General features: G+C 42.2%; 4 protein-coding genes and 3 pseudogenes across 5 annotated transcripts; 3 read left to right on the top strand and 4 right to left on the bottom strand.

Annotated features, from left to right (window-relative positions):
* Positions 1 to 17,902: 17,902 nt before the first annotated feature.
* LOC118899778 lies at positions 17,903 to 19,253 on the bottom strand (annotated as a pseudogene).
* Positions 19,254 to 58,567: 39,314 nt separating this feature from the next.
* Positions 58,568 to 77,839, bottom strand: LOC118898777 (transmembrane 4 L6 family member 1-like). Its single transcript, XM_036859278.1, has 5 exons — positions 77,669 to 77,839; positions 68,886 to 68,951; positions 62,482 to 62,627; positions 58,792 to 58,978; positions 58,568 to 58,626 (listed from the first exon to the last, which is right to left on the bottom strand). Exons 1-5 carry the CDS (start codon positions 77,837 to 77,839, stop codon positions 58,606 to 58,608), a joined length of 591 nt encoding a protein of 196 aa, XP_036715173.1. The 3' UTR covers positions 58,568 to 58,605.
* Positions 77,840 to 83,142: 5,303 nt separating this feature from the next.
* Positions 83,143 to 102,125, bottom strand: LOC118899388 (protein FAM72A). Its single transcript, XM_036861054.1, has 3 exons — positions 102,114 to 102,125; positions 86,423 to 86,430; positions 83,143 to 85,139 (listed from the first exon to the last, which is right to left on the bottom strand). The coding sequence occupies exon 3, from the start codon at positions 84,628 to 84,630 to the stop codon at positions 84,181 to 84,183; it is 450 nt and encodes a 149-aa protein (XP_036716949.1). The 5' UTR covers positions 84,631 to 85,139; positions 86,423 to 86,430; positions 102,114 to 102,125; the 3' UTR covers positions 83,143 to 84,180.
* An 8,733-nt stretch (positions 102,126 to 110,858) lies between these two features.
* LOC118899494 lies at positions 110,859 to 113,023 on the bottom strand (annotated as a pseudogene).
* Positions 113,024 to 129,296: 16,273 nt separating this feature from the next.
* HEPHL1 (hephaestin like 1) lies at positions 129,297 to 218,179 on the top strand. Of its 2 annotated transcripts, none has more exons than XM_036859213.1 (20): positions 129,297 to 129,466; positions 140,966 to 141,210; positions 149,901 to 150,113; positions 150,741 to 150,920; positions 155,672 to 155,926; positions 158,984 to 159,152; positions 168,358 to 168,497; positions 168,642 to 168,773; positions 170,361 to 170,572; positions 173,769 to 173,919; positions 191,502 to 191,714; positions 194,653 to 194,866; positions 200,108 to 200,247; positions 203,417 to 203,557; positions 207,199 to 207,305; positions 210,335 to 210,557; positions 211,879 to 212,018; positions 216,626 to 216,788; positions 217,237 to 217,308; positions 217,407 to 218,179. In XM_036859213.1, exons 1-20 carry the CDS (start codon positions 129,297 to 129,299, stop codon positions 217,604 to 217,606), a joined length of 3,480 nt encoding a protein of 1,159 aa, XP_036715108.1. In that variant the 3' UTR covers positions 217,607 to 218,179. The 2 variants fall into 2 exon arrangements, with proteins under 2 accessions (XP_036715108.1, XP_036715107.1); XM_036859212.1 differs by having other exon boundaries at positions 217,404 to 218,041.
* Positions 180,084 to 181,216, top strand: LOC118898747 (annotated as a pseudogene).
* Positions 218,180 to 226,583: 8,404 nt separating the features above from the next.
* PANX1 (pannexin 1) lies at positions 226,584 to 270,636 on the top strand. The gene is made up of 5 exons (XM_036861634.1): positions 226,584 to 227,037; positions 250,892 to 251,031; positions 263,345 to 263,568; positions 264,649 to 265,307; positions 265,854 to 270,636. The coding sequence occupies exons 1-5, from the start codon at positions 226,857 to 226,859 to the stop codon at positions 265,931 to 265,933; spliced, it is 1,284 nt and encodes a 427-aa protein (XP_036717529.1). The 5' UTR covers positions 226,584 to 226,856; the 3' UTR covers positions 265,934 to 270,636.
* The last annotated feature ends 12,718 nt before the right edge of the window (positions 270,637 to 283,354 follow it).

The raw sequence follows: 283,354 nt of genomic DNA, 5'->3' as shown, positions 1-283,354 counted from the left end.
GGAGCCTCAGGCTGATCTGGGTGGAGCCACTGGACAGTGATGATAGCTATTCACCATGTACCATCCAGCCATCTAAACACCATCCATTCACCCATCCATGCATCCACCCACCCATCCATGCATCCATCCATCCATCCATCTACGCATCTATACACCCATCCACCATCCATCCACCATCCATCCACCCATCCATTCATCCACCCACCCATCCATCCACCCATCCATGCATCCACCCATCCACCCACCCATCCATGCATCCACCCACCCATCCATCCACCCATCCATGCATCCACCCATCCATCCATCCATCCATCCATGCATCCATCCACCCATCTATACACCCACCCACCACCCATCCAGCATCCATCCACCCATCCATCCATCCACCCACCCATCCATGCATCCATCCATGCATCCATCTACGCATCTATACACCCATCCACCATCCATCCACCATCCATCCACCCATCCATGCATCCAACCACCCATCCATCCACCCATCCATGCATCCATGCATCCATCCACCCATCTATACACCCACCCACCACCCATCCAGCATCCATCCACATCCATGCATCCACCCATCCATCCATCCATCCATCCATCCATCCATCCATGCATCCATCCACCCATCTATACACCCACCCACCACCCATCCACCATCCATCCACCCATCCATGCATCCACCCATCCATCCATCCATCCATCCATCCATGCATCCATCCATGCATCCATCCACCCATCTATACACCCACCCACCACCCATCCACCATCCATCCACCCATCCATGCATCCACCCATCCATCCATCCATCCATCCATGCATCCATCCACCCATCTATACACCCACCCACCACCCATCCAGCATCCATCCACCCATCCATCCATCCGCCCACCCATCCATGCATCCATCCATGCATCCATCCACCCATCTATACACCCACCCACCATCCATCCACCATCCATCCACCCATCCATGCATCCAACCACCCATCCATCCACCCATCCATGCATCCATGCATCCATCCACCCATCTATACACCCATCCACTACCCATCCAGCATCCATCCACCCATCCATGCATCCACCCATCCATCCATCCATCCATCCATCCATGCATCCATCCACCCATCTATACACCCACCCACTACCCATCCACCATCCATCTACCCATCCATGCATCCACCCATCCATCCATCCATCCATCCATCCATGCATCCATCCACCCATCTATACACCCATCCACTACCCATCCAGCATCCATCCACCCATCCATGCATCCACCCATCCATCCATCCATCCATCCATCCATGCATCCATCCACCCATCTATACACCCACCCACTACCCATCCACCATCCATCCACCCATCCATGCATCCACCCATCCATCCATCCATCCATCCATGCATCCATCCACCCATCTATACACCCACCCACCACCCATCCACCATCCATCCACCCATCCATGCATCCACCCATCCATCCATCCATCCATCCATCCATCCATGCATCCATCCACCCATCTATACACCCACCCACCACCCATCCACCATCCATCCATCTACCATCCACCATTCTTCCATCCACTATCTACCCACCCCCCATCCACACCTCCATTCATCCATGCATACAAGATGTGTTCACTGAGAGCCTACTTATTTGCACAGGGCCTGACACATGGTAGACAGTCATAAAACATTGGTGGATTGAAGCTGGGCACTGTGCTAAAGGTTGGGGATACAACTATGGACAAGATAGAAGTCTTTAGAAATCCTAGCGAGGGGTAGGGCTGGAAAAACAAGCAATTGCTGTACAGTGCATATGTCTCTTTGATAAGGGAGGCCCAGTATGCTATGGGGACTCAGGGCAAGAGTAATTAACCCTGGGGAGGGAGAGTACAGGGTGGAGGAGGAATTAGTATTGATCCCAGCTACTCATGAAATTCAACTCTGGTTTGTTAAAACTATATTTTCTAGTCTTCTTTGCAGCTGGGGGTAGCAGGGTTGTCCAGTGCTGGCCAGTGATGTTAAGGGATGTCTTCTTGGGGTGTTTCTGGGAAAGTTTTTGCTTTCTTTTATCTTAATTAATTAATTAATTTTTATTTTTGGCTGCATTGGGTCTTCGTTGCTGCACACGGGCTTTCTCTAGTTGTGGCGAGCGGGGGCTACTCATTGCGGTGCGCGGGCTTCTCATTGCGGTGGCTTCTCTTGTTGAGGAGCACGGGCTCTAGGTGCGCGGGCTTCAGTAGTTGTGGCACGTGGGCTCAGTAGTTGTGGCTCGCGGGCTCTAGAGCACAGGCTCAGTAGTTGTGGCGCACGGGCTTAGTTGCTCCGTGGCATGTGGAATCTTCCCAGACCAGGGCTCGAACCCGTGTCCCCTGCATTGGTAGGTGGATTTTTAACCACTGCGCCACCAGGGAAGTCCCTGCTTTCTTGATAAAAGTGATAGATAAGGCTAGGGCTGCCCCTCTCCCTTTCTTCCTGCCTTGAAGACATCATAATGTTTAGATCTGTGGCACCTATCTTGTGTCCATGAAGTTACATGAATGAGGACAAAAGCCATCATGCCAAGTAGGATGATGGAGCAGAAAGATAGAAAGATAGAAGACCATGGCAGTCCGGCACACTTTCCTGTCTCCTTCTTCTGGTTCCTAAGGGGGACTCCTTGCCAATTTCATGTGTTCTTGGTGAGGTTGACAGTAGTGGTACCCTGCCGACCGCCCCTGGGTGAGCTTGTGAGCCAGGCTGACCAATCAGAGTACACTTTTCACCAGCCAAAGTGTTTGGTTCAGGGATGGTTGGACAGGGCCCTCAGAGTCTTCCCTGGGAATGATATGTGGTCATTGTTGGGATTGCTAAAATGAGAGGATACGAACCTGGGAATACTGGGAATATTGGAAAGACCCTGAATTAAGCATGAAGCCAAGATGGTACAAACTAAGATGGGAGCTGAGAAGAGAGATAGAGCCCTCATGACATGGATTGAGCTCTGGGATTCTGCACACTAGCCTTTGCCAGTTATGAGCAAATAAATACCCTCTTTTGCCTCAAAAAATTAAAGTTGGATTTCTCTGACATAAAATTGAGAAAGTCCTGACTCATACAAGGGGTCTTCTTGACAGTGTTCTGGTTTTTTTTTTATTCCATGTAAGGGGATTCAGGAATCACTTGCATTCATTTATTTATTCATCAAACTTTCATAACATCTGACCCCGTACCAGGCTACATGCTAGGCCCTGCAGCTCCAAAGATGAATAACTAACTCATGGCTCCTGGTCCCAAGAAACTCACAAAATAGCATGATCCAGATTGAGAAAGGCCTCCAGGTATATGGGGTCTTCCTGCTGAGGCCGAGATGAGAGCAAACGCTGTTTTGCTCACTGCCATGTACCTGGCACCTGGCACATGAATTAGAAAAACTGTAGTCTGCGAGATGTAAGAGAGAAGGAAGAATTTCATGAGATCAAGAGCTGATAAAGGCTAGAGTGACTCAGTGATGCTCTGAGTTCCTGTCCTGCCTCTGTCACCCACCAGCTCTCTGGCCTTGGAGAAGTAACATCAACTCTCTGGACCTCTGAGGGGGTTGGGCTGTACCAGAAATGCTCAACCCTGTCTGCACATTAGAAAAAAAAAGCACCGCGGCCTGGGCCTCACTCCAGTTCAATTCAATCATATTTTCTGGAGTGGGGCCCTGGCATTAGTGTTTTTTGAAAGCTCACTGGATAATTCTAATGTGCTGCCAGAGTGGAAAAACACTGCTCTAGGTTAGTTAGAAGCTTCTTGTGTCATAGTCAAATGATACTTTGATCTGAGTTTATGGGATCCTTTATATAGAGTAGGATTTCATAGAGGGGAGGAGGGAGATAGCATGAGGTCATTTAAGCCCTGATTATATTTACTATTTCATTTGTTCATTCTCTCCTACCTTCCTCCCTCCTTCCCTTCCTTCCCTTACTTCCTTCCTTTCTTCCTACAACTTTTAGTTAAGTGCCTACAAGATCCCAGGCATGGCAATAGTCTGGTTGAGGCAGAGAGGGAGGAATAGGGAGGAAAACTAGAAAAGCATGTTGGGACTAAGATTTGAGGGGCCTGTATACTGATACTGAGGCTGCTTGTTTTTGCTATAAGGGTATAATTCAAGATTCATACTTAGTATGAAATGTAGGCTTCTCCTTTGAAATCTTTGACATAAACTATAGCCCTCAGGTATTTGGTAACTATTCTCACCAATCAACCACTTGGTTAAAAAAAAAAACACCCACCAGTGTTTATTTTCTCAAAACCTTAGGAGCCATTCTTCACTTCCAGAAGAAGAAAATGATGTGTGTTTATAGTGATCTAGCTCTGTGACAGCCATAGATATCCCCATGTAATTCTCATGTTCAAGGACAGCCCTGATTTTAAATATGCTCTTCCAGTGAGACCATATATCTTGGTGTTCAGTTTTGCAAAATGGATTACCACATTTAGATAACCTGTAAGTTCTTAGGCTTTTTTTTTCTTTTTTTTGTCTCTCTTGAAAATATGCTTGTAGTTTATTATGTATGTATGTATGGTATTAGGGTGCCAGGTAGGTGGTTGAAGTGGGAGGGGATTGTGTTGAATGTTACGGTATGAAAGACCTATACAAATCTTTGTTAAAACTGGTTCCTTTGAGCCAGGCTTTTATGGTGCCACACGGTGCCCTAAGTCTCTTAAACTGAGCCGTTGTTGTGTTCCCCATGTCACTCTGGGACCATATGGAGGCCAAGCCTACTAAGGGGGAGATCCAAAATGGCAATTCTCTTTCTCCCTTGAACTTGGCTGGTCCAAACTGCCTGGACCACACAGCCTGGGTGTAGCCTCTGTGAGCAGGAGTTGTGGTGATGAAGCAGGCAAGCCTTATCCCCTATCAGCCTACGGTTACCTTAAGGGTAAGTGCCGGTTCTATTCTCTTAATATCCCTTCTGCATGATAATAGTGATTCCGGGGAGCACATTGGATAAGAGCTCTGGCTCTGGAGTCAGACAGACCCAGGAAAAGCCCAGAGCTTCCACTCCTAGCTGTGTGACCTTAGGCAAGCTACTTAACATTCCTTTACAGCAGTTTTTTCTCTGAAAAGTGGGATTCTGATATTACTACTTAGTAATGCTGCTGGGAGGGTCAAATACGACACAGGTGTGAAGTGGGATGGTTGCAGGGGAACCCCGGATCCACGTCAGTTATTATCACAGCGTCCAGCTCAGTGTCTTGTATAATAGGTGCTCAGCAGTTGAATACATTTCCCTGGTGGATTCATGCTTTTTTAGTCTTGGACGCTAAGACTACACTTCTAAAGGGCAGAGACCATTACTTTCAGATCTTCTATGGGCTGTCTCTTCCTGCACAGGGCCCGGCATGTAGAAGGTGTTCAGTAAATATGCAGTGGGGGAAGTGTGGTGGACGGCAAAAGTCTAACCTGAATCCTGGTCTTAGCTGTTCCATTATGGAAATGATTTAATATCTCTGGGTCTCAGTTTTCTTCATTGGTAAAAATGAAGAGTTAGGCACTGAATGCATCGTTTGGAGCAGGTGCCAGGTGCTTGATCCCAGAATATGGTCTGCAGGAGATTTTCAGTCAAACGCAGCAAAACAAAAATAAAAATTAGAAAAACAAATAACAGTTTTCCTGAATTCGCTGGCATTTGTGAGCTGGTTGGCCAGCAGGATCTGACATGACCATTATGGACCCAGATGGGCTGGGTATCCCATGTACAAGATGGGAATTGAGCTATTCAAGTCTAATTTCAATAAAAGTCAATGAAAAAGTCACAAAGGCGGGGCACTATGAAGGAAATTATAATAGGTATGATAAAAGCTTATGAGACATATTTTTTAATTAATTAATTTTATTTATTTATTTTTGGCTGCTTTGGGTCTTCATTGCTGCGCGCGGGCTTTCTCTAGCTGCGGCGAGCGGGGGCTACTCTTCGTTGTGGTGCGCGGGCTTCTCATTGCGGTGGCTTCTCTTGTTGCGGAGCACAGGCTCTAGGCGCGCAGCCTTCAGTAGTTGTGGCACGTGGGCTCCGTAGTTGTGGCTCACGGGCTCTAGAGCGCAGGCTCAGTAGTTGTGGCGCATGACCTTAGTTACTCAGCGGCATGTGGGATCTTCCCGGATCAGGGCCCGAACCCGTGTCCCTTGCAGTGGCAGGCGAATTCTTAACCACTGTGCCACCAGGGAAGCCCTATGACACATATTTTAAAATCATGGTTTACCACTGTACTCAAAAAAAAATTAAGGTTAACTATATGCCACACAGAATTTTCTGATCCCATGGACCATTACTGAAAACATTGGTTGTAGGAGTGGTCAGCTTGAGCAGAGGAGAGTATTCTGTCACTGACATTGTTTAGAATTGCTGGTGCATGGTGGTAATGAAATTTCTTAAGTGGGTCTTATTCTTATTTTTAAGTTCTTTTTAGACACTGCACCTCCTCATTGCATCAGGGACCAGATGCCCCCTGCCCTTGGTTTGCCATGGATTGAAAATATTTGGGTGCCCTTGGACTAGATCTCTTACCGCTTGAACATCATTAAATTCTCAGCACAAATTTCATTCTGTTCGAGAGACCTAAAGTAGCCCTGACCTACCAACCTGCACAGTCACTATTCCGTGTTTTAAAATCAACTTGACTGGGGTTTAATTAATGTGCAGGAAACTGTATCCATTTAAAGTGTACAGTTTGATGGCTTTCGTTATATGTATACACCCATGAAACAGCCACCACAATCAGGAAACAGAGCATTTCCTTCACTCCAGAAGTTTCCTCTGGGCAGTCAGCCCATCCTTCTCTCTGCCCTCAGCCCTAGGCAACCACTGGATTGTTTTTTGTCAATATAGAGTCATTTGCATTCTCTAGAATGATATAAATAGAATCATACAGCATGTAGTATTTTGCATGTGCTTTTTTTCACCTAGCATAATGATTTTGAGATTCATCCATGTTGTTACGTGTATCAGAATTTCATTCCCTGCTATTCCATTGTATGGATATACTACTGCCATTTGTGTATTCATTCTCCTGTTGATGAGCATTTGGGTCATTTTCCGTTTTTGCCTATTGACGTCAGTCTGTTTCATTGTCTTCATTGCATTGTCACTGTCTGAAATTTTCTTCATCTGTTTGGTTGTTTTTGGCTCCCCTCTTTTCCCCAAAGCAAACAGGACCTCATCTTCTAGTTCTCCACTTTCTCTGCAGTGCCTGACACATGATGGGCGCTCAGGATTGAATAATGCCAGGAATTTCAACGTTGGGCTGTACTTGGAGCATTCCTGAGTTCAAATACCTCCTGCACTATTAACTTTGTGACCTTGAGCAAATTGCCTCACGTCTCTGAATTTCAGTTACTTCATCTGTAAATTGAGCATTGTCATACTATCTCACAAGTATGCTGTGAACATAAAAGTAGATTTATTATTATTTTTTCAAATAAATTTATTTATTTAATTTATTTATTTTTGGCCGCGTTGGGTCTTCCTTGCTGAGCGTGGGCTTTCTCTAGTTGCGGCGAGGAGGGGCTACTCTTCATTGCGGTGCATGGACTTCTCATTGCGGTGGTTTCTCTTGTTGCAAAGCACGGGCTCTAGGTGGACAGGCTTCAGTAGTGGTGGCTCGTGGGCTCTAGAGCACAGGCTCAGTAGTTGTGACGCGTGGGCTTAGTTGCTCCGCGGCCTGTGGGATCTTCCCGGACCAGGGCTCGAACCCCTGTCCCCTGCATTGGCAGGCGGATTCTTAACCCCTGCACCACCAGGGAAGCCCTAAAGGTAGATTATTAAACATGGAAAGTCAGTGCTGTCCTAAGTGTCTTGTGAGTAATAATTCATGTAATTCGTTAATCAGTTCATCAACCCCATGAGGAAAGTACTATTATTATCATTCTGACCATTTCACAGATAAGAAAATTGAGGCAGGAGTTAGTAAGAGCAGAGCTTCACTTGTACCCAGCTGTTTAGCTTATGAGACTGTTCTCCCCATCGCTGTTATTCTGCTTCTCTAGGCTATTAAACCAGATAACATGTGAATTGCCCAGCACAGTACCTGACACATAATAGCTTCACAGTAAATATTTGTTTCCTTCTTCCTTAGGTATAAAGTCACAGAGCAAGATGCCAAACATCCCACCATTTACCTGTCATTTCAGGACCATATGTGCAAAGTTGCAGCAGGTAAAATTCAATAGAATTTTGTAGACTGTGATACACTGCATTATTTTCATCCTCTTGACATTTTAGTTTCTTGTGTTGAGACATGATTTTAAGTACTGGGAAGGATAATAAGTTTGTTAAGTAGATCAGTTTGATTACATATTTTTCCAGTACATTGATTGTGAATTTTTGTTCATAATTTGGCCCAGAAGGAGACTCTCTAGGCCCTTTTAAGGCAATCTGGGAGCTGGCCTGAGAGTGGGGTCTGATCCTGAGGGTGTCCAGGTTAGCACTGTAAGCAATTCACAAACAACCACAGGAAACCAGTCAGTGTCAGATGATCAGCCAGGAGCCAGTGCCAACCCTCAGGGAGGGAACAGCTATTTTCTTTTTTTTTCTTTCTTCCCGTTTTATTGAGATATAATTGACATACAGCACAGTATAAGTTTAAGGTGTACAGCATAATGATTTGACTTACATACATCCATGAAATGATTACCACAATAAATTTAGTGAACATCCATCATTTCATATAGATATAAAATGAAAGAAAAAGAAAAAAATATTTTTTCCTTGTGATGAGAACTCTTAGGATTTCCTCTCTTAACAACTTTCATACATAACATAAAGCAGTTAATTATATTAATGATGTTGTACATTACATCTCTAGCACTTATTTGTCTTATAATGAGAAGTTTGTACCTTTTAAGTACCTTCATCCAATTCTCCATTGCCCCACCCCTGGGAATAGCTTTTTCTGATTTGGACCATACAGCACTCTGCTGAAAATAACTATTCAGCAATATTCTTGGAGCTACAGGCCGTGAACTGTGTTCATAGCTTGTTATCGGAGTGGCCAGTCTGCGAGAGACCCACAGGTCCAGGGAGGGGCTGGAGGGAGGGAAAGCCAGCTGCTGCGGCTCAGGGCAGCACAGCTCCGCCTTGGCACAGGGGAGGTGGGTGCAGGACAGGGATTGAAACCCAGGCCTGTTGCTGATCTGGGGGGACTTAAACAAGCCACACCCAGGCTTCTATGAGACCAGGTGGGGGGGAAAGAGCAAAGCAGTCGCTCTTTCTGCCCCCCATCATCTTCCAGTCTCACTGGGGAGGCAGGCACAGGAGCTAGCAAGACCAGTGCCTTGTGGGAGGATAACATGTGAGGGAGTCCCAGGCAAGGAGCATGGCATTCCCTAGGGCAGAGGGGCTGGGACAGGGGCTACCAAGGGCACCAAAGATAGTTTCTTGGAGTAGGTAAGTCTTGCTGTTGACAAATCTGTCCCAGGATGTATGACCCATGCTCAGAGGGCCTCTCACCCTTGGGTTAATGCTCTGCTCTTGCCATCTTGAAATTCTCAATAATTAAAAAAAAATTTATTTCATTGACGTATAGTTGATTTACAATGCTGTGTTAGTTTCTGGTGTACAACAGAGGGTTTCAGTTATGTATATATATTCTTTTCCATTATGATTTATTATAGGATATTGAATATAGGTCCCTGTGCTATACAGTAGGACCTTGTTGTTTATCCTTTCTATATATGATAGTTTGCATCTGCTAATCCCAAACTCCCAATCCATCCTTCCTCCATCCCCCCCTCCTCTTTGACAAGCACAAGTCTGTTCTCTATGTCTCTGACTCTGTTTCTGTTTAGTAGATAAGTTCATTTGTGTTATATTTTAGATTCTGCAGAAATTCTTATTAATTATGAACAAGGGGCTCCACATTTTCATCTCGTACTGGGTCCCACAAATTATGTCCTGATCATCTCTATCAGGTTACTTCCATCATTGATTATTTTTCCTCCCAATCAGGCTTCTCCTTTTAAAATTCCTCATCTCACCCAAAAATGCCAGCTTCTTCCCAGTCCTCTGGACTTCACACCTCAAGGCAGCTGTCACCCTTGCATCACCCTCTATGCCCAACTGATTGCCAAGATTTGAGGAGTATCCCTTCACGCACTTCACATCCTCGTGCTCTGCACAATTTCCAGAGCCATACACCAAGTTCAGGCCTGTCTTGTCCTGTGTTAGAGTCTCTAGACCCTTGCTACTTTGTGTGGTCTGGTGACCCTCGGCATCAACATAACCTGGGAGCTTTTTGGAAATGCAAAGCCTTGGGCCCCACCCTAGATTTGCATTTTGACCAAACACTTAGATGATTCCTAGGAACTTTACAGTTGAGAAGCCCAGACAGTGGATTCTGGCTATATATTAGAATCACCTGGGGAGATTTAAAAACTACCAGTGATTGGGCCCCAGCCTTAGAAATCCTGATTTAAGTCGTTAGGAGCAGTATGAATTTTTAAAGACCCCACCCCCTTTTCCACTTCTTTTCTTTATCTAGTGCTGTGTACCAAATTACCCCAGCACCTAGTGGCTTCAAACAACATGCATTTATTATCTCACAGTGTCTGTGTTCAGGAGTCCAGACACAGCTCAGCTGGATCCTCTGCTTCAGGGTCTCTCACAAAATTGCAGTCAAGGTGTGGGCCCAGGGTCTCTCAGAAGGTTGCAGTCAAGGTCAACTGGAGCAGGATCTGCTTCCAAGCTCACTCAGTTGTTGTTGGCAGGACTCAGTTCCTCACAGGCTGCTGGGCCGAGGGTCCCTGTTCCTAGTTGGCTGTTGGCTGGAGGCCACTTTCACTTCTTTGCCACTTGGGCCTTTCCCACATGGAAGCTTGCTTCATTCAAGTCAGCAAGAGAGAGGGTCTGCTAGCAAGAGGGAAGTCACACTGCTTTATAACCCATTCATGGAAATGACACCCCATTACTTTTGCCCTATTCTTTTTTTTTTTATATATATATATTTTTTTTTTATTCTTTTTTTATTGAAGTATAGTTGATTTACAATGTTGTGTTAATTTCTTCTGTACAGCAAAGTGATTCAGTTATACATACATACAAATCCTTTTTTTAAATATCCTTTTCCATTATGGTTTACCATAGGATATTGATTATAGTTCCCTGTGCTATACAGTAGGACCCTGTTGTTTATCTACTCTGTATATAATAGCTTACATCTTACTTTTGCCATATTCTATTCATTAGAAACAAGCCACTAGGTCCAGCCCACACTCAAACAGGGGAGAAGTACACAAGGACGTGCCTACCAGGAGGCTGGGATCATTGGGGACTATCTTGGAAGTCCACCCACCCCACCACCCAGGTGATTCCAATATGTACCAGGGTTGAGAACCATTGCTCTAGAACAAGGATGTAAAGAAGCCCACCCCTTATCTCAGCTTGATTAAAGAGTAGTGAATCTAGAGTGATGAAAGTGATTATGAGGCTGTATCTGGGCTCCATGGGAGCAGTGTGGTAGTTGAATAGTAATGTCTGCCAAGGTCAAGGGATGTGGCAAATGTGGGCTATGCCATCCCTAGTCTACACTCTGCCAACCCAAATATAGACTTTGGGGGTAATCTAAAAACTCTCTCCAGTCTCCCCCAGTCCTCCAACAACAATAATTTTTTTTAAACTTGTTTGCAACATCAATTGTTCTAAGCCCAGTTGTATTTCTTTCCTCATGATACCGTATACAATAGCTAATACCTCTTGAGGACTTACTAAATGCAAGGCACATTTCTAAGTGCTTTATATTTATTATCCCATTAAACCTCACCACAACCCTAGAGGTAAGTTACTATTAACATCTCCACCATTTCCAGGGAGGAAATTGAAGCAGAGAAAGGTTAAGTAACCTGCCTGGGTCCCACAACTAGTAAATGGTGGAACTGAGAGTCAAACTTAACTGGTCTGCTCTTAAACCACTAATTTAATGTAAAAAAATCTTCAGTACCTACACATTTCCATTTATGTTTGTCATGACATTGCCATTAATAATAGTGAAAAACTGGAAACAACATACCTGTCCAATAATAGGGAAATGGTGACATAAATTATGGTACATCTCTAGGATGATCTATTATATTATATATATTATATTAAAAGGGATGCTTTTCAACAAATTTTAAAGACGTGGGAAAATGCACAAAATGATGTTAAAAGAAAAGGAATTGTATATATCATTTAACCTCAGTTATGAAAATATATTTGTATATGAATAGAAGAAAAGAAAATATAGCAGTATTTTTTTGTGGATTATGTAATTATGGGTGATTTTAAAAATGAACATAGTTTACGTACAATAGAATGGACAGATATTAACTGTCCAGTTCAATAAATTTTGATAACTGTATACACTTGTATAAATGTCATCCAAAATGAGAGAACATTTCCATTATCTGAGAAGGTTCCTTCTCCAGTTAATCTCCCTTCTGCCCTTGCCTTCTTGTCAGTACTACACCACCACCGTCCTCATTTTTATCACAGTAGGTTAGTTTTAATGACATGAAAAAAACCTCTGCCCTCTCCTTCAGAGTCTCACAATGTTGCAATCAAAATCAACTGGAGCAATTTGTCTCTTTTTTAATTTCATATAAATGGAATCATATTCTTTTGTGTTTGGCTTCTTTCACTCAACATAACATTTTAGAGATTTGTCATTATGTTATGTGTTTGTTCCTTTTTATTGCTGAGTAGTATTCCATTGTATGAATATACCATGATTATTTATCCACTTTCTTATTGATGGACATTTGGATATTTTCCAGATTTTGGCTATTATGAATCAGTTTGCTATGATTATGTTTTGTCTTTATGTGATCGTAGTTTTTCACTTCTCTTGGGTTTATACCAAAGAGTGCAACTGCTGGGTCATAGAGCAGATGTACATTGCACTTTATGAGAAAAGAAAAAGGTAGTTTTCCAAGGTGGTTGCACCATTTTACATTTTACTTCCACCAGAAGCATATGAAAGTTCTATTGTTTGTACATCCTTGCCAACAACTGGTCAAGTCAAATTTTTATCCAGTGTTGTGGGTGTGAAATGATATTGTGTTTTATTTTGGAAGGAGAAAACCCTCTTTAACCTGGTTTCAAGGTTGTCTCATAGATCATTTCAAATACCATCCCAGGCTCTTCTGCTTACCCCCTCTATGTGTTCTGTGTCCTATTAGAATTGGACTTTTCTTGTGCCCTAAACCGTGCTTTCCTGCCTCTGTAGTGGTTGCAAGATTGAGGGCGAGAGGGTTAGAAATGTAGAGGGAGGGGAGAAAGAGGAAAACAGGGAAAGGGAGACAGAGGCAGACATATACAAAAGACAGAAAGAGTCAAGGTGGCAGAGAGATGGGATTAGACAAAGATGAGAAAAATAAAGGAAAGGAGATAGGCACCAGATAGAGGAGGAGGGGGACAATGGGACAGCAGGAAAAGTGATAAGGAAAGAGAGTAAGAAGAAGTGTGCATGAGGGGAGGGGACAAAAAAAGGAAGTGAAGCGGGACATGGAAGGGAAGGGAGGATGGAGACGGGACATGAAGAAAGGGAGGAGACAAAGGGAAAAAGAGAAGCAAAATCTTTCCCGCACCACCCATCCAGCGGGCAGCCTTGGATTGTCCCAGCCCTGGAGGGAAGCTCATTTGCCAGCGAGATCTGTCTCTGCTCCTGGTGGGCTGATGCCCAGGAAGCAGCGCTGAGTTGTGCTGAGAACATCCCTCATTAATATCAGAGGCCCCAGCCAGCCCTAATGGCCCCTGAGCCTCGTGGGCTGCAGAGGGACCAGAGAGCTTACATGTTGGTTGGGCAGATGCCAGGCTGTGCTCACAGAGAGGACACTTCCCTGGGCTAGCCTGGGGTCTGATGCCAGGCCAGGGCCTTGAGACTTCTGAGTCATCTGGAAGGCAAACAGTAGTTCCTTTGGAGTGATGGAAACATGGTGAGTCCAGTTCCCTCTCCTGGGCCTGACTAGGGTGACAAGCAGCCCCCATGAGTATAGTTAACGGTCAGAGAGAAGCAGCTCATGGCAACCGTGTCATTTGAGTCAGTCCTTTGGGTACATTTGGTCAGTCAACAGAAACTGAATCTTGCCCAAATCTCACCTGTCCTCAAATAGCTCACAGTCTAGTCAGAAAGAGGTGACAGTCAACAAAATTACTAAGACTTAAATATGTGCTATAAGAGATAAATATGGTAGTAACTCCTTTCAAACCTCAAAAGCTCAGTAAAGATTTATTTATTTAATGAATAAATGAATGTTCAACCCATGTATCCAGTAGCACGGAGGAAGAAGGGTTATCGATGAACTAATCCTTTGCACAGGATTGGACACATGATGGATGCCCCAGTTCAGCTTTATTAAATGAATGGCTGGTTATATTTTACTGCAGGGGAAAATGTGATACTTCTCAGGAAAGTAGCACTCTAAACTGCTGTCACTCACTAGTACTTTAATATGTCCATTTTTGCTGATATTTACAAATCATATTAGTTCCCTTAAAACTCGTATCCATTCTGTGAGTTGGGCAGGGCTGGAATCACCATCTGCATTTACAGATGAAGAAGTCGAGGACCAGACAGGCTGGGTGTTGCCCCTTGAAGTCCTAAAGCCACATCTGGAGTGCAGGGCTCCTAACAGCTCAGCCAGTTCTCTTTCTCCACTCCATGTGGCCATCCTCATGTTCAGTAACAGCTAATGGAGGGGGAGGTCTGATGCCATTGGGGCTTTGGGGGGAAGGATTATAGTGGTAGAAGTGGGAACTCTGTGCCGGCACTAAGGGAGTGGCTCTATAGAAATGATTTCATGTAACTATCACAACAGCCTTATGAGATAGGAATGGTTATTTAATTAATTAATTAATTTATGGCTGAGCACAGCACGTGGCTTGCAGGATCCTAGTTCCCCTACCAGGGATTGAACCTGGGCCACCACAGTGAAAGCGCCGAGTCCTAACCACTGGACCAGGGAATTCCGCAGCGCCCCACCCCCACTTTTTTTAGACTTAAGGAAATATAGGCTCAGAAATATCGAGTAACTTGTCCAAGGTCAGAGCTGGAATTCAAACTAGATCTGTTGTACTTTGAAGTTCACATTTTTTCCACTGCATCATGGTTACTCGAGGTGATTTTGGAAAGAGATGAGCAAAGTGATAACATCGAAGTTTCTGAGACTCTTCAGCAAATCACAGTTTCTCTGGCATGGGGTGGGAATCGAAGGGTGGAAATTGTGCATCTCCAGGCCTCAGGGGCACTTTGGGATTTCCTCCCTGTGGGAGGAACACACTGGATTTTATTTGGCTCCCCCGTTCCCCCCTCCAGCGATAGAAAGAGTAAAAAGTCCTCATTAGCTGGGGTAGCTGGGCTTCCTTGCAAATTTAGGGACAAACCAACCAATCAAGTTTAAGTGGGACAGAGGAGGGGAAGGGTTTGAGGGGAAAGAAAATTACCCATAATTCTCTGAGGTAGATTACGTCACGCCTGCAACCAGCCTGGGGAATTTCAGTGCCTGTGAGGATCGCCCAGCCTCTCCGCTCAACTTTCTCCCCTTCCCTCCATCTGCTTCAGTCCCCAGCCCCAGGGCCCATCCCCAGCTCTGCTGTTACCAAGAGCAACTCTACCTCAGACATCTTAAACGGCTTTCTTATCGTCTCCTTCCTACTGCCATTTTAATACTTATAGAAACCTCCAGAGCCTGGGGTCTGGGCCCTGATCTGTCTGTTATACTTCATTCTGTTTGTCAGTGTGTATTAATAGTCAGGGCTTTTCCAGTGGCAAATGGTAGGTACCCATTTTACACTTGCTCAGAGAGAAAGAGTTTTGCTGGCTTTTTAACTGGGAGGGACAGGGGTACGATATCAAGGGTCAGAGGAGCTTGTCAGACTCAGGGTCCCTGTGTACAACTGTTCAGCTTGTATACTGCACAGGGCACCACATCTAAGGGGGGGCCATTCACATGGCATTGTATGTGAAATACATGCCATTCACATACTAACCCACATGAGGTAGGTGAGACGGTTTCAGCTGAGTCCTGGAGCAGTGAGGGAGAATCCCCTCTTTAATAAAGCCACATGGGCATACGAAGCCCTAAACAAGCTCAGGAGATATGTTCACACAGGTGCAACCGTGCATGTCCCAACCACTTCCTGCCTCCCCTAAGACTGCTTCTCTCACCTGCGTCTCTCAGAGACACGTTCCTGTCCCCTGCCCTCCAACTCCAACCATCCTCAGAGGGCAGGATGGCCACTGGGGCTAGAACGTTCCTTCAGGGTGACTGAACATGGCAGAGGGCATAGCCACCTCTGTTTCTATTTCCAGGGCCCATGACTTAGGGTTGTTCAGGTTGTACTCTGATATATATGTATATATGGGATATATATGTGATATATAATGGTATATATGTGTATATATATGGATGTGTGTATATATATATATATATATATATACACATACACACACATACCTTTTTTTTTTTCTTTTTTTTTGCCGAGTGCTGCGCAGCATGCAGGATCTTAGTTCCCTGACCAGGGATTGAACCTGGGCTCACAGCAGTGAAAGCGCTGAGTCCTAACCACTGGACTGCCAGGGAATTCCCTGTACTCTGATATATTAACATAGAGCTTTTTTTTTTTTTTTTTTTTTTTTTAAATTTATTTATTTATGGCTGTGTTGGGTCTTCGTTTCTGTGCGAGGGCTTTCTCCAGTTGTGGCAAGCGGGGGCCACCCTTCATCATGGTGCGCAGGCCTCTCACTATCGCGGCCTCTCCCGTTGTGGAGCACAGGCTCCAGATGCGCAGGCTCAGCAGCTGTGGCTCACGGGCCCAGCTGCTCTGCGGTATGTGGGATCCTCCCAGACCAGGGCCCGAACCCGCGTCCCCTGCACTGGCAGGCAGACTCTCAACCACTGCGCCACCAGGGAAGCCCAACATAGAGCTTTTTTAACTTGAGGCAAAGGTGCTTTTCCCTAATTCACACAAAGGTGTTATATAGGCTGGGATGACCCTGGCCAGTGTTTTCATTTCTATAAGGAGGCCCAACAGGCTTTAAGTAGGGGTATGACCCATTTATAGAGTTCCAAATTGCAATAGATGTCATTGATTTCTGTATGTCCACCTTCAAACTATCAGGTTCCAGAGTGATCTTTCTAATGTACAAATCCAATGATATTGCATGAATGAATGAATGAATCAAAAGAGTTATTCAGGAACAAAGAGAAAGGTTGTCAAGCTGCACTGAGGATCCAGCTGAGATAAGAAATTACAAATTTGCAGAGCCGCCAACTTGCACTGCTGTGTCATGTTTTCCGGCAACAGACCAGCAGAAAAGACAGGTTTGTAAGATGGAGACAGAGCTAGAATTTTGCCATGTCAGACTCGAGAGTGAAGGGTGCTGGTGAGAGAGTAATTTTGATGACTCACCACAGCGGTGAAGGTTGGGTAAGAAGGAGCATAGCACAGTGCTTTCGTCTCTCAGCTCTGCTCTGTCATTCCCCACTGTTGTAGAGAGGGCTCCTCTGTGTGGTGAAGATGGTTGTGGTGAGCCCTAGACTTTCATCCTTCCAGTATAATTCTACAGGCAAAAGGCTGGCTTCCAGCTAGTCCCAGTTGCAGTGCTGGGAAGAGCACTAATTGGCCTGCTGTGGGTCACATGACTATCTTGGGGCCTATCGTGGTCGTGGGAGGGGAGTGGAGCACTCTGATTGGCCAGCCCTGGATCACATGGTCACACTTACTGTCAGGAAAGTGGGTGTGTCTTACTAGAAGACGGGGGAACATTCACCAGTGAGTAAAATTGGTAACTGTCATACCCATCTTCGCATCTTCTCATCATTCAACAAAAATGTACTGAGCACCCACCATGTGCCAGGCACTGTGCTATGCTCCTTCTTTTTTTTTTTTTTTTTGCAGTAACGTCTCAACTTTTGTTGGCCTCCTGCTCCCCAGGGCACCCTCCTTCTGCAAACTCAGTGCCTCAGAACTTTGGTGTCTGAGGTCTCAGACACCACTTTGCCGTCCACGAGCCTGAGGGTGGTGGTCTTCCGATGGTTTGCATGGAGTTGCTGCTGTTCACGGCGTCACCAAGATTGAAGTCCTCCCCATCTTCCAGCAGGCGGTGGTAGGTGTTGATCTCAGCCTCCAGCTTGACCTTGATGTTCAGCAGGGCCTCATACTCCTAGGTCTGGCGTTGCCCCACTGCTCAGGTCTGGGCCAGCTCTGACTCCAGGTGCAGGAGGACCCCATTGAGCTGTTCCATCTGCATGGCATAGCGGGCCTCCACTTCCCTCAGGCTGTTCTCCAAGCTGGCCTTGAGATTTCTCACGGAGTCCAGGTCGATCTCCAGGGACTGGACAGTGCGTCTCAGCTCCGTGAATGTCATCTCAGCAGCTCCTATCTCAGCGGTCTGCAAGGTGACCACTGTGGTGCTCTCCTCAGTCTGCTGGGACCGTACTTGTCCAGCTCCTCTCGGTTCTTCTGAGCCAGCTCGTCATTCTGGGCCCGGATGTCTGCCATGATCTTGCTGAGGTCCTGAGCTTTGGGGGTATCCAACTCCACGGTCAACCCAGAGTTGGCAGTCTGGTTTTGTAGACCCTTTACTTCCTCCTCGTGGTTCTTCTTCACGAAGAGCAGCCCCTCCTTGAGAGCCTCGGTCTCAGTCTCTAGCTGCAGCCAGGTGACACTGGTGTCATCAGTGACCTTGTGGAGCCTGTGGATGTCACTCTCCACAGACTGGCACGTGGCCAGCTCCATCTCATACTTGACTCTGAAGTCATCAGCAGCAAGACAGGCATTGTCCACAGAACTTGCAAAAATCTGAGCCCTGAGGTCCTCGATGGTCTTCAAGTAATGCCCCCAGTCTCTGACCTGGGGTCTCTTCTTCTCCAGGTGTTCCCGGATTTTGCACTCCAGTCTCCTACGATCAGCCTCCAGGCTCCTCACCCTCTCCAGGTAAGAGGCCAGGCGGTCATTCAGGTCTTGCACGGTCTCCTTTTCGCCCTGGATGCCCCCTACACCCACCAGACCCCCGGCCATCCCGGCGCCCAGGTTCCTGGATCCCCAGCCGCCTCAGACGCTGGTGGAGTGGGACACGAAGATCCGGGAGCCCGAGCCCCCGGCGCCTGCATAGACGCTGGCAGCGCTGCTGACCGCTTGGAGCCGGTGGCCCGGTGACTGCACGGAGCCCAGGGACCGGTAGTTGGAGAAGGGGGACTGGGCCCTGAAGCTCATGTTGTTTGTTCCGTGAGGAAAGAGCGAGGCCAGGACTCAGGTGCTGGGCGGTCGCTATGCTCCTTCTTACCCAACCTTCACCGCTGTGGTGAGTCATCAAAATTACTCTCTCACCAGCACTCTTCACTCTCGAGTCTGACATGGCAAAATTCTGACTCTGTCTCCATCTTACAAACCTGTCTTTTCTGCTGGTCTGTTGCCGGAGAACATGACACAGCAGTGCAAGTTGGCGGCTCTGCAAATTCATGATTTCTCATCTCAGCTGGATCCTCAGTGCAGCTTGACAACCTTTCTCTTTGTTCCTGAATAACTCTTTTGATTCATTCATTCATTCATGCAATATCATTGGATTTGTACATTAGAAAGATCACTCTGGAACCTGATAGTTTGAAGGTGGGCGTACAGAAATCAATGACACCTATTGCAATTTGGAACTCTATAAATGGGTCATACCCCTATTTAAAGCCTGTTGGGCCTCCTTATAGCCTATAGAATAAAGTCTAACCTGTTTATTAGTTTGGCATACAGAGCCTGGCCCCTCCCTCACTAACGGCCTTAGCTCCCTGCCCTCCTATCTTCCTACTTTCTGACCTATGATCTCTCAGCTCGTTTCCTTAACTCACCCATGCTGTTCATGCTTCTGGGCCTTTGCTTACACTGTTGTTCCTGCCTGAGTGCTCTTCTCACTTTCTTCCACGAGTAAATTCTTGCTCATACTTAAAGACTCAGCTCAAGTGTCATTTCCTTCACGTAGCCCAACCCCTTTTCGTGGTGAGGTGTCCCTCCACCAGGCTCCCATGGCACCCTGGGTATGTCTCTCTCCTAGCACTTACTATATCTTATTGATATTATCTGCCTATTTCCCCCACCAGTCGGTCTGTTCTGGGAAGACAAGGGCTGTGTCTTGTTCATCTGTTCATCTCTGGCCCTGGCACATAGAGGGGAATTGATCTGATCTGAACTGACCTATGATCCACTAAGCTTTTCTAGCCATCTCTCTCTGGAAGAGACAATCCCCCACCATTTCTCTTTCATGCCCCTAAGAGCTGCAGCCCTCACTCCAAGAGGGGCAAGTACATTTCACTCCCACTAGTGTTGCACAGTGTTTCCTGCCCAGGCCACAGAGCAGATGTCCTGCAGAGGTATCAAACCACTCCTTCGCTTCTTGGTCTACACTCCTCATTATAGCTCCTAATGTACAATCTGAGAGGTAGACCTCACCCAGCATTGAGATTCATGCCTCTCCCCCAATGTCACTGACCCCTTCAAATATGAGGGACTCTTCTGTTAGGATAAATGATTTGCCAAGATGCTATTTGTTCCTGATGTAAAATTGGCTCCTGGCCAACAGTTGCCCAAACATGCTCACTAGGTCTGAACCCACAAGTGGGTGTGGCTTGGCTTTGCTAAGCAAGGGTCACTCTTTCACGGGTAGTTGGTTGGAACATGATTTTTGAAATTCAAGAGTGGTCTGCTTCCTTTGGGGATCCTTGGTTGATGAGTACTATGCCCCACCAAGTGGTCCAGAGAGAGTCTCTGACCTGATGGAATTGTTCTTGAACCTGGGCCACCAGGTCATGTGAGAAGAGAGGGAGAGAGAAGGCCTGGACCTCTGTGGACCTTTGAGCCACAGGATGGCTAGTGATTTTTTTGTGCCCAGAGAGAAAGGAGGCCATTCCTGACACAGGAGTTTGCATGAATTAGCATTAAGCATCCCTAATATAGCTCTGCTGAATAGTCTAGAAAAAAAGAAATGAATTTCCAAGAACAGTTCAATGTTCTCATTAGGAGGGTAAAACAGGACAGCACTGCAAGGCCCAAGCCTGGCAGGCTTGGGCTTAGCACCTGAGCTGCTCCAGAGCAGAGGGAGAGTGAAGAGCAGCCACAGACAGAGGCATGGCTGGGAGGAAAGAGCAGGGCATTTGGAGTCTGGAGACTGGGAGCCAGACCCAGCCTTGACGCTAATTACTTGGGAGGCCCAGGCAGGTCAGTTGATATGGCCTTGCCTCACTTTCCTCACTGTATGGTGGGAACACATATGTGGCCGTGCTTCCTATCTGAGACACCTGCTTAAGTTTACTCGATCACCGTGTGTTAGGCCAGAGTCCGTCAATACTGGGTGCTTATATCCAGCTATGATGGTTAATTTTATGTGTCAACTTGACTAGGCTGTGATGCTGACTTGTTTGGTCAGACACTAATCTAGATGTTGCTGTGAAGGTTTCTATGATTTATTCCGTTGACTTTAAGTCAAGGTGATTACCCTCCACAGTGTGGGTGGGCCTCATCCAATCAGTTAAAGGTGTTAAGAGCAAAGACTGAGATTTTCTGAAAGAAGCAGTTCTGCTTCAAGATTGAAACATAGAAATCCTGCTTGAGTTTCCAGCCCACTGGCCTGCTCTACTGAGTTCAGACTTGCCCATGGTGTGAGCCAATCCCTTAAAATCAATCTCTCTTTCTCTCTGGGTCTCTCTGTCTTTGTCTCTGTCTCTCTCTCCTTCCCCTATTTGTTCTGTTTTTCTTGGGAACCCTGACTATTACATCTACCAGTTGGGGTCCCAGGCATCATTTACTAATCTGTGACCCTGGACACATCTTTTAACCTCCCTGATTCTCAATTTCTTGATCTGTAAAATAGAGATTAAGAAATATGTATTTAAAACATCTCCATCTCTTCCCTTTGCACATAGCTCTTCTGCCTGCTTCCCTGTGCCCGTGAAGGAGTGTTTGGGGGCTGAGGCATCAGAGAGGGCACAAACTGCTTGTCATCTTACACTGTTCAGGCCTGCCGCAAACTGCCCTGCCACGCCCTGTCAGCCCTGTCCTTTTCTCCTGATGGTCCTTCCAGCCTATCCAGTGTCTATGCTCTGGTGAAATGTGTAGAATGACTTTCCAGTCCCAGCCCCCAACTGGGATGAGAAAAATCAGGCAGCCCTCTCCCCACTGCCCAAAGCTGCTTCTAACCAGGGCTTCTCCTTCTGGTTCAATAGCCTCTCCGCCTTTGAAGTCCATATATTTGGACATTACCAGACACCTCTATTGTTAGGGACATCATCCTCTTCCCTTCAGACCCCCTCCCATGTTACTTGAGTGGTATGCCATCTGCCCATACGTTTGTCTTCAACTCTCTCCTGTACTGTCGTCTTTGTCGGCCTTAGGTGATGATTCATCCAAACACAATACCCATAGGAAGACGTGTAAAACATAAACACACAATTTGACAAATAACAAACACAAACGTACAAATGAACAAATAGTGATAAAGCCAACACCTCTGTTACCATCATCCAGGTCGAGAAATTAAATATTGCCAGACCCCCAGAGGTCCCTTTCAGGTCACAACCCCCTCCCTCACATATAAGTATCCATGACCCTGATTTGTATGGTAACTATTTTCTTGCTTTTCTTTGTGGTTTTAAGGCCTATCTGTACATTTCTAAATCCTATAGTGTCATTGTGCCTGTTTTATATAAATGGAATTATATTCCTATGTTTTTTTTTTAATATTTTATTTATTTATTTATTTATTTATTTATGGCTGTGTTGTGTCTTCGTTTCTGTGCGAGGGCTTTCTCTAGTTGCGGCGAGCGGGGGCCACTCTTCATCGCGGTGCGCGGGCCTCTCACTATCGCGGCCTCTCTTGTTGTGGAGCACAGGCTCCAGACGCGCAGGCTCAGTAATTGTGGCTCACGGGCCCAGTTGCTCCGCGGCATGTGGGATCCTCCCAGACCAGGGCTCGAACCCGTGTCCCCTGCATTGGCAGGCGGACTCCCAACCACTGCGCCACTAGGGAAACCCATTCCTATGGTTTTTATTTATGATTTTTGTATATGTGATTTGTATATATGTATGTGTATTTGTGTTGCTTCTTTAGCTCAATGCCATGTTTGTAATAATCATTCACAGGGTTGCAGGTAGCTATAGTTCATTCATTTTCAATGCTGTATAGTTTTCTTCTACATCAGGGGTTGGCAAACTATGGCCCATGAGCCATGTTTTTGTTTGGCCCATGAGCTAAGAATGCTTTTTATATTTATAAAGTTGGGGAAGAAAAAACAACTAAGATTTTGAGACAGAGACCTGCAAAGCCTAAAGTATTTATTCTCTGGTCCTTCACCGGAAACGTTTCCTGACCCCAGCTGTATATGAATATACCATCATTTACTTTTCTGTTACATTCTTGATGGGTATTTGAGTGGTCTACAGTGTTTTGGCTCCTGAGAAATGCTGCTATGAATATTCTTGTTCATGTTTTCCGGTACAGATGTACATATGTTTCCCTAAGGAAGGTATCTAAGAGTGAAAATATACACACATTCAAATTTAGTAGATAACTCCAGTGTTCCAAAGTGGTTGTACCAATTATATTCCCAACAGCAGTGTCTGAGAATTCCAGTTGCTCTACATCCCCAACACTTAATAATACCAACTTTAAAAATTTTTGCCTATTTGGTGGGTCTGTAGTGTTGTATCATTATCATTGTAATCTAGTATTTCTCTGTAATGAAGTTTATTGGACAAATATATATCTATTTTTTTCCTTTTTTTTTGGGGAAATACTGATTGCATTCCAATATGTTTCCTATTTTTCTATGGGATTGTCTGTTTTTTCTCACTGATTTGAAGGAGTACTTTATATATATATATATTTTTTTTTTTAATAAATTTACTTATTTTTGGCTGTGTTGGGTCTTCATTGCTGCGCAACAGGCTTTCTCTAGTTGTGGCGAGCGGGGGCTACTCTTTGTTGCAGTGCGCAGGCTTCTCGTTGCAGTGGCCTCTCTTGTTGAGGAGCACAGGCTCTAGGTGCACAGGCTCAGTAGTTGTGGCACACAGGCTTAGTTGCTCTGCGGCATGTGGGATTTTCCAGGACCAGGGCTCCAACCCGTGTTCCCTGCATTGGCAGGTGGATTCTTAACCACTGCACCACCAGGAAAGTCCCTACTTTATATATTTTGGATACGAATCCTTTCATCAGTTATGTATGTCGTGATTATGTGGCTTGCCTTTTAACTCTCTTAATGGTATCTTTTGATGAACAGAACTTCTTAACTTGAATGTAGTCAAACTTTATCAGTGTTTTCTTTAACAATTAGTACATCTTATAATTGTTTAAGAAGGCTTTCTTCTCTAAAGTCATGGAGATATTCTCCCATTTTATCTTCTGAAAGCTTTATAGTTTTTCCTTTTACCTTAAGGACTTGGATACATCTGGAATTGATTTCTGTTTAACTTATATGGGTAGCTAATTGTCCCAGCAGCACTCACTAAAAAACTGTCCTTTGCCTGCCTCTATCATGTATCAAGTGCTTACATAATACAAAGTTCTTTTTCTGGACTTTATTGTATAGGTCTATTTGTTGACCCATGTACCAGTCCATACTGTTTTAAATATTATAGCTTCATGACAAATCTTGATATTTGGTAGCACGAGTCCTCCATTTTTCTCCTTCTAGTTCTTCTTCTCCTCCTCCTCCTCTCCCCCTCCTCCTCCTCCCCCCCATCCTCCTTCCTCTTCTTCTTGTAGTGCATCTTGGCTGTTCCTTTCCCTTTGCATCTTCACATAAGATGGGAACTAACTTGTCAAATGTTACTAAAAAAACCTGTTGGAATTTTAACTGGAATTGCACTGACTCTAGAATTGATTTGAAAGAATTGACATCTTTATAATATAGGGTCTTCCAGTCCATGGACATGGTCTATCTCTTAATTTAATTCAGTTATCTTTAATGTCTCTCAATAAGTCTGGTAATTTTCTTTGTTAAAATCTTGCACAACTTTTGTTTTATTTATTCCTGTGTACTTCATATTTTTTGATGTGGTTATAAAAGGTAGAATCTGTCTGCCATAGATACAGATAATTTTTCTATGTAGTTTTGATTTTTTTGTGAAATGAGAAATGGCTTTGTTAAGATGTTCATGGCATTCACCTCACCTTTCCCTCATTTACCTGGGTCAGTGATGGCTCATCAGTGAGAAAGGGATGTGTTTTTCCTTTATGGAAGGTAACCTTCTATGGACTTGTAACAGTAATCACCAAAATTTGATCAGCACTTTGAAATGTGTTTCCTACCTTATTATCTTTTAATATTTATTTATTTATTATTTATTTTATTTTTGACTGCACTGGGTCTTAGTTGTGGCATGCGGATTTTCGTTGCGGCACAAAGGATCTTAGTTGCGGCATGTGGGCTTTTTAGTGTGGCATGCTGACTCTTAGTTGCAGCATGCATGTGGGACCTAGTTCCCTGACCAGGGATCGAACCTGGGCCCCCTGCATTGGGAGCGCAGAGTCTTACCCACTGGACCACCAGGGAAGTCCCCCTACCTTATTATCTTATTTAGTCCTTGTAACCATCCTGAAAGGTAAATATTTTAATTTTCATTTCACTAGTGAGGATATAAGCTCAGAAACATAAAAAGACTTGCTCAAGTTCACCTGGCTTTATTTAGCTCAACTTCAGGACTGTTTACTTCAATCTGGTTCTCTTTCCCCTACCCCCCCCCCCCCAGCCCCTGTTGCCTCCTTTGAAGATATGGGGTTTTGTAGTATCTGGTCAGAGTAAAATTTGGGAAGCTAGAGGAGATGAGAGTAGGCTCAGAAAAAAAAAAAAAACAGCTTATATAGATGGACTAGACTTTCTATTTTCTACTTAACAGTGGATACTATGTTCTCTTCTACGAGGAACCATAATTCAGTCAACAGATCTTAATTCTTATTAAATTTGAATTCATATATACTTTCAATTACTAAATTAGTATAAGTCCTAATAAACAATTAAATTTTTTCTTATTAGTTTGGAAGAAACTTGAGGGTATCTCTGTATTTCTGGACTGTTACAGAGTTTTAGGGAATAAATATTGCTGAATGAATGCATTTTCCCCCTGTTCTTATAATCTAGAACCCTTTCCCCTAGAAGCTAAATATGTAATATCTTGAAGACCCACCAGGTGGCGTTCCAAGACTGCCTAGTGTCAGTCATACTTGCCGAGAAAGAATTCTGGACACGGAGACAAGGATGTGATTTTTGGTTTGAAAGGAGAATGGAGAGAAAGAAGATAAAACACCTTTGGTCTTGGCATCCTTTGCATTCACAGTTGAGCCATAGTCTGAGACCTCCTGTGGTTTTATTTAGGCATTTTTGACTCCTTCATATTTGAGGCATTTTCTAGCTCCTCCAAGTCAGGGCTCTCTGATTTTTCTTTGTACTCAGTGAGCAGGTCCAGCACACAGTAGGAGCCTGACAAATTCTTGATCTGAGATGACTAGCTCTGTGTGCAAGTCTGAACCCCCATAACTCTTCCCTGAATTAGGCTTTGTCCCCCTGTGTTCCCTCTCTGGGCTGCTGGCATCTGCTGCCCTGGTATCGTGGTTGGATCCTCTGGGCCACCCTTCTGTCCAGCAGTCCCTTCATGAGTCTCTGGTGGACAGTTAGTCCCACTCCCCACAGTAACTGTTTCAGATCCTCAGTTTTGTCCTCAATCCTTCCTCCTGTTCCTTACCACCCCTCCTTTCAGGAGATAACCCCTTGGCCCCTGCCCCCTCCAATTCACAGATAAAGAAAAAGACATTTTGTGGAGATTCACTCAGCTTCCTAACTCTGCACATTGCTCATATTCCCATCTATCCTCCCTCTGCTCTCCTCCCGTGATGCTAGAAGAGTTATCTTTTCTTTCGGCCAAGGTGATTCTATCCACCCACACTTTCATTCTTTCCTTTGTTCATTTATTTACTCATTCTTCAAAAAATTTTAATTATTACTACATGCTGGGCTCTGGGAATGCAATAGTGAGTAAAACCAGCAAGGTTCAGTAGGAGAGACAGCTGTTAAATGAATAACCCACCCTCTCTTTGAGGTAGGGTCAACATTTTCATGCTACACTGAGATGTGCTAAGAACACATGGCTTTTTAGTTCCTATAACTGATATCTCCTCCTCACCAGCTAGCTGTGGTAACTCAAGTTTAGACTAAGGAATCAGACCAAACATACCTGGGCAGGCAATGCCCTCTGATAGAGCCACCTGCACCTGCTAGGGATGGGCCCTGCTTGACCCTAAAAGAAGGGCTTTGCTGGGCACAGTGGCAGGAAGGCCCACCAAAAGCCTGGTGATTCTGGTTTCTCATGTTACACTCATTCTTTTTGTGGTTTGGCTTCCCCCATGGGCTGTGTGAGGGGAGCAGAGGGGAGGTCTGGGTGAGGGCAGAGTAGATGTGTGATACCCATGAATTTTGGGAACAACAGAAGCAGAGCCCAGTAGGTTTTCAGGCCAGGTTCTTGCCCCAGTTATTAAATCCCAGGTGTTACAACATGAGGATGAGAGTTAAGAGGGAAGCCAAGCGAGTCAGTGACTGAGGGGACTCAAGTGTGAGCAGGTTGTGAGCAGACAGTGGGAAGACAAGGACTGGCTGAAGGGCTTGAGCTGAGGAGTCAGAATCTGCTTCACAGCTCCCTCGTAACCTGTCATCCACATTTGCAACTCCACCATTAGCTACTTCTGCTTCAACATTTCATTGTATGTGAAAAGGGAAATGGAGTCTGGGGGAAGAACTGCTCTCAGCTCTTATATTCTTTTTTTTTTTTTATTACTATATTATCATTCTAAGTTTTAAGTTCTTAAAGTATGATTGCTACAGAATTATTGCACTTTATTTTTTTTATAAAGACAGTGAAATAGAGAGAAAGTCTTTATTTATTTATTTATTTATTTATTTATCGCTGTGTTGGGTCTCCGTTTCTGTGCGAGGGCTTTCTCTAGTTGCGGCAAGCGGGGGCCACTCTTCATCGCGGTGCGCGGGCCTCTCACTATCGCGGCCTCTCTTGTTGCGGAGCACAGGCTCCAGACGCGCAGGCTCAGTAGTTGTGGCTCACGGGCCTAGTTGCTGTGCGGCATGTGGGATCTTCCCAGACCAGGGCTCGAACCCGTGTCCCCTGCATTGGCAGGCAGATTCTCAACCACTGCGCCACCAGGGAAGCCCTCTTTTTTTTTTTTGGCCATGCCTTGCAACATGTGGGCTCTTAGTTCCCCGACCAGGGATCAAACCCGTGCCCCCTGAAGTGGAAGCACGGAGTCTTAACCACTGGACAGCCAGGGAAGTCCCAGCTCTTGTATTCTTACCATCAGATTCAAATAATGTTTGCTGAGCACTTTTGAGATGCCAGAGACCATGCCTGCTTTCACATCCTGCTGTAGACTGAGTGTATGTGTCCCCTCCAAATTCATATGTTAAATCCTGACCCCCAGTGGGATGGTATTAGGAGGTAGGTGATGAGGTCATGAGGGTGGGCCCTCACAAATGGGATTAGTGCCCTTATAAAAGAGACCCCAGAGAGTCCCCTTGCCCCCTTCCATCATGTGAGGACATAGAGAGAAGGCAGCCGTCTATGAACCAGGAAGGGGGCTCTCACCAGACACAGAATATGCGATGCCTTGATCTTGGACTTAACCAGCCTCCAGAACTGTGAGAAATAAATGTTTGTTGTTTAAGCCAGCCTATGGTACATTTTTTATAGCAGCCCAAACGGACTAAAACGTACATTTAAAAAAATTTTAATTCCTACAACAACACTGTGAAGGTGGCATCATTATTTTGGGGATGAGGAAATTGTGGTTCAGACAGGTTGCCCCAGTCACACAGCTGGAAAATGGTGTCCAGGCTCTGGCTCTGAGTCCAGTGTTCTTTCTCTTGCATCACATTGTTTTCATAGCAAGAGTGTGTCAAGTTGTGTATATAGAAAGGAAGTCCCAGAATGTGGGGCCAAGATGAGGTAGAAATACCCCAGTGAGAGGCAAGGTAATAAAACCTGACACACAGTGATGAGTAAGGCTCCTCCAGCCTCTTTCCCTGAACATCTCTCAACATGCAACAGCAGTCACAGGAGACAGGCAGTTCTCAAGTCTGGACAGTGCGGCCATTAAGGGAGGCATTCAGAGCTGGGTGTGACCCCAGAAAGGCTTCATGGGAGGGAGGAGGAAGAGTGAAATGGGCGGCTGTGGGAAGGCATCAAAACCACAGCAGGCTGACGCCACTGTTTTATCCACTGCTGGCCCCATTCATGCCCCCTCCATGACTCAGAAAGTCCTCTCCACTGAGAACTCTTATTACATCCACAGCTCCCAGGCTTATGAATTTCATGGAACTGCAAAATTTTTTAAAATTAGCTAAAATAAGGCCGACAACGTTTTATTTTGCTGAGAAAGAACAAAAATCAGCAAAGCAATAAACCCTAACTAAAATCCACTCTTTCCAGCATGGCATTAAAAAATTTAACACCAAGGTGGGAAGGATTAATCACAAAATAGCCTTATACATTGAATGCATTTGGCTGAATGAACATTAATTAATACAACGTTCTATTTTTCTCATTTTATTGTGGATTGGTGGAGACGCCTGTGGACAGATGTTTGGGAATCTCTGCGTTAGACATCTCCCCATAGAAAGATCACTGAGTCCCACTCTTAACTGCTCATCCAGTCCATTCATTTGATTGGTAAATGATGTGATTAAACATGGATATGAGAGATACTTAGGCTAAAAAGGATCTTTCCAAAGTGTGTGCCATTAAAGGCAAGTCCTTTTTGGGGTAACACCTGAAATTCTCATGGAAAGTAGTGGAGACAAGTGTCACATTTCTCAGATGATGAACACCATCCATTCTGCTCCCAGACCCAGGTCTAGAATATGAAAGATTCCAGGACAGGTTTAAGGAAAAGGATGCTCAACCAAAAGTGATAATGTAATTGAAGCTAACTTAATGGGGACCAAAACCCAGGGTCTGGACTTCTGACTGAAGGAGGCAGGTTGAACACACCCATTCATATCTGCCCCTCTTGAAATCTCTCTAAATTAAGAATGGGAAGAATACTTTAAAAAAAAAAAAGGCACACACTCTTAAGGATTAATAGAAGAGAAAAGACATGATAGAAACAAAGCTTTGGAAGATGGAAAGGAATGGAGCTAATTCTGGGTCAGCAGAAGAGAAATTCTGGGGAAAAGCCAAGGACCCATTTAATGCCACAGGACCCTCCACAGACTCAGACATTGGTGGCACCAAGTCCTTCTGGAAAGAGGGATAAAGGTGAGGCTAAACATTGGAGGATTGGCTACAAGTCTGTGTAAGTAGGTGTTAGACTCCAGATGCCTTCCTCCACCCACAAAGTGAGGCAGAAGATAGGAGATTTATTCTCTGAAGAGGCCAAAGAAGAGAGTTCCCCAAAGACATGGTTGTGGCAGGGCTACCACATGGAAATTGGGGGGCATAAAAATAGTATTAAAACAACTACAACCCAATGTCTGTCAAAAGTATGTGTACATACGTTGACTATGAGAGAGATTATTTGAAATTGGGAAGGATTGAGAACATTCTAGTTTTACTGTTTTTTTCTATAAATGGGCCATCCTAAGACTGTATATCAGTATAAAGAGTTTTTAGTTCTCTTTCTGTTTTAAACCGTTGCATTTTTCCAGTTTCCCAATGTTTTCTATCACCTTCTATTGTTTCATTCCAGGGTCTCTTTACCTTATGGCTCTAAGGTGTTCTATTTGGAATATTACAAGTTCTCGGATACCCATAGTCATTGGGGAATGAGCCTGTTGAAGTCTCTCATCATCTTATACCTCTTCAGACACAGGTTCTCAGTGTAGCAGTAATGATACTGCTAATAATAATTTCCAGACTTCTCCACAGTTTGGGTTCTGCATGTGACCTCGATGTGCTTTCTGAGACTTGGATGACAGAAGTGAGGAATGTAGGTGGTGGCCACGTGGAGAGACTGGATCTTCCTGGATGCTGTTGTGGAGCATCTATTCTCTGGTCCCTGCTCCATAGATGGGAAGTGCAGACGGCAGCAGCGGTGGGGTTTCTTCTAGAATAGTCTCATGGTGTGGTTGTGTGTACCTCTTGAATGACTTGTCCTGAATTTGTAGCAGTCAAGCTTAGTTCTGTGTCTCCCAGAAGTAACTCTGTAAGTCATTCCGTAACAAATCCCTTTCCACTTAAACTAGCTGGAGTGGAGGAAATCTGAGGGCCATCTCTCTCTCTCTCTCTCTCTCTCTCTCTTTCTCTCTCATGTTCTTGAATCGCTCACTCTGGGCAAAGCCAGCTGCCATGCTGAGAGCTACTCTATGAAGCAACCCACATAGCAAGGAACTCAAGTCTCCAGCCAATAGCCACTGAGGAACTGAGGTTTGCCAACAACCACGAGAATGAGCTTGGAAGCAGAATCTTCAGTTCCAGCCAATCCTAGGGGTGACAGTAGCCCTGGCTTTCACTTTAACTAGCTTCTTGTGAGAGACCCTAAGCTGCTTCCAGATTCCTGACAATCAGAAACTGTGTGAGATAATAAATGTTTATTGTTTAATGTGCTAAGTTTTAGACTAATTTGTTCTAAAGCAGTAGATAATGAATGCAGATTACAGTTCCTGGAGGTGGGGTGCTGCCATAACAAAACCCTAAAATGTGGGTGTGCCTTTGGAAGCAGGCTGTGGGTTTTGAAGAGAATGTTAGTGAAAGCATTAGGTACACGTGGCTTGTAGAATTTTGGACTTCGAAGAGGCTACTGCTGAGGGCTTAAAGTAAGGAAAGTCTTATTGGAAATTCAAAGAAGAAAGGAGATCTTCATTATATAGCAGCAGAAATCATTAGGAACACTCTGGCCTGCAGCAAGGTTGAAAGTAGAAAATATACTTAATGAAGTGATCTATTTAATGAGATTTCCAGGTAAAGAGTGGAAGGTACCTCCCGATTTCTCCTGGCTGCTTATTGTAAAATGTGAGAGGAGAGGGAAAAATCAAGGGCAGGACTGTTAAGCAAAAAGAAGCTGGGACTTGATGGTTTGGAGGATTCTCAGCCTCTCCAGATGGCAAATGGGGGTAAAACTAAGAAATGGCTTCTAAGCAGAGGTCAAATCCAGGACACTGCCAGGAAAACCTGAAGATGAAGCCAAGGGCATGACTGTAAACCTTTTGTTAAGGTCTTAGAAATATCAAAGATGGTGCCTCACAGTACCATTTCATCAAGCAAAAGAGCCTCTAGAAAGACTAAGAGTGTGCATTACAGATCCTCTCAGCCAAATAATAGGGCTTCTAGGAAGCTTAAGAATGTTGTTCCTTAGGGGTCTCAGTAGAAGGCCAAGGTAGAGAAGGGCTCATCTCAAAGAGATTTGTGAATGTGGCTTTTTATGCTAATGGAGTAAACCCCACTCCTGATACCAAATTCTGGATCTGTATGTGTGTAAAGAGGTCTGTTAGAAGAACATGATCCTATGCAATTGTGGGAGCTAGTTAAGCAGTCTCTGTAAGGATGCTTATCATCCTTTTCCTTTTCATTTGATGCCGATGCTTGGGAAGCAGTTGGGACAGGCAGTTGGATTTAAAGGGGAGGAAGGCAAGAACAAGCTGGCACCCACAGAGCAAGCTGGAGCCCATGAAGATGGACTGAAGCCCAGGAGTACCTGTTGCCTTTGATCTTGATGGGATGGGTATCCTGCAGCAGCTGGGGCTCTTCTTCATGGAGCTAAAACACACACACACCTGGCCTGGGAGTCAGAGACTCTTAAAGGAGTCCCAGGGTTGGTAGCAGTTGAAACGGCTTCCTCATGCCAGTGAGGTGACCTAGCAGATAAGTGAGAAGGCGTGTGAGCTGCATAATGGCTGCTGCTCCACTTCCGCCCTCCACATCTTGCACCAGAGTCTCCCTTGTGGCCCATCTGTACTGGAATCATACAGGAAAAGGAATTCTGGGAAATGTAGTTCAGCCGAGCCAAGCTGACACATTACAAAACAACCACATTGACTTCTTATTTTGAAGAATTTCAAACTGAAGATGATTTTTAAAATGCAGTACAGTGAACACTGAACATAGTATGCCTTTCATCTAGACTCATTAATTGTTTTCCTCTATTCACCTCTCAATATTTATGTATGTTGCTGAAACATTGGAAGGTAAGTTGTAGGTTTGATGACATTTTTCCTCTAAATACTTCAGTCTGTATCTCTTAAGAACAAGGACATTCTCTTACATAACTTACATAATTACATTCAAGAAATTTAATATTGGTACAGTAATATTATATAACATATAATCCATATTCAAAATTTCCTACTTTTTCCAATAATGATCTTTATACCTTTTTGGTGGATCAATTTTAATTAGCTAAAACTGAATACGTTCCATGCACAAGGCACTGTTTAAGTGATTTATTCAATAAATATTCATTGATCACCTAGTATGTACTAGGAGCTGTTCCACTATAGAGAACACAACTGGTAAAAATCCCTGCTTTCGTTTAGCTTATATTTTAGAGCTATCCAGGGAGTTTCAAATGATTTGTGAGACTAAAGCCATCGAGGGCTATGAGGATGGGGCTGGTGGGGGGGCGGTAGATGAAGCTGGCTAAGGTGGGTTGGCATATGGGCAGGAGAGGAAGCTGCAGTTTTCAATAGGTGATTGGGATGGTCTGATGCGAAGGTGACTTTAAGCAAAGGCTTTGAAGAGGTGAGAGAGCAGGCCATGTGGCCAGCTGGGGCAAGAGCTTACAGGTGGAGGAAACAGAAGGGCAGATGTCCTGAGATGGGAGCAGGGCTTGCTTGAGAGATGAATAGCCAGAAGGCTGAATGAGGGGAAGAAGGGTGGGAGGTGAGGGCAGAGAGGAGGTGGGGCCGGATCAGGTAGAGCCTCGTAGCCCAGCCTAGGGCTCCAGCTTGCACTGCTAGTGAGATGGGGGCTGCTGGGGGGTTTCCAGCAGAGGAGCAAAGTGGTCTGACTTCTGTTTTAGCAGGAGCCCTCTGGCTGCCCACTGAGAACAGATCGTAAAGGGGCAAGGACAAAAGGTGGGAGACCGGTTAGGAGGCTATGACCAAAATCCGGGAAAGAGATGGTGACATGGCCCAGGGTGGTAACAGCAGAGGTAGTGAGAAGTGGTCAGATTCTAGAGGTGTTTTGCAGATAGTGTCAACGTGAATGGTTGATCCCTTGGATGTAGGGTGTGAGGGAAAACAATGTGAAGTCCAGGGTGGTTTTAAGGCTTTTGGGCTGAGAAACTGGAAAGATGGAATTGTCATTTCATGAGATAGGGAAAACTGTGAGAAAAACAGGTTTGTCTTAGATCATTTACTTCCCACAACAACCTCTGAGGTAGGAATTATTGTCACTCATGGATGAGGAAAATGAAAGAGAGAGAGATTAAGTAACTTGCTGAAGGCCACAGAGCTAGTCAGTGACAGAGTTGGGATTAAATCTAGGTCCTCTGATTCTCTTAACCACTGTGCAATGCTGCCTCTTGGATTATAGTTTCTGATAAGGAGCTCCGTAGAAATTATTCTTTCCTCCCTCTCTCCCTCCCTCCCTCCCTCCCTTCATTCCTTCCCACCTTTGTCCCCACTTCCTTCCTCAAACATTTACATGCAAGGCACCGTGCTTGCCGGTCCTTTTGCAAGGACACAGTTTATATGGTTCTTTCTCTAAGGAAGCCTGCTTTTGAACAGATTTCTTTTACGTTGGTTGACCTCAGGGTTGCAACCTCAGGCCTCTCATTTCTCACTTTAACATCTTCTTTTGGTGATCCCATCCTCACCTGAGGATCAGTGATAGCTAATGACTCCAAGTCTCCATCCCTAGCTCAACTCTGTCCTCTGGACCTCTGGACCTGAAGCCCACCAGCTGTCTGCACTTGGGTGCTCTGAGAGTTAACATGAGCCCATGAGCTCAGCTCTCCACCCACACCTGGGCCTCCTCCTGAGCTTCCAATATACAAGCTATTGCAAACATACAGACTTGGTTGTGCTTTTACACAGCTCACCACTCTCTAATGACGCCCTTCTGTAAAATTCCTTATTTTGGTTCCTACCACTCACTCTTCCTTCACACGTGTTGGGTACCTTCTCTAAAGAACTCCTTGCGTCCCTTGTACTACTGCTCTCTCACCTCTAGACCCCATCCCTCTGCCAGCTTACTCATGCTCTTCTTCTGGGCTCTCTCTGAGTCTCCAAGATTAGGTCAGACATCCCTGCTATGTGCTCCTATGGTGTGAGGATGGGGAACCAAAGCCGAGAAGCAAAGGCGGGGACACTGGGAGAAGATGAAGCCCTGGACATAAGGATGGAGCTGCTGTACAGAACATCTTCTTGTTCAGATTGACTCTGACACCCGATTCTGTGACTCCATTGAAAGGAGCACCTTGGTCAGGGCCCAGAGCAGCTGAGTCATCGTCTAAGATGTGTCCCAAACATCCTGATAATCACTGGCCACCTTTAGCATAAGGGACAATGCCCAAAGCATGAAAATATTCTGCTTCTATGCTTTCCATAAAGAGGCCACTTTTCCTTTTTAAGGCTTAGAGCGATCAATTCCATTGGCCCTTAGAAGTGGCATCACAATAGCATCTTTGATTCTCTCCCAGAGCCCAGTCCTTCAGAGGGAAGAGCCAACAAGAACAGGGCAGCCCAGGCTCTGACCCGGGGACTGGAATTGCTTGCTCTGCCACTGGTTTATGTGTGGCCCCAGATAATTCACTCCTCCTCCCCTCCCTGGTAGTCCTTTATTCACCTGTAAAATGGGTATGATAGTTTTCACCTGCCTCAGAGGTATGTTGGGAGGTATAATTAATGGAGGTTAAAGATACTTTGAAAGGCACAGATGAAAAGCCCATATAAGTACCCCCATCATTAGGATTAATGCTATTTTTTTCTTCGAACACACTGGGAGATGGCCCTCTTAAGTTATTTAACTGCATCACAGCTCCCCATCCAGACAAGAGACATTACAACCTCCAGGCTGGCCACGCAAGAAACCTTTAATGCCTTGGGAATCTACAGACATCCTAAATGTGATTTGAATCTCTCTTATCCACCTTCTTTTGACATACCTCCAGAATGATCTGACTTGAAAAGCGGCAGTTTTATGTATCATGAATAATCTGCTTAATCCAAGGCATTTCACTAAGTGTGAAGGGAGGGGAGAAAAATGCTCATCGTTGTTAATTAATTTGCACTGATTAACTTAGCAGTGGCCCAAGATTTTCCCAGACCACAGAGAAAACCCAAACCTCTGTGAGCCAGCCAAGGACCCATTTCCCAAGGTGGGGAGCAAAGTGACTTATTATGGGGCAGGGCTAAGACCCCCTATGAGGGTTCCAATTTCTCTAAATTCTTGCTAACACTTGTTATTATCTGTCATTTTGACTTTAGCCATCCTAGAGGATGTAAAGTAGTATCTCATTGTGGTTTTGTTTTGCGTTTCCCAAATAGCTAATGATGTTGAGCATGTTTTAATGTGTTTATTGGCTATTTGTTTATCTTCTTTTTGGAGAAATGTCTGTTCAAATCCTTTGCACATTTAAAAATTAGATTGTCTTTTTATTGTTGTGTTGTAAGAATTATTTACATATTCTTTTTTAAAAAAATTATTTATTTATTTATTTATTTGGCTGCACCAGGTTTTAGTTGCAGCAGGCGGACTCCTTAGTTGCGGCACACAGGCTCCTTAGTTGTGGCATGTGAACTCTCAGTTGCAGCATGCATGTGGGATCTAGTTCCCTGACCAGGGATTCTACCCAGGCTCCCTGCATTGGGAGCTCAGAGTCTTATCCACTGTACCACCAGGGAAGTCCCTATTTACATATCCTTGATACAAGTTCCTCATCAGATATGTGATTTGCAAATGTTTTCTCCCATTCTGTGGGTTGTCTTTTCACTTTTTTTTTTTTTTTTTTTGGCCACATTTTGCAAAAGAATAAAGCTGGACCCTGGCATGCGGGATCTTAGTTCCTTGACCAGGGATCGAACCTGCACCCCCTGCAGGGGAAGCATGGCGTCTTAACCACTGGACCACCAGGGAAGTCCCTTTTTCACTTTCTTGATAGTGTCCTTTGAAGCACAAACTTTTTAATTTTGATGAAGTCAACTTATCTATTTTTTCTTTTGTTGTGTATGCTTTTGGTGTCATATCTAGTAAACCATTGTCTAACTGAAGTTTACAAAAATTCACTTCTATGTCTCTTTCTAAAAGTTTTTTAGTGTTAGCTCTTACATTTAGTTCTATGATCCATTTTGAATTAATTTTTGTATTATTGTGTGAGGCAGGGGTCCAGCTTTGTTCTTTTGCATGTGGCTATCCAGTTCTCCCAGCACCATTTATTGAAAAGAATATTCTTTCCCTATTGAATTGTCCTGGCACCCTTGTCAAAAATCAATTGACCATAAATGTAAGAGTTTATTTCTGAATTCTCAGTTCTACTCCATTGATCTATATTTCTATTCTTATGGCAGTACCACAATGTCTTTATAATTATAACTTTGTAGTAAGTTTTGAAATTCGAAAATGTAAGTGCTCCAACTTTGTTCTTTTTCAAGATTGTTTTAGCTATTTTGGGTCTCTTGCATTTCCATATGAATTTTAGAGCCAGATTGCCTATTTCTGCAAACAAACAAACAAACAAACAACCCAGCCAGGATTTTGATAGGAATTGTGTTGGATCTGCAAATCAATATTGGTAGTATTGCCATGTTAGCAATATTAAGTCTTCCAATCCATGACCATGGGATGTCTTTCCATTTATATAGGTCTTTAGTTTCTTTTAAAAATGTTTTGTAGTTTTCAGTGTACAAGTATTGTACTTCTTTTGTTAAATTTCTTCTGAAGTATTTTATTCTTTTTATGCTATCATAGATGAAATTTCTTTAATTTTATTTTTGAGTGTTCATTGCTAGTGTATAGAAATACAATAGGTTTTTGCTTATTGATCTTCTACCTTGCAACCTTGCTAAATTCACTTATTAGTTCTAATAATCTATTAGTGAATTCCTTAGAATTTTTTTTTATTCTTCCAGTTTTATTGAGATTTAAATGACATACAGCACTGTATAAGTTAAGAGTGCACAGCATAGTGATTTGACTTACATACATCATGAAATGATTAGCACAATAAGTTTAGTGAACATCCATTATCTCATATAGATATAAAATTAAATAGAAAAGAATTTCTTCCTTGTGATAAGAACTCTTAGGATTTACTCTCTTAATGACTTTAATACATAACGTACAGCAGTGTTAATTATATTTGTCATGTTGTACGTTATATTCATAGCTCTTATTTATCTTACAACTGGAAGTCTGTGCCTTTTGGCTGCCTTCATCGAATTCCCCCCTCCCCTTACTCCCCACCTCTGGTTACCACAAATCTGATCTCTTTTTCTATGAGTTTGTTTGTTTTTGAAGTATAATTGACCTACACAACATAGTGATTTGATATTTCTATACATTTCAAAATGATCACTACAATAAGTTTAATTACCATCATTAGGACTTTCTATTTACAAGACCATGTCAATAGAGACAGCTTCACATCTTCCTTTCTAATCTGGAAGTGTTTTATTTCTTTTTCTTGCCTAAATTCCCTGGCTAGAATCTCTAGTACAAGGTTGAATAGAAGTGAAGAGAGTGGACACCCTTGCCTTGTTCCTGACCTTAAGATGAAAGCTTTCAGTCTTTTACCATTAAGTGTGATGTTAACTGTGGGTTTTTGAAGAGGCTCTGTATCAGATGAGGAAGTTCCCTTCTATCTCTAGTTTGTTGAATGTTTTTATAATGAAAGAGTGTTGGATTTTGCCAAACACTTTTTCTCTATCTATGGAGATGCTCATGTGTTTTTTTCCTTTATTTATTAATATGGAATATTACTTTGATTGATTTCTAGAAGTAAAACCAACCCTACATTCCTGGGATAAATCTCTCTTGGTTATGGTGTATAATCCTTGTTATGTGTTTCTAGAGTGGACCAGTGCTCTTTTACCAGCTACAGCCACATCTCACAGGCCCTTTCTTTTCCTCAAAGCAAACCTCCTGTGGTGGTGCTGGATCACATCTCTGATATTAAACACTGGGGAATGGCAAATGCTCACCTGTATGCTAAACACTATTCAACTTGATTCCTCAGGGGACCCTCAGAGCTTGATGAGATCAGTCACAAAGACAGCTCAGGGGAAGCCCTGGAATGCTGCTGCTATTTTTCTTCCAGTGTGTGGGAGAGTCATGTTGGTGAATTGCCTGCAAGTTTAGTAAACTGATGTACCAGATCTTCTATAACCATGCTATTTCCAAATATGTTATAGTCTGGCATCAGATCATATATCCAAACTTTCGGCCTAGAAAACCTGGCTTCTGTTTGTCATTACAGCCAAGCCATCCAGATCTCAAGCCCAAACTTCAGCATCATTCTGTAATGTGGACCACCATCTATGGCTACAACTTGGGGAAGATCTGGCTCAAAGCAGATGTTTCTCCACTCATGATTCTCCTATTTGGTCCTGCTTTTTTGTTTTGCTTGCTTTAAAAAGACTACAAAAACTTCAAGAGAAAAGACTCTGAAACCCGAGGGATGAAAGCTTGTTATAGCTAGTAGCTGGTGGGATATTAAGCACCCTAATTACAGCACAGAGGCCAAAATGTACCTGCAATAAAGAAAAACGAGTCAGTAAATCATCTTGGAGCAAACAAATAGATGTAATCATAGGACAAAATAGCTTTAGGTTTGGAGTTAAATCAAACTGAGTCATCTGAGTTTATGGCTTTCTGTACCATTATTATGTATTATTGTTATTTGCTAGGTAAAGGCAGGAGGATACAACTTCTGAGTCCTCCATAAAATTTATAGGCCTTGAGGCTGTCATCTCAGCCCTGGTGCTTCTTTACTCTTCTTGGAGTGTCCAAAAGGCTGGTTTCAAGTGGCAGATTATATCTATCTTCCTGATGAGCTTTGCAGACAGCTTCACATCTGGGCATAAAATGGTGTTTTCAATACACTTCTCCCCTCAATAGTCTGAGCTGATCCTGTTCCAGTTCTTGAAAAAAAACCCAACAACACCCAAATGGCTACAGGATGTTCAGAACTTTCCATGCCCATGAGCTTTATGTCTGGGCCAACCAAGTCTTCTAACCTTTTGCTTCCCATCTCTGCTCTGTCCAGAGTGTTCCTTGCACATCTCTGCCAGGTTGACTGGGGCATGACTAGATTGGAATGGTGACCATAAGCTCCTGGGTTGTGGCACTGTGACCCATTCTGTACGCTGTGATCCCAGCATGGGATCTGGGTCAGTCACATCTCTGTTGAGTCTGGGCTCTGTCGCTTATGTTTGGTTACCTTTATCTGTCACTTATATTTGGTGACCTTAAATGACTTTATCTCTGAATCTTTGTTTCCTCATCTATAAAGAGGGTCCAATTATCTCGAATATTTGCTTCATGGGGTTGTGATGAACTTTAACATTGGCTAGTATTTGTTGAGCATTTAAACTTTGCTGGGCATATGTTAAGTGCTTCACATGAGTTTACTCATCTAATTCTCACAACAAGTCTATGGGATTGATATTATTATCATTTCCATTTTACAGATGAGGAAACTGAGGCTCCAAGGGTAACTCATCTTATTTAAGGTCACATAACTATTTTGTGACAAAGATGCATCAACACCTACATCTTTCTGATTCCAGAGGTAACCTCTTAGCCAGATAATGGGATGACATGTGCAAAGCACTGAGAACACAGTAGGCACTCAAAATAAGCTACTTGCTATGATAAATAGAATATATGGAGTGTGGTGAGATTGATACTTCTTTAGCTTCTGGGGATGACCTAATGCCCTGAGGAGAAAAGCCAGAGACTCACCTTGATCCTTGACACTCTTTAAAAAAATTTTTTTTTATTGGAGTATAGTCGATTTACAATGTTGTGTTAGTTTCTGGTATACAGCAAAATGATTTAGTTATACATATATGTATGTATATATATTCTTTTTCATACTCTTTTCCATTATGGTTTATCACAGGATATTGAATATATTTCCCTGTGCTATACAGTAAGACCTTGTTTATCTATTTTATATATAGTAGTTTGTATCTGCTACTCTTTCTTGTATCTTCTGTCCTAGTGATCATCCTACACTCCTTGGAAAAGGAGAAGACCACTCTGTAGGAACATGACTACTTCCTCGTAAAGATAGCACCTGGCTAGCTCCCCTGAGGGATGAATAGAAGAAGAAGTAAATGAGTAGAGCAAAATATTTAATCAGACCCTGCTGGAGAGAGGTGATTGTGTGATTGGGCTGGAAGAGATATATATAGAGTTCAGTTTATGGCTAGGGTTGGGTTTTCCACCCACTGCCTATGGAATGAGGTTGGGCCTAATGAATGTTTGCAAAGAGTCTTTGAAATTTCTGAGATGAAAGGCCACACCCCGCTTTTCAAGGAGCTTTGCTAGTTCTCATTGATCTGTTTGTCTGCTCTTGGGGATAGAGGGCAATTAAATAACCTGTGAACATCAAAGGTGTGTTACATCATACAGAGATGTGTTATCCTCACTACCTAACTCAGTGTCCCTTATGTATAATGGGAGCTCTATAAATGTTTCCTTTCTTTATGAGGATGGGGCTCATCTGGCTTTCCTCACTGGCTCTGGTTTTCTTCATTCAGCTAATTCCCTCTTCTGTTAATTAGGTATGCAGTTATGAGGTGCCATGCATGTTCATGTGGGGAGTGGTGGAAGGATAGAGGTGGTGAAAAGGAGAGGAATGGAACATTCTTCTTCCTCTTTTGTGTGCCAATCAGAGCATATAATGGTCAGTGCATGGGAGTTCCTATCACTCGGGGCAAGTGTGTGTGTGTTGGTGTTGGGGCGTGAAATGAAAACCAAACACAGAACAACAATAAGGTTCCCAGCTCTAAAGAGGTCAAAATTCAGTGCTACAGTGAACATTCTCCTGAAGGGCCTGTGGACCTGAGCTAGGCATTTGGACCAAAGTTGAATTCTCAAGAAACCAGGTCTGGGAATGGGTTTGCACCTCTGAGGCAATGCCTGGGAGAATTCCATGCACCTCTCAGAAGCCATGGCACTTACTTGCCCAAGGTAGGCCCAGGATTAGATTAATTATATATATATATATATTTTTTTACTGTTTCCACTGGCTGAGCAATGTCATTGTTGATAGAAAGACCCCCTGGGTGTCCCAGGCCTTCATTTCCGGCAGTTCTCAGATTTTATTCATCATGACCATTGGTGAGGCTCTCCATTGTCCTTAGTTTGCCATTTGGGTTGCCAGGCAGCCCAGCATGTCCTCCCTGCAGGATTTCAGATGACATGCTATCTGTGTTCAGCCAAGTGAGGTGGCTGGGCTAGTTGGCTATAATGATGTGGAGCTACAGGTGCTCTGTGCCTGCTTGGGGAGAGTGTGGAATAGTTTCTGAATTTTCCCCAGAAAGTTTACACCATCAGCCAATCTGATAAACTCATTTGTGCGAAGGACGTCCTGGTGTGGTGGGCAGACTTCTGGATTTTAAGTCAGAAGACTTGGGTATAAATAATGGCTCAGCTTCTTACAAAGCTGCATGTGAATTGACCACCTCTCTGAGCCTTGCTTTCTTCACTTATAGACATGGGTATATTCATATCTCTCTTTTCCACAAGCTGTTTTGTGGATCAGTGGGATAACGAATGTGAATGTAAGGGGCCATATGGAGGAAGGGATTTGTGAATAGTGTTGGGAGGGGGTTAGAGGACTAACCAACATGCCAGCTCAAGTCAACATTTTAATTACATTTTCTGGAGAAAGTACCATTTCTTTCATTATCCAATTCAGAGGAACTCCATTTCAGGTGACTCTCAAATCACATTGCTAAGAATCCAGTGCCTAGAATAACAGGTGATATATGATAAGCACTCAGACAATTGACTGGGTGACAGAATAATTGGGTGTCTAATGAACTGTGACAAGTAGATACCTTCTGGGTATTGTGGGGAGCATTTATTTACTCGTCTTAAAAGCATACCTTTAAGTATAGGAATTCAGATCCATTAAAGATAAATAAAGGAAGCTCTAGGTTGCTCAGTAGCGAAGTAAAAAAATACTACTACATTATGTATTATATCAATAGATTACAAACCCAGTATTGTTTTTTAATTTCAAAATAACTGTGTCAGTTATTGAACTATTGTCTCTGAGCTGCAAGCCTACTCTTCTCTACTTGGCTCTGGGGCTGGGGCTCTACAAATCACCTTTCGGCAAAGCACCTTTGCCAGCTGCTCTGGGTAGCGCCGGTAGGGGGCGCTAGAGGAGGGCTGGAAGACGAAAAAGGGACATGGCCATGGCCCTATCTACTTGCTTCTGGTGCCTCTCAGCATTGCCCCAGCAATGCTTCTTCTTCACCTCGACAGGGCCAGTTTGTTCCAATCAGCAGGTGAATCCAATTTGCAGTTTTCCCAACGTTTGCAGAATCAACCTCATGGCAACACTCTCCCCGCCTGACCTGGGCCATCAACTCCAGTTGGCCAGTGCCTCCTCCTCAGAGGTCTGGATCCCAGCCCCAAGGCACCTCTCCTCCAAGCTCCTAGGTTTTAATCATTCCATCCTCTTCTCTTTGTTTATGCACCCTAGGGGTTGAAGCTTCATTTTGCACTTGTTACCTCTGTTATATCTTAGTTTTCTCTTTTTGCCTTTTCAGGTCTTCAAACCTAGCTAACTTTTTTTTTTTTTTTTGTATCTGAATTCTATTACTTAGGATAATTTTTTTAATTTATATTTTTTTTATTGAAGTATAGTTAATTTACAGTGTTTCAGGTATACAGCAAAATTTTTCAGTTATAGATATATTCTTTTTCAGATTCTTTTCCATTATAGGTTATAACAAGACATTGAATATAATTCCCTGTGCTATACAGTAGATCCTTGTTGTTTATCTATTTTATATATAGTAGTGTGTATCTGTGAATCCCAAATCCCTAATTTATCCTTCACCCACCCTTTCCCCTTTGGTAACCATTAGTTTGTTTTCTATGTCTGTGAGTCTATTTCTATTTTGTAAATTAGATCATTTGTATCATATTTTTAGATTCCACATATAAGTGATATCATATGACATTTGTCTTTCTCTGTCTGACTTACTTCACTTAGTATGATATTCCATATGTCCATCCATGTTGCTGCAAATGGCATTATTTTATTCTTTTTTATGGCTGAGTAATATTCCATTTAGCTAGCCATTCTTTATTTTAAATCATCTCAGTTCAAATAACTGGTATGGTAGTTGATGTGGTGTGGACTGCACTCTAATGGATACCCTGAGTCTTAGAAAACCTTCAGAGCTCTAATGAGAAGTCTCTCCCTCTGTAGTGGTTGGTGGGTCCTCTCTGGGTAACCACCTTTCTGGAAGGGAGGCATAAGGTGCAAGGAGCAGTTAGATACATGAAGAGGCACTGCTTGTTCCTGAACATTTGGAGAGAACATTTGGCAGATCTTTTTGTGGGGGATGGAATTACAAATATCTCTCTTCTGGTCCTTAGAACTTTTTCTCTAGGACTTTTAAAATAAAAAGCTGGAAGAGACATTAAGGATCACTTAGTTCAATCTCTTCATTTTATAGGTGAAGAAACTAAGGTCCAGAGAGGTTGGTATTTGCTTAAGTTCAGTTAATTAGAGCCATTGTCTGGACAAGAGCTCACATCTCTTGTTGCTTATTCCTGTGCATTTGTCACCATATCATGCTGTACTTTAGTTATAAACTCACCTTGGTCCTTCATGGGCTGATTAGGTGGGTCTCAGTCACATGTGGGCCGTAGAGGGTAGTTGTACTTTCTGGAGTTATTAGGCATAAGATATGATTCTTTGGGGCTGCATTGAGACATGGGCCTTATATTTTTTTTCTTTCTGGAAACCTCACATCTTAGCTGTCACTGGGAAGTGTCATTGTGAAAATGTGGAGGATATATAAGTTTGCTTTGCTGGCTTCTAAGTGTTGAAGCCCCCTGAGCCTCAGGCTTTGAATCTGTCCTTTAGCTACATTCATTTTCTAGGTGAGCTCATCTAGTCCTGACTTTAAGTTCATTCTGTACTCCAGATTTATGTCTTCAATCTTGACCTTCACCTTGCTTTCCAGACACATATAACCAACTGACTATGTATCATCTCCCCAGGTATGCCAATAGGAAACTCAGACTTGACATGCCTGAAACCAAACTTTTCATCTTTTCCCCAGTTCCCAAGGCTGATTCTCCCCCAGTGTTCTCCATCTCTGTAAATGGTACCACAATTTATCTAGTTACTCAAGACAAAAACTTTGGAATCATCCTTGAATTTTCTCTTTCCTTCACCTCTATGTATAATTCATCTGCAAACCCTGTGGATTATACCTTCTAAATATATCCAGAATCTAACTTCTTTTCACTTCCTCCATTGCTCCACTCTACTCTTACCCAGACTACTTTAGTAGTTTACTAATTGATCTCATGTTTCCACTCCTGCTATCTTTCATTCTATTCACATAACAGCCAGACTGGACTTTTAGAATTGCAAATCAGAGAACTAGAAACAAACATGGTGAGCCTTATGACCACTCCAGCTTGCTGCCTGGAAGTACTTTCCAGACTGTGTTTCAGGGAGGGAGAATCTAAGCAGAACGTGGTGACCCTGCTGAGCTGAGGAGAGATTGGAGTTTGGAGAGGATGAGGCTGCTAACATTTTAAAATCAGAATAATGAAGAGGAGGAGCGAGCCCCTTGTGTCTGTTGCTGAATACCAAACCGTGCATAGGGTAGAACTCCATGAGGTCAGGCAAAAAATGGCTAGAGTCCTAGAAATTGAAAAATTCCCAGAGCTTACACCTGGAAAGCTGGAAGGTGTTTGTGTTCTAATCAGTCAAGGGATAGTACTACTGAATTCCTGGAGCATTCAGTATAGATCTCAAAAGGCTAATACCATATTTATAGAGCTAAAATAGCCCTAGAGTAAAGACTACTTTAGACCCACCCTAACAAAACTTAAAAACAAGTCTCAAAAAGATCAAGCTGGACTTCAAATAATTTGTCAAACTGGCCAGAAAAAAATTCAACACTCAATAATGTAAAACACTTTTTATAGAACACTTTTATAGAACAAAATTCAACACTCAATAATGTAAAATTCATAATGTCTAGCTTCCAAACAAAAATGACTAGACATGCCAAGAAACAGAAAAATGCAACCCATAGCTGTTGCTATTTTAGGGCCTTTGCATGTGCTGTTATCTCAGCCTAGAACTCTTTTTCTCAGATATCTGCATAATACCTCATTTCCTTTAAGTACATGATCAAATATTACCTCCTTAGAGAAGCCTTCCCTGATATACAAAATTGTCCTCATCTGTCAATCTCATCCTGTTATTTTTTTCTTATTCATAGTATTTTGTCACTAGATTACATGTCTCTTTGATATGTTTTTGTCTTGATATGTCTTATACAAAGTATATACTCAACAGACATAATGAATGAATGAATAAATATGATAAAATATTTTAGTTCCCTTTGAGTAAGGCTAAATATGGTTACTTAAATATCTAGTAAATGCCACCAGGATTTTTCTATGTATAAAATGTAGTCTGCCTTTACCTAGTTATCTCATTAAATTTATACAACCTTATGAAGTCAGTATTATTATATTCATTTATAGATGCCATTGATTTATTTATTCGACAGATATTTGTTGAGCACCTACCATCTAATCTATTGATAGATGGATAGATAGGTAGATAGATAGATAGATAGATAGATAGATAGATAGATAGATAGATAGAGCAAAATATTCACAGTGTGACAAGCCAAGGTCAGGCCTACTACCTTACTACCTTGAAACCTTGCATTTGTGCAAGTAAATGGCTTGTATAACTGGGGCAGCAGGATGTTGTGAACCCGACATGCAGACCTTAGAACCAGTGATGGGATCTTGTATGACTCTTATTCTGGCTCTAAAATTGAATAAAAGACAACAGACCCTCACTTCCGGGCTTCCTTGACCTAGCAAATTCCTCTCTCCCCACAGTCTTCTGAGACCCCTGACCTTTGGGCATTCTCTGTGGGAATTGGGGAGTGTCACTGTCCATTTGCATCATTATGTACCCTTGATTTTGTGTAAATCCTTTTTTTAAAAAACTGCATTTATCCTCTTCTCACAGACTTCTACTTTCTGGGCTACCTCAATTAATAGTATCTTCAGTCAACTCCTTCCTCACTCTTGCTTCCAAACAAACAGTCATCACATTCTTCCTCCTTAATTTCTCTCATATCTCTTCACTTCTCTCCAACCCCTTGCCACTGCCCTAGTTCAGGCTGTTAACTTCTCCTGTCTGGGGAACCGCAACCTCTTACGCCTTTATCTCCTGACTCCGGTCTTGCTCCTTACAATAAGTTCTCAATTCTCTAGCTAGGTGTGTAAAACTGATCACTTCACTCCCCCTTCTTACAACTATCTCTCTTCAGAATAAAGTCTGAAGTCCTTAGCATCACAGAGAGAGCATAGCATTGCATTGTGTGTATCCTCTGCATTGCTAGCTGGCAGAAGTGCTGGAAAACCAGAGTGAAAGCATCCCTATTGAGTCTGCGCTGCTATTCTCTAAAGTCCTTGAACCCGACCTTTCTTTCGTGGTCTATATAAACTAAACTGTCTAGAGGAAAGCAATGCCGGGCCAACAATGACAGCATAATGCAGTTAAGAGCCATCATAAAGCCAACACCGAGGGCCTCCCTGGTGGCGCAGTGGTTTGAGAATCTGCCTGCCAATGCAGGGGACACGGGTTCGAGCCCTGGTCTGGGAAGACCCCACATGCCGCGGAGCAACTAAGCCCGTGAGCCACAACTACTGAGACTGCGCGTCTGGAGCCTGTGCTCTGCAATGGGAGGGGCCGCGATAGTGAGAGGCCCGCGCACCGCGATGAAGAGTGGCCCCCACTTGCCGCAACTGGAGAAAGCCCTCGTACAGAACCGAAGACCCAACACAGCCATAAATAAAAATAAAATTTAAAAAAAATTTAAAAAAAAATTAAAAAAAAAAAAAGCCAACACCGAATGTTCTACAGGAAGCAAAGAAAAGATGCTTGGAGTGGCAGGAGAAGGTCGAGGAAATGAGACTTAAGTTTAATCTTAATGGATGCGTAGTTTTGCAGCGGTCAAGTGAGACAAGGCATTCTGGGCTGTAGCATACAGCATGGCACAGGGGCAGAGGTGTCGGATGATAGAGGGTTTGATAGGTCACCACGCCTGAGTCCTGGCTGTATCTTGGCACAGGGATCACTGGAGGGTTTTAGAATCAGTCTTCTGTGTTGAAAGGTGACTTTGGCAACAATGTGTGGGATGGATTTAGGTGGAGACTGGAGGCAGGAAACCAGTGAAGAGGCCACTGCAATAGGTCAGGCAAGAACTAATGAGGGACAGAAACAACACCACCAGCTAACATTGATTCAGAGCTTACTGTGTTTCTGACGCGTAGTAGGTTCCCATTTTAGCTCATTTTATCCTAACAACATTCCTAGGAGGTAGGGAAACTGAGGCAGTTTGCCCAGGGTCGCACAGTCAGGGACGAAGCTGAGATAGAATGCCAGGTAGTAGCCCAAAGCTTATGTCCCACAACGAAGGGGATGGATTCTAGAGTCTTGTAGGATATTAAGTAATTAAAGGATAAGTTCCCAGTTTCCTCCCAGAACTGTCCAGCTCAGAGTGCTTGATTTGACTTGTGAGAGGGTCACCAGAGGCCCATCCAACTTCCCCTGGGCATGAAGGACAGGAGTCAGGCCAGCTGGGGTGGCAGCTGGGCCGGTTTTGTACTTCCTCTGAGCTTGGTTTGTTTTGCTGCTGTCTCGTCATACAAAAATGTCACTGGATTTGAATCATGAGAGTCATTATAGCAGGCTGGTGCCAGCATGATGCATGACCAACACGCTCTCCAAGTGAGAAGGAATGCTCCCTATGGGCTAAGTTTAGCGCTCATCTGGCTAATTAGAAGCTACAGAAAATGCCAGCATTTGAGATTTACCAGCAGCCTCTGTAAGGCGAAGCAGATGCCTCTGTTTTCTGTGAAGGACTAAATGAGAAGGAAATGAATTGTCACCACTTACCACTCAGCAACGAGCAAAACTTTCAAGACCAAAGTGACAAAAAGGGTTTAAGTTGGTATTTCCCAGATTATTTCTACCCAATAGAAATGTGAACTAATTTTAAGCTTTAAAATCAGACACGCTTGTCAGCTATTAGTGATGGCTGTATTATCGTGCTTCTTTTCCCCAAATCGACCTGATTCTGCTCCATTGGCAGTTGGATGAAGCAGAAGCAAAGCAAGCAAGACACCTTGGTCCTTGAGAATCTCTGTAAATGTGAGAAAACTCTAGCAGCTATTGTGTTCATACAACGGCCACAGGTCTTTTAAATTTTTTTATTGAAGTATAGTTGACCTACAATATTATATTGGTTTCAGATGTACAGTATAGTAATTCAGTATTTTTACAGATTATACTTCAGTAAAAGTTATTACAAGATAATGGATATAATTCCCTGTGCTGTACAATATATCCTTGTTCCTTATCTATTTTTTACATAGTAATTTGTATCTCTTAATCCCCCATGCCTATCCTGCTCTTCCCCCATTCCCACTCTCCACTGGTAACCACTAGTTTGTTCTCCATATCTGTGAGTCTGCTTCTTTTTTTTGCTATATTCACTAGTTTGTTGTATTTTTTAGATTCCACATATAAGTGATATCATACAGTATCTGTCTTTCTCTGTCTGACTTATTTCCCTACGCACAATATTCTCTAGGTCCATTCATGTTGCGATTTATAGGTCTTTTTGATGTGACAACATTCCTGGGGGCTTTGAACCTACTGTACTTTTGTGTCTTGTAATATAAGTCCACTGCTCCCCCCAACTAAATTAACAAAAACTTAACAAAATTTAAACAAAAATTAAATAGTTAAAATTTTTAAATTTCAGAAAGTTTTATTGGCAGCATTTTCATTGTGTTTAAACTTGTAGATCTCAAGGAATCACTTCTTTGCTTCCTTTAGCTCTCTGATCAAAGCCACCTTGTCTGAGGGGTCTTCCCACCCACTGAATATAAATAAATACCAACATGCCTTGCTCTGCCCACACCATTACTCCCTGATTCAGTTGCCCTGTTATTTTTCTCCATAATACTTAACAGCACCAATAAATGTGTTTGTCTTTCATTTCTCCTTACTAACAAAAAGCTCCATGAGGGCAGGGACTTCACTTTGTTCACTGCTCTACCCCCAGTATCTAGAACAGTTCTTGGCCCATAGTAGATGCTCAGCAAATATTTACGGAATGACTTAATAAATAACTCCTAGCCTACTTCTAATTACATTAGTCTAATGCGTATGCAGAGTTCATGCTAGTCTTCAAGCGGCATATTCAAAAGCTGTCTATTTCATTCATCTCCTTTTTCCTCATATCTTGCTGGTTGCCATGTGTTTGCAAAGTTATAGCACTCCTCACATGTGGCAGAATTTTCTTTGATTTTGAGAATCATTCCTACTGTCAAAGGTCTCAGCCATTAGAATGTGCAACATTATCTTTTCTTATCATTTTAAACCTCCTTCTTAATCCTACTTTTGTTTCCATTGTAAAGATGCTCTTCTTCATAATCTTAGTAAATTCTTAGAACTATCCAATATGTCAGAAGGCAAAACCACTGCTGATACCTCGTGTTGGTCACAGGCACTTTGGCTCTGGAGTTCAGCTTTGCTTTTGTGGGAGAGTTCATACCTCCCAAGTTCACAAATAGACGAGTTTCTCCACTACGAGGGATGCATAGCGTTATGCCACTGTCCCTATTACCTGGCCTCCTTCGTGTGCCTCCTAGAGGCCTTAAGATGTCCAGCTTCCCCCTTTGCTGCTGCTGTTCCCTCTGCCTGGAATGGCCTTCCTTTCCCCAGCTCCAGCTCCTCTCCTCTCTGGGTCTTTCTCTGGTACTGGTCTTATCTTTTCAACCAGGTTCTGATCAGTGAGATTCCATGTAAGGAACCATGAACTTGGAGTCAAAAGTTCACCTTTGAGCCTCATGTCTTCTTCATCTTGGGCAACCACCTCTGAGCCTTGGCTTCCTCCTTGGTAAAATGCTGATAACCATTTGTCCTTGGACAATGAGACATGACTGTTTTAGGGTCAGATATGACCATATAGGAAAAGGGCTTTGGAAATGATTCAGCTTATGCAAAGGTCCCAGACGTTATCATTAGAGGATTTTTGTGTGTTATGCTTGTAAAGGGAAAACACACTCACTGTTTTCCTTCAGACTATTCCATACGATACTCTGAACGCTTCTGTACTCTAATCACCAAATGTATGGTCATTTTTCCCACACCAGGCAATTCTGTGACACCAGTTGGGTGTCTGACAATTAAACTCAGTTCTGACACCATCTGGGAGATAGCATGGAGATTCCCACAGGTTAATGGCTCAGTCTCACAAGACATCCCTCCCCTTGTTGCCTGTAATTCCGACTACTGGCTATACATCAGACATTTCTATGCACCATTCCTGGGTTTGATTAATTTGATAGATGGCTTAGAGACTCAGGAAATCAGTTTACTTACTAACTTACCCGCTTATTATAAAAGGATATAACGGAGGAAGAGCCAGATGGAGAGAGTCCCGGGGCAAGGTATGTGGGCAGGGTTATAGAGCTTCCGTGCCCCTCTGGGCTGCGCACACCACTCTCCCACCAGCACCGCCTCGTGTTCACCGACTCAGAAGCTCTCTGAACCTTCTTCTTTTGTTTTTTTCTGGAAGGCTTATTGCATAGGCACGATTGATTAAACATTGGCCAGTGGTTACTGAACTCAGTCTCTAGCCCTCTCCCTTCCTGGAGGTCAGGGGTGGGCATTGGGGGTGGAATTGAAAATTTCAACCCTCTAATCCTGGTTGGTTCCCCTGGCAGGAACCAACCTGAGGGGCTTTCCAAAAGTCACCTCATTAACACAAACTCAGCTGTGGTTTGAGAGAGTCTTGTGATGAATAAGAAAAGGCACGTTTATCGCTTTTATCCCTTAGGAAATTCCAAGGGTTTTAGAAGCTCTGTGCCAGAAATGGAGAAAGACCGAAATACCTATTTCTTATTATCAATCACACAGTCTCACAGGGCTGCCTCTAGAACAGTATGGCCCATGCTAAGAACTTCATATAAATCCCAGGTGATGGGTGGTGGTTGAGTGACAGAGTACATTTCAACTATAATTGCAAAATGAAACTCTGCTCAGAACTGGCTTTGTTTCCTTTTAGGAACCTCAGCACCTGGCCAGGGTGATGAAAGGGGGGAAGAGAAATAAGAAGGAAGCTGAGCTTTTAAAGAGCTGTGCATTCTGTCTGTATATACTACTTTGTATAATTACATTTCCGGAACTCCTTCCCTTTGCAGGTTTGGAACGTTTACTCATTCATTCTTTTGTTTATTCATTCACTAAACATTTATTGAGAACTATTTATTGAGAACTATTATGCCCTGGGCATGATAGAATATGATGCATAAGGTACATCCTGAATCACAGCTGGGTGGAGTAACCCTGCATGAGAGCAAGATGGGTGCCATGACGAGATATGTCCAGGGGTGGAGGGAACACCTAGTCCAAACCAAGGGGTTACCAATTATTCTCAGAGTATTGTTTGCATGGAGGGTAAGAGGGTTCAGTGGGTGTGTGACAGCACGTGGTAAGGCAAGAAAACGTTTAAGATAAAGGAATCCATCGGACTCTGCTCTTCTATTCTTGAACCCATGTCTTCGGTCACTTTAGGGCTGAATTGCTGGTTTATCAGGGGTCAGGTGGCCTGGTCCTTGTCTCCATGACATGGAGTAATTTTTTTTTTAACATCTTATTGGAGTATAATTGCTTTACAATGGTGTGTTAGTTTCTGCTTTATAACAAAGTGAATCAGCTATACATATACATACATCCCATATATCCTCCCTCTGCGTCTCCCTCCCACCCTCCCTATCCCACCCCTCTAGGTGGTCACAAAGCACCGAGCTGATCTCCCTGTGCTATGCAGCTGCTTCCCACTAGCTATTTATTTTACATTTGCTGGTGTATATATGTATATAAGTCCATGCCACTCTCTCAGACATGAAGTAATTTATTTAGACCTATTCTCAGCATAGCCTTGGAGGAAGAGGCCAAGTCAGGGTCCCTACATAAAAATCCCTGTGTTTCTTGACTGTGTCTTACTCATTTTAGCCATCTGTGGATAAGGTCTGATACTCAAACACAGGGAAAGCTAGTTGAATCTGTTGGGAAGGAAGAAATTTTCCTCTGCCCTTCTAGGTTCTTCTGGCTTAAGAATTAAATTGATAGGAGAGAGATTAACAGGAGAAAATGAAACAGAAGTTTAATAACATGTATATATGGGAGAGCCCCAGGAAAACTGAATATCTCACCAAAATGGCTGAAAGCCTGACCTTAAATATCATCTTTGGCTAAAGAAAAAAGATGGTGTTGGGGGTAGTGGTTTGGGACTTCAAAGGGGATGAAGGTAATGCACATGAAGATGGAAAAGCAAATGTTTGGTAAATAAATGTTTGCTGGGCCACGCAGAGACAATGGGACACAGGGTGGATTCTGATCTCTAGCCCCGGCCTAGAGTTTCCCCACCACCCCAGACCGTATTCCTTGCAGATATCTCTGGTGATGCTGTATTCTGGGAACAGGCCCTCTATCTAAATTATTTTAGGCAGTTAGGGTGAAGGTCAAAGTCTCTTCCTCAGTCTCTTTGGACCTTGATTGTTTTCAGCTGGAAATAATCCACATGACGAAAAGACATTTTGGGGTGGCAAATTTTGCTCCCCTACAAGTTTGTTTCCAATTTTGGATAATTTTACATCTCCTAGACTGCAGCTTGGGTAGGTTGGGAAGCTCAAAGCCTCATAGTTAAAGAAACCCATTTCTGGGACTTCCCTGGTGGTCCAGTGGTTAAGACCTCGCCTTCCAATGCAGGGGGTGTGGGTTTGATCCCTGGTCGGGGAGCTAAGATCCCGCATGCCTCGCGGCCAAAACCCAAAAAATATAAAGCAATATTGTAACAAAATTCAATAAAGACTTTAAAAATGGTCCACATTAAAAAAAAAAACTTAAAAAAAACCCCATTTCCCTGTTTTTTCTTTTCTTTTTTAATAACAATAAGTTTAATAAAAATTTAAATTTAAAATAATAAATTATTTAAAACAAATAATTTTGGGCATGCTCATTGTTACTGGGGTATCATTGCTTCTAGCTCTTTCAAGATACAGAGCAAAGAAATATATGTACAGTTGTCCCTTGGTATCTGCCTAGGATTGGTTCTAGGACTCCAGCAGATACCAAAATTTGAGGATGCTCTTGACCTTTATATAAAAGTGGCATAGTATTTGCACATAACCTACACACATCCTTCTGTATCCTTTCAATCATGTCTAGATTACTTACATATCTAATACAATGTAAATGCTATGTAAAAAGTTGTAGCAAACTCAAATTTTTGCTTTTTGGAACTTTCTGGAGTTATTTTTTTCCCAGATATTTTCAATCTGAGTTGAATCTGTGGATGCAAAACCTGTGGATACAAAAGGTCAAATGTATGTATAATAAACCCATGCGTATATACACATCTGCATTTCTGTAACTATCCATGTGTATCTATATTAAGGTAAACATGAATTTATACTATGTCTCTTTTTATTTTAGAATAGTTTTAGAATTACAGAAAAATTGTATCAATAGTACAGTGAGTTCCCATATACCTCTCACCCTGTTTCCCTTATGTGAACATCTTACATTACCATGGTAACTTTGTTACAACTAAGAAATCAGTGTTGGTACATTTCTATTAACCAATCTCTACATTTTATTCGAATTTCACTAGTTTTCTGACTAATGTCCTTTTTCTATTCCAGGACCCCACCTAGGATCTGATATTACATTTAGTTGTCATGCCTCCTTGGGCTCCTCTTGGCTGTGGCAGTTTCTTAGATTTTCCTTGTTTTTGATGACCTTGACAATTTTGAGGAGTGTTGGTCAGATATTTTATAGGATGCCCCTCAGTTGGTTTGTCTGATATTTTTCTCATAGTTAGAATGGGTTTATGGATTTTGGGAGGTCACACAGTTGAAGTGCCCTTATCATATAATATCAGGAGTACTTGCTATCAACATGATTTATCACTGATGATGTTAATCTCAATTAAAATGTCTCCTGGCCAAAGTGGTATTTTCTAGTTTTCCTCACTCTAAAATTACTTTTCCCCCACCTTCCATACTCTATATTTTGGAAGCACAGTCTACACTAAAAGGGGTGAGGTACTGAGCTCCATTTCAAAGAGACAGGAGTATCTATATAAATTATTTGAAATTTATCTCTAAGGAAGATTTGTCTCTTTCTCCCTATTTATTTAATCAATCATTTATTTATATCAGCGTTGACTCAGATATTTATTTTATACTTGGGCTAGAATCTAATACTATGTTATTTATTTTGTTGCTCAATTTGTTTCTGCTTTGGCCCTTGGGAGCCATTTCAGGTTGGCTCCTGTGTCCCCTTGGTTTGTTTATTTTCATGTCCTGCTTTTTGTTTTTTGAGCACTTCCTTGCTTTCTGGCACAGCAATATGCTCCAAGCTCATCTTTATTCTTCATTCTCACCCCTAGAATCAGTCATTTCTTCAAGGAGCCCTAGTTGCTTTTAGTAGAGAATGGCATTAGAAACCAAGACCTTGGCACTGGGTGTGCTCATTGCTACTGGGCTGTCACTGCTTCTAGCTCTCTCAGCAGGAAATATATATGTATAATAACCCATGCATACACACATATTTCTGTATTTATCCATCTGTATCTATGTTAAGCCGAACATGAGTTTATATTGATGTCCTTGACTCTAATCCAGTACTACATGGATTATTCTAGCCTTCCCTCTTTGCTTATCTGTGAGAATTATCCCTATGACAGTGAGAAACCTGGCTCCCACCATCCACCATTCAACTCCATTATATATGCACAGCTGTTTCATAATTGTTAACTCATACCCCTGTGAGAAGCAGTTTTAGAGTACAGTGTTTATATACAATTCCCTTTGTCCTTAGCCTTATAGTTTCTAGTCAAATCAAGGTTTCCAAAATTTCCAAAGCTATTTAGGTTAGTTTCATTTTCTTCCCCCCACACCACTCCCTATAGGACATCTCCCTCCTTTAAAATTATTTCTTCCCATTTGACTTGGGAGAAATACTGGATGTTGGTTTGTCAATGAGCCTTTGAACCATGACATTTCTCTCAAGTCAGTGTCATAACTATAAGAGCTTTTCGCCAGACATGGCAGACAGATAAGTGTTCTAGATGATTTTCATAAAATGGTAAAATCTCTTTTTTCACATGTTTTATAATTATAAAAGTCTAAGTGCTCATTCTGGAAAATGTGGAAATTGTTATACTATAGCAAAGTGTAAAGAGTAAAGAATCTCTAAACTCACCATGAAGAGCTATTTTCTTCATATTTCCAGTAACAGATGTACCATGTTATATAAACACTGTAAACATCCAGAATATGAGTTTGGAAAAAGCAATGTCAGTCAACTCTGATCTGGAAAACATGTGGTTTCTCTTGAGAAAGTAAGGAACTTAAAAAGATGAGATATGCTTGAAGACACAGAGATTGAAGTGGAAATTACCACCACCCCTGCTTCTGCCTTACATCTGGGTAGTTGTGCACTGAAAAAATTCCCTCTGCTTAAACCCCTTCTTTCAGAACTGAGAGCCCCATCCATCCCTCCTTTCTCCAGGCACTTTGCTTTGCACATTGTAGGAACTCAGGAAATAATTGTCATGTAGCTGAAGTAGACCTAAGTCAGCCTCAAAAATCAACTGTTTCTATTTAATTTCAGATGTATTTTAATTTATTTTTCATTTGGCAATAAACTCTTTTTTTAGTGGATTAATCATGACTCATTTTATAGCTGGCCCTACATTTAAAATGTAATATCAATGTCCTTCCAAAGCCCTTGATGGAGCACATTAGCCGAACTCTGTTGCCTTTATGAGCTGGGGCCCACTTTATTGGCCACAGAATGTTTGTACTTTGGTGTCTTTAACTCCAAGTTCCTTTTACTCACCAAAGGAAGAACCACAAGAGGGACTTTTGCCAGAGGCAGAAAACCTTTCTCCTCCCTTGCTTCAAATCTATCACTTTACACAGAGGGTGTTTTAATGGGGAAAAGCTAATAAAACTTTTTGCTTTGGATTTTTTCCCTCCCAGGGAAACAGTATTTGGGCCATATAGGGCCATTCAATCTGACGGACCAACTGTTTTAAAGACTTCCCCTCCCTAAGCCCAGTTTTCTCACAGGGATGACAACCTCAGCATTGTTAGGGCTGAGGGAACAGTCTCGGGCGCCAGTTCAGTTCTGGGCTCATTGCAGGGTTCTGGGTACCTCTCTTTCTGGGGGTTGTATCTGCTTTGTGTCAGTGGGAGGGCTAAAGGGAAGCTGAAGGAACAGCCTGGGGTAGCAGGGCAGCCGGGCATTTGTGACATCAGCAGGGCTACCTTCATTTGAGTAGGATAAACGTTTCTGTACAAGGCAGTGGTCCAGCTTGAGTGGGGGGCTGAGATCCAGCCTGTGCCCGGCTCACCTGTGCCCTGGTGTGGGACTGTGTATGGGTGTCTGAGGGCTGCTGTAACAAACTACGACTAACTGGGTGTCTTAAAACAACAGAAACTTGGGAATTCCCTGGTGGTCCATTGGTTAGGACTCTGTGCTTTCACTGCCGAGGGCACAGGTTCAATCCCTGGTCGTGGAACTAAGATCCTGCAAGCTTCATGGCATGGCCAAAACAAACAAACAGACAAACAAACAACCCCAGAAATGTATCCACTCATAGTTCTGGAGGCTAGAAGTCTGAAATCGAGATGTGGCTGGTCCTGGAGTCTCAGAGGGAGAATCTGCACCATGTCTCTCTCTTAGCTTCTGATGGTTGCCAGCAATCTTTGGCATCACTTGGTTTGTGGCAGCATAACTTCAATTTCTGCCTACATCTTCATGTGGCCTTCTCTGTGCGTGTTTCTTCTCTTCTTACAAGGACACTGGTCATATTAGATTTAGAGTCCACCCTAATCTAGTATGACCTCATTTTAATTAATCACATCAACAAATACCCTATTTCCAAATAAGGTCACTTCTGAGGTTCCTGTTAAATACGAATTCTGGGGGGAACATTATTCCACCCCAAATGGGCATCGACCTGGAGGAGAAGGCACCTTTTAAAAATTTGCCATTGGCTCTGTTTACTTACCAAGCTGTATAGCATTTGCTTTTTTTTCTTATTTGTACAAAGTTGGATATCATCTGTGGAAGCAGTCAGCTATGCAAGATCCATTAGTCTGCAAGCTTCCTGAAGCAGAAACCCTATCTGATGCCTCTTTGGGAACTGCCATGGCTTGTATGGTAGATTGAGTTCTTAAAAGTGTTTGTTTCAAGAAAGACAAATACCATATGATATCACTGAAATATTCACCAAATCCAGTCCTTCTGAAGCTGGGGAACTCTGCCAATCAGTTGTGATTTCTTAGGCTGGTCATAAGCCAGTTATGGTCACCTGAAAGAAAATTAAGACCCAAGTAGCAAATGAAGTTCGACATTTCAAAAGGCACTTCCTGGTTACTGGATTACCTCTGGGAGTGTGAGGTTGGGGCAGGAGGGAGATGTGAGAAACAGGTCAGGGGAAATGACTTGAACATTCCTGGGTTCTAGAAGCACCAACCTGTCCTTTTCGGACGCATGTACCACAGAAGATATCACAGAGTCCACTGACGACTTGGCTGAGGCAAAGGACAGCTTCTACCACGCCGATCCCCAGCAGGATGGAGAACAAGACCACGTTCCAGAGGACGATGTACTCAGGCTCTTGGCAGGTAGCCCAGGTGGGCTGGTTGAGTAAGTAGCTGTTCCTGCCAGGACAGGGGAGACAATTAGCCTGGCTTTGAGAGACAGGAAAGGGAGAGAGCTGCCATTTACAATCATGTGAGAGGCACTAGTCTATTACATCGCTCTCATCTTCATAAGGATAGTACATTCATGACTGCCCATTGGTCGAGGGTTGAACACACCATCTTTCCCTGTAACAGCACAGCATCTGAGCAAGGCATTGTGGGTACAGACATAGCCAGGAAGAAGCGGGAAATTGTGTGGTGCAAGATTTGAACTGCTCTAAAGATCTCAGGGGCAGTAAGGATTGGTTAAGAGCTCAGGCTCTGAAGTCCCACAGACCTGGATCCTAACTCCAGCTTCTTCACTAGGAAGTTCTTTTTTTTTTTTTTTAATATTTTTTTTTAAAGTGCTTCTATAGCACCTTGTATTTTTTTTTAATTTAATTTAATTAATTAATTTATTTAATTTATTTATGGCTGTGTTGGGTCTTCGTTTCTGTGCGAGGGCTTTCTCCAGTTGCGGCAAGCGGGGGCCACTCTTCATCGCGGTGCGCGGGCCTCTCACTATCGCGGCCTCTCTTGTTGCAGAGCACAGGCTCCAGACGCGCAGGCTCAGTAATTGTGGCTCACGGGCCTAGTTGCTCCGCGGCATGTGGAATCCTCCCAGACCAGGGCTCGAACCCGTGTCCTCTGCATTGGCAGGCAGATTCTCAACCACTGCGCCACCAGGGAAGCCCCAGGAAGTTCTTGATAAGCTTTGTCAGGGAGGGATAAAATGTCCCCCTCTACATGTCTTGAGTTCCTGTGGCTGGACTAATAATAAAATTGACACAACACAGATTAACAGGAGAAAGAGAAACAAAATTTAATGCATGCCCCTGGAGGTCTCGTAGAAATGAGACCTAAAGTAGTGGCCAAAGGAGACAGCTTTTTTTTTTTCCTTTGGCCACACCCCACGCAGCTTGTGGGATTTTAGTTCCCCAGCCAGGGATTGAACCCGGGCTCTCCTCAGTGAGAGCGCAGAGTTCTAACCACTGGACCACCAGGGAATTCCCCAAAGGAGGCAGCTTTTACACTCTTCCGACAAAGAAACAAATTTGAGAGCAATTGACAGGACAAAGAAACTTAGGTTTGGGTGCTTAATTAGTAAAGAATCTAAAGAGTTCAAGCTTGGTAGTAAATTAAGGAAGTAACAAGGCCTGTTCACATAGACTCCTTGGCCCTGAACTCTCTATCTCTGGCAATAAGGGTGTCCTTCTAGCCCCCGATGTCGGGAGTGCACCTTTCACATGAGAGATTTATTTCCTGCTTTCAGGGAGACAAGAGAGGAGGGTCAGAATGGGCTTCTTGCATCATCTCTTTCTTAAGTAACTTTCACTCAAAATAATCAATATACCATTGATTGATATATGTGTCAATATGCAGCCTTCCCTGGCCCCAATAGTTTCCTAAGTGTTTCTGTATATCAGCCTCCTTATATGTAAAATGGGGCTAAAAAATAACATCAATACCATCAAGTGGGTTGTAAGGATTAGATATTAGCACAGTGTCTGCCATGCAGTAGGCACTGTGGGCGATATATTTATAATTATTATCATAAAACGGGGAGGTCTAGAGGTTTCGAGTAGCTGGAGAGGGTTTCGTGGGGGAAGGATGGAGTCACCTGGCCTTGAAGGAGGCAGCAACCAAGGGGAGGGCAGTGCATTATAAGAGGAAACAGCAGGCAAGCAAAAACTCTAAGGAATATTTGGAATCAGAGGGTTCTCGTTGGACAAAGAGAAAACGGAATAGGTTTTCAGGCCCTGTTTCATAGAGTTATATATTATTTGGTATCTCTGTCTTCACCCATATCCATACTCGTCTATTGAGTTCTCAATGAGATTGCAAGTTCCTTAAATGTAAAGCTTTCTTGGCCTTAATGAGTACTTTTACATTTTACAAAGCCCCTCCGGGCTCATCTACGGCGAAAGGATTGAAGGGGAAAATGGAGCTGGGATGCTTGCTGGAGGGCTGGTGTAGACACGGAAGCAAAGGGTGTTGCAGATTTGGAACGGGGTGATGACAGACTAGGCAAAGAGCAATGGCCAGACTCAAGGTGCACTGGTGAGGTAGAACTCACAGGATTTGGTGGTGGATTGAACTTGGGATGCAGAAGGGAGAATAATCAATGACTCACAGGTTTTGGGTGCCATCTAATGGGCTGGGGATGACAGACAGGAAATTGGCAAGGGAACGTCAAGGGTTTGGACATTTAAATATTGAAATGATCTGAAATTCACAAGAGGAAATTTCAAAGAGGTAATTTGGTATCTGAGTCAGGAATTCAGAAGAAAGATCTGGGCTGGAGATAGACATTTGGGGATTATTTATATGGGTAGATGGAGGGTTCTGAAAGCCATGGGGATGGATGAGCTCTACCAGGGAGAGAACGTGAAATGAGAAGAGAAGCAGTGTCTTTCTCAGTCAGTGGTGCTGGGTTTCTTTCCTTATTCCTTTAGGAAAATCAGTGGGCATCACAGGGGCTGCCATTTAAGGATATTTGTGCAACCCTGCAGTGTAAACCCTGACAGTTGGTTTTTCTTTTTGTAATGCAAGTGCCTGATTTAAGCTTTGATTGTGAGGCATCCGCTTGAAAGAGGGCTATCTCAGATCAACACAGTGCCAGCTTCACACCTAGGTAAAAGCCTGACTGAGGCTCCTTTGTTTTAGTGATCTTGGTTGATTTCAATAACTGACCTTTTGGGCCACTTATTTTTTCTATTCCTGTGCTTTAAATTCCTGCTTTTATGTTGTAAGTTCATCAGTAAAGAGTGAGCCTGCGAAACCCTAGACCCCCAGCCTCAAACCCGATAAAAGCAGAACCCCAGGCCCAGGCACTGCGCTCCCTACCCCCCACCTCCCCTCCCCCTGACCTTGCTGTGTGACCCCCAGGTGTGCTGTGTAATTTCCAGGTCCTGTATGTAAGAAATCTTTATTTTTTCAAAGTTTCTTGATGGTTCTTGCTAAAGGGCATCTTGCAATCATAATAAGAACCACAAGGGCTGGTCCAACCACAACATTGCTTATTGATAGGCTGAGATCGTCACAAAACAAACCCCGAATTTGACTATTGTCTCCCCAATTAGACTGTGAACAGGCAAGTTGTAAATAGGCAAGTGGTCTTATCCTTCTTTTGGAATCCCTTCTCTTATCACAGCGCCTAGTCAGTACTAAGCAAACCCTCAGCACATGTTCACCTGTGTTTAATAATGGGGGCAAGTGAAGTCAAGGTATTGTACTGAATACCTTGGGTGAACTGCTTAATTCATGGGCACAGCTTGCCTTGGCCAATCACCTCTAGAGATTGGCGATTTGGGAATAAAAGTGTCAATCTGGTACAGAGAGAGGAGCAAGACACCAAGTATGAATGGAGGTACCTGGCCCCACTACTGCATAGTCAGTTCTCAGAGCACACACTCTTGGTGGTCATCACGGTATCATCTTTAGATGTTAGACACGGACCCAAGGCCATAAATGCTACTCACTCCAGGGAGTAATTCCTGAACGGGTAGGTGTAGTTTCCACTGCCTGTGTCACAGAGGGGGCCACTGAGCAAACCCAGTGAAGAAATGACCACACAATACACGGCGCCCACAGTGCCCTGTATGGCCAGGAGCACAGGGAACAGCATCTGAAATAGAACAGAATCAGAAATTCAGTGCAGCAATGCAGAGGGAGGTGGTGGTCCTTTTGAAAGATCCATCTTGAGTTTCCTGGCAAACTGAAGAGGGGAATTGATCTGGTGGGCATCCTTGTTTTGCTTCCCAAATGCACACAAAAAAATGGGGGCACTAGAGCTGAGAAGACCTATGTCCATTCATCTGCTCCATTTGCAATTCTTTTTTTTAAACATCTTTATTGGAGTATAATTGCTTTACAATGTTGTGTTAGTTTCTGCTGTATAACAAAGTGAATCAGCTATACGTATACATATATCCCCATATCCCCTCCCTCTTGCGTTTCCCTCCCACCCTCCCTATCCCACCCCTCTAGGCTGTCACAAAGCACGGAGCTGATCTCCTTGTGCTATGCGGCTGCTTCCCACTAGCTATCTATTTTACATTTGGTAGTGCATATATGTCAATGCCACTCTCTCACTTCTCCCCAGCTTACCCTTCCCCCTCCCCATGTCCTCAAGTCCATTCTCTACGTCTGTGTCTTTAGTCCTATCCTGCCCCTAGGTTCTTCAGAACCTTCTTTTTTTTTTTTTTTTTTTAGATTCCATATATATGTCTTAGCATATGGTATTTGTTTTTCTCTTTCTGACTTACCTCACTCTGTATGACAGACTCTAGGTCCATCCACCTCACTACAAATAACTCAATTTCATTTCTTTTTATGGCTCAGTAATATTCCATTGTATATATGTGTCACATGTTCTTCATCCATTCATCTGTCGATGGACACTTAGGTTGCTTCCATGTCCTGGCTATTGTAAATAGTGCTACAATGAACATTGTGGTACATGACTCTTTTTGAATTATGGTTTTCTCAGGGTATATGCCCAGTAGTGGGATTACAGGGTCATATGGCAATTCTATTTTTAGTTTTTTAAGGGACCTCCATACTCTTCTCCATAGTGACTGTATCAATTTACATTCCCACCAACAGTGCAAGAGCATTCCCTTTTCTCCACACCCTCTCCAACATTTGCTGTTTGTAGGTTTTCTGATGATGCCCATTCTGACCAGTGTGAGGTAATACCTCATTGTAGTTTTGATTTGCATTTCTCTAAGAATTAGTGATGTTGAGCAGCTTTTCATGTGCTTCTTGGCCATCTGTATGTCTTCTTTAGAGAAATGTCTATTTAGGTCTTCTGCACATTTTTGGATTGGGCTGTTTGTTGTTTTGATATTGAGCTGCATGAGCTGTTTGTATATTTTGGAGATTAATCCTTTGTCAGTTGCTTCATTTGCAAATATTTTCTCCCATTCTGAGGGTTGTCTTTTCGTCTTGTTTATGGTTTCCTTTGCTGTGCAAAAGCTTTTAAGTTTCACTAGGTCCCATTTGTTTGTTTGTTTTTGATTTTATTTCCATTTCTCTAGGAGGTGGGTCAAAAAGGATCTTGCTGTGATTTACGTCATAGAGTGTTCTATGTTTTCCTCTAAGAGTTTTTTTTTTATTCAAGCAGAAAGTCACAAAAATTATAATCATCCTCATCAGTTCACTCAGTCCCATGTAATTAATTTTTTTTCATCTTGATCTTTTGTTAGCACTTTTATGAGTTCATCAGTTTTTCATTAGAGTTCTGAAAATGCTTATTCATTCAGTTCAGCAGTACAATCAGTTACCAGAAACCTGTACTTGTCAGAGTCTTTTCCATGAATTCCTTGAAGATGAAACCCTTTTATAGGAACATATTTGCAAAAGCATCAGAGTACACCCAGAACTGTCTGTAAATGACAAAAGACTTAAAAATGACCACGGTTAAAGATTTGATTAAAGTTCATAATAATGCAACTGACAAGGAAATTTAGTTATTTCTGAGATAATATACATTTTAAAGTAATAACTAGAATTATGACTTATAACATTATACCAGAACATATAAGATTTTTAGAAATTTCATGTAATGTCTGAAACATTTATATTAACTTATTTCTACACAAATAACCCAAAGAAAGTTTAGTATTAGTAGGTTTTCTTTGATTTTTTTTTGTGTGTGTGTTTTATATTGCAGGTTCTTATTAGTCATCAATTTTATGCACATCAGTGTATACATGTCAATCCCAATCGCCCAATTCAGCACACCACCATCCCCACCCCACCGCGGTTTTCCCCCCTTGGTGTCCATACGTTTGTTCTCTACATCTGTGTCTCAAATTTGGCCTTGAAAACCGGTTCATCTGTACCATTTTTCTAGGTTCCACATACATGCGTTAATATACGATATTTGTTTTTCTGCTTCTGACTTACTTCACTCTGTATGACACTCTCTAGATCCATCCACATCTCAACAAATGACTCAATTTCGTTCCTTTTTATGGCTGAGTAATATTCCATTGTATACATGTACCACAACTTCTTTATCCATTTGTCTGTCGATGGGCATTTAGGTTGCTTCCATGACCTGGCTATTGTAAATAGTGCTGCAATGAACATTGGGGTGCATGTGTCTTTTTGAATTATGGTTTTCTCTGGGTATATGCCCAGTAGTGGGACTGCTGGGTCATATGGTAATTCTATTTTTAGTTTTTTAAGGAACCTCCATACTGTTCTCCATAGTGGCTGTATCAATTTACATTCCCACCCACAGTGCAAGAGGGTTCCCTTTTCTCCGCACCCTCTCCAACATTTGCTGTTTGTAGATTTTCTGCTGATGCCCATTCTGACTGGTGTGAGGTGATACCTCATTGTAGTTTTGATTTGCATTTCTCTAATAATTAGTGATGTTGAGCAGCTTTTCATGTGCTTCTTGGCCATCTGTATGTCTTCTTTGGAGAAATGTCTCTTTAGGTCTTCTGCCCATTTCTGGATTGGGTTGTTTGTTTCTTTGATATTGAGCTGCATGAGCTGTTTATATATTTTGGAGATTAATGCTTTGTCCATTGATTCATTTGCAAATATTTTCTCCCATTCTGAGGGTTGTCTTTTCGTCTTGTTTATGGTTTCCTTTGCTGTGCAAAAGCTTTGAAGTTTCATTAGGTCCCATTTATTTATTTTTGTTTTTATTTCCATTACTCTAGGAGGTGGATCAAAAAAGATCTTGCTGTAATTTATGTCAAAGAGTGTTCTTCCTATGTTTTCCTCTAAGAGTTTTATAGTGTCTGGTCTTACATTTAGGTCTCTAATCCATTTTGAGTTTATTTTTGTGTATGGTGATAGGGAGTGTTCTAATTTCATTCTTTTACATGTAGCTGTCCAGTTTTCCCAGCACCACTTATTGAAGAGACTGTCTTTTCTCCATTGTATATCTTTGCCTCCTTTGTCATAGATTAGTTAACCATAGGTGTGTGGGTTTATCTCTGCACTTTCTATCTTGTTCCACTGATCTATGTTTCTGTTTTTTGTGCCAGTACCATATTGTCTTGATTACTGTAGCTTTGTAGTATAGTCTGAAGTCAGGGAGTCTGATTCCTCCAGCTCCGTTTTTTTCCCTCAAGACTGCTTTGGCTATTCAGGGTCTTTTGTGTCTCCATACAAATTTTAAGATGATTTGTTCTAGTTCCATAAAAAATGCCATTGGTAATTTGATAGGGATTACATTGAATCTGTAGATTGCTTTGGGTAGTATAGTCATTTTCACAATATTGATTCTTCCAATCCAAGAAGATGGTATATCTCTCCATCTGTTGATATCATCTTTAATTTCTTTCATCAGTGTCTTATAGTTTTCTGCATACAGGTCTTTTGTCTCCCTAGGTAGGTTTATTCCTAGGTATTTTATTCTTTTTGTTGCAATGGTAAATGGGAGTGTTTCCATAATTTCTCTTTCAGATTTTGCATCATTAGTGTATAGGAATGCAAGAGATTTCTGTGCATTAATTTTGTATCCTGCAACTTTACCAAATTCATTGTTTAGCTCTAGTAGTTTTCTGGTGGCATTTTTAGGATTCTCTATGTATAGTATCATGTCATCTGCAAACAGTGACAGTTTTACTTCTTCTTTTCCAGTTTGAATTCCTTTTATTTCTTTTTCTTCTCTGATTGCTGTGGCTAACACTTCCAAAACTATGTTGAATAATAGTGGTGACAGTGGGCAACCTTGTCTTGTTCCTCATCTTAGAGGAAATGCTTTCAGTTTTTCACCATTTAGAATGATGTTGGCTGTGGGTTTGTCATATATGGCCTTTATTATGTTAAGGTGAATTCCCTCTATGCCTACTTTCTGGAGGGTTTTTATCATAAATCGGTGTTCCATTTGCAATTGTAACGAATGAAATCACACACTACAAAATTGTGAGCAGGAAATGTAACTTATTCATCACTGAACTCTTAGAGCCTACACACTGCCTGGCATGTAATATAGGTGTGCTGCCAGTCTCCTAGTCTGCACTCACAGCAGACATCAGTAATTGATCTCAGCACTCTTCCCCTAGAAGAAAAAGCACCACAGTCCTCAAAACAGAACAACTGACCAATTGGTATTGGCTTTGTTTGAAACTAAATGAAACCAACTCGCCATCCTGGTGGTGGGTGTTCAGTAAGTGTTGTATGATTGGATGAATAAATGAATAGTCATTTTTCTAATGCCTGAGTCAGCGGTCAACACAGGGCCTTGTACTGTGTACAGACTCCATAAACGTGTTGACTGGATGGGTGAATGAGTGTGACAGTGAGGCAAGTGTCTGGGAGAGGCGACCTTCTGGCATATTAGTGCATTAAATTGGGGCAAAGCTGAGGGACTCTTTTGCTTCAAAGCATGAGCTCTTATTCCTGACACACCCATATTGTGTCTTTCTTACCACAGGAAGTGAGGGAGGGGCTGGCTGGAGTTGAATGGAATGACTCAGGGAGCTCCTTGGAGATGGTCCTCAAATGACCTGGTGGCTAAGGTCTCTGTGGAGGGTCTGACTGGGGACTGCAAGGGTTGGGAGAGTGGACTCTGGGAGCAGAAAAGAAGTGAGACAGTGTATGAACTAGGAATATAAGAACAGTGAACAGCTTGCTGTGAGCAGGGACCTTGGTAAGCAGGTTTGTATGTGGGAAAGAGCACGATCTTGGGGGTCAGGAGACCAAGACGAGTCCCAGCTCAGCCAGACCTGACTTCACTGGGTGTGTCTTGAGAGCCGACCGTGTGTCAGGCATCTGGGAGTATGTAGATGATAACTGTGGACCTTGCCTTGAAGAAGCACCTTATACTCTTCCTGGAGTTGCGTAAATAGTCGTATATGTCCATTCCAGCTCTAAGATTACAGCCATGCGAATCTGGGCAGGCCACTCAGCCTCTCTGGGCTTTTCCTTTCCTATTCATCAAATGTAGACAAGTTTGTAAAATTTGTGGTGACATTTCCATTGGTTTCTTCCAGCAGTGTTGGGCAGTAGAAAGAGCAGTGGTATAAGAGGGCCACATGTCAGGAACAAGACATAAATACATAATGGATACACTTACAGAGTGTCAGCCTTCTGTTCTTCATGGGGCGATTGTAAGAGAGTATCTGTGAAAGAGTTTTTGACAGTAAAATCTCCAATTCCCTTCTTGCTCAAATCCCAGTTCTAGGATGTGTTAATCTACTGGCTATTAGGGAAATGAGAAAGCCAGAGGATGGAGGGTCCTAGACCTTCCCACAGACAGACAGAAACAACCAACCAAACCCTGGCAGGCTGGTCCACCAGAGCTCACAGGCTTTGCGTGTTAACAGTTCTCTTTATACCCTCTCCAGGCTCATTCTTCCTGGGATCTCATGCAATAACCCTCATCACTGTTGGAGAGAGCCCTGCATAATATCACTGTACTTTAAAAGGAAGTATTAGTCACTTAGATATGGAATCTAAAAAATAATACAAGTGGATGTATATGCAAAACAGAAACAGACTCACAGGTACAGAAAATAAACTCATGACCAAAGGGGAGAGGGAAGAGGAGTGGGACAAATTAGGCATATGGGATTAACAGATACAAACTATTATGTATAAAATAGATAACCGACAAAGATATACCATATAGCACAAGGAATTATACCCATGATCTTGTAATAACCTGTAATGGAGTATAATCTGCAAAAATACTGAATCACTATGCTCCACACCTGAAACTAACACAATATTGTAAATCAACTATACTTCAATAAAGCTAAATAAATGAAAGGAGGGTATTAGAAGTACTAGACTATAGTCAATGGGTTAATAGTCTGGCCTTCAGAAGAGAGAAAGCTTGCAGCCTAGGAAGTAAGCCCTTTTGGGGGTATGGGTGGGAGTCTAAACATTCTGTAGACCCCACAGTACTTACCCCACATCTGTGACCACAGCAGTCCTCTCCACCTCCCCTCAACAGCATCAGTGCTGGCACCATAACCTGTGGCAAAGAAGATGCTCTTGTAATGAAGGGAATGTTACCTTTTCAGAACAAAGTTCCAAAACTCAAGCTATTTAGAAATGTCTAATGATTCCTCATTGCCTGTAGGACACAACACAGGTCCTGGACATTGTACGTGAGCCCTCATGCCCTGCTCCTGACCTGCCACCAGAGCCTCACCTCTCCTCCATCGAGACCTCTTGACACAACACCTTATGGGCCCCCAGGAGAGACCTGGGACCTTCCTGTCTCTGGGCTTTTGAATATGCCCTTCACCCTTTGCCATCAGATAAACTCCTATTCACCCACAAAGGGTCAATTCAAATGTTATCTTTTGTAGTAGGCTGAACAAAAAGGCTTCCCGCCCCCCCCCTCGCCAAAGATATATTCACTTCTGAATCCTGGAACCTGTGAATATTACCTTATATGACAACAGATATGATTGAGTTGGGATCTTTATTATTTATTTATTTACTTATTTTTGACTGCCTTGGGTCTTCGTTGTGGTGCGTGGGCTTTTCATTGTGGTGGCTTCTCTTGTTGTGGAGCGCAGGCTCAGTAGTTGTGGCGCACAGGCTTAGTTGCTCCGCGGCATGTGGGATCTTCCCAGACCAGGGCTCAAACCCGTGTCGCCTGCATTGGCAGGCGGATTCTTAACCACTCCGCCACCACCAGGGAAGTCCCTGAGTTGGGAATCTTAACAGGAGGAGTTTATCCTGGATTATCTGGGTGAGCCCTAAATGCAATCACATGTATCCCTATGAGAGAGAAGCAGAAGGAGTTCTGAGAGACACACAGAGGAGAAGGTGATATGGAGACAGAGGCAGAGACTGGAGTAATGTCTTTACAAGCCAAAGAATGCCAACAGCCACCAGAAGCTGCAAGAGGCAAGGAATGATTTTCCCTTACAGCTGAGAACAGGGGGCCCCGCCAACACATTTACTGAGAGCTTCTGGCCTCCAGAACTGTGAGAGAATAGATTTCTGATGTTTTAAGCCACCAAGTTTGTGGTAATTTATTATAGCAGCTATGGGAAACCAATACATCTCCTCTTTGTAGTGTTCCGTGACCCCCTCATCCACCCCCGGCAAAATGAATGGTTCCTTCCTTCCAGTCACTCCATCCTGTCGCACTGAGCGTGCTCATTCTCCTTTTACCACTGGGTTCTGAGTGCTGGTTCAGCAGCGCCTACCACGGTGCCCAACATGGAATCAATCAGGACTCAGTGGTATGGTGGTAAAATCTATGATGACATTTCGCCATGTTTCTTCTGGCACTGTGGGGTAGGAGGAAGGTAGGGGCATGATAGGGCCATGGGTCAGGAGCAAGAAATAAATACATAATGGATGAATTTAACTTTATGAAAAAAATCAACTCACCATGAGAGATAGTTGGTAAATGTGTTTGCTGATGCAGGCATCTGGGAAATCCCTACTTCTCATCAAGGTGACCAAGACGTACCCTGGGGAATGTATGGGTATGTGATTGATGCTAAAGATGACTGTTGCCTACACGGATGTATTCTTTCACCTGACAGTCTAAGGTAGTGGTGGCGGTTGCAAACTCTCATGCCTTTAGTGACCAAGCAGGTAACTTTTTTTTTTTTTTTTTTTGCTGAGTCGCGTGGCTTGTGGGATCTTAGTTCCCCGACCAGGGATCGAACCCGTGACCCCTACAGTGGAAGCGTGGAGTCCTAACCACTGGACCACCAGGGAATTCCCAAGCTGGTAATTTTAAGTAAGAAAACGTGTCCTGGTATGAGACAATAGGGAGTGGTGGGGACTGTGGAGAGAACGGGAGGATGCATACCCCTCCTAAAGGTATCCAATTCCTGGTAAAGCAAAACAGACAGACACTGCGCCAAACTCTGGCCAACGCCCCGGTGTTCTGCAAACTTTAGGAAGACTTGATGGGCGCCAGGGCAGTGACACAGCATCTAGTAAAAGGAGAACCACGGTTTTAGGACTTGCCTGTGCGTGTCTGCTGTGTTGGGGAAGAGTGTGCTGAGTTTGCCTTACCATCGGCTCTCTTTAGTGGAAATGGGGCAACTCCGTAACACTAGGTACAGTGATGGTTAGGCATCCCTTGCTCCCGTTCTCTTACAGTGGCCATTGAATGAGCACGATCCATGAGCTGGGCTTGGGACCGAGTGCTCTCCACATGATCTCCTACAATGCTCATCCTAACCACAGGTTGTGGCTACTACTGATATCCACATGTCACCGAGAGAGGAACTGAGACTTGGAGAGACAAGTGCCTTGCCTGAAATCTCTCAGCTGGCCTGCTGTAGAGTGTGTTTCAAACCCAATTCCGTTTGGCTCCCACCACCCTGCATACCACGGCCATGGACACAGGGGAGAGAAAGCCCTGCATTCCCCGCCCCCCACCCCTTTTCCTGGCAAGATTATTTCTCCTTGGTTCTCCTTGGGATAAATACACTGACATTTTTATCAGTTGAGCTTTGGTGAGCTTGGTTAGTGTTGATCAGATTCCCTGAGAAGTTTTACTTTGTGCACAGACAAGATGGAATTCCTGATCTGCAATGCTGCCCATCAGACCTTGGCCAGAACTGACCCCACCAAGGCACTGCCCCTCTGAGCCACCTCTGTCTGCTGCTTTGGGCATCTTTTAAGCGTCAACAGATGAGAGCCCAGAGACCTGCATTCTACACCTGGCTATGCCGTACACTAGCTCTATGATCTGCATCTAGCCTAACCACTCTTGGATCTCTGTTTTAACTCTATAAAAACAAAAAGGCCCTACTGTATAGCACAGGGAACTATATTCAATATCCTGTGATAAACCATAATGGAAAAGAATATGAAAAAGGCTATACATATGTACTACTGAATCACTTTGCTGTACAGCAGAAATTAACACAACATTGTAAATCAACTATACTTCAATGACATCTTTTTAAAAATTTAAAAGAAGAAAAAAGAAACCAGGGACTTGCTTAGGACTCTGTGCTTTCACTGCCTTGGGCCCAAGTTCAATCCCTGGTCAGGGGAACTAAGATCCCACAAGCCACTCAGTGTGGCCAAAAAACAAAAACAAACAAAAAAAACCAAAGCTGAAGGTGAGATGGCATAAATCAAGGCTAGATGAGGAATACAAGGATGGTAACTTTCATTTGCAGGAAATGATATCAAAAAAAAAATCTATAAAATAAGAACTGTTAAAATATTGATGTCTAAGATTCTTTCCAGTTCAAATATTCAGTTCCAAGATGCCTTAAACAGTACTATTTTTGAGCTGAGGAGGTGAGAGAGGAGAAGAAGAGTATTATTAAGGGTCTGCCAACCCACTCTTTCCCTTTCCCTTCCTGGTCTTCGGTCGTATTTTCTTTCTTCCCTACACTGATATAAAGCAGGTCACATACCTGAATTCTTAGCCCCAGAGGAGAAGACAAAGATCAGAACTGCTGGTGCTTTCTGCGAACCTCACGCAAATTACTGAATGACGGTATACCCTGCACTGTTTATTGCACGAATGAGGCATATTAAAATTTTCTAGAGAAACCTGACTGGTGTGATGGGCGTGTGTGTTTCCTATTTATTCAATGAAATATATTTCTTTAAGTGAAGTATTTTCACAAAAATCTCAGATTCTCAAAGTTATCTCATGGTAACTCTGTGCGGGGATATAGAGCTGATGGGAACCTCCCAGGTAGGAAGAGATGGGCCGGGACTCCTGGCTTCCCTGGGGAATGGCTGAGGGCAGCTTTGAGCCTCAGGTCGCTGTACACTCATAACCTGGAGATGAGGTAATGCTCTCCCTTTTTTGAGTTTCTTTTCCTAGTTCTGATGATTCTCTGGCAACAGGAATTACTGATTCTTCTGTCTTATTGCTGGGCCTTTGGGAGACCCAAAGCTCCCTTGAGTCAAATGGGAGGGTCAACTGGAGATTGTATGGCAAGGGTGCAAGTTTGGGCCTGACAAATGAGAGCTTTTGGAACCACCCTGGAGGAGGTGGGTGCTAAGAGTGTTTCCAAGCACCTTCTGGGGAGCATAGCTTGGCATTTCCAGCAAACCAGGCTCCAACACGGGGGTCAGGATGAAGCGATGGATTCAAGTCAGAATTGTCATAGCTTGATGGCACCTGGACATGCTTCTCTCTTGCTTAAAAGTTCTAGTGGATGCTCATTTCTCCCCTGACCTCATTTCCTACCCTCTCTTCCAAATCTTTTTTACGTGGTTCTAGCTACATTGGTTTTCTTGTGGATCTAGGAATTATTCAGCCCATTCCCAGGTCAGGGCCTTAGAATGCGCCAATCCCTCTGTTTGGAATGCTCCCCCCCCAAATAATCAGCATGGCTACTCTTCACTCATTCAAGTGGCTTCTCAAACACCACCTCCTCAGGCAGTATCTTGCTGTCTATCTATTCCTTTGCTCTATTTTCTTCCTAGTGCGCACCACCTGACATCATCACGCAGTTGATTGTTTAGGATCTTTCTCTTCTCCACTAGAATGTAAGCCCTAGGAGAGTAGGAATTTTGTTTGCTTTTTTTTTCTCCACTGTATCGCTAATACCCAGAACAGTGCTAGCACATAGTAGATGCTCAATGAATATTTGTGGGTCAGCTACTCAAGGGTAAGGGGCTGGCTCCTCAGCATGGTACACAAGGTCAAACGGAATGTTGCCCAAGTCTGCATTTCAGCACCGTTTCCTATCCCTTCTTCACGTAAGCAGCCCTTGCTCCAGTCACACCAAACTGCACAGTTTCCATGAACGCATCGTACTCTGTGATGCTCCTCTGCCTTTACACAAACTGCTTCCTCTGCTTGGAACACGCGCCTCCCTTCTCTGCCTGGCAAATACCTACTAATTCTGTAATTCTATACAGTACAGCTCAGATACCTGTTTCTCTGGTATGCCTCTCTTGGTTCCCAGAGGTAGAGTTGATTGTTCCCTCTCCTGCAGACTCCAGGCCTCCACTGTGGCAGGTACTCACCCCACTGGGCTGAATTAGTTGTGTGTTTTCCCATCTCCCTTGGTGAAGGAACCTATTGGGACCATCTCTGCTGGGTCAGGCAGACCCCCACCTGTTGCAGACCTTCCACCTCCAATCAGGCCTCAAGTGATCCCAAACCACACCACAGACTAGTTCTAACCTCTCCCTCCTAATGGTCTTGCCAAGTCTGCAAATAATATTGCTGGAAAACAGCCATTAGTTACATACGGAAAGAAACTGGGGCCCTGCGTCTCAGTCCCTAGAGCAACCAATTCGGTTTATGTCATGCTTGTCCCAGGTGCCCTGTTTTAACCACAGAAGCCCGCCAGGCGTTCTGGGTTGGCCTGTGGCCTCATGAGAACAGAGAGTTGTTATTCTTGGCCGTGGCTTTGCTGAGACCACTAGTCTGCTGAGGTCCCGAGGCTGCCTTCCAGCAATAATATGGGGAGGTTGCAGGGGACCTCCCTGCCTAGGAGATGATATACTGCTGGATGTGACTTTACACACCATGGCCGTGAGCCCTGTGTGTCTGAACTCAGCCCCCGAGTGGCTGACCTCCTGGCAGGGAGGGTGGGGAGACAGTGACTCACGTGGTCCGGTTTTTCTCTCTCATCTGGAAGGCAGCCTCCCGCAGGCACTTTCCTGTCTCGTTTCATCAGGGCACGTACAGAGCAGGGCTCTGCTGCCTTAGCTTCACACGTGCCATCTTTTTCTCTGTGTCCCGTGTTGCAAGCGCACGTGTGCATCAAATGGGAGAAACGGAGAGATTATGGGCTTTGGGCTCAGATGAGTGTTTTGAGTCCTAATTCTGCTGGGCGCCCTCCGTGTGGCCACAGTCAGATGACTTAATCTGCTTGGGCCTCATTTCCCTACCCATAGGATGGAGGTGATGATCCCACCTCACAAATGAAATAACATGTGTGCAAGCATTTGATACACTCGAAACCTTTGTGCAAATGCCTGTTACAATGATTATTAAAGGGCAGGAACTGTGAATTCAGGATTTCTCCCTTCCACATCCTTACACAGTGTTTGGCATGGAGCTGATGGTAAATGGATAGTGTGCTTGTCATTGCCTGCAGTGTCCCTTGTGGCTTTTGAGATCCTTCTGGCCTTTTTTTTTGTTATCAGGAAGGCAGCTCTGCCTATTGGCTTCTCTTCCTCCGTTCAGAGCCCAGCTCCTCACCTCCACACCTTCCTCAGCCCTCTGCAGTCTGGGGTCCCCATCCTCCCTCAGGACCGCTCCAGCCAAGAGCCATCAGCACCTTGCTGGGTACCAGATGCTTTTCAGGTCCCAGCTATGTCCCTTCTCCTGCAGTTGACACTGGGATTCCTCTCTTCTTCTAAAAACTTTCTCTCTTCTTTTTTCCGACTTTTCTCACTTTCCACTTTTTCGCTTTGCCTGAAACTTTCTAGCTGTTTTTCTCAGTCTCCTTCCTCCCCTCTCCTCCCTTTGCATACTCTCAATTTGCAAGGTTCCCTGGGGTTTTGACCTGGGCTTCTTTCTCCTGTCAGTCAGTTCACGAGCCCTGGGCAAACCCACTGTCCCCGGAGTTCTACATCACCTTTCCATGGTGGTTCTCAAGGTTGCCTCTCCCCAGGTCTCCAGTCTCAGCCCAACCATCCTCTGCTCCTTCAGGGGGGACATGGAACAAAGCTCAGCCTCTGCCCTCCCCCTGAGGTCCCTGCCCCAGGGAACGCCTCCACCATCTCCCCGGGTGCTCAGGCCAGAATGCCAGAGCCACCCTGACTTCTCCTTGTGCCCCCTTAGCTCCATCACTCTTCAGATCCTGCCAATTCCACCTTTCAAATGCACCTTCCTCTCTCCAACCTCATGGCCACTGCCTTAGTTGGTCTTGGAGCCAGGCATGAGTGAAGGCATAGAGTAGACACTAAAGTGGACTGAACAAAGAAAAGGAAAAAGGAAGAAAAAGGAAAAGGAAAGAAAGAAGAGAAAAGGGAATGGCTCATTGGTTTTTATTTTATCCAACTGCATGGACTGGTTTGGTCCTGTTTATTTTATCCCCATTTCGCCGTGAATATACAAGTGTAAGCATCTTTTTAGGAAATCCTGGGAGGTTGTGTTGGAAAATTGGAGAGAGGGTTGGACAGCTGGCTGGTATGGAGGGATGCTATGCAGACAGGGTGTCTGGTCCCTGCCTGAGCCAGGCTCCACTCTGATTTCCCCAGAACCAGGGAATATCCTCTCTGGGTCACTCTCTTTCAGTGAACATTCTGAGATTCTGCAAATAGGAAGCCTAAATTCCCTCAAGCTGCTCAACACCTTTCAATAGTCACTGTATTTGCTCATCTATATCTTTAGAGAAGTTGGGTGCTGATGTACCTATACATTCTACAGATGAGGAGAGTGAGGCTAAGGGGAGTTTAATGATTTGCTTGGCGGTGGAACTGAGAAATGCAGACCTGTCCTGCAGGAATAAGCAAGGTAGGTAAGAGGCAGGACACAGGTGCTTGGCTGGATCCAGGGAGGAGGTGGAGGAACTGGTAATCTGGGCCAGGAAAGAGGACAGATTGCATTTTACTGGCTGCAGGTATGTGTGGGGTTCTCTATGTATGTTATCTCATTTAATGCTCCCCACCTCCTGGTAAGATGGTGTGATTCTCCTTTTACTGAAGTTCAGGGAGGACACACAGCTGGTCAGGACAGATTCATGATTTGAGCAGGGTATGTTAGACAACTAGGTCTGTATTGCCTCTTAGGTAGGGCTCTGAGCTGAGAAACAGACAACCTTTGCTGAGGCATTGCTGATTTAGAGGTTCTCTTGGGCAGGAAGAGAAGGCCCAGCTCTGCTAGGATGGGAGGAGCAGGTGGCCATTGGATGAAACTTGAGACATCCCTGAATCTACTACTGTGTGGGGAGGAGAAACAGGAAGGGAGGTGATCACCTTTTTCTGAGGGTTCTTTATCTTTCATACATTCATCCTTCCATTTGCTGAGCTCAGTGCCCGGCACTGGGGTCTCACATTAACCCATGATCTTTTCCTAAGGGACCCCGGATGCCTGGGAAAGGAGGAGCCAGATGAAAATAAAGGTGGGAAGGAAGGAAAAACACTCAGTGTCTACCTTGGGGGCAACAGATTACAACTTGTGGGCTAAATCCAGCAGGTTGCCTGTTTTTATAAATAAAGTTTTATTGGAACACAGTTCCGCCCATTTGTTTACATATTGTCAATGGCTGCTTTTTGCCCTAGGACGGCAGAGTTGAGTAGTTTAAACAAGAGATCACATGGCCTGCAAAGCTGGAAATAGTCACTCTCTGGCCTTTTACAGAAGAAACTTGCCAAATCCATAATCTAGCCAAGGGAAGCCTTGATGGGAGCTACACAATTTATTTTTCGAGATGACCATCTTGAAACCTGACGACCTGACAAATGCTCTGCTGTTGTGCTTTTCATAATGCATATCTTTCATGACAACCACATACTAAGCTCTAGGCTAAGCCGGCACTTTGCTAGGTAGGTAATTTAGAGGCCACAGTGAATGAGACTTGGACTGTATCCTTAAGGAGCTCACAGCTAATGGGGGAAGCAGGCACATAAAGAGATGTTTGCAGTACAAGGTGCCAGTGCGGAGGGTGTTTATGTATCACGCGTTGTGGGGTACAGAGGAGGAGCAGCCGGCCATGCTCTGGGGACCCTAGGAGCGTGGCCCCATGAGGAGATGAATTGCTCTGTGACTTGAAGGTTGTTTAGGGGAATCATTCACCTGGAGGAGGTAGGGTAGTTAAACCTCATTCTTACCAAGAGTCCAGCTCCAAGAAAGCCATGGAAAAACCAGACCAAGTCTGTGATCTTGGCAGGCTCCAGCACCTGTCCGCTGGGAAAGTACAGCAGGAGGTTGGCGATGATGGCGGCGATGGCCAAGGCCAAGAGCAGCAGGCCCGTGTACCTGGAGCCCATCTCAGAACACATGGTGAATCCTTCCTGGAAGGGAGAAAGAAACAACCAACACCAGGAAGCTGCCTGCCCCAGGCACTGCAGAGTCAGGAGAGAGTGCATCAGCCTCAGAGCCCCAAGAGAAAGATGGTGAGTCCAGCTCTGCCACTGGTAAGAGGTGTGACCTGGGGAGCCAGCCACCTCACCACTCTGAGCCTCAGTTTCCTTTGTAATGCAGAGAAAACATTGACTTTACAGATGGTGGTGCGTGGACTAAAGGAAGTAAAATCAACGTGACAGCATCCGGCTCTAGCAGATGTTCAATAGGCTTTCTTTAAAGGATTAGGGTAATTGAGGTGATGTTTAGGAACTTGCTGTTACCCTGTTCGGGTTCTTTCATCCACTCCCAGAGGAATTCCCCTAGTGATTATGAACTAGATCCTGATCCAAACCCTGTGGCTCCATCACTTAGCAGCTGTGTGACCTTGGGCAAGTTGTTTTACATCTCTCACCTCAATTTCTTCATCTGCAAAATGGGACTGACAATAGCACTCACATTATGGAATTGTTGAGGGTATGAAAATAATATTTTCAAAATGTTCTCCTACAAGGCTGTCAATGTGTGGTAGCTGGAGAAGAAAGAACTAAAGGGAATCTGAATCATCTTGGCCTCTCCTTTTATTTATGTGGCAGATTTCCTCTCTCACTGTCTTTGTCAGTTGAGATTTTTGAGCCTGGAGATTTCTGAGAAGCCAGGCTGGAGGCACATGGAAAGAGGGAAAGAGGGAAAGGTTTTGCCTCTTGGTTTTTTCTCTGCATAATGATGCATGTTTTTTCTCCTGGGCATAAATGAGTTTGGAGTAAACTCAGTATCTTGTTTGCCGGGTGAAGGCTGCCTGAGCAGCATGAGCCCTGGTGCTCTGCGCCGAGGTCCAGGGGCTCCAGAATGTTCCTCTGAGACCCAGGGAAGGGCTCTTGTTTTGTGTTAGGTGGCGCTCTCCCAACAGCCCTTTGTGCCCATTCTTGACTCAGATTCATGCTGAGATTGTTAACTGACTCCTGAATAGCAGCTCCTTCACTACCCGGCTCCCAGACACAGAGGCCTGGTGCCACGAATGGCCCTTCCCACGGTGGGCGTTGGGTGGGGAACAGGGGGACCTGGAGCAATTTGCAGAGCCAGGGACCTCTTTTCAGGGACAAAATTGAGAAATGTCCAGCCTTAGCTTTCTACTCCCCCAGAAGAGTTAAAGTTATTAATGCACAATGGCTTAGGCAGGGTGGTAGTGCCTGGGGTCTTATTTCTATCTGATATCCAAGTTCAGGGCTACAGAAAGCTGATGCCTGAATGGCGCACCGCCTCTGTTTGGATGAGGGAGGTTGAAACTGCTGACCTCATTCGCATTATGATCACTGAGAGTAGTGGTAATGAAAATTTAACACTTACGGGGATCCCATACCGTATGAAGAGCAACAATAAGACACAGCTACCTCCACTTGTCCAGACACACGGCATGCATCATTTCATTTAATCCTCAAACATCCCCACGAGCTAATAGCTCCCTGGCTCTGAGAGGAAACAGGCTTATAGAAGTTAAACAAGATTGCAGGGTCTCCCCGCCCGTAAACGTCAATGCCGACCCTCAAATGTAGGTCTGCTCATGTCTCCTTCTAGCTATTCCCAGTGAGGGCAGATGATTAACAACTGGGAGCACTGAGAATCCAGTGCTGTTGAGCCTTCTTACATCCTGCAAAAGGACACAAAGCCAACAGCCCCTGTTGCTCCTTGACACCTAGATGTCCCAGCTCTTACAGGAACAAATACAGTAGTGGTCACCCTCCTGGAAAACTGCAGATCTTCTTAGGAGGGAAGGGAGTAGGGGTTGAGACTGTGGCCACATTTGGAAAGGGGAACCATGTAGCATCCAAGGTTGGCACCGTGAACTAAAAATGCCACCTGCCGTATCAGTAAACAAAGGATGTCGCAGCCGTCAAGCCATCACATTATAGCCACCCTGACGGTGAGCCCTGAGGGAACTGAGGACGGAGGCAGGATTTGCCCCCCATCTAGCCGTCAGCCACTGCAGCCACCCTTGAAGATGGGCCCTGAGGAGACTCAGGATGAGAAGCACAGGATACTGGCCCCAGATAGCCGAGGTGCATACTAAAGGAATGGTTTAAATGAGCCCAGACTTTGCATCTTCCCATACTTAGAAAAGCGCTAAATTCCTTAACTTGAGATGTCTGGTTTTCTGTCATTAACAGTCATCTTTTGATGTTCTGTCTACCTGGTCTTTGTTGCAAAAACTCCTCTATATCCTGGCTCCCCCCCTTACCTCTTCCGAGCGGTCCCTCAGAGTTATCTGAGATGCTGTTCCCGGGCTTAAGTCCTCGGTTTTGTCCGCTGAGTAAAACATAACTCTCAAATTTTAGGTTGTGCATTTTTTTCAGCTGACAGCACTTAATTAAAACTGTGAGAAGCCAGTCATTCTCTTGGGCTGAGAATGTTAGAGTTGCTAAGGACTGGTGGAAATTTAGTCCCTCCCTTTTCTGGTCAGCATAGCCCTAGAGAGTTGAAATAACTTGTTCAAGGTTATATAGCTAGGGAGTCGGAAATCACAGCAAAAATAGCCGCAGTCCTGTTCACAGGCATGCTCCCACTCGATCCTTTAATAGTTCAGTGACAGAAACATCACAATTATGCCTATTTTATTCATTTATTCATTTGCTGCTGGACATTCTGAGGCTCCGAGGAACCCAGGAGCTTGTAACGGGCCAGCTTGTCTTCTGAGGCTGTCCGGTCCCCATAGCTTGCAGCCTCAACAGGTGGGACAAGCACAAGCCCTTGAGTTCCTTGATCACAGACTTCACATCAAATAATCTGTCTCATGCTCCCTGTATCATCATATTCATATGTGTCAGACAATGACACCCTACGTCTGGGTTTGTTCAGCATGGTTTTGCTGCACTGAGGTTTTAGGCCAGCTGTGCAGCTCCAGGCTGTGGGGCCTGGCTTTCAACACCAGTCCTGCCCAATCTCAAGCAGAAACACACAGACAGACCCGTCCACCCAGTACCTGGTCAGCGGGGGGTGGGCACAGGCCCGGTGGGTGGCCTTCCCTGGGCAAGGCACCCCGGCCCGGCCAGGCCAGCAGCAGTGTTGCAGTTCCAGAGAATCTAGCTCAGCCGCTGGAAGTTTCTGGGTGAGCCCTGGATCCTTCCACTTTTCAGGAGGCTCAAAGTGAACACTTAATAGACGTTGGGTGGCAATAGGTCCCAGGCACCAGGACAATTTCTGCATCTAATCACAGCTGTCATCTTCTCTTCCCTGAAGGCCCCCTGTGAGGAGGTCTCTTGTCTCTTTAGAGTCTGAAGGCCTTTCCAGGTCCTTCTGAGGCCCCTCAGCACGACAGCACGCTGAGCTCTGAGGGGCGCAGGGCTCCCCTCTTCCTGTCTGGACCCACGTCTCTCTTGCTCTCCCCCAGTCTCGGCAAAATGGCTCAAATTCCCCCAGTGAGAGCCAGCACTTCCTCCCTCGCCAGGCGGCCCCAGGGGAAGGGCTCAGACACCCAGCCACAAAGGCGTGTGCACTTACTGCGCTCCGTTCCTCCCTCTGGGTCATTCCTGATAACCTCTGAAAAGTTTCCCTGGCGGATGTGTTTCCACCCAGCTGAGACGGAGGAGGGGAGGGGATGTGGGTGGGCAGGGAGGGCCCACCAGCCCTGCGTGAACACGTGTGGGGAAGGTCCCGGTTACGGAGCGGGGAGGGTTGCAGCAGGGCCTCGCCACCTCTCCGTCTTCCAGCTCCCCTGCTCCAGACCCCGAGCTGTCGGCTAATGGCGTCTCACATCGATGTGCAGTGCGCCCCCCTGGCTGTGCTTTGGTCTTCCAGCCAGACCTGATTCCCCCAGCCAGCCAAGGAAAGGAAATGGATTGTCAAGTGGGCCCCCTCCCCCTTCTCACCCATCCCTCCAGCCCCTGATGCTGTGAAATTGATGCTGCAAGAGATGGAGGAAGTGTAACCGTGTGGGGCTCAGGGCCAGGAATCTGGTTACCCGGTTGCCCAGTGGGATGAGCCCCAAATGGCGCTGGTCGGTCTCCATCTCGGCTTTCCCAGTCGGCGAGCAGTGTAGCTACAGGAGAAAGCCCTCTTTGTCTTTGGTCTTTCGCTGCCACTCCTTCCTGCCCATGAGAGCACATTTCCCTTTGGTCATCTACCAAGTTTTATTTTTCCTATACAGTGACCCCCAGGGTGCTGTGAAACCTCTGAGAAAGAAGAACCAAGTGATTCTATGATCAGATACCTGGCTCCCAAAGCCTAACTGCATCGTAATTGGTAACCCACCTTGGCAGCAAAGTGCTTTGCTATGCTGTGCCTAGACTGCTCTGTCAGCAACCCCAAGGGGCTGTCAGGACGATATTATTTTTTCCTCATTATTCAAATGGGGAAACAGGATCAGAGAAGATGTGACCTGCCTCAGGTCAGGGAAACCAAGAGAGAATTCATGGTTCTCATTTTTGTGCTCTTCCTGTGGTACTGAGATTACCTTCTGACCTTGAGCTCTTCCACCAGAGTACATTCTGGGCACTTGGGCTCCGCCACACTGCTTGTCACCCACAGAGTGTCCCTCAAGCCTGGAGGGAACTACTTTTGATAAAGGCGTGACTTTATCTGGTCCCCAGGTCAGTCCGGTAGAGGTGGCGTTTGGAAGATCTCCTATTCAAGGCTGCAGACGTCTGTACTATTTGATGCCTTTTAAAATAATGCAAACACCCTCCAAAGCACAGCCTTAACCTCATTCCTAGATGAATGTGCTTTCAAGAGCAGACAAGGAGCGATGGAGAAATCTCACTTGCAGTTTATGAGAGACAGAGGTAACAAGATAAAAATTTCAACCAGTCCGTTATAGTATGCATGTTGTACATAGATATATATATATATATATATACATACAATAACTTACATCCTTTTAAAAAATTTTTTATTTTATATTGGAGTATAGTTGATTTACAATGTCGTGTTAGTTTCAGGTGTACAGCAAAGTGAATCAGTTATACATATACATGTATCTGTTCTTTTTCAGATTCTTTTCCCATATAGGTTATCACAGAGTATTGAGTAGAGTTCCCTGTAAATAACTTATGTTCTTTTTAAAAAATTTTAATTGTTATTGGGGTATAGTTGATTTACAATGTTGTGTTAGTTTCTGCTGTACAGCAAAGTGAATCAGTCATACATATAATAACTTACATTCTTGAATCAAGTTTTTTTTTTTTTTTTTTTTTTTCATTTTTAGAACAAAACTTTATTTACAAAACTGTAACTTGCTCTGTTTTGGTATTACTATTGACAAAATGCCTTTGGTTAAAATATTAGTTAAGGTGATACATTGATTTTTAGCTTTTCATAAAACAAGAATCCAACACTATCCCAGCTTCTTATTCCTGTGTGGCTCTGAATGCAGACAAACAAAACAAAACAAAGCAAAACAAAATTTAAAAAACCTTCTTTATAATGTACAATGGCTTAAGCAAACCACTTCTTTAATTTTTTTCTATTTAAGGGTTAGGACTGAGACTACTCATCTAAAATTTGCTATTCACAGAGAAAGCCCTGGAGAATGGGAAAACTTAAAGATGGAGGTTATTTGGCTTTCATAATACAATATCCATATGACTTTAGAAGAATGTAAATAAATAATATTAGTAAACAGTATATATTGATAATTTCCTGGCAAATTCATTTATCTAAAATCATGCTGAGGAATCAAGAGGATTTCCCCATACATTCACAAAGTCGTGTTCCATATTAACATAGTTATCACCAATATAACATATGATAACCAGTACCCATGGAAACCTAACAGCCTATTTTTAAAAAGTCCCTGTTAAGCTTTAATTCCCAGCTGTGCTTCACACATATATACATGCTTATATGCATGGTTATATGCATAGATTTATGCATGGATATAAGCATGGTGATATATGTGTGGATACTAATGCCCCTTATTCGAATGTAAAATTAATAGCATCTGGCATCTAGTTGTAAGAAAACCGTCCCCAGATTGGGAGATAGTTGAGTGACACATGAAAGATTCTTCTACTATCTATCTGAATTTAAGAGTACACCTATACTGGGAAGAGGGATGGAGAGAGGAAGGGTAGAAGTAGAAGCAGAAGTAGAAGAAAAGGACTACATTGGTTCAGTAAACTCAGGTAATTAATTTGAGACAGAAAATAAATAAATCAACAAATGCCCCATTTTTGTTTTCCAAAAAAATAAATCACTGGCAAATCCTTACTAACAATTTTTGAATTGGTCCATTAATATATTTTTTACATAGGAAAAAGTTTAAATATTATATCTATTATAATTCTATTCATCTAATACACTCCTCTGCGGAGATATCTGACATGTCTTCATCTGTACTCTCTTCTACCTCTGGCAAGTTGCCCCAAAGTAGGAAGTTTACACCAGTAGAGTCTAGTCTGTTAATACCATAAACGGCCTGGCTGTGAAACATCCAAAAGTGTCCATTGTTGCAGGAAAGAAGGCAGGAACAACATGGAACAATCACATGATAACCTACAATGTTCCCACATTTTAGACATGCGATGTCCTTCAGTTTACATTTGCAAATTTCAGTGAAATAGCATCTTCCAATGAAGTCCACTGCATTGGTAGGAGGGATGTCTGTAGAGAAAAGGTCTATTTCAGTGTCAGCCAGCAAAACAGCCTTCATTCCCCTAGAGCTGAGCACTTGTTTACAGAATTTGCAACACAGGATGGACACGCGCCGGTCATTGAAACTACAGCTGCTCGTAGACATGGCGTCCGGGGAAGGATGAGGTGCGGGACTTTGAAAATAGAGCAATACCCTCCCTAGTTTGATTCTCCCAAGCTAAAAATCAAATTGCGATGCCTCGATCTTTTCTAAGCCCGAAAATTGAGAAGGAAATGAGTTCTTTTGTGTTTTCCCGTGGGAGGGTAAAAGTAGTATTTATTGAGTAGAAACAGGGGAGAAGCAGCAGCCTTGGCTTTCTCTTTAACTTTCGGGGAAGGGAGAGGAGTTTGAAGTGGGGAGGAGGCAGGCTGCAAGGTGCCTCGGGAACTTCTCTAGTTTTCCCTTTCTCCAGTCTGAAGGATCCTCTACTCTTTAGCTCCTGCTCCTTTTGCAATTCCCTTAGCTTCTCCCGTACAGGCTCTTTTATCTAAAGCTTCCCCCTTAAGCCCCTCCCTCGGAGCGCTCCAATTTCTCTCTCGGCTCGCTGGCTGAGCGTCCCTACCCACGCGTCCTCTTTGGAAATCTTTCTCCTCTCCCCAGGATTCAGAAATCCACTCAGCTTTTCCCACCGGGCAATCCCGGGTGCTCCTTAATCCTCCCGCGACCCTCCTCCGCTCTGCTCTTTCGCGGGCCGCCCGCTTCACTTCTCTCCTGGCAGTCCCCAGCCCTCAGCGTGCGGGCTCTCGCGTCGTTCCTCTAGCGACTCCCTCCCCTCAGCTTTCCTTCGTGCCCCCCAACGTCCCCTCAAGTCTTTCCCGAGCGGCCACTCCAGAGCTCGCGGTGGTGTTGGTGGGGCGGGGCAGAGGTCGCTTTGGGGGCTCCGTCGGCGTTGGTGTCTCTGCCACTGAACACGTCGCTTTTTGCTCCCTCTTCCCCTCTCTCGAATCAAGTTTTTTGATTTATAAAGTTTCAAATACATTTACTATAGCAACTCTGTGAGAGAGGTGTTCTTTTACAGAGGAGAAACCTGAGCTTCAGAGAGAATTTAAAAATTGCCCAAGGTCTTACAATTTATTCATAGATGGAAGATGTGGAACTCTAACCTAGGTGTCTGTGTGCTCGTTTCACTCATGTCTGAATATTGTCCACATAATCACTTACATGTTCATGTGTGCTTGTGATTATATCAGTATATCTCAGCACATGAAACACAAGGCACACCCACAAATGTTAGACTTGTTAACACATCATGGGGGTGATGTGCTCATCGGGTCTTCCTCTTGGGTCAACAGAACCCTGACTGCAGTGGTAGTTCTCTCTGTCCAGACATTGATCACAATGTATAGAGATAACAGAGAGATTTCACTGATGTAATTATTAGCACAAACACAAATAGATGCATAGCTCTAACTGAGTTCTGTAGAGACTTCTCCCACATTTCCAGTTCCATCCCTCTAAAGATATGGTGTAAATGCACAGCCAAGGAAGTGGTTTCACTGGGGTCCAGTCCGAGCTTCCTCTCCTCCCAGGCCCTGTTGATCCTCTGTTACATTTCTTACGATGTTCATGTCTTATGCTGCTGCATAGCACAGAGCCTTTGGACTTAACTTTCTTGTGTTTCAGTTTCCTTATCTCTGAAACGGAAGCATCATAATAATAGGATTGTAACCCTCATAACTCATAGGGCTGTGGTGAGGTTGCAAGGTTCCTGGTACATGCAAATCCTACTTATCAATGGAAAGGTACAAGTCACAAAATGTCCTGTGATGGTGCCTGATGCAGATTAAATGATCAGGAAGTGTTACCCCCTCACGTCATGCCAGGGAGCACTGACTACTAAATCCTTAATCATACTCTCTGTGTCAGTGTTTCCGTTTAAGAGCATAGACTCTGGAACCAGATGGGCTGATTTCTCATCTCAGCTCTGCCACTTAGTTGCTGAGTGGTCAGGACCAGTTACATGGTTGCCTCTCCAGGCCTCAGTTTTCTCATCTGTAAAATGGGGATGATAACATCTATCTCGCAAAGTTATTGTGAGGATTAAGTAATTTTATGTAGTAAACTGGAAATGTGGGAGAACTCTGTACAGAACTCAGTTAGAGCTATGCTTATATTTGCGTCTGTGCTAATAATTACATCAGCGAAATCTTTCTGTTATCTCTATAAAGTACTTAAAACCATGCCTGGCACAGAGTAAACGCTATGCAATATTATTATTAAACACACAATATAAGCCCTGGAGGAGTTGTGGTTTATCCTTTTACCAAAGGATCTCGTGTTCAGTGAGCACCCATAATAGCACTAAGAAGGTATAACTGAAACGAAATTGGTAAAATTCCTTGCTTGAACTTTATAACGTGCTCTATCAGTTAGAAGAGTTTTAGCCTGTGGCAGGAACTGCTATATGATCACCAAAACCTTTTCCTCCTGGACACAGAGGTAGCTTACCTTTCCCAGCCTCCCCTGTGGGAAGGTGTGGCCACGTGATTACATTCTGGCCAGCGGAATGTAGGCCCACAGGATGTGCAATACTCCCGGGCCTGGCCCAGGATAACTTCTCATGTGTGATTCTCCATCCTTTTTGTTTTTTATTGTCTGCTGGCTGGGTGCAGAGATCCTAGATGGACGCTTGAACCACAAGATTTTTTCAGCTTATCCTCCGCCTCCACCTTCCAAACCAGATAACTCTGGTTCCTGAGCCTTTCCAGACTGTAGGGCTGGATTCCATGGGATTCATGTTGGTGTCCTCCTCTGCAGATATTTAGAATTCAGCTTTCTCCCTTCTGAAGAAGTTAGACACCACGCTTGCCTCTGCTTTCCATCTTCCCAGAATACATTGGCATTTCCTGCTCTGTGATCTCATCTCCTAGTCTGTCCTTTTCAATTACTTTACTGTGTTTTGGGAGGGAGTTTCCAGGAGGGGGCAGAGACGAACAGGTACAATCCTTCATGATTAACTAGCAGTCTTGTTTGTTCATCTTCAGAACTGAGACTGGAGAGGCGATATTGAAAATAACTTCAGAAATAGTGATTTTGCTTTTAGTAGTTATTGTTTGGGATTTTTTAAAAAAAATTTATTTATTTATTTTGGCTGTGTTGGGTCTCTGTTTCTGTGCGAGGGCTTTCTCTAGTTGCGGCAAGCGGGGGCCACTCTTCATCGCGGTGCGCGGGCCTCTCACTATCGCGGCCCCTCCTGTTGCGGAGCACAGGCTCCAGACGCGCAGGCTCAGTAGTTGTGGCTCACGGGCCCAGTTGCTCCGCGGCATGTGGGATCTTCCCAGACCAGGGCTCGAACCCGCGTCTCCTGCATTGGCAGGCAGATTCTCAACTGCTGCGCCACCAGGGAAGCCCTGTTTGGGATTTTTAAGCACAAACTACACATGTATGATTCGTGTGCCTTTAATAAACTGGAAAATTATTAAATCGGAAATTAAGAATATATATAATGGCTTTTCTTATTTATTTACTCATTTATTTTAAAAAAAAGGATGATAGGAACTTCCTCTCTAGTTTTGCCCCATGAGCAGCCAGCTTGTTTCCTTTTTTCACCAACTTGGACTCGTGCCTGAGTCAGGCCATGGGCAGGAACGGAAGATCAAGTGGGCAGTTGAACTAGATGGATTTTAGGTTCTCTCACACCTCTGAGGTCCCGTGACTCTGCCTAAAGTCTAAATGTCCATTTGCAATTTCACTGCTCTTCTGATTCAAGTATGAAAGTCTTATCACCTCAGCCTCTCTACTGAAGTTACTGAATAGTTTTCGTGTGTGTTTTAAAAATTTATTTAGCTCCTTTTCCAAAGCTCAGTTGAGAGAAATTTGGACTGAACGTCACCTTTTTGGGGGCTTTAGTACTTGCAGATATCAGAAGGCACCTTAGAGTCTAACAGGCCTACTCCTAGCTATTATATGTCCCTCCAAGGGACAGATCAGACCAGATTTCTCAGTGAACTTGAAGTACTCTTTTGTAACCAAATATGACTATTAGAGGCAGCCTAGACCTCATGAGAGTGTAAAACCCTGGTGAAGTAAGAACTGCATGAAAAGAGCAGCAGAGCATAGATTCTCTTATTTAGTTTTTAATTCTATTAATTTAACAAAAATTATGCCTGCGACACTACATGCCTATTTCCTGAGGGCTCGTGAACAAATCCATTAACGCTTCAGGGTTCTTATGAAACAAATAGTTAAATTTACTACTATTAGTAATGATTATAGTATAAGCATTTATGGTGATTTTGATAACATTAGTTATACTAGTAAAATATTTACTAATAGTAACTTAATTATTAGTAGTAATAATATCAATCATCTTGCAAGTAGATCCTTGACCAGACACTGGTGTCCCTTGTCAGATTCAGGATGTAACTTTGTGGGATGGAAACAGTTGTGGGCAATGAAGCCACACAAACACAACATATTCTTAATAAGGAAGAGTTAAAAAAAAAACCAAATACTTACTGAAATTGGCAGGAGATGTTTTTGAATAATAACCACTCAATGCCATTGTTCAAGGTAGGCAAGGCAAGAGAAAAAAAGAGAAAGAGAGATTTGGAGATGGAGGAGGAATCTTTTCTTAAACTTGATTAGGCAAAATGGCATCAGTGGAGGGAAGAGTCCTGGCTTAGAAGAAGAAAGCTGGGTGACCTCAGGGAAAGTTATTAAAATTCGAGCCCAAGCCCTTCTTTCTCCCTGAAGCCTCTTTCTTCCATGGTCCTCCCCTGCCAGGCGGTCCCCTCCTCCTGCCCAGAAACTCTCTGTCCATTTCACAGGCACAATGTCCAAGCTTTATTTAGGTCTCAATTTATAGATCTTACTTCCCCAGGGAGGCTTTTCTGACCACCCTTTCCCACCACACACCCCTGCCAACCATTTCTCCCCAGATAGTCTAGCCTATGAGCCTAGGAGAGCAGGAAAGGGATATTACCTATTCAGCCTCTAACACGGTGCCTGGTGAGTGCTTGTAGGTGCTCAGTAAAGAAATTCAAGACGAAAAAAATGACTGTTCCAGCCCTGGCTCACCTCACTCTCCCCTAAAAACTTATTTCACTTTCTGTTCTGTTCCTACCTCCCAGTGCAGCCTTGTTTACCTCTTTTTCAATGTGCATATTTCTTATGAATCCAAGTAAATTATGAGCTACTGATCAATGAGCGCTAGTTCTATTCTTCCTTGAATTCTCCCTGGCATCAAGCATAGAGCCAAAAACCAACGAGGGGGCGCTATAAATACTTTCTGATCTATTTAGCGAAGGGTAAGACTGACCACAATTAACGGGGTCTTTTTTTCTCCATACTCATCCGCTCTCCGTGCCGTACTCCCTTCTCCCCATGACTCCACGCTTCTTTGGCCCCAGATCACTCAGCCAAAAGAGGGAATAGATGAAGCCCATAAGTAAGCCCACTCACTAGGGTCTTCAGAAAGAATCCTTTCCAGGACTTTAAAAATCCAGGTTAAATCTCCCAGAATCCCTTACAAGGTCATGAGGCTCAGCAGTTTTTCCCTTAATTCTGAGTGCTAGAACCAACCTAGCAGGTTGATTATGAGAGTACTTTGCCTCGGTTTTCCCATATATATAATGGGGTTAAGAGCACCTACCTCCTACCTCTCCACGGGGGGGAACATGGCGAGATAGTGTTGTAACATGTACTGCAGTCCTCAGATGAAAGGTAACATATAAATACCAAATGCTATTAAAAGCCCTTGACCTATGGAAGATCACGGAAGCTTCATTGCTTATGGTGTTCACAGTAAGATGGATGAAAAGACAGGGAGATGAGCCCAAGGACTTCTTGGCCGTAGGACCTGGCCACTGCCCGTGAGAATTAGGGGCTGTACATGAAGCTAGGGCCTAAAAGCAATTTGGCAGTGATCCCAGGGAAGCTTTAAAATGCTTAAAAAATTTTTAAATAAATTTATAAAATAACTGACCTTGGTTTTAATAAATCAAATGGTATAGAACGCTGGTAATAAAAGCCACAGTCTCTTGCCTCATCCTTTCCTAACTCCTATCCTTTTCCCTAGGGCAGCCACTTGTAATCTTTTTACTCTTTCTTGTAGTATTACTTCCCATATCTCTAAATCAAACGTTTATACTCTTGTTTTTTGATTCACCAATTTTAGAAACTAGTTATTGAATTTTTGACATTGATCTCTTAGGATTTTATCGTCCTCCATCCCCCTTCCCTCAACCTTTTAATTTCACTATATCACCATTCTATTTCTTTTATCAGCTTCCTTTGAAACTTTGCTGTAAACGTACCACTTTATTTCTTGTTCAGCTATAGACATTTTTTTGACTCTCCACTTTATAAAATGGGACATTTTAGGGCATCTCTACCCTTCCTTCTGGCTCTCCTTCCTGCCTTCCACCTCCCAACTTCTATCATTCGAACTTCCATATTGTCAAGATGGATATTTATATTCTGTACTGTAACCACAACTGCATCTGTGCTTTGCCTACGGGTTTAGTTTAAGAGCTGAAGATCATTTTAACTGCTTAGTGCAGAGTCTGATTTTGTACTGATTATATTTTCTCTCTTGTAGAACTTCTTAGGTTTTTCCTAGCATCTTTAATTCCTTTCTTTTTCTGGTACTGTTGGCTTTTATTACATCCTTAATTTATTCCCAAGTGTTGATCTGAATAGGCGTTCTATTAAATATCCTCCATCCATTTCCCCCAGACACCCTCTCCCAGGGCCCTCCATCCTCTGCTGACTGCTCTCTACATGCTGCATGGCCATCACTCTGGGACTTCCTCACTGCTTTGGTTTTTTTGGAGCCCACATCTTCTTCTTTTCTTAAAAAAAAAAATTATTTATTTATTTATTTGGTTGCACTGGGTCTTAGTTGCAGCAGGCGGGCTCCTTAGTTGCAGCTCGTGGGCTCCTTAGTTGCGGCTCACTGGCTCCTTTAGTTGTGGCATGTGGGCTCCTGAGTTGCGGCTGGCAGGCTCCTTAGTTGTGGCTCACCAGCTCCTTAGTTGTGGCTCACTGGCTCCTTAGTTATGGCATGTTGGCTCCTTAGTTACGGCTCACTGGCTGCTTAGCTGTGGCATGCTAACTCTTAGTTGCAACATGCAAGTGGGATCTAGTTCCCTGACCAGGGATCGAACCCGGGCCCCCTGCATTGGGAGCGCGGAGTCTTACCCACTGCGCCACCAGGGACGTCCCCTCACATCTTCTTTATTCTTGGTTTACTCTTTCTTTCTTCTTTATTTTTGGCTGCATTGGGTCTTTGTTGCTGAGTGCAGGCTTTCTCTAGTTGTGGCAAGCGGGGGCTACTCTTCATTGTGGTGCGCGGCTTTCTCATTGCAATGGCTTCTCTTGTTGCAGAGCACTGGCTCTAGGCACGCGGGCTTCAGTAGTTGTGGCTCCCAGGCTCTAGAGCGCAGGCTCAGTAGTCATGGTGCGCGGGCTTAGTTGCTCCACGGCATGTGGGATCTTCCTGGACCAGGGCTCAAACCCGTGTCCCCTGCATTGGCAGGCGGATTCTTAACCCCTGCGCCACCAGGGAAGCCCCAGTTCTTGGTTTACTCTTGTTTTGCTGGAGCATATCCTCAATAGCTTCCCCAGGAAGGCATATTAAAAATAAATTTTGAATTCTGAATGCCTAGAAATGTTTTTATTCTGCCCTTAACATAAGTGATAGTTTGTCTGGGTAGAGAATCCAGGGTTCAAAATACCTTTTTCCTAGAACTTTGAAAGCATCATTCCACTGTCTCCTAATTCCCGGTATTGCTGAGGAGAAGCCTGATGCCAGTCTCATGTTCCTTTGTGGGTGACCTATATTTTTCACCCTAACATCTCATAGGGTCTTTTTCCTTATCATTTTGAAATTTCATAGTGGAGGGTCTAGATGAGAGTCTGTTTTCATTGTGCTGCAAACTTGGTGGGCCCTTTCGATTTAGAAATGCTTATCTTTCATCTCTGGTAAATCTTTTCATACGGTTTCTTTGATAATTTTCTTCCCTTTGTTTTTCTGAACTATTTTTTCCCTTTTATAAAATTGAAGTATACTTGACTTACAGCATTATATTAGTTTCAGGTTTACAACATAGGGATTTGATATTTTTATGCATTACAAAATGATCACCACTCTGAACTCTCCTTTTGACTCTTACTGGTGGTTACAGGCAGAACTGTGTGTGCTACGATTCGTATGTTGAAGCCCTAACCCCCAAGTACCTCAGAATATGACTTTATTAGGAGATAGGGCCTTTAAAGAGGTGATGAAGTTAAAATGAGGCCATTAGGGTGGGTCCTAATCCAGTATAACTAGCATCCTTATAAGAAGAGGAAATTTGGACACACGAAGAGAGGATGGACACAGAGGGATGGACACACAGAAGAAAGACTGGATGAGGACATGGAGATAAGGTAGCCATCTGTGAGCTAAGAGGCCTCAGAGGAAACCAAACCTTCCAGCACCTTGATCTTGGACTTCTGGACTCCAGAACTGTGAGAAAATAAAATTCTGTTGTTTAAGGCACCTGGTGTGTGGTACCTTTTATGGAAGCCCTAGCACACTAATACCCTGTTCAAGCTCAAGTGATAAATGTAGAAATTGACAAACTTGAATTGGCTCCTTTTAATAAGGAGAATTTATTGGCTCACATAACTTTGACCACTGCTGAATTCAGGGGGCCAAGCAACATCGCTGGGATGTGGCTTCTTTTATCTCTCAGCTCTGTGCTCTACTTTCTGCCTTTATTCACAGGCCCTGGGTGGCGTTGAGTTACATGCTCCCAGGTTTAAGTCCGGTGGAAAAGAACCTTTTCATCTGCAGTTTCAAAAAAATCTCTTTGCTCTTAATTGGCCCTTTTTGAGTCACATGTTATGAGCCAATGACTAAGACCAGGATAACAAGATGCTCTGATTATCTAGTCCTGTGTCACATACTCCCCTTCTAAGTGTGTCTCGTCATTCCTGTCCAAACTGCGTGAGTGAGAATGGGAGAAGGGTGATTGTCTCACCAAAGGGAATCAGTGTGGGGAAGCTAAATGACAGAAAAGGTTTAGATGCGCTAGGTTACATTTTGAATAGCGATTTTAAAAGTGTCTGGTAGCAGGAATATAGCTGCATTAAATTACTATAAATCTAGGGATTTAATAGTGGCATAATGGTAAGAGGCAGTAAGGATTTGATCTAATCAGTATTTAGTGAACATTTACTACGTATCTTGAAGGTAAATGAAGATGAGGACAAAGCACATTTTTTATTTTCAGTGAGTGTGTGTGTGGTCAGTGATTGATGCAGAGTTTCCAATTTGTGACCAGGTAGGTTCATCCTATAGCACTTTCCCATGACCTCTGCCTTTGTAGTGGAATAAATAGTTATGGCTCATCTTCTTCATCAACATTCTGAGGCTCCATGAGAGAGCTCTGAGAAGAGGAACTTATTGCAGAGAATTTATCATCACTCGTCTCCCTATCCTTAAAATTTTGCTACATTCCTATTCCCTCTATCATCAGTGCATGTGTCCATGTGACTTTCTCTGATTGATGGCCTTCAAGCTGATATTAGGGTAGAGAAAGTGGGACACCTTCCTGTTAGGAAATCTCATAAGACTCAATGAGTCTTGAATGCCCTGTATAACTATCCTCAGGAAACCCATTTCTGGGCTTGGTGTGGGGTTCCATTAATGACTCACTGGATAGCATTGGTCTCCGATTCCATAGTTCATTGCCTCAGTTTCCCCATTTGAGAACAAACCCCAATCAGACCTGTTTTCTTCTCAAGATGTTGTGATATAGAGTTTTACTTTTCTTCCTCTCCTAAATTTATTTCTTCCCACAAGCTGTCCTCACTGCCAACTAATGTCAGTTAGAAGAGAAGTGGTAATAATAATAATAACAACAACAGTAATAATAACTTACATCTACTGAGTGTTTTCTACATATCAAGAACTCTGCTAAATAATCATTTTACTCACAACAATACTTTCTGTATGTACTTTGCAGTAAGTGGCCTCGTTACATTGTTGCCATTTAACATACGAGGAAACTGAGGCATAGAGGGGCTCATCTGGGTTTGCCTTACTCTGGAGCCCTTGTTCTTAACTATTGTTCACAGCTACCTTCCTAAATAGCATGAGGTCACAGGGATTATGGACCAGGACTGGCCAACTTCAGTGGTAGAGAACTAAAGCTGCTTGGGGGATTTAGAAAGGAACTTCATGGTCATGGAGCCTAACACTTGGTCCACAGGTGAGGAAATTGAGGTAAAGAGATTAAGTGAGTTGCTCAAGTTCATACCTAACAGGCCCTCTTTGTCAACAATGATTTCAAAATACCATTTGAGTCAATATCAGAGCTCACATTGTTTTTTGTTTAATTTAATTAAAAAACTTTTATACAATTTTTAAAGGTTACTTTTTATTTACAGTTATTACAAAATATTGGCTGTATTCCTCATGTTGTACAATCCATCCTTGAGCCTATCTTACGCCCAATAGTTTATACCTTCCACTCCCCCACCCCTATGTTGTCTCTTCCCCACCCTCCCCACTAGTAACCACTAGTTTGTTCTCTATGTATGTGAGTCTGCTTATTTTTTGTTATATTCACTAGTTTGTTGTATTTTTTAGATTCCACATATAAGTTCTATCCGACAACATTTGTCTTTGCCTGACATTTCACTTAGCGTAATACTCTCCAAGTTCATCCATGTTGTTGTAAATGGCAAGATTTTTTTTATGGCTGAGTAATATTCCTTTGTATATATTTACCACAGCTTCTTTAACCATTCATTTGCTGATGGACACTTAGGTTGCTTCCATATCTTGGCTATTGTAAATAGTGCTGCTACATTAATTTTTAATTAACAAAATATTTTGTTCCTATAACATTGGTTTCCACTGATAACATAGAAAACTTGCAAGCACATCTTTCTGGTATGGGTACTTTCCATTTTAAGAACCAAATCACACTCTTCACATCAGTGTGTTTCATCCAACTCATAAGTAAAACTTCTGCTAGAATGTCACATGGTCTTGTCATTGCTCTTCCACAGTGTGCGCTGTGGGTAATGTCTGACACCAACAGCGTCATCTGATACAGGGACTTTACCATTAGCTGCCCTGTTTTCTCCTTAACAGATGAAACAGTATTGTTTTTTTTTTGAAATTTGGGACTGGTTTTAGAAGCTTTTGAAAATATCTGATTTATTTATTTATTTTTGTCATGAGGACCATAAGTTTTAGCCATGCCTCTGTAGGTTTATTCTCTTCTCCAGTGATGATTAATCAATTTCTTTATAAACAAGGTCACTGTGCTTTGTTTGAACATGAAACAAGAGCATCAAATGGCTTTGTATTTGAGAAGTTCCGTAACAGACAGCACACTAGGCACCAAAGATGAGTGTATTGCCCCACAGTAAATCAACTCTTCAGATAGTAATGGTGGTATTTCAGAGGTAATTTTCTTTTTCAGCTGCTGTGGGAAATCATCACATTCAGAGATTCACTTATTCTACTACAGAGCCAGTACAGTCTATACTTATACCGGCATCCTTTTCACTCTTTATAATTTTGTTTTGAAATGTAGTATTGCTGTTACTGTTTTACTTTTATTATTTTTATTTTTTAAAATCATGACTTTTATACTTCAATGAATCATATTTGAGGACTTGACCCCATTTTCAAATTGGTAGCATAATATAATACCATAGGCAAAGTAAAAATGCCAATTTAATGAACATGAACAGTAACATGCAAATGATATAAAGTACTTTAGCTGGGACAAAGTATTGCTATTTTTTTAAACTGAAGTATAGTTGATGTACAATATTATATGTTACAGGTGTACGACATAGTGGTTCACAATTTTTAATGGGTATACTCCATTTATAGTTATTATAAAATATTGGCTATATTCCCTGTATCGTACAATATATCCTTGTATCTTCTTTTATACATAATAGTTTGTACCTCTTACTCCCCTACCCGTATCTTGCCCCTGTTTTTTTGTTGTTGTGGTTGTTATACTCACTAGTTTGTTGTATTTTTTAAATTCCACATATAAGTGAAATCATACAGTATTTGTCTTTCTCTGACTTATTTCACTGGGCATAATACCCTCCAAGTCCATCCATGTTGTTGCAAATGGAAACATTTCATTTTTTTATGGCTGAGTAGTATTCCATTATATATATTATATATATATTATATACAATATATATATAATATATATACCACATCTTTTTAAAAATAAATTTATTATTTATTTTTGGCTGCATTGGGTCTTCATTGCTGCGCGCGGGCTTTCTCTAGTTGTGGCGAGCGGGGACTACTCTTGGTTGCAGTGTGCGGGTTTCTCATTGTGGTGGCTTCTCTTGTTGCGGAGCACAGGCTCTACGCACACGGGCTTCAGTAGTTGTGGCACACAGGCTCATTAGTTGTGGCTCGCGGGTTCTAGAGTGCAGGCTCAGTAGTTGTGGCGCACGGGCTTAGTTGCTCCGCGGCATGTGGGATCTTCCCAGGCCAGGGCTTGAACCTGTGTCCCCTGCATTGGCAGGTGGATTCTCAAGCACTGCGGCACCAGGGAAGTCCTATACCACATCTTTATCCATTCATCTCAAACCACGTTCTATTAATTGAATGCTGGTCAGAAGAAGCCAATCCAGTCCTGGAAGGGCATGAGCAACCTTTAAAAATGATATGAGATTTCTGTGACAATAACAATCGATCCTTCATTTCCAAATCTGCAGAATAACATACATGAAAAATTCCACCTGAAATTACCAAACCATCTGTAGCCAACTTGATAGACCAATGGCCAACCTCTGTGGCTGGTGGGACTCACTGGAGAAATGATACTCTAAGGGTTTATTTGGGGGAGGATCTGTTGTTCTTCTGGGAATTCAACCATAAAAGTTAGGTTCACACACCCCAAACATCCTTGTGGTCTTTCACAAAGCCATTTGAATTTGTCTCAGAAAGGTCTTGTCCTCCAACTTAAATCTGTCTAATACAGAGGTGCAGGTGGGAGGTTCAAGTGAAAACTGAAATAGCCCCTTTCTCAGAAATATTGCCTTTGGTACCCACATGGACATGTGAAGGAGGATTCCAAGGGCCATGGATCTACTTTGCCCTTTATTATGGGCTGAATCGTGTCACTCCAAAATTCATATGCTGAAGTCCTAACCCCCAGAATCTCAGAATGTATTTGGAGATAGGGACTTTAAAGAGGAATTAAGTTGAGGTCATTAGGGTGGGTCCTAATCCAATATGACTGGTGTCCTTATAAGAATAGGAGATTAGGACACAGACACATGTGAAGAAGCTACAGCAAGAAGGCAGTCATCTACAAGCTAAGGAGAGAGGTCTCAGAAGACATCAACGCTGCCAACACCTTAAATTCAGACTTCCAGGCTCCAGAACTATGAGAAAGTAAATTTCTGTTGTTTAAGCCACCCAGAGCATGGTACTTTGTTATGACAGCTCTAGCAAACTAATACACACAAACACTTCAATTTGGCAGTGGCCCTGATACCTGGAGACAGAAGGCAGTGCCCAGCCGAGGAGCTCATTGGTGAGCCCTGCAGGTAGTGATGTGGTATCTTCATGCAGCTTCTAAAGCACCAGGGCCTCGGAAGTCAGCATCACCAGAGCACAGGCCAGGGCAGAAGATGCTTAAAATAGAGTATTTATGTAGTAGCTGGATACGGCTTGTTCATGAGCATGGAGGAGGACATAACCTGAGGATCCCAGATGCTGGGTGAGGTCTTTGCGGGAGACTGGGACCCTGTATCAGCACATAAGAACAGGATCCTATAAAACTCACTATAACACAATGACTAATATATTAAGAAAGGTAGGATCTCATATCTGTTAAAATTTGCACATATTTGGTGATTGGACCTGTGGTTTATTTTCTTTCCAGATAGCTTCCTAATTATGGCTTGCATTTTATGTGACTTTTCTGAGTAAAGTAGTATATATTTTAAAAAACCTGCTTATCTCATTTTTTTGCCTTTATGTTTCCTGTATTCTTTTCTTTAAAACTTGTGTGCATGTGTGTGTGCATACACACACCCACACACACACACACACACACTCTGAAATATAATGCAGACTTACTAAGTTTTCAACACTGCTGAATACTTTCATATATAACATCTTAAGAGACAGGTATGCTCTCTTCACACCTCTCCATAAAGTCAAATTGTATATTTCCTTCAAGATGCATCTAATGACCCCACTTCCTCTACCATGTATTAGTGATGATAGTTATTTTTTGAGCACTTATTATGCTAAGTGCTTTATATCCTCTAATATATGATATCCCCCCTTTAACAGATGAGCAAGCATATACAGACCGGTTGAAAATTGTTTAGGGTTACCCTGAGGTAACCAACTCTCCATTGTTATATTTTTAGATACTTTAAAAAAAATTCCAGGTTGGTAAATGAATTTTCAAAAATAACTAACATTTATTGAACACTTGCTCTGTGCCAGGGGCTGTGCTAAATGCTTTACTGGTTTTATTTCATGTAGTTTCACAACCCAATGAGGTATTATATCTCTTTTACAGATGAGGAGACTAAGGTTCAGAAACCTTAAATAAATCTCCTAAGATGACACTAGCAATTGATAAAATTGGAATACAAACTCAGATCTCTCTGACACAAAAACTCAAGTTCCCTAACTCTTACTTGAAATATTTTCTTTGCTCTGAATTCCTATGTCATTTGTATACCTACCCTCTGTTTTTGCCCTGTGTGTATTTTTTTTCCATTTTCTCATCTAGATGGTAAACTCTTTTTTTTTTTTTTCAATTAATTTATTTATTTATGGCTGTGTTGGGTCTTCGTTTCTGTGCGAGGGCTTTCTCTAGTTGTGGCAAGTGGGGGCCACTCTTCATTGCAATGCGCGGGCCTCTCACTATTGCGGCCTCTCTTGTTGCGGAGCACAGGCTCCAGACGCGCAGGCTCAGTAATTGTGGCTCACGGGCCCAGCTGCTCCGTGGCATGTGGGATCCTCCCAGACCAGGGCTCGAACCCGTGTCCCCTGCATTGGCAGGCAGATTCTTAACCACTGCGCCACCAGGGAAGCCCCTAGATGGTAAACTCTTTAAAGCTAAAGTATGTAACCATTTTGTTCTGTCCCTTGCAGACTGCCTAGCTAAGTGCTGGATCCACACCTATCTCTTGATATGTGTACATTAGATGGATGGATGAATGGCGATACATGGAATGGTGTCTGGAGCACTTTTTCAGTAGATCTGGCAACAGTTGGCAGCTATCAGTGAAATCCCTCGAATGCCGATGGCTGCTGCAGAAAACTGTGCTCATTCTCACTAGACAGAGCAAGAGTCTTAGAGCTATGGGGAAGCTTTAGGCCCAGAATATGTCTATCTTGGTGAATGTTCTATGTACACTTGAGAAGAATGTGTACTCTACAGTTGTTAGGTATATAGTTCTGTAGCTATCAATTAATTTTAGTGGGTTGTGAGGGTTACTTAGATTCTCTATATTCTCAGATTCTTGTCTCCTTGCTCTACAGTTACCAAGAATAGGATGCTAAAATCTCTAAATATGATTATGGATTTGTCTATTTCCCCCTTAAGTTTTGTCATTTTTGCTTTCTGTATTTTGAAGCTCTTTTATTACATGCATATACACTTATGCAATTTATGATTGATTTGTCTTCCTAAGGAATTAGCCATTGTGTTATTATGAAACATCCCTCTTAATTTCTTGTGTTAATTTTTGTCTTGCAGTCTATTTTGTTTGATAGTAACACAGCCACAGTGGCTTCCTTATGTTTATTGGTTGTATGTTGTATTTTTTCCATTCTTTTCCATATTTTCAAACTACTTATACCTTAATGTTTAAAGTGAATTTCTTGTAGAATTCATACAATTCAGTTGGGTTGTGCTTTTTTTTTTTTTTTTTTAACCTTCTCTGACAATCTGTCTCTTTTAATTGGAATGCTTATTTCATTTACATTTAATGTAATTATTGATAGTTTATAGTCTCCCAGCTTGCTACTTATTTTCTATTTGCACCTGCTGTTTTTTGTTCTTCTGTTGCCTGTTTTCTTTCTTCTTTTGGTTTAATCGAATTTTTTTTAGTACAGGCATACCTCGGAGATATTGCAGGTTTGGTTCCAGACCATCACAATAAAGTGAATATCTCAATAAAGTGACTCACAGGATTTTTTCTGTTTCCCAGTGCATATAAATGTTAGTTTGCACTATACTGTAGTCTATTAAATGTGCAATAGCATTATGTCTAAAACAATTAATGTACATACCTGAATTTAAAAATACTTTATTGCTATAAGGTGCTAATCATTATCTGACAATGCAGGGTTGCCACAAACCTTCAACCAGTAGAAAATGCAGTGTCTGTGAAGTACATTAAAACAAAGCACAATAAAATGAAGTATGCCTCTATTCCATTTAATTTCCTCTGTTGGCTTCTTAGCTATGCTTAATTTATTTCATTTTTTTGTGTCTGCCCTGGTCATAGCAATATGTATCCTTAACTTGTCAAAGGCTGTTTAAATCAATATTGTAACCCTTCACATTTTCCTTCTCTCTTTATACCTTACCATTCACGTTCCAACTTTCCACCTCATACCTGACACTTTCTACTCCACAAATATAATAATTTTTACAACTATGCTATTCCATTTACCTATTCTCCTTATCCTTTGTTTTATTGTTGTCATGACTTTTAGTTGTATATATACTACAAACCTTTCCTTACAATGTTAATTATTTTCACCTTAAATAGTCAGGTGGCTTTTAAGAAAATTATAAGAAGAAAAAAATGTAATATTTTATATTTACCCACAGTTTCTGGTGGTTTTTTTCTTTCTGTAGAATCAAGTTTCCATGTGGTAGTATTTCCCTCAACCTGAGAAACATCTTTTAGCATTCTTGATAGTATGGGTATACTGGTGACAAATTCTCTCAGCTAACTTTTACCTTAAAATGTCTTTATTTCATCCTCATTTTTGAAGACTATTTTCCCTGTGTGTCCATTAGAGGTTGGAAGAATGTATTTGAACTGAAATTTATAGGGAATTTCTCTTCTAAGACTGTATTAGCTCAATACTTCCATCAAAAATCAAATTACAAGAAGTCCTAATGATTGTGAGAGAACACTAAGGCTACTAAGTCTATCCGGGAAAGGATTGCTTTTGATGTGGAGAAATGTCAAGTAATGCTTTAGATAGAATGCTAACTGCTCTGCTTGTACAAATGTCTGCTTTAAAACCAAGGTTCTTGATTGTAAATGCCTTGAGCAAATGAAGTCTTTGATGAAGGCGTGTGTCTTCCACAGATGACATGAAAGGTGACGTGCCAGATGTGGTTTCACACCACATAAAACACTTCTGTAGGAAGAAGTATCAACACATGAAAACCCTATTATCCGCTTGACACGTCTTTCATTAGGGTTTATTATAGTATCGGCTGTTCATTCATAAGCATTTATTAAGTACTGCAGAAGGTGTTGTTAAGGGATATAAAACTGAGCAAGTATGGATCTGTTGTGCAGGAACTTGTTGGCTAGCTGGGGCACCATCATGGGCACAGAGCAGCTTGCACAAGGGCTGTGGCCCAGCCGTCAGAGACACTGACAAGAGCGTCGTGCTACAGCCGGACTTAAAGGCTCTAGTCACTGGGGATGAGGAAAAAGGGGTAGGGCTCATGTTACTATGGGAATGATTTCTGGAAGAGTTGTATTTTGGTACATACCTTGAAGGAGGTAGAAGCTGTGGATTAGAGAGGAGAAATGATGGAATTTGAGGAAAGGAGAGTTGGGGGAAGGAATAAAAGTATAAAGACACTAAAATAAACTTGGTAGAACATTTGTTCAGCTATATCAAAGGCAACATAGTAGGAAGTAAATACAGTAGGTCGCCTACACACGAACCTTCAAGTTGTGAAATTTCCAGCAAGGAACCAGAACCTGTGCCATCAACGTCAGGCGTGAGTGAAATTGCAGCTTGCCCTCCATCTCCTGTTGCTGACGATCCTTCAGCTCTACCATCTCCCACCTCCTCTCCCTCCTCCAGTCAGTAACTCTTCTTTCCTGTTCACTTGATGCCAGCCCCTGTATGCCAGCTATTGTACAGTACTACTGTACTTTTCAAGGTACTGTACTGTAAGATTAAAAATGTTTTTTTTGTGTGTTTGTTTGTTTTTTATGTATTATTTGTGTGAAAAGTATTATAAACCTATTACAGTACAGTACTGTATAGCCGATTGTGTTAGTTGGGTACCTGGGCTAACTTTGTTGGACTTACGAACAAATTGGACTTAGCGAACCCACTCTTGGAATGAAGCTCGTTCGTATGTAGGGGACTTACTGGATGAGATTGCAGAGGTACAAGCTGTGAGGAGCTGTGGGCTGTGGGGAGCCAAGACATGGTGGGGGTCCTGACTACAAGCTGAGAGGTTATAATTAGTTATGACAGGTAACCGGAAAGGAGGCACTAAATGGAAAAAGACAATGTGAAAAAGAGAGCTTCAGAAGGAACTATCTGGTATAGACAGATGAAGGAGCAAAGCTTGGAGTCCCTGGAGGTTGGAGACCAACTAGGAAACTATAATAGTTCTAGAGCAGTGCCGTATACTAAACATACAATGCAAGCCACATATGGAATTATATGTTTTTTTATAGTCACATTGAAAAAAGAAAAATTAATTTAAATAATATACTTTTTCCTGATATATTGAAAATGACATTAACATGTAATCAGTATACAAATTATTAATAAACCACTTAACAGTTTTTTTATACTGAGTCTTTGAATTCTAGTGTGCATTTTTTAACAAATTAATTAATTAATTAATTAATTAATTAGGCTTCGTCGGGTCTTAGTTGTGGCACATGGGATCTTTGTTGTGTCGTGCAGGATCTTTCGTTGCAGCAAGCGGGCTCTTTGTTGTGGCGTGGGCATCTCCCTAGTTGTGGCTCGTGGGCTTAGTTGCCCCGTGGCGTGTGGGATCTTAGTTCCCCAACCAGGGATCGAACCCATGTCCCCTGCACTGGAAGGTGGATTCTTAACCTCTGGACCACCAGGGAAGTCCCCCCACGGTGTGCATTTTTTTTTATGGCACATCTCAATTTGGATGTTAAATTTTCATTAGAAATCCTTGATCTGTATTTAGATTTTATAAAATTTATGGTTAAAAAAGTTGATTCACATACTCAAGTTACTTCAAAGATACTTAAATGTCTCCCAATAACTGGATTGAGTATGCGCTATTAAATTGAAATTAATTAAAATTAAGTAAAAGTAAAAAGTTCAGTGTCTCCATTTTCCAAGCCATATTTGGAGTGCTCAGTGGCCTCATGTTGCTAGTGGCTGCCATATGGACAGCTCAGGAGCAGAGGCTGGCCCTAGAGAGACAACTGGGGATAGGAGCTTGAGTGGAGGGAGTTTCCATCCGAACTGTGCTTCTCTTGATGCACTAAAGTGCAGAGGCAGCAAATTATTTCTCCCTAGAGGGAATAAAGGTGGTCTCCTTGTGTCTAAAAATATTACCTTATAAGTTGCTTGACACAGTTCTGCTCTCTTTTCTTTTCAGCTTCGCCAGCACAGGGCCTGAAAGGCGGTAAGTGCTTGTTAAATACTCGCTGACCTACGGAAACCACTTCAACTTAAGTCTTGAGTTCCTTTCCGCCTTCTCAGAGCACAATGGTTTGTTCACATTTGTCTGAACTTCACCTTCTAGTCATACGCAGCCTCTGATCGCAGAGAGGGGACAAGGAAGCGTGTTTCTGCCTGCCTCTCAGGGCCCCTGAATTAGAGAACGTGGGGCGAGAGCCGGAAAAGTAGGTTGAACAGAGCTTGATTTGGGTGTTTCCTCCTTTTTCCTTCTTCTCCAGTCCTTCTTCCCTTCCTACCCTTGTTTCTCTTCTCTTATATTAGGATTAATTTCTAAAATGAACACAGAAAGTTATTCCACAGCGTTTTAAAAATCTGGGGACTTCTCTTCCCATCTGATGATCTCTGCAGAAAGCCTTGGTCACTGCTCTGTGAGAGGACAACGGCCAGATCGGGACCCTGACTCTCATCTCAGTGAAGACCAGAGTGAGTGGCAGCCCTGATACTACCTGCCAGGCCACTCCCATCACTGTTGGGCCCAATTAAATCACCACGCTACCTGGGGCCTCACAAAGCAGGCTTCATGTGAGATATATTTTTACACTTTTTGGGGGGCCTTTTTTTTTAAAAGTACAATTTTGGATTTACAGAATGATGGAACAAATAGTACATAGACTTCCATGTACCTACCTCCCCCATCCTGTCACCCCCAGCACATAATTTCCCCTATTCACGTCTTGACTTAGTGTGGTTGATTTGTTAAAATTAATAAGCTAATATTAACACTTTATTATTCACTAAAGCTCATGGTTTATATTCTTTGTGTTGTACATTCTAAGGATTTGACAAATGTACCATTACTGTGTTGTATAGAGTAGTTTCACCTCCCTAAAATTCTCCTGTGCCTCACTTATTTAAGAAATAAAAAGGACAATAATATTTCATGACATGTGAAAATGATGTGAAATTCAAATTGCAATGTCCATAAACAGGTTTATTGGGACACAGTCACACCCATTTGCTTATGTATTGTCTACGGCTGCTTTTGCTCTACAACAGAGTTGAGTGGTTGCAACAGGGACAGCTGGCCTGCAAAGCTGAAAATATTTACTCTCTGGCCCTTTGCAGAAGAAGTCTGCTGACCCCTAGCCTTGACCATGAGTTCTGGAAAGTTTAAATTGTCGCTTCTCAGCACTCACTGAGGGGATGTGAACCTAGTAGGTTTCTGCTCTAATCTGACTGATTTATGATACAAAATGACCTGTCTGGAATGTTAGCAATTATTTCCATAGTCAACTTTCTCCCAGGGCCCTAGAATCCCTTCTTCCATTTGGCTGATGGGTCTTATCACTTATGTCTTGATTTTTTAAAAAGTGAATCTCTGACAAGAGGTGTGTGGTTGATATGTTCATAAATCATAAAAATTTGGATCAAAGAATTCATTCATTTGTTCATATATTGTCCCTTCCCCCCTCCAACAAACATTCACTTAGTACAATTGACCCTTGAACAACACAGGTTTGAACTGCATGGGTCCACTTATATGCAGATTTTTTCAGTAGTAAATACTGCCTAATCCAAGTTTAGTTGAATCTCCGGATGCAGAACCACGGATATGGAGGAACCATATAGGGAGGGCTGACTATAAATTATACAAGGATTTTTAACTGCATGGGTGGTCGACACCCCTAACCCCTGTGTTGTCGAAGGGTCAAATGTATTGGCTTTTTGTTGTGTGCAGTCTTGGTTAGCAGAGATTAAGAAAACAGCCCCATCTTTAGGGAGATCAGAAGTGAGTATGGATGACAGACAGATAAAATAATAACTACAACACAATGTGGTAAGTGCTAAAATAAGCCCCAGGCAACAATAATAGAATCATAGGTTCAAGAATTAAAGAACCACCAATCATTTATTTAACAAATATTTACTAGGTATCTGTTAAATGCCAGGTACTGTGCTAGGTATTGGGGATATTATGGTGGGAGAGACAGATCTTTTATTTTTCAGCTGCGCCTCGTGGCTTGTGACATCTTAGTTCCCCAACCAGGGATTGAACCTGGGCCCTTGGCAGTGAAAGCACGGAGTTGGGAATTCCACTGGACCGCCAGGGAATTCCCAACACAGATCTTAAAGAGCTTTAGGTCTAGATTGCTCTTATCATAAACATAGAAAGGATTTTTGAGGCCACGTGACATAATCCAATTATCCAATGAAAAATCCTTGCTATAGCTGTCTTGGCGAGTGCCATTTACATTAATGTGGGCTATCTCCAGTGATAGGAAACATGGATTAATTTATGTCTAATGTTGAATGATTATAAATGTTGGTTATGCTTTGAGTGAAACTGTGCCTCTGAGTAAAAATAATATATTTCAGAGCTGAAAAGTTCTTGCTAGGAAATCTAAATTCTTTTTTCTTTCCCATGTGATAAAAAAAGGCATTAACTTTCATTAAAATATAAGCTCAAGGAGGTTAGGGATTTTGTCTTACCACTTTATTCATAGCATTTACCATAGAACAGACTTTGGCACATGATAAGCATTAAGTATGTATGTGAATGAGTGAATAATAGTAGTTATCACATACCAAGCATAAAGTATCAAGCTCTTTACATAAATTATGTCATTTCTTTCTCACAATAAGATGGGAGTATTGACTAATTCCCATTCTCCTGGTGGGTCAACTGATGCTTACATAACTTGCTGAGGCTAACAGACTTAAGTGGTAAAGCTTAGATTAAAGCTTTCTTTATACCTTCTTGTGGCCAGTTGTCATTCTTGCCTGTACTCTGGAGACTTGCCTTATTCATACATAATTCAGTTGAAAGACCCTTAAGGAAATGCAGTATTGGGTGATGCCTACTGTCTGGGGGTAGGGATAAAGTGTATATGAATATGCTCTTAAACAACCAGCCAGACCACAACATATCCCTTCAGGTCTTAGAAATTGGTACCTGGAAGTAGCCATGGGCAAACTGGTGTTAGCTGAACATTCTTTCATACACTCCACCGAAAAGAGTGTAAGAATCTGCTCCCCTGTGCATTGATGTGGTGTATCCTTTGCTATTCAGAGTGGATCCCATCAATTGGTGGGAATGTAAATTGATACAGCCACTATGGAGGACAGAATGGAGGTTCCTTAAAAAACTAAAAATAGAACTACCATACGACCCAGCAATCCCACTACTGGGCATATACCCTGAGAAAACCATAATTCAAAAAGAGTCATGTACCAAAATGTTCATTGCAGCTCTATTTACAATAGCCAGGACATGGAAGCAACCTAAGTGTCCATCATCGGATGAATGGATAAAGAAGATATGGCACATATATACAATGGAATATTACTCAGCCATAAAAAGAAATGGAATTGAGTTATTTGTAGTGAGGTGGATGGAGTTAGTCTGTCATACAGAATGAAGTTAGTCAGAAAGAGAAAAACAAATACCGTATGCTAACACATATATATGGAATCTAAGGAAAAAAACCCAAAAAGGTCATGAAGAACCTAGTGGCAAGACGGGAATAAAGATGCAGACCTACTAGAGAATGGACTTGAGGATATGGGAAGGGGAAGGGTAAGATGGGACGAAGTGAGAGAGTGGCATGGACATATATACACTACCAAACGTAAAATAGCTAGCTAGTGGGAAGCAGCCGCATAGCACAGGGAGATCAGCTCTGTGGTTTGTGACCACCTAGAGGGGTGGGATAGGGAGGGTGGGAGGGAGGGAGACGCAAGAGGGAAGAGATATGGGAACATATGTATACGTATAGCTGATTCACTTTGTTATACAGCAGAAACTAACACAACAATGTAAAGCAATTATACTCCAATAAAGATGTTAAAAAAAAAAAATCAGCAGCATCAGCAACATCTGGGAGTTTGTTAGAAATGCAGCATTTCAGGCTCCAGCCCGACTTGACTGAATGAGAAGCTGTAATTTATAAGATCCCCGGGTGACTTGTATGCACATTAAAGTTCGGGACGCGCTAGTGTAATTCATAAAGTTAATACTTTGCTCAGCTGGTATCACAGGCTTCTACGTGGGACACGCTGTGCTGTTTCCTGGTTTAGGGAAATCTTTTCTGAGCTCCCATGGACTGAACTCATCCTGCCTTACCTCTTGGACAAGCTAAGAAATTGGAGAGCAGGAGCACGTTGTTAATTCTAACAACAACAGGAAGATGAAAGAAAGAAAGAATGACACATACCCACAATTACAATGTCATATAGAATAGTTTCACTGCCCTAAAAGTCCCCTGTCTGTAGCCCCTTTTGCTCATCTTGCTTTTCTCAGGGTCTGTCTCCATATCTCCCCTGCCCACCAAATACGGTAAGATTATACTCCACTGGATTGAAATCAAGGGGCAGTGTATATTCAGGTCACTTTACCCAACCCCAGGATTTTGGCTGATTTACCACCCAGACATCTCTAAATCTCCACCAAACTTGACAGGAAATTCAGCCTGCATACCCGGTGGAAAGATCCGCAGAGAGATGAGAAGAGACTGGGTTTCTAGGCTCAGAAAGTTACAAAGAATCCAGCTGGCTAGCAGGGCAATTTAATTTTCTGCTGAGCAGCCTCAGGGAATTTCCCGAGAAATGCCAAGATTGAAGAAATGGCTTTTCTTTAATCTTGACGACTCATTCCTCCTAAACCAGCCCCAGTCCTTTAATGGAGCTTTTTTGCATATGTAATTTTAGTGGTGCTACAATGTGTCTAGTGAAGTAATAATTTATGAGTGCACAGGGTATATGAGGCAGCCGGGGGGCCAGTTTAGGCCCTCCAGCTAGGAAGAAAAGCCAAGGCACGGACCCGATTTAGAAGCTGCCCATTTCCCGGGCCCCTCTGGCTGCTGCTCGTTGAGCATTTGGAAACCTGTGGTTGGCAAGGGTCCTAAAAATATATATATATATCTTTTAAGTTACTCCCTTTTTATTTATTTATTGGCTGCCTTGGGTCTTCATTGCTGCGCGCAGGCTTTCTCTAGTTGCGGAGAGCGGGGGCTGCTCTTCGTTGTGGTGCGTGGGCTTCTCTTGTCATGGAGCACGGGCTCTAGGTGTGTGGGCTTCAGCAGTTGTGGCGCACGGGCTCAGTAGTTGTGGCTCGCGGACTCTAGAGCGTAGGCTCAGTAGTTGTGGTGCACGGGCTTCGTTGCTCCGCAGCATGTGGTATCTTCCCAGACCGGGGCTCGAACCCTTGTCCCCTGCATTGGCAGGTGGATTCTTAACCACTCTGCCACCAGGGAAGTCCCCCTAACAATCTATTTTATATTTTACTTTCAAATCGTTGTTCCAGGAAGGCAGCAGGGGAGACGGTAATCATTCCAGTTTGCAAGATTATATCTGAACCTGCTGGCAACAGGTTCTACTGGGCTTGGGAGCTGTGAAGTTCCTCCTTAGAAGGACACCGATCTTTGGAAGGCAAGAAGGAAGTAAGATTCCTCATGGTCTGCTGGGCCACTCCACGTGACAGTCCAGGAGGCCAGGACTGTCCTCAGTTTCCTTCCAGGCACTCCTGCTGCTGCTTCCCCGTTCCAGATTCCAGTGCGCTGCCATCCGATCCCGTGACCTTGGCCACAGACACCCCCATTCCCCCGCCCCGACCTGCAGCAGATACTGCCCCCATCACGGGACTCCTCATAACCTATTGTCACTGTCTCCTTACTTGCCCAGAGGCCCCTCTGGACTGTAAGCTGCTTGTTTAGTCACTGAGGTCTGGACAGCCCTTACCACAGTGTTGGCAAAGCATACAGGTTAGTTGGACAAATGAATGAACTGAAGGGTGGGGTTGGCTCTTTACCAACATGAATGTCTCCTCTGTGTTATAGAACAGAAGACTCAGTGCTATTCACACTTCTTCCCTCTTCAGCGCATGCTTATTCCATTTGGTCACCAAGTCTGTCAGTTTTAATCCTAAAACATCTCTCGAATGATCTTCGTTGCTTTGTCCCTACCCTAATGAAGACTCTGAGCATCTCTTGTCAGGGTTGCCAGATGAAATACAGGATGCCCCGTTACATTTGAATGTCAGGAAAACAACACATTAATTTTTTTTTTATAAATATGTCCCAAACATTGCAAGGGACATACTTAGGCTAAAAAGTTATTCATAGCTTATGTGAATTTCAAATGTAATTTGGTGGTCCTGTATTTTTTATTGTAATAAAATACATAAAATTTACTCATTTAGCCATTTTCAAGTATACAATTCAGTTGTATTAAGTACATTCACAATGCTGTGCCACCATCACCACTATGCATTTCCAGAACTTTTTCATCATTCCAAATAGAAACTGTACCCCTTGTAAAATAACTCCTCACCGTACCCAAGATCCCCTAGTAACATCTACTATAGTACTTCCTGTCTCTATGAATTTGCCTATTCTAGGTACTTTATGTAAGTTGAGTCATACAATATTTGTTTTATGTGTCTGGCTTATTTTACTTAGTGTAATGTTTTCCAGGTTCACCAATGTTGTAGCATGTATCAGAATTTCATTCCTTTTTAAGTCCAAATAATATTCCATTGCCTGTGTATACCACCTTTTGTTTATCCATTCATCTGTTGATGAACATTTGGGCTGTTCCATCTTTTGGCTATTGTGAACAATGCTTCTATAAACATTGGTATATAAGTATCTGAGTCCTTGCTTTTAATTCTCTTGGGTGTATACCTAGAACTGGAATGGCCAGATCATAGGGTAATTCTATGTTTAAATTTTTCAGGAACCATCAAACTTTCTGCAGTGGCTTCATCATTTTATATTCCTAAGTTTTTGACTACAAGGAGGGTTAGTGCCCCTAATGCCTGTGTGTTAAGGGATCAACTGTAATTCAAAACCAGAGCTGCAAAATAAGCTGCCACCAAGATGAACTGGCCTGCTGTGTTTACCTTGCTGATGAATATTGGTTTTAATTTAGCAGTGGCACAGCAAGGATTGAAATATTTAGCAAGCATTCTCAGTGTTGGAACAGTTCAATATTTGACATCAAAATGATAGCAATCAACATTACACCTTTTGACATTATCATGTAAGTAAGTGAAACTGGAATATTATCTGCATAGGTCAAGCTAACATATGAGGTACTGCTAGGTATTTTATCAGCAAGTGGACCAACAACACATCACAGAGCTGATTTTTTTTTTAACATCTTTATTGGAGTATAATTGCTTTACAATGGTGTGTTAGTTTCTGCTTTACAACAAAGTGAATCAGCTATACATATACATATATCCCCATATCTCTCCCCTCTTGCGTTTCCCTCCACCCTCCCTATCCCACCCCTCTAGGTGATCACAAAGCAGCGAGCTGATCTCCCTGTGCCATGCGGCTGCTTCCCACTAGCTATCTATTTTACGTTTGGTAGTGTATATATGTCCATGCCACTCACTTCGTCCCAGCTTACTCTTCCCCCTCCCCGTGTCCTCAAGTCCATTCTCTACATCTGCCTCTTTATTCCTGTCCTGCCCCTAGGTTCTTCATAACCTTTTTTTTTTTTTAGATTCCATATATATGTGTTAGCATACGGTATTTGTTTTTCTCTTTCTGACTTACTTCACTCTGTATGACAGACTCTAGGTCCATCCACCTCACTACAAATAACTCAATTTCACTTCTTTTTTTTTGGCTGAGTAATATTCCATTGTATATATGTGTCACATCTTCTTTACCCATTCATCTGTTGATGGACACTTAGGTTGCTTCCATGTCCTGGCTATTGTAAATAGAGCTGCTATGAACATTTTGGTACATGACTCTTTTTGAATTATGGTTTTCTCAGGGTATATGCCCAGTAGTGGGATTGCTGGGTCATATGGTAATTCTAATTTTAGTTTTTTAAGGAACCTCCATACTGTTCTCCATAGTGGCTGTATCAATTTACATTCCCACCAACAGTGCAAGAGTGTTCCCTTTTCTCCACACCCTCTCCAGCATTTATTGTTTCCAGATTTTTTGATGATGGCCATTCTGACTGGTGTAAGGTGATACCTCATTGTAGTTTTGATTTGCATGTCTCTAATGATTAGTGATGTTGAGCATCCTTTCATGTGTTTGTTGGCAATCTGTATATCTTCTTTGGAGAAATGTCTATTTAGGTCTTCCGCCCATTTTTGGATGGGGCTGTTTGCTTTTTTGATATTGAGCTGCATGAGCTGCTTGTAAATTTTGGAGATTAATCCTCTGTCAGTTGCTTCATTTGCAAATATTTTCTCCCATTCTGAGGGTTGTCTTTTCGTCTTGTTTATGTTTTCTTTTGCTGTGCAAAAGCTTTTAAGTTTCATTAGGTCCCATTTGTTTATTTATTTTTTTATTTCCATTTCTCTAGGAGGTGGATCAAAAAGGATCTTGCTGTGATGTATGTCATAGAGTGTTCTGCCTATGTTTTCCTCTAAGAGTTTTATAGTGTCTGACCTTACATTTAGGTCTTTAACCCATTTTGAGTTTATTTTTGTGTATGGTGTTAGGGAGTGTTCTAATTTCATTCTTTTACATGTAGCTGTCCAGTTTTCCCAGCACCACTTATTGAAGAGACTGTCTTTTCTCCATTGTATATTCTTGCCTCCTTTACCAAAAATAAGGTGACCATATGTGCGTGGGTTTATCTCTAGGCTTTCTATCCCGTTCCATTGATGTATATTTCTGTTTTAGTGCCAGTACCATACTGTCTTGATTACTGTACCAGAGCTGATTTTTGATGGTCCAAATTTCGAGCAATAAATCCGTCCAACCAATCAGTTAGACCAGCTAAAGCAAAAACTCCTAGTGCAATATTAAAATCTTCTCTGATAATCAAATAACCCCAAACTGGAGGCAAGCCAATTCTCATTGATAAAATATCTAGAATTGTCCGTAGATTTTCACACAGGTTTGATGGTGCTTTCCCAGCCCCGTCACTGCCTGGGCCCTCAGCAATGATGACCATCTTTTCCCCCCAAGGGGGTCCCTCCCAGTTAATTTTTAAAAATTTATCATTCAGGTGCTTTATTCTCTCTTCAGGTGTCTAATAATCTATTAATCTATTAGTAGATCTATTATTCTCTTCAGGTGTCTAATCTATTTTACTCATCCACTACTTGTAATTATGATGACTGTATTTTTTATTTCTAGAAATTCTATTTTTAAAAACCTACCATTGTTTTTCATAGCGACACTCTTAGAATTTATTACTTCATTAACTAATTTAAATATGCTTATGTCATATTTTTTAGAATTACATTATACTATCTCAAGTTTTTAGGGCTCTAATCCTGCTATTTACTGTGTCTGTTGACTCATGCACATGGTGAATTTTTTCCTTATGTGTTTTAAAATTTTGATTGTGAGCTCATCATTTGATTGATGAGACTAGCTCACTTTTTGGCTTTTCTATACAGCTTTCTTTATTCAAACTCAAGATTTGAGAAAGGGGGAGAGTAGGCAATCACTACCAAATTTTTTATTTCAAATGACTTCAAAAATATATATTAACCTTATTAAAATTACAAATAAAAGAAAAAATATTCACATATAATCCCACAGTCCTAAAATATTATAATTTAATTATCCTTGATCCTTTTACTCCTTTTCACTTGTATAAATTTTACATCTTTTAATGATAGTATGGATACAATTTTCCATTTTCCTTTATATCAGAACTATTTTTCATCATTCTTTATTCTTTATAGCTCTTTTTATAAAACTTTTTGTTGCAGTGAAATATACATAACACAAAACTTACTATTTTAATATTTTTAAATGTACAATTCTGTGGTGAGTACACTCACATTGTTGTGCAACCATCACCATTATCCATTTCCAGAACTTTTTCATCATCTCAAACTGAAACTCTGTAACCGCTGAAACACTAGCTCCACATAACCACTTTCCCCCAGCCCCTAGTAACTACTATTATACTTTCTGTCTCTGTGAATTTGTATGTTTATAACCTTTTGTGATTAAATAATATTCTATGAAATTGTTGAATTATAAAAGTCCTCCCTTTACTAAATTATTTCTAATTTTTGGTTATGACAAGTTCTGCTGTATTGACCATAATTGTACATATTACTATCTCCTTTTGGACTGTCTTGAACCTTTTTCTTGTATGTAGCTGCCCAATATCTTTTGACCATTCTTTCCTTACCCCAGTATTTGAAGAGTTTCGCACATATTGAGAAACACCTCCTCAAAGTAGATGCTAAAACTCATTCTCCCAGTATCCCTGCTGCTTGAGAGACCTGGGCCCTGCCACATATACATCTGTAAGAGACTCCAGTTTGGAAGGGAACAATGTGAGTGGGCAGTGTAGTGTCTACCCACTAGCAAGCTTGGGGGAAGAGGTTTTTGGAACCTGGAGGCAATAGCTCAGTGCTGGATGTCTAGGACATGAGCTGTCTGGAGACACGGGGTCTGTCCTGACCAAGTGGTGGTGCTTCTAGAGTAGCTTCTGGATGTGGTTGGCCCTTATCCCTGGATATATAGCTCCCAAGCCCCTTCTCTGTCTTGCATTCCAGAGATCCTGTAAGTTTCCCGATATCCTTTAATAAATTCCCTTCCTGCCTAAACTAGACAAAGTGGATTCTGTGGTTTTCCATTAATAAAATGGATTATTTTCTTATAATATAAAAAACAGAGGTTACTGTCTCATAGGGTATAATTTTTTAAAAAATGGCTCTGCTACATATTTTCATATTTTCTTCCAAAAGGGTTGAACAAATGTCACCAGAACTGTATTATTATGCTAGATTTAGCACCTTTTTCTAACAAGTGTTCATTAACTCTTTCTTTTTTTTTTATTAAGGTATAGTTGATTTACAGTATTATATAAGTTTTAGGTGTACAATGTAGTGATTCACAATTTTAATGGTTATATTCCACTTGTAGTTATTATAAAATATTGGCTATATTCCCTGTTGCTGTACAATATATCCTTGTAGCTCATTTATTTTATATATAGTAGTTTGTACCTCTTAATTCCCTACCTCTAGCTTGACCACCCCCATCCCTGGTGGTAATCACTGGTTTGTTGTCTGTTTCTTTTTAGTTATATTCACTAGTTTGTTTTATTTTTTTAGATTACACATATAAATGATATCATACAGTATATATCTTTCTCTGTCTGACTTATTTCACTAAACATAATACCCTCCAAGTCCATCCATGTTGTTACAATTAGCAAAATTTCATTCTTTTTTATAGCTGAGTAGTATTCCATTGTGTATATATATATATACCATGTCTCTTTTTTCAGCTTTTTTTTTTAAACCATGTCTTCTTTATCCATTTACTTGTTGATAGACAGGTTGCTTCCACATCTTGGCTATTGTAAATAATGCTGCTATGAACACTGGGGTGAAAGTATCTTTTTCAAATTAGTGTTTTCATTTTTTCTGGATTTATACCCAGGAGTGGATTGCTGGATCATATGGTAGTTCTATTGTTAGTTTTTTAAGGAACCTCCATACTGTTTTCCATAGTGTCTGCACCAATTTACATTCCCACCAACAGTGTATGAGGGTTCCCTTTTTCCACATCCTCACCAATATTTGTGATTTGTAGACTTCTTGTTGATAGCCATTCTGACAGGTATGAGGTGAATCTCATTATGATTTTGATTTGCATTTCTCTGATGATTAGCAATGTTGAGTATCTTCCATGTGCCTATTTGCCATCTGTATATCTTCTTTGAAAAAAATGTCTATTCAGGTCTTCTGACCATTTTTTAATAAGGTTTTTTTTATATTGAGTTGTATGAGCTGTTTATATATTTTGGATATTAACCCCTTTTTGATCATATCACTTACAAATGTTTTGTTTTATTCAGTTGGTTCTTTTTGTTTTTGTCAATGGTTTCATTTGCTGTACAAGGACTTTTAAGTTTAATTAAGTCCCATTCGTTTATTTTTGCTTTTATCTCTTTTGCCTTAGGAGACAGATCTAAAAAACTATTGCTATGATTTATGTCAAAGAATGTTCTGCCTATGTTCTCTTCTAGGACTTATGGTTTCAGGTCTTACATTTAGGTCTTTAATCCATTTTGATTTTATGTTTGTATGTGGTGTGAGGAAATGTTCTAATCTCATTCTTTTACATGTAGCTGTCCAGTTTCCCCAGAACCACTTATTGAAGAGACTGTCTTTTGCTCCATTGTATATTCTTGCCTCCTTTGTTGTAGATTAATTAAGCATACACATGTGGGTTTATTTCTGGGCTTTCTATTCTGTTCCATTGATCTATGAGTCTGTTTTTGTGTCAGTACCATGCTGTTTGGATTATTGTTCCTTTGTAGTATAGTCTGAATTCAGGGAGGGTGATAACGCTAGCTTTGCTCTTTTTTCTCATGATTGGTTTGTCTATTCTGGGTCTTTGTGGTTCCACATAAATTTTAGGATTATTTGTTCTAGTTCTGTGAAAAATGTCAGGAGAATTTTGATAGAGATTGCATTAAATCTGTAGATTGCTCTGAGTAGTATGACTATTTTAATAATGTTTATTCTTCCTATTCAAGAACACAGTATATCTTTCCATTTCTTTGCATCATTTCAAATTCCTTCATCAATGTTTTATAGTTTTCAGAGTATAGTTCTTTCACCTCCTTGGTTAAGTTTATTCCTAGGTATTTTGTTCTTTTTGATGTGATTTTAACTGGGATTGTTTTCTTGCTTTTTCTTTCTGATAGTTCATTATTAGTGTATAGAAAAGCAACAGATATTAATCTTGTTTCCAGCAACTTTGCTGAATTCATCATTAGTTCTAATGGTTTTTTGGTGGAGATGTTAAGGTTTTCTATATATAGTATCATGTCATCTGAAAATAGTGACAATTTTACTTTTTCCCCTTCCAATTTAGATGTCTTTTATTTCTTTTTCTTGTCCAATACTATGTTAAATAGAAATGGTGAGAGTGGGCATCCTTGTCTTGTTCCTGATTTTAGAGGAAAGGATTTCAAATTTTCACCAGAGAGTAAAAAGCTGTTAGTTGTGGGTTTCTCATAAATGGCCTTTATTGTGTTGAGATATGTTCCCTCTGTACCCACTTTTTTCTTTTTCTTTTTTTTTAATTGAAGTATAGTTGATTTACAATGTTGTGTTAGTTTCTGTTGTACAGCAAAGTGATTCACTTTTATATATATATATATATATATATATATATACACACACACATACATATATATACTTTTCATATACTTTTTCATTATAGATTACTAAAAGATATTAAATATAGTTCCCTGTGCTATACAGTAGGAACTTGTTGTTTATATATCCACTTTGTTGAGAGGGTTTTTTTAATCATGGATGGATACTGAATTTTGTCAAAGGCTTTTTCTGCATCTGTTGAGATGATCATGTGATTTTTATTCTTCCTTTTGCTAATGTAGTGTATCACATTGATTGATTTGTGAATATTGAACCATCCTTGCATCCTAGAATAAATTCCAACAGATTGTGGTATACACTCATTTTTATATATTGTTGAATTTGGTTTGCTAATATTTTGATGACGATTTTTGAATCTACATTCATCAGAGATATTAGCCTGTAATTTTCTTTTTATGTAGTGTGTCTAGTTTTGGAATCAGAGTATGGTGGCCTTGTAAAATGAACTTGGAATTTTTCCATCCTCTCCAATTTTTTGGTAATAGTTTGAGAAGGATTAGCTCTTCTTTGTGTATTTGGTAGAAGTCTCCTGTGAAGCCATCCAATCATGGAATTTTGTTTGCTAGGAGTTTTTTTTTTTAATTATAAATTCAGTTTCACTACTAGTGATCTGCCAGTCCAGACTGTCTATTTCTACCTGATTCAGTCTTCTGTTTTGTTGAATTTTATTTTATTTATTTTTTATACAGCAGGTTCTTATTAGGTATCCATTTTATACATATTAATGTATATATGTCAATTCCAATCTCCCAATTCACCACACCCCCCCCACCCCACCCCCACTTTCCCCCCTTGGTGTCAATACATTTTTTTTTTGAATTTTTGACTTTTATTTTATTTATTTTTGTATACAGCAGGTTCTTATTAATCATCCATTTTATACACATCAGTGAATACATGTCAATTCCAATCTCCCAATTCATCACACCACCCCCCCACCCCCCCCGCTGCTTTCCCCCCTTGGTGTCCATACGTTTGTTCTTTACATCTGTGTCTCAATTTTTGCCCTGCAAACCGGATCATCTGTACCATTTTTCTAGGTTCCACATATATGTGTTAATGTACGATATTTGTTTTTCGGTTTCTGACTTACTTCACTCTGTATGACAGTATCTAGATAGATCCACATCTCTACAAATGACCCAATTTCATTCCTTTTTATGGCTGAGTAATATTCCATTGTATATATGTACCACATCTTCTTTATCCATTCGTCTGTTGATGGGCATTTAGGTTGCTTCCATGACCTGGCTATTGTAAATAATGCTGCAATGAACATTGGGGTGCACGTATCTTTTTGAATTATGGTTTTCTCTGGGTATACGCCCAGTAGTGGGATTGCTGGATCATATGGTAAATCTATTTTTAGTTTTTTAAGGAACCTCCATACTCTTCTCCATAGTGGCTGTATCAATTTACATTCCCACCAGCAGTGCAAGAGGTTTCCCTTTTCTCCACACCCTCTCCAGCATTCTCAAACTTTTGAACTCAGGACCTATTTATACTTTCAAACATTATTGAAGACACCAAAAGCTATAGTTTCTGTTGGTTACATCTACTGATATTTACCACATTAGAAATTAAGAGTGAGAAATTTAAAACTATTCATTTTAAAAGAATAAAAATGAATGTTAACATAAGGCCCATTAAATATTAATTTAAATGACATGTTTTTAAATAGAAATATATTTTCCAAGAAAAATTTAGTGAGAACAGTAGCATAGTTTAGTAATATATGCTTATGTAAACCTGTTCAATGACAGGCTTAATATTCTCATATCTACTTCTGCGTTTGATCTGTTGCAATATCACATGTGACGTACCTCCAGAAATTTTCAATGTACATTCATGGGAGAATGAGGGTGACAAAATCAAATAATAGTTTTGTACCATTATGAAAATAGTTTTGACCTCACAGATGCCCTGAAAGCATCCTGGGGACCCCAGAGGCCCCTGGGTTACACTTTGAGAATCCTTGAACTAGGCATTGGGGAATGCGTGGTCATAGTGTAACTGGATTTCAGTGAGGTCCTTGGCAGTCTCCAGAGAGACAGCCACATCCACAGAGCAGCTTTGTGGTGTCACACATGCTGTGCAGCTACCTGGGCCTCAGTTACATCACCTATGAAGTGGTAAGACTAGACCATCTCCAAGGACTCTTCCTGCTCTAAAATTCTATGTATTTATAAGCCAACATGTAGTAGGTGCTCAGTACATATATATATATATATATATATATTTTTTTTTTTATAAATTTTATTTATTTATTTATTTATTTATTTTTGGCTACATTGGGTCTTTGTTGCTGCACGTGGGCTTTCTCTAGTTGCGGCGAGCAGGGGCTATTCTTCCTTGCGGTGCACAGGCTTCTCATTGTGGTGACTTCTCTTGTTGTGGAGCATGGGCTCTAGGCACGTGGGCTTCAGTAGTTGTGGCATGCAGGCTCAGTAGTTGTGGCTCGCGGGCTCTAGAGCGCAGGCTCAGTAGTTGTGGCGCACGGGCTTAGTTGCTCCGCAGCATGTGGGATCTTCCCGGACCAGGGCTCGAACCCGTGTCCCCTGCATTGGCAGGCGGATTCTTAACCACTGCGCCACCAGGGAAGTCCCAGTACATATATTTTGAATGAATATATGAAAAACGAATGAGCAAAGAATGCATGATGTTGTTGAAGGGATTTTTGCATTGAGTGAATAATTGGACTAGATTTCAAGGGTCAAAAACACACATACCTTCGGGCCAGGTGTCCTGAACAGAAGTAAATAGATGGAGGCCAGTGAGGTGTGGTGGGGTCTATGATGAACTGGAGAGCTCATATCCTACTTAAAGCACATAACATTCAGATTTTGTGTTAGATACCACTCTAGACCAGCAACACAGGTTGGATTTGGCCTATGGTCTGTGACTTGGGACTTCTGAAACAGACAGTCTCTTGGGTTCCTTCTGACTTGAAACAGAGCCTTACTGAACCTCTTATTGGAAGACCAGTTACCTTATGGTCTTCCCTTACTCCCCCCCCAGTCTAAACCTATTCATGGGAAAGGATCTAATAAAATCATTCATTGACGACAACCTCAACCAGTAAGACCAATATCATGAGATATTTGCATTTTCACATGGTTTGCCTCAAGCCAAAATCAGGAAGATCTGATTGTGGAATTTGGGCATCAGTGATCAGGCCAGAACAGGGAACCTTGGCTGTACTCCAGAATCCACACCACATGTGCTTATGTGCCCAAACCTGGGAGTTGAAGCACTGCCTATAAAGACTTTCTCTACAGAATCAGCAGGTGCTTTGAAAGTCAGAAGCATTTCTCCTGGGAATCTATGTCTCAAGGAGGTCTCAGCTAAGGTAGGCCCCATCTGGAGCCAGTTCCTCCTTTCTAACAGGAATTCACTTCCTACAGCCACCCGAACCCAGAAATTTGCTACAGTTAACCAGTATCTTTGATGCCATATAATAGCGCTTCCTGAAGAGCTCTGCTCCTCAGGTAGGATTTTTAAGAAGTTTTGAGATGAGCAGTTTGATATCTTCCCAGAAAACAGGTTGGGAAGTTGGTAAGCCCCTTCCCGAGTGCCCTGCCCTGCTGCTCTGTATTCCTTAGGCCCAGGTCACTGGGGTTGTACTGAGGACGGACAGTCCTACTGAGCCATTACTGGAAGAACCATGGAAGGGTGGGAGAAGGGAGTGGAGCCTTCCATTTCCTGAGAAGTGGGGGATCTAGAGTCTGAATTGACCTTCAACCAGACAATCCTATATAGTGTCCTGACTTGCAAATGCCTTCACACAGACATCACTCTAAAACCCTGGAGCCTAGACAAGAGAACTCTCTCTAAGACTTCTCTGACCACTAATGATGAAGGGAAATGGAGCTTTCTTCACTAGTGCAAACAATGCAAGATCATTATAAACCAAGCTTCAAGACTCTGGGAGACCCACCTATTTTGAGACTGTATTGGATACACACAAAAATTCAACGTCCCTCAAAAGAATCCTGAAAGTTCTGTTGCAATGGAATCTGACTTTTCCTGACCACCCAGAGTTGTCAGACTAGAATTTGCCTTTTTTGTTTCTGAGCTGTGAATACATGGAGAGTCTCAAGAGCATTTAGTGACTGCGTTTAGGAGAAGTTATGACGACATGCCACATACTCAGATTACAACACAGCTGGCTGTGAGGTTTGAGCATGGAGCACGGAAAGGCATAGTTAGGATGTGACAGTGATTGTGAAGGGTAATCCCTTTCCTATGGAGGAGTAAATGAATGCCTGACCCCTTAGTCATGGAAAGAGGCAGCGGGTGGGTGTCTGGGGGCTTTCCGGCTCTTTGCTTTCGTTTTTCTCTTTCAGTGAGAAGCAGAGTATCACCCTAAAGGGTCTAGAGGAGTCATCAAAGAGATGCTATGGGAAAACCCTATGTCCAGATCATAGTGACCAGATTGTTCCCCTCCTTCAAAACACACACACACACACACACACACACACACACACACACACAATATGGAGCTGGGAGGAGAACTGAACCCAGTACTGTCCTTAGACTTGGACACTGGGGCCCTGCTCTGAGCCCTGGTCCTTAGGAGGTCTCTCGTTTTGGAGTGCCTTTCTCAAAGATGATTCCCTTCTGGTGTCCAGGACTCTCTGGGCTAGAAGTGCTATCTGGGCAGGGTGCCTTGAGTCCAGACAAAATTCTACATGGGCTCTGGTTTCTGGTCCTATTTCTCCCCTTTAAGGTACTCTTCAGTCCTCTAGCATGTGCATGGGGTTGACCAGATGCCTCTAGAGGCTCTAGGACTTGTGTCTACGTGGTTGTCCCAGGGCTCTGTAGTTAGTTCCAATTCTAGGAGGGTGGCCTGGTGGGCTGATTGCTCCAGTTGGTGGGCATGTTTGTTTTGTGGGATTGTGTAAGGCTGGCTGCCAGAATGGGGCTAACACTCCAACTGTTTAGATTGCCCTCCCCCCTACACTGACACACACCTCCAAGGCACAGTCCTGCCTGAACCCCTCAAATCCATACTTCAAAGAGGCAGTAGGGGTTCGAATCACACCCTCAGTTGTGTTGGTTTGTGTGGAAGGAGGGGAAAACAGAGGACTTTGGGGAGAGAGTATTTGCTCTTCTTTCTACTACATCTGTGAAGGCGGGCTCACTCAAGTGTCTGGCACCAGGGTTTGCCTCAGGCATGTGGGCTCTGAGGCATCATCAGGCACTTCCCCAGTAGAGGAACAAAGGGACGCCTGAAAGTGGAAGTTCCCACTGGGCAGGGATGTGGTCCATCATTAAGTCCTTCCAGAACTCAACCAAAGTGTCTCCTAGGCCCGACCTTGCACCCTTCTTTCCTTTCTTCCTTTTTTCCTTTCTTCCTTTTTTCCTTCCTCCCTCCCTCTCTCTCTCTTTCTTCCTTCCTTCCTTCCTTTTTCTTTCTTTCTTTCTTTCTTTCTTTCTTTCTTTCTTTCTTTCTTTCTTTCTTTCTTTCTTTCTTTCTTTCTTTCTTTCTTTCCTTCTTTCTTTCTTCTTTCTTTCTTTCTTTCTTTCTTTCTTTCTTTCTTTCTTTCTTTCTTTTGTTTTCTTTCTTTCTTTCCTTCTTTCTTTCTTTCTCTACCTCTCTCTCTCTTTCTTTCCCCCTTCCTTCCTTCCTTTCTTCCTTCCTTCCTTTTTGATGATGGCAGTGGATGAGGCTTTAGGGATGGGACTCTAATATGCTCTATTCCACTCTATAAAATATCAACATGCTTCAGAGCAAGCTGCTGGGCCACCTCCCCAAACATCTCAGACACCTCCTGGGTACAGCCCTGACGTTCTCCCCACACCATTCACATTGGATTTAACTTGAACTTCACTGAACTCATCACGATATTTGGTTAATATTTTTAAATAAATACTTTAATACTTGTTTATTATCGACAGTCTGTTTCCCTCACTAGAACATAAACTCTTTGAGGGCAGGGCCTGTCTCATTCTCAGTTGACTGGAACAGTTAACAAAGTAGGTGCTCAGCAAATATTTTCAAATAGTGGAATGAATGATTCCATCACTGGACTTTTGTTTGGTGGAGTGTTTGTCCATGTGCATTCTACATTCTGCTTCTTTAAAAATCATAGGTCATGTTTATGTTTGGAGAAATTTCTGTATACTGCTCATGTTTCCTTTCTCGAAATGGTCTACTGAACTAGCCTTGGCTTTCATTTAGTCCAGTGTGGTGGTCTGGAGTGTAGGCTTCTGTACCAGGCAGACCCGGGTTTGAATCCTGACTCTACCATTTTCTAGCTGTGTGACATGGGCAAGTTATTAATCTTCCCAAACCTTAATTTTCCCACCTGCAATACAAGAACAAAAATATCTATCTCATAGAATATTGTGGTGGCAAGGAATAAGAAATGATGTATGTAAAACATTTAGTATCTTGCCTAGTGTGTTGTAAATGCTACAGTTGTTATTCCCTTTTTTCCTCAGTGCCTACTGCTAACCACTGGTTCTGTGCTTACCACTGAGGATGCAGAGATGAACAGGATGCCTTTCAAATCTCCCAATCCACATATGAAAGGGCCTGAGCACAGAACTGGATGTAGGAATGAGGCAGGACTGGTTCTCAGACCTCAGAGTTTGGAGCAGAGGCATGAGTGGAAGATAGGATGGTGGGAAGGAGGAAGTGAGGGGAGGAGGGAGGGCAAAATCCCATCCCAGGTGAGCAGATGGTCCAAAAAGAATGCGCAGGTGAGAGTCTCAGGAGAGCAAGAGTTTTGAGATTGGGTACCCAGGGGTGGCAAGTGGAGGCTGGAGCAGGCCCTGAGCAGTGTGTTCTTTTAGTAAAGACTTAGGACTTCAGGCATAGCAGGAGGGAGGTGTTGAGGGCTGGCCAGACTCTGTTCTCAAGGAGTTTAGAGCCTAGTAAGGAAGACTGACATGTAAGCAAATAATCACATAAACAAGGATAAGCATGTATGCAAAGTCCAGAAGAAGCACAGAGGAGGGACACATGGGAGGGAAGGTGTGGTGGGTGTAGCAGGAACCAAGGAAGGCTTCCCAGAGGAACAGCCTAGGAAGGTTCAGGAGGATGGTGGGGAATTTAGTGCGGGTGAGATGTGGAGTGGGTGGAGGGTCAGAACTTTAAAAGGAGGGATGAAGCAGGATGGCATGTTTGGGTGTTCTGTAATAATTAGGACTTTCCCTGGCTGTCAGGGGTGCGTGGACTGGGCTGGGGGGATGGCATTTGGAGATCCTCCTTCAATGGACAGGTCCTTGAACAGTCCTGGTTCATATTTCTTTACAGAGAGCGGGTCCCACTCAGTAGTATAAAGCAGGAAGCCATAATCTCTGGTGCCCCCGTTCTCCTTTGTCTGGGTAGAAATGCTGGTGTTGGAGTCTCACAGAACTCTACCGCTTACCAGTGTGGGGTGCTGAGAAAATTATGGAACCCCTCTAAACTTCAGTTTCCTCATCTGTAAAGCAGATAAAATGGTGCACACCTGATAGAGATGTTGTTATAATTAAATGAAATAATGCACGTAAAGGGCTTAGCATAGAAACCACCACATAACACACACTTGGTACATACTGGTAGCATCTAATATATTCATTCATTCATTCACTCATGCGTTGGTTCACCATTTAACATCAGACACCGGAAACACAGGTATGAACAAGGCTCAGTCCCTGCCCATAAGAAGCCTCTGATGAGTGTTGTGTGGGAGGGCAGAGAAACAGATGATTACTGCACTGTGTGAGTGTGATAAGTGCTATGGCAAAGGCACACACAAAGTGATGATGGGAGCACAGATGAAGGGCAAACTGGTTGCCATGACGATGATGATGATGATGAGAGCCTGGACTAAATGTTGAGGAGAGGGCTCCAGTCCCTAGGAGCCAGATCAGGACCAGTCTTGAAAGTCAAGTCAAGGCTATCAGCCCTTATCCTGAAGGCCATGGGGAGCTACTGAAAAATCTCAGGCAGTGGAGAAACCTAGTCCCATCTGCATTCAGGAAGATCACTCTGGCCCCTGTGAGAGCAGCTAGAAAGCTCTAAGGCTCCTCCAGGTGAGAAATAAAAAGATCCCATCAAGAAACTGAGGGACCCAAGGAGGTTGAAGAGCCATGATCTACTGTGGCAGGGCAGTGAGAGGGCTAGACCAGTGAAAGTTTTTGGTCAGAGTTTGGAATATCGAAAATCTCTTAAGGAGTATTTAATATTTCTCTTAAAATATGCAAAAAGTCTAAAGAATGGGACAGCCAATTTTGTCATTCACAGTTTATTTATTACTTAAAATGACACGTCAGCTAAGGCTAGCTGGAATACTTTTTATCTGAATTGGCTTCTCCCACTAAAAGTTTTATTCTCTAAGTATCCTGTACTATGTTTCAGAGAAATATGATATGATTCTATTGATGCATGGCATCAGATTTACCATGTCTTAAACCTGGTGAGTATACTGAGGAAATCATGGAGTGAATATCTGTACTGTCCATCTCACATAGTAGGTGCTTTATAAATGTTGCATTTCTCTGCTTTATTCATGTCTGAAGAGTGTCCAATGGAGTTTAAAGTATTTGTTCACATTATTACTCACAGACTTCCTAATCAAACTCTCTACATTGTCCATGACACCTTGTATTTAGCAGTGGGTTTTCAGAAATGAGTGTTACAGGAACAATTCATTCACTCACACACTTTTCTTTTCTGCTCCTCAGCTCTTAGGTAATTCAGATGCTATTGTCCTAGAATAAGGAAGAAAGTCAGAGAAATTTCCAGAACTTTATTTCATCACTTTTAGTAAACTGTTTCCCTGACTCTTTTGCCCCTCAGGAACCACATTCTCTGCTTCGAATGGATTGAGTGCACTAATTTCATCGGCTACAGCACCTCCCGTGCTCTGGGTCTTCTCTGTGGGCCTCATTTTGAATCAGAAATTAGGTGATGCATTCCTCAGGGACTTCATTATATGCATTCAGTATCCTGAGTAGAAAAGTTAACTGTGTGTTTTTGATTTGTGTCATTTATACCTGTTTCTCCCGTCTAAAAGAATTGTGTGGAATATGTCCTAATGAAGTTTTTGATACCACGTCAAGCCTGTTTGGCCCAAAATAGTCTGCTTCTCTGGGGTATAAACAAAAAACTATTTGTTCTGGGACATTTCCAAATTCCAAGAACTCCTAAAGCCCTACTTCTTTTGAGGTCGTGCCCAGGTTCGCCCTGTGAATCCTTCCTCTGTAGTGGATATTAAAGTGACGAACTCACACAAAGCTTCCAAACTTATACTAAAGAATAGATTTGAGTTAAAGGGTAATGTGCTATGGCAATTATTCTATTGTACAAGTGTCCTGCCATAAAAACAAATCAATAAATCAAAGTTATTAAGAGCTTGGCTATGAAACAAGATACTCAGCATGTATTTTATTAGCTAAGATAGATGTCAACTCAAAACCCATGCTATGGCATACCTATAGCATACCTACAATTTAAAGAGAAAGAACTCTCTTACTTGAGGCTAGTGGAAGGTGTGGTGGATGGGACTCTGGGAAAGAAAACAGAAGAATGTTGGTGAAAATGCATCTGTCATAACACGGGCTGAGGCAGAGGCTCTCTTAGAGGGTGTAGATGAGGAATAAGGACGTTAACATTTATTGCAAACCTGTTCTGTGGGTATGGTAGGCACTTTGCAGACATCATCTTTTCAGATCTTCTTTTAAAAAAACAGATTTGACTCTTATAGAGAAGTTTTAGGTTCACAGCAATACTGAGCTGCAGAGTTTTCTCACACACCTCCTTCCCCCACGCATGCTTAGCCGCCGCCATTATCAGCATCCCCACCAGAGTGGTACATTTATTACAATCGATGAACGTTCAGTGATACATCATTATCACCCAATGATAATGGGTTCACTTTAGGGTTCACTCTTGGTGTTCTATATTCTGTGGGTTTGGACAAATGTATAGACATGTATCCACCACGTATTATAGTATTATACAGAGTAGTTTCACTGCCCTAAAAATCCTCTGTGCTCTGCCTATTCATCCCTGCCTCCCCACAAACCTCTGATAATCCCTGATCCCTAAACTGTCTCCATAGTTTTGTCTTTGCCCATGTGTCATCTAGTTGGAATCATACAATATGTAGATTTTCAGATTGGCTTCTTTCATTTAGTAATATGCATTTGAGGTTCTTCCATGTCTTTTCATTGCTTGATAGCTCATTTCTTTTTAGTGTTGAATAATATTCCATTATCTGGAATAATGGAATAAATAAACCACCGTTCATTTATTCTGTGCAGGTTTTTGTCTAGACATAAGTTTTCAAGTCCTTTGTGTAAATACCAAAGAATGTGATTGCTGTATCATATGGCAAAATTTTAGGATTTTTAAAAAAGTTTTACTGAGGTATAGTTGACAAATAAAATTGTAAGATATTTAATGTGCACTGTACGTGTAGTTTTATAATAAACTGGCAATCAGTGTCCTGACATGGCTGTACCATTTTGCATTCCTACCAACAATGAATGAGAGTTCCTATTGCTCCACATTCTCACCAGCGTTCGGTGTTTTCAGTGTTCCAGATTTTGGCCATTCTGATAGGTGTGTAGTAGTATCTCATTGTCATTTTAATTTGCATTTCCCTAATGACATATGATGTGGAGCATCTTTTCATATGTTTATTTTCCAACCCTATATCTTCTTTGACCAGGTGTCTGTTGAGGTCTTTTGCCCATTTTTTAATCAGGTTGTTTGTTTTCTTATTGTTGAGTTTTAAGAGTTACTCGTATATTTTGGATAACAGTTCTTTATCAGATGTGTATTTTGCAAGTATTTTCTCCCAGTCTGTGGCTTTTCTTCTCATTCTTTTGACAGTGTCTCTCACAGAGCAGAAATTTATTTTTGAAGTCCAGCTTATCAATTATTTCTTTCATGGATCATTTCTTTGCTGTTTTATCTAAAAAGTTATCAAGCCCAAACTCATCTAGACTTGCTCATATATCATCCTTTAAATTTTCTTAACAATCCCTCCATCCCCATTTTACAAACCCAGACTTAGCGAGGTCAAGTTATTCTTCAGTGCCACTAAATTAGTAACTGGTAGGACTAGATTCTGACCCAGGTCTTTCTAACCTCAAAGCCCAGCCAGGAGGCTGTCTCCTTCATTCCATGGCTGCTACCTCAAGAGCAACTCTGCATGGGAATCAGATTGGCTCTCTTCCAAGGTTGGATGAGGTCTCTTTCAACACGGAGATTCTAGGTCACAGATTAGAATAAATAGAAGAATGAGCATCCCTTCACCTTTTTGACCCAAAGACCTGGTACTGAATTTTGTCTTCATGTGCCTGAAGGGTACTTCTTCCTTATTATTTTCATTCATTCTAAGAAAGGCAGCTCCCTGCCCTTGGGGGTGATGGCTTCTAAAATTTTGGCTGAACTGGGCGATTGAGTGCCTCATTTTTGCTGATGGGATTTGAGAGCATCTGGGGAAGATGGTGCATGAGCAATGGAGAATTAGTGAGGTTTTACAATGTTGTTATAAACTTTATGATGTGAGTTGATTGTTTCATGTAGCCTCATGAAACAAGTTGGAGAAGGTGGAGGGTGATTACATCACTCCCTCTGCCTTTTCGACAGAGATGAAGTCTTCTTTAATGCTTGGGATTATTTCCTGATGCTCCACACAGACCCACCCAGTTTTCCAATTTTAATATGTTCCTGTAATATGTGTAGAGAAAAAAAGAGAAGGCAGGGGGAAGCCATTAGCCCAACTTGTTGTACTGACATTCCTGGCAAAGACGAAAGACTAATGTCAGAGCAGAGCACAAAACCTTACAGAAACAAGTCTGTTTGGTTTGGACAGTAAATAAATAAGCCAGTTACATTACTTGGATGGATGGCAAAAACTTTGTCATCAAAGCAACTACCCCATCGAGCTTGCTCTGCTTATACAAGTTGTCAGCCTCTGTCCCAACCCCAAACTAGCTAAGTAGGAGGAGCTGAACCTTGTCCATTCCTTATTTATAACTAGCCCTGAGTGAGGGGGAGGGACAGGCAGGGTTGCCTCCTGTGCAGGCTGCTTGCCTGAGTTACATCCACAAATGCCTCAGAAGCGGCCGGCTGGCTGTATCCTTCTCCTTACATTCCTGGGTCTGTCTGGGATAGTTGGCGCAGTTACCAGAACATACCACATTGGGATTGTGGAAGAATACTGGAACTATGTACCCCAAGGGAAGAATGTTATTACTGGGAAAATTTTCACAGAAGACAAGTGAGTGAAACTGGGGTCCCAATAGACTCCCAGGTTTGGCTCCTTTTTGACTCTGCTTGGGGAAGGTTGTATTCCTTGGGTGGCTACAGTGGGGGTGAGTTGACCTAAATCAACAGGAGAGGTTTTGTGTTTGCTTTGAGAGCCCTTGCATGGGCGAGTGTGTAATTTGGAAGAGACGTTCTTAGCTCCATCTATTCACAGCCTCGTCTGTGAAGAGCCGTATACAAAAACATGTGTTTTGAATAATGGCTTACTCTCTATATGGACAAGTTTCACTAGATATCACTAAGAACTTCCAGGGGTTCTGGACTCACTGTGTTAAAAAAAAAAAAAAAGTTAAAACTTGGGATAAAAATTTGAGAAATTTCAAGAATTCTTCACTGTTAAAACACATAGTGTTTTCTTAGTTTTTATTTTTGGAATGAAACATCATAATTAGAGATAGGTATGCTCTAGGTAGCTACATTTTGTTTTGTAATGTTTAAAAAAGGGGGAGAGTTATAATAGATTTGGCTGGTATTTTAAGAGTTTCCTTGAGTCCACTTAGAAATGGCTTTATTTTGCTTGTGAGAGGTTTGTTCCAGCCCCAACTCATTCAATCTGAGGGCAATATTTATCTCCAGAGCCCAGGGCATAGCTGGGTGAGATGATGCTGCAGTCTTCTATGTCCCTGACTTATAATTTTTGCAGAAAATAGCACTTGTTACCCCTCTTCCTCCCAGAGTGCTGTGTCTTAAATCTCTCATTTGCTCCCTGGAGTTCCCTCTGAAATCACCTTCTGGCTCCAGAAGCTGTCGTGCATATTTTCAACGTTGTAGTTCTTAGAACATCTTTTGAAATGTTTTGGCAAATAGTCATATATTCAGATGCTTGTTCCTTTCTTGATAGGCAGAGCCCAGTGCATCCAAATCCAAGTTCCATTTTTTAAAGATGAGGTTAGTTGCTAAGATTCATGGGGTCTGCCAACAGGTCTTTAAAAGCCAGGTACCCCTGCCCTGGGGAAAGACCAAAGACCTAGTTGGCTTGGACACACGGCTTCCAGGTTATCTAATAACACAAAGGAGGCATAGTCATGTTTTGTTTATTCAAAAAGGATGATGCTCATGCCGGCCAGGCTACCAAGAAAGACTTTTCCTTAAGCTTTGTACCAGGAAATTTAATGTCCAGGGGCTATTTCCAGAGAATGCTCTTGACTTCTTTCAATCTCACATTTGCTGACAATTGATGGTGGCAGTTTGTACTGCAACAAATGGATATGGAGTCGAAAGACTCCCCTAACTGCCAGGGGCTTTCCCTGGAAATAGAGCTCTGCTGTCCTCAAAAAGGCATCAATAGAAAAATGATCATTGTGAGCAGCTATTGGACTGGAAAATATTCAAGATGTGTGCATTGAGGGTAGTGAGTGTAGTCTTTAAGCTCAATGTGATGTTGGACACATTTCCATATGCATAGAATTCTATCTTTCTCCTAAAATGCCCATGCCAGTATAGCTGTTTGGTAGCATTTACTCTGACCCAGTGATTGTACCGGAGACTTTTAATTCATTACTGCTTGCAGATGTTATTATTCCCACTCTACAAACAAGGAACTGAGGCTCTGAAGTCAAATACTCATTTACAATGTAAAAGGCAGCACCAAACTCACATTTCTTTGACTTCAGAGCCAATATTTTTTCATGATGCAACCTTTTCCTGGCAAAGGTGATCCTTTCCCATTGAATTAAACTCAACTTTGAGGGAAGTCAAGGATTCCATTAATAAGAACTTTCTAGAAAGACCCAATTCTTTACCAAGGGCAGGTTTAGTCTCACTTGTCACTCTTTCCAGAAAGACATTGAAAATGATCACTGGTGTCAGTGACCAAACCAGTTACCTGGGTTCATTCAAAAACCCAAAGTACTTTATTTTTTTTTTTAATTTTTATTTTATATTGGACTATAGTTGATTTACAATGTTGTGTTAGTTTCAGGTGTATAGCAAGGTGATTCAGTTATACATATACAGATGTCTATTCTTTTTCAAATTCTTTTCCCATTTAGGTTATTACAGAATACTGAGCAGAGTTCCCTGTGCTATACAGTAGGTCCTTGTTGGTTATCTATTTTAAATATAGTAGTGTGTATATATTAATCCCAAACTCCCAATTTATCCCTCCGCCTGCCCCACCTTTCCCCTTTGGTACCCATAAGTTTGTTTTCTATGTCTGGGAGTTTGTTTAAAAACCCAAAGTACTTTAAATACTAAAATGCCATTTCCACAAGGATGGGTGCAGGAGGAAGTTAGGGGATCTCTGTTGATCATTTCAGCCAGAAGATGGTGCTTTGAAGAAATTACAATAAAATGTATGAAAATAGTTATGGTGAAAAAGAAAAGAAAAAAAAAGAGAATAGGCATGACTAAAACACAGTTTGTCATCAGATTAGAGTAAGGTGGTTTAACAAATGCTGTGGTTCCATAGAGCAAGACTCCTGCCCTTTAGGAGAAGCTGGCATACTAGATGTCATACCTGGAATGCCAAGGTCCCCAAGGGTTCCCTTCTGGCGTGTCAAGGAGCAATGTTTATGTGGGGCAGACTCCTGACTCTTAAAAGGGAGCCTGAGTGAGGATGTGATGCGTGCTGGCTTTTAGCAGCAATCATGCCAGGAAGTGCTACTCATGTGGCCAGTGGCTCAGGGCAAGTTTCTAAGAAGGTACAGTTGTGGTTGGCTGCTGACTCTTGCTTGAAGACCACAGGACACATGTCTCAGGTGCCATGATTCACAAGTGTCATGGGTGCCACAGGTGACATATGTGAAGATGTCACGATTATGGGACAAGTATGGAGTTCACTATGTGTGTTCTGCATTGCGCCATTTCCCCCAGAGCAAGGAATCATCTTGAGTGATGTGACCATGCCTCTTAGCTTCTGCAGGATGAGTAGACAGCACTTCTGAGGACTCTCTGCTGGTTAGATATTCACACCCAGAAAATGCCCAATATTTAGAAGTCCATGACAGCTGGGTGCCTAGTATTCCATAATGAGTGGAAGGAGCCTAGACTAGAAACCAGGAGACCTGACTTCTAGTTCTTGCTCTGCCCCCAACCTGCTGTGTAACCTTGAACATGTCACATAATCTCTGTGAACATCAATTTCCTTACTTTGTATAACAAGGGAGTTGAAACACAATCCTTAAAGTCACTTGAGAAGTATAATTCCAAGGCATTAGACATAATTTTCAAAACTAAATGAAAAACATCTTACCTTACTTGCCAGTTCTAGAAAGATTTTTTGCAATGCAAGGAGAGAGATGATTTGCAAATGTTCAGCCTAGAAATCAGAGTTGAAGAAAGCCCGAGAGTGGGGAGATGTGACAATTTTTGAAGTATTCTATATTTTTATTTACCCATTCATTTTTTCCCTATTCTTTAAGAACGGTCTCCAGTTCTTCACTTCATCCACAGAGTTTTTCCCCACAGCCCTGGCTTATTCTGATCAGCTTCCTTCCCAACCCCTCATGGAGCTTTATCTGGTGTCTTTATCTGGCCTTGGACACAGTGTTTCCTTCTCCCTGCTTTGCTCTCTAGTGGTTTGATGTACACCAGTCACCTCTGCAGCTGGAGGATGAGTGCTCTGTTGGTGGAGAGGAAGGCCCAGCATATGTAAAATAACCCCCCTTCCCAACACAGAGTTTGTCAGTGACAGTGACCCATGGAGGACTGAGCAAGGCCAGTCATTTGGAATCATTAAAGTAAGAACTAATCACTGTCAATCAATTTAGTTGTTCTGGTTGCTTTATCGTTGAATAAGGGGAATGGGAAGAAATTAGGGGGAAAGAAAGGTGAGTGCCAAAGTTTCAGTGATGTAAAAAATCTTGGAAACCAAAATTAGGCAGTGCCAAGAGCCTAATAAATCCTGATTCACAAGGATGAGATAACAAAAAAAATTGAAATCATTTCACCAAGATATGATAGCCATCAGATGGTGCCATTTAACTTTCCAGCTTGGTACCTTTGCTTGATCATAGGGGTCAAAAACATAATTGAGACTATAAGCATGGACGTTTCCTAGAAAGTATAGGATTTAGGAGTTACATTCTATTTAGAAAATTTTTCTAAATGGAGTTTACCCAACCATATCACTGTGGCAGCCCAGTTGATGGCAAAGGGTTTTGAACACCCCCTATGAGCAGGCCCTAGGATGGGGAAGGCCCTGTATATTTACCTGAAAGAAGAGCCAACTGAAGGGAAACAGGTGGAGGAAGAGAAAGGCTTTTATAAGCTTTGAAATAAAGAGAAGGATCTCACCTCATTAGCGCTTGGTCTTAGACAGATGATGACTTTCAAATCTCAACTTCTATCTTATCAGCAGAAAAAATCATGTGTTGGGCCTGATGCCTTGTGTATCTCTTGGGGTTACTATATCAGTTAGTGATTGCTTTTGGCTGCCAGTAAAGACAAGACTAGAGTGGCTTAAATAAATTAGGGTTTGATATAGTCTTATGAAAGAAATGCAGAGGTGGCCAGTCTAAGGCTGGTGGGACAGCTGGCATGATAGGATTTCAGAGGCCTTCTATATTTCTGACCCACCATCCTTAGCATGCGACTTTACTTCTCAAGGAAGCTTATGGTCACAAAATGGCTGCTAGGACTCAGCCCTCATGCCTGTTATCCAAGAAGGAAGAGAGAAAGGGGAAAGGTAGAAGGGCCATAATTCCTGCTGCATCAGCCCTTTAAAGGGCTCTCATGAAAACCCCACCCAACCAATTCTACTTACATCTCATTGGATGCTCAAAGACACAAAGAGGGCTTGGAAATATGGTCTTTTAGTTTTGTGCTTTTTGGCCTGAATAAAAGCAGGGTTTGATTCTGTTACTAAGAAAGAAAGGGAGCAAGAATATAAGGCAGCTGGCAGTCCCTGCCACCTTCCCCTCCCTAATTCTCCCTTTTCCCCATCCTTCACGAGCACCATCTTAGTCCCCCTCTTCCCGTTCTCACCTCTGGATAGTGGGACACTAAGGTCTGTGGGGCTTGAGAGAACTCAAAGACAACATAATAGCTGTCCTTGAGTCCTTACTATGTTCCAGGCATTGTCATTAAAGCTTTCCCTGCCATGCATAGGGGTGACAGATCTCCTGCCCTGGTCAGGGGGACCAGGAGACCCAGGGAAGTTTTCCTTAGCTAAGTGTAGCCCAAGTGGTCTAACAAGATACCAAGGCAGTCTTGCCTCCTGGCGAGTGTGGGGCTCTGGCATCAACTGAGAAGCTTAGAATTCTTGCTCCATTTACTAGGCAAGTAGTTGAGTCTTCTTCTTCTTCTTTTTTTTTTTTTTTTGCCTCAATTTTCTCATTAGTGAGATGGGGATAATGACAGTCCTTGCATGAGGGGGATGGTATATTCATCTCCTGTGGCTGCTGGAACAGATTACCACAAACTAGGTGGCTTAAAAGAAGAGAAATTTATTCTCACCCAGTCCTGGAGATCAGAAGTCTGAAATGAAGGTGTTGGCAGGGCCACACTCCCTCTGGAGGCTCTAAGGGAGAATCCACTCATTGCCGCTTTCAGCTTCTGGGGGCTGCTGGCAATTCTTGGCTTGTGATGGCATCACTCCAATCTCTGCCTCCGTCTTCATATCACCTTCTCCTCTGTGTGTGTCTTATCTCCTCCTTATGAGAACACTTTTGCTGGCATTTAGGACTGACATTTAGGTTGGGTTGGATAATCACCTGGATTATCCAGGATCATCTCCTCATCTCAAAATCCTTAACTTAATTACATCGGCAAGGACTCTTTCTCCAAATAATGGGATTAGGATGTCAATTTATCTTTGGAAGCCATCATCAGCCCACCGCAGGAAGGGTATCAGGAGATAAGTAAATGCTCAGATGTGGTGCCGGGCACTGGGTTAGCACTCAGGAAACGTTTGTCTTCATGCTAGCCCTCCTGTCTTGAGGGGTTCTCTGGAGAGCAGGATATCCATGGGAAAGAGACCTCAGATGGTAACATTTTCCTCTTTTCTAGTTAGAGTTTTGCCAGGAACGATCATAACTCCCCTGACTCCCATTGATTGAGCGCTCACTCTCCCAGACACTGTGCTTGGGGCTCCACATCTCATTTACCCCTCACAGTGGCTCTGCCATGGTCAGCGGTTTACAGCCGAGGAAACTGGGGTTCAGAGAAGTTAAGTCACTTTCCCAAGACCTCACAATGTCCAGGCGGGCACTGGAATTCAAGCTCATTCTCTTTTCCCTTTACTGTGTGTATTTGGCACCTAGGGGGCTTCTGTGGAAATGAAGTGGGAGAAGGGGGAACTCAAGACTTAGGGGATGCCAGGGGGAAACCAGGGTGAGCAAGGTGTAGAGGAGCGCATCACTGGATGGGATAGCTTCAAAAACTATTAATCTGATTAAGAAGGACGTGGCTGTGCCCGAGCTGCAACTCAAAACTGCCATCTTCACGCTTCCTTTTGCCACGTGGCACTTGTCCCATTCTAGTCCTGTTTTCTCCTTGGTGAACCTCAGCCCATCTCAAGCTCAGACAACACCACTTGTCCTTATTGTGACTATATGATCTCACATGTTTGCTCTGACCACACCCTCTGCTGATGTTACTTTGCAACTCATCTTCATCCTGCATCCCCCCAACACACACTCAGACATTTGGGCTCTATACGGCTAGTTGTCCCTTAATATAGAAAACTCGGTGTTGCTATTTATTCACCAATGCATATGTTTTGTCTTCCCAACCAGATGGGAAATCTCTTGAATACAGGGACTGAGAATTATACATCTTGACTCCAGTTTCTAATTTAATGTCCCATATACAGTAGAGGTTCAACAACTGCTCGATGGTTGAATGGAAGGGAAAAAAAATCCCACTAAAAGATCCAGGTGGTGGGGGACGGAGGTGCTGGTGAGCTGCACAGCCCCAGTGAGCTACAAATGCCTCGGAATCTAAATTGGCAGCCCACGTCTGCACTGGTTAGAGGATTTCCACAGGCAGGTTCGTTCTGACAGTGGTTGATCTCTCCTGCCTTTGGAAGGTGTCTCCCTTCACGGTATTGCCCCTGGCCTTGGCAATGTAAACGTTTTGTCTTTAAAGCACTAGCTAATGGGACACTTCCCAACCCCACTGGATTCCTTCACAGCAGGAAACAGACAAGTCCTCAGCTTAAGTCAAAATGTTGGAATGTTGGTTGAGGATGAATCTGAGGCGTGGTGATTACTCAGTCACTCAGAGTGGGGTCACCCTGCAGCTACACTGTAAATACAATATACAACCCAACAACTTGGGCATTCTGATGAGTGCACTCAAGCTAAACCGGAGGCTGCTTCCTGTGGATGGCTCCTTGAAGTCACCCACTTTCTTTGTTCCTTGGGCAAGATTTGTATCTTCTAAGACTCATAAGAGCTGGAGCTTCTCTCTTATTGTTACATATGTATTATGTATTGTTAAGGGTGGTTTGCTGCATAGACACTGAAAAGACTTTTTCTTACTTCCACCCCTCCCCTACGTTTTCTTTCTTTTTTTTTTTCACATCACCACCCCCACCCCCCGCCACTTTCCCCCCCTAGTGTCCATACGTTTGTTCTCTACATCTGTGTCTCAATTTCTGTCCTGCACCTGTATCATTTTTATAGATTCCGCATATATGTGTTAATATACGATATTTGTTTTTCTCTTTCTGACTTACTTCACTCTGTATGACAGTCTCTAGATCCATCCACGTCTCTACAAATGACCCAGTTTCGTTCCTTTTTATGCCTGAGTGATATTCCATTGTATATATGTACCACAACTTCTTTATCCATTCATCTGTTGATGGGCATTTAGGTTGCTTCCATGACCTGGCTATTGTAAATAGTGCTGCAATGAACATTGGGGTGCATGTGTCTTTTTGAATTATGGTTTTCTCTGGGTATATGCCCAGTAGTGGGATTGCTGGGTCATATGGTAAATCTATTTTTAGTTTTTTAAGGAACCTCCATACTGTTCTCCATAGTGGCTGTATCAATTTACATTCCCACCAACAGTGCAAGAGGGTTCCCGATTCTCCACACCCTCTCCAGCATTTGTTGCTTGTAGATTTTCTGATGATGCCCATTCTAACTGGTGTGAGGTGATACCTCATTGTAGTTTTGATTTGCATTTCTCTAATGATTAGTGATGTGTAGCAGCTTTTCATGTGCTTCTTGGCCATCTGTATGTCTTCTTTGGAGAAATGTCTATTTAGGTCTTCTGCCCATTTTTGGATTGGGTTGTTTGTTTCTTTAATATTGAGCTGCATGAGTTGTTTATATATTTTGGAGATTAATCCTTTGTCCATTGATTCGTTTGCAAATATTTTCTCCCATTTTGAGGGTTGTCTTTTCGTCTTGTTTATGGTTTCTTTTGCTCTGCAAAAGCTTTGAAGTTTCATTAGGTCCCATTTGTTTATTTTTGTTTTTATTTCCATTTCTTTAGGAGGTGGGTCAAAAGGGATCTTGCTGTAATTTATGTCATAGAGTGTTCTGCCTATGTTTTCCTTGAAGAGTTTTATGCTGTCTGGCCTTACATTTAGATCTTTAATCCATTTTGAGTTTATTTTTGTGTATGGTGTTAGGGAGTGTTCTAATTTCATTCTTTTACATGTAGCTGTCCAGTTTTCCCAGCACCACTTATTGAAGAGACTGTCTTTTCTCTATTGTATATCCTTGACTCCTTTGTCATAGATTAGTTGACCATAGGTGCATGGGTTTATCTCTGGAGTTTCTATCTTGTTCCATTGATCTATGTTTCTGTTTTTGTGCCAGTACCATATTGTCTTGATTACTGTAGCTTTGTAGTATAGTCTGAAGTCAGGGAGTCTGATTCCTCCAGCTCCGTTTTTTTCCCTCAAGACTGCTTTGGCTATTTGGGGTCTTTTGTGTCTCCATACAGATTTTAAGATTTTTTTTGTTCTAGTTCCATAAAAATGCCATTGGTAATTTGATACTGATTGCATTGTATCTGTAGATTGCTTTGGGTAGTATAGTCATTTTCACAATATTGATTCTTCCAATCAAAGAACATGGTATATCTCTCCATCTGTTGGTATCATCTTTAATTTCTTTCATCAGTGTCTTATAGTTTTCTGCATACAGGTCTTTTGTCTCCCCAGGTAGGTTTATTCCTGGTATTTTATTTTTTTTGTTGCAATGGTAAATGGGAGTGTTTCCTTAATTTCTCTTTCAGATTTTTCATCATTAGTGCATAGGAATGCAAGAGATTTCTGTGCATCAATTTTGTATCCTGTTACTTCACCAATTCATTGATTAGCTCTAGTAGTTTTCTGGTGGCATCTTAGGATTCTCTATGCATATAATCATGTCATCTACAAACAGTGACAGTTTTACTTCTTCTTTTCCAATTTGTATTCCTTTTATTTCTTTTTCTTCTCTGATTGACGTGGCTAGGACTTCGAAAACTATGTTGAATAATAGTGGTGAGAGTGGACATCCTTGTCTTGTTCCTGATCTTAGAGGAAATGCTTTCAGTTTTTCACCATTTAGAATGATGTTTGCTGTGGGTTTGTCATATATGGCCTTTATTATGTTGAAGTAGGTTCCCTGTATGCCCATTTTCTGGAGAGTTTTTATCATAAATCCTGTTCAATTTTGTCAAAAGCTTTTTCTGCATCTATTGAGATGATCATATGGTTTTTATTCTTCAATTTGTTAATATGGTGTATCACATTGATTGATTGTGTATATTGAAGAATCCTTGTATCCATGGGATAAATCCCACTTGATCATGGTGTTTGATCCTTTTAATGTGTTGTTGGATTCTGTTTGCTAGTATTTTCTTGAGGATTTTTGCATCTATATTCATCAGCGATATTGATCTGTAATTTTCTTTTTTTGTAGTATCTTTGTCTGGTTTTGGTATCAGGGTGATGGTGGCCTCATAGAATGAATTTGGGAGTGTTCCTTCCTCTGCAAGTGTTTGGAAGAGTTTGAGAAAGACGGGTGTTAGCTCTTCTCTAAATGTTTGATAGAATTCACCTGTTAAGCCATTTGGTCCTAGACTTTTGTTTGTTGGAAAATTTTTAATCATAGTTTAAATTTCATTACTTGTGATTCGTCTGTTCATATTTTCTACTTCTTCCTGGTTCAGTCTTGGGAGGTTATACCTTTCTAAGAATTTGTCCATTTCTTCCAGGTTGTCCATTTTATTGGCATAGAGTTGCTTGTAGTAGTCTCTTATCTGTTCTTATCTGTTCTGCCTCAGTTATTCTGCTATTGATTCCTTCTAGTGTATTTTTCATTTCAGTTATTGTATTGTTCATCTCTGTTTGTTTGTTCTTTAATTCCTCTAGGTCTTTGTTAAACATTTCTTGCATCTTCTGCATCTTTGCCTCCATTCTTTTTCCGAGGTCCTGGATCATCTTCACTATCATTTTTCTGAATTTTTTTTCTGGAAGGTTGCCTATCTCCACTTCATTTAGTTGTTTTTCTGGGGTTTTATCTTGTTCCTTCATCTGGTGCACTGCCCTGTGCTTTTTCATCTTGCCTATCTTTCTATGAATGTGGCTTTTGTTAAGTCTTAGAATTCTGTTTTTTCATATCCATCCCTTTTTTTTCCTATTGCATCACACCCTCCTAATCTCCTGACAACCTCCCTGCCCCCCATCTTTGCTATCCCCTTTGCCTGACTCCTCTAAAACTTTCACACCATTGCCATAAAGATCATTCCTAAATACTGATTATCATGTCACCCATTTTATGAAAAACCTCAGTGAGTCCTCAGTTCTTCCAAGATCAATTCTAAATTCTAAATTCTTCAACCTATGATAACCATATGGTAAAGTTCATTATCAATCTTTCCCCAGATTTTACACGCATCCATACTTCTCGCTACTCACCTTCCAGAACTCTGCCCCAGCCTATAACTTGCTTTCCCCCTATATCACCCATACTTCTTCCTCCTTGTTGCTCATGCTCTGTCCCTGCTTAGTGTCCTCAACTTTTCCATTTTGTTATCCAATCCTACTTCTCCTTAATTTCTGCATTTTATATGAAGTTTTTCTGACCTCTTTGACCCACAGCAATCTTTTCCTTCTGTGAACAAATATATTCCTAGAAAAACTGAGCCAATATCCATTGCATCAACCACTCAACTGGCACTTACATAATCATATATTGCTGTGTGTAGTTACTTAATTTTTTCATTATTAGATCATAGACTCCTACTGAGAATGTGGTAAGTGCATAGTAAGTGTTTGCTAAATGAAAAGGGGCAAATGGACAGTGTGACTTTAGAATATTTTGGTTTTGTTTTAGTTTGGTTGTGAATACTATTTGTTTCTGGCTTGTCACTTAATTCTTAGGCTCCATTTCCTCACTAATAAATTGAGGATAATCTTACCAACTTTACAGAGGCTGAAGGGTTTTGGTGAACACCAAATGAGAAATCATGCTTACAAGTACTTTATGGACTATTAAGGTAAGCTATTAGGATTTCTCTTTTAATTTCAATTATAAAATATTTTCCTTCTTACTTTTAGACTTGCAACCTTATTTCTCGAAAGAGGACACAACAGGATAGGCGGTATTTACAAAAAGGCTGTTTACAGACACTACACAGATGAGACCTATTCCACAGAGATCCCCAAACCTCCCTGGCTTGGATTCTTGGGCCCCATCTTGAGAGCTGAAGTGGGTGATGTGATTGTCATCCATTTAAAGAACTTTGCTTCCCGACCCTACTCCTTGCATCCACATGGTGTTTTCTACAACAAAGATTCAGAAGGTAAATATCAATCCTATATTATTGGTGTCTTCTCTCTCCTTCTCAAGTAAGGCAACTGTCAGTTACAGTGAACGGGATTCTAAGAGCGCATTCTAAGATTACACATGTACTTTTGTCTTCTCCCTGCCTCCCCCTCACCCCATCTCCATCTGTCCCCACCTTTTCTTTCTCTTTTTCCTTTTTCTTACCCTATTTCCTTCCTCTCTTCTTTCTCACTTTTGTTTATGTTGCTACAGAACTGGGTGTTGGCGTCCCTTGACACATGCTCCACCACGGCCCCAGAAGCACACTAACCTTCCTGTCAATCAGCCTTGACTGGGTCCCATGTTGGATAAGGAGCAGCGTGCACAACGGATTCCTGTGTCCTATCACCAGTAACAGCCTCAGCTATGGGGAGGGTGTCTCAGTACACGTGGACCTCAACTTCCCTGCTTAAGGCTACTGTCTTTGGTGCTTCCTTTCTGAAGCGTCCCTGTCTTCTTTTTTTAAATTTTTATTTATTTATTTATTTGTTTGTTTATTTATTTATTTAGGCTGCGCTGGGTCTATGCTGCTGCGCGTGGGCTTTCTCTAGTTGCCGCGAGCGGGGGCTACTCTTCATTGCGGTGCAAGGGCTTCTCATTGCGGTGGCTTCTCTTGTTGCGGAGCTCGGGCTCTAGGCACGTGGGCTCAGTAGTTGTGGCTCGAGGGCTCTAGAGTGCAGGCTCAGTAGTTGTGGCACACAAGCTTAGTTGCTCCACGGCATGTTGGATCTTCCCGGACCAGGGCTCGAACCCATGTCCCCTGCTTTGGCAGGCAGATTCTTAACCACTGTGCCAACAGGGAAGTCCCCCATCCCTGTCTTCTTGTTTGTACTTAAATAGCTTCAATAGCACAGTTTCCTGAGTACTCCCTAAAGTTAAATTTTTTTTTAAAGCAACATTCTTAGGCTTTTGAGATGGAAGTATTTCTCAGTCTTCAGAAGTATTTTTCACATCTTTCATTTCATTCTTGCTCGTGACCAGGTGGAATGTGTCAAATGATGCTGAACCTGCTACACTCCTGGCTCTGAGGAACATGCCAGGAACAGCACCATTAAATCTGATGCAGCTTACTTTATCACCAAGGACGAGCTTCTGGTTATTAACTATTGTCCTAAGGCAGCCAAACTTGCCTGGGAGTTGCCATAGACAGGTCTGTCTAAGCAGCCAGAGGAGACACCTCTGATGGACACAAGATAGGAGTGCCCTTTGTTCTTGATGCTTTACCTCCATCCGAAGTGCAGCAAAGCTCTCGGTCCCAAATTTGGTTAGTTCTGAGTAGGTGAAGGCGAGCACGTAAAATTCATTACCTTCATGATACTTCCACTGAGTGCCCACCAGGTGCCAGAGACTGACTGTGGGTCCTGGGAATACAAGATAAATGATTTGTAGGCTATAGTTGAAAATCAATAACTATGAGTATAAGGGTTTATTTCAGGGCTCTCAATTCTGTTCCCCTGATCTATGTGCTTACCCTTGCACCAACACCAGACTGTCTTGATTACTACGAATTTATAGTAAGTTTTGAAACTGGGTTGCATAAATCCTCCAACTTTGCTCTTCTCAAGACTTTTTAGCTACTCTAAGTCCTTTGCATTTCCATATAAATATCAGATGAACTTGTTAATTTTTACCAAAAAAACCCACAAAACATCAGCCGGGTTTTGATTAGGATTCCATTGAGTTTTATCAATCAGTTGGGGGGAAATTGTCATCTGCATTTAAAAGATGAATTGCCATCTTGACAATATTGAGTCTTTCAATCTGAACATGGAACTTAGACTTTTATTTTCTCTAAACAATGTCTTAGTTTTTAGTGTACAAGATTTGCATTTCTTTTGTTAAATTTATTCAGAAATATCTTATTCTTTCTGATACTGTTATAAATGGAATAATTTTCTTAATTTCATTTTTGATTGTTTGTTACTAGTGTGTAGAAATACAATTGAGTTTTATATATTTATCTTGAATCCTACTATCTTGTTAAATTTGTTTATTAGTAGATGTTTAAAGGGTTCCTTGGAATTTTCTAAATACAGAATCATGTCACTATGAATATAACGTTTTATTTCTTCCTTACCAATGGGTAAAACTTAGTTTTTTCTTTGGCTTATTGCACTGGCTAGAACTTTCAGGACAATATTTAATAACAGTGGCAAGAGCAAACATTCTTCCCCTGTTCCCAGTCATAGGAAGAAAGCATGCAGTCTCCCATACATTAAGCACGATGTTAGATGTGGATTATTCTTAGAAGGAAGTTCCCATCTATTCCTAGTTTGAGAGTTTTTAATTTGATAAGTACTGGATTTTAAAAAATTTAATCTTTATTTTATATTGGGGTGTAGTTGATTTACAATGTTATGTTAGTTTCAGGTGTACAGCTAAGTGATTCAGTTATACATACACATATATCCATTCTTTTTCAGATTCTTTTCCTGTATAGGTTATTACAGAATACTGAGTAAAGTTCCCTGTGCTATAGAGTAGGTCCTTGTTGACTATCTATTTTATATATAGTAGTGTGTATGTGTTAATCCCAAACTCCTTATTTATCCCCCCTCCACACTTCCCCTTTGGTGACGATATGTTTGTTTTTGAAGTCTGTGAGTCTGTTTCTGTTTTGTAAATAAGTTTCAATTTTTCTACCATTTTCTTTAGATTCCACATATAAGTGATATCTTATGATATTTGTCTTTGTCTAACTTACTTCACTTAGTATGATAATCTCTAGGTCAATCCATGTTGCTGCAAATGGAATTATTTCGTTCTTTTTTATGGTTGAGTAATATTCCATTGTATATATGTACAACATCTTCTTTATCCATTCCTGTGTCTATGGACATTTAGGTTGCTTCCATGTCCTGGCTATTGTAAACAGTGCTGCAATGAACATTGGAGTGCATGTATTTTTTCAAATATAGTTTGCTCCAGATATATGCCCAGGAGTGGGATTCCTGGATCATATTATAGTTCTATATTTAGTTTTTAAAGAAAACTCCATACTCTTCTCCACAGTGGCTACACCAATTTACATTCCCATCAATAGTGTAGGATGGTCCCTTTTCTCCACACCCTCTCTAGCATTTATTGTTTGTAGACTTTTTGATCATGGCCATTCTGACTGGTGTGAGGTGATACCTCACTGTAGTTTCAATTTGCATTTCTCTAATAATTAGCAATGTTGAGCACCTTTTCATGTGTTTTTTGGCCATCCATATGTCTTCTTTGGAGAAATGTCTATTTAGATCTTCTTCCCATTCTTTGATTGGATTGTTTGGGTTTTTTGATATTGAGCTGCATAAGCTGTTTGTATATTTTGGAGATTAATCCCTTGTCAGTCTCTTCATTTGCAAATACTTTCTCCCATTCTGTGGGTTGTTTTTTTCGTTTTGTGTATGGCTTCCTTTGCTGTGCAAAACCTTTTAAGTTTCATTAGGCCCCATTTGTCTGTTTTTGATTTTATTTCCATTACTCTAGGAGGTGGGTCAAAAAAGATGTTGCTGTGATTTATGTCATAGACTGTTTTGCCTATGTTTTCCTCTAAGAGTTTTAGAGTGTCTGGCCTTACATTTAGGTCTTTGATCCATTCTGAGTTTATTTTTGTGTATGGTGTTAGGAAGTGTTCTAACTTCATTCTTTTACATGCAACTGTCTAGTTTTCCCAGCACCACTTATTGAAGAGGCTATCGTTTCTCCATTGTTTATTCTTACCTCTTTTGTCAAAGATGACCATAGGTGCGTGGGTTTATCTCTGGGTTTTCTATCCTGTTCCATTGATCTATATTTCTGTTTTTGTGCCAGTACCATACTGTCTTGATTACTGTAGCTTTGTAGTACAGTCTGAAGTCAGGGAGTCTGATTCCTCCAGCTCTGTTTTTCTTTCTCAAGATTGCTTTGGTTATTTGGGGTCTTTTGTAAAGACTTTTACATACAAATTGTAAAATTTTTTGTTCTAGTCCTGTGAAAAATGCCATTGGTAATTTGATGGAGACTGCATTGAATCTGTAGATTGCTTTGGGTAATATAGTCATTTTCACAGTTTTGATTCTTCCAATCCAAGAACATGGTATATCTTTCCATCTGTTTGTATCATCTTTGATTTCTTTCATCAGTGTCTTATAGTTTTCTGCATACAGGTCTTTTGTCTCCCTAGTTAGGTTTATTCCTGGTATTTTATTCTTTTTGTTGCAATGGTAAATGGGAGTGTTTCCTTAATTTCTGTTTTAGATTTTTCATCATTAGTATATAGGAATGCAAGAGATTTCTGTGCATTAATTTTGTACCCTGCAACTTTACCAAATTCATTAATTAGCTCTAGTAGCTTTCTGGTAGCATTTTTAGGATTCTCTATATATAGTATCATGTCATCTGCATCAGTGACAGTTTTACTTCTTCTTTTCTGATTTGGTTTCCTTTTATTTCCTTTTCTTCTCTGATTGCTGTGGCTAAAACTTCCAAAACTATGTTGAATAACAGTGGTGAGAGTGGATATCCTTGTCTTGTCTCTGATCTTAGAGGAAATGCTTTCAGTTTTTCACCATTGAGAGTGATGTTGGCTGTGGGTTTGTCATATATGGCTTTTATTATGTTGAGGTAGGTTCCCTCTATGCCCACCCATTTATCATAAATCGGTGTTGAATTTTGTCAAAAGCTTTTTCTGCATCTATTGAGACCATCATATGGTTTTTATCCTTCAATTGGTTAATATGGTGTATCACATTGATTGATTTGCGTATATTGAAGAATTCTTGCATTCCTGGGATAAACCCCACTTGATCATGGTGTATGATCCTTTTAATGTGCTTTTGGATTCTGTTTGCTAGTATTTTGTTGAGGATTTTTGCATCTATGTTCATCAATGATATTGGCCTGTAGTTTTCTTTTTTGTGACATCTTTGGTTTTGGGGTCAGGGTGATGGTGACCTCGTAGAATGAGTTTGGGAGTGTTCATCCCTCTGCTATATTTTGGAAGAGTCTGGAATGATAGGTGTTAACTCTTCTCTAAATGTTTGATAGAATTCGCCTGTGAAGCCATCTGGCCCTGGGCTTTTGTTTGTTGGAAGATTTTTAATCACAGTTTCAATCTCAGTGCTTGTGATTGGTCTGTTCATGTTTTCTATTTCTTCCTGGTTCAGTCTTGGAAGGCTGTACTTTTCTAAGAATTTGTCCATTTCTTCCAGGTTGTCCATTTTATCGGCATATAGTTGCTTGTAGTAGTCTCTCATGATCCTTTGTAATTCTGCAGTGTCAGTTGTTACTTCTCTTCTTTAATTTCTAATTCTGTTGATTTGAGTCTTTTCCTTTTTTTCTTGATAAGTCTGGCTAATGGTTTATGAATTTTGTTTATTTTCTCAAAGAACCAGCTTTTAGTTTTGTTGATCTTTGCTATTGTTGCCTTCATTTCTTTTTCCTTTATTTCTGATCTGATTTTTATTTTCTTTCCTTCTGCTAACTTTGGGGATTTTTGTTCTTCTTTCTCTAATTGCTTTAGGTGTAAGGTTAGGCTGTTTATTTGAGATTTTTCTTTTTTCTTGAGGTAGGATTGTATTGCTATAAACTACCCTCTTAGAACTGCTTTTGCTGCATCTCATAGGTTTTGGGTCGTCGTGTTTTCATTACATTTTTTTCTAAGTGTTTTTTAATTTCCTCTTTGATTTCTTCAGTGATCTCTTGGTTGTCTAGTAGCATATTGTTTAGCCTCCATGTGTTTGTATTTTTTACAGTTTTTTCCTGTAATTGATATCTAGTCTCATAGCATTGTGGTTGGAAAAGATGCTTGATGTGATTTTAATTTTCTTAAATTTACCGAGGCTTGATTTGTGACCCAAGATGTGCTCTATCCTGGAGAATGTTCCATGTGCACTTGAGCAGAAATTGTATTCTGTAGTTTTTGGATGGAAGTATCATTCCTTTTAAATTATTGAGATTTATTTTATGTGTAGCTTATTTTCTATCCTGAAGAATGTTCCGTGTGCCCTTGTAAATAAGTGTATTCTGCAGTCATTGGGTGGAATGTTCTATAGGTATCAGTTAGGTTGAGTTGTTTGACAGCATTGTTGAAGTCTTCTATATCCTTGCTGATTTTCTTCCTAGTTTTTCTACCAGTTATTTAGAGAAGGGTATTGAAATCTCTAACAATTACTGTTGAGTTGTGTATTTCTCCTTTCAGTTATGTCAGTTTTTGCTTTATGTGTTTTGAGACTCTTGTTAGGTATGAATACCTTTATAATTGTTTTATCTTCCTGATATATTGACTCTTTTATCATTATGAAATATCTATCTTTGTCTCTATTTACATTTCTTGTCTTAACATCTAGTTCGTCTGTTATTGAGAGCCACATCAGCTCTCATATTGTTGCTATTTGCATTCTTTTGCTTTCAATCTATTTGTGTTTTTGAATCTAAAATATAGACTGCATATAGTTGGATGTTACTTCTTTGTCCAATTTGACAGTCTCTGCATATTGATTGGAGTGTTTAGACCATTCACATTTAATGTAATTATTGATTGGTTTGAGCTACACTTATTTTGCTAATTATTTTCTATATGCATTCTGTCTTTTTTATTCCCCTGTTCTTCCTTTACTGTCTTCTTTGGTGTAAAACAGTATTTTAAAATCTACTATTTATATTTCTCTGTTGATTTTTCAACTATTTATTTTGAGTTCTTTTCTTATTGGTTGGCCTATGGATTGTAATATGCATTTTAACATATCACAATATACTTCATATTTTTTACCTACTTAATTCTGGAAATATATAAAAGTTTTACTCCAACAGAGCATCATTCTCATCCACCTCTTTTGTGCTATTACTGTTATATTGTCATTACATCTCTCCCTCTGTAAACCCAACAATGTGATGTTATACTTGGAACTGTATATTATCTTATGAATTTTAAAGAAGTTAGGATAAAAAAGGAAAAATATATTTATAGAATCTTTTATATTAACTCCCATTTTTCCTATTTTTGGTGCTTTTCACTTCTTTCTGTGGATTCACGTTCTCTGGTGTTATTTCCTTTTAGTCTGAAAGACTCTTTTAGTATTGCTTGTAAGACAGGTCTGCTAGCAACAAACTCACTTATTTTTGCTTATCTAGAGGATCTTTATTTTGCCTTATTTTTTTGAAGGCTAGTTTTGCTGGATGTAGTATTTTTGGTTGGTATTTTTCCTCTAGCACTTTTAGTATGTCATCCCACTGTCTTCTCATATCAAATATTTAAATGGGAAGTCAACTGTTAATCAGGTTGGGGCTCCCTAGTATGTGATCATTTCTCTTTGCCTTTTTTTCTTCCCCAACAGCTTGACAACAATATATTTGTGTATGAATTCTTTGTATTTATTCTACTTGTGGTTTGTTGTGCTCCTTTGATGTGTAAGTTAATGTTTTTCATCAAATTTGGTAAAAATTTCTGCAATTATTTCTTCAAATATTTTTTTCTGCCCCCATTTCTTTCTCCTCTCCTTTGGAAGACTACATTACACACATGTTAATATACTTGATTTAGTCCCATAGGTCTCTGAGTTTCTGTTTATTTTCTTCAATCTTTTTTTTTAACCCTCTCTTTTTCAGATAGGATAATTCTGTCAATGTCTCTTCAAGTTCACTGATTCTTTTGCCATCTTGAATCTGTTGCCAAGCCCCTCTAGTGAATATTTTATTTCATTTATTGTATGTTTCAATGTGAAAACTCCAACTTGGTTATTTTTTTTAATGTATAAATTTTATCTCCTTATTGAGATTCTCTATTTGTTGAATAATTTGTCCTACTTTCCTTTAATTATTTAAACACAGTTTCTTTCAGTTGCTTGAATATATTTATAATAGCTGCTTTAAAGTCTTTATCTGCTGAATTCAACACCTAGAAGCACTTAGAGGTAGTTTCTATTGGCTGCTTTTTTTCCTTGAGTATGGATCACACTTTCTTTGTTCTTTGCATGTCCCATTTTGTTGTGGCTGTTGTTTTTCTTCTTGAAAACTGGTAATTATTGAGAATATACTGTAGCAACTTTGGATTCTGGATTCTGATCCCTCCATCATCCAAGTTTGTTTATGTTACTTGCTTTTTTGTTTAGTAACTTGTCCGGGTTAAACCTGTGAAATCTGTATTCCTTATAGTGTGTTGGCCACCACTAAGGTTTCTGCTCTTTTTTTTCCTTGTTTTTATTTTTAAGCCTGGCTGCTGAGTGGTCACCTCTATACCTGCTTAGCTTTGAGGTCAGCAGATCTTTTTCATGAGACCCAAAATCTCTCAGGTCTCAAATTTAGGTGCTGAATGTGTAGTAAGTGCCCAAGAAGTGTTTGTTAGTTCTTCTGCTGCTTCTCCTTTCCTTCTTCAGTTGATGTTAAGTGAAGTAGATTGAAGTCTTCCTGATTGGTACAGGAGGCCTGTCAGAAGGGATCTTCATGAATATTTCTTAAACATCTGGCTCTGTGCAGGACACTTCATATACACTGCCTCATGTAGTTCTTACATCTCTGTGGGGGTAGATATAAACATTCCAGCTTTACTGGTAGAAAACCAAGGCAGGGAGAATTTAAGTAACTAGCCTCAAGTCCCATAGCAAATAAATTTTAATTCATGTGTGTTTGATTTCAAAGCTCTAGCTCTTTCCACTATAGTGTGTGATCTCTGCATTTTAACTATGTTTTATATTCTCTTGGAAGGAGCCCTGTACCCAGATAGAACATCTGGAAGGAACAAGGATGATGACAATGTTCCTCCTGGCAAAAACTATACCTATGTCTGGACAGTGAGAGAAGAATATGCTCCTGCCCCAGCAGATGCAAATTGCCTGACCTGGGTGTACCATTCGCACATTGATGCCCCTAAGGACATCTGCTCTGGGCTAATTGGCCCACTGCTGGTGTGCAAAGAGGGTAAGACGTCTCTTCCCCACCCTCTCTGTCCCTAGGAGCCTAATCCCAGATGTGTTGAAAAGTGTACATAGTCTTCAGGTCTTGTCTTGCCTACCTCCCTTGCTTCACACAGAGTGTGACTCTTCTTCCAAACTTTCTGTAAGATTAAAGAAATTTTTCTAACATGGAAGATCCATAACAGGGACAATAATTCAGGCTTCTGCCTAAAAAAACCATAGCCTTCTGAAACTTACATGCTTTAAAAAAAATACACACTGACACCACACATAGGAAAGTGTAAAATGTAGGCAAATGACCAGGAATGCTTTTGCTTTATTATTTCACCCACATAATCTCTTTGCTATTTTATTCCTTATTAATTGATTTAGTGTATCTGTGCTCTGTCAATATAGTATATTTCCTTTAAGGACAGCCAGGTTTCCAAGTCTGTGGTTGTGAGGATTTCTGTTTTATGAGTTTTCTATGGCTTTATCATTTCCATCAAAGCCTTTCACTGATTTTATGTTGTGGGTTACTCTTGTACATGTAGGTCTTTCAAAATTACATGATACCATTGGCAGGAAGAAAAGCTCATCTTGATTTTGTCCACTTTGAATTTTTTCTTACTCTTTTGAATGTACCTGATAGGTATCCTGCATAAATATTCAGGGACAAGGACTGATGTGGATCAAGAGTTTGTTATAATGTTTGCTCTTGTGGATGAGAATCAAAGCTGGTACCTTGAGGAAAATATCAGACATTTCTGCACTGACCCTGATTCAGTTGACAAAGAAGATGCTGTTTTCCAGAGGAGTAACAAAATGCACGGTGAGTGCCTCTCATGTTATCAAATACATACCGACTGCCTTTTGTGTATTTGGCGCTACATGGGATACAGAACACACAGAAATATTAAACCTAGTTTTCCAAGATTTATAACTTCGTAATGAGAATAATAAGAAAGTGATGAAACATAATACCTCTCAGAACCTAACACAAAGAAAGAGAGCAAGAGAAGAAGAAAGGAACAGAGAGGAACTACAAAAACTGACAGCAATTAACAAAATGGAAATAAGCACATACTTATCAATAATAACTTTAAATGTAAATGGACTAAATTCTCCATTCAAAAGACATAAAGGGGCTGAATGGATTAAAAAACAAAAACAAAAAAACCAAAACCCATCTATATACTAGATACAAGAGACACACTTTAGTTGTAAGGACACACATAGACTGACACTGAAGGGATGGAAAAAACTATTCCATGCAAATGGAAACCAAAAGAAAGTTGGAGTAGCTACACTTATATCAGACTTTAAATTGAGTTTAAAACAAAGACTATAATAAGAAGGGTGTTACATAATGGTCAATCCAACAAGAAGATATAACATTTAAAATATTTGTGCACCCAACACAGGAGCACTTAAATATATAAAGCAAATATTAACAAACATAAAGGGAGAAATAGACCGCAATACAATAATAGTAAAGTACTTTAATACCCCACTTATATCAATGTAGGTATCTAGAAAGAAAATCAGTTAGGAAACTTTAGCCTTAAACAATATGTTAGATTAGATAGACTTAACAGATACTCATAGAACATTCCATCCAAAAACAACAGGATACACATTCTTCTCAAGTGCACATGGAACATCTTCCAAGATAGATATGTTAGGCCATAAAACAAGTCTTAATAAATTTAAGAGGATTGAAATTATATCAAGCATCTTTTCTGACCACAATGATATGAAACTAGAAATTAAGTACATGAAGAAAACTGGAAAATTCACAAACATGTGGAGATTAAACATCATGTTACTGAACAACCAACATATTGAAGAAGAAATCAAAAGAGAAATTTTTTTAAAACTTGAAACAAATGAAAATGGAAATGTAATATATCAAAATTTATGGGATGCAGCAAAAGCAGTTCTAAGAGGGAAGTTCATAGTGATAAATGCCTACCTCAAGAAACAAAAAAAGTTTCAAGTAAGCAACCCAACTTTACACCTCAAAGAACTAGAAAAAAACAAATTAAGCCCAAAGTTACTAGAAGGAAGGAAATAACAAAGATTAGAGCAGAAATAAGTGAAATAGATACTAAAAAGACAATAAAAAACATCAATAAAACTAAGATCTAGTTCTTTGAGAAGATAAACAAAATTAACAAACCTTTAACTAGACTCACTAAGAGAAAGAGAAAGGTCTCAAATAAATAAAATCAGAGATGAAAGATGAGATATTATAACTGATACCACAGAAATAAGAAGGATCATAAGAGACTACTATGAACAAGTATATGCCAACAAATTGGATAACCTATAAGAAATGGATAAGAACCATACAACCTACCAAGACTGAATCAGGATGAAATAGAATCTGAACAGACTGATACTAGCAAGGAGATTGAATCAGTAATCAAAAACCTTCCAACAAACAAAAGTCCAGGAAACAGATGGCTTCACTGGTTAATTCCACCAAACATTCAAAGAAGAATTAATACCAATTCTTCTCAAAATCTTCCAAAAAATAGAAGAGGGAGAAACTCTTCCAAACATGTTTTATGAAACCAGCATTGTGCTGATACCAAAAGCGGACAAGGATGCCACACAGAAAAAGAAAAACTACAGGCCAATATTCCTGATGAACACAGATGCAAAAGTCCTCAACAAAGTATCAGCAAGCCAAATTCAACAATACATTAAAAGGTTCATACACTGTGATTAAGTGGGATTTATTAATCCATGGGATTTTAACCATGAAAGTATGGTTCAGCTTCCACAAATCCATTAAAGCGATATACCACAGTAACAAAATGAAAGATAAAAATCATCTGATCATCACAATAGACACAGAGAAAGCATTTGACAAAATTCAACATCCATTTATAATAAAAACTCTTAACAAAGAGAATATAAAGGGAACATACCTCAACATAATAAAGACCATATATGACAAGCCCACAGCTAAAGTTATACTCAATGGTGAAAAGCTGAAAGCTAATCCTCTAATATCAGGAACAAGAGAAGGATGTGCACTGTTGCCACTTTTATTCAACACAGCATTGGAAGTTGAAGCCAGAGCAATTAGGGAAGGAAAAGAAATAAATTCATCCAAATCCGAAAGGAAGAAGTAACTGTCACTATTTGCAGATGACATGATACTATATATAGAAAACCCTAAAGTCTCCAAAAAACTGTTAGAATGAATAAGTTAAGTAAATTTGAGGGATATAAAATCAATACACAAAAATCTGTTGCAGTTCTTTACACTAATAATGAATTATCAGAAGGAGAAGTTACAAAAACAATCTCACTTACAACTGCCTCAAAAGGAGTAAAATACCTAGGAATAAATTTAACCAAGGAGGTGAAAAAACCATATATTGAAAACTATGACATTAATAAAAAAAAATTTAAGAAGACACAAATAAATGGAAAGATATTCTGTGTCCATGGATTGAATGAATTAATATTGTTAAAATGTTCATACTACCCAAAGCAATCTATAGACACAATGCAATCTCTATTAAAATCCCAATGGTATTTTTTACAGAAATAGAACAATCCAAAAATTTGTATGGAACCACAAAAAACCCTGAATAGCCAAAGCAATCTTGAGAAAGAACAAAGCTGGAGGCATCATACTCCTTGATTTTAAATGATATTACAAAACCATAGTAATTAACACAGTATGAGATTGGCATAAAAACAGACACAGAGATCAATGGAACAGAATAGAGAGCCCTGAAATAAACCCATGTAAGAATATACAGGAGGAAAAGGACAGTCTCGTCAATAAATGGTGTTGGGAAAATTGAACCGCCATATACAAAAGAATGAAGCTGGACCACTCTCTTACACACATACACAAATATTAACTCAAATTGGATTAAAGACTTGAATATAAGATCTGAAATTATAGAACTCCTAGAAGAAAACATAGGTGGTGAGCTCCTTGACATAGGTCTTGGTAATGATTTTTTTAATCTGACACCAAAAGCAAAAGCAACAAAAGCAAAAATAAACAAGTGGGACTACATCAAACTAAAAACTTCTGCACAGCAAAGGAAACCATCAATGAAATGAAAAGACAACCGACTGAATGGGAGAAAATATTTGTAAATTGTATATCTGATAAGAAACTAATATCCAAATATATAAAGAACTCATACACCTCAATAGCAAAAAGCCAAACAATCTTATTTTTAAAAAATGAGCAGAAGATCTGAATGGATATTTTTCTAAAGAAGAAATACAGATGGCCAATAGGTATGTGAAAAGATGCTCAACATCATTACTCAGCAGGAAATGCAAATCAAAACCACAATGAGAGGGACTTCCCCGTGGTCCAGTGGTTAAGACTCCGAGCTCCCAATGCAGGGGGCCCGGGTTTGATCCCTGGTCAGGGAACTAGATCCCACATGTATGTTGCAACTAAAAAAAAAAAAAAAAATCCCACATGCTGCAACTAAGACCTGGCACAGCCAAATAAATAAATAAATATTAAAAACAAACAAACAAAAACCTCACGAGATATCACCTCATACCTGTTAGAATGGCTATTATCAAAAAGACAAGAAATAACAAGTGTAAATTGGTACAACCACTATGAAAAACAGTATGGAGTTTTCTTAAAAAAACTAAAAATAAACCTACCATATGATCCAGCAATTCTGCTCCTGGGTATTTATCTGAAGAAAATGAAAACACTAATTCAAAAAGATATATGCACCCCCCATGTTCATTGCAGCATTATTTACAATAGCCAATATATGGAAACAGCCTAAGTGTCCCTTGATGGATGAATGGATAAAGAAATTGTGGTATATAATAATAGAATATTATTCAGCCATAAAAAAGAATGAAATCTCACCATTTGCAACAGCATGGTGGACTTTTAGGGCATTATGCTAAGTGAAATAAGTCAGACACGGAAGGCAAATATTGTAAGACCTCTTTTACATGTGGAATCTAAGCAAACAAACAAACAAAACCCCCAAAACCAAGTTCATAGATCCAGAGAACAAATTGGTGGTTAAAGAGGCAGGGGATGGGCATGGGAGAAGTGGCAAAAAAAGTAACATGTCTCATAAGTCCCTTCTAATCAGTTCTTTTCCTTCTCTTCTTGCTGCATGCTTTTGTCATTTAAGTAGCTACTGTGTGTCAGCTTTCCCGCTGTGAGGTAAGACAGGGTTTCTAATTACAAGGAACAGACCTGGTGGGGAAGGTAAATATGTAAATAGAGATGGAGGTAAGAGGTGGCCAAGCTGTCCTGGAAGTATGAACAGTGCTTTTGTTTGCTCCTGATCTCATTGTGTTCACATAACAGCTCGAAGGCTGTTTTCATGTTGCTGATCACTTTTATTGAGTGCTTTTCTCTTGAAAAGACTAATGCTTTTCATTCCTTTCCGGGACTGTATTTTACCAAAGAAACCATGCCTTTCTGCACAAAAACATTACAAGCAATAATCTGTGCTAATTTTCAACTGTGCTAGCGCATGTGTTACCATTTCTTCTGGATCTGCTCGCCTCTGCAGGGGAATCTCTTCCACTAGTGTTTCTGTTTTTCAGCGCTCAATGGATACCTCTTTGGAAACTTCCCCGAGCCTGATATGTGTGTTGGTGAATCGGTGTCCTGGCACCTATTTGGGATGGGGAATGAGATAGACATCCATTCCATCTATTTTTATGGTAACACCTTCATCAGCAGAGGCCATCGGACTGATGTCGTCAACCTCTTCCCAGCCACCTTCCTGACAACAGAAATGATAGTTGAGAATCCTGGGAAGTGGATGATAACCTGCCAAGTCAGTGATCACTTTCAAGGTAAAAAGGACAGAGACCAGTGCTTACAATGGTACAATTAAACCACACAATCAATGGTGCTCATTCAGTGCCTGCTGTTGGATAGATTCTCGTACATGTTATATTTAATTAAATATTAAATTAGGAAATTAGGAATTATATTCCTAATTTTTTATTTTTTTATTATTTTTAAATTTTTTTCTAATTAAATTATATTTAATTAAATATTAAATTAGGAAAATGTATAATGCCTATTTGGCATCTTATCAACAGGTATTTATTAATCACATCCCTATGAACCAGGTAAGAGGTGATTGAAAGAAATGATAAGACCGTCTATGAACCTGGAATCTAGTAGTTAAATATAGTCAGACATTTACAAAATGAATAAAACTTGAGGCAGAATGATAAATGCTCTTTGAGTGCTTTATCACTTTGCTGGAGCAGAGAGGCTTCCTGAGGAGGTGGTCCCTAATCTGAGCCTAGAAAGGTTAGGAATTTGATAGATGAAGAAGGGGAAAAAGGCTTTCCAGGCAGAGGAAGCAACATGAACTGGGAAAAATACATGGGCAATTGTAAATAGAATAACAAATTTTTAGCACTGAAAAGGAATTTATAGATAATCTGGACCAATCCCCCATCCAATTCTTGAATTCTCTTTTGGACATCTCTTTTTTAAATTTTTATTTTATTTTATATTGGAGTATATTTGATTTACAATGTTGTGTTAGTTTCAGGTGTACAGCAAAGTAAGTTATACATATTCTTATATCTATTCTTTTTCAAATTCTTTTCCTATATAGGTTATTACAGAGTATTGAGTATAGTTCCCTGTGCTATACAGTAGGTCCTTGTTGATTACCTATTTTATATATAGTAGTGTGTATATGTTAATCCCAACCTAGTAATTGTAGCAGCTTGTTTCATCTCTGGGCTGCTCTGTGAGAACATTCGTCCTTATATTGAGACACAATGCAATGATAGGTACAAAATCCTATGAAAGATGAATGACAAACATTTGTTGACAAATACCTGTTGAATGATTTGGTTCAGGTTCCTTGGGAATAGGTCTTTACTTAGCTGGACCTTAGGCTCATGTCAGAGGAGTGATGAAGGAGAAGCCTTAGAGAGGCAGATTGGGCCCCAGGCAAGCGTCTTTGAATGGCAAGACTAAGGATTGTCTAGAAGGCAAGAGTAAGTCCTTCTAGATCCTTAGGCACACTAGTGACATAATCAGTGCAGTGGTTTAGGAAGATAAATATGATGTCTGTGTGCAGAAAGGACACAATGGAGAGACTCTGGCTACTGGATGCCAGTTAAGAAGCATTGGTAACATTAGAGTTATGACATATTAAAAGTTTGGCCTAACATGGTAAAAACAAGAATATAAAAAGAAAATGTGTCAATGGGGTAAACATAGAAGAAATAATGTGTGATTCAACTTGGATACTGACTAACTACACACAGTCACTATGAGGTCAGGGATGCAGCTCTTCAGGGCTGCTTTCATTACACATTTTTGTTCCCATCAACCTTAAGCAAACCTCACATTTGTCCACTGGGTTATTCCAGTTAAATTCAGTTCAGCAAATGTTGAGCTGCTCAGTTAATTTGTATAAGACACTCTCCTGGGAAGACAAAGATGAACAAGACAAGGTTACTATTCTTCCCTGCTCCTACCCCCAGCTTTATTGAGGTATAATTGACAAATAGGAATTGTATATATTTAAGAGGTACAACTTGATGTTTTGATATACTTGTAAGGTGTGATTACCTTACACTCAAGCTAATTAATATATCTATTACCTCACGTAGTTAAACATTTTTGTTGTGGTGGTGGTGAAAACACTTGAGAGCTCAAAGAATACCGAGTTTCAGTTATGCAAGATGAATGGGTTCTGGAGATCTAATATACCCCATGGTGACTACAGTCTACAATACTGTGTGGTATACCTGAAACTCCCTAAAAGGGTAAATTGTAAGGGTTCTCCACACACGATCCCTAAATCTGAGAGGAAACTAATCAAGGCATTAGCAGCCATTTGAGATTAGTAAGATTGCTAAACGTGGCCAGTAGTCGTGGACATAAGCTGGAATACGTTACTGAAATACAGTGTTTCCTAAATTGTCCATACCCTCAGAAAAAAATGTTTAAAAATTAGAAGATACGTATAATTCAACTTTAAAATTAGTAATTACCTCTAGAGATAACGGTGTCACATTTTGATGAATATCCTTCCTATTTTCTAGACCTTAATATATAAATGCTTATGTTATATATAAAATGAAATCAATCTATTAATACTGTCCTGTAGCTTACTTTTTCCACTTGTTAATATACCAGAAATAAATTTATATGTCAGTGAATATAGATCTACTACATCATTGTTAATCCTTCCAGCGTCCTTTGTAAGGAGATTACAATTTACTTAACCAACAGTCTTTATTAACACATATATTTTCCCTATTTTTTGCTAAACACTCATAAACATCAATTTATAGAAATGTTTGTACTTTGGCTGACATTTCCTTGGGAAAACTACTAGATTTAGAATTCCTGGGTTGAAGAGTTTAATTTTTTTTAAGCTATGGACATATAGTGCCGAATTCCCCTTTAGAAATTGTTACTCTTCACTCACAGTGTGTGAGCATTCCCTTTTCCCTGTTCATCTGACAACACTGAGAATTACTAGTCTTTCTAGTCTTTACCAATCTCATAAATGAACAACAGTATCACTTGATTACTGTTAAGGTTGAACTTTTCTTTTTCCTTCATTTGTTCATGGGTCAGTAGTATTTCTTCTGTGAATAACCTATAAATGTCCCTTGCCCATTTTCTATTGGGATATTTACTTTTTTCTTTCTTATTTATCAAAGGTATTTACATATTAATCTTTTGTCATATGTGCTAAAATATCCCCCTACCCACTGTTTATTTTTTACTTTTAACTTTGTTTATGGTCCTGTTTTCCGTACAAAAGTTTTAAATGTTCATGAAGTCAAATCTATCATTCTTTTCCTGTATGATTTCTTTTGGAGCATTTATACCTTGGCTCATGGCTTTCCTCTCTTCTGCAGCTGGCATGCTGGGGCAATACAATGTTGGTAACTGCAAAAGTGATATTTTTCACCCCAAGATGAAGGGTCAACAGAGGCACTACTTTATAGCAGCTGAAAAAATTCTTTGGGATTATGGTCCTCAAGGCTATAACAAATTCAGTGGTCTTCCCCTAAATGCCTCTGGCAGGTAAGCTCTCTTTGCTGGTGTTTCTAAGCCTCTCATAAGAGAGGCATCTATTAGGCTTTTCGCTGTGATCTCATTTGTAGTCCAGGCACTGCTCGTATGAGCACATACTGCATAGATAGCATAATGACATCACTGAAGGAGCTCTGAGCCCTGTAATGTGTACAGCTGAGAAATGGAGGAGTATTTATTGCTTCGTGATTTGCTGGCTAAATCAAAGCACTAGATTCATTCATTCATCAAACATTTTATGAGCATCTACTATGTGCAAGCTGCAGCGTTAAATGCCATGAGAAATACTAAGCTGACAGAGGAGAGAGTAAGGTGCTTGCACACATGAAGCAGACAGTTTTAAAAAGGGAATATGGCAGGACTCTCTCTTTTTGTTTTGTTTTGTTTTATTTTGTTTTGGCCGCCACGCGGCATGTGGGATCTTAGTTCCCTGACCAGGGATCCAACCCACGCCTCCTGCATGGAAACAGAGGGTCTTAACTACTGGACCACCAGGGAAGTCCCAGCAGGACTCTCTTTCAATGGAGATGAACTAGTCAAGGAAGGTTAACCTTTTTGGCTCAAGAACAGCCTGATATAAGTTAAGCCCCCTCTACCCAGAATTCCTCTTTCTCCCTGTCCAGTATAATGCCATTTTTCCCTTCAAACTCTAACTCTAATGTCTGTCACCTCTTAAGTAAAGCCTCCCCTGACACCTGAATAATTTTCTCTGGGCTCCCGCAGCATATAGTATTTTTTAAAATTGAATCTAACAATTCATTAAGTGGATGCAGATTCCTGTGACTTCTTATTGTAGAATCATATGCAAAGATGTCTGTGAAAGCATTATAAAGTGTACAGTGTGATACCAACAAGTGTTGCTATTATCCTATAATCCTTTTTTTTTAACATCCTTATTGGAATATAATTGCTTTACAGTGGTGTGTTAGTTTCTGCTTTATAACAATGTGAATCCACTATACATATACATATATCCCCATATCTCCTCCCTCTTGTGTCTCCCTCCCACTCTCCCTATCCCACCCCTCTAGGTGGTCACAAAGCACCGAGCTGATTACCCTGTGCTATGCGGCTGCTTCCCACTAGCTATCGATTTTACATTTGGTAGTGTATATATGTCCATGCCACTCTCTCACTTCGAACCAGCTTACCCTTCCCCCTCCCCGTGTCCTCAAGTCCATTCTCTACGTCTGCATCTTTATTCCTGTCCTGCCCCTAGGTTCTTCATAACCTTTTTTTTTTTTTAGATCCATATATATGTTTTTTTTGTGTGTGTGTTATTTTTTTTTTTTTTTTAAATTAATTATTTATTTATTTATTTTTGGCTGTGTTGGGTCTTCGTTTCTGTGCGAGGGCTTTGTCCAGTTGCGGCAAGCGGGGGCCACTCTTCATCGCGGTGCGCGGGCCTCTCACTATCGCGGCCTCTCTTGTTGCGGAGCACAGGCTCCAGACGCGCAGGCTCAGTAGCTGTGGCTCACGGGCCCAGCTGCTCTGCGGCATGTGGGATCTTCCCAGACCAGGGCTCGAACCCGTGTCCCCTGCATTGGCAGGCAGACTCTCAACCACTGCGCCACCAGGGAAGCCCCCTATTTTTAGTTTTTTAAGGAACCTCCATACTGTTCTCCATAGTGGCTGTATCAGTTTACATTCCCACCAACAGTGCAAGAGGTTCCCTTTTCTCCACACCCTCTCCAGCATTTATTGTTTGTAGGTTTTTTGATGATGGCCATTCTGACTGGTGTGAGGTGATACCTAATTGTAGTTTTGACTTGCATGTCTCTAATGACTAGTGATGTTGAGCATTCTTTCACGTGTTTGTTGGCTATCTGTATATCTTCTTTGGAGGAATGTCTATTTAGGTCTTCTGCCCATTTTTGATTGGGTTGTTTGTTTTTTTGATATTGGGCTGCATGAGCTGCTTGTAAATTCTGGAGATTAATCACTTGTCAGTTGCTTCATTTGCAAATGTTTTCTCCCATTCTGAGGGTTGTCTTTTCATCTTGTTTATGGTTTCCTTTGCTGTGTAAAACTTTTTAAGTTTCGTTAGGTCCCATTTGTTTATTTGTGTTTTTATTTCCATTTCTCTAGGAGGTGGGTCAATTAGGATCTTGCTGTGATTTATGTCATAGAGTGTTCTGCCTATGTTTTCCTCTAAGAGTTTTAGAGTGTCTGGCCTTACATTTAGGTCTTTAATTCATTTTGAGTTTATTTTTGTGTATGGTGTTAGGGAGTGTTCTAATTTCATTTTTTTACATGTAGCTAGCTGTCCAGTTTTCCCAGCACCACTTATTGAAGAGGCTGTCTTTTCTCCATTGTATGTTTCTGCCTCCTTCATCAAAAATGAGGTGACCAGATGTGCATGGTTTATCTCTGGGCTTTCTATCCTGTTCCATTGATGTATATTTCTGTTTTTGTGCCAGTACCAGACTGTCTTGATTACTGTAGCTTTGTAGTATAGTTTGAAGTCAGGGAGCCTGATTCCTCCAACTCCATTTTTCTTTCTCAAGATTGCTTTGGCTATTTCGGGTCTTTTGTGTTTCCATACATATTGTGAAATTTTTTGTTCTAGTTCTGTGAAAAATGCCAGTGGTAGTTTGATAGGGATTGTCTTGAATCTCTAGATTGCTTTGGGTCATAGAGTCATTTTCACAATGTTGATTCTTCTAATCTAAGAAAATGGTATATCTCTTCATCTGTTTGTATCATCTTTAATTTCTTTCATCAGTTTCTTATGGTTTTCTGCATACAGGTCTTTTGTCTCCTTCAGTAGGTTTATTCCTAGGTATTTTATTCTTTTTGTTACAATGGTAAATGGGAGTGTTTCCTTAATTTCTCTTTCAGATTTTTCATCATTAGTGTGTAGGAATGCAAGAAATTTCTGTGCATTAATTTTGTATCCTGCAACTTTACCAAATTCATTGATTAGCTCTAGTAGTTTTCTGGTAGCATCTTTAGGATTCTCTATGTATAGTATCATGTCATCTGCAAAGGGTGACAGCTTTACTTCTTCTTTTCCAATTTGGATTCCTTTTATTTCTTTTTCTTCTCTGATTGCTGTGGCTAGGACTTCCAAAACTATGTTGAATAATAGTGGTGAGAGTGGGTAACCTTGTCTTGTTCCTGATCTTAGTGGAAATGGTTTCAGTTTTTCACCATTGAGGAGGATGTTGGCTGTGGGTTTGTCATATATGGCCTTTATTATGTTGAGGTAAGTTCCCTTTATGCCTACTTTCTGGAGGGTTTTTATCATAAATGGGTGTTGAATTTTGTCAAAAACTTTTTCTGCATCTATTGAGATGATCATATGGTTTTTATCCTTCAATTTGTTAATATGGTGTATCACATTGATTGATTTGCATATATTGAAGAATCCTTGCATTTCTGGTATAAACCCCACTTGATCATGGTGTATAATCCTTTTAATGTGCTTTTGGATTCTGTTTGCTAGTATTTTGTTGAGGATTTTTGTGTGTATGTTCATATCAGTGATATTGGCCTGTAGTTTTCTTTCTTTGTGAGATCTTTGTCTGATTTTGGTATCAGGCTGACGGTGGCCTCGTAGAATGAGTTTGGGAGTGTTCCTCCCTTGGCTATATTTTGGAAGAGTTTGAGAAGGATTTGTGTTAACTCTTCTTTAAATGTTTGATAGAATTTCCCTGTGAAGCCATCTAGTCCTGGGCTTTTGTTTTTTGGAAGATTTTAAATCCCAGTCTCAATTTCAGTGCTTGTGATTTGTCTGTTTATATTTTCTATTTCTTCCTGGTTCAGTCTCAGAAGGTTGTGCTTTTCTAAGTATTTGTCCATTTCTTCCAGGTTGTCCATTTTATTGGCGTATAGTTGCTTGTAGTAATCTCTCATGATCCTTTGTATTTCTGCAGTGTCACTTGTTACTTCTCCTTTTTCATTTCTAATTCTATTGATCTGAGTCTTTTCCCTTTTTTTCTTGATGAGTCTGGCTAATGGTTTATCAATTTTGTTTATCTTCTCAAAGAACCAGCTTTTAGTTTTCTTGATCTTTGTTATTTTTTCCTTCATTTCTTTTTCTTTTGTTTCTGGTCTGATCTTTATGATTTCTTTCCTTCTGCTAACTTTGGGGTTTTTTTGTTCTTCTTTCTCTAATTGCTTTATGTGTAAGGTTAGGTTGTTTATTTGAGATGTTTCTTGTTTCTTGATGTAGGCTTGTATAGCTATAAACTTCCCTCTTAGAACTGCTTTTGCTGCATCCCATAGATTTTGGGTCTTCGTGTTTTCATTGTCATTTGTTTCTAGGTATTTTTTGATTTCTTCAGTGATCTCTTGGTTATTAAGTAGTGTATTGTTTAGCCTCCATGTATTTGTATTTTTTACAGATTTTTTCCTGTAATTGATATTTAGTCTCATAGCATTGTGGTCAGAAAAGATACTTGATACGATTTCAATTTTCTTAAATTTACCAAGCTTTGATTTGTGACCCAAGATATGATCTATACTGGAGAATCTTCCAGGAGCACTTGAGAAGAAGGTGTATTCTGTTGTTTTTACATGGAATGTCCTATAAATATCAATTAAGTCCATCTTGTTTAATGTATCATTTAAAGCTTGTGTTTCCTTCTTTATTTTCATTTTGGATGATCTGTCCATTGGTGAAAGTGGGGTGTTAAAGTCCCCTGCAATTATTGTGTTACTGTTGATTTCCCCTTTTATGGCTGCTAGCCTTTGCCTTATGTATTGAGGTGCCCCTATGTTGGGTGCATAAATATTTACAATTGTTATATCCTCTTCTTGGATTGATCCCTTGATCATTATCTAGTGTCTTTCTTTGTCTCTTGTAATAGTCTTTATTTTAAAGTCTATTATGTTTGATATGAGAATTGCTAGTCCAGCTTTCTTTTGATTTCCATTTGCATGGAATATCTTTTTCCATCCCCTCACTTTCACTTTGTATGTGTCCCTAGGTCTGAAATGGGTCTCCTGTAGACAGCATATATACGGGTCTTGCTTTTGTATCCATTCAGCCAGTCTATGTCTTTTGGTTGGAGCAGTTAATCCATTTACATTTAAGGTAGTCAACGATATGTATGTTCCTATTACCATTTTCTTAATTGTTTTGGGTTTGCTATTGTAGATCTTTTCCTTCTCTTGTGTTTCCTGCCTAGAGAAGTTCCTTTAGCATTTGCTGTAAAGCTGGTTTGGTGGTGCTGAATTCTCTTAGCTTTTGCTTGTCTGTAAAGCTTTTAATTTCTCTGTCAAATCTGAATGAGATCCTTGCTGGGTAGAGTAATCTTGGTTGTAGGTTTTTCTCTTTCATCACTTTAAATATGTCCTGCCACTCCCTTCTGGCTTGCAGAGTTTCTGCTGAAATATCAGCTGTTAACCTTATGGGGATTCCCTTATGTGTTACTTGTTGTTTTTCCCTTGCTGCTTTTAATATTTGTTCTTTGTGTTTAATTTTTGGTAGTTTGATTAATATGTTTCTTGGCGTGTTTCTCCTTGGATTTATCCTGTATGGGACTCTCTGTGCTTCCTGGACTTGATTAACTATTTCCTTTCCCATATTAGGGAAGTTTTCAACTATAATCTCTTCAAATATTTTCTCAGTCCCTTTCTTTTCTCTTCTTCTTCTGGGACCCCTATAATTTGAATGTTGGTGCATTTAATGTTGTCCCAGAGGTCTCTGAGACTGTCCTCAATTCTTTTCATTCTTTTTCTTTATTCTGCTCTGCAGTAGTTATTTCCACTATTTTATCTTCCAGGTCACTTATCCGTTCTTCTGCCTCAGTTATTCTGCTATTGATTCCTTCTAGAGAATTTTATTTTATTTATTTATTTATTTTTGGCTGCTTTTTGGGTCTTCATTGCTACACGCGGGCTTTTCTCTGGTTGCAACGAGCAGGGGCTACTCTTCGTTGTAGTGTGCAGGCTTCTCATTGCGGTGGCTTCTCTTGTGGAGCACGGGCTCTAGGCGCACAGGCTTCAGTAGTTGTGGCTCGCCGGATCTAGAGCGCAGGCTCTCAGTAGTTGTGGCACACGGGCTTAGTTATTCCGCGGCATGTAGGATCTTCCCAGACCAGGGCTCGAACCTGTGTCTCCTGCATTGGCAGGTGGATTCTTAACCATTGCGCCACCAGGGAAGCCCTAGAGAATTTTAATTTCATTTATTGTGTTGTTCATCATTGTTTGTTTGCTCTTTAGTTTTTCTAGGTCCTCATTAAACATTTCTTGTATTTTCTTCTTTCTATTTCCAAGATTTTGGATCATCTTTACTATCATTACTCTGAATTCTTTTTCAGGTAGACTGCCTATTTCCTCTTCATTTGTTGGTCTGGTGGGTTTTTACCTTGCTCCTTTACCTGCTGTGTGTTTCTCTGTCTTCTCATTTTGCTTAACTCACTGTGTTTGGGGTCTCCTTTTCGCAGGCTGCGAGTTCATAGTTCCTGTTGTTTTTGGTGTCTGCTCCCAGTGGCTAAGGTTGGTTCAGTGGGTTGTGTAGGCTTCCTGGCGGAGGGGACTAGTATCTGTGTTCTGGAGGATGAGGCTGGATCTTGTCTTTCTGGTGGGCAGGACCATGTCCGGTGGTGTGTTTTGGGGTGTCTGTGACCTTATTATGATTTTAGGCAGCCTCTCTGCTAATGGGTGGGGTCGTGTTCCTGTCCTGCTAGTTGTTTGGCATAGGATGTCCAGCATTGTAGCTTGCTGGTCATTGAGTGTGGCTGGGTCTTAGTGTTGAGATGGAGATCTATGGGAGAGCTTTTGCCATTTGATATTACATGGAGCCAGGAGGTCTCTGGTGGACCAATGTCCTGAACTCAGCTCTCCCACCTCAGAGGCACAGGCCTGACTCCCGGCTGGAGCACCAAGACCCTTTTGGGAAGTCTGAGGTCTTCTGCCAGCATTCAGTAGGTGTTCTGTAGGAGTTGTTCCACATGTAGATGTTTCTGATATATTTGTGGGGAGGAAGGTGATCTCCACGTCTTACTCCTCTGCCATCTTGAAGGTCTCCCCCAAGGTTTTTCTTTAAAGTCACTCTTTCCCTTATAATCCAGTAGCATGTATTATTTAATATTCAAAATTTTCCAAGATATTACTTCCTCTAAGCTGTGGTTTTTATGAATCTGAAGTGGCTCCTCCACTGTCTCTTTCTCTTTCTGCCAACTGAAGCAGAAGACTCTGAGGCTTTAGAACAAGGCAGTACTCCTCAACATTGTCAAGGTCATCAAAAATGAGGAAAGTATGAGAAATTGTCACAACCAAGAGGAGCCTATGGAGACATGAAGACTAAATGTAATGCTGTATCCTTGGCTTCCCGCGGCCATCCGGGCCCTCATCCCCAGCAAGAATCTATCCTATAATCCTTTTAATGTTTGAGGGAGTGTTTTAAAAATTGTCTTTGTGGTCAATAAGATACCCTTTGTTTCTTTCATTGTAAATTTCATTCATTCATTCATTCTTCCACCAAACCAATGCACTTGAGGCTTGCCTAAAGAATTTGTGTGGACCATATATGAAAATGTTTTTGATATGAACATTCTCTATGGACCACTATCTCTCCATAAACAAAATAATGAAAATTAACATTGAAAATCATTTCTTAGAAGCCTTCCAGAATTCAGAAGCTCCTTATAAAATATGAAATATTAAGCTATATTCAATCAATATTTAATGTAATATGTGACAGCACAATGTACTAAGTGACATAAGGGATGCAGGGAGGTCTAAAACAATGTTCCTAATCTCAGGTAGAGAAAGAAGCTGAATGCACAGGAGAAGAGAAGTGATTTTGCAAGTTACAAATAAGATTTAGGTGAGTTGTCCAGACGGTGAGTTCTCTGCGCATTCAGAGAGAGCTACGATAACCAGAAAGACTTCACAGAGGAAGTGGAACTTAAGTAGGGTCTTCAAGAATGGTAGAATTTATATAAGTGAATTGTAAAGAGAGGGAAATTTTAGATGCAGGGGTTAATGCAAAGCATCTGCCATAAAGCAGAGTGATTAGATCAGAGAGTGAATGACTGGTGTGGGGGATTTGCATGGGGAACGGGCACTTACATAGAGCAATGCAGAGAGAATTGGGGTAAACTGGATATCCATTGCAGAGGTCCTCCAATCATTTGAACTTTACTTGATTGGCAATTGGCAATTGGAAGCAACAGAAGATTTTGGAGCAGGTAAAATGACAATAAAAATTACTATTTTGAAGATTAACGTAGTAGTAGTGTGTATGCTGAGAAAAAAACTGAATGTATGGACACCAAGGGGGGAAAGCTGTGGGGGGGTGGGGTGGGATGAACTGGGAGATTGGGATTGACATATATACACTAATATGTATAAAATAGATAGCTAATAAGAACCTGCTGCATAAAAAAATTCAAAAAAAATAAAATGCAATTTTAAAAAAAGGTAAAAAAAAAAAAAAGAGTGAGCCAATGTGAGATAGAGGATGCTGTGTGCACAGTTAGGAGGTTTATATAATGGTCCAAGCACAAGGTGAGGAGGACATGCACTTACTGGGGTTGTGACCATGGGAAGGAAGGAAAGGAAAAGATGAAGAAATGAAGGTGAAGAAAAGGAAGGGTGCAAAATAAAAGGTTACAAAGTCAGGATGAACAAGATAAGGAGATGAGGCAGAAAAAGAAGACAAAGCCTGCACGTCTGCAAGAGTGATGGCACCATTGACAGAAATAGAATAGAGATAGTACTAATTGGAAGTTATATTATCGTATTTCACAGCTTTGAAATTTGGTATTTCATGTATATAGTTTGTATGGTAACTCCATTGATTAAATTATTTGATTAACTAGACACTCCATTCCTTAATCATGCCAGATATCAGAGCATACTATATGCAGAGTCTATTCATATTGACATCAGCAAGAGATAGAGGGATGCTTATTCTGCAAAGAAACCAGTTAGCTCTTTGTTACTTTGTAGGACACCATTCTGGGACTCCAATATTGGTAATTAAGGAGTTTGCCTGTGCCTTCTTCAGTTGCTGGACCTCTGGGGAAGAAAGTACAATGGCTAAGAGAGAAATGAGCTTGAGCATCAAACAGCTTCTGAAGACTTTTAAGGCTGGTTGACTATTTTGAAGACTGTGCTATCTTTTCTGGAGATATGGGTGGATAAATGGGCTAAAGGCAATACAATAAAGCTCCATAATTAAGGCACTTGGTGGATATGCAGAGGTGTAATCTCAGCCAACTTCCTATTCTTTCCACAGTGACTCTGAGCTCTACTTCACACAAGGGGACAACAGAATAGGAGGAAAATATTGGAAGGCTCAGTATATAGAGTATGTTGATGCAACTTTTACTCGAAGAAAAAGACTCTCTGAGGCAGAAGCCCACCTTGGAATTCTTGGTACAGTGAAACCATCTGTCATGTTTTGAACAGGGGAAATGTTTTAGTAGGACATGCACACCTAACATGGAATGACTCTTCTCCTGCTCCTATCCACTTCTCTCTTTTCATCCTCTTATCCCTCCTTCTCTTAATATTTCTCAGGTCCCATCATCAAGGCAGAGGTGGGTGATACTCTGTTAGTGACCTTTGCTAACAAAGCCGACAAGGTCTACAGTATTTTGCCCCACGGTGTGATCTATGACAAGGCCTCTGATGCAGCCCAAAATGTAGATGGTAAGTCCCAGCCTCAGACTTGGGAGCAAACAGGATGAGTGAGCAAAGGACTTGAAACTGGACAGACCTGGTTCAAATCCTGGTCCCTTTACTTACCAGCCCTGTGAGCTTGAGCAGCTCTTTCAACTTTCTGAACCTTATTCTTCTCACCTATCAAATGCAGATAATGACACTCACCTCATAGGGCTTTGGGAAAGGATGGGGAGAATTTAGGACAGGGTCTGGCCCACAGTAGGTACTTAGGAAATGTTAATGCCTTTCCTTTTCCCTCAGTAATGTAATAAATCTCAAAGTGAGCTACTTCACAGTCACCCCACTTCTCTAAGATGGAGAGCTTTTCTGCTGCATTTGGATGGGATCTGTGGCTGAAGGCTGAAAGGGAACTCTGATTTCCAATGTTTTGTTGAAATCAAAATCTTACACGTGGTCTTTACTTTGTCTCTATCGACAAATATTTATTTAAAACCAGTATTATGTGCTTACCATCATACACGACCTCTCCCAAACACAGAGTATGTAGCACAGGCTCTCTACATGTAAGAAAGGCAGCTTCTACCCAGTGGCTGCAGGAACTATCCTTCCATTCATGATACTGCTTTTGGGAAACTCCTGGTCGCGATGGAAGCCTTCCCCATCACTACAACAGACATCATGACTCCTGGGATACTTACTTCTTCATGCCCAAGTATGAGGCCGGTCACAGTCCAGAGCAGGTGATGGGGAGGGGACAGAGAAGGAAGGAACAGAGGGAATATTCCCCCTCTCTACACCCACCCTCCCCTGCCCCTGCCACAGAAACATTTCCTGTGCCTGCAGTCTCTTCCTTGGTCAAAATGCTCACAATGACTTTTGTGTGTGTGCAGAAAGAACACTAGTGACAGCGCAAATGTCCACATTTTCTATTGTTTAACTCAGAAAACTTACTGGGCGCCTTTTTGCAAAGCTCTGGACAAGAAGCAGAAAGTCTCTGGCCCCAGTCTAGTTGGAGAGATTCAATGTGTTCATTTGGCAATATAATGTGAGGGTTAAGTGCAAAGTCTTTGGAATCAGACAGCCCTGAATTTGAATCCCAGATCTGCCATTTATCAGCTTTGTTACCTTGGGCCTTCGCTTACCTCCTCTAACTTGTAGTTATTTGGGTTATTCCTAGTTCAACCTTCTAGATTTCAAACTCTTTAAAGATAGGTCTCTTGTTTAACTTTTTGGGGTGTCCTCTGCAAGGCCAAGTATAATATATTCCACATGGAAGGTACTCAATGATATTTTATGAATTTACATTTATATATTAATATATAAGTGGGCAATTATCGCTCTTCTAACATTTGCTAAGCCTGGTAGATGAATAAGAAGTAGTATCTGTGAAGATATTAAATGTAATCTGTGAAGAAGATAATCCTTTGATATAAGCTTCTATCTCATGAAACAGCAGATTGTGGCAGTGGCCTCCCTGGTAGGATACAGTGAAAACAACTGTCCTTCCACAAAGTACATCATCAGAGAGAGACACACCAGGGCTGGAAGACCCAGTGTGACAAGTTTAATGTTCTTGGCTGTTGCTTTGAATAACTGTTTCATTTATCTCCTCAGGATTTCTGAAGCCAGGGGCACACGTTAAGCCAGGTGAAACTTTCACATACAGGTGGACGGTGCCTGAAAGCGTAAGCCCAACAGCTGATGATCCCCCCTGTCTGACCTATCTTTACTTCTCAGCTGTTGAGCCAATCAAGGACACCAGCTCTGGCCTTGTAGGGCCTTTGCTAGTCTGTAAAAAGGGCATTCTCAATGCTGATGGGACACAGGTAGGCCATCAAAGGTCACCAAGTTCTTCTCAGGGTTGTATGTGAGAGAGATCAGAAATATGGCTAGGGAGTAAATATTAATAAAGAGTCAGTTACAAAAAGTGATTTTTCCTCATTGCTCTTGAAATTGACTTCTACGAAATGAGGATTTTATTTTATTTTGTTTTTCCTTAATTTAAGATCTGAATTTTAATTTAAGGTAATTTTAATGTAATTAAAATTTTAATTTTCAGATCTTAAATGTAAATTTAAGATCTGAAAGTTACAGATGCCCACCTAGAAAACCAGGATTTCTGCTTGTTGTGGCTGGAATTTGGTGGGTCTCTTTCCCTGTGCATTGCTTTGATTCTAGAAGCTTCAGAGATCTATATGAAATGCAAATTGGGAACTTTTTGGCGGGCAAGTTTTCTCAAATTTGGCCACACATTGGAATCACCTGGGGGGACCTTTTAAGCATCCTTTATTCAGGTGTTCCAGACCAATTAAATCAGAATCTCCAGGTGACTCCAATGTGCAACCAAGTTTGAGAACCCCTGTAGCTCACCACTATAATCTGGAAATTAGTCACTATGACCAAAGGAACAAGAAAGCAAGTAGGTTGTTTCTTGCAAGTCCCAACTTAGAAGTTTCGATTAAGCTACACTGATTAGTGTGGCAAAGCATAGCATTTCAAGCTATGTCTGCATGATATTAAACACATTGATGAAAAGAGGAAAAATCAGCCATTTAACCATTTTAAGTTACTTTACCAATCAGAAATAGCAAGCTATTTATTTAAATGGTATATTTTGTAATATTTGGCAATAATCCTAGTTCTGTAGAGAAAAAGAACCATTAGGATGTGTATATAGATAGAAAGAAAACTATTATAAGGAGTTGGCTCACATGACTATGGAGGATGACAAGTTTCAAGATCTGCAGGGTGAGTCACAGCAAGAGACCCAGGAGACACAAAAGGCCAGCAGGCTCAAGACCCAGGAGGAGCCTGTGTTTAAGTTTGAGTCCAAAGGCAGGAAAAAGCTGTTGTTCCAGTTCAAAGGCAGGAGGAATCCCCATTTACTTGTGAGAGGGTCAGACTTTTTGTTGTTCTGCTAAGGCCTTCAACTGATTGGATAAGGCCCACCCACATTAAGGAGGGCAATCTACTTTACTCAGTCTACTGAATCAAATGTTAATCTCATCCAAGCACACCCTCATGGAAACAGCTAGAATAAGGTTTGACCAAATATCTGGGCACCCTATAGCCCAGTCAAGTTGGCACATAAAATTAATCATTACACAGGGTCCTATCACCTACCTTCTAACCTTCTCCTGGGCTAATATCCCACTTTTATAGACCCAGTTACATTCCAAGTAACTCTCAGATGATGAGGTTCTTCAACTGAACTCCTTTCAATGGTTCCTTCTCATCTTGTGTACAATTGCAATCACAGTTAATAACAGTTAACATTGAGTACTTAGTATTTGCCAGATGTTGTGTTGAGTGTTTTACCTACAGTATCTAATTTACCTTCCAAAAAAACATGAAGTAGGGACTACTTATATCCTCAGTTTGCAAATGAGGGAATTAGGCTTAGAGAAGACAAGTCATTTGTCCCAGTTTTCATAGCATTTAAGCAGAATGGCACTAGAACCCAAGATCTTTTAAAATATATTTGACCCCTTGTCCCCCCCCAATTTTTTATATTGTATTTTGAAAATTTTTAAGCCTATATTGTTTCTTTCCATAGCCAATCATTTTAAATTATTGCCTTCTAAAACACCATGTGATAAAAGCAGTAAGTGTACATAAGGTATAGTAAGAACATAAAACAAAGAATACCCTTATCTTCAATGAAGAGTTAAAGCTTCACAGGGGTGGGACAGCTAAGTTGACCCTTGAAGTTGGATTACAGTGGGAGACCATCAAAGTTGAGGGGGTACACGCATAAAGGACAGAGGCTTGCTGAACATAGCAAATTCAGATTGCTGCAAGGATCTTGGCCTTACTTCAGTCCAAGTGCCAGGAGGGAAGGGCTGAGACATGAGGCTGAACAGGTAGGCAGGAACTGATCACTGTGAGTTTAGATTGTATTCTCCAGATTAAGTAGAGAGATATGATCAGATGGCACTGCTGAGGATCCCTCTGGAGCAGGCAGCAGGATGAAGGGTAGATTGGAAGGGAGCACATTAGGGATGGGAAGATGGTTAAGGGACAGAAAATACAGTTACCCCTCTGGTTCAGCTTTAAAGAAAAGTAGATTTCAGCAGTTCAAGATGCTGTTTGGTCAGACATGCTCAAAAAAGATGGATTAGGAATATACACAGTGGGAAGTAATCCCTGAATATCAACTCAAATTAACATAACATAGCGAAGTCTATGGGTTACGTGAATTCATTATTTCACTCAAAAACACCTATTGAGCGCCTACTTTTCCAGTCATTTTTGTTGGAGCTGGGGATACAGAGAGGGACCTAAAACTTCCCTACTCTCACAAAGCCTACATTGCAGTGGGGCAACATCAAAAAATATAAGTGCATAAATAAAATATAATTTCTGGTGCAGATAAGTGTTATGAAGAAAAGTAAAGTGTGGTAGAGTAAACTGAGTGAGTTTGCAGGCAGGATGGAAGATGAGTGACTGTTTTGTATAGGGTGGTCAGGGAAGGGCACTCTGAGGAGGTGATGTCTGTGTAGGGAATGGAACAGAATAAAGGATTGAGCCAGGCAAGACCTAGGAGAACCTTCTATACAATGGGAACAGCACACACAAAGGCCCTGAGGCATGAATGAAGTTGGTGTGTTCACAGAAGAGCAAAAGGTCAGGGTAGCTGGAATAAGTTAGGGGGTGATACATGGAGATGAGGCCAGAGAGAGAGAGGCCGAGGCCAGGACTTGGAGTCTAGGGTAAGGAAAATAAGACAGTGATGACCAGCCTGAAAATAGGAGTACCACAGGGAAGGAAAGCTTCTGAGCAACGACTTATTTCCTCTAAGGAGGTCACATGGACAGGGAGAAGGATATAATGAGGAAGATGAATTTGTTGGGTGTAGAATGAATTTATCAGAAACCTGATTTACAAAATGACCTAGTAAATCTATGGCTGACATTGACCCTAATTTACTTTGTGTTACTTTGTGTTAACTTTGAAAGTGAAGTAGAGCTAAGAAGTCCTCCAAGCTGTACTTTAATACATTCATTTCTTTCTTCTCTATAGAAAGGAATAGACAAGGAATTTTACCTATTATTCACAGTCTTTGATGAGAATCTGAGCAGGTATCTTGATGAAAATATTCAGAAGTTTACCTGGCGTCCCTTCAGTGTTGACAAGGACGACAAAGAGTTTGTGAAGTCCAACCAAATGCATGGTATGAAAAATGTTTTTCCCTCCTGTAAAGGAAAGTCATAATTGCATTTGAAGTGAAAATGTTTGGAATGCTTTAGCTATCTTAAGTTTGGTTTCTTGGGTATTGTTCTTGGTCATGATGAAAATATTTCATGGCTTCAGACTCACAAGGTATGGTGAAACCTCCCTATCTCGAGAGATGTGAAACTTAATTAATACTTCTAAAGCACTTTATCAGCCTTAGATAAAGCAATACAAAATTTGAACTAGCAAAGATCACAGTACATCATAAATGTAGAAAATTACTGACAAAATGCCCTCCCTTGGGTTTGCAATAATGTCATTAAGTCTGATAATCCAGGTGATAATTGGAAATAATTATTATCCAGCAAGGCATCTCTTATCAAGTTGTATGTATGACTATCTAAAGTGTTAATTTGTAAAACATTAGCCATTCCTATCCAAGATCTTCATGTAGCAGAAATTAGTTAATTATCCTTCTCTGTCTCTTTTACATCAGTTGTTAACAATAGAAAACCCACATTGTAATTTGTGTGAGTAACATGGGATTCTTGTTAGTCTTGGAGAGATTACCCAAGGTGGCAGAGTAATGCACAAGAGTCCAAACTCAAATGGCCACCAGAGTGTGGAGTCAACAAAAATGCCTAGAGGGAAGGGATCAAGACGGTGGAGTAGGAGGATGTGGAACTCATCTCCTCCCACAAACACATCAAAAACACATCTACATGACATGATACTATACATAGAGAATCCTAAAGATGCTACCAGAAAACTACTAGAGCTTATCAATGAATTTGGTAAAGTAGCAGGATAAAAAATTAATGCACAGAAATCTCTAGCATTCCTATACACTAATGATGAAAAATCTGAAAGTGAAATTAAGAAAACACTCCCATTTACCATTGCAACAAAAAGAATAAAATATCTAGGAATAAACCTGTCTAAGGAGACAAAAGACCTGTACGCAGAAAATTATAAGACACTGATGAAAGAAATTAAAGATGATACAAATAGATGGAGAGATATACACGTTCTTGGATTGGAAGAATCAACATTGTGAACATGACTCTACTACCCAAAGCAATCTACAGATTCAAGGCAATCCCTATCAAACTACCACTGGCATTTTTCACAGAACTAGAACAAAAAATTTCACAATTGGTATGGAAACAAAAAAGACCCTGAATAGCCAAAGCAATCTTGAGAAAGAAAAACGGAGCTGGAGGAATCAGGCTCCCTGACTTCAGACTATACTACAAAGCTACAGTAATCAAGACACTATGGTACTGGCACAAAAAAAAAATGGATCAATGGAACAGGATAGAAAGCCCAGAGGTAAACCCATGCACATATGGTCACCTTATCTTTGATAAAGGAGGCAAGAATACACAGTGGAGAAAAGACAGCCTCTTCAATAAGTGGTGCTGGGAAAACTGGACAGCTACATGTAAAAGAATGAAATTACAACACTGCCTAACACAATACGCAAAAATAAACTCAAAATGGATTAAAGATCTAAATGTAAGGCCAGACACTATCAAACTCTTAGAGGAAAACATAGGCAGAACACTCTATGACATAAATCACAGCAAGATCTTTTTTGACCCACCTCATACAGAAATGAAAATAAAAACAAAAATAAACAAATGGGACCTAATGAAACTTAAAAGCTTTTGCACAGCAAAGGAAACCATAAACAAGACGAAAAGACAGCCCTCAGAATGGGAGAAAATATTTGTAAATGAAGCAACTGACAAAGGATTAATCTCCAAAATTTACAAGCAGCTCATGCAGCTCAATATGAAAAAAACAAACAACTCAATCCAAAAGTGGGCAGAAGACCTAAATAGACATTTCTCCAAAGAAGATATACAGGTTGCCAACAAACACATGAAAGAATGCTCAACATCATTAACCATTACAGAAATGCAAGGCAAAACTACAATGAGATATCATCTCACACCAGTCAGAATGGGCATCATCGAAAAATCTACAAACAATAAATGCTGGAGAGGGTGTGGAGAAAAGGGAACCCTCTTGCACTGTGTGTGGGAATGTAAATTGATACAGCCACTATGGAGAACAGTATGGAGGTTCCTTAAAAAACTAAAAATAGGGGGCTTCCCTGGTGGCGCAGTGGTTGAGAATCTGCCTGCCAATGCAGGGGACACGGGTTCGAGCCCTGGTCTGGGAAGATCCCACATGCCACGGAGCAACTGAGCCCGTGAGCCACAATTACTGAGCCTGCGCGTCTGGAGCCTGTGCTCTGCAACAAGAGAGGCCGCGATGGTGAGAGGCCCGCGCACCGCGATGAAGAGTGGTCCCCACTTGCCGCAACTAGAGAAAGCCCTCGCACAGAAACGAAGACTCAACACAGTCATAAATAAATAAATAAATAAATAAATAAATAAATAAATAAATAAATAAATAAAAGAACGTGAATTTCTAAAAAAAAAAAAACTAAAAATAGAACTACCATACGACCCAGCAATCCCACTACTGGGCATATACCCTGAGAAAACCATAATTCAAAGAGAGTCACGTACCACAATGTACATTGCAGCTCTATTTATAATAGCCAGGACATGGAAGCAACCGAAGTGTCCATCAACAGATGAATGGATAAAGAAGATGTGGTACATATATACAATGGAATATTACTCAGCCATGAAAAGAAATGAAAATTAGTTATTTGTAGTCAGGTGGATAGACCTAGAATCTGTCATATAGAGTGAAGTAAGTCAGAAAGAGAAAAACAAAAACTGTATGCTAACACATAAATATGGAATCTAAGAAAAAAAAAAAAGGTCATGAAGAACCTAAGCACAAGACGGGAATAAAGATGCAGACCTACTAGTGAATGGACTTGAGGATATGGGGAGGGGTAAGGGTAAGCTGGGACAAAGTGAGAGAGTGGCATGGACATATATACACTACCAAATGTAAAATAGATAGCTAGTGGGAAGCAGCTGCATAGCACAGGGAGATCAGCTCGGTGCTTTGTGACCACCTAGAAGGGTGGGATAGGGAGGGTGGGAGGGAGGGAGACGCAAGAGGGAAGAGCTATGGGGATATATGTATATGTATAACTGATTCACTTTGTTATAAAGCAGAAACTAACACACCATTGTAAAGCAATTATATTCCAATTAAGATGTTAAAAGAAAAAAAACTGGGCTTGACAGCTAAAGAGGAATAATTATAATTTAAATAAAAATAAAAACTGTAGACATGTATTTTTGTGACTACAATTTCATAGAAACTCACTTTCATGACTATGGACTTTATAAACTATAATTTAAAAAAGTGACTACAATTACATTTGCATAAAATATCATGAATGAATAAAATCCAAAAAAACCGGGCTTCCCTGGTGGCGCAGTGGTTGAGAATCTGCCTGCCAATGCAGGAGACACGGGTTCGGGCCCTGGTCTGGGAAGATCCCACATGCCACGGAGCAACTAAGCCCGTGAGCCACTATTACTGATAAATAAATTAAAAAAAAAAAAAAAAAAAAACCAAAAAAACCACATCTACATGTGGAACAATTCTCACTAAAAACTAACTGAAGTCTGGCAGAAAGACTCGTATGCAACCAAGGAGAAAAGAAAGATCTAATGGGATGTGTATGAAGGGAAGAGAATCAATCAGGTAGGGAACTGCGCCCCTGGGAGGGGACTCAGAAAAAGAGGGAGATTACACAGGTAGAGATCCTCCCTGCCTCCCTGGGGAGTGAGTGTTTTGAGCCACATGTCGTGCACCTCAGTCCTGGGGTCCAATGCCAGGAAGATGAGTCCCTTAGACTGGTTGAAGGGCCAGTGGGACTAGTAGGAAGGCTGAAGGAAGCCTGGGCTCCACTCTCGAGCAGCATGCACATGTTTGCTTACTCCTGAAACAGGGCAGAGAGGGAAGATTGAAACAGCATGGGCGGCTGGACAGCTTCCTGTGATTGCCCTGGCATGTGCCCCAGCCTGAACCTAGCAACTGCTACAGGCCTGCTTGCTTCATGACATAGCTCCACTGGGGTGACAGCTACTGTGGCCAAGGGGCGAGAGCTTGGCTGTGAGACACAAATGAGGCCAGACCTGAAGCAGTGTCTGAGCAGGGCAGTGGCAGCCATTTCTGGTGCGTACATAGGCAGTGCACCAGAAGCAGTCCCAATATCTGAGTACAGCTGAACTGCCACAGCCTGGGCCTCAACCCATGCCAAGTGCCTGCTCCAACCCCTTTTGCTCCAGCACAGCTCCCCTCTGAGCTGAGGGTGCCAGTGCTGGGAGTAGGGAGAGCACACACTTGAAGGGATGGAGCAAACTCAGACCTGACTCTCAGGGCTTCTGCTCCAGCAACTTGGACCTGTCCCTGCCCCTGATAGGGTGGTGACAGCCACTAAGCAGAGAGGAAACCTTGTCTCACACCTGGCTCTGGCCCTAGCCCATCTATCTCCAGCCCCACCTCCTACCAAGGTGATAGCTGCCAGCACACCCTGGGGAAAGACATAACTTGTGCTCATGTCAGATCCAGCTCTCCCATAAAAACCACTGGGCACATGCGGACTGTAAAAGAATGCTCCCACATAAGGACACCCCTTCTAGATCACAGTACGTAACTGTTTCACCTACTTTCATAGTCAGATAAAGTTAAGCAAAATGAGAAAACAAAGGAATTTGTTTTAATTGAAAGAGCAAGAGAAAACCCCTGAAAACACAACTAATAAAACAAATTACCAGATAAAATGCTCAAAGCAATAGTAATAAGAATGCTGGCTGAATTAGGGGAAAGAATATATGAACACAGTGAGAATTTTAACAAGAAACTAGAAAATATAAAAAAGAACCAGTCAGAAATGAAGAATAAAATAACTGAAATGAAAACACACTAGAAGGAATTAACAGCAGACTAGGTGATACAAAAGAACACATAAGTGATCTGGAAGAAAAAATAAAGGAAATCACTCATTCAGAACAGCAAAAAGAAAAACAAATTTTAAAAGTGAGAACAGTTTAAGGGGTCTCTAGGTCAACATCAAATGTACCAACATTCACATTATAGGGGTCCCAGAAGGAGGAGAGACAGAAAAGGATCAAAAATGTATTTGATGAAATTATGGCTGAAAACTTCCAAAACAGATATCCAGATACAAGAAGCACAGGGTGTCCCAGACAAGATGAAGCCAAACAGACCCACACGAAGACATGTCATAATTAAAATGGCAAAAGTTAAAGAGCAAATTCTAAAGGCAGCAAGCAAAAAACAAAGAGTCATATACAAGCGAACCCTTGTAAGGCTATCAGCTGATATTTCTGCAGAAACATTGCAGAACAGAAGGGAGTGGCATGATATATTCAAAGTACTGAAAGGGAAATACCTGCAACCTAGGATATTGTACCCCGCAAGATTATCATTTAAAATAGAAAGAGAGTTAAAGAACTTCTCAGACAAGCAAACACTAAAGGAGTTCATCGATACTAAACCTAGTCTAAAAGAAATGTTAACGGTTCTTCTCTAAGTGGAAAAGAAAAGGCTATAACAAGAAGTAGGAATCTATAGGAAAGAAAAGATTCCACTACTAAAGGCAAATATAGGGTAAAGGCTGAGGATCAATCACTTAAATAAGCTTGTACAAAGATTAAAAGAAAAAAATTGTAATATCAAATATAACTACAGTACTCAGTAAAGAAAGAAACATGAAGATATAAAATATAACATCAAAAACACAAAATGTGTGGGAGGGGAGTAAAACATGTAGATCTTTCAGAATGTGTTTGAACTTAAATGACTATCAGTTTAAAACAAGTAGATATAGGTCATCATATATGATCCCATGGTAACCACGAATCAAAAACCTACAACAGATACACAAAAACTAGAGAGAAAGGAACACACAAACGTACCACTAAAGAAAATCATCAAACCACAAGTGAAGAAACTAAAAGAAGAAGAACTACAAAAACAACTGGAACACAAGTAACAAAATGGCAATAAGTACATATCTATCAATAATCATTTTAAATGTTAATGGACTAAATACTCCAATCAAAAGACATAGGGTGGACTGGCCCTAAAACCATGATCTAGGAGCGCCTCTCTCAGTTGTTACTTCCGCTCTTCAAGATAGGAGTCGGGGCGTCCCCCATTTTTCTCAGGAAGCGGAAGCGGCGGTTTGAGATGCTCGGCCTCAAGAGAAACACAGTAATCGGACTCAAACTCTACTGGGGGGAACCGGATTGGGACCAGGTAGCGGCAGCGGCTCCTCTCCTCCAGGGAGGCAGCTTTTGGCTGCGGGAAAGGAGGCCACGGCCCGGCGGGAGGTAGGAGGAGGGGAAGATGGCATGGTGCCCCCCCGACCCCCTCACCCTCACCCCCTCCACCCCCTCCACCCCCCTCCACCCCTCCACCCCTCCCCCCCAGCCACTCTCGTGCCCGATGCCCGGAGGGTCACGCGGCCCTCACCCATTGGCGCCGAGGGCCCCGACATCACCGCGACCCCCGCCAGGCTGCTATTCTTCGCACCCACCCGCCGTGCCTCGCCGCCTGAGGAGATGGAATCCTTGGCCTCCGATGCCATCATGTAGCCCGAAGACGAGCTGGACAGGTGGGAGCCGGAGCCTCTGGGGAAGTGGCTGGCTGTCCTGCCTTTGCTGGAGTTGGTCGGCGAGGCCAGTAACAGCCCCAGCACGGACGGCTCACTCCCCTCGATGCCGCCCCCAGCAGAGGAGGAGGAGGACGAGTTGTACCGGCAGTCCCTGGAGATTAACTCTCGATACCTCCGGGAGCAGGCAACCGGCGCCAAGGACGTGAAGCCACTGGGCGGGTCAGGGGCCGCCAGCTGGAAGGCGTTAGAGACCGTGCAACGGGTCGGGGACGGTGTGCAACACAGCCACGAGACGGCCTTCCAAGGCATGCTTCAGAAACTGGACATCAAAAACGAAGACGATGTCAAATCTTTGTCTCGAGTGATGGTCCATGTTTTCAGTGACGGAGTTACAAACTGGGGCAGGATTGTGACTCTTCTTTCTTTTGGTGCCTTTGTGGCCAAACACTTGAGGAGTATAAACCAAGAAATCTGCATCGAACCATTAGCAGAAAGCATCACAGATGTTCTCGTAAGGACAAAACAAGACTGGCTAGTCAAACGAAGAGGCTGGGATGGGTTTTTGGACTTCTTCCATGGAGAGGACCTAGCAAACGGCCTCAGAAATGTGCTGCTGGCTTTTGCAGGTGTTGCTGGAGTAGGAGCTGGTTTGGCGTATCTAATACGATAGCCTTTTAAGTGCAATAATTGTCTCTTAACCAACTCCAGCCACCAAAGCCACATACGCCTGCTGTGAAATCAGATGTATTTATGAAGTTGGACTTCAGGCTGTGCAGGCCATAACCTCCAAGAGTTCTACTCTAGCAATGGAGAAAAGCAAGTGGCAGGAGGCTTATGGCTAACAGGAATAAATACATGGGAAAAGTAGTCCCCCTTGAAGAGTCACTATCTGAAAGAAGTGAAAGAAGCAGAGTTCAGTTTCAGCAACAGGCAAACTTTGGGAGGCCACAGAGGAGGACTTTTAGATTTAGTGAAGATGGTAGGGTGGAGAGACTAATTACTTGCCTAGAACAGGAAAGTGGCCAGTAGCCAGGCTAGTCATAGAGTTCATTAAATATGCCCACTGAATCCATTAACTTCTATAGTGTTAAAATAGAAATACTAACAACGCCAGTGGCATGTGTAAAATGGATTTAAGCTACAAGTAATAGAACCTATGACTAGAAGCCTCAACACTGTACCACAGAGTGTGAAGGGAAGCTTTATCCTCTATAATTAGCTTTTCTAGATGTGCTTCTTGAATAGGAAGTCCAATGCTCAGGATGTTTATACCTGTTCTACTTTGGCTTGGTTTGAGTGATTCCTAGTTTATTCGCCTAGTGCTATGGCCAAGAATACTTGACTTAAGGCTCAATTACAAATCTGGAATATTCTGTTTTTAAGACAAAAACTTGTATTCGTCTGTAAAAATTGTATATATTTTTGCAGAACATCTATTTGAAATGTAAAGGGAGAAAAGTCTGAAATTACATTAGTTTCTTCATACCCTTTTGAAATTTACAACTTCTGTAGTTAGGAACCTGTTTCTTATAGCTTTTCTATTCTAAATTTTGTCCTAGTCAGTTCTAGATTGTATACAGAACCAACTGATGTAATTGTATGCAACCTGGCTGTAGTACAACAATTCTGATTCATAAGTATGCAGGCTTTAATTTTCCTATCTGATTTTGGCAAGTATTTCTTAAATAGCTGTTTGGGTTTTTTTTTTGTTTGTTTGCTTTTTAACCTGGGACTGAGAAATTGAGGAATGGAAATTAACCCTTTCACTTTGTTACATGTGGGTTTTCAATAATTGAGTCAAGGTTTTAAGGTTTTATTGGGGGGCGGGGCACACGGTTTGATGACTTGCAGATAATGGGCTCTGATTGGGCAACTACTCATTTGAGTTCCTTCCATTTGACTTAATTTAACTGGTGAAATTTAAACTGAGTTCATGAGCTCATCTTCAAAGCTTTTGCTAAAAGATTTTCAGCTGTTCCAAATGGGACTCATTAGGAGTATGTATAAAAAGATCACATCGGGTGGATGAGAGACATTTGATCCCTTGTTTGCTTAATAAATTGTACAATGATGGCTTGGAAAAGCAGGCTATAGTCTAACCATGGTGCTATTACCAGGCTTGCTTGTTAAACACAGGTCTAAGCCTAGTGAGTTAATAAAACGAATACTTATTTCATTTCTATTAATGATTCTCAAACTTTGTTTCAAATTTTTGCATTGGCATCTCTACAGACTTTAGACTTGATGTTTTATCACACTTACTGTTTATTTCCTATCCTTCTTTGAAATATTTGCTGCTTGTTCAGCTCCCTCTACAGATATTTATAGTTCTTACAAATTTACCTTGCCATCCCTGAACTCATACTAGCCCTTTTAGTTTTTGGCACTAGGAACCTAAGTGACCACCCAAGGAGTCCACAGACCTTCATCCTTCTTGAATTTTATCCTTAGGAGGTGGCAGTACAATGGGTGCTGACAGTAACAGTGATGAGGTGAGAAGAGTCCCTTTTCCTTGGACTAGTATCTTATTGGTTGTTGCTTAATCCTGTATTTGGGGAGAAATTTTCAAAATCCCCTTAGGGATTTTCAGAGGAGGGGACGGTATCTTAGGTGACTTTCTCTAGGTTCTTTTGCATTTGAATATGCTCACTTAAACTTATAGAAATTGATGGGCTCTGTTAAACCTCAGAGTTATATAAAAGCTACTAGTAAACTGAAGAAAACTTTTATAGTGGAACCAGGGTCATTTTGAAACCTTCAGCTTCTGAACCTGACCTTTAGTATGTGGACTCCAGACAAAAATAGGCACGAATAAAATGACTAAGGATATAATAAGGGAACAATTGCCCTGCCCGCCCATCTCCAAGCCTTAAGGTCATCTAGCTAGAGCTATTTTTATCTGTGTATTTATCATTCTTGATCATAAACCACCTATTTATATCATGTCTATCTCTAAGGACCTAAAAGCACTTTATATAGTTAATTAATCTTAAGATCTAGTTGAGGTGACTAAAAATGCCTGTCTCCCCATAGCCAGTTGTGGAAATAAGCACAGAGCTGTAGATTGATGGAGTTTAGGGGCCCCAATTCCCAATTTACTAGGTGTGACTGCTGAAACGTACATGAGAATCTTCAATTGCTATTTTGGGTCAGAGGCTGTGAGGGCTTAGCGAGCCCAAGTGCTTTGGGGCAGGGTGGGTGATTATATAGGGAGAAGAGGCACATGCTTTAAGTGCTGATTAGCTGCATAGTTCAGGCAAATCCTCCAAAATGGAAAGGGAGGGGCTGCTTGGAAAGATGGCTCTCTCAGCAACTTCTGTCTGTCTAATGCTTCTCTCAGGGAAAACCCTGCCATCCTCTAGTGTCATCTGTGTACATTCTATTGGGGGTGAACACCTTAGTTCTGGTTAAAACAGCTGATGCTGTTGACAGCTGTGCCAGGAAGGGTTAGGACAAACTACAAACTAATGTGGGCTGTAAAATGTAGTGTGTTTCCCTAAGATGTACATGTTTTTCCTGAGATGAAAGTAAATCTTTTATTCAAATGCAAAAAAAAAAAAGACATAGGGTGGATGACTGGATTAAAAAAGACTCATCTATATGCTGCTTACAAGAGACTCACTTCAGAGCTAAAGACACACACAGACTGAAAGTGAGGGGATAGAAAAAGGTATTCCAAGCAAATGGAAATCAAAAGAAATCCAGGCTAGCAGTATTTACATCAGATAAAATAGACTTTAAAGACTGTTACAAAAGACAAAGAAGGACACTCCATAATGGAAAAGGAATCAATACAAGAAGAAGATATAACAATTGTAAATATATATGCACCCAACATAAGAGCACCTAAATGCATAAGGCAAATATTAACAGACACAAAAGGGAGAAATCAGCAGTAACACAATAATAATAGAGGACTTTAATACCCCACTTACATCAATGGACAGATCATCCAGACAGAAAATCAATAAGAAAACACTGGCCTTATATGACACATTAGATCATATGAACTTAATAGATATATATGGAATATTCCATCCAAGAGCTGTAGAATACACATTCTTTTCAAGTGCAAATGGAACATTCTCCAGGTTAGATTACATGCTAGGCCACTAAACTAGCCTCCCTAAATTTAAGAAAATTGAAATCACATCAAGCACCTTTTCTGATGACAACTCTATAAGACTAGAAATTAACCATGAGAAAAAACTGCAAAAAACACAACATGTGAAGGCTGAACAATATGCTACTAAACAACCAGTGCATCACTGAAGAAATCAAAGAGGAAATCAAAAAATACCTAGAGACAAATGCAAATGAAAACATGATAATCCAAAACCTATGGGATAAAACAAAAACAGTTCTAAGAGTTTATAGCAATAAAAGTTTACCTCAGGAGAAAAGAAAAATCTCAAAAAAACAACCTAAATTTACACCTAAAGGAAACAGAGAAAGAAGAACTAACAAAACCCAACGTTAGTAAAAGGCAAGAAATCATAAAGATAAGAGCAGAAATAAGTGAAATAGAGACCCCCAAAAATTGAAAAGATAAATGAAACTAAACGTTGGTTCTTTGAAAAAATAAACAAAATTGATAAAACTTTAGCCAGACTCATCAAGAAGAAGCCAAAGGGAACCCAAATCAATAAAATCAGAAATGAAAAAGGAGAAGTTACAGCAGACACCATAGAAATACAGAGGATCATAAGAGACTACTACAAGCAACTATATGCCAATAAAATGGACAACCTGGAAGAAATGGACAAATTCTTAGACATGTACAATCTCCCAGGACTGAATGAAGAATAGAAAATATGAACAGACCAATTACCAGTAATGAAATTGAATCAGTAATTTTAAAACTCTCAACAAACAAAAGTCCAGGACCAGATGGCTTCACAGGGGAATTCTACCAAACATTTAGAGAAGAGTTAACACCTACCTTTTAAAACTATTCAAAATAACTTCAGAGTAAAGAATACTTCTGAACTCATTCTCTGAGGCCACCATCACCTTGATACCAAAACCAGAAAAAGGCATCACAAAAAAGGAAAATCACAAGCCAATATCACTGATGAGCATAGGTGAAAAAATCCTCAACAAAATATTAGCAAACTGAATTCAACAATACATTAAAAGGATAATACACCATGATCAAGTGGAATTTATCTCAGGGATGCAAAGATTTTTCAATATCCACAAATCAATCGATGTGATACACCACATTAACAAACTGAAGAGTAAAAACTATATGATCATCTCAATAGATGCAGAAAAAGCTTTTGACAAAATTCAATACCCATTTATGATAAAAATTCTCCAGAAAGTTGGCATAGAAGGAACATACCTCAACATAATAAAGGCCATATATGACAGCTCCACTCAATTCACAATTCACAATACTCAATTGTGAGAAGCTGAAAGCATTTCCTCTAAGATCAGGAACAAGACAATGATGCCCACTCTCACCACTTTTATTCAACAAAGTATTGGAAGTCCTAGCCACAGCAATCAGAGAGGGAAAAGAAATAAAAGACATTCAAATTGGAAAGGAAGAAGTCAAAATGTCATTGTTTGCAGATGGCATGATACTATACTTAGAAAATCCTAAAGACATCACCAGAAAACTACTAGAGCTCATCAATGAATTCAGTAAAGTTGCAGAATACAAAATTAATATATAGAAATCTGTTGTATTTATACACCCTAACAATGCAGTATAAGAAAAAGAAATCAAGGAAACAATCTCATTTACCATCACATCAAAAATAATAAAATACCTAGGAATAAACCTACCCCAGGAGGTAAAGGACCTGTACTCAGAAAACTATGACACTGGTGAAAGAAATTGAAGATAACAAAAACAGTTGGAAAGATACTGTGTTCCTGGATAGTAAGAATCAATATTGTTAAAATGACCATTCTACTCAAGGCAATCTACAGATTCAAAGCAATCCCTATAAAAATACCAAGGGTATTTTTCACAGAACTAGAACAAATAATTTTATTATTTTTTCTTTTATTCTAATTTAATTAATCACATTTTAAAAATTAATTTTTATTAGAGTATAGCTGATTTATAATGTTGTGTTAGTTTCTGCTGTACAGCAAAGTGAAGCAATTATACATATACATATATCCACTATTTTTAGACTCTATTCCCATATAGGTCATTACAGAGTATTGAGTAGAGTTCCCTGTGCTACACAGTACGTTTTTATCAGTTATCTATTTTATATATAGTAGTGTGTATATGTCAATCCCAATCTCCCAATTTATCCCTTCCTCCCTTTCCACCTTGGTAACCATAAGTTTGTTTTCTACATCTGTGACTCTATTTCTGTTTTGTAAATAGGTTCATTTGTACCATTTTTTTAGATTCCACATATAAGTGAAATCATGTATTTGTCTTTGTCTGACATACTTTACTCAGTATGACAATATCTAGGTCCATCCATGTCACTGCAAATGGCATTATTTCCTTCTTTTTTATGGCTGAGTAATATTCCATTGTATATATGTACCACATCTTCTTCATCCATTCATCTGTCAATGGACATTTAAGTTGTTTCCATGACCTGGCTGTTGTAAATAGTGCTGCAGTGAACTTTGGGGTGCATGTATCTATTTGAATTATGGTTTTCTCCAGATATATGCCCAGGAGTCACATTGCTGGGTCATATGGTAGCTCTGTTTTTAGTTTTTTAAGGAACCTCCATACTGTTCTCCATAGTGGCTGTACCAATTTATATTTCCACCAACAGTGTAGGAGGGTTCCCTTTTCTTCACATCCTCTCCAGCATTTATTATTGGTAGATTTTTTTTGATGATGGCCATTCTGACCAGTGTGTGGTGATATCTCATTGTAGTTTTGGTTTGCATTTCTCTAATAATTAGTGATGTTGAGCATAGAACAAATAATTTTAAAATTTGTATGGAAACACAAAAGACCCCCAATAGCCAAGACAATCTCAAGAAAGAACAGGACTGGAGGATTCATGCTCCCTGACTTCAGACAATATACAAAGCTATGGTAATCAAAACATTTTGGTACTGGCACAAAAACAGATACATAGATCCACAGAAGAGAATAGTGAGCCCAGAAATGAACCCACGCACTTATGGTCAATTACTCTATGACAAAAGAGGCAAGAATATACAATGGAGAGAAGACAGTCTCTTCAGTAAGTGGTTCTGGGAAAACTGGACAGCTACATGTAAAGGAATGAAATTAGAACATTCTATAACACCATATATGAAAATAAAATTAAGATAGATTAAAGATCTAAATGTAAGATTGGATACAATGAAACTCCTAGAGAAAAACATTGGCAGAACACTCTTTGACATAAATCCCAACAATAGTTTTTTGGATCTGCCTCCTAAATTAAAGGAAATAAAAGCAAAACTAAACAAATTGGATCTAACTAAACATAAAAGCTTTTGCACAGCAAAGGAAGCCATCAATAAAATGAAAAGACAACCTACTGAATGGGAGAAACTATTTGCAAATGATATGCCTGATAAGGGATTAATAGTCAACATATATAAACAGCTTGTACAACTCAAAATCAAGGAAACAAACAACCTGATTAAAAATGCGCAGAAGAACTGAGTAGACACTTTTCCAAAGAGGAAATGCAGATGGCCAACAGGCACATGAAAAGATGCTCAACGTTGCTAGTCATCTGAGAAATGCAAATCAAAACCACAATGTGATATCACCTCACACCTGTCAGAACAGCTATTATCAAAAAGAACACAAATAGCAAATGTTGGCGAGGATGTGGAGAAAAGGGAACCCTCCTACACAGTTGGTGGGAATGTAAATTGGTACAGCCACTGTGGAAGACAGTACGGAAGTGTCTCAAAAAACTAAAAATAGAACTACCATATGACCCAGTAATTCCACTCCTGGGTATATATATATATATCCAAACAAAAAGAAAACCCCAAACCACTAATTCGAAAAGATACATGCAGGACTTCCCTGGTGGTCCAGTGGTTAAGACTCCACACTTCCAATGCAGGCGGCCCAGCTTCAATCCCTGGAAGGGTAACTAAGATCCTGCATGCTGTGTGGCATAGCCAAAAAAAAAGAAAAAAAGAAAGAAAGAAAAGAAAAGATACATGCACTCCAATGTTCATAGCAACATTATTTACAGTTGCCAAGATATGGAAGCGACCTAAGTGTCCATGAAGAGATGAATTGGATAAAGACATGGTATATATATATATATATATGAGGAAATAAAACTCAGCCATAAAAAGGAATGAAATTCTGCCATTTGCAACGATGTGGATGGTCCTAGAGAGTATTATGCTTAGTGAAATAAGTCAGACAGAGAATACAAATATTGTATGTTTCACTTATATGTGGAATCTAAAAAGTAAAACAAATGAATGTACATAACAAAAAAGAAACAGACTCAGACATAGAGAATAAACTAGAGGTTACCAGTGGGGAGAGGGAAGGGTGAAGGGGCAAAATAGGGCTATGGGATTAAGAGAAAATAACTACTATGAATAAAATAAATAAGCTATAAAGATATATTGTACAACACAGGGAAATATTGCCATTATTTTGTAACAACTTTAAATGTAGTATATCGTATAAAAATATTGAATCACTATGTTGTACACCTAAAACTAGTATAATATTGTAAATCAAATATACTTCAATAAAATTTTTTTTCAGTGCTTAAAGCAAGCATGGCGAGATAACAGGCCTTGTCTTAGGACCAAGCATAACATCTGATTATTGGGAAACAATAAACAAATGTTTATTAAATATTATGGGAAAAATTATGGGAAAATAATGAAATAGCCCTTTCCCTCTCTCCCAAGGAAGTCCAAAAAAAGTTCAAGGTTCCAAGTGATGCACAGCACCAGCTCAGACTCCTGTGGTCCTGGATGTTCTGTTCCAACAGAGTCCCCTCTTGGACCAATGGAAAGCATGGAATAGTGCACCTTCAATATCATCTTCTACGAAAAATTTTGTTATAACTGAATACAAAATGTGGTTCCTACCTCTCTAGTAGCCAATAGAAAAGGTAAACTCAACTATAAATTAGGAAACATAGCAATTCCTTAGTGGAGAAGCTAGGCTGCAAAAGAAATTTATCATGAGAGGCCTGTATATAGAAAACAGAAAACAATCTAATGGACCATGTCAAATCCAGTCCCATCCTGGTTGGGCAATTTGAAATACATTTGTATATTTTGAACATGTAGAATATGTCATTTTTCAAGCAAAATTCAAGGAAAATTATGTGTTTTAGTTTAAATTTCACATTAATTATAAATTAAATTTTGTCTCCAGTCTTGCTTGCATGGGTGGGAGAAAGAAAGTTGGCAACAATACCAAAGAGAAAATGCCTTATATAGCATACAATGCTTTGCATTGCTCGTATTATATAATCTATATTCAATGCTGTTTGTTGAATGTCTGAATGAATGAATGAATGTTCCAGAAAGAGAGGCTTTTTTGGGGGGTTGGGGGGCATGCTGTTTGGCTTGTGGGATCTTAGTTCCCTGACCCGGGCCCTCGGGCCCTTGGCAGTGAGAGCGCTGAGTCCTAACCAGTGGACCACCAGGGAATTCCCGGGAAAGAGAGGCTTTAAACTAGAGTTCCAAGGCAACAGAGGATTCTCTACCAGCCAGCCAAGGACTAAATTATTAGCATCACAATTTACAATGATATCTCTTTAACATGCAACAGACAAGACTTAGTTTATTTGCAAGAGCATTATTAAAGATTTTTTTCAGAAAATGTGGTATTCTTCTCAGCAGCCCCAGGGCTTCTTGGAATTTCTACTAATGATTCCAGATATTTGAGTAAAATTACCTAGCACCACTCATTCTGCAGATAAAGAAACAAAGAGTAATTTTATTTGACAATGAGATTGTAGCAGATCATTCATGTGCATGATGAATGGGCATTAGAAGGAGTGGGAGTGGGAATATCTCTCTAAGGGCCATCAAGCATGAGACATAAGTAGGTGCAGTCACCCTTCAGTGCTATTCAATCACGTTATGCATCCCCCAGAGCGGGAATGTGGTTTCTCAATTCTTCTCAAGGCACTGCTCCAGGTAACCACTATTGATGGATTGAGGTTGATGTAAAAAAGAAAAACAATTTGCATTTCTGGAGATACAAAGTGTTTTCATATCTAAGTGATCATTATTCAAAGTTCTGTCAGTTATTATATTGGGGAATGGAAATCAAAGTTATCGTAAGGCAAAATTATTTACTCAAGGGCCAACCTCTTATAACTTAGTGTCCCTTCCCCCCCACCCCAAAATCCCTCTCCACTGACTAGACAGGCAAATATAATGTCAATCAACTGCAATTTTTTCAAATGATGCATGATCCATGAAATCAGTGAAGAGATGTGTGATAACTTCTAGAATCAAATGCAAACCATTTGCAAATGAGGATCTGACAAAATTAAATGAATAACTGAGGAAAAGACACTTAACAAGGGAGATGACAGGACAAGAACCTCAAAAGAAAATGATTTTCATATCAAGACCTTTAAAAAAGACTTCGAGAAAATTAACAAAGTCTGTAAATATTTTTGCAAGGATGATACTCTCTATAATCTGCAAACCTAAAATGTGAAATGAAGGATATCATATTATACTATCAAACAATTTTGTCAGAAAAAATTACTCCAGAAAACAACCTGGTTTATTTCTTATTGATTCTTAGAATTAATGCCCTGTGTATACATTATTAAATAGAACAGATTCACAGTTGTAGTGTATTTTCATTATTCATTGTTAATTTCAGTCTCCATTTAAATTTGATTCACCACGTGACTTTTCCCCAGGACTATTTATTCTCTGATAATAAGGATCTTCTGTAAATAGTTTGAACTTGAACACCACTGCCCCCCCACACACTGATAATCTTTCACTAAGATGACGTGTTTTCAGTACATCTACAAAATTATAGTGGGCTCTGCTATCTTTTTTCTTCCATTTAGCTGTTAACGGCTATATGTATGGCAACCAGCCAGGACTAACCATGTGCAAAAAGGATAGAGTTTCCTGGCATATGATTGGAATGGGCAGCGACACTGACATGCATGGAGTTTATTTTCAAGGGAACACCATCCACCTACGAGGGACTCACCGCGACTCCCTGGCCCTGTTTCCCCATGTCTCCACAACAGCATTCATGCAGCCGGACCATGCAGGTAAACTTGGCAGGGCCAGCTCAGGTGATCAAATTCCTATCTTCAGGCATATACTCTTTTTTTTTTTTTAACATCTTTATTGGAGTATAATTGCTTTACAATGGTGTGTTAGTTTCTGCTTTATAACAAAGTGAATCAGCTATGCATATACATATATCCCCATATCCCCTCCCTCTTGTGTCTCCCTCCCACCCTCCCTATCCCACCCCTCTAGGTGGTCACAAAGCACCGAGCTGATCTCCCTGTGCTATGCGGCTGCTTCCCACTAGCTATCTATTTTACATTTGGTAGTGTATATATAAGTCCATACCACTCTCTCACTTCGCCCCAGCTTACCCTTCCCCCTCCCCGTGTCCTCAAGTCCATTCTCTACGTCTGCGTCTTTATTCCTGTCCCAGGCATATACTCTTAGGGCCCTCCCCCAGAAGAAATTGTTTGAATTAGGGCACTTCTGGGTGTACAGAAAGAGTCCTGATTAGAATAATAATAATAATAATAATAATAATAATAGTCCTGATTAGAATCAGAGAATCCTGACTATTTTATTTCAAATATATAGTGTAAAGGACAAAGGAAAAGCATCTAAGATAACATCCACAAAGCAGAAGTGGGAGTACTCCAAATGACCTTGCCTCACAAACCCTAGGAGAATGCTCTTGATTTACATCCATGAACAATTCAGCCCCAAGAAAGAGGATTTTTTGCTGTTGTTGTTGTTCTCTTTAAGCACAAACATCATTTTAGTTACTGCTCTGAAGCATCAAAAAGGCATGAGCAGCCCAGTGGTTGCTTCCAGGTTATGGACATGAACTTGTCTGCCTTCTTTAGAGACTGATGGTGGTCTCTTGATGAGTCCCAAATGGGGACTTCCCTATTTTCATTCTCTTGGGCACCCAGAAAGCAAGCTGCATTGGGTCTTAAGTTCATGGAGAGTCCATTGAAATACCAGTATCTGTCCCTTCTCTTAGAGATTCCCAAGCTAATTAGATAACAGGGGCATTTTAATAAAAGATATAGAGCAACATATGGCAGCATATGCTGTCTCATGAAAAATAAGAATAGCAAGTGCTACGGGTGTTCAACATGTTTCTCCAACCCAACTTTTTCATTAGTCTTAAGAAGAAACCAATATTCTACCCAAGATGAGTACTTGCCAGCTCTGTCTCCTTTATGAATGGGTGTTTACTTCTTTACTCCACACTAGAACTGCAGTTTAGATGCCTCTCCGTGTCACTGGTTAAGAACTTGAGGTTTGGGCTTCAAAACTTTTGCCTAAGAACTGTCTCAGAGTAGGAGCTCCATAACCCTTGCCTTGTAAACTTCTAGTATTCAACATTTCTATATTAATATAATTGATCAATTATGAATCATCCCAAGGGATGACTTGGGAACAATGATCTTTTTTAATGCAGTCTTCAAGACCAAAGAGGGAAGAGGAGGAAAACAGCCAAATAGGTTTTATCCATAGAAAGAGGCATTCAAAACTAGAGATGGCTGGAATAATTTTAGGGTTTTGGCTACTTACTCATATGCCCTACAGGCTTCTAAAGAGCTACATGACGATGTTTTCCAGTTTATACTTGGTGGTGAGTATAAATCGGTTATTGCTGAAAAGCTTAGTTATTTCACCAATTCCTGTCCCATATCTCTAAGCCAAAAGGAGTGCCCAAAACATGGGTAGAGGAGCCTGTCAGTTGCAAGTCAAACATTTTCTCTTTGAATCTTTTTTTTTTTAAACCACTTTATTGATGTATGACTGATACACAAAAAGCTGTATATTTACTATATGTAAATTGATGAGTTTGGAAAGAAGTATGCATCTGTGAAAACATCACCACAATCAAGGCCTTAAGCTCCTCTTTGTTCTTAGAGAAGATAATTCCTCATCTGTTGAAGGAATGATGAACACATAAATAATGAGCTGCCCGGAGACCCACATAGGCAGAGGAAGCTCTCGCCACGTCTGTCTTCCGAGGTGTCTTCTCTCTGGTTTTATAGAGACCCTTCCTCATGACGGTCACCACGGGGTGCTAGGGTACCCCATGAACCAATGGTTTGGGCTCATCCTGAAGGGGTAACTTGGCAGTATTTAGACATGTGTAGCATGATAGAAGCTATCCCTGTGCTTTGTAGGTAGTTGACGAGACCCGCACTCTCACTCACCTCTGAGAACAGAGTCTACTAGAGGAAGGGAAGATTTATTGATCCAATAATTTCACTGAAAGTTGATACATTCCAATAATTTGGTTTTATATGATTTTATGGTGAATTCAGTTAAGATATGTATACCTGATGCCAAGGTATCTAGAAAATTCAGCTTAAAAATTATATTGTTCTCAGTCAGACATGATTGTTGGTTTTTCTTTTTTCTTTTCATCTGGCATAATGTAGACTTACCATTGGAAACAAGACCATCCTCTGCTCAAGGGCTTAATGAAGAAATACATTTGGCTTTAATAGTAATACCTTACTTGTGTATTGCACTTTATAGCTTATGAACGCCTTTAGGGCAAGAGACATGACTTCAGAAACGTGACCTAATTTGAACTTTGTCTAGAATATTCATCTTACGGGTAATGAGCTCCTTTTAAACTGGGTGGGGCAAAGATAATCATCACCTATCAGTGATTTTCTAGGAGTGACCATCTTCTAATAGGTGTGTACAATAGGGAAGACCCAGAGAAATCATCTTTGATTTCTTTGCAAGTTTTATTTGTCCGTGACAAATGAATTTCAGATGGTATTTTTTCCCCATAAGTAAATATATTCAAAGTAATTTATTCCCCTTGGGGTCTGATTTTTAAATACTATATAAAGATGATATTTTAAAAATCCACCTTATCGGTTAGCTACTTTGAAATAAATTACACAGGTTTGCTAGCAAACCAAAATCAAACTCTCGAGCATCGCACACAACGCCAAGCTATTTCTCTTCCAGGCATCTTCAGGGTGCTTTGCTCCACCCTGTACCACTTCACGAGAGGCATGAATCAAATGTACGAGGTCAGCAGCTGCGGCAACAAGGACCCTTCTGAGCAGCCGTACGGGATGATAAGAACCTTTTACATCGCCGCTGAAGAGGTAGAATGGGATTATGCCCCTAACAAAAACTGGGAGTTCGAAAAACAGCACTCGGACAGAGGATGGGAAAGGTACCACAGGCAAAGCCGCCGCGGAGTCTCTCGGGTGGGCTCGCACATGCTCCGTGGACGTTTGTCAAACGTGGAAACTAAAAATGCCCTGGTTTTGTCTGCCCAGTTCTGGCAGACAAGAGATTTTACTCAGGGGCACGAAAGCTTAGGGAAGCTCTCCTCTCTGTCCCGGGAAGGGGTCTGAAGTCATTTTAAGGACACTCCCGCGGCGGGCTCGGTCCACATCCGCTGGCTGGTTCCAAGGGTGGCTGTCGGACCAGCGAATGTGGCTTTGAGTGAGCGCCTGGACGGAAAGGGTTTAGGCAAAGAGGCCCATCTCACAGTGATCCTGGGAGGACAAAAGGATGCAGAGGGAGGCAGAGATGGTGCGTAGATCTGCGGTGAGGGGATGGGCAGCTGTAGATTGAGGACAGTGGGGGAAAGGGATGGAGGCTGAGCCGTTGGCCGAGCGCTGACCGTGGGGGACAACCAGGGAGCACGTAGGAGGCATTGGCAGAGATCCCCGAGTTGGGACAGGAAAAGCAGGTCTCTTTGGATGGCCTGGTACCCAGAAAGTCCGCCAGATTGACCCTCCTGGTCAGCGCTGTCGGCCAAGGCTAAGCACCAATGAATGAGCGGGGCTCAAGCCCCCTGCAGGCTGATGACCACTGGTCCCTACTGCCCTAAGCCCACCAGGGCCGCCGGGTAGAGCCAAGGAGGAAAGGAATAGAAGCATCTCAGGCACAGACCTGCAGACTTTTCCCCCAAAGTTAACACCCTCTGCTTGGGTATCACCGTCCCATATACGGACGAGGAGACTCGGCCCAGTTAAGTGGTCCAACTAGTCACTGGCAGAGTTGGAGTTGAACATAGACCTTTTGAAGGACAAATCCTGTTCTCAACACAAGCTGACTTTCACACCCTTGTTCCTCTTTGATATTTATTATCTCACTTCCCTTGCTCTCCCCTCCCCAGCCCTCATACTAATTAATCCTCTGTGGTTATGCCCCCCACCAACTCTCCCACACCCAGCTGTTCCGAATATTAACCTGTTTCGTTTCTCTTCTTATTTGGCCTGTTTTGAGGGTTCAGGCTAATGCAAAGGATGTAATGGTGCCACCTTATGGACAAATGAAGAAACACAATGACTCTCCATTTTTAAAAGATTTGCCTCAAGGACAGGACGATTTAAAATTCATTCAATGATTCACCAACCCAGTTTGCTAAACCAGACACCCCTCCTGCTAAACCAGTGCTGCCAATACAAGTTAAAGACTGATACTGCAGCAGAAAATGAAATGAGTATTAATTTGGCTTTTTCTAAAATGATTATTTCATTAACAGGCTGCCATCACTGAAGAAATCATCGTATAATAATTTTGTCACGTGTACAATCTTAGCCCACGAGTGTGTAAGAAATTTATTTTCTTGAAACTCAGTGTAATTTCTGTTCTCAGCCCCATCCCTCTGGGCTGGCAGGAAGAGCCAGCTTTGGTCTTCTGAGATTGTCTCCCAAGCTGCATAGAGAGATAGAGGGTGCTGAGTGTATCTGCACCCTGCCCCTGCCACTCTGGATTGTGCCCATAAATAAATAAAAACAAAGTGGGATGAGAGCATTTTCACCTATTAAAAATACAACAGATCTGTAGATAAAAATGCAGTACAGAATTGAAATGTCAAGTCATCCTAGTGGCAATCTGTGGCACCCCTGTAGTTCAGAGCCCAGGAACGAATGCCCCTCTGCACCCCAGTTGCTATGCCTCTGACTTTTGACCCAAGGTCATATCATAGGACACCTCTAGTTTTCAGACTACCCCTCAGTATGTGTTTTCCCTGAGACATTTATTGTCCTGGTCAGGACAGACCCTCTGCCTCAACTTGGAACCTGGAAGTCTTTCCCTGGGGCTTCCTAAGAACATGCTGGGGAGACCTCAGGATCCCAGAAAGGCAACAAATGGGACCATTGGCACAATGCCAGGGTCTGTGCAGTGAGAAGGAATTTGAAAATAGAGAGTAGGTTGCTATAGAGAAATAAAGTTATACCTAGCACTCCTGAGCTTGTGGACTGATATGCATGTCATTTAACTAACCTGGGATTCCAGACAAGACTCACCATCTACCTAGAGTCTGTCATACAGAGTGAAGTAAATCAGAAAGAGGAAAACAAATACCGTATGCTAATGCACATATATGGAATCTACAATAACAGTACTGATGTACCCAGTGACAGGGCAGGAATAAAGACGTGGACGTAGAAAACGGACTTAAGGACATGGGGGGGAAGGGGAAGCTGGGACGAAGTGAGAGAGTGGCATTGACAGATATACACTACCAAATGTAAAATAGATAGCTAGTGGGAAGCAGCTGCATAGCACAGGGAGACCAGCTCAGTGCTTTGTGACCACCTAGAGGGGTGGGATAGGGAGGGTGGGAGGGAGGCTCAAGAGGGAGGGGATATGGGGATATATGTATACTTATAGCTGATTCACTTTGTTGTACAACAGAAACTAACAAAACATTGTAAAGCAATTATAGTCCAATAAAGATATATATATATAAAAGACTCTCCACCTTGAGCACCCCCCATGAGCGAGGCATTTTACTAGGCCTTTTACAAACCCTATCTGATATGACCCTCGCCACACACTTGACCCATTCCATCAGCTTTCGCCCAGCATTATCATGTGACATCCTAGTGAGATGATAGAGCAAGCGCTTATGTGTTTCTTAATAGGTGTCTGACACAGACACAGCTTTACAGGTCTTAACTTATAGGATCCTCAGACCAGTCCTGGGAGGTAGATGAATTACCATCACGTCATTTTGCAGAGGAGGGAAGCTGGAAAACAGCAGAGGTGGCTCGAGGGTCTGTGCTTGTCGCCACCACACGTTACTAGGGCTCCTGGAAAAATAAAAGTAGAAGAAAAATTCTCTTCTCTTGGAAAGCACACAGTGGTGGGTAGAAGATATACATGCATTTGCTAAATACCTACTGTGTGCTAGGCATTGTGCAAAGTGCTGAGAAGGGCACACAAGGTCCTTTTCATACAGAATTCATGGTCCATGGGGCAGACACTAGAACAAGCACACGGAGTCATGCAGTCACTGTGGGAAGGGAAGCCCCATCTTGGGGGAAAGGTGGGGAGAGGGTAGGTGATCAGGGAAAGCTTCTGGGAAGAAGTAGTCTTTGAGCTGGAACACGAAGAGAGGGTCAGTTGAAGAGGTGGGAAGTGTGCTCTCAGCACAGGAAAGCAGCAAGTGGAGGCCTGGAGGTGTGGAGGACATGTGGAGCTCAAGAGAGTGAACATTTAGAATGGCGTGAGCATAGAGCATGTGGGGGGGCAATGATAGGAAACCAGGTTTGGGAGGTTGGCAGAGGCAGATAGGGAAAGGGTATGAGAGCTAAATTGAGGGGTCTGCCAGTGGGAAGCCTTAAAAAGCTTTTCCACAAGGACCGACCAACATGCTCAAATTTGGCATGTTCCCCAACCTTTTCGGCATCAAGGACCGGTTTCGTGGAAGACAATTTTTCCACGGAAGGGGGAAGGGGGGTGGATGGTTCAGGCAGTAGCGCAAGCGATGGGGAGCGATGGGGAGTGATGGGGAGCGATGCGGAGCGGCAGATGAAGCTTCGCTTGCTCGCCTGCCACTCACCTCCTGCTCTGTGGCCCGGTTCCTAACAGGTCACGGACCAGTACCGTACCGGTCTGTGACCCAGGGGTTGGGGACCCCTGGAGTAGAGAATAGAGAGAGGAAAGAAGCACTGGGGGCAGAGAACATGGTTAGGAACAATTCCAGTTAATACAGGTAAGTGATTAGATTAGGTAGGTGGCTTAGATTAGAGTGTCGGCAGTTTAACAGTAGGGAAATGGAAGGATATGAGACCCACTATATTTGGAGATAAAGTCAATAGATTTGTTTCTATCTTCTGTGATGATCTAGCTTGGTGCTAGATAAAATATATAGCTGATCCTCATTATTTGCAGATTCCATGTTTGTGAATTTGCCTACTTGCTGAAATTTATCTGTAACCCCCAAGTCAATTCTCGTGGTGCTTTTGTGGTCATTTGCAGATATGAATAAAGCAGTAAAAAATGTATGTCACTTGATGTTCACATTCCCAGCAGAGGTCAAACCAACAATGCATCCTTCTGCCTTCTTGTTTCAGCTCTCCTATGGAAACAAGTGTCCTTTTGGTCATCTATTTAGAGCCATTTTTTTTTTCTTCTTTGTGCTTTTTGTTGGTGATTTAGCTGTTTAAAATGGCTCCCCCAGCTTGGGGCTGAAGTGCTGTCTAGGGTCCCTAAGCACGGGAAGGCTGTAATGTGCCCTTATGGAGGAAATACAGGTGCTAGATAAGCTTCATTCAGGCATGAGTCATAGTACTATTGGCCATGAGTTCAGTATTTATGGATCAGCAATATATATTGCATAAGATGTCTTTAAACAGAAACACACGTCAAACAAGGTTATATATTGATCTGTTGATGAAAATATTGTGACCCGAGGTTCAAAGGAACCTAACCCTGTGTTTCCCCTAGGAACAATGGTTCAGTATTTGTTAATTCAGTGTTTGGGATGACTCTCTAGAACGTAACTACTGTGAATAACAAGAATCAACTGTATCTATATTTAGGGAATTCCCTGATGGTCCAGTGATTAGGACTCGGCACTCTCACGGTTGGGGTCCAGGTTCAATCCCTGATCAGGGAACTAAGATCCTGCAAGCCGTGCAGCGTGGCCAAAATATATGTATATATTTGTATGTATATGCACAATACACAACCCACAGACTTTCTTGAGCTCTTTAAAGTGGAAAAGCATAACAAGGTACAGAATAATACATATAAAACCTGGAGGAATGCAGGGTGGTAGAATGTGTGTGTATGTGCATGGGTGAGCATGTGTGTGAGGTTAGTTAGTTCCAAGAAGAGAAGTGCAACCTCAAAGGGCTCTTATGAGTCTCTATCTAAGGCTGGTCAGGGATTGAGCGCCCAGTAGGGCTTTAGAGCAATGGTTCCCAAGAGTGGACCATAGGCCAGTGCCGGACTGCCCACATCTGGGCACCCAGAGATGCTTTCAAATGCAGAATCCTGGTACCACTCCCCGAGAGCCTGGTGCAAAAAACCAGCTCCCCACGGAGATCCTGATTGCTGCCAGATTTGGGAAGTACTGCTCCAGTGCACCCCCGAATCATGCAGAAGCACTCAAGGATTTTCCTACCCTCTAACAACTTTAATTCCTGTTGCTTCTGATTTGCAGACATGGAGATATATTTATGAACCACACTGAAAACTGGATTGGCTCTCAGTACAAGAAAGTGGTTTACAGGGAATACACCAATGGAGAATTTGTGGAGATCAAAGCCCAACCGCCAGGAGAGGAGCACTTGGCACTCCTGGGTATGGCACAGATCGCAGCCGTGCACTGCCAGCACACACACACACACACACACACACACACACACACACACACACACACACACACACACACATCTGGTTAGACTTCTGCCCAAGAAGGGGTGGAAGGAACAGAGTAGCCTGACTGCATTCATCCAAGTATGACAACTTCCTGCTCTCCCACTATCAGGGAGTGTGCTGTGTGCTCAGCTCATACAAACAGTAGCCATAAGAAGACTACCAGATGACATGCAAACAGGAATCCTTATCATCAGGGCAGTCTAACCAGTGCCTGTTGCCCTGAAGTTCCTTTGCCACCCCTCTGCCGAGCCAGGAAATTTTCATGTGAAACAAGTTGATGCCTCAGAACAGCAGGCAGAGTGTTTGCATAACTTCACCAAGGTTCTCAATCATCCATGCACGGTGCCTTACCAACACACCATGAAAATCATTCTGACAAAAGAGGAACCCCTTACTTAAGAGGGGTGCTTGGGGGCTTCCCTGGTGGCGCAGTGGTCGAGAATCTGCCTGCCAATGCAGGGGACACGGGTTCGAGCCCTGGTCTGGGAAGATCCCACATGCCGCGGAGCGACTAGGCCAGTGAGCCACAACTACTGAGCCTGCACGTCTGGAGCCTGTGCTCCGCAACAAGAGAGGCCGCGATAGTGAGAGGCCCGCGCACCGCGATGAAGAGTGGCCCCCGCTTGCCGCAACTAGAGAAAGCCCTCGCACAGAAACGAAGACCCAACACAGCCATAAATAAATAAATAAATTAATTAATTAATTAAAATAAATTAATTAATTTAAAAATCCCATCTTTAAAAAAAAAAAAAAAGAGGGGTGCTTGGGTGAATGGCCTAGATTCAGTTCCAGGGGCCCTAACTCCTGGCCTTCTCAGAACCGACTCTGCCTGTCTGATGCCCCGGGCTGCCTGACCTGGAGATCAGATAAGCCCTTCCTGCTAACCTTCCCCACTTTTCTTCACCTGAACATCACCAAACCTGACTCCATTATGAAGATGAAATCTTAAAGCAGAGGGCTAATCTAGATGACTTTTAGAAATCCGTCTCCATTTTTAAAAGTACAAGGCAACTTATATAAATAGTAAGGCTGTAATGTGTTTCTTATTATTAAAATAAGGCACCACGAGATTACTAGATTCATAAATTACTAAACAGCCCATCCATCTTCACCATCTATTAACGTCAGCTCCCAAGCTTGTTCGTCATACCAAATGAGTAATCTCCCATGGGAACATTCCTTCTTTTGAGCCCTGTGTGTGGACAGATCTCTGAAGAAAGGGTGCTGATCTTGCAGAGGGGGCTGGGCCGCCCCCCCCGCCAAAGAGCCCCGATTTGGTTTGCTCAGTAAAATGACACAAACCAGTGACTTCATCAGAGGCAAGCCCAGCAGCACTTCAGCCAGTGGAGCGGGAGGCCCATCTATTCATTTTCTGCAGCTCAGGGAGAGGTCTGCACTCCTGAAGCTGCAAAGGGCACAGGACAGGCCCACCTCTGGTCATTACTGTTCCCTGTGACCCACCAGGCGGTAAATCAGAAAGCATCTGCTCCCTCTCACCAATACAGCAAAACATGTGCAATTTATGTGGTAATGTATACATAAATAGTGATTTTAATATATGTATGCATGTGCCCCATCTGTAACTCTACCCCAAACTACTGTTTAAAAGCATGCCTAGATTTTTCTTTTCTAGCTTTATCATTAAAAGAGTGCTTTTCAGACACTTTCTGATTCATACTAAGTATTTCTTCTGAAGATAATAATAGTCCAACAAATTTTAGATTTATTTAGGCCTTTCATCAGTACAGTTATCCCTTGGTATCCACAGGGATTTGTTCCAAGACCTCCATGGGCACCAAAATGCTCAAGTCTCTTATATTAAATGGCGTAGTACTGTTGGCCCTCCGTATCCGTGGACTCTGCATCCACTCATACGGACAGCCAACTACATTTCTCAGAAGAGCAATTAAAACCATGGTTTGAACCAGTGAAGAATGGATGGGTGTGGTCTGACTCTCAACCGTGGGTGTATCTCCCTATGAATGTAGAATGCAAATACATATTGAGAACCACTGGGACTGGGTCTGATGTGCTTCCAAGATGGAAGTCTGTTTCCACCTCTCTCAAGCAATGCCTTGTGAAGACCCCTTTGTGTACGATACTCTGTCGGTGTGGCTGAGAAAACTGTGTTTGTGGCACGTTCTGGGCACCAAGAGGCACCTGTCATGGGTGAGGGTCGTCCCACAATAACGTGGGTGCAGGCCTCTCCAGAGATGTGTGGGCCGATTTCCACTGGCACTCAGGCTGGTTGCTTGTAACAGAAATGTGTACACGTGAGTTGCTGAAGAACACATCTCGTGAAGGTATCCAAATACTGAGAAACAGCATTGGACATTTGGACATGCATTAGTGAAATCACTGTATTGACCATACATCAATACATATGTTTTAATTTTGTTATCTTAGAAATCCCTTTTATACGCATCATTTCATTGCATCCTCACTATTGTATCCATTAACCAGATAATGAGCAGTTTTAGGCTTACCAAAGGTTACACACAGGGGGATTACAACTGAAAGTCACCATATCCTACATCATTAGTATGCATGGAATTATATATATAAAATATACATATATTTTAATTAAAAAAATTTTAATTGACATTATATTTTCATAGTCATTTGGATTCCAATCCCTTAATGATAACAAAACGGGCACTTTTTTCTGAAATAAAAACAAACAAACAAAAAAAGTCACCATGTCCTGTGGCTATAGCTTTTCCTGGAGAGTATGTCTCAGCAGTATAAAAATTTAAGCATTTATTGAGTATTTACTGTGCTTCAATCCTTACTGTAACCCTCTGAAAAAGGTGTTATTAAACTCATGTTACAGATAAGGAAATTGACTCAGGTCACTTAACTTACTCAAGGCCTCTCTAATAAATAAGTGAAGGAGGCAGGATTTGAACCCAGGTTGGTCCAATTGCCAAACATGACGTGGTATTTAATGCTACCAATATCTCCCTCTAGAGGAAATACACTAATAACGACGCTAACTTTCGTTTATTTTGTCAAATACTACCTACATGTAAGTTACACCAATGTTGAAAAGAGAAATGACAATGCACACAGGTCTGTGTTTTGCCTTTAGGCCCAATGATTCATGCCGAGGTGGGCGACTCCATCCTGATCATATTTATGAACAAGGCCAATCGGCCCTACTCCATCTCAGCCCACGGAGTGGAGGACATGGAGAGTGGGAAGGGACTCCCAGTGCCTGTCACAAAGCCAGGTAACTTACCCCAGAGATCTGCTCCATCCTGATGAGTACTGCAGACTCAACTCTTCTCTGATCTTTTCTGACCTCTGAAGGGTTTTGGAGAGCTCATTGTAATGTCAATGTGCTCCAACCATTACCCCAATATGAAATCACCATTCATCCAACGACCAAGTGCTTATGGAGTTCCTAGGGCTCCATTAGGAACCTTAAAGGGTATTAAGACATAACAGCTAACACATATTCAGTGTTAACCTTGTGCCAGATTTTACATTTAAAACAAGTTTTTTTTAACTCATTTATCCTTAAAATAACCCAGGGAGGTAGACACTAACATATTTCATTTAACCTGATACCATCAATTGTAATGGCCATCCTTACTTTATCTGTTACTAAAGAAAGAAAAAAAAAACATGCTGCCAATTAAACTTTAACATGTCACTGATTGAAAGATACATCCTGACATCAGATGTGCTAAACTGTGAAAAATGTGCATCCTGTAATTGATGAAGTATGATAGTTATGCCCATTTAACAGGTGACTGAAGCAAAGAGGAGTAAAGAACTTAACCAGGTCAGACGTTAGTAACAGTGGAACTCAGTTTGTTTGACTTCAGGACCTGAGCTCTTAACCACACATTTCGTTCAAGATGCTTAAAATGAGTTTGGAAGAAAAAAAGATGAATCATTTCAGCAAGAGTGCAGATTATGCAAGACGAAATTCTAAGTGGTGAAGAATTTCAAGAATATATCTGAGAGTGCTGATAAAATTTCAGAGAAGGAAAACCCATGAAGACTGATTGTTTAATTAGGAACAAATAGGGAAGGCTTTATAAAGGAGACAGAACTCCAACTGGCTTTTAAAAGATGCATTGAAGGGAGAGAAGAGCTCACAATTTAAGGAGCTTCCATAACATTTACACAGTTAAAGTGTGCTTGTGATAAATGTCAAGAGCCCCTGTGACCTTCAGTTACGAGATTGATAGCAACTATAGGTATTACAGGGGAGTTATATTCCATTTTACCTCTGATGAATACATAATAACATTATAATAATGCTATATAATTGCAATAAAGGTCATATAAATTTTTAAAAATTTAAATAGGTATAAAGAAAAGAAAACAATCTAATGCATCACTAGAAAAAGTTAGCAAGGTATCTATTCAAGGATGGGTTGTGGGAAGGGAAATCGTTATTGGCTACTGTTCCAACTTCTGCCACTACCTACTCCCAGTATCAGAAGCTGCTTCAAGAAACTTCTCATGAACATCTAAATGTCTATCTACAGAGAAATAGTCAATTTTGGAATATTCTTAGAATGGACCATTGTACAATCATTAAATGACATTTAAGAAAGTTTTAATAACATGGGAAAGACTTGTTAAGCAAAATACAAGTATAGAAGAAAGACCAGAAGGGAAATAAGCCAAAATGTTAATAATGGTTTTATCTTTGTGTTGGTATTTTAAACAGCAGAGTGATCATCTTTTCTACCTCCTCACATTTTTTATACTTTCTAGGTTTTCTATAATGGATGTGTCTTGCTTTGATAAAGAGGGAAATAGTTTAAAATGGGTCAAAAAAGCTATTAAATATATTTATTTTTGATGGTTGAAAGCAACTCTAAAGGGAGGAAGAAAGGTGCCTATTAGCCATGGGAGGCGGGGAGCTCTGGTAGGGCTGTGGGCAAGATGGTGTGACCCCTCCCAGGTTGTTGTGCCCTGGTGGTGAGGAGTGGTAAGGGACACAACTTCTCTATGCTGACTGGCCTTCCAAGAGTCCTAGATGTGAGGGTTATGAGAGTAGGGAGAAATGGTAAAGGAGAAATTATTATTATTATTTTACTGGAACTCAGAGGGATTCAGTCCCCACAAGGGTCTCTAATAAGGCAGAAAGATTTGGAAGAACCCAGAGATTGGATGTAGGAGCAATAAACTAGCTTTGTGCAGGAAGTCCAGGCAACTTGGAGAAGAACGTTTAATCAGGGCGTGCATGCGATGAAGAGAGCAAACTAGCATTTTAAGAAAAGTAAGCCCCTATCAGTTTTTTCCTCCTCCTCCTCCCCCTCCTTCTTCTTCTTCTTCTCTTCTTCTTCTTCTTCCTCTTCCTCTTCCTCTTCTTCTTCTTCTTCTCCCTCTTCTTCTTCTTCTTCTCCTTCTCCTTCTCCTTCTCCTTCTCCTTCTCCTTCCCCTTCCCCTTCCCCTTCCTCCTCCCCTCCTCCTCCTCTTCCTCTCTTCTTCTTCTTTTCTTCTCCTTTTTCTTCTTCTTCTTCTTCTCCTCTTCCTCTTCCCCCACTTCCTCCTCCTCCTCCTCCCTTTCCCCTCCTCCTTTCCTCCTCCTCCTTCTTCTTCTCCTCCTTCTCCTTCCTCTTCCTCTTCTCCTTCTTCTCCTCCTTCCTCATCTTCTTCTCCTTTTTATTAAATCACTCAACAAACATTTACTTAGCATCCTCTTTTTGTTGAGAGCTGGGCTCCCAGCTGGGGTAGACGATGGATTGTTCCAACTTTAACACCACCCCTGTAGTCACTTGCATTTAGAAAGCTAAATATCAGTTGTTTATCTTGTGATTACCAAGGCATAGGGGCTATAATGAAAATCATGGAAACTAGACCTAAAATTATATTGCTAATCAACTAGTGCATGAGCAAACATGGAGCAAAGTTTCATGTAAGCATTACTTTTGTTTTGCTTTGTGGCTCACATTCAGCTGTAGGTCGCTTGTCCTGATAGGGTGGGGAAGGGACACAGTTCAAAAGGAGATAACAATTTAAATGAGCCTTTTACAATGTGATTATCTTGATAATTCATGAATATATTTATGACTCCTTTGCAAGGCACTGGGTCAGCCCCAGGGGATGTACAGATATGGGGCCTGACAAGAGCAGTGCATGTATTTGTTATTAGTATACATACAAATTAGCAATTATTGACTGCCTTCAATGTGAGGCACTATTCTAGGTATTTTATTTCATTTAATCCTCACAACAATTTGAAAACTGGGATGACTAATCCACTTTAAAAATAAGGAAACTAAAAGTCAGTGAGATTAAGTTACTTGTCAAGGTTGAGTGAAAACAAGTCATTAGGGTTGAGATTTGAAACTAGGCCTCTCTGATTCTCTCTGGTTCCAACTAGATCTCACCTGCCTGCACATTAGAATCACCTGAGAAGCTTAGGGACTATACTGATACCCTAGTACCAGATCCCAGATACTCTAATTTCATTGGTTTGGGATGAGGCCTGAGCAGTGAGAGTTTACAAAGCTCCCTGCTGATTCCACAAGAAGCCAAGCCTGAGGCCCACAGTAACTCAAGCATGCTCAAGCATAACTCTTAGGAAAAAGATACATAATTTGAGGGAAAAAAAACGATTGAGGTGTAAAATAAGTCTTCATTTCCTGAATAAACATCAGTTGATAATAGAAAAGGCAAACTAAGATGGAAGGCTATAGTCTGAAATGAAAATCTATCATTTTGAACCTGCAGAAAATCAAGATGTGAATTTAATGGGAACATTTCTAATGAATGGGCAATTCTACTCAGCAATAAACTTTAACCAAAATATACGAAGAATCTGTTTGTATTTCTTCAGGTAAATTGTCTGGAACAGAGGTAACATGAATAAAAATTTTTTCTATTTCTTCTCATTTATTTCAGGAGAAATAAAAACTTACAGATGGAATGTCCCTAAAAGGTCCGGTCCAGGGCCATCTGACCCAAATTGTATTCCATGGGTTTACTATTCAACAGTAAACTTTGTGAAGGTAAGGTGGAGAGAGCCGCCAAAATGCTCAAAGTGATATGGCTTTAAGCTGACTATTCAAGTTATCACAACTGTGGTGGGTATATGTGAAGAGATGTATTGGTTTAGAGCAGGGGTCTCAAACTATGGCCATGACTGTTTGTTTGCATTATTGATGATGAAGTTGAGTAGTTGTGATGGAAATGGTATGGGTCACACAGTAAAAAATACTTGCTATCTGGTGCTTTACAAAAACAAAGTTTGCCGACACTTGATCTAAAGTATAGGGGAAAAAATAAAATCTCAATGTTTCAATTACCAAATTTAGAACTTACAAGGTAGTTTGAAGCAAGAGTGGATATGGAAAATAGATAACCATAAAATAAATATATATTTTAATTTAATTTATACCATGGTTTTTGATGTGTGAAAAAGGGCTCAGGAAAGAAAACACACTCCAAGTAAACTTAGTAACTGAAACTACAAAATATTTGAATGATAAATAGGGTAACTTTACTTAGAAATTAAAGGCAAAGATTCAATACTGAACTTGAGTCAGGTATGTGTATATAAAACAACTAGTCTAGAATTATACTTCATAAATCGAAGTCCAAATTAAGGTCATATCTGATATAAAATGTAAACATTGCCCATTATTTTAAAAAGTGAGGGATTATCTTAGCCTTCATTTTAAATATTAGATGGCTGCATTAATGTCCTTGAGTTGTATTGGAGAGCGCAAGAGTTCAGGAGAAACATACCAGACACTTGAAAAAAAAAATTACATATTAGAATTATGGGAAACCCACATTTATTTGTTGATTCCTTTGTGCATCCCAACAAATATTTATTGAGCCCTTGTGATGCACAAATGACCCCACCAAGTACTATGAGGGCTGCAAATATTCTTGTCTTGAAGGAACTTATCATGTTCGGGGAAAATAATATGTGTGCACACCCGTAATGATATTACAACTCTGAATCTGGTGAGTTTTATATGAGTGCAGGGCTATAGAGGAGGCATTGGGAAGAGAGTCTAGGAAGAGAGAACATCATGAGTCAAGCTGAAAATAGGGAAGTAGAAGGTGTGTTTGGGAAATGTTGAGAGTCCCGTGTGGCTATCATCTAGGGTAGAAAAGGAAAGCAGCAAGGGAGCATAAGCTAGAAAAGTCCACTGGGAGAGCACATGAGGGGCTTCAGGACCTGTCGAGGATTAGTCTTTTATTCAGTAGGACCATCACTGGAAAGTCACTGAAGACCTCTAGATATGGGAGTGATGACATTAACCTGATGGTTGTCAACAGGATGCGCTGGAGGTGCGGAGAGCAGAGACCAGAGAGGAGCCAATTTCTAGTCCAGGGTGAGGTGTTAATATCCTACACTAGAAGGATGGCAGATAGAATGGAAAGGAAGTCACAGAATGGAGAGGCATTGTGAAGGGAAAAGAAATGTAAGATTTGATAGCAAATGAGATGGGATGGAGTGAGGAAGAAGGAGGAAGTAAACATTGAAATCAAGTTTCCTGGACTAAATGACAAGGAATATCATAGTGCTTTTAGCAGAAATAGAGAATTCAGGAGAAGGAAATGGTTTGAGGGAAATACTAAAATTCCTTTTAGAAATGCTTAGCAGATTGAATTGTTGCAAGAGTCACATCCAGGTAGAATAGCTAATAGGCAGTTGAAAATGTGGGAGTTTTCCATCAAAAGAAAGCTCAGGGCTGAACAACTCGACATGGAAGTCATCCATGGGCTCATATTAATTCCTAAATCATCCAGCTAACTTTTACCCATAGGACGTGGAATATAAGCGTCTGTATATACCTATAAATACAGTCTCACTTGGGTTTCACCTCACACCAGTCAAAATGGCCATCATCAAAAAGTCTACAAATAATAAACGCTGGAGAGGGTGTGGAGAAAAGGGAACCCTCACACACTGTTGGTGGGAATGTGAATTGGTGCAGCCACTATGGAGAACAGTATGGAGGTTCCTTAAAAAACTAAAAATACAGTTACCATATGATCCAGCAATCCCACTACTGGGTATATATCCAGAAAAGATGAAAACTCTAATTCAAAAAGATACATGCATCCCAGTGTTCACAGCAGCACTATTTACAATAGCCAAGAAATGGAAGCAACCAAAATGTCTATCAACAGATGAATGGATAAAGAAGATGTGCTATACACACACACACACACACACACACACACACACACACACACACACACAAATGGAATATTACTCAGTAATTAAAAAGAATGAAATAACATCATTTGCAGCAACATGGATGGAACTAGAGATGATCATACTAAGTGAAGTAAGCCAGAAAGACAAAGACAAATGTCATATGATATCACTTATATGTGGAATCTAAAAAAATGATACAAATGAACATATTTACAAAACAGAAATAGACTCACAGACATAGCAAACAAACTTATGGTTACCAAAGGGGAAAGCGGGGGTGGGGGATAAATTAGGAGTTTGGGATTAACAGATACACACTACATATAAAATAGATAAACAAGGACCTACTGTATAACACAGAGAACTATATTCAACATCGTGTAATATTCGATAATGGAAAAAATCTGAAAAAGAATATTATATATTTATATATATGTATATATGCATAACTGAATCACTGTGCTGTACACCTGAAACTAACACAACATTGTAAATCAACTACACTTCTATAAAAAAATACAGTCTCACTTGAAAAGCACACAGGAAAATAGAAATAAGCATTCGTTTATTCAACAAATATTTATTTAACCCCTTCTATGTAGTAGACACTGGGCTCTGCTCTGGAGACTCAGCTATGAGTGAAGGACACAGCCTCAGCCCTCAAAAAGCTCACTCTTAGAAAATTTTTAGAAATAGTCCTAAATTTTCACAAAGATCACCCTATTCTTCAGGATTTCTTAGTACTTATTCCTTGGTCAATAGTCTTTTAGTATTTTTACAATGACTTTCTTACAAGCAATTAATCAGTGTTATTAAATTATTCAAAGGCTCTTCTAATTCAGTTTATTTTTCTTTCAGGATACCTATAGTGGTTTGATGGGCCCTCTGATTACATGCAGGGAAGGAGTGTTGAATGAAAAGGGAAGAAGAAGCGACATTGACTATGAATTTGTTCTCTTGTTTTTGGTATTTAATGAGAATGAATCCTGGTATCTGGATGACAATATTAAGAAGTATCTTAATAAAGATCCACGAGATTTTAAACCCTCTGATGATTTTGAGGAGAGCAACAAAATGCATGGTATATCAGAGGTTTAAAAAGGAGACAAGCTCATAGAAATCTGTGGAAGGTCCCAGCCTCCCTCTTGTTGAGATAAGCTCATAGAAATCTGTGCAAGGTCCCAGCCTCCCTCTCTGAGCCCTTCTTTATTCCCAGGGGCACCTGGACTGAAGAAAGTCCTCTAAAGCTTTCCTTCAGAGGGAACCAGCCAAGCCATTGATTGGCTCCCCACAGGGTCCAATGAGGTTTTGGACCAACTGTTTAGCGAGCTGTATCTCTGAATGCTGGGATCCCTAAACTATCAGACTGTAAAGTAATTCCTAGGAAATGAATTATCACTTATTGGTATATTTCTATAAGAATACAGGATAACTTCTAGTTGATCAAATTTGAGGGCCTGGTTTAACTGTCTCTGGAACGTGAAACACCATCACCAAATTTCTGTTTTAATGTGTCTATGTTATTTAATTCTTTGAAATTTAAGGTACTTCTTTATTTTAAGTGTAAGTAATGTGTTCTAATTGATATACCTATCCTCTCTCACCGAGATCTACTTTTGGCCAAAAGTGTGCAAAAAAATAGGTCTTCCCCAAGATAACGAAGCTAGTTAATTGCTAACATTGATTAGAATATAGTAGCCTGATCTCTGATTCAGCTACTCTTTCCCCTACAATTTTGCCTCCCTCTCCCAAAAGTTTCTTAGTAGGCTCTCTCTTTTTAATGAATGTAACTCATTTGGTTGTGTCATGATGCAAAGAATAAAAAGTTAGTAGAAAGCAGAGGAGTGAAAGTCCTCGCCATGTCAGCCCAGCTTGAGCTTGCTTTGGTAAATTGTTAGATCATGGGCTCAGCCCATGTGAAGTTTTCCTTTTTTTTGGAGATTCAGCCAGGTTTAGGAACTTGCCCCAAACTAGTTCTCAGGTATTAAGTAAATACCTTTTAATTGCTTCAGTTTTGATTTATATAAACTTAATTCTCTGGCTTTTGTCCACTCAACTGTAGAATGGTATAAATCTGGTGACCTCACACATGAGGTGGTAATCCACCCCATAAAGGGAATATGCCTATTTGGCATATTCCAACCAACATGTACTGCTACCCAAGAGATAACTTTTAAAAACAAACTACTATTTCCTTTTTCTGGCTCTCTTTTATAGGGATTTCTTGGTACTCTGAATTTGGGGTCTTAGATGGTGGGGACATTGGCAAGTGTGAGTGAGATTATTACATGTTTACCAGGCAGACGAAAATATTGATGACCTAAAGATCTTCCTGAATCAGTTCTAAAACCAGGTTAAGTAATCATCACTAATCAAAGGCTGTTCTCTTTTTACCTTCTTAGCTATTAATGGAAAGATTTTTGGGAATCTCCATGGCCTCATCATGAATGAAAATACAATGACAAACTGGTATCTGTTAGGAATAGGAAGTGAAGTCGACATACACACCATTCATTATCATGCTGAGAGCTTTCTTTTCAAGGTAAGTATAAGAAAAGTGTTTTGGGGAAGACTTACTAACAGATTCAATATATTTCCATGGTGAAATGAGAGTTATTTGGCAATAAGGCTTGTGAGGGATGTTAGTGAATATTAGAGAATGGAACAGAAAAATATGACTGTGTCCTTCCACTGGTAGATATGTCTTAATATGTATTTTATTATGCTTGTAATAAAAAAAAAAAACCTCTGAGCTTCAGATGAGTTTTCTCATCAGTTATATGGGGATAATTCTGACCACTCTGGAGTATCGTATATGAAAGTACCCATAGTATTTTGTCCCTTTTCCTCTTTTTTTTTTTTTTTCTCTTTTCTCTTTCCCTTCCCTTTTTCCATTTCTTTTCTATGTGATTAGCCAACAGAATAGTCCTCTCTAGTAAAGGAGATATTTCAAGCTTTGGCTTGGGCCCAAAATTTTACCTTGACTTTTGCCCTAGTGGGCTGGGCTGGACCATGTGTGGCTTTCTGCCTTTTGAGCATCAAGCTGCACCCTATGGATGGTGCTGGCTGTGCCGAACCACCTGGGGAGCCGTTTAAGAAGCAGATTGCCAGGCCTCACCCCAGACCTGATGAATCAGAATCTCAGGGATAAGGTCCAAATAGTCTGCCATCTCAAGAGCTGTGCAGTCTACAAGGAAGTAGAATAGAAAAGAATAATCACATCTAATCTGCAGGGAAAACCTGCACTGCTCCTTTTCCAATTATACAGGAATGAACAGCAACTAATGAAACATCTAATATCCTCTCCCCTCTGTATATTCATTCAACACAGTTTAAGATACCAAGTACTAACCTACAATGATTTTAGTTTCACATATTAAATGGCTATGCTGCTTTTCAGAACTTGGCTTTTTCAATCTGCATTTTAAAAATTATATTAAAAAAAAATAAAATTTAGTAAAACTTATAAAATTATACAATTATTTTACATACATATACAAATTATTTTATATACATACATAAATATTTTAAATTAAGCTATAATTTACACTGAGTAAAATGCACGCTATTTAGTATACAGTTCTGTTGTGATAAACACATACAGTGGTGTAACCAACACTAATCAAAATATGGAACACCTCCATCAACCCCCTAAAATGTCCCCTTTACACCCTCTAGAGTCATCTACTTCCCTATGTTTAACCCCTGGCAACCACTGAACTATTTTTTGTCTCCATAGTTTTGCCTTTTCTGAAATGTCATACAAATGAAATCATACAGTCTGTAGCATTATGAATCTGGCTTGTTTCATTTTGTATCGGCATCTGAATTGCATCCACCTTGCTGTAACGGCAGTTTGTTCCACTCGATCTTTGAGCAATATTCCATTGTATGGATGTATTGCAGTTTGTTTATCCGTTCCCCCACTGAGGGACATTTGGGTTGTTTCTAGTTTGGGGTTATTAAAAATAAAGTCATTATAAACCTTTGTGTACATGCTTTTGTGGGAACATAAGTTTTCATTTTCCTTGAGAAAATATCTAGGGGTTGGATTGCTAGGCGATGTGGTAAGTATATGCTTAACTTTATGAAAACTGCCAAACTGTTTTCCACAGAGGCAGTACATTTTGCACGCCTACCAGAAATATATGAGAGTACCACTTGACCACAACTACATCCACATCAGCACTTGGTATCTTCCATTCTTGCTTTATTTTTTCTTAGCCATCCATTTAAGTATATTCTGGTATCTCGTTTTTTATTTGAATTTTCCTAATGGCTATGATACTGATTATCTTTTCTACCATCTGCCATCTGTAAATCTTTGGTGAGATGTCCACATTTTATGCCCATTTTTAAATTGGATTGTTTGTTTCCTTATTGTTGAATTTGAGGGCTGTATATATTCTGGATACAAATCCTTTCTATCTATATGATCTGTAAATATTTGCTCCAGTCTGTGGCTTATCTTTTCATTCCCTTAACATTATCTATCAAAGAGCAGAAATTCTTAATTTTGATATAGTCCAAATTATCATTTTTTTCTTTCATGGATCATGCTTTTGGTGTCATGTCTAAGAAATCTTTGTTTAACTCCAGGTCACAAAGATTTTCTTCTAGAAGTTTTATGGTTTTAGGTTTTATATTTAGGTCTCTGGTCCATCTTAAATTAATTTTTATATGTGGTTCAAGGTTTATTTTTTGCATAGAGACATCCAAGTTTTCTTTTTTTTCTTTCTTTCTTTCTTTCTTTCTTTTTTTTTTTTTTTCTGCACAATGGCATGTGGGATCTTAGTTCCCCAAGCAGGGATCAAACCCATGCCCCCTGCATTGGAAGCATGGAGTCTTAACCACTGGACCACCAGGGAAGTCCCTAGACGTCCAATTCTTCCATCACCTTTCAGCAAAAAGACTATCCTTTCTCCCTCTGTGTCAAAATCATATTGATCATATACATGTGGGTTATTTCTGGGCTCTCTGTTCTATTACATTGATTTATATGCCTGTCCTTTCTTAAATGCCACACTGTCTTGATTGCTTTAGTGTAATAAAAAGTCTTGAAATCAGATGGTGATTGTTTGAGCTATTCTAGATCTTTGCCATATAAATTTTAGAATCAGCTTTTAAAATTGTGCTGGGATTTTGATTGAGATTGCATTGAATCTGTACACTGATTTGGGGAGAATTGATATCTTAACAATATTGAGACTTCCAATCCACAAACATGGCATATCTCTATTTATTTAGAACTTCTTTGATTTTTTTCATTTTGTAGTTGTCATCACACAGATCTTGTATATATTTTGTTAGTTTATTACCAATATCATGGGTTTTGGTGATAGTGTAAATAGTATTCTTTATATTTCAATTTCTAATTGTCATGCCAGTATATAGAAATATAACTGATTTTTGTATAATTGACCTTGTATCCTGCAACTTTGCTGAACAAATTCTAGTAGCTTTTGTAGATTTTCTTTTTGTAGACAGTTTTTTTTGGGGGGGGGGGCGGGGGTTCCTACATGGCAAATCATGTTGTCTGTGAATAGAGATGGTTTTATTTCTTTATTTTCAATCTGTATGCACCACCACCCCTCCTTTTTGGTGTTATTGCACTAGTCAGGATCTCCAGTAAAATGTTGAATATTAGTGGCAAAAGTAAAGATCCCTGCCTTATTCTTAATCTTAGGGGGAAAGCATTCAGTCACTCACCATTGCATATAAAGTGAGCTGTAGGTTTTTGTAGACCCCATTACCAGGTTGAGGAAGTTTCCTTCTATTCTCGGTTTGCTGAGGGTTTTAATCATGAACAGATGTTAAATCCTATTTCTTCTGCATCTATTGCGATGATCATATTTTTCTTTCTTTAGTCTATTGGTGAATTACATTGACTGATTTTCAAATGTTGAACCAGCTTTTCATTCCCCGGTAAACCTTACTTTGTCATGATGCACTATCCTTTTTTATATATTGCTGGATTTAGTTTGCTAGTGTTTTGTTAAGGATTTTTGCATATACGTTCATAAAGAATATCGGTTGTGGCTTTCTTCTCTTGTAAATTATTTGTGTGGTTTTAGAATTGGGCTAATGCTGGCCTCATAAAATGAGTTGGGAGTGTTCTGTCCTCTTCTGTTTTCTGGAAGAGTTCGTTTAGAAATGGTATTATTTTTTTCTCTAAATGTTTGGTAGAATTTGCCAATGAAGCAATCTGGACCTGGAGTTTAATCTGTTGGAAGGTCTTAATACAATTTCAGTTTCTTTAATAGATATAATTTCAGTTTCTTTAACAGATAACCTGAATAGATCTAACCTGAATAGATAATCTATTCAGGTCATCCATTCCTTCTTGAGTGAACTTTGGTAGTTTTCATCTTAAGCAACTTGTCCATACCATCTAAGCTGTAGAATTCATGGACAAAACAGTTGTTCATAACATTCCTTTATTATCCTTTTTAATGTTTATAAAGTCTTAATGATATCTCCTCTTTCATCTCTGATATTTGTAATTTGTGTTTTTTTAATTTTTTCTTGGTCAGTTTGTCTAGAGGTTTGTATTAGTTATCTACTGCTGCATAACACATCACCCCAAAACATAGTGGCCTAAAACAACTCACTCTTATTATCTCACAATTTCTCTGGGTTAGGCTGGAAATAGTTTAGTTAGTTGGTTCTGAATCAGCATCTCTCATCAGGCTACAGTCAAGATGTCAGCTGAAACTACAGTCATCAGGTTTGACTGAGGCTGGATGATCCACTTCCAAGCTCACTCATAGGACTGTTGGCCAGAGGCTTCAGTTCCTCACCATGTGGGTATGACATGGGAGCTGGCTTTCCCCAGAGTGAATGATCCAAGGGGAGAGAGTGAGAGAGAGGGTCTAAGACTCTTGGAAGTAGAATGCCATGACTTCTGCCATATGCTACTGCTTTCAAGGACCAACCCTCAGACAATGCAGGCGGGGACTACAAAGGTTATGAGTATCAGGAGGCAGGCATCCTTGGGGGCCATCACAAGCTGGCTTCCACAGGGTTTAACAATTTTATCGATCTGTTCAAAGAACCAGCTTTTGGTTTCTTTGATTTATCTTTATGATGTTCCTATTCTTGATTTTATTGATTTCTGCTCTTATCTTTATTATTCCCTTCTTTCCGCAGATAGATAAATCTTACCGAGAAGATGTATATGACCTCTTTCCCGGGACATTCCAAACCATTGAACTGTTTGCGGATCACCCAGGGACATGGTTATTACATTGTCATGTATCTGACCACATCCATGCTGGCATGGAGACAACCTACACAGTCCTTCGAAACATCGGTACTGTTATCTGTCAGTGATGCTGGCTTAGATAGCACCAGGCTTCCTGTAGACCCTGAAAATAGGAGGCATGAGAGCCCCCAAGGAGCTCAGAGTCAAGTAAGAGAGACAGACATTTAACCATAATAGAATATGACATATGCCAAGATAGAGTACAGAGTACAGGGTTCATTGACAGCAGCAGGAGGCAATGATTAACAGTTTGGAGACATGAGCCAAGGTTCCATAGATGAATCTTAACAGGTGAGCAGAAACTTGCAATGTGGATGGGGTACAAACAGCATGTGTACTGGCATGAAGTAGCACAGAGAGTATCCAACAAAGACTTACAGATACTGATGGGATAAAGTCTTTGTTGGTGAAATGACATAACTCTTGAAACAACTCATGTCATGAAAAGAATCTACTTCTATTGTTTATAAACCATCAAATTGTCTTCTTTGTCCAGACAACGGGATTCCTTACTCCACCAAGCCTCCTTGTGGAGGAGCGTCCCACCCGGCCACAGCGCCCTCTAATGGTATTGATACCCTCCCCCAATCCTGCACGTGAATGGTCAGTATTCACTCCCCAGGGAAAGGCAGAGGCCTGACACCTTACTTTTCTTTTGCACAGAAGAACCTGGCAAGGAGCAGCTCTACTTCTTCGGCAAGAATCTGGGTCCCAGAGGAGCCAAAGCAGCCTTGGTCATCCTTTTCATCATCGGACTCCTCCTTCTGATTGTCACGGTGATTCTCTCCCTCACACTGTACTCTGCAAGGAAGCGGGTGGCATATCAGGAAGTCCAGTCCTGTGCGCTCCCCACGGATGCTCTGTGACCTGCTGGTCTTCCTCAGTAGGGAAAATGGACCAGGGTATCGTTCACCAAGGAAGTCTGACACTGTTTCCTGGATCAGGCTCTGATCCTCTGGAACACATTCAAAGCAATTTGCTTTTATTTATTTATTTTCAAGGGGCTGTGAATAATCCTCAGGATAAAATAGAGAAAAAGAAGAGTGGGCATGACTGAGAAAACTGACCCAGTCTGTTCTCTGAACGAATTCGCTGAAGTGGGAAGACCCTCTGAAAGATATCTTTGTTTTCTGTCTTTCATAATTCTTAGATTAGATAGTGCTTCCTTAACAAACCGTCACATTCTCTAGATGGACAATTTCGGGAAAGAGTTACACTGCCTCAGACATCTAACTGGGATGGCGCTGATTTTTCAACGTTGTTATGTAACATGCTTCCCTTAGTGGTTCCAGGAAAAATAACTTTCTAAGGAGTTCATGAAAATGTCTAAATCAGTATCTGCTGATAGAATTTGACCAAATGAAATTTTTGGAGGCTTTAGCGAGCTCCCCTGGCCTTTTCCTCTTTCATATAAATAGCTTGTGCACTGTTTGCTACAAAAGGCAGAGTTATATGCATTTTTTAAAATTCTGCCATTTTTATGCAAACCTGTAGAGATACTTAAATGTTTACGACTCACTTCATGTTACACATTTTTACAAGATGTTTCTGTGGCAATGTTTGTATTTTCAAAAATCAACTAGAGAATTTGTATTTGTATTTCAGAATGTGGAGGGCTGGAATCTGAAATAGCAGGCTAGTTCTCCCACTGTGAGTCAAGACACTCCCTGAGAGTTTAGTGGGAGCTTCTAAGGGGAGGGGGGGGACTTTGCAGGAGGCAAGTCTGACCTTGAATCTTGAGTCTGATTTTTCATTCAGTTAGGAGGATCTTTCCCAGTCTCCATCTTTTATGAAATAAAGACAATCTCATCGTGTGAAAAAACAGCAGGAAGAATTAGTCGATGCAGCTGACTGGCTGGGAGGAGAAGGGATCTCACAAAATCCTCGAGTCCATGCCTCTTAAAAACATAACCTCTGATGGGAAGAGGAGAGAAAAAAAAAGGCAAAATTGTCCCGGTGGCAATTTTTTAAACCAACAAATCAGCTCTGAGATATGTATTACAGTTTTCAAGTCTCAAATACAAAATAAAATATTGAACAACTAAACTCAACCCATTACGAGGCAATCCATGCTCTCTATATGCATGCCTAAGCTTTAGGTGTAAGATTGATAAAGGCAACATTTATTACTAGACTGAGAAATTGCCCTTAGCGCATGCTGCTGCCAGATGAGTGATACTAGTACACCTGCCTTAGCAGTGGATCATTTGGCTGTCCAGGTGAATAAGTAGGACCTAAAAAATACTCTGGTGGAGGGACCTTTCATATTTTCTCATCTTCATCTTGGTGAGAGGAAACGGGTATTTTGATAGAGGCTATAGTCTTACATAAAACAGGATGCGAATGCTAATAGTTCTGTTCATAAATTGCTTGAATGTCATATCAAACATGGTACCCAAGGATTTTGAATTCCAGCCTGCTAACCACTGATAATGTGATTTTGTAGTACGTGCTCTACAGTTTTCAGACATGTGTAGGCTGTATATTTTCATAATAATAATCATGATAAATGACTTACTTATAACTCACCTAGACAACAAATTATTTAGTTATAAGTTTTTTCCTTCTCTCTTAGTTTATTTTTCTAATGAAAATGAAACCACAAAGTAGTTTGATTATACCGTTTCTCTTTTTAATAAAGTTTCACATATTATAAAGATGGCTATTTGCATGTTTTTTTTTCAACCCCCTACCCCAGGTACAGTGATTGATAGGTAATTTATTTTACCGGGAGCAGGTGTCTAGTTACAGGAGAATTATCTTTTAGATATTTAGCAACTATCCTAGTTATACTTGTTAGAAGAAATGAAACAAAGTCACAATATATCTCTACAGATAACACACTCTCCCCAAACATTGTTTCCTAAAATGTACCACATTTCTTCATTCTAATCAACCACATTTACACACATCTTTTCCTCCTGTTACAATAGAAGAAGTGTCCCTGCTCCTAGCAGGGCCAATCTCTCCCTTAACTCTGGGCCTCATCTCTTCTTGCTTTCCCAAGAACTCCATTCCCTCACTTATCAGTTTTCCCTCCTGCATGAAGTCATCAACAATACGCTCCATTAAAAATAGAAAACAAACAAAGAGCCACTGTCTTTAACTCCATAATCTCCTCCAACCCAGTTTCTCTGGGCCCTTGATAGCAGAACTGAAAGTACTGTCCACACACTGTCTATATCACCTCACCCTATGCATACCTCCACCCATTCCAATGGCTTCCCATCCAGAGGGCCCTGCCCCACCCCGACTTTGCATCCCAATCTGCTGTTATCAAAACCATAAGAACCATAATAATCATAATGGAAATGATTCCATTTCCTGTGGCTTCCTCCCCATCTTTATTTTACTTAACATCTCAGTAACCATTGGCAGCTCCTTCCTTTTAGGTACCCTCTCGTTCCTTGGCTCTACAACATGACCTGCCAGGCTTCCTTCTTCCTCAGTGGCTATTCCCTCTCAGTCTCTTGCTAGTTCCTTCTTCTCCCTCTGACTTAAATGTTAGCATGACCCAGGGCTTGAACCGGGCCCTCTTCTCCCTTTTGCCCTCCGGGGTGGGCTGAATAATATCTCCATAGATGCCATGGCCTAATCCCTGAACCTGTGAATCTTATCTTATATAGCAAAAAGACTTTGTAGCTATGATTAAGTTAAAAATCTTGAGATGGGAAGTTTATACTGGATTACCTAGATTGGCCCTAAATGTAATCACAAGTGTTCTTATGAGAGAGAGACAGAGGGAGATTTGACTACAGAAGGAGGCTGTGTGACAACTGAAGTAAGATGCTGAGCTGCTGGCTTTGGAGATGGAGGAATGCTGCTCTAAAAGCTGGAAAGGCACGGGAATGCATTCCCCCCTAGAGCCTCTGGAGGGAGCTTTGTCCTGCTGGCACCTTGATTTTAGTCCATTGAAACTGATTTCAGACTTCAGGTTTCCAGAACCGTTAGAGGATAAACGTGTGCCACCAAGTTTGTGGTAATTTGTTACACCCTCTCCATAGGTTATTTCACTCATCCTCATGGATCTGAAAACCATCTTTATGCTAATAAATTCAAAACGTGTTCCTCCTTGGGTTGCAGACAACAAATCCTGTTCAAGCAGGTCACGGCAGCAGTCCCCTAACCAGTCTCTCCCTTTGTCACTCCTGTCCCTTCCAGCCACAGTCAACACAGCTGCAGCAGTGTTCTTCCACATCTGATCACATCACTTCCCTGGTGAATCTCCTTTACTGTCTTTCCACTTCACTTTCAATAATATCCAAACTCCTTACCTTCGCCAATAAGACTCAGACCGATTTGGCTGCCCAACCTGTCCTCCTCTCCAACTTTATCTCTGGCTCCTCTCTGCTCCAGCTTTTATCAGCTCCTGTGCCCTGCTAGTTTCTTCTTGCCTCAGAGCCTTTGCACCTACTGCTTTCTGTGCCTGGAATGCTCTTTCTCTCCAGCACCCTCATCCCCTTTCCTGCCTTTCCTACTTCCGATGTGAGCTCCCCAGACTGCCCTTTCTAAAGTGGGCCCCTCCCCCTGTTATTTCCAATTTCCATTATTTTCCTTTGTAGCACATATCACGGGACATATCCATTTTACTCGTTAGTTTGATTTTTGTCTGCTTCTTTGACTGAAATGTAGGCTCCGTGGAAGCAAGGACCCCAGACCTGTTTTGCTCACTGCTGCATCCCCAGCACAGACCATAGTGTAGATACATAATAGTTGCTCAGCAAATATTACTGGAATGAATAAATGAATATATAAACAGAACAGGCAGAACAGGGCTTAACTATCTTGACTTTGACTATTTTGGTCACAAAAGATCTCATATTCAAATGTCAAGTGTCAAGGATACCAAACAGACAAAACAGAGTTCTGGCACCATAGTTGTGAAGCCCACAGCTGCTTCGGCCTTCTAACTATTGACACTGGGATAAGGAGTGGGGGAAGGGAGGATTTGGAGGAGGATGTGTTATTTAATCCCTAAATGCACGTTATAATTATAAAAAGCAATGTCATCAAAAATAAGGAAATCCCAAGAAACTTTCACGGCTAAGGGGAGCTAAGGAGACAAGACAACGAAACATAATATGGTATCCTGTATGGGATCCTAGAACAGAAGAAGGATAGTAGGTAAAAATTAGGGAAATCTGAATAAACTAGACTTTAATTAATATTAATTTATCAATATTGGTTTGCTAATTGTACCAAATGTACCATATAGGGGAAACCGCTACAGGCGTCTTGTACCATCTACTCAATTTTTCTGTAAATCTTAAACTGTCCTAAAAATTAAAGTCTATTTTTAAAAAAAGCAACATTATACACACTCTTATGTGACACCTTAAACTCCTGAGATTGGTAGTGACAGCTATGAAAAGCTAAGTGCCCCGGGGAGGAGGAAGGGTAAGCTGGGATGAAGTGAGAGAGTGGCATGGACATATATACACCACCAAATGTAAAATAGATAGCTAGTGGGAAGCAGCTGCATAGCACAGGGAGATCAGCTCCGTGCTTTGTGACCACCTAGAGGGGTGGGATAGGGAGGGTGGGAGGGGCATGCAAGAGGGAGGGCATATGGGGATATATGTATACGTATAGCTGATTCACTTTGTTATACAGCAGAAACTAACACAACGATGTAAAGCAATTATACTCCAATAAAGATGTTAAAAAATAAAAAATCTAAGTGCCCATGATGTGGCAGGCACTTGTTACATATATGATCACATGTAATCCTTACAACAACCCAATGAGGTAGGCGGTCTTACCCTTATTTGGCAAATGAGGACATTGAGACTTAGAGATTCTCAGTGATATACCCTTGGTCACATAGCAAGTAAGTGGCCAGTCCAGGAGTTGAACCCAGGCCCTTCTTACTTTCTCATTTCCTGCCAGAGAAACTTGGCACACATTGGATTAGTTGATCTGATTTTTGCAGTAGGAAAAATGGCTCCCTTAACCACCACTCTTTTTTTTTTTTAAATCAGAATAATCTTTATTGATAGGCTCGGTGCTACCTTGTTAATACGGTCACGTTGCCGCCGTGGCTGAGGTAATGGGGACAGCCCCGCCCAGCGCCGGCCGGGGCCCTGGGGGCGGGGGGCGGGGTTGGCCTGGAGGAGACGTGGTTATTGCGTTGGATTCCTGCCCTCGCTGGCACGCTGGCGCCCACGCCCAGCCTCACCCCGTGCCCACTCACGCACACACTCGCACGTTTACCCGCTCACGCACAGACCCACGGGCACGCTGGCGCCCTCGCTTTCCTGCCCGCACGCTCCCTCACTCCCACACACAACATCCTTTGTTTCAAATGAGCCCGAGGGCTCCTGATAATATACTCGCTAGTTACCGTAATCATAGTAAAATACAGATTTGTCGGGATACAGGAGAAAGTGCATGTTGACCTTTGACTGGAGGGTGGACCCCGGCCCCTCCCATCGCGGGCTCCCGGTCCCTGCAGGGGGCAGCCCTGACATGCCACTGAGACCGACCAGGGTTCTTGGCCTTCCCCAATCAATAGAAATTGACTAGAGGCCAGACAAGAAATTCAGGAAGGCTTTATCGGGGCCCCTGCTGTAGCAGGGGGAAGTGAGCACAAACCAGTTTCCCTTGCTTGCTTGCTCGTTACATGGGGTGAGGGTAGGGGTGTGTCCAGGGGTCAGGCCAGAGGGGTGGCTTGGGTGTCTTGCCCACCCCTTAGGTGGTGCTGTGTGTAGGAGGCATGCGCAGTACCCTGCTTTTGCTCCCAACACCCTGTTTTTGCTCCCCGTTCTTCAGAAGTGGCAGTTGTTTTTGTTTTTCTCTTTTGTAGCTTTTGGTCCAGAATTTGCCTCAACTGTGCCTGCACACAGTTATTTTTAGTCCCATAGAGTTTCTTTGTATTTTGTAGCTTGAGGAGAGGTGTGTCCACGTGCAAGCTTTGCAGCACTGCAGCAAAGGGTCCCAGGTCCCAGGGCTATCTCACCACCACCCCCAGCTCCCTCCTGAGTTGTCCTGCCACCCCCCAGGCCCCTCACAGGCCAGCATCCCAGGCCCAAGACAAAATCAACTAAAAAAATAAATTCTTCATCTCGCAGCTGAGCACCTGATGTAGGGGAGAGGGGCGGCTCCGGGCCTTTCTGGCCAGGGGCTCCACTAGGGTCATGGTCAGCCCCTGCCCAGCCAGTGCCCTGACGATGCCATCTGGGGCACCGGGTGGGAGAGGTGCTGAGCCCCACAGCACGTGGACAGGAGGCTGGGGGAGTACCACCACTCTTTTCTGTGCCATTTGTGACTGTTCTCAAAGACAAGGTGCCAGTTTGGGCTCTGATTACTTCTCATGTGCAAAATCTCAGCAGCCTCTTACCTGGCCTCTCCACCTCCACTCTGCATTTCAATCCACTCTACATGTGGCTGGAAGACTAATCTTTTTAAAGCGCAGCTCTCTGTATATTACTCCCGTCCAAAACCTCCCTAATGCCTACTGAAAAAAAAAAAAAAAAGATTCCAGACTACCTTCTCTGGCCCCAACCCCTTCACTTTTATCTCCCTCACCTTCCTCTTCCCTATACCAGTGTCAGAGGTCTCCACTTCCCATTTCCTGACAAGTTCTCTTTCTTGCCTCTGTTGTAAATTCAACACAGGTGGATTGACTTCCTGCTAAATTTGAACAACTCTGCCAGGGCTGAGGGTAACTGACAAAACTGTTGGGATTCCATCCAGCTCCTCAGAGGAACGTGATATCTAATGAGAAAGCAGACATGCAATCAACCATCACGCAAGGCAAAATGAGCTAAATGCTAGAATAGAAGAAAGGGATAAGGGAGAGAATGATTCATCACAACTGGGGGATCCTGGAAGGCATCCGGAAGAAGGGACATGGGAGCCTGTTGGATACGTAGATTCTGACAAGGAGAGAAGGGGCAAGGTATCCATGCTTTCGCTCCCTCCTAGAAAGTTCCTGTGCCAGCTCTGCCTGCCACAAACGGACGCATCCCACCAGGCCCCATCTTTTTATGCACACCCCTTGGCATACCCCACATTTCTCAATATTACTTACACTTTCTAACATGTATCATAGTTAATTGTGTACATTGCCTTATTTCTCTTACTAAGCCATGAGATCTTTAAGGAAATGGAATGTGTCACTTCATCTTTGCTTCCCCATCCATCGAGCCCAGACCTGGCCCATCACTACCCTCTAATACATGCCTTGAATGTATGGCAAAATGAGTGTAAGTTGGGCCACCTGTTTTTAAACAATTTTCAAAGTGAAAGATTTTCAGATTCCTTCATTTAATAAACCTTTATTAAAATACCTACTATGTGTCAGGCATTTGTGCTAAGTGCTGGAGATGAGAGTGCTTGGTATACACGGGTGTGGAACTGCCCTCATGAAGCTTACCATATAAAGGGGGAGACAAACGTTAAATAAATGGACAAACACATACTTGTTGAATCATAATTGTGATTTTCATTAAGAAGGAAAACTAGAGGGCAACAGTAATGGATAACATTTACATAGCACTCATCAATTGCCGGGCAATGTCCTAGGCGCTTTACATATATTAACTTTTGATCTTTATCTCAATCCTAAGCAGTATAAACACTTTACAGATGAAAAAACTGAGGTACAGGAGGGGCAAGTAACTTTCCCAAGGCCCACAGCTAGTATTACAAGAATACTTAACAAAGGGACCTAATCTAGTTTAGTATTATCAGGGAAGACTCTCCTGGGAAGTGGCACCCAGTAGAGATCAGGAGGCTGAATCTGAGTTGGCCAGGCAAAGAGGCTACCATGGAAGTGTTTTGGGCATACGGGTGGATGGTGGTGCATTGAGCAAGATGGGGAAGACTGGAGTTCAGGTTGAGATGAAGATAAGGATTGCTGTCCTGGCCATTGTGTGGTCCTGGTCCTGTGAGTCATCTAAGTGGAGAGTCGTGTAGGCCATTGAACGAGGGCTCAGAGGGCAGAGCAGGGTGGAGATGTACATATGGCAGTTGAGGGCACAAAGAAGAGGCTTGCGTGCACGGACCTGCCCATGTACAAAGAGCAGAAAAGGCAGCCCAGCCCCAAGAAGCCCTCACGTTCAAAGGTCCTATCTGCCCCCAAATGTTGATGATTAGAGCGTCTCTTGACTATTTCTCAGCATCCACTACCTGAAAGTGGTCCAGAAGTAGCTCTCCCCCAACACCCGCTTCCCGCAGACACCCACTGCTGGCTCCCAGACCGAGGCTCCCATGGAGCCTAGGTCTCTAGGACACCTGAGACCTAGTCAGACGCAGGGCTCACCACCACTGACCCCGCACTTCCCTGTCGCGCAGTGCTTCTGGAAGACTCCAGAGTTCCCTCTTCCGCACCGGCTTGGTCTAACCCGCTCGATAGCCTTTTAGGGCCCCGTTGCTCTTTGAAGCGTTCGCACCTCCTTTTAACCTGATTCCGCCACGTAGAAATGTTGGGGGTGAGGCGTAAAAGGGGGCCATCCTGTCCACAGGGTAACAGGTCGCTTTCAGAAATGATTTCAAAAATCCCGGGTGCCAGGAAGTGGAGAGAATGAGGTTGGGGAGAGGCGCGAGCATTTGACGAGGTACCGCTCGCCGGGAAGCTCCCTTTGCTGGGGGTGGATCCCAGGGTCGCTGGATGCTGCTCGCGCGCACCCGCCCCGCGTCGCCTCAGCTTCCGGAAACTCCAAGCCTCTCATTACTCCGGCTCCTCCGAGGTTCCGGAAGAGCGCAGCGGAGCTGGCCGAGAGCGCACGGGCTGGTCGCCAGGGCGCAGCGGCGGAGCCGCGGCGAGGCTAGCGCTTTGTTCCGCGGTTGGGTCTCGCGCCCTCGGGCGCGCGCATCCCGGGGACCTGCGGGTGCGGCTCTGCCCCAGGCCCGCGGCGGAGGAGCAGGCGCGATCCCGTGCGCCCGGAGCAGTCCCGGGAGCCGCCAGGCCAGGCGCCCAGAGAAGACAGCTGCGGCGCTTCGAGACACAAAGACCAGTGGGATGTGGAAGCAACTGGGGAGCCGGCAAAGGGAAACCGAAAGCCGCGGGCCCGATCAGTGACCGGGTGAAGGCGCCGCGCCGCCCTCCCGACGCCGGGGGTACCCGGGCCTGCCCTTGTGAGCCTTCCTGGCCCAGCCCGGTGCGCCGCAGCCATGGCCATTGCTCACCTGGCCACCGAGTACGTCTTCTCAGACTTCTTGCTGAAGGAGCCCTCGGAGCCCAAGTTCAAGGGGCTGCGGCTGGAGCTGGCCGTGGACAAGATGGTCACGTGCATCGCCGTGGGGTTGCCGCTGCTGCTCATCTCGCTGGCCTTCGCACAGGAAATCTCGATTGGTAAGGCCCGGGGACAGCGGCACCGGGGCGGGCTGGGCCGGCGTTATCAGAGGTGCCCGGGTCTCTGGCGAGAAGTGATTTTACCGCGCGTCCCTGGCGGTGCCCGCCGTTGTCATGGGCGTGAACGCTGGGAAGGAAGGTAGCCCGAGTTGATGGGCCGCAGCATTCTTTGTTCGCGTGCTCCCTTTTGCCCCCCTGCTGTGGACCCTTCTCGCATCCCTGCTACCCGTTTCTGTTCCCTGCTGCCCACTGATCCCGACTCTGGCTTAGTGTTCAAGTCCCACTCTCAAGACCGGCGCCGTTGTCACCAGATTTGCCTCTCTTTTCCCTCCCACACATTTCTGCAGTCACCCAAAATTTGTGTCAGAGAAGCTCCCGAGTGGCTAAACGGAGGACGTGAAGAAAAGTAGCCCATGAAAAGTGCTTTCTCTCTTATCTTACATTTAGTTGATGTGTACTGAGACTTTACCTCTGCAGGGTTGTGAATAATGGGAAATAACTGCTCTTGGCCAGTATTAGAAGGGATACCCAAATCCTCTACGTGGATGGCCTTATTTTGAATGTGAGATGAACGAGTCCCCTTCATGTAAACTCTCCTTTATCCTAATAACAGTTCTGTGAGATTCTGAGACTCTGGTGGTTTGGTCAAGATCACGTGGCTAATAAGCAGCTGGTCTTCCTCATCATCTCTTCTGACTTTGAGCGCAGGAGAGAGTGTTTACGAGTCAAGAGGAAGGCAGTGTATGAGGCTAGACACAGCTCTGTGGGGAAGGAGGCCGGTGGGGCTGGACAATGGGGAAAGCTTATGTGAGAGATTGGGCTGGCCCTGAGCCCCTGCCCGTGGGTGGGATTTGGATAAGCAGAGGTGAGACCTTTGCCAAGATTTTGGGATGTCAGAGAATGGTATGTGTTCCTGGAAGGAGAGAAACAGCGAGGAGTGTCCTAACTGAGACAGGAGGATTAGTCAGGGTTCCTGGAATATGAGAGTGAATATGGGCCTGGGTTAGTGAGAACAGAGGAGTACAGACTTGATGGTTTAAAAAGTGCAAAGTTATTATTTGAGCAGAGGCTGGACTGGTGGAAAACAGCCCTTAATAAGTAATAGCCTGAGGGTACATGTAGGGTCTGTGAAGGAGGGGAGTTGGAGCTAGGGAGGATGCCATAAAGATGAGGCATCAGCTGAGGTCTTGTGCGAAGGTGGGCGCCAAGACTAGAAGGGAAAGGATGGGAAATTTCCAAGATCAAGGAGTAATGATCCACTCTTGGGCCCCTAGCTTTTCATCGGCCTCAAAGGGCCGAGACTGATCAGAGATATCAGAAAGGCTACAGGCCTGGGTGATTGGAGAATGATGTTGATGGAAATGGTGAAGTTGAGGGAAGAGTTGGTTAGGAAAAGGTTACAGTGAGCTTGATTTTGTGATCCACACCACTAAGTTGTTCAACTTGGCAGGAAGTCGCCAAATTCATTTTGGAAGGCAGTCTTCAGTTTTCCTTGTCATTGGGCAGGCATAGATAGTCAAGGCTTTCCCTCCGCCTTCCAGATGGCCGGGAGTTGAGGCTTCCGGTTGGAAGGAAAACCGCCAAGTAGCATGGGTCCTGGAGATAATCTTTCCTTTCAGCAAATGTTTCTTGAGTACCAGCTGTGGGCCGGACCCAGTGCTGGGCGCTGAGGACCCAGGAGTCAGGGAGACATGGACCCTGTCGTGGAGGAGCCATCTGATGCCAGGAGGGAGAAGCTGGTTACCATTCATGATGAACCCCTTTCAGTTGCCCCACTTGACTTGTAAGCATAGGTTGTATTGCAAGTACCTCAAATTTCCTTTTGCAGTAATTTCCTTTCGCAGTATTTTTATGGCAAGGCAGAATCTGTGTTTGAAATGTTGAAAGGCTCAGTGGGAGGTGGATGAGTGTCATTCCATATGGCTCCACAGAACACATGAGTGTCGCCATATGGTAGGTGCAGGAGGTCAGAGTTCTGTGCCACAGAAGGACCTTCATTTCTACCACACCTGTCCCAGATGCCTCTAGAGGTGCAGCCCCTTTCACCTGGAGGTATAGCTATATCTATATTTATATTTCTATCTGTATCTATATCGAGAGAGAGTTAGCGAGTTAGTTTAGGAAATAGCTGAGTGACAACTCTGTGTAGAATTACAAGCATAATTAGGCTACATAGCCTTCAAGCTCTGAAATTCTAGGAATATTTACCTAAATCGTTGAAGAAACTAATTCCCTAAGCATGCTACTTTTCAACAGACCAGACTCTGAATGGGATTCTTGTTCTTGGGGTCTTTTGATGGGTCTGCAGTACCCTCAGCTTAGGGCTACTCAGGACCTGGGACCGAGATGTCCTCCCTCAGGGACTGCTTTGACTCTCTGGTGCCCTAGCCTGGTGTCTTAGGAGACGGTGGGAGAGCAGAGCTCCTATCTCCCACCAGGATGCTTCATGCCCGGCGCCAGGCTGGCTGGACCAGATGAGCAGCAGGGGCAGCAACTGGACCCCTGGGGAAGGGTGCCTGGTCCGCCCAGGGAACCTTCTCTCCCTGCTGCCCTCCCAGCAGGCAGCTGTAGTTCTGGACAGAGGGACTTGGTCCCTTGGGGTTAGCTCTGCTCTGCTGCTGTCATTTACAGGGCAGGCGCTGGGCCAGCCCCAGTGAGCCAGGGGACAGGGAGAGCTGCAGCTGCTTCCAATGCTGTGAGTTCCCAGTTCCTCGTGTTTCCTCCAACTGAGTCAGCAGCCAGGTGGCTTAAGTCATCTGCTCTGTCATGGCTGATTGTAGGCACATCTTTGGGAATGTGTTCAGGCTGCCCTTCAGCATGTACCAGGTGGCAAAGCTGATTCTTCTTTTCAGGGGTGTCTATAAGAATGGGCTGATATTTAGGGTCTCAGGGCAAAGGTCCCAAAACAGCATATCCTCAGCTCACATTTAAAGCCAAAGCACCAAGGGAACCTCCTGGTCCTTTTCCAGAAAGATGCCTGCTATCCAGAGAGGCTACTGATACATACATGTTTTTCTTTGTTAATGTTTTTTTTTTTTTTTGGTATTTTATTGTACAGATAGTACCTAAATACCTTCTCATGGTAAAGGATTCATAAACCTCCTTCACTATGTGTTAGAGGTGACCACGGTAAAACAGCCGTTCTCTGCATTAATATAACGTATACACATTTTTTTTAACCAAACTGAGTCACATTGTAGCGGTTTGCATTTTCCTGCTTAGTATGGAAAGCATACTGTGTGGAAAGGTGTGGAAAGCCTTCTGTGTCAGTACAGAGGCGTCACCTCACTGCTTTTTCATAGACAGGCAGGCACGTCTTCCATAGCGTGGAATGTTCTCATCATAGTTCAACCAGGCACTCCCCTTGTGATGTACGTTTAGGTTCTTCCGAATTTTCCACTATTACACATCAGGCTTGTTGGTACATAAATCTTTGTAACTCTCCCCTCCTCCCAGCATTGAAAGGAAAGGAGAAGAGACCAGTATCGGTTTCCAGAAGGATGAAGTCATTTTCCAGGATAATTTTGCATTCCTGAGTTCTTATTTCAAGTAAGGAGAAGAAAATGCTGCTTTGTATACCCTCCACCTCCAGCTCCCTCTGAATGTGATGCTGTCAGAGGAGTGGAAGAGGGATTTTGATGTGCTCCTGGTTTTAAGAAAGAAATAGCCTCTTTCAAGGGTAAGATTGCAACTTGCCATGGACTTTCTGATGTGTCCTCGTAGCACACTACATTTCCTTCCAAGCACTTATCACAAGTTGCAGTTAGGTAATTATTTGCATGATTATTTGTTGAATACTGTCTCGCCACCAGCCTGTAAGTTCATCAGGGACAGGGACCATCTATCCTCTGTCGGGTTGACTGCTCTGTCCATAGCTTCCACCACAAAACTTGATACATAGTAGGCATTCAATAGCGTGTGTAAATGAATGGAATCATCAAGGATATCAGTAGGATTTTAGCATTTGGGAATCCTGAGTGTTAGTTATTCTGTTGTCTGTAAGATGGGATTTTATGTATCTTGAAAGAGTTCGTCTTAAAAAAAGTACCATCAAAAATATTTGAAAACTCTGTATAATGTCATTGGAGCTGACTAGAATAACAGTAATAGAGCGTAGAATGTGAACTGACAGATGATAAGCAAACATTTAGTAACGATGAGATCGATTTTAAAAATATACTAGAATTTACCCAAATAGCCTTTGTTCTGTTTCAGTGTACACTGTTGCCTGACTTTGAAAGACCCAGTGAATTAGAAGATCTATTTTTAATTATTTACTAATCCCTTTCTCTTCCCCCCACCCCACAGAAAAAAAGAAAAGCAAATGAAGTTGTGGGAAAAACCCTATTATTTCAGAATAGATGAAACTCCCACCCTTGGCAGAAACTGAACATATGTCTTGAAATCTTCGCAGATTCTGGGTTTGGATTAGCAACATCCTTTTTCAAAGCCATGCAAACACCCACCCTTCCTCTGCACATTGCTCCCTTGGATTGCTTTCTTCTCAAACCCCTAACTGAGGCAGTGAGCTTAGTCCAGAGTAGGGGAGGGGAGGCAGTTTGGGAGCATCGTGCCCTGGCTGAGTGAGTTGGACACAGCTGCGTGCTTTGGGGTTACCGAGGGCACCTGGGGCCACTGGTTTCCAGGGGAGAAGGCACCGAGATGAGCCTGGCTTTGTGTGGGGGCGCAAGGTGTATGGCAGCAAAGGGAGATTCTTCTCATTTATTTATTCACCCTCTCTAAAGCTTGCACTCCTTTTTCTCAAAAGCCATTTGTGTATGTGTATATTTATCTGATTAAAAAGATATGGCTGACTGTAGAAAATACGGGAAATGTAGAAGAGAAAAGACCTGTAATTCCACCACCGTTATAACACTGAGATAACCACTGTTAAATCTTGGTGTGTTTTCCCCCAGCCTTAATTATGTATACATAGCTGACAACTTGTATTCTACTTTTTAAAAACCAAACTCCATTTCGGGTCATTTTTGCCTCTTTCTTAAATCTTATAAACTTGCTTTTCGTTGGCTACCAAATTAAATGTCGAATAGGTGTATTGAAACTGAACCCATTTACAAACTTTTTTGCTAATATAAATAGCATTGTGAGGAACACTCCTGAACGTAAACCTCTAAGCTATAAAGATCTCAGTATTTCAACAAATTATATAAATCTAATTACAAAATCAAAGAAGAGTGGCACTGTTTTCCGATTTTGCAAGTCTCCTTGATGCCTGGCTCAGTAGAAGACCACTGCCTGCTCCTATCAGCTTCTCATTCATTGTGCAGTGATATCCCACGTCAGTAGCCTCTGGAAACCCTACTGTATATACTCACAAGAGAATGAGAATGAGAAGGCAGATAACAACTTAATAATATTACGAAAAGAGGGTTCACATCATGAACCTCCTGGAAGAGTCTCAGTTTCCGGATCCCCCTCTGAGAACCATTCTCTGGGGTCAAACTGGAGAGTGGCGTTTGCAGTTAGAAGCACACGAGGTGTGCACATTTCACGTTCAAAAGGCACTTCCAGTTGCCCTTCAGAACACGGTTTACACTCCTGTCAGCATGTAAGGAGCAGCCCTTTCCTCACTTCTTTACTGCTACCTAATATTTTCAGAGTTTTCCGTTTGCCATTCTCATGACGGAAATGGCATCTTGTACATCACCGCGACTTCGATTAAAAAGAAAAATTCAAAAAAATTTTTTAAACTACACGTGAAAAAAGTCTATTTTCTCTGATTAAAAAAAAAAGAAAGAAAGAAATGGCATCTCACTGTTTCAGCCTGTAGTTCCCTGTATGCACTGGGATTTCACAAAACATAGTTCTGGGCTCTTTCTCTGACACTTGGCAGTTTCTAGAGGCTGCTCATTGCCTCCAGGCTAATTACCATTGCCTTTTGGCCTGGAGTATTTGATCCTAGAGACTGTCAGGTCTCAGCTGATTATCATTAGCTTATAAAATATTTCCCTCCCTCCTCCACCCTTCCACAGTCTCTTTTTATCTTTTTTTTTTTTTAAGCTAAAAGGTTAAAAAAATAAGTTGCTTCAATTCTGACCCCTCTGTTTCCTGTTTAAATTTAATTAAGTAGCAAAACTAGCAAATACCATTTTTTAGGAAATATAAAGATGTCTTTACAAAATCTTTTTTTAATATTAACATCTACTCCACATTTGATGATCAAATGTGGGTTCTCAAAGTTGTCAAAAAGCATAGTCACTGCAGTGTGGAAAGGTGACTTTTCCGAGAGAGAAGTGCTTATTCAGCTGTACCCTTTCTTGGCAAGGTTCACCTCTCCTCTCTGATCAGGTTTTCTTTTGCAAAACAGATAATGATGCTGTTAAACAAGATAATACATGGAAAGAGCCTGACACATGGTTTGTATTCAATACATGTTGGTTGACTCAAACTAGTGGCATAAGCTTCTACAATCTGAAGGTAATTTGCAGTATTATGAGCAGCCAACAAAGCTGAGACGGAGGCCTCACGCTTCTCTCCAGGGATCGTGCAGATTCAGGTGCTATTCAGACAGGCACTGGAGGCTCAGCTCGATGAGTCTGGGTGACCGTAACTGTGACTTGCCCACCTGTGTTCCTTGGAGAGAGGAGAGTCCAGGGGCTGATGGTCTTGACATTCTTCTTCTTAATAAGGCTTTATTCCTTTTTGAGTCTCTATAAACATTCTAAGCCCTTACGTTCTCTGTGTTTCTGTTTTGCACACATTGAAGTGAATTCCAGAACAGAAAAATGATGCACTTCGGAGAATTGAAGGAACACTCTTCCGGCACTTCTTGCTTACCAGAAAGGAACAGCTGTGTGAAGCGTATGTGACCGGAAGGTGTCTCACCTTGACTCAGTTTCTTCCTTTGTAACATGAGGACATTGGACTAAAATTAGTTATTATGTGCACTCCAGTACCTTTCTGATTCTGGGTGGTTCATGCCTCGCCTTACTGTAATTATTCTTTCATACCTTTTGTGTCCGTTCATTCACATCCTCATTCATGTCACTTATTCACTGAGCACTGCTCTGTGTTCTAGGATCTATCAGTGAAGGAGACAGACATTGTCCGGGAGCTTGCAGCCTGGCAGGGGTGACAGCTTCCCAATAATTACAGAGTTCTGGCTGTGATAAGCGCTTTGAGACAAGTGCCATTGCGGGAGCCTCGCCCCATCGGGGGCATTGAGATGGCTTTCTGAGGAAGTGACAGACATGATTTCTTGGAGAATGGAAAAGGATCAGTGTTACAGGGGCCTGCTGAGCAGGGGGGAAGGGTGAGTGGTACAGATTCGAGAGCTGGGCAAGGATCCGATCGTGGAGGGCCTCATGGGAATTTGGATTTTAGGGTTTATCCAGAGCAGTCGGAGGGCTTTTAGTCATACATGACATAATCAGGTACACATTTGAAAAATCTCACCCCGGATAGTTTGTGGAGACGGGAATGGAGATGTGGAGAGACTAGTTAGGGGCTGTCACGGTTAAGTTAAGGCTTACTAACTCTGTGCACTTGGAGGACGAGGACTGTTATATGTATCTTGGACTCCACCATGGTGCTTTGTATGGGGCAGATAGTTTATAAAAGTTTATCGGGAGCCATTGCTGGGAGCTCTGCGGGCACACGCGATACCTCCCCGTTGTTCTGGGATGTTGGAGCTGATTTGGGAAGGCCCCAGGCTGGCCGCCTTCAGCAGTTCTGCTCTAGGGCTCCACGGTCTCGTGGAAGCCCGGCCTGGCGCAGTGTACTGTGAGGAAGGCTGTGCCTGGCAGGGGTGGGCCGGGTCCATGTGGAAGCCTGGTCCAGGGTAGACCCCAGCAGCCGGCTCTCATCGCCTGGCACAGCAGGAAGCCCTGTCCGCTGAAGGCCTGGGAGAAGCTGCAGCTCTGGAAGGGCCTGGCCGGGGCCCTGCAGGTGACCAGCCAGAGGGGTTGGTGTCCAAAGGGAAACGTTGCCTCTCACCTCTGCACTTAGGCAGTTGCTTCTAATGCCTTCCTTCCCCTGCTGTCCTTAGGAGCAATGTTAATAGCTGCTGTGTGTATGTGCACACACACACGCGTGCGTTTTCATTAAGACTTCACTTTTTTAGAGCAGTTTTAGTTTCACAGCAAAATTGAGGGGAAGGTACAGAGATTTGCCATATATTCCCTGCCCCCACACATGCACAACCTTCTGTTATCAACATTTCCCACCAGAGTCGTACATTCTGTGGATTTGGAAAAGTGTATAATGACATGTATCCATCATTATGGTATCATATGGAGTATTTTCACTGCCCTCAAAATCCTCTGTGCTCTGCCTATTCAACCCTCACCTGTATAACCCTTGGCAACCACTGGCTTTTTTACAGTCTCTATAGTTTTGCCTTTTCTACAATATCATACAGTTGGAATCATGCAGTACGTAGCCTTTTCAGAGTGGCTTCTTTCACTTAGTAACATGCATTTAAGATTCCTCCATGTCTTTTCATGGCTTGGTAGCTGTTTCTTTTTAACACTGAATAATATTCCATTGTCTGGATGTACCACGGTTTATTTATCCGTTCACCTACTAAAGGACATCTTTGGTTGCTTCCAAGTTTTGGCAGTTACGAACAAAGCTGTAGTAAACATCCATGGGCAGGTTTTTGTGTGGACATGAGTTTTCAGGTCCTTTGGGTAAATACCAAGGAGCACGTTTGCTGTAAAAGTATGTTCAGTTTTGTAAGAAGCTGCCAAACTGTCTTCCAAAGTGGCTGTACTATTTTGCATTCTGACCAGCAGTTAATGAAAGTTCCTATTGCTCCACATCCACACCAGCATTTGGTGTTGTCCGTGTTCCAGATTTTGGCGCTTCTAATAGGTGTGTACTGGTATCTTGTTGTTTCATGTGCTTATTTTCTATCTGCATACCTTCTTGGGTGAGGTGTCTGTTAAGGTCTTTGGCCCAGTTTTTGAGTTGTTTGCTTCTTATTGTTGAGTTTTAAGAATTTTTTGTATATGTATTTTTTATTTGAGGTATAGTTGATTTACAATGTCGTGTAGTTTCTGGTGCACAGCAAAGTGATTCAGCTATATATATATATATATTCTTTTTCAGATTCTTTTCCATTATAATTTACTACAAGATACTGAATATACAGGAGAACCTTGTTGTTTATCTGTTATACATATAGTAGTTTGTATCTGCTAATCCCAAACTCCTAATTTATCCTCCCCCCCCCACTGTGCTCCCCTTTGGTAACCATAAGTTTGTTGTCTATGTGCATGAGTCTGTTTCTGTTTTATAGATACGTTCATTTGTATCATTTTTTTAGATTCCACATGTAAGTGATATTATATGAAATTTGTCTTGCTCTGTCTGACTTACTTCGCTTAGTATGATAATCTCTAGGTCCATCCATGTTGCTGCAAATGACATTATTTCATTCTTTTCTATGGCTGAGTAATATTCCATTACATATGTATATATACACCTCATCTTCTATATCCAAGGAATTCTTTGTATATTTTTAATAACAGTCCTTTATCACATGAAGCCACCATACATTGACACTGCCTGGGTGCTAGGTCCTTTTAGCATGATATTTTTCCCAGCAGAAATTCTTCAAAACAGGTATAGATTTTAATTTTGGGGAGACTGTGGAATATTGGTTAAGATGTGAGTTTGGAGACAGACTGCCTGGGTTCCAATCCTGGTGCATCACACATACACTGTGAGACGCTGGGCAAGTTACATAGTTTCTCTGTGCCCCAGTTTCCTCATCAATAAATGGGGTAACAGTAAAAACCTATCTCACAGGGTGGTGAGGATTAAATGCATTAACACACGTGAGCCCTAGAACCATGTCTGGGACATAGTAACCTTTCAGTAAAGGTTAGCTGCTACACACGCCCCAGTACTGTATGACTCTGACAGATGAGGAACTGAGGCCAACAGAGACCAGATAACGTGCTCAAGGGCACACCGAGCAGAGCTGGAGTGCAGCTTTGATTCTGAAGCCTGAATTCTCGGGCACTGCTGTGTACTGTGCCCTCCCCGTGTCCTGTGCATCAGGAACAGTGCACTGAAAGCCGCACGAGCTTGTACCCAGCACAGAAGCTACTAGTTTGTTCTGGGTCTCGGCCCTGCTGCCACGGGATCATCCTCCCCACTCTCGGGACCATCTTCCCCATTCCTTGCTTGCTTGCTGGGGAGGGTGCCTTCTCCGTTAGAATCATGGCCAACCCCATCCCCAGTTCAGCACTGCAGCCTCAGCGGGGCATCAGGACCATGGGTGCATGAATTACAGCCCTAAGGATATTAAAACACAGTCCCTCCACCCCATCCTGCCAGACCTCCTTGCCATTATCAGAGCATCAAGTCTAGACTTCCCAGCATGTCATCCCAGGATGTCCTTTATCTGATTCCCACATCTGGACTCTCTTCCAGGCACAGTGGTGTGCTCCCCTTCGTAATACGCGGTGAACTTTAGTGACTCCGAGCCTTTCTCGTGCTCTTTCCCAGCCTGGGTTTTCTCCTCTCCTCCCTTCAAGTATGAACGTCTGCCATGGCTCAGCCATTACCTTACGCAATTTTTTTGTTTGTTATCGTTAGTGGTTCATATTCTTGGCCTCCTCCTGGACCGCAAGCTCTTGGAGTACAGGGACCATGCTTTCTTTGTCTTTGAATCCCCTGTGGTACCATGCCCAATAAATGCTTTTTGGGTGGAGCGACCATCAAGATCTGCGTACCTTCGGGAGAATAGCTGTGCTCTGTTGTACCAGAAGAGAAACAGCAGGAACAGCCCTTGGGGAGAGCAGGGTCCTTGGCTCTTTCTGGTATGCTGCTGGCACAAAGGCTCTGTGGCATTAAATACCAAATGTAGACACTCAAGGCCTTCTACGACACAATAGGATTTCTTTGTTGCAGGAACTACAAAATCTAGCTCTTAAAATCTAGCAACTTTGAGGGAGAGGTGATACAAAAGGACTTAACAAAGTTGGGTCTAGTTTCAGGCTGGGGCCCCGTTAAATCTCCAATCCCGATTATCCAAGGCCTGCTTTCACAATGCGTATGTTCAAGATTTACAGAAGATAAGACCAACAGGTAAACCAGTAAGAACGGTGAAATTCAAATAATTACAAATGCAGTGAAGAAAATAATACAGGATGTGACAAAGGAACCGTGTATCTTTGTATCTCCAGTGCTTACCATGGTGCGCCCGATGCATAGAAATAAAAACAGCTACCATTTATTGAGTTCTTCCTATCTGCTTGCACTGCGGCAGATATTTCCTTAATCCTTATAGGAATTCTATGAGGTTTTGCAAACAAGAAAAATTAGGTTCAGAGAGGTTAAGTAACTTGCTAGCAAGTAAAAGAGAAAACTTAATAACTATTGGATATCATGGGATCTTAAAGCAATATTCAGGAAATAAAGATTCTAGAACCTCTTCTTATAGATGTACCTAATTTTTTCTCTTCAGGCTGAAATCCCTTCCCCACACCTAACTGGACTTCCGTGTTGTTTCGCACAAATTAGGCCTCTGTGTCAGTGAGGACCAGTTGGACAATAATTTTCTTCTAACCCTTTTTATACTTAAGAGTATCTATTAACTTGCCCCTTGGCCTTAAATGCGCTGTTCCTTAAATGTTTTTTTTCTTAAGCCCCCTCCCCCCACCTTGGGGGGCAGCATCCATTTCTCATGTTCATTTTGGGGTGGTGCCTGGTTTCCCCACTGCCCTCTTACAATGCAAAAACCGAAACCTCATTTCCTCTAGTGGAAGTGTGACCCGCCTCGGGTTCCTGCAAGGATTTATTTCTGGCTCTCACATGTCCTTCTTGCTGTGACTTTTCTGATGATGTAGTTTATTTGATCTGGCCCTTCCTTCCCTCCATGGGTGCAGCCTCCGTCCCTACTGGGTGAACACCTCTATTGGTTGGCCCCTTCCACCCTGCCAACAATCTTTCTGCCAACAATCTTTCTGACGCCACATGAAGTAACATTAGGTACTCTGTGTTAGGTCTTCACACACCAGCCATTTGGCCACATTAGCCAAAATTTTTTTTTTAAATTAATTAATTTATTTATTATTTTTAGCTGCATCGGGTCTTAGTTGGCGGCATGTGGGATCTTCATCGCGGCGCACAGGCTTCTCTCTAGTTGTGGTGCATGGGCTCCAGGGCGCATGGCCTCAGTAGTTGTGGCATGCAGGCTCTCTAGTTGTGGCGTGCAGGCTCAGTAGTTGCAGTGCTCTGGCTTAGTTGCCCCACAGCATGTGGGATCTTAGTTCCCCAACCAGGGATCGAACCCGCGTCCCCGGCGTTGGAAGGCGTATTCTTAACTGCTGGACCACCAGGGAAGTCCCTGGCCCTGAGGTTTTTGATGACAATTTCTTTTCCGCTCAGGACCAGGCTGCCAGGGAAATTGAGGCTGGCCCTTTCCTGCTCTGCTTGTGTTACTGGCTGGCCTTGCTGTCCACAGCACCTATCCTTCTCCACTCCACCCTGCCTCCACCTTCTCTTTCCCCTGGTCACTTGTTCTCAGGGTGTCATCACATTGGGGAAAGAGGAGGGCCACACACGTGGGATTGTATGGAACCTACACCAAGTATTAGCTGTCTGCCTCTGGAAGTTGCTTAACCTCTCTGAGCCTCTGTTTCCTCATCTGACAAATGACACTAAATGATAACTAGCTCACAGGTTCTTTTATTCAATTGAGTGAGAGCATGTAATTCCTATCTAATTGTAGTATTTAGTAAATGACATCTGTTCTTGGTGATTCTGTGATGGAGAGTAGCTTATATGTGATTAGCACATAGGGAATACCAGTATCATGTGTGAGTCACATTGGTTCATATACTTTTTTTCCAGCATGTGAATGATTTGTGCCACCAAGGAAGAAGATCTGGATGAAGCAGGCTTCAGAGGAATATGGCGCATATGATGCCCTTTAACCCCACGCTCTCCCTCTTGGCTGCACATGGTCAAATGTCCTTTTTTGGAGGTGCTATCAGGTGGTTCTGTCTGGTCTTTGTGTGTTTCACTTTTTTACTTGGGTGCATAACTCAGCAGCCTTTCTTACACACCCTTCATCACACTACTGTGTTTTTAATCAGGATTGTTGCTGTTTGATTAGTGCTCTAGGTACAAAATCTGCAGAGACTTTGAGTGATCTGCCTCAGTCCTATATACTGCCATAGCTCTGTTATTTTAGTGATTTTGCAGAATACTACTTTTTTTTTTTTAAATACACAAATTGTATTATAGCAGAGATGTTTGTATTGATTTCCCTTTTTACCTTTCATCTACCTTTTGTGTTAATCTTCATTTCACAGAAGCAAAGCCTTTGCCCTGGACCAGGTTAGGACCTAGAGGTGATGGAAGAGACTTCAGGCAGACGTGTGCTGTGACTATTTCTTCATACTCTCTCTCACCTGGACTATTTTTTTTTAAAATTTGTGTTATCGTTATTTTTATTTTTATTATTTTTAAATTAATTCTTATTAGAGTATAGTTGATTTACAATGTTGTGTTAGTTTCTGCTATACAGCAAAGTGAATCAGCTATGCATATACACATATACACTCTTTTTTAGATTCTATTCCCATATAGGTCATTACAGAGTATTGAGTAGAGTTCCCTGTACTATACAGTAGGTTCTTATTAGTTATCTATTTGATATATAGTAGTGTGTATATGTCAATCCCAATCTCCCAATTTATCCCTTCCCCCACTTCCCCCTTGGTAACCATAAATTTGTTTTCTACATCTGTGACTCTACTTCTGTTTTATACATTTTTTTTAGATTCCACATATAAGCGGTATATTTGTCTTTCTCTGACTTCTTCACTCAGTATGACAATCTCTAGGTCCATCCATGTCGCTGCAAATGGCATTATTTCATTCTTTTTTATGTCACTTGGACTATTGCAATAGATTCCTGACTGGTCTCGACTTAGGTTCTTGACCCTGAATGGCCAGTTTTTGACATAGCATCCAGAGTGAACCTTTTAAAATAAATACCAGAAGATGTCTTTGCTTTAAAAATTCTGAAATTATTATTATTATTTATTTATTTTTTTGGCTGCATTGGGTGTTTGTTGCTGCGTGCGGGCTTTCTCTAGTTACAGCGGGGGGTGCTACTCTTCGTTGTGGTGCACAGGCTTCTCGTTGCGGTAGCTTCTCTTGTTGCGGAGCACAGACTCTAGGTGCGTGGGCTTCAGTAGTTGCAGCACGTGGGCCCCAGAGCGTGTGGGCTTCAGTAGTTGTGGCACGCGGGCTCAGTAGTCGTGGTGCATGGGCTTAGTTGCTCTGCAGCATGTGGGATCTTCCCGGACCAGAGATCGAACCTGTGTCCCCTGCATTGGCAGGTGGATTCCTAACGACTGTGCCACCAAGGAAGTCCCTAAAAGTTCTGAAATTATTTTGTGTGAATTTTTAGGATTGAGCCAATGAGTAACTATGTTGATGTATTTAGGAGCTAAGGGTCTAAATGAAAGAAAGATACAAACATGGAATAAGGGAAGACAAGGAAGATCCCAGTGGTGTTGGATTGGAATTAGAAGTCTCATCATAAACTCACACACACACACAGACACACACAAATCGATTTCCTATCTGTGTCTGTTGAAAGGGCCTGGGAGCAATGACATCTCAGTAGCAGTGAGCACAGCTAGCATACAAATCTTTGTTTTAAAATTTTATTACTGGGACTTCCCTGGTGGCGCAGTGGTTAAGAATCCGCCTGCCAACGCAGGGGACACGGGACACGGTTCGAGCCCTGGTCCGGGAAGATCCCACATGCTGCGGAGCAACTAAACCCATGCACCACAACTACTGAGCCTGCGTGCTGCAACGACTGAAGCCGGCGAGCCTAGAGCCCGTGCTCCGCAACGAGAGAAGCCACCGCAATGAGAAGTCTGCGCACTGCAACGAAGAGTAGCCCCTGCTCGCCACAACTAGAGAAAGCCCGCGCGCAACAACGAGGACCCAATGCAGTCAAAAATTAAATAAATAAATAAATAAATTTATTAAAAAAATTTTTTTTTATTACCGACTAAAGGAACCGAAGGCTCGTTGGAGAGATGGCCAATTGTAGGGCTGGGGCAGGGAAAGTACAAGATAAGCCCAGAACATTTTGTGTGAGGAAGTATGGAAGTGCTCAAAACCAAGGGGAGCATGTTAGGTACAGGAGCTTGTTTGAAACAATTTAAGCATCAAAATAAATAAAAGTAACGGATTATAAAATATTGAAAAACAAAAGACTACATGAGTCCATGTTTATGCTAAAAAAGAAAAAAATGTGGGGAAGGTGAAGTTCCTTTTTATAGTAAAATGCCAGCTAATAAATGTAGAGGGAAGAATAAAGAAAAGGAAAATCTTCATTTTGCAACCACAGTTGAAGTATTTGATTCACCACTGGGTGAAAGCTTGTTGGGGAACAGAATGCTTACAGTCTAGGAGGGTCGTATCCCATAGACCACTTATTTCTCAAGGGAAAAAGACACTTTTAACAGCAGAGCCCTGGCAGAAGGCACCTTACCCAAGTGACCATCATAAGTGACATTACCTGTCATGGGGGAAACTGTTGTCAGGCGCCGCCAAGGGTGTCCTGTGGATGACCAACAACCCTTCCCTTATTGGGATCTCTGCCAATAATGCAGAACCTAGATCAGAGCATGGAGAAACAATGAAGAAACACAAATGAAGGGGTGTCGCACAAAACGGAGGGCCAATGCTCTTCACACGGTAGGGTCTTGAATGACAGAGAAGGGCTGTGGAACCCTCCCAGGATAAAGCGACTAGAGAGATGTGACATCTGAATGCACTGTGTGTGGTGCGGGATTGGATCCTGAGTAGAGGAAAAAAAAATTGCCGTAAAGGATAGTTCGGGAAATCTGAACATAGATAGCAGTAGTGTTTTCGTTTTTTTGTTGTTGTTTTTTAATTTGGTAATTGAACTGGGTTATGTAAGAGAATATCTTATTTTAGAAGATACACACTTTGAGAGGAAAGGGTCATAATCTCTGCAAGTGGTTCAGAAAAAAGGTATATATTATACATACATGTATATAAAAGGAGAATGTGTGGCAGAATGTTGACAATGTGGTATTTCATTGTAATATTATTTTTTATGGTGATACTGTATTTTATACGTTTACAAATTTTATTTTTTCCAGTTTTATTGAGCTGTAATTGACACATAATGTGTAAGTTTAAGGTGTGCAACATAATGAATTGATATATGTATATATTGTGAAGTGATCACCACAGTAAATTTCATTAATATCATCTCCTCAAATAGTTATAATTTTTTTTCTTATGATGAGAACTTTAAAGATTTACTTGCTTAGCTTTCAAATATACCATACGGTTTGGTTAACTATAGGCTCTGTGCTGACGTTACATCCCAGAACTTATTTATCTTATAACTGGAAGTTTTTACCTTTTGACCACCTTTACCCATTTCCCTCACCCCACCATGCCCGGCCTCTGTCAACTACCAATCTGTTTTCTGTCTCAGTGAATTCAGTTCTATTAGATAAAACATATAAATAAGATCAGAACTATTTGTCTTTCTCTGTCTAATTTATTTCACTAAACATAATGCCCTCAAGGTCCATCCGTATTGACACAAATTACAGGATTTCCTTCTCTTTTATAGCTGAATATCGTTGTAATATTCTTGTAACTTTTCTATAGGTCTGAAAAAAATTCAAAATAAAATGTTTAATTTTAAAAAAGAGATGAGGTAAACAAAGCAAAATGTCAATATTGTTTTAAACCCCTAGGTATCTGTCATATTATTTTCTGTAATTTTCTGTATGTTTGAACTAGTTAATCTCAGATGATCAAAATTTTAAAAAAATAATATTTAAATACATTGAGTACTTTTTTTGCATCTTTACTAGAACATTAAGTTCTCATATCTTTTTTCCCTGGTACCCAGGTCATTGAAACTTTATTCACTGGACAGTTGTCAGGTTTTACATTGGATTAATACAAGTTCTTCTTTTGTGTGGTCTAGACGTTCTGGATGTACTAAGGGACTGGATTCTCCACCTCAGGAAAGCGACACTTCAAACCGCTGCTGAGTTGTCTAGTCTGTTCTTCTGGGTATAGTGCTGGCCTCATGGTTCCTTCAAGCTGCGGTCTCTGTCTGGCTCCCTTTTGACTTCCGCTCTTGCACTTAGCAGGCTGTATAATATTATATTGTTTACGCCATCATTCTTGACTGAATTAAAGGAGCCCTGCAGTTTCCATCGGAGGCTCGCCACCTTGACTGTATGTTCCCTTGGCTGTCTGCCCTGTAGTCACAAATCCTGGACCATGTGGTCCGGGCTGTTATTCCCCTCCATACGTGAGAGCATTGTGCACTGATGGGCCTTTGTCTAATTTGGTAGACCCAGAAGCAGAAAACTATTAATGCAGAAATGCCAAACAGTTTATTGCTTGGGATGGGTAGTGAAGTATCTGGGGACTTCTTGGGACTCATTTAGAAGATAACACTAGATTATGCCCATCTTATCAAGGAGCAGATATTAGCTCTGGTTGGGTTGTCTTTAAAAGCCAGGCTTAGCTGTGGGAAAAAAGAGAACTGGTGAATCAACTTGGTTTAAAGGAAAAGAAAACTATCATTCCGATTCAGTTTTTTCAGTTTTGGCTACAGAGAGTACTTATATATTTTCACACTGGTTTAAAACACCTGTGCCGTGGGGTCAGTTCCCGCAAAGCAAAAGTGAAGGCAAGAATGGACCATTTGGGACTTTATTTGCTTGTGTTTGAAGCTAGAGGTTGGTTTGAAGTCACCTGGAGAGGTGAAAGGGGAGGAATTTGTTTCTTTTTTAGAGAGAGAAGTAGTCCTGAGATTCTTGGAATTTTACTCTATTTTATCAGGGTTGGGATCTCTGAGTATTTGGCAAGAAGGGATCCTTTGGGACAGACTTCATTTGGTCTTATGTTGGTGTCGAAGGTGCTTGAAACAGATTCAGGCCTGTTTCATCCTGATGAGTTCTTGTTACTATTTCATGTTTATTTTTAAGCACTGACCACTACCTATCTCTTTCTCTACCACACAATCAGGGTCCCTTTCTATGTGATTATTCCCATTGAACTTGAGAGTTTATAATGCAGTTGTTTTCAGTTTTTCTGACAACCTTAAAATATAGCAAGAACTTTCAAATTCAGTGCTTCATAGGTTGTATTATGACCTACCTGGATCCCCTGGGTATGTGTATATATATGTGTGAATGGTGTGTGTATGTGTGTCATTTACATTAAAGTGAAATAGAACTGAGTTTTTGTTTTGCAAGATAAAAACATTTTGCAAACTTTTAAAATATTCTATCGATAGTAATGACTGCTGTGTTCCCTTTCTGCCTCCCAGAAACAGCAAACCCAGGACTTACTGTTTTGTTCAAAGAAACTTTCCTGTCTCCCTCCTTCTCTTTTGACCTTCTCTGACCCAGCTTTCTTCAATAACCTGTGCTTCTTGCCTCCTCTTTCTCGTGTTTGGAAGGTAAAGATGGAAACCTGGGTTGATACCCCATCTCTATAACCCACTAGTCACGAGAGCCTCACTTTCCTCATTTTTAAAATGGGGTCAGTGTACACAGCAGGGGGGGGGGTTCCCTTTTCTTGCTTCTGCTGCTCCTTCACTCTCTTCACTGTGCTGGTTACCAGGTTAGAATGTCTTCCGTTTGAAAATTCCTCTAATGTCCTCCCAGGCAGTTAACTAGATCTTTCTATTGGTGTTTTGTTAAACTTGCGATTTTGGTGAGTTGCATAAACTTCTCTGGAAGCCTGATTCTTGCGCTACCCTCACAGTTGCATGTAGCGTTCAAATGCAGAAGCAACGCAGATAACTTACTCCCACACAGCACCCGGGGAGGTAGGGTGCATATGTTTGTCGGAAGATGTTGGGGGCTTGCTCAGAACTCACAGCCCTTCAGGTGTGGGCCCTCCTAACCAACTGAGTGATAATAATAACTAAATTATTATAACTGAATGAGAAGAATGAAAAGAAAGCTTATCAAAAAAAGAGGGACAGCAAAATGAGGCCAAAGCCCCTCCGGATGGGGTGGACCAGGAACAGAGAGCCTTGCACTAGCCTTGCACTAGCTAGTGTTGGTGCCACGGAGAAGCTGCTGGGCTGGCCCACCTCCCTAGCTCCCATCCTGTCTCCTCTCAGGCTGTGTTACCCTCTGGTTCTCCACCAGCTGCGTCTGTGGTACAGGAACAGGTTTTAGCTGGGCTGACACTTAGGGAGAAGGGGTGACCCGCACCCTAGGCTCCAGACTGGGGCCCGGAGGCTGGGTGGAGGGATGTCTGTGACGTGGGTCACTTGTTAGCAGATGTTGCAGCTGCTGCCACGGAGCCCCCGGAGCACACGTTTCCTGCCCGTGATCTTTCGTTCTGTCCGGCCAGACACATATGGAAAGCCCACAGCTCTGTCTGCACTCTCAGCTGGACAGAAGTGGTGGTATTGTTCTTGGTGTAAAGCCAAAACTTATTTCTCGGTTTCTGTACAGTTGTGAAAGGCAGTGCAGATCTCACTTAAAGCTACTCCCTAGAAATCAGAGTGCCCTCATTCAGCCAACACGCGGCAGAGCGGAGTGGAAAGGGCATGGGGCCCAGGCTAGAGGATCACTGTGGATTAGGGACTCTGTTTCCTCAGCTGGGATAATGGTATCTGACAGGAAGACTTGATTGTTAGTTGAGATACTATTTATCATAGTACTTGGGAACGTTTAAAGCACCCAGACAGGTGTTATTTATTTGATACAGGGTGCTCTATGAAGTTGAGAGGGAGGGAAGGAGGGACGGAGGGAGGGAAAGAGAGAGAGAGAGAGAGAGTGTGTGTGTGTGTGTGTGTGTGTGTGTATGTTCACTCTGCTAGCCAAGAGTTGAGATATTACTAGAGGAGATAAGACGTGCATGTCTGTACCACATGGTTGAAGGTGATTATCTGTCTCTGATGGCTTTAAAGGGCTCTGGGAGTTGAGTGGGGACAGTTTCATGCAGAGGGTGATATCTGAGCTGGGCTTTGAAGGATGGGCCATGGAGGTGGACGTGGAGGGGCATTGACTTTAACAAGTATTGGAGAGAGGGCCCCCCGGGCAGAGGGATTGATGTGAGGAAAGGCACAGATTTAGGAGCAAATGGGGCCTGTGCAAGCCACAGCAATAATTGGGTTGGATTGGAGCATCAGTTTGGATTTGTCTTCTGGGTGGCAGGGAACCAATGAAAAAATGTTGAGCCAAGGGAGTGTCAAGATCAGAACTGAGCTTGAGGGTGGATGATCTGGCAACAGTTTAAAAAGGTGGAGGAGGGAGACCGGAAGCTCTCCTTACTGGAAGACTACTAGGAAAATATATAAAACACCTGTTTACCTCCCAATAGTATTGGTTTTTTTCTTCCAGTTTTATTGAGGTATCATTGACAGACAGCACTGTATAAGTTTAAGGTGTACAGGGTAATGATTTGACTTACACGCATCCTGAAATGATGACCACGGGAAGTTTAGTGAACACCCACTGTCTCATATAGACACAGAATAAAAGGCAAAACAATTTTTCTTTGTGATGAGAACTCTTAGGATTTGCTCTCTTAACCACTTTCATATAGAACGTACAGCAGTGTTCATTATCTGTGTCATGTTGCACGTTACGTCCCTATAACACTTATGTACCTTATAACTGAAAGTTTGTACACCTGACTGCCTTCATCCAGTTCCCCCGCCCCCCATCTTCCACCTCTGGTAACCACAAATCTGATCTCTTTTTTCTATGAGTGTGTTTGTTTGTGAAGTACAATTGACCTACAACACTGTGTTAGTTCCTGGTGCACAGCATAGTGATTTCGACATTTTTATCCGTTACGAAATGATCACCCCCCCAATATCATTTTGAAGAGTAAATGAGATAAGGGATGTGGAGTTAACATTCGGAGATGAATCAGGGTGGTCCAGGTCCCGAGCATCCTAGCCCCATGGCTGCAGCTGAGCCTCCTGACATGGGTGCTTTTAGACCAGGCTAGGCTGTCTGGCCCTGGGTGAAGGTGTTAGGGCTGCACAGCCCAGCTCGGGTAGGTCCCTGCACCCTCCTGCTTGGACCTCCTGCAGGTCCCTCCCTTTACTCCCGCCCTTCGCTCCCCATTTGGCTCCTGCCCCTGCCTGGCTCTTGACTTCCTTTGTTTCCCGTTTCTGGCCTGGGAATATCCAATACCCAGGGCTTGATCTGCTCCTTTTCTCAGATTTGACCTTGACCCTTGCTAGGAAGCTCTGCCCATGCTGGTTAGTTGGAGTAACCAAGTGTTCAAACCACCCCGTTCCACCAGAGCCCCGGCTCCCAGGACCTCCTCCAGCTCGGCCTTGTTGGAGTGACTGGTCCAGAGAGGGGCATTTTAAGAGACTGAGAGTTAAATACAGATTGAAATTCTGATGCTACCATTGACTTCCTTGGGTGAGGGATTGCTGAATTACTGTGAGCTTCAGTTTCCTCCAGGGTAAAATGAAGACGAGACCCATCTATCTGTCTATTCCCCTCCCTCGATTTGGTTGTGAGGTTTAAATGAGGTAATGTAATGATTTAAAGGTGGCGTGGTGTCCTGTGAATATTGGTTGTCTTTTCTTCTGATCTTCCATTCCAGATGAAGAATGTTTACTTAGGAGCTCAACACGTGCTCAACCTCTGTCTGTAGACTCTTGTTAAATTTCCTTTCTTCTTCGTTTGCAAAAGCTTTGGTGTGAAGAAGTTGAGTTATTTATGCTCCAGCAGTTTCCATCACTGCCCTGGGGGAGGTCCCTGAGGTCCCAGGACAACTTGAAGCACTTTTCCTATGGAGAGAAGGTTACTAGATGCTGGCTACCTGCACGAGGACTTACAGGCCAGACAGGTTTCCATGAAATCCTAACAGCATTGTCCATTTTCAGGAGAATGTGTTTGGACAGATGGTGCTAAGCAAGCAACTGGCCAGAAACCATCCATCTATAACCTGGGGCCTGTCTGTCCTTCTTACAGTATCTGCTGTTTTATGCCCAGTGAGCCTCAGTGTCTGGGACCTCATTAGAAGCATTTGACAAAGGAATAACTGATGCAAGAGCAGAGTGAAGCTAGCCCCGGGGGTCCTGTGCTATCCTGATTGCTCTATTTTTTATAAAATGTAAGAACTCAAGTTTAACGGAATAAGAGTTGGAAGGGACCTTAAAATGTCTTTCCCACCCCCAACTCATATTTAAGCCATTCTTGGTTGGCAAGAAGTTACCCTATTAGAGGATGCTTTCAGAAAGTGTGTGACTTTTCACAGTCATCTCCAAGGGCTCTATCTGAGAATTCCCTTCTTGACGTCTGTGGGCATAAAGGCACCTGATGAAGAAGAGGGGGTACTCAGAGCCTGGCCCGTTGCACCCCCTTCACCACAAGAATCTACTCTCCGGACAACATACCATCACTACCCTCTCCTGTCACAAGTATAAAGGCCAACCCCTCACCAGAGGAGGGCGACCCTTTGAGGCTTTTTATGTCCCTCATGAAGGGACCTGGGAAGTCCAGCTCAGTGTCTTCCTACTGTCCTGTCCTCTCTGCAGGGTGGGGAGGGAGAATGGTGGGCACCCCCCTCCCCCATCTTTAAAGCTGTAACAGAATCTGCTAGCCACTTGGTACAGAAGGATGTGCAGTGTGCAACTGTCGGGAACCAGGTACACTACTCAGAATCTAGACATTAATGTCATCCCCATTTGGAGATCCCTGGCTTTGTAAGTAAGTGACCTGAGGTCACCTGGCTGTGAGGGTCAGAGTTAGGTTTAGATACAGCTAACATCAGAGCCCAGGCACTTGGCACTCTCCCGCTGTGCAGGCTGTGGAAGAGAGCGTGTCAGCTGTCCCCCAGCAGCTGGTCCCTGTGCCTGGAAGGGACACACGTTCCTGTACCTGCTTGATGGGGCAGGGGAGTGGGGCTGGGCTCAGGGCTGCCAGGAGAGGCTCAGCACCAGGCCCTCTGCCTGCTGGCAAGGAGGGGAGACACAGCTTCAGCCCTGCACCCCGAAAGTCCTACTGGCCTGTTTTCCACGGTGGCCCATGTGAGTCAGGAGGCACTCAGGAGCATGAAGAATCTTCCAGGTAGTAACGGTAGCATTTGCGGAGCGATGTAGTTCTCAGTTTGCAGAGGAGAAAACCGAGGTCCAGAGCCCCTTCCCAGAAGAGCAAGTTAACGGCAGAGCCTCGAGTGGGACCCAGCTCTCCTGGTTTCCCATCCCGCGCCCATCTCCCTGCCTGCAGGTTTGCAGTTTGGAGCGTCTGCCTTCTGAATGGAAACCACTTGGGCTGCAGTTTTGGCCTGTGCCTTCTTTTTTCTTAGAAGAGTTGGAAAACGGTCTATTTGCCATCCAGTGATGTATTACCAAATGTTCCATCAGCCTTCTCTTCCTCAGGCTGAATGTTCTTTGTTTCTTGGCTCTAAAATGGACTCCTTTTCTGGTTCAATTTTCTGTATTGACTCTCCTCCTCTCTCCCTACTCCCCACCCTATAACCCTCTCCTTCCTCTCAATCCTCACCCCAAATTAAACCAACTCAGCGTGTTTCCTTTGCCCGTGTTTGGCTCTGGTTCCTTTCCTGCTCACTTTTCCTTTATGATGGTTTCACTTCTTTCAAGAGTTTTTCCCCACCTGAGCCCAAGCTGCTGTCATGACCAGTGTTGGCCAGAAAGCTCTCAAATATTCAGCTTTACTGCAGACTTGGGGGTTTGGTTTTGGTGCTGGCCTCGCTCCTGTAGTGGTGTTTGGTGACTTAGCAAACACCTGAAAGTCTGAGGCAGGGAAGGAGGGATGATGGGTGGGGCAGGAAGGGACCAGACACCTGCACTTTCATTTACTTGGAACAATCTGTTCTTGTTTCTTAGGTACCCAAATAAGCTGCTTCTCCCCCAGTTCTTTCTCGTGGCGTCAGGCCTCCTTCGTGGACTCTTATTGTTGGGCAGCCGTCCAGCAGAAGGACTCCTTGCAGGGTGACTCTGGAAACCTTCCATTGTGTCTGCATAAGGTAACTGGGGACATTGCAAAAATCACCTGTTTGCTTTATAGACGTGGGTACTGAGGCCCAGAGAGGCTGCACCAGTCCAAAGCCACAATGGATGCATGTGGCCAACCAAGGCTGTAACTCAGATTGTAAAACTGTAGCACATTAAAATCAGAAGGAACCTCAGAGATTACTTGGTCCAGCACCTTCCTTGAGCAGATGGGAAACTGAGGCGCTCCTTGATTTGAGCTCCATAGAGGCCGGCACCTCATGTGTCTCGGTGGCCTTTCTACCGTTGATGCCCAGCGGTGTCTGAACCATACGAGGCTCTCAGTACATTTTTTATGCCTCATGAGCTTTGTGAGAGAACAGCAGAGTCGGGACTCAGAGCTTCGGCCAGCTCCTATTCCACCACACACAGGGTCTCTTGGAAAAAGTAAGGACCAACGTAGAGGTCAGTAGCTTCCAGCGCATGTGTTACCGCAGCATCGAGAAGCCCAGGGATGACGCCGTCTGGGGGTATTGGTTGCAGCACAGCTTTTGGAATACATGCCTTTGCTTTCTGATGGGTCCACATGCTGCAAGGAAGGGGAGATGCTACCTGGGAGACACCAGTGTCCTGCAGAGAAGAGGGGCAGGTCAGGAGCTCCGTGGTCGGGGGAGTGTGGAGGCAGAGCTCACAAAGGCTGGGCAGTGTGGAACTTGGGCCAGAGTTGGCAGGTTTGTGCAGGAGGACGTTCTCTGCGTAATGAAGCAGCTCCGTTGGGTCTTCTCCATACTTGTGAAAGTAGGACTTTGTTTCAGCCTGTCATTACTTTCAGCCACTGGTTCTTTTGTTCATCGTGAAAATGAATAGAATGTTTGTGCATTCTTCAGCATCCACCAAGGAAAGCATGGTATGTTAGCTTTTTTTTTTTTTTTTAATTTTATTTTATTTATTTATTTTTGGCTGCATTGGGTCTTCGTTGCTGCATGCAGGCTTTCTCTAGTTGCGGCGAGCGGGGGCTACTCTTTGTTGCAGCGCGCGGGCTTCTCATTGCAGTGGCTTCTCTTGTTGCAGAGCATGGGCTCTAGGCATGTGGGCTTCAGTAGATGTGGCACATGGGCTCAGTAGTTGTGGCACGTGGGCTTAGTTGCTCCGTGGCATGTGGGATCTTCCCAGAACAGGGCTCAAACCCGTGTCCCCTGCATGTGCAGGCGGATTCTTAACGACTGCGCCACCCAGGAAGTCCCGGTATGTTAGCTTCTGAAAAGCCAAAGGCTGACGTTTGTTTGACTCTCTCCTGCCTTGACCTGTTGCTGAACACACAGTCCTTCTTTCTTAAAAAGAACAGTTTAAGTCCTTTGCTGTGACTCAGGCTTGTTTCCCTCATGTTTATGTATTGCGTGCCATTTGGCACAATGATGCCCTACACTGACTCCTTTCTTCTTTGGGGTTGGGCTTTTCTCTTGGACTTTCGGCCTTAGCGTCAGTTGGGTCCTCATCAACTTTGCATGACGTAGTAGCCCGGGCAGTGAGTAATAAGGATCTTCCGTATGAATGGGCACAGTTCTAGAAACTGAACATCTTTGTTTGCAAATCTAAATGCATGCTGTTGTAGTTTAAATCTGTTTGTTTTAATGGTCTTCTGGGAATGGAAAGTTGTAATCAGTGGCTGGGCTGGAGATTGATGGATCCACAGAATAGGAATATATATTCTGGGATTGTCCAGTGTAAGAGTTGGCAGGGACGTTAGAGACTGCAAAACCTTTAGAGCAGGAAGAAATTCAAAGATTGTGATCCAAATGCATTTTACACGTGAGGATAAGGACACCTTGAGAGGTCACGCCCAGGAGTCACAGGACTAGTTGCTGGCTGTAAGATGAGAATCAGGTCTCTGGGCTCCCACTGCCCCTGCAGGATAGGAGGGGAAGTCTTGTAGAGCAGCGTTGGGTAGTCAAGCCTTAAGTTTTCAGTGTTAGTGAAAGATGAAGGAGCTCTCTTTCTGGTGATGGTAGTCTAGCTTGTTTTGGTGGAAGTTTGGCTGAGGATATGAGCAGAGTTCTTGCCAGATTCACAGGGCTGGAGACAAAAATTGCATAGGCCAAGTTGGAAGGACCCTGGTCAACACCGTAGGCTTGAAAGGCCATCGCTGAGGAGTGAGGGGTGATCCAGAGTTCAGCCAGCCCTCATAGGGTCTAGAGTCTTGGTTCAGAGCACTTCAGTTATCGATTGAATGAAGAAGACTTGGGATTGTCAGTGTCTCTAGTTCACCTGCCAGGCAGAAGCAAAAATAAGCCAGTCCTCCCTGGAGGAAGTAACTTCATCCAGAGCCTCAGATTCTTGCTCCGGTTTTTCACATGTGATGTTCAGCACTCAATCAAAAATAACCAGAGTACGAGAGAAAACCCAGAACTAGAAACAGACCCACAGGAGATCCAGATAAGATAGGAGGATCTTACCTGGATAAGTGTGACTTTCTTAGCCAGGCCAAATTCTGTAATCACAGCTGCCTTATTTTCACATTGATGCCTTTTCAAGTGGTGTGTGTATGTGAGAAAGTATACACATCGTAAGATTCACCGTTCTAGCCATTTTTAAGTGTGCAGTTCAGTGGCATTAAGTACATTCACATTGTGCAGCCATCATCACCATGCATCTGAACTTTTTCGTCTTCCCAAACTGACACTCTGTACTCATTAAACACTAACTCCCTGTCTCCCCTTCCCCAACCCTGGCAACCACCACTCTGCTGTCTGTCTCTTTGAGTCTGCCTACTCTAGGTACCTCATATAAGTGGAATCAAATAATATTTGTTCTTTTGTGTCTGGCTTATTTCGCTTAGCATAATGTGTTCCAGTTTCACCCGTGTTGTAGCATGCATTGGAATCCTCTTCCTTTTAAAGGCTGAATAATATTCCATTGTATGTATACGCCACATTTTGTTTATCCATTCATCCATCGGTGGATACTTGAGTTGCTTCCATCTCTTGGCTTTTGTGAATAATGCTGCTGTGAACATGGGTGTATAGATATCTGTTCGAGTCCCTGCTTTTGGTTCTTTTGAGTACATGCCCAAATGTTGGGTTGCTGGATTCTTTTTTCAAGTTTAGAAAGCTTTTCCTGTTGGTTTTCTTTTGGCCTCTCCACACTCAATGGGCTCATGACTCTTCAGCTGGCTGGGACCATCTCCTCCAGGCTCCTCATTTCACAGAGGGGATGCGGAGGACGACGGCAGGCCATGCCTTGTCCAAAGTCCCATGGCCAGATGGGTTGAGCACATGGCCTCTGTCAGATCTCAGGTGTTTTTCACATGTGAAAAGGTGCAGGTTTGATTTGTGTGGCTTCAGAAGTCTAGACTCTTACCTGTTAGTGAAAGTTACCAGTTGGTGAACTTTAGCTTGGCACCAAGAGGGTCTTTCCAGCAGAAGAGCTGTCCAGTGGGGGAGCCCACTGTGGACCCAGGAGGTCCTTAATCCAGGGTGGATGTGAAGATGTGTGTCGTCTTCCCATATCTGTACTCCTCACCCTGTCTGTGCTTCCGTCATGTAAAAACCCGCCTCCTTAGATTAGTTCTTCGTTCTCGACACCGAGCTACAACATCCCCACCCCCTCATTCATTCAGGACTTTGGTGAGAGTTCTTTACCCTATGGTGCCTTCTGTGTCCTCCCACATGATGCATCTGATGCACCATTCTCTGTCTCCAAGGACTTTCACCTCCTTTCCACTTGTCACCGTTCCGGTGGACACCTCGCTCTGTGTGCCTCATTACCTGGAGCTACGTTAGGACATCCCACCCCGTACCGCCACCTCCTGCCCTCCAAGGCCCTCCCCCACCCCCTTCAGAGCAGATGGAAGGTCGGACACGAGAACACCCTCAGCTCCCTGCCATCACACGTCCCCGACGTCCCCGCGCAGCACCAGCCTTCCCTGTCCTTTTGGTGAGTGGATGGGGCCCCTTCTCCCGAACGAAGCTGCTCTCCTGTGTGACCCACTGTGCTCTGGATCCCCCTCACCGGCTGCAGGAACACCTCCTCCCCATCTTTCTCCTCTGCATCCTCAACCCGTCCCTTCTCGCACGCTCTCTTCCCACTGACATTCTAGCACGTCCGTCTCCACCAAACTGGTCTTGCCAAGGTCACCTACGACCTCCCTGTTGCTAAGTTAATTCTCACTCGCTGGGGCTTATGCTACTTGGCTTCTCTGTGACATCCGGTCCGGCGGACCACGCCCTCCTGCAGATGCTCTCTTGACTCTCCGGTTAGAGTCTCCCTTTGTCCGTCTCTGAGAAGTTGGAGTTCTGTCCTAGGCCGCCTCCTCTGCACCCCCTCCCTGGACCATTTCATGTCCCTGGTTTCAGTTTCTTTCCATGGGCTGTTCACAGCCAGGTCTTTGTCTCCAACCCAGCCTTCTCTCTTGAGCTCCGGATCCACACACCCAGCTGAACCCTGAACTTGAACACTTGAAGGTCTGGCACGCGCCTCCGGCACAGCTTGTTCAGAGCTGAACTTCCATTTCCTGCCTGTCCCCACTGTGACCTCTAGCTCAGTTAATGACACCACCAACCATCCTGTTACATCAGCCAGAAGTCTGAGGGCCATTTTGACTCTTTCTCCATCCCCACATCCTGTCAGTCACTGAGTCCCATCAGGTCTGTTTTCATAAGGAGCTCTTAAACTCTTCCTCCTTCTGTCCAGCCCCTAGGGCCATCCTTCTGTCCAGTCCCTAGGGCAGCCGGCCATCCTCTTGCCCATCTTGCTGCTGTCATTCCTACTCTCCTACCCCTTTCCACATCATCACAGGTGTTCTTTTTTGCCTGACTGTCATTTCCCTAAACAAAACCCTCCAGTGTCCCTATGAAATGTCTTTATTTCTTTAAAAAAAACAAAACAAAACAAAACTATTTTGGCTAACAAGGTTCACTCTCCCTCTGGCCCTTGTGAACCACCGCAGCCTCACTTCCAAATCCGGTGAACTCCTAATGCATTTTCCCAGTCTCAGCTTAAATATCATTTCCACCTAGAAGCTTCCTCTAAGCCTCTAGACTGAGGGTTGTTGCCAGTTCAGACTGCTTCAAGGGCCAGGTGGGTCAATGTGAAGCTTCCAGGAATAAAACTATGGGCCTGCTGTGTAGACAGTAGACTACATGCCCTGCCTCAGGCATTCAAATCCTAGAAATGGGCCACTGGCCAAGCAGCATATCAGCTTCACTCCACCCTGGTCTGTGTTGCTTGGTTGTGTATTCCCAGAGCAGCCTGTACTTTTCCTGGAATCACCCTGGGATATGGTCATTACTTGCCTTAATTCTCCTTAATTGATTCTTTATTTCCAAGACTCTAAGTTCCATGCAGGCGGAGACCATGACGTGTCTTGTTCATCACTGTACCCCGAGAACAATGCACAGTCCACAGTGGGTGATCAGGGCACACATATGGAAGGGAGGAGGGGAATGAGGTGGCTTGCAGGTCCTGATCAGAACCAGACTTAGGTCTCTAGGAGCATTCTGACTGGTGCTCACAATGAGGGGGTTAGAGGCACAGGGTTTATGTGAACACTTCTCAACGCACTTCTGATGCCAGAGTTAAAACCAGGAGACCCAAATTCCCGCCCCAAAGAAGTTACTCAGTGTAATATTGAAGTATGTGTTGGTGTAGTTTATGGCAGTGGTATAATTCATGCTGTCATCCCTCCCCACCTACTTCTTTCATTTCTCCTGCCCTGTTTCTCCTCCCTTTCTCTCCCGCTCCCTTTATTTCTAGTAGCCTCTAGTATCTCTGAGGAGTCGTCTCTGGTGGAAATATGGGTGCATTCAAGGGGCCAGCAGGTGGCACTCTAGGACTGTTTGACAACTGGCCTTTTTTGGGTGTTCTGGTCTCTTTGTTCAAGTTCATAAAGTAGGCCACTGTTAGGCAAGATTTCTTTCTGAAACAGAAAAGCCAGTTTTTGACTGAAAAACAACAAGAAAATAAAATTAACAGAGTTGTCAAATCTTGCTATATTTCCTTTAAGTGGATTCACAGAAACTTAGTTGCAGGGGTTCTCTGAGGCTTCCAGACCAGAGTTTTTCAAACTTTAGCATTATCTGTGTGAAAACACAGGGTCTTAGGCCCCATCCAGAACACAAGTTGGAACCTGTGGGGTTAAGGCCAGGAATGTGGTTTTTTATCTACTTTTTAGGAGAGTCTGCTTCTGCTGGACCAGCTTGGGTTCCAGTGTAGACACCACTCATCTAAACCAGTGTTTCGCAAACTCTGTGTGCACACAGATCACCTGGAGATCTTATTGAAATATAGACTCAGATTCAGCAGGTCTGATGGGGGCCTGCATTCTGCATTTCTAACAAGCTCCCAGGTGATACTGAGGGTGCTTCTCTGTGGACCACTCTTTGCAAAGCAAAGATCCAGGGCAGGGGCTGGCAAACTGGCATACCTGCTCCAGCCAAATCCAGCCCATCACCCATTTCTGCAGATAGTTTTGTTGGAATACAGCCATGCCCATTCATTTACACATTACCTGTGTCTGCTTTTATACTATGACAAAGTTGCCTAGTTGTGACAGAGGCCATGTGGCTCACAGGCATTTCCCGTCTGGCCCTTTGCGGGAAAAGGTTTACCCATCCCTGATCTAGAGCTCTGAAGCTCTCCCAGATGCTCCAGTGAAAGAGAACTCCCTGCCTCATAGGATAGTCCTTATCATGTTCGTACAGATCTTTAGGAAGGTTTTTCCTTGCTTCCTTGTAACTTGGTTCTAATTCTATGGACAGGAGTCTTTTCTTCTTTCACACACAAATGCTCTGCTTGCCATCTTCTCTTTTATAGGTCTCTCCTCCTGTTAGGTCCCTCCCAGAATGTCACCCAGCACGAAGCCTGCTGCCTTGGGTGTCTTCCCTTGAGTGCAGAATAGAATGACATACCCCCTTAATTCTCTCTCCTCTGTAAACTGCCCATGGAATGCATCAGCCATTCTGGGGAGCTCTTCACTCATTGGACTTCCCATAATTGAGGTTATCTTTAAATGCATCACTATCCAAACAACATGCATTCAGGAACCCACATCTTTCACGAATCCTTATATATCGCTTCCCCTATGGCATTTGTTCTTGGTTTACCTGCTTCCTGCTAACTGACCCTTAAATGTTAGAGTCTCATGTCCTCCCTGGTTCTCTTGTCTTCTTCTCCGTGTTCTCCTTGGATGATCCCAGCCGTGTTCTTGGCTTTGACCATCTATAAGCTACAAAAGCCAGAGTTGCGAGGATGGCCAGGTTTTCTTCTTTTTTTTTAGTTATGTACGACACACCTCCACCAGGGCAGTGCCTTAACTACACCTCCACCACCCCTGCCTTAACTACAGATATCTCGCGTTCAGACTCTCATCTTCTCAGGTCTGCCTCACTCCCCTCTGCTGTGAATCTTTTCCTCCTTGTTTCTTTATTTCAACTACTGGTACCACCACCCATGCCCTCATGTAAGCCAGAAACCCAGGATTAGCCTTAGTTCTTCCCCTTTTCCATCCATCACTTCCAGCTGGGCACTGGAAGGTGTGTTTCCCCCTCTGTGTAGTCTCAAGTCTGTCTTCCTCTCCCCACTGCTGCTGCCTTAGTTAGTGCTTATCCCTTACCCCCTCTTTGCTGCAGTAAGCTCCTGCCTCGTCTCTCCTCTCCAGTGTCTTCCTTTCTCCATGGCTGTAATAATCTTTCTAAAATAAATTCCCATCATGCCCTCCACCGGCGGCTTCCCGTACTGTGGGAGCTTCATAATTCGGTCCCCGCTTCCCCTTTGTATGAGTTTCCTAGGACTGCCGTGACAGATGACCACAAACTCAAGTAGCTTGAAAGAACAGAAATGTCTTCTCTCCTAGATTTGGAAATCAGGGTGTCAGCAGAGTCGGTTCCTTCTATGGGGCTCAGAGGGGAGGGTCCATTGCACGCCTCTCTGCTGGTTTGTGGTGGTGGCCGGCAGTCCTTGGCGTCCCTTGCCTTGTAGATACGTCGCTCCAGTCTCTGCGTCTGTCTTCACGTGGCGTCTCCCCTGTGTGTCTCTGTGTGCTTAGAGGGATACCAGTCACTGGATTAGGGGCCACCTTAAGTTAGTATGACCTCATCTTCGCTAGTTACATCTGCAAAAACTCTATGTCCAAACAGTGTCGTGTTCTGAGGTTCGGGGTGGACATGAGTTTTTCAACCTACTACACACCCTTCCAGCCTCAGCTTTTACTACTTCCTCAGCTGTGGGCTTGCTCATTTACTTTGGTGCCCGGGATGGGTGAGAATTCACCAGGTAGACAAGGAGAAAGAATTCTAGACAGAGGAAAGAGGACGTCTGAAGGGCCACAGAGAGCTGAGTCTTAACAGAATAGTGCCTTTTTTTTTTTTTTAATTTATTTTTGACTGCATTGGGTCTTTGTTGCTGTGCGCGGGCTTTCTCTAGTTGCAGTGAGCGGGGGCTACTCTTCGTTGTGGTGTGCAGGCTTCTCATTGCAGTGCCTTCTCTCATTGTGGAGCGTGGGCTCTAGGTCCACGGGCTTCAGTAATTGTGGCACATGGGCTCAGTAGTTGTGGCTCTCAGGCTCTAGAGCACAGGCTCAGTAGTTGTGGCGCACGGGCTTAGTTGCTCGGTGGCATGTGGGATCTTCCTGGACTAGGGCTCGAACCCGTGTCCTCTGCATTGGCAGGCGGATTCTTAACCTCTGCACCACCAGGGAAGTCCCCATAATAGTGCTTTATGGGTTTTTTGTTGTTGTTGTTTTGCCTCACTGAACTTTAAGACATAGCTCAGACGTTACCTCTTTTACAAAGCCTTCCCTCACCTCCCCAAGGACATCTCTATTCCCTCAGTACTACATATTTTGTGATCATCACTTTTACGTTTTGATTATTTAATTATTAGCTGGTATTCCCACCTGACCTGTGTGGTCCTGGGGCAAACTGTGCACTTCCTCTTTGGGGCCATGCTCCCAGCCCACTGCCTGATACCTGGCAGGTGCCCAGGAGATGTTTTTGAATGAATTTACCCATCTGCATTTAATCCCATAAGACATGATCACATCCATTTCACGGGAGGAGTTGTTCAGTCCTAATTGGATGCTCCTTTGCCTTAGATGAGCTAGAGGGGATTTGAACATGGAGGGAGGCTGGGGCGGATCCCCTCCAAGGTCCCTGCCATCTGGAGGGTCTGTTGTTCTAACTACAACCCTTTCTAGAAACAAAACAAAATTTTAAGGCAGATAGACTGAAAAGTGTACCGAGTTCTTGGTTTCACCTTGCTGTGAGAAGCTTCACCAACTTTGGAATAGCTCAGCACTAACTAACATGGGCATCGTACAGAATCATGCAATCATAGCTTTGAAAGATGACAAACATCTCAGAACTAATTGGGAGTAGACAGAGCTTAGAAACAAAGCCGTTCCCATCCAGCAGATGTACTCATAAAGCTCGGTAGTTTTTCCATGTTCCTTATTTGGGCAAAAGGATTTTAAAGACTATAATTTAATGCTTTTTTTGGATTCTGATTTCATTTGAATTCATTTTAAAGCCATCTTGCTGCAGATTCACTGCAAATCACCTTTTTATGTTTGATGAAAAAGAAACAAGAGGTTTAACTATGGAGAAAAACTAAAAAACGGGGCATTCAACTACATTCCCCTAGAGGTGATCAAGGTACAAGGATATTTTAGAAGAAAGTAAACACCTTTAAACATTCACGTAATACCTTTAAACATTCATTTTTCAAATTGCAGTGAGCTGTGTTGGACTATTCATTGGTGCTAATTATTGCACCGTGTTGGCATGTTAGAAAAAATGCTACAGACTGTAAACAGTCACTTCCTAATTCAAAAGAACAGTTTGAGATAAAATGCTATTATTCAAGTAGCTTTGAACCAAAAGTGACTTATACACATATTTCACAGCCCCAAGTTAGAAGTAGTGTTCCCTCTGTGGTTCCCAAAGGAAATGTCTGTTTCTTTCAGTTATGGAAGCAGCACAAACTCAACGTCACACAGTTAAATTTTTATACTAATGGGCACCCTTCAGAGTGACTAGCATTGAAGGAACACTGCGTTTCAGTGTAGCCAACTATGAATTATGTAGCCAAAATGCAGCTAATCACAGCCTGTTGTGTGTGTCATTGTGTAGCAGCTCTTTGCAAATTGGATTAGTAGTTTTGAGGACCCCATCCCATGCCAGAACCCCAAAGGGAAGCAGCTGCGTTGGTGAGGGCTTTGCGGAGTTTCTGAGCCATTTGTGCTATTTCTCTTGCCCTTGGGGCAGGGATTCCTAAAGCGGGCTCCATGATAGCATCAGGAAGTCCACGAACTAGGATAAGAAAACAGAGGGCAGCTTTATTTTTTATGTACTTCAAGCTAAAACTTAACATTAAAAAATATGTATGTAAGTAGGCAAGAATCTATAGTGGTATTAGTGCCATGTGTGACTGTCACCCACAGAAATCACAGCTATCTTGGAGTATTTTTTACTCGTCATCACTTCAGAGTTACTGTGTTGTTGGACCATCTGTTAGATCCCATTAAATGTGTTGACAAAGACGCACATACACATTTGTCTTTTAATGTTGTGACAGCTGTATATCAACATCATCCATTTCCTTTGCGAATTTATGTGTTATTTTATGCATTTAAAAACGTTATTCTTCATAAAAAAAAACAAGGAAAGACTGAGGAGCTGTCACAGAACCAAGGTGTCTAGGGAGACGTGACAATAAAACTCAATGGATACCCTGGATGGGATCTTGAAACAGAAAGAAGACAATAATGGGAACACTGGAGAAATCCAAATAAAAGCCTGGAATGTAGCTAATGGTAATGTGCCAACGATGGTTCCTTCGTCTTGACAAGTGTGCCATGGAGATGTCCGATGTCAACAGAGGGGAAAACTGGATGAGGGTTATTCGAGAACACGCTGGACCATCTTTGCAACTTTTCTGTACATCTGATCTATAGTGAGAGTCACACTCTTACTTGGTCTGCTGCCGGCTCCCAGAGAGGTCGGGGTGGGAGTTTTGTGTCAACTCAAGGCCATCGTAGCCTCTTCCTGTTACAACTCTGAGGAACTGTGGAGAGAGACCAATCCAAAGGCAGGGAGGAATTTTCCAGAGAAGTAAAATAATTTGCAGTGTATTATGGTGAAAGAGGCATGGTTCTGGGATCAGAAAGGTCAAGCTTCATATTCCGTCTCTATCACCAGCTTTGTGCTCTGTGGCCAGAAACTGCTCTGGGCGTCCTCTTTGCAAAGTGAGGCCATTGGCAACGGCTTTGCCAGGGTCATTGTGAGGATTGAAGATAACGTGCCCACTCAGTAACCTTTCCGTTGGTTTTAGCTGCTGTGTTTTAGTGCCTACGACATGCCAGGCACCATGCAAAGCATTTTTCGTAAATTATCTAATTTAATCTTTTTAACACCTGTATTACGTGACCATTTGATAGATAGGGAAACTGAGGTCAGAGGCTCAGCAACCTCACTGCGAAGGCCACTAAGCTGAGTTTAACTTCAGATCTGTCCTGGCTGCAGCTTCCTGTGTCTTCTCTGAGGCTAAGCCTTTCCATACTGCCCTGCGGACCTGGTTACTGGATGCTTTTCGCTCTCTCTGACTTCTGAATCCCCTCTCATTTGTTTTGAATATACATCCAGATCGGGTTGCTCCCCTCATGACTGTCACCCATTGTGGTTGGCTTCTCCGAGCTTGAGATTATCTGGCTGTAAAATGAGGATGTTGGGCGGCCCTCACGGTCTGTTCACTATGGAAGTCCGTTCTGCATTTTGTGAATTTTACCTGCTTATTTCAGCTGTTTCACGGGGTGATTACAGGATCACTGAAGCCAACATTTTTCTAATTTGTTTTGAGCAACGTTATGCATTTCTGTCATTCTCCCAAATTCCAGAGAGGAAAAAAAACAGAGTTCTAAAAGCCTTAGTGACCTCCTAAAACCATAGCAATTAAAAAAAAAAAAAGAAGAAGAAGAACCCAGAGGCCACTGTGACATTTACATGTTCCTTAATTGCGATTTTGTCAAGGGATTATTCTAAAGGACAGGGGGAACAATTTAATTTTTTGTTTCCTTCTGTAATTAGGGAGGAGACACCATGTGTCACCATGTAGTTGCCAACGATTTCAAATTAAAGTCTATCGAAGTGGAGGGGGGAAAGGTAGTTACCAGCGTCACGTATTACCTGGACAGGTGAATTTAGCCATAAGAAGTAGTTATTGGGTAAGGAGCCTGACTTTCACAAGCGATGTGGGCGTGCACTTTTGTGTCAAAATGAGAAAACCTCTAGCAGCGCTTAGCACGGTTACTTCAGGGGGTGGTCTGTTGATCCCGTGATTCGCTCTCCTATTTTTCAGTTTTTCCCCTACATCCTGTTACTGGCGGCCATCCTGCTGTACCTTCCCTCCCTGTTCTGGCGTTTCGCAGCTGTTCCTCATCTTTGCTCAGATTTGAAATTTATCATGGAAGAACTTGACAAAGTTTACAACCGCGCAATTAGAGCTGCGAAGAGCGTGCGTGACCTGGACTTGAGAGACGGTGCCTGCCCAGCTCGAGAAGTTAACGAGAACCTGGGGCAAAGGTAACTTAGCCCCCAGCAGCTAGCCCATCAGGATTTGGGAGTATGAATTAGCAGCCCTTCTCCTGGCCATCCGGGCTGAGGCTTCTCACTACCAGTACATGGGGAACTGTCATCCACTTGGTGACCCCCCCCTGGGAGCCAGGAAGGCCCACTGCCCCAAATCTCACCCCCACCTGTCTGCCCCAGCACCTGTCGTCACATCAAGAGTCCTTCCCTTGTGGAGTGAAGCATCGCTGTCTCATGTTCTCAAATGCAGCGCTGGTTGCTTTGACCTACCCCTTCATGGAGAAGCACAGAGGGTGAAGAGACCCCTGAGCACAGAGAGCAGATGGGAGGGAAATGGGGAACAAGTAGACAGCGCCTTGCTTTTTTCACGTTCTTGCTCCGGTTTTTGTTATTGACAATAGCAATATTATTAATAGCTCTCATTTTTAAAAATACTTAATATAGCTCAGACACTTGAGTTTTCGAAATTACGTTATCTCATCCTCAAAACATCATTACAGATAACGGCATTTATTTATCCGCCCCCCCCCCTTTTTTTTTCTAGGTAAAAACACTGTCTTATAGCTTTAGGTGGGAGACCTGGGACCTGGACCCGGTCTGTGGGCCTGCAGGCTAAACCCACACCCACCCAGCTGTTGGCCTTCTGCTGCTCGCCTATAGCAGGCATATGTGTTCTGGTTAGGCTAGAAAAATTTTCTTTACCTTATTCTACACACTTGAATGATAAATATAGGTTAAAAACACAGCAGCAGAATAAGAACTAGCAAATTTATTTAACAAACATTTAACATTCACTAGGTGCCCGGAGTTGTTCTAAGAATTTGCAAGTAGAACATTTAATAAACTAGACCTTCCTTAAAATATTAAGGGGGGAAAGTGTTTTATTATTGCTTTTCCTTCTTTTTTTTTTTTTTAAAAAAAACCTGATTTTATTCCCTGGTACTCTAGTGAAGTTACAGGTAGAGAAGTATGGGAGGGAAGGCACTGGAGATTTTCGGTGTGATACTGTTGAATATGTTTCTATTTGACAGTCTTGGTTAAGGGTTTAAATTATTTTTATTTGTTTCTTTTCAGTTTGTGGGAGATATCAGAAAGCCACTTCAAGTACCCAATTGTGGAGCAGTACTTAAAGACAAAGAAAAACTCCAAAAATTTAATTGTCACATACATCAGCTGTCGGGTGCTGTCACTCAGCATTATACTGTTAGCAGGCGTCTACCTGGGCTATTACTTTAGCCTCTCCTCCCTCTCGGATGAGTTCATCTGCAACATCAAATCCGGCATCCTGAAAAATGACAGCACTGTCCCCGATCGGTTCCAGTGCAAACTCATTGCCGTCGGCATCTTCCAGTTGCTCAGTTTCATCAACCTCGTGGTGTATGTCGTGCTGGCTCCCGTGGTGGTCTACACGCTGTTTGTTCCATTCCGACAGAAGACGGATGTTCTCAAAGTGTATGAAATCCTGCCCACTTTTGACGTTCTGCATTTCAAGTCGGAAGGGTACAACGACTTGAGCCTCTACTTTCTTTTCTTGGAGGAGAATATTAGTGAACTCAAGTCGTACAAGTGTCTTAAGGTTCTGGAGAATATTAAAAGCAGCTGTCAGGGCATTGACCCCATGCTTCTTCTGACAAACCTCGGCACGATCAAGATGGACGTGGTTGATGGCAAAAATCCCGAGCCCGTGGAGATGATGGCAGAGGACCAGGGGGACCAGACGGCAGATCTCAAAGGTAGGCTTAGCTCTCAGGGTGGAAGCTGGGGAAGCCCACAGAGCACCTCTGCAGCCGCCTTTTATGAATGACTGACGGTCTTTACCCCTGCCCACCGTTGTTAAACCATTTTCCTGGTGTGGTTTTAGGTGAAACCCCTCAGTGCTGGGAGAGAGAGGTGAAAGCATTGGTGCTGCCCCAAATTTCCAAAGGAAAGCATCTAGGCTGTGCTCTCTTCCTTCTCCTCATTCTCTGTCTTTCTCATACTCCACCCCTTGCTCAAGCATTCTTCTCTGATGTCACTCTTGCTAATTTTTGTCTTGTTTTACTGGCTTTTCTCCCTATACTGCTGATCGTCTTGTCTGTTATTCTCCATTGCTTACAAAAGAGACTGAGAGTTTATTGATTTAATTGTCGCCCTGACCCAACTTCAGCTGCTCTGCAGTGAGGCTAAGATTAACTGGGTAAGGCAAAGACCAGGAGGTAGATTTATAGCAGAAGTTAATTAGTGCCGATGGGTCCTGCCGAGGGACTTCTGTCATAAATACTTGTTTTCCATTTTGACAGATTTGAATGTACACAATGGAACGAAAATAAATAATGGAGAGCAGAATGCTCGACAGAGACTTCTGGATACTTCTTGCTGATGATTTTTTCCCGTGAACTTCAGATCAGTGACCTGGGCAACATGGGATTCATTTTGGCTGAAACACCTCTGGCAGGTACCCAGCTGGTTCGCAGTAGATGGTTCTCAGCAGAGATATTGAGTATGTCTTACTGAGTCCCTGGTGAAAACGATGGTCAACAGAACGTTGTGGAGGATGGTTCATGAACTTCCTACGAGACAACGTGGAGACAAGTAAGCCACAGCAAACGTAGATGTGTACGTCGTCATCAGACGGAAGGTGGAAAGACTAATCCTAGTAAGAGTAACAGACCTTTTAGTGCCTCAGAGAAAAACACCTTTATGTACAGATGGTGCAACGAGCCTCAGAGCTACTGGAAAGCAAAGACTTTGGGAGTTTTTTTTGTTCTGTTTTATGAAATAATAATAAACATGTCAGGGTATAATTTAATATGAATCTTGTCTGTGCCCTAGTGACTGTTGGATGAGAAAAATATTCACTGGCTGACTGTGGACCCATAGGTGGATCTGCTCCTGGCAGTATCCTACATTGGAAGAATTGCTGGAGCCTCGACTCTCGTACACCAGGCTCTGGACCCTGCTACCTGTCAACCTTGACCAACCGAGATCCTCTAACCACTACGTGATGCCCTCTGCTGCAAAGGGCAGTGGACCCAAGTGCTGCTCTGACTGAGAACTTCGTTAATAAGATAGCATCGAAAGGATATTTTGACTTCCATACAGGAAAGAATGCTTCTGAAAGAGCCCAGTGGGGAAAGCTGAACATACAGAAGAAGTTAATCCAATCACTTTGGAAGAGGTTGTCTGCAGGGAAGTCCTCTGTTGTCGAAAGCATTTGAGACAGGATGTTACTTAAACAAATTCACAGAACACAGAAAGTTTAAAGTGAGGGACATTTTGCCTATTACGATCAGAGCGTATAAATGACATCTGCCGCATGGGTGTGCTTGGAGCCAGAACAACTTCGCAGTTTATTTATATTTAAGAACATCTTTTAAAAATTCATTTAAATTTAGAATCGTGTGATGTCAAAATTGAGGCCATTTGGGAAGAACATTCTAGCATTGATGGGGAATTATAGAATAAATGTTACAAATGGGTATATAGTGTATCACCCAAGCATTGTTTCATAAACATTTAAGGCTGACCCAGAATATCAAAAACCTTTTTCCAATTCTGATCATGTAAATAGATCCTACACTATGTTTACATTTTATACAAAATTCTTAAAAATGACATCTGTGGACCTCCCTGTTTTTATTCTTAGAAAGTTAATACATTGCTAGTGGATAATCCTCAGGAACTTCAAAGTTTATGGATGGCTCTTAGGGACAGTTGTTTACCTAATCTAATTACATAAGCTGCTCTCCACCTTTCAGAATATTCACAAAAGCAGATTTTATTTGTGCTTCTGTGTTGGTTTCTGAGATGGAAAGCTAATGATAAATAACCAGGATGCAATCAGTGTTTTACATTATTCTTACTGCATAATATTTATTACCATTGAATAATAGTGTGACTTAGAAATGTCAGTAACCTAAATCATCAATTTTGCTGCATTTTTATATCACTATATCTGAGATGTTACATCGCAGTTCTCTACACTGGTTTCTTTTTATCATTTGAAAAATTTCTGAAATATATTTTTCTGTGCTATCCTTTTTTTTTTTTTTTTTTTCAAAAAGCCTCAACTTCTTTATAGACAGCCCCTAATTTATAGTTTGAAGTGGTAAAAGTAGATACATTATTTTAGGAGACCAGGGACTATCTAAGCCCTGTCACATGTAATTCTTTAATTAGAGCCCTTAACCTCTGTGCACCCCCCCATCCCTACTCTCTGAGTTCCAATAACATCTGTGATGTCCCGGACATCACGCTAGTGACTGGCTACAAGGATGTGAATAAGGCAGGTCCTCATCTTTGAGGAGTTTAGAGACTAATAAAAGGCAGTGAAGACAGAGGCAGGTATCTAGAGGAAGAGTGACCAGACTGAAGGCCCTTCCAGAAAACTCCCAGCAAATGCTCTGTGTTCTCAGGAGACACCATATTGTTTTTCTCTTTCCCATCATTTCTGTAGCTGATGGTTTTGAGAGTCTAGTTACAGTTCTTCCCAGAGGTTCTTTAGCCACGTGTCCCCCAGGCTGAAGCTTAAACAAAACAATAACACAGACAGTGATTTTGAACAGAAAGAGCTCCAATCACCTTTTGTACCTTACTTGCAGGGTTCGGGGAACCCATGCCTTGGGGTACATGATACTGTCCATGAATAGTCATGGCGCTAAGTCTGATGTGGATGTCTGGTCATACATTTTGGCTTGAGAAAATGTGTTATTACGAATGTTAACTCCATCCACTGCTGGCTTAGAGGGAGGACTACTTTTGAGATGGCAGATTTCCAAGGATGAGGAGTCATCATTGCTTTAAAAAGGGGGCAAACAGATCCTCAATGACCACCGCCAGTAGTAGCTGACTTTGTTTCTGGCTTGTGTCTTCCTAATAAACCACCACGAGGCCTCTAAACAGGACTCATAACACCAGCGTTACAGCTGGGGCTGGGACTGATTGTTCTGACAGCAGTTTCCAGCTCCACTTTTAATTTCTCCAAGGGACAGGCAGAGATCCTCTAATATGGAGGCTCTTAAACTTTTGGGAGGTTACAAACCCCCCCTTGTAAGTATATTCTTTTTTTTTTTTTTTGTAAGTATATTCTTTAAAGCTATGGACCCTCTCCTCAGATATACACACAACACTACATACACCTTCAAGGGTCACCGTGGTCCACGCACCCCAGGTTAAGAAGCTGTGCTCTAATGCCTGGGGACCGAGCTGCACGGCAGGGAGGCTCCCGTGGCCCTTGTGGAAAGCTTCTGCTTCCGACAGTAAGTCTCAGCTGTACACTTACTTAGTGAAACCACGTTTGCACACTTTTGAATGAACTGTCGTCTCCTTTGAGTAACTGACATCATTTCCTAGAGTCAGACTGAAAAAGTCAATTAAAAGAGCCGGTGGGGTGGGGGCAGTAGCTTGGAGTGATCAGGCAGCTGGCATGGACCGCTATTTTCTCTCTGGCCACCAGGAGTGATCTTATTCCAAACCCAAGTCATTGCCCCTCTGCAGCCAGCCTCACTGGAATGTGGGGAGGGAGGGCATACACCTGACCTGTAAGATGCTTTGTCCTACTTTGTAGTCATCCTGGGAGAATGCGAGAAACGTCCCATTGTACGGCGGGTCTGGTTGCATGTTTGTGTTTCATGTGTGGAAGCTTCCTTCCTGTTCTGAGTACCCTCTCCTTTCCAAAAATGAGCTAAGGTGGGATGGCAGGGCACCGTGGGCATTGGCCCCGTGAGAACTGTTCAGCTCTTAGAAGCGGATTGTTGCACAGCTTTTAAAATGCATCCGTGTTGGTTTCTTTTGCTTATCTCCAGGATAAATCGAAGATCTAGGAGGGTGGGAGTTTTTACCCATTGCTATATCACAAGCTCCTGAAAAACAATGGCTGGCGTGTAGTAGGCATTCTGTAAATATTTGAATAAATGAACACACCGTTATAATAAATCCTAGTTTGTGGGCAACTGTAATTTGATTTTAAAAGGCAAATGGTCCTCTGCAAGGGAGGGGAGGCTCATTTAGCCTCTTGGTGGAGAAAGGAGTAGTTCTGCAAATGAATAGGTTTCTGCATGTAAGTAGTGATGATTTTTAGCTTTTTATTGTGGAGTAAGTTGTGATCACTTTCCAAGTTCAATACAAGTTCAGTGTTGCCTCGCAATGATTAGGGCGATTGAAATTATAAAGGTCCTTGTCTCGGTAATTTCCCAAAATAACCTTTTGAAAAGAAATGTTGAAATGTGCAATTGTGAGTAATTGAGGTTTCATCTGATGGCACTGGGATGAAATGGCTCCTTCTGGGCAGTCATTGGCATTTTCGCCCTATTTTTCACAAGTAAAGTGAAACCTTCGGAAAAGGTTGGCAAAGATGATATTGTGTCGTTTGTGGAATGTAATAGATATTAATCCGTGGTTGGTTTGTGCTGCCTGCTTTAGGTGAAATGTATTGTTTCTGGGTTCTCTTTTTAGCTGTAAAAATACTTTGTCAGTTAAAGCATGCGGTTTGATCAGTCATTGTTCTTCAAGTTCCTGAAATTTATAAAAGTTTCTTGTGCCTTGAGTGCCTCCCCCTGCCTCACCAGAAGAGGAAGAAAGAATTCCACAATGTCACAAGTGTTTCCTACAAAAACTGAAGCCATCCGCTCCTCTTTAACAAGTTGGCTCTTTTTAAAGCACCAGAATGACAATTTAATGGTATTCTATAATGTGGTGCTCTAGGCGTAAATTCTTTCTAATGACTGCATTTCTTCAAAACTTCTAAAGAAAAATCAGTATGTTCTTTCTGCTATGTCATTTGGTAAGAATGATTGGTTTCTATTCCACAGAGGTTGAAGGATGGGAACCAATTACGGTCTTGGAAAACGACCTTTAAAAAAAACCCAAGAACCTTGAAAGCTCTGCATTTGGGTGGTTATCACTGTTATATTTCATATTTCCACCTAAGTCACCTGTCCGCGTTCTACATTCTGACCATGCTGACTTCTCTTTAAGGAGAGTTGAAAGGCTGAAAATCAAGGCTGCTGTGTCTATAGATACAAGTGAAACAGTGTTTTTGTTCTGCACTGTCCTGTGTACCTAAATAAAACTTCTTTTCTAATGAAAAATGTGTCTTAATATTTCTCACCTTCTCTTCAGGGAAGATGTAGCAGAAGCTGAGTTCTGAAATGTCTTGAGGCTCATTCCTCTCTGCTGAATACACAAAATTCAGTAGGCGTCATGGCACGTATTAAAATCCAGTTGTCAGTAACTAAAGGAAAAAAGTCCTTGATGAAGGGCCCACAGATTCTGGAATTTCTAAAGCAGAAATCAGATGCTTTCTGATTGGGAATTGTTTGCCTGGGTTTGGAGAGGAAGGAATAGAGGCTGTATACTGCCAAACATGGGTTGGCCTGCCTCCCTCTCTTAAGAAGGGGACTCCCTTGTACAATGGTCAATTAACACAATTGACTGTTGTGGGTAATAAATCAGCTGCATGAAATCTTAATACAGGGCCTGCCACATAGTAAGTACTCCGTAAGTGCTAGCTGCGACTGTCATCACCTCCTCCAGCTCCCCCACTGTTTCCTAGGGTGGCCCCCCCGGGAACCTTGGAGATTGTATTAGTTGTCTCTTGTTCCATAACTCTTTACTATAATCATGACAGCTTAAAGCAACACATATTTATTATCTGGCAGTTTTCTAGGTTAGAAGTCTGGACATGGCTGAGCTGGGTCCCCTCCCCAGCGTCTGACAAGGCTGCAATCAAGGTGTGGATGGACTGCGTTCTTACCCGGAGGCAACCCTGGGGAAGGAGCTGCTTCCAAGCTCCCTCGGGTTATTGGCAGAATTCATATCCTTGCGATTGTCTGACTGCTTTTTCTGACCGTTGGCCGGAGGCCACCCACAGGTCCTGGCGTGTGGGTTTCTCTAGCATGACTGTGTATGTCATCAAGCCCATAGGACTGTCTTTCACAACAGGAAGGGCCTGGTCCCTCTTAAGGGTTTTGACCTGATGAACTCTCTCCCTCTTGATGAACTCAAAATGAACTGCTTTGGAGCTGCGTTTCATCTGCAAAATCCCTCCTCCTTTGCCTTGTTCTGTTGCCTAGAGGCGAGTCACAGGTGCTGCCCCACTCGGGGAGGAGATTACACAGGACATGAACATCAGGGAATCACGGGGGCCACCTTAGTGTCGTGCCTGCCAGGGAAGTCATCCTAAAACCCAGCCTCTCTGTTTCCGAGCCTGCGGTTTAACCTACCCCGCACCCTTCTGAGGCACTCATCCCCAACACTGTTTTTCAGGCTCTTGTCACTGCTTCCCTGAATTCCACTAATGGTCCTTCTGTGTCTAACGCATCTTCCGCATTCAGTGGCCTTTGTGGGAAGCAGATCTGATGATGCCAGCCCTCATCACCACCCCAGCCTCACCACTTCTAAATCGCTCGGAACTCTCCATGGATTTCAGTATAAAAAGCAAACTTTAGGGGCTTCTCTGGTGGCGCAGTGGTTGAGAATCTGCCTGCCAATGCAGGGGACACGGGTTCGAGCCCTGGTCTGGGAAGATCCCACATGCCGCGGAGCGACTAGGCCCGTGAGCCACAACTACTGAGCCTGCGCGTCTGGAGCCTGTGCTCCGCAACAAGAGAGGCCGCGATAGTGAGAGGCCCGCGCACCGCGATGAAGAGTGGCCCCCACCTGCCACAACTAGAGAAAGCCCTCGCACAGAAACAAAGACCCAACAGAGCCATAAATTAATTAATTAATTAATTTTAAAAAAAACCCAAAAAAACCAAATAGAATCAAAAGTAATTAAAAAAAAAAAAAAAAGCAAACTTTAGGGGACCTGCCTCCTGCCCACTGCTTCAGGCTCATCCCCGCCGTCCCTCCTGTCTTTGATGCGGCCACATGTACTGTTCCTTCAAGGTCTCTCTGCTTCCTCAGGTGCTCGTCTCTGTCCCCATCCCCTCTTACCTTTTATTCAAAAGTCAGCTCCATGTTGGTGGGAATGCAAAATGGTGCAGCCATTCTGGAAAACAGCGTGGCGGGCTCTCAAAAAAAATTATAGAATTACCATATGACCCAACAATTCCACTTATGGGTATGTGTTAGTCAGCTTAGGCTGCCATAACAAAACACCAGAGGCTGGGTGGCTTAAACAAGAGAAATTTACTTTCTCACAGTTCTGGAGGCTAGACGTCCAAGATTGAGATTCCAGTCAAAGCAGTGTCTGGTGAATACTCTCTCCCCGACTTGGAGACAGCTGTCTTCTTGTTATATCCTCACAAGGCCTTTCCTTGGTGCATGCACATGGGTGAGGGGGAGAGATCTCTCTTCTTCTTCTTATAAGACTACCAGTCCTATGGGATCAGGACCCCACCCTTATGACCTCATTTAACCTTAATTACCTCCTAAAGATCCTATCTCCAAATACAGTCACATTGGAAGTTAGGGCTTCAACATATGAATTTTAGGGGGACACAGTTCAGTCCACAGCAGGGTGTAAAACCAAGAGAATTGAAGGTAGGGTCTTGAAGAGCTGGTTGTACATCCATGTTCATAGCACTATTGTTCACAATAACCAAAGGTGGAAGCAGTCAAAATGTCCATCAATGGATGAACAGATAAAGAAAATATGGTACATACATACCTCCCTTGTAGCATGGTACATGCTACAACACAGATGAAACTTTAGGACATTATGTGTGGTGAAACATGAGTATTTTACCACAATTTAAAAAAAAACTCCAGCATCTCCTACAAGAAGCTCTCATGACTTCCCCGCTCCTCTTCCCCTGATTCGGATGTCCCCCCTGTGCTCAAGATTACACACTGCCTGGGTGCTTGGCGCACTGCGGTATTGCATGGGGCCAGGAAAGCTCTTGAAGGCAGTGTTTTCCTCATTCTGTAACCAAGCAGGACCCCATGGGGCCTCCCCCATATCCTCTGCTTAAGCTCCTCTCTGAAGTACCGAGATAATAGTATTTGATGTACATTTCCTGAGTTGTTTTGCGGATATGAAGCCCCACCCTCTCTCCAACAAATGGAAGATGTTAACTACTTGACTACCTGTGAGCACATAGCCCCTGGCCTCCTGGAGCCTAAGGACTTATAATGTCAACCCCTGTGACACCACCCTGCTACCTCACCATCAGCCAGTCAGAGAATTGTGCACATGCTGATCACGTACCCTGCGACCCCCCTCCCTCACCTGGCTTTTAAAAGTGCTTTGCAGAAACCCTACAGGGAGTTTGGCATGAGCCACCCATCTCCTTGCATGGCCCTGCAATAAACCTTTCTCTGCTCCAAACTCCACTGTTTCAGTTTGTTTGGCCTCACTGTGCATTGGGCACACAAACTTGGTGTTAACAGTTCTTGTATCCCCAGCACCTGGCCCACAGCCTGACACCCAGACACTAAGGAACTATTTATACCCTCGTATACCCATGAATGTCTTCTGAGAATACCCAGTGTAGATGAGAGCATCAGATCAGAAGGAAACTGTCCCCTCCCCCAGCCCAGCCCATCACTGGGTCTCTACCACCACTCCGTCCATTTTGCCCAATTAGAGGTGCCACGTACAACACACCCTCCATTTCCTTCTCTCACTTTAGTGACCAAGGGCTGAATTGGGGGTCTTTCCGAAACACCTGTAAAGAACTCTCCTGCTTGGTGACTTCTCCATCTGCACCCGTGCGAATTGATATCTGAGCGACCTCATTTCTTTCTCTAAGGTGTTGGGCTGCACCCTACAGGTCTGCAAGCCCTGTCCTTGCCCAGCCTCAAGACCAAAGAAAGAGCCTGGGATCAGTGACAGAGACATCAGTGGTTTAATGGGCAGGGGTGTTAGGAAGCTTTGACTGAAACCGCCTGCCTTGGCCAGGCACGAAGATAACCACTTGCCTGAGCCGTCTCACAACTGGGGGTCCCGATAAGGAACACAGTGCTGCTGCTGAAAACTAATGGGAGAATCTGGGAGGGGCCAAAAGAGGGAGGAGATGACCAACGTCCCAGAGCCCTTCCCAATAAAGTCATTTGCTTTGTCAGCACTTGCGTCTCCTTGGACAGTTCATTTCTAAGTGTTAGACAAGAGCCCACTCTCGGACCCTGGAAGGGGTCCTCCTTCCAGCAACAGGGGGAGCTTACATGTCTGAAGCAGGGCACTAGAGGGACACCCCATCCTTGTGCACCAGATGGCGGGCAGGACATGGCAGCACTCTTCGCTCCGGAGGGAAGGGGGAGGTTACCGGTTACAGAGGGAATTGACATCAGGTCACCTGAGAAACCAGCAGAGGATCATACCCCTCACTGCCCCTTTGATAAACTATCATAGTAGAGAGAATTCTGCTCTAAAGATTAGAACAATCACTAGCTGGGACTGGGGGCAAGTATGTAGGCATTTGCTGATTAGGCTCTCTGATTAAGAGGGAAGGTGAGTCAGGTGAGTAGGGTGTGGGTGAGGCAGGGACTGGTCCAGCAGGGGATGTACAGAGAGCAAGAGAACAGCCATCTGGAGTGGCCTGATCAAACATAGGGGTTCTAACATACACCACCTTATTTAAACACTGATGCCGGTGGAGTAAGAGAACGGTGACACCTTCTGTTTATGACTTGTGCCCAGTCAGGAAAGAGGCTTAGTCTATGCTGCTTCCCCTGTACCACCACCACCACCACACCGGGGTGAGGGCAGGGCATAAAGAAAGATGCTGGAGGCTGATGACCAGGGCCAGCAGCTCTGTACTTCTTCTGGTAAAACCGAATTCCAGTAACTAAACCGCAGAATGGAGAAATTGTTGATTTGAATCCTACCTCTTCCCCTGTCAAATAACATCAGTGTTCCGGTTCCCTTCTTGAAAGTGAGATGAAAAAAAAGAAAGGACAAATAAATGCTTCTTTGTGGTTCTCTAGAGACTGCAGACCCCTCAGGGAAAGCAGAAGGAAGTCAAATCCAGTGACGGAAGGAAAATCAAGATACATTTTCCAAGAGCCATGTTCCAATGCTTCAGTGCGTCTTTTCTCAGACAGGAAGAAAAGAAAAACCAGAGAAACCAAAATGCTATCAAAAATCACTTCCAGGGCTTCCCTGGTGGCGCAGTGGTTGAGAATCTGCCTGCCAATGCAGGGGACACGGGTTCAAGCCCTGGTCTGGGAAGATCCCACATGCCGCGGAGCAACTAGGCCCGTGAGCCACAACTACTGAGCCTGCGCGTCTGGAACCTGTGCTCCGCAACAAGAGAGGCCGCGATGGTGAGAGGCCCGCGCACCGCGATGAAGAGTGGCCCCCACTTGCCGCAACTAGAGAAAGCCCTCGCACAGAAACGACGACCCAACACAGTCATAAATAAATAAATAAAAGAACGTGAATTTCTTTAAAAAAAAAAAAAAATCACTTCCAAATCCCCAGAAATGTAATTCACATTACCTCAGGAAGCAAAGAGATAGAGCTTCCATGGAAACTTCAAAGATATGAAAGGAAACGTTCTCATGGTAATTTCAGAGGTAAAGAAACCCATAAAGATTTTAACATTTGTGCATTTGGTCATTTTGAATATCAAAACTGTCTGTTGCAAAGGAAGCTTTAAGCACAGAGGCCCTTGAGGCTCTTTACTACCTTTCAAAGTACTTAATAAATTATCACCCCTTGAGATAAGGGAGGCTACACTTTTTAAGGGAAGAGAAAAGAAATTGCCCCAAACTATAGCAGCTGCAAATGGGAGCAGAAAAAAGAGTAAGCATTAGATAGAACAAGGGTAGTCTAGAGGGCTCCCCAATAGATTATGATGAGAGCCACATAAATAATTAAAATTTTTCTAGTAGCCACATAAAAATAATAAAATGAAACAGGAGAAATCAATGTTAAGAATTATTTCAGCTAACCCAACATATCCAAATTCTCATTATTTCAACATGTAATTGATATAAGAAATACTGAGATGTTACACATTTTTTTAACTGAGTGTTGAAATCCAGCCCATCTCATTTCAGACTAGCTTCCCTCAAAGTGCTCAGTGGTCACATGTGGTCAGTGGCTACCATATTGGACAGAGCAGGTCAAAACAGAATGTTTCACCCATGTCTGCTCCCACCCCATGGCATGAACTTTAATGACTTGTGTCTTTGCCAATGTCTTTCTTTTGGCCTCGGGGTCTTGAAGTCCAACTCCTCTCCGAAATATTATCTGTCCCTTTCATCAGAAAGAACTGGGTGCACATTCTCTGTGCTCTGAAACACAAGTCTATGAGTACGTACCACCTGCTCACCACGAGATGCGCATCAAATACCTCCTTCCTCCCCTTGCCGCAGCTTTAATCTGGAGTAAGAGGAGTGCTGCTCTCCCAACCTTCATGCACTCTTGCCTTAATTGCTGTTCCGTTTGTTGTTTGCTACTTGTCCTTGTTCTCCTCAAACAGGCTGAAGGCTCTTGTCTTAGTGTCTTCATGGTGAAACAGAGCGGGACCCTGTGGGTACCCCCGCCACCTCCACCCCATACAAATCCTTTCTGTGTCTCCCATTTCTTGTTTGTAGGAAATAGGCTTCATTCAGCCTCCTTGACTTTCTCTGAGTTCCAAAGGGCAGATTCAAACAGTTGCTAATCAGGGAAGAGAGGGAATGCAGAAACAAGGGAGAAGCAGTCAAGAAACAATAGTGCAGCCTTGGGGCAGGGTCCTGGTTCCTCCTCAAGGAATAAAATAACAAAATACTCTTGAGTTCTGTAGGAACTAAGGCCCCCATGCAGGTGGAGGCTGGTGACTTCAGGCTGAGCACAAGATCCCTGGAGCCCCACCCTGTAACCTCACAACCAACCAATCAGAAGAAAGTCTGTACACAGTGGAAGATAACAAAGACTCTGACTCCCCTCCCCAAATGATTCTCCCTTTAAAAACTTTCACGGTCAAGCAGAATCTTCAGAGTTGGTTTTTGGACACAAGTCCACCTTCTCCCCAGGTTGCCAGCGTCCTGAATAAGCAACTTTTCCTTTCCTACCAGCACTTGTCTTTCGAGTATTGGCTTTTGAGTGGTGGGCAGCCGAACCTGAGTTCAGTAACAATAGCAGACCTCCCCCAACCTCAGTCTAGCCAGTGCCAGCAGAGCCAGATGAAGTGAGATGGGAGGGAGAGCAAGGACAAGTGGGGGTGAAGACGTGTGTTTTACTCCTCTGAGTGCAAACTGCAGGTGCTCAGGGTCATTCTTTCTCCTTCAACCAAGGCCTTGATGATGTAGGGAAGGAAGCGTAGTAGAGTCCCTCCAAAAGGGTTTTCCCACAAATGAGCTGGCTAAGTCACAGCCTCTCACTGCCCAGGTGGGAGACATGAATACTCCATGTGCTCCCTTGGCAGGATCAGACACTGGACAGCTCCACAAAGAAATCTCCGAAGCCCGAAGTGGAAGGAATTTGGGACTGAATGAGCCAGCTTCTGACAGCTCCCCTTCCATACCAAGGCCCTATGGTGGAAGAGAAGCTTGCAACTCTGGGGTCAGAGGAGAAGTGGAATCGAATCTTTACCTTCCTGCTTAGAGCTCTATGACCTCGGTGAGCCTCAGGTCTTTCATCTGTAGAATGGGATAGTAATATCTCACAGGACTTTTTTTTAAACTTTTAATTTGGAAATAATTATAGACCCACAGGAAATTGCAAAAGTAGTACAGAGTGGTCCCCTGTACTCTTCACCCAGCTTTCCCTAATAGTAATATCTTACATAATTACAGCATAATATCAAAGCCAGGGAATTGATAGTGGTACACTCTACAGACTTTATTCAGCTTTCACCAGTTTTATATGCACTCCTGTGTGTGTGTGTGTGCACACAATTCTATGCAATTTCATCACACGTATGGATGTGTGTGACCACCACCACAATCAAGATACAGAACAGTTCCATGACTACAAAAGAACTCCATGCTACCCCTTTATAGCCACTGACCCATCCCCAATCTCTGGCAATCACTAATCAGTTCTCCATCTCTATAATTTTGTCATTTCTAGAATGCTACACATATGGAATCATACAGCTGTTGACCAATAAAAGAAAAAAGCACAACCTGAATGTTGAGATTTGTTTTTTATTCAAGGACATTCTGAGGACTATAGGCTGGGAAGGCAGCCTCTCAGATAGCTCTGAGGGAGTGTTTCAAAGAGATAAGGGAGGAGCCATGATATATAGGAGTTTGTTGCTGAGAAAAAATGTAGTAAAACATCAAAGATTATTGCTAATCACAAAAAAACAGACATCTCAAGTTAATGATTTTAGTGCTTTTCTATATATGGGAAGATGCAAGAGTTTGGGCTCGTTGAAATTATTCCTTTCATACGCACCTTAACTATCTAGGGCCAGTGTCCTGTTTTTCTCCATTCTGAAGTCCCCTCAGGGCACACCCAGGGGCAGCTGCAGTGCCTGATGGCTCTATGGCCAGGACATCCTTTATTTACTGAAATTGCAGGCGGCATTCTTTGTCCACAAAAGATACAACCTTTTTTTTTTTTTTTTTTTTTTTAATTATTTATTTATTTATTTATTTATTTATGGCTGTGTTGAGTCTTCGTTTCTGTGCGAGGGCTTTCTCTAGTTGTGGCAAGCGGGGGCCACACCTCATCGCGGTGTGCGGACCTCTCTTGTTGCGGAGCACAGGCTCCAGACGCGCAGGCCCAGCAATTGTGGCTCACAGGCCCAGTTGCTCCGCGGCATGTGGGATCCTCCCAGACCAGGGCTCGAACCCGTGCCCCCCGCATCGGCAGGCAGACTCTCAACCACTGCGCCACCAGGGAAGCCCAAGATACAACCTTTTGAATTGGCCTTTTCTTCACTCAGCTCAATGCCATCCAAGTTGTTGCATGTATCAATAGTTTGTTCCTTTTTATTACTAAAGAGTATTCTGCACAAGCTTGTTTGAGGACCCCACAGAATAGCACAAGAGTAGCACAGACCAGCAAGTCACTAGCACAGGGCTCAGTAAATGTCAGTTCTTCTTTCCTGGCAGCTGATTCTGAGGTCTTGCTGAAGATGGACACCAGCTTGGGGCAGCGATCCCCACGGCCCATGAATTCAGCTCCCCCTCAGTTTGTCTTTCTGCTGGATAAACCCTATGGTCAGAGCACATCTAGTCCACTCCTTTCTTTTAGAGCCAAGGATAGTAAGGCCCAGAGAGGGGAGGAGGAGAATATAAGACCCCAGGTCCTAGATTCTGAGCCTGGGGCTCCCTTCCACTGCACTGTACCTGCTTCCGGGCCTGCAGGCTACGCCAGGTGGCCAATCCCCCGCTTGGCCCTGGGGCAATCTTTGTTTAGCACATCAGCTGGGGAACTGGGCTCCTTACCAAGCCGGTGAGTCACCCCTGAGCACCAATCGGGTTGGGGCAGGGACCCAAAGATGGTGAGCTTTTCCCTAGATACAAAGTTCTGATGAGGATGAAGACTCATGACTTCAAACTCTGCTCAGCTGCAAGATGAGACGGGAGTTCCCTCACTCAACAAAGGCTTCTCAAACTCCTACTGGGACCGATGATGGGGACACGAAGTTGAACAAACCAACAGGCCTCAACTTCATGGAGTTTCCTGGGATAGATGGTGACAAGAAAGGGAGGGGGAAGCCAAGGAATACTGTTGCCACAAAAATAGAAATGAGGTTTTTTCCTCTCGTGATAACCAGGAAAATAAAGGAAACAGTGAACAGGCTACCTAAACTGGCCTTAGTTAATCAATCCTAGTTTTATTTTAACTGTTACTAATTTGTAGTGTCTGTAGTTAGATTTGTCCTTTACAAAGCTAACCTGTCATCCCTAATCCTGTGTAATTTAGGTAATTTACATCCTGCACCTGGTATTTATTCTTTACTCTCCCTATAATCTCTTTTTTTTAAAATAAATTTATTTTATTTATTTATTTACTTTGGCTGCTTTGGGTGTTTGTTGCTGCGCGGGCTACTCTTCATTGCGGTGCGTGGGCTTCTCATTGCAGTGGCTTCTGTTGTTACGGAGCATGGGCTCTAGGCACGCGGACTTCAGTAGTTGTGGCACTCGGGCTCAGTAGCTGTGGCACATGGGCTTAGTTGCTCCGCGAGCATGTGGGATCTTCCCGGACCAGGGCTCGAACCCGTGTCCCCTGCATTGGCAGGCGGATTCTTAACCACTGTGCCACCAGGGAAGTCCCTCCATATAATCTCTTGTAGAAAATCACCCCTTGTAGCTGTTTGCATTTCAGAAAGGAGGTCGCAGACAGGTAACCCAGAGACTAACAGACCCAGTTACCAGGCTGCCAGACCCAATTATCGGGTTGCCTTACTCCAGCAGTGATTGTTTTGAAATAATGCAAGAAGAAGAATGCAAGACCTTCACCATTTTGATCCTTATTACTCACTTCAGACCGTGATCTCCCCTATAAGAATCCCTGTAATTCCCTAGGAAGGGGGGTTGCACAGTTCTTTTTTTTTTTTTTTTTTTTTTAAATAACTTAAGCAGGTACTTTATTTTTATTTAACATCTTTATTGGAGTATAATTGCTTTACAATGGTGTGTTAGTTTCTGCTTTATAACAAAGTGAATCAGCTATACATATATATATATCCCCATATCCCCTCCCTCTTGCGTCTCCCTCCCACCCTCCCTATCCCACCCCTGTAGGTAGACACAAAGCACCAAGCTGATCTCCCTGTGCTATGGGGTGCACAGTTCTTGAGTCACTAGCCTACTGTGTCTTCCCTTTGCCTGGCAAAGAAAATAAAGAGCCTCTCCTCTATTTCTTATCTTCCAAATCTCTGTCTCCGTATTTTTATTTGGCATTGGTGCACAGGAAGCCAAGATTTTGGCAACAATACTAAGCCTTCATTTCTATCTGTCATTTCACCTCTCCCAGCCGTCTGCCCAAGGAGGGGCTCAGATTAAACACCTCTGACACCTAATGTCTGTTCTCTGGATCCAAGTCCTCTCCCGACTGTCCCGCACTGGCTCTCAGGAACCCAGACAAAAGGAAGAAGGGAAATTGTATTTGTTGAGCACCTGTATGCCAGGCATTAAATAATATACATTGACTCACTAAATCTTCACAATCTAGTGAGGACGTTCCCTTAGTTTGGGGTTGAGGGACATAGACAAGTGGTTAAGGGAATGGGCGCTCAAGCCACCTGGGTTCTTTCTGTCTCGAGGCCACCCTCTGACTGCTGTGTGCCCTTGGTTCCTGGCTCCGCTGGGCCTTGGTTCCTTCATCTATAAAATGCGTCATGGGGTTTGGTGAGAATGAAAGAGATTGTCTAAATAAAGGCACTAAACATAGCGCCAGCACATAGAAAACACTCAAAGCTTAAAAAAAAAAAAAAGTCTAAGCATTTTCTTTGTTCACAAGTAAACCATGTTTGAAAACTAGAAAATCCCAAACTATTGGAGCATAATAGAATGCACTGTGGCATACTGAACAAGTTCAATTTCGGTTTTGATCAGAAAATCTGGTTTAGCACCTGAACTCTGAAACAACGGGTGATGGTGGGAAGTCATATAAAATGTTTCTCTCTGTATGTACCAATGTCTACCTTTCAGGGCTGTTGTGAGGATTCAATGAGACAATGCACCTGGCACTCAAGAGGAGCTCAACAAATAGTAGCTGTTTCTCTTCCCTCAAAGAGAAACTCACTCACAAGAGCTAAGTGCAAGGGATCACTCCGAGTTTCTTCATGGCAGCCGGTGGTGGGACATTCGGCTGGGAAAGCATCCTGGAAAAGTGATTGCAAAGCCTGGAAGAGCTCCACCTTTTCTAAGAGCAGCTGCACGCCCTGCCCTTAATCCCCGGGTTTTGTGGCTGGGCCCCATGTGAGTGGCAGCAAAGACAGGGGAGGGTTGTGAGAGTGACGTGGGTATTTTCAAAGCTACTTGGGAATATCCCTGAGTCAGAGAGCCCCCCAAGAGCAGCCAGACGGGCCTTGTGGGTGTGAACCTTGGAGCATTTGGAGCGGAGGCTGGAGAAGCTACGGGGTGGGGGGAACCCCAGTCCCCGGCTCTGGGCAAGCCTGGGTGGGCGCTGGGGAGACCAACGCATCACGCAAGTCCCAGCTCTGACGTCAGCGCTCCTGTCTCCAAGCCTGAGCCCCCGCTTACCCCTTCCCGGCCACTCTCAGTTTCTATTCCCTGTTTCTCTTTTTTTCTTTATTATATTTTTAATTAAAAAAAATAAAGATGATGCAAGCTGTTCATGATTACATATGCGTTTCCAAAAAAGAAATCAGACGAGACAGAGATATATGGAGTGAGAGTCCCGCCTTCACTGTCCCCCGTCCCCTTCCCAAGCCCCGCGCCACTGCCCTGCGGGAGTCACGGTCACCGTCTAGGTGTCAGCCTCCTCGCCTGTCGTGGGTGCGACATCCCTCACCCAGCTTCGTCTCCCCATGAGCCCCTGCCTCACTGTGCCCAGTTAATGGTTTTAGGACTGAATTGTCCAGGAAAGGGAAGAGCGTCATAGTTTTCACACACATACATTTTTCACCCAACAAACCATTTTAGTCAAGCGTTACTGGGTCCGGAGAACTTCTTTCTCCAGTGGATTTAAAGAGGGTTAAGAGGGTGGGCTCTGAAGGCGGGCAGCCGGACTCCTCCCTGTGGTTTTGTCCCATGACCTGAGCAAGCTCTTCAACCTCCTTGCAACCCAATAGGCATTTGGAAGATGGGGATAATAACATCTACCTCAGAAGACTTGTGAGGATGAAATGAGGGACCACGTGCAAGAGCTACGTGCCTGGCACAGGGGAAGCCCAATGTGAGGACTCCTTGTTTGATTAGAATTCGTTGTGTTTGCCTTAAAATTTAACCCTCAGCCAGTCTTTTTTTTTTTTTTTTTGGCCCCCCTGCGTGGCTTGCAGAATCA

Source organism: Balaenoptera musculus, chromosome 8, assembly GCF_009873245.2.
Source record: "Balaenoptera musculus isolate JJ_BM4_2016_0621 chromosome 8, mBalMus1.pri.v3, whole genome shotgun sequence".
Classification (NCBI taxonomy): Eukaryota; Metazoa; Chordata; class Mammalia; order Artiodactyla; family Balaenopteridae; genus Balaenoptera; species Balaenoptera musculus.
Note: the sequence above shows the minus strand (reverse complement) of the source record. Positions and strands in the feature narration are given on the sequence as shown.

Bases quoted from the DNA above. Each gene is read 5' to 3' on its own strand.
- LOC118898777 (XM_036859278.1), bottom strand. From the start codon at position 77,839: ATGTGTTCTGAGATGGGCTCCAGGTACACGGGCCTGCTGCTCTTGGCC. The intron at 62,628-68,885 runs GTAAGTACTGTG...GTTCTATTTCAG, and splicing joins GCTGTGGTCACAGATGTGGG to ATGCTGTTCCCTGTGCTCCT. The intron at 58,979-62,481 runs GTGAGTAGCATT...CTGTCCTGGCAG, and splicing joins TTCAGGAATTACTCCCTGGA to GAACAGCTACTTACTCAACC.
- LOC118899388 (XM_036861054.1), bottom strand. From the start codon at position 84,630: ATGTCTACGAGCAGCTGTAGTTTCAATGACCGGCGCGTGTCCATCCTG.
- HEPHL1 (XM_036859212.1), top strand. From the start codon at position 129,297: ATGCCTCAGAAGCGGCCGGCTGGCTGTATCCTTCTCCTTACATTCCTG. The intron at 168,774-170,360 runs GTAAGTCCCAGC...TTATCTCCTCAG, and splicing joins TGCAGCCCAAAATGTAGATG to GATTTCTGAAGCCAGGGGCA. The intron at 216,789-217,236 runs GTACTGTTATCT...TTCTTTGTCCAG, and splicing joins CACAGTCCTTCGAAACATCG to ACAACGGGATTCCTTACTCC.
- PANX1 (XM_036861634.1), top strand. From the start codon at position 226,857: ATGGCCATTGCTCACCTGGCCACCGAGTACGTCTTCTCAGACTTCTTG. The intron at 227,038-250,891 runs GTAAGGCCCGGG...CTTGTTTCTTAG, and splicing joins CGCACAGGAAATCTCGATTG to GTACCCAAATAAGCTGCTTC. The intron at 251,032-263,344 runs GTAACTGGGGAC...CCTATTTTTCAG, and splicing joins TTCCATTGTGTCTGCATAAG to TTTTTCCCCTACATCCTGTT.